The sequence below is a fragment of the Neodothiora populina genome (assembly GCF_041146345.1).
Source record: "Neodothiora populina strain CPC 39397 chromosome Unknown canker_contig_15, whole genome shotgun sequence".
Classification (NCBI taxonomy): domain Eukaryota; kingdom Fungi; phylum Ascomycota; class Dothideomycetes; order Dothideales; family Dothioraceae; genus Neodothiora; species Neodothiora populina.
The window spans coordinates 2,823,543-3,040,970 of record NW_027191413.1 but is presented as its reverse complement, the minus strand read 5'-3'; the positions used below and the strand labels follow the sequence as shown (position 1 = coordinate 3,040,970).

General features: G+C 50.3%; 61 protein-coding genes across 69 annotated transcripts, besides 2 other annotated features; 29 read left to right on the top strand and 32 right to left on the bottom strand.

Annotated features, from left to right (window-relative positions):
• Positions 1 to 7,294: 7,294 nt before the first annotated feature.
• Positions 7,295 to 7,857, bottom strand: AAFC00_003361 (uncharacterized protein; the record flags this gene model as incomplete). Its single annotated transcript, XM_069342822.1, has 3 exons — positions 7,295 to 7,459; positions 7,513 to 7,772; positions 7,827 to 7,857. The coding sequence occupies 3 exons, from the start codon at positions 7,855 to 7,857 to the stop codon at positions 7,295 to 7,297; spliced, it is 456 nt and encodes a 151-aa protein (XP_069199327.1).
• A 5,061-nt stretch (positions 7,858 to 12,918) lies between these two features.
• Positions 12,919 to 14,554, bottom strand: AAFC00_003360 (uncharacterized protein; the record flags this gene model as incomplete). Its single annotated transcript, XM_069342821.1, has 2 exons — positions 12,919 to 14,373; positions 14,429 to 14,554. The coding sequence occupies 2 exons, from the start codon at positions 14,552 to 14,554 to the stop codon at positions 12,919 to 12,921; spliced, it is 1,581 nt and encodes a 526-aa protein (XP_069199326.1).
• A 5,348-nt stretch (positions 14,555 to 19,902) lies between these two features.
• On the bottom strand, positions 19,903 to 21,000 carry AAFC00_003359 (uncharacterized protein; the record flags this gene model as incomplete). Its single annotated transcript, XM_069342820.1, has 1 exon — positions 19,903 to 21,000. The coding sequence occupies one exon, from the start codon at positions 20,998 to 21,000 to the stop codon at positions 19,903 to 19,905; it is 1,098 nt and encodes a 365-aa protein (XP_069199325.1).
• An 8,953-nt stretch (positions 21,001 to 29,953) lies between these two features.
• On the bottom strand, positions 29,954 to 31,354 carry AAFC00_003358 (uncharacterized protein; the record flags this gene model as incomplete). 2 transcript variants are annotated; one of them, XM_069342818.1, is made up of 6 exons in its annotated part: positions 29,954 to 30,040; positions 30,098 to 30,275; positions 30,354 to 30,490; positions 30,544 to 30,939; positions 30,997 to 31,104; positions 31,157 to 31,354. In XM_069342818.1, the coding sequence occupies 6 exons, from the start codon at positions 31,352 to 31,354 to the stop codon at positions 29,954 to 29,956; spliced, it is 1,104 nt and encodes a 367-aa protein (XP_069199323.1). The 2 variants fall into 2 exon arrangements, with proteins under 2 accessions (XP_069199323.1, XP_069199324.1); XM_069348495.1 differs by lacking the exon at positions 29,954 to 30,040 and having other exon boundaries at positions 30,053 to 30,275.
• A 605-nt stretch (positions 31,355 to 31,959) lies between these two features.
• On the top strand, positions 31,960 to 33,720 carry AAFC00_003357 (uncharacterized protein; the record flags this gene model as incomplete). The annotated part of the gene is made up of 4 exons (XM_069342817.1): positions 31,960 to 32,226; positions 32,283 to 33,108; positions 33,168 to 33,529; positions 33,592 to 33,720. The coding sequence occupies 4 exons, from the start codon at positions 31,960 to 31,962 to the stop codon at positions 33,718 to 33,720; spliced, it is 1,584 nt and encodes a 527-aa protein (XP_069199322.1).
• A 467-nt stretch (positions 33,721 to 34,187) lies between these two features.
• Positions 34,188 to 36,447, bottom strand: AAFC00_003356 (uncharacterized protein; the record flags this gene model as incomplete). The annotated part of the gene is made up of 4 exons (XM_069348494.1): positions 34,188 to 35,381; positions 35,431 to 35,910; positions 35,963 to 35,990; positions 36,050 to 36,447. The coding sequence occupies 4 exons, from the start codon at positions 36,445 to 36,447 to the stop codon at positions 34,188 to 34,190; spliced, it is 2,100 nt and encodes a 699-aa protein (XP_069199321.1).
• A 627-nt stretch (positions 36,448 to 37,074) lies between these two features.
• On the bottom strand, positions 37,075 to 37,420 carry AAFC00_003355 (uncharacterized protein; the record flags this gene model as incomplete). 2 transcript variants are annotated; one of them, XM_069347745.1, is made up of 2 exons in its annotated part: positions 37,075 to 37,197; positions 37,277 to 37,420. In XM_069347745.1, 2 exons carry the CDS (start codon positions 37,418 to 37,420, stop codon positions 37,075 to 37,077), a joined length of 267 nt encoding a protein of 88 aa, XP_069199319.1. The 2 variants fall into 2 exon arrangements, with proteins under 2 accessions (XP_069199319.1, XP_069199320.1); XM_069348493.1 differs by having other exon boundaries at positions 37,277 to 37,411.
• A 4,195-nt stretch (positions 37,421 to 41,615) lies between these two features.
• On the top strand, positions 41,616 to 43,474 carry AAFC00_003354 (uncharacterized protein; the record flags this gene model as incomplete). The annotated part of the gene is made up of 4 exons (XM_069342816.1): positions 41,616 to 41,748; positions 41,802 to 42,793; positions 42,850 to 43,236; positions 43,298 to 43,474. 4 exons carry the CDS (start codon positions 41,616 to 41,618, stop codon positions 43,472 to 43,474), a joined length of 1,689 nt encoding a protein of 562 aa, XP_069199318.1.
• Positions 43,475 to 44,228: 754 nt separating this feature from the next.
• AAFC00_003353 (uncharacterized protein) lies at positions 44,229 to 45,233 on the bottom strand (the record flags this gene model as incomplete). The annotated part of the gene is made up of 2 exons (XM_069342815.1): positions 44,229 to 45,152; positions 45,207 to 45,233. 2 exons carry the CDS (start codon positions 45,231 to 45,233, stop codon positions 44,229 to 44,231), a joined length of 951 nt encoding a protein of 316 aa, XP_069199317.1.
• Positions 45,234 to 45,704: 471 nt separating this feature from the next.
• On the bottom strand, positions 45,705 to 46,166 carry AAFC00_003352 (uncharacterized protein; the record flags this gene model as incomplete). 2 transcript variants are annotated; one of them, XM_069342814.1, is made up of 2 exons in its annotated part: positions 45,705 to 45,824; positions 45,882 to 46,166. In XM_069342814.1, the coding sequence occupies 2 exons, from the start codon at positions 46,164 to 46,166 to the stop codon at positions 45,705 to 45,707; spliced, it is 405 nt and encodes a 134-aa protein (XP_069199315.1). The 2 variants fall into 2 exon arrangements, with proteins under 2 accessions (XP_069199315.1, XP_069199316.1); XM_069342813.1 differs by having other exon boundaries at positions 45,882 to 46,127.
• Positions 46,167 to 46,706: 540 nt separating this feature from the next.
• On the top strand, positions 46,707 to 48,421 carry AAFC00_003351 (uncharacterized protein; the record flags this gene model as incomplete). The annotated part of the gene is made up of 2 exons (XM_069342812.1): positions 46,707 to 46,772; positions 47,159 to 48,421. 2 exons carry the CDS (start codon positions 46,707 to 46,709, stop codon positions 48,419 to 48,421), a joined length of 1,329 nt encoding a protein of 442 aa, XP_069199314.1.
• A 768-nt stretch (positions 48,422 to 49,189) lies between these two features.
• Positions 49,190 to 50,659, bottom strand: AAFC00_003350 (uncharacterized protein; the record flags this gene model as incomplete). Its single annotated transcript, XM_069342811.1, has 2 exons — positions 49,190 to 49,961; positions 50,019 to 50,659. The coding sequence occupies 2 exons, from the start codon at positions 50,657 to 50,659 to the stop codon at positions 49,190 to 49,192; spliced, it is 1,413 nt and encodes a 470-aa protein (XP_069199313.1).
• Positions 50,660 to 53,919: 3,260 nt separating this feature from the next.
• Positions 53,920 to 56,280, bottom strand: AAFC00_003349 (uncharacterized protein; the record flags this gene model as incomplete). The annotated part of the gene is made up of 1 exon (XM_069342810.1): positions 53,920 to 56,280. One exon carries the CDS (start codon positions 56,278 to 56,280, stop codon positions 53,920 to 53,922), a length of 2,361 nt encoding a protein of 786 aa, XP_069199312.1.
• A 1,586-nt stretch (positions 56,281 to 57,866) lies between these two features.
• On the top strand, positions 57,867 to 59,094 carry AAFC00_003348 (uncharacterized protein; the record flags this gene model as incomplete). The annotated part of the gene is made up of 7 exons (XM_069342809.1): positions 57,867 to 57,912; positions 58,006 to 58,405; positions 58,473 to 58,525; positions 58,582 to 58,640; positions 58,712 to 58,733; positions 58,818 to 58,911; positions 58,983 to 59,094. 7 exons carry the CDS (start codon positions 57,867 to 57,869, stop codon positions 59,092 to 59,094), a joined length of 786 nt encoding a protein of 261 aa, XP_069199311.1.
• A 148-nt stretch (positions 59,095 to 59,242) lies between these two features.
• Positions 59,243 to 60,966, bottom strand: AAFC00_003347 (uncharacterized protein; the record flags this gene model as incomplete). The annotated part of the gene is made up of 5 exons (XM_069342807.1): positions 59,243 to 59,481; positions 59,565 to 60,116; positions 60,181 to 60,602; positions 60,658 to 60,810; positions 60,863 to 60,966. 5 exons carry the CDS (start codon positions 60,964 to 60,966, stop codon positions 59,243 to 59,245), a joined length of 1,470 nt encoding a protein of 489 aa, XP_069199310.1.
• Positions 60,967 to 66,271: 5,305 nt separating this feature from the next.
• On the top strand, positions 66,272 to 66,685 carry AAFC00_003346 (uncharacterized protein; the record flags this gene model as incomplete). The annotated part of the gene is made up of 3 exons (XM_069342806.1): positions 66,272 to 66,455; positions 66,510 to 66,595; positions 66,650 to 66,685. 3 exons carry the CDS (start codon positions 66,272 to 66,274, stop codon positions 66,683 to 66,685), a joined length of 306 nt encoding a protein of 101 aa, XP_069199309.1.
• A 1,323-nt stretch (positions 66,686 to 68,008) lies between these two features.
• On the top strand, positions 68,009 to 70,690 carry AAFC00_003345 (uncharacterized protein; the record flags this gene model as incomplete). Of its 2 annotated transcripts, none has more annotated exons than XM_069342805.1 (3): positions 68,009 to 68,462; positions 68,528 to 69,420; positions 69,470 to 70,690. In XM_069342805.1, the coding sequence occupies 3 exons, from the start codon at positions 68,009 to 68,011 to the stop codon at positions 70,688 to 70,690; spliced, it is 2,568 nt and encodes an 855-aa protein (XP_069199308.1). The 2 variants fall into 2 exon arrangements, with proteins under 2 accessions (XP_069199308.1, XP_069199307.1); XM_069342804.1 differs by having other exon boundaries at positions 68,402 to 68,462.
• A 1,285-nt stretch (positions 70,691 to 71,975) lies between these two features.
• AAFC00_003344 (uncharacterized protein) lies at positions 71,976 to 73,982 on the top strand (the record flags this gene model as incomplete). The annotated part of the gene is made up of 4 exons (XM_069342803.1): positions 71,976 to 72,178; positions 72,232 to 73,105; positions 73,159 to 73,591; positions 73,654 to 73,982. 4 exons carry the CDS (start codon positions 71,976 to 71,978, stop codon positions 73,980 to 73,982), a joined length of 1,839 nt encoding a protein of 612 aa, XP_069199306.1.
• Positions 73,983 to 74,558: 576 nt separating this feature from the next.
• Positions 74,559 to 75,785, top strand: AAFC00_003343 (uncharacterized protein; the record flags this gene model as incomplete). Its single annotated transcript, XM_069342802.1, has 1 exon — positions 74,559 to 75,785. The coding sequence occupies one exon, from the start codon at positions 74,559 to 74,561 to the stop codon at positions 75,783 to 75,785; it is 1,227 nt and encodes a 408-aa protein (XP_069199305.1).
• A 579-nt stretch (positions 75,786 to 76,364) lies between these two features.
• Positions 76,365 to 76,899, bottom strand: AAFC00_003342 (uncharacterized protein; the record flags this gene model as incomplete). Its single annotated transcript, XM_069342801.1, has 2 exons — positions 76,365 to 76,656; positions 76,718 to 76,899. 2 exons carry the CDS (start codon positions 76,897 to 76,899, stop codon positions 76,365 to 76,367), a joined length of 474 nt encoding a protein of 157 aa, XP_069199304.1.
• A 184-nt stretch (positions 76,900 to 77,083) lies between these two features.
• On the bottom strand, positions 77,084 to 78,685 carry AAFC00_003341 (uncharacterized protein; the record flags this gene model as incomplete). The annotated part of the gene is made up of 2 exons (XM_069342800.1): positions 77,084 to 77,412; positions 77,467 to 78,685. 2 exons carry the CDS (start codon positions 78,683 to 78,685, stop codon positions 77,084 to 77,086), a joined length of 1,548 nt encoding a protein of 515 aa, XP_069199303.1.
• A 488-nt stretch (positions 78,686 to 79,173) lies between these two features.
• Positions 79,174 to 79,185: a sequence feature (Short protein (AAFC00_003340, KAL1303027.1) was converted to a misc_feature.).
• A 58-nt stretch (positions 79,186 to 79,243) lies between these two features.
• Positions 79,244 to 79,246: a sequence feature (Short protein (AAFC00_003340, KAL1303027.1) was converted to a misc_feature.).
• Positions 79,247 to 84,836: 5,590 nt separating this feature from the next.
• On the top strand, positions 84,837 to 85,942 carry AAFC00_003339 (uncharacterized protein; the record flags this gene model as incomplete). The annotated part of the gene is made up of 2 exons (XM_069342799.1): positions 84,837 to 85,029; positions 85,086 to 85,942. 2 exons carry the CDS (start codon positions 84,837 to 84,839, stop codon positions 85,940 to 85,942), a joined length of 1,050 nt encoding a protein of 349 aa, XP_069199302.1.
• Positions 85,943 to 86,056: 114 nt separating this feature from the next.
• Positions 86,057 to 89,565, bottom strand: AAFC00_003338 (uncharacterized protein; the record flags this gene model as incomplete). The annotated part of the gene is made up of 3 exons (XM_069342798.1): positions 86,057 to 86,685; positions 86,763 to 89,235; positions 89,293 to 89,565. 3 exons carry the CDS (start codon positions 89,563 to 89,565, stop codon positions 86,057 to 86,059), a joined length of 3,375 nt encoding a protein of 1,124 aa, XP_069199301.1.
• Positions 89,566 to 90,288: 723 nt separating this feature from the next.
• AAFC00_003337 (uncharacterized protein) lies at positions 90,289 to 91,488 on the bottom strand (the record flags this gene model as incomplete). The annotated part of the gene is made up of 3 exons (XM_069342797.1): positions 90,289 to 90,557; positions 90,619 to 91,057; positions 91,120 to 91,488. The coding sequence occupies 3 exons, from the start codon at positions 91,486 to 91,488 to the stop codon at positions 90,289 to 90,291; spliced, it is 1,077 nt and encodes a 358-aa protein (XP_069199300.1).
• Positions 91,489 to 92,186: 698 nt separating this feature from the next.
• AAFC00_003336 (uncharacterized protein) lies at positions 92,187 to 94,152 on the top strand (the record flags this gene model as incomplete). The annotated part of the gene is made up of 6 exons (XM_069342794.1): positions 92,187 to 92,279; positions 92,334 to 92,590; positions 92,645 to 92,729; positions 92,789 to 92,971; positions 93,024 to 93,804; positions 93,875 to 94,152. 6 exons carry the CDS (start codon positions 92,187 to 92,189, stop codon positions 94,150 to 94,152), a joined length of 1,677 nt encoding a protein of 558 aa, XP_069199299.1.
• A 955-nt stretch (positions 94,153 to 95,107) lies between these two features.
• On the top strand, positions 95,108 to 96,991 carry AAFC00_003335 (uncharacterized protein; the record flags this gene model as incomplete). The annotated part of the gene is made up of 4 exons (XM_069342793.1): positions 95,108 to 95,149; positions 95,206 to 95,537; positions 95,595 to 96,009; positions 96,065 to 96,991. 4 exons carry the CDS (start codon positions 95,108 to 95,110, stop codon positions 96,989 to 96,991), a joined length of 1,716 nt encoding a protein of 571 aa, XP_069199298.1.
• Positions 96,992 to 99,136: 2,145 nt separating this feature from the next.
• On the top strand, positions 99,137 to 100,578 carry AAFC00_003334 (uncharacterized protein; the record flags this gene model as incomplete). Its single annotated transcript, XM_069342792.1, has 2 exons — positions 99,137 to 99,236; positions 99,353 to 100,578. The coding sequence occupies 2 exons, from the start codon at positions 99,137 to 99,139 to the stop codon at positions 100,576 to 100,578; spliced, it is 1,326 nt and encodes a 441-aa protein (XP_069199297.1).
• A 2,841-nt stretch (positions 100,579 to 103,419) lies between these two features.
• On the top strand, positions 103,420 to 104,097 carry AAFC00_003333 (uncharacterized protein; the record flags this gene model as incomplete). The annotated part of the gene is made up of 1 exon (XM_069342791.1): positions 103,420 to 104,097. One exon carries the CDS (start codon positions 103,420 to 103,422, stop codon positions 104,095 to 104,097), a length of 678 nt encoding a protein of 225 aa, XP_069199296.1.
• A 6,589-nt stretch (positions 104,098 to 110,686) lies between these two features.
• On the top strand, positions 110,687 to 111,470 carry AAFC00_003332 (uncharacterized protein; the record flags this gene model as incomplete). Its single annotated transcript, XM_069342790.1, has 3 exons — positions 110,687 to 110,839; positions 110,897 to 110,921; positions 110,995 to 111,470. The coding sequence occupies 3 exons, from the start codon at positions 110,687 to 110,689 to the stop codon at positions 111,468 to 111,470; spliced, it is 654 nt and encodes a 217-aa protein (XP_069199295.1).
• Positions 111,471 to 111,841: 371 nt separating this feature from the next.
• AAFC00_003331 (uncharacterized protein) lies at positions 111,842 to 112,358 on the bottom strand (the record flags this gene model as incomplete). The annotated part of the gene is made up of 2 exons (XM_069342789.1): positions 111,842 to 112,096; positions 112,179 to 112,358. The coding sequence occupies 2 exons, from the start codon at positions 112,356 to 112,358 to the stop codon at positions 111,842 to 111,844; spliced, it is 435 nt and encodes a 144-aa protein (XP_069199294.1).
• Positions 112,359 to 114,712: 2,354 nt separating this feature from the next.
• AAFC00_003330 (uncharacterized protein) lies at positions 114,713 to 117,673 on the top strand (the record flags this gene model as incomplete). The annotated part of the gene is made up of 3 exons (XM_069348492.1): positions 114,713 to 116,583; positions 116,644 to 116,900; positions 116,958 to 117,673. The coding sequence occupies 3 exons, from the start codon at positions 114,713 to 114,715 to the stop codon at positions 117,671 to 117,673; spliced, it is 2,844 nt and encodes a 947-aa protein (XP_069199293.1).
• A 725-nt stretch (positions 117,674 to 118,398) lies between these two features.
• On the bottom strand, positions 118,399 to 122,449 carry AAFC00_003329 (uncharacterized protein; the record flags this gene model as incomplete). Of its 3 annotated transcripts, none has more annotated exons than XM_069342788.1 (8): positions 118,399 to 118,517; positions 118,581 to 119,034; positions 119,090 to 119,570; positions 119,626 to 119,735; positions 119,790 to 121,379; positions 121,434 to 121,542; positions 121,599 to 122,218; positions 122,441 to 122,449. In XM_069342788.1, 8 exons carry the CDS (start codon positions 122,447 to 122,449, stop codon positions 118,399 to 118,401), a joined length of 3,492 nt encoding a protein of 1,163 aa, XP_069199290.1. The 3 variants fall into 3 exon arrangements, with proteins under 3 accessions (XP_069199290.1, XP_069199291.1, XP_069199292.1); XM_069342787.1 differs by having other exon boundaries at positions 118,399 to 118,505; XM_069348080.1 differs by lacking the exon at positions 122,441 to 122,449 and having other exon boundaries at positions 118,399 to 118,505; positions 121,599 to 122,266.
• Positions 122,450 to 123,998: 1,549 nt separating this feature from the next.
• Positions 123,999 to 125,477, top strand: AAFC00_003328 (uncharacterized protein; the record flags this gene model as incomplete). The annotated part of the gene is made up of 1 exon (XM_069342786.1): positions 123,999 to 125,477. One exon carries the CDS (start codon positions 123,999 to 124,001, stop codon positions 125,475 to 125,477), a length of 1,479 nt encoding a protein of 492 aa, XP_069199289.1.
• A 622-nt stretch (positions 125,478 to 126,099) lies between these two features.
• AAFC00_003327 (uncharacterized protein) lies at positions 126,100 to 127,170 on the top strand (the record flags this gene model as incomplete). Its single annotated transcript, XM_069342785.1, has 1 exon — positions 126,100 to 127,170. The coding sequence occupies one exon, from the start codon at positions 126,100 to 126,102 to the stop codon at positions 127,168 to 127,170; it is 1,071 nt and encodes a 356-aa protein (XP_069199288.1).
• A 536-nt stretch (positions 127,171 to 127,706) lies between these two features.
• AAFC00_003326 (uncharacterized protein) lies at positions 127,707 to 129,209 on the top strand (the record flags this gene model as incomplete). Its single annotated transcript, XM_069342783.1, has 1 exon — positions 127,707 to 129,209. One exon carries the CDS (start codon positions 127,707 to 127,709, stop codon positions 129,207 to 129,209), a length of 1,503 nt encoding a protein of 500 aa, XP_069199287.1.
• A 1,719-nt stretch (positions 129,210 to 130,928) lies between these two features.
• On the top strand, positions 130,929 to 131,938 carry AAFC00_003325 (uncharacterized protein; the record flags this gene model as incomplete). Of its 2 annotated transcripts, none has more annotated exons than XM_069342782.1 (3): positions 130,929 to 130,989; positions 131,043 to 131,817; positions 131,905 to 131,938. In XM_069342782.1, the coding sequence occupies 3 exons, from the start codon at positions 130,929 to 130,931 to the stop codon at positions 131,936 to 131,938; spliced, it is 870 nt and encodes a 289-aa protein (XP_069199286.1). The 2 variants fall into 2 exon arrangements, with proteins under 2 accessions (XP_069199286.1, XP_069199285.1); XM_069342781.1 differs by having other exon boundaries at positions 130,950 to 130,989.
• A 565-nt stretch (positions 131,939 to 132,503) lies between these two features.
• AAFC00_003324 (uncharacterized protein) lies at positions 132,504 to 133,127 on the bottom strand (the record flags this gene model as incomplete). Its single annotated transcript, XM_069342780.1, has 3 exons — positions 132,504 to 132,619; positions 132,728 to 132,867; positions 132,964 to 133,127. The coding sequence occupies 3 exons, from the start codon at positions 133,125 to 133,127 to the stop codon at positions 132,504 to 132,506; spliced, it is 420 nt and encodes a 139-aa protein (XP_069199284.1).
• Positions 133,128 to 134,608: 1,481 nt separating this feature from the next.
• AAFC00_003323 (uncharacterized protein) lies at positions 134,609 to 136,567 on the top strand (the record flags this gene model as incomplete). The annotated part of the gene is made up of 1 exon (XM_069342779.1): positions 134,609 to 136,567. One exon carries the CDS (start codon positions 134,609 to 134,611, stop codon positions 136,565 to 136,567), a length of 1,959 nt encoding a protein of 652 aa, XP_069199283.1.
• Positions 136,568 to 141,289: 4,722 nt separating this feature from the next.
• Positions 141,290 to 143,113, top strand: AAFC00_003322 (uncharacterized protein; the record flags this gene model as incomplete). Its single annotated transcript, XM_069348491.1, has 2 exons — positions 141,290 to 142,878; positions 142,933 to 143,113. The coding sequence occupies 2 exons, from the start codon at positions 141,290 to 141,292 to the stop codon at positions 143,111 to 143,113; spliced, it is 1,770 nt and encodes a 589-aa protein (XP_069199282.1).
• A 412-nt stretch (positions 143,114 to 143,525) lies between these two features.
• AAFC00_003321 (uncharacterized protein) lies at positions 143,526 to 145,162 on the top strand (the record flags this gene model as incomplete). The annotated part of the gene is made up of 2 exons (XM_069342778.1): positions 143,526 to 143,600; positions 143,672 to 145,162. The coding sequence occupies 2 exons, from the start codon at positions 143,526 to 143,528 to the stop codon at positions 145,160 to 145,162; spliced, it is 1,566 nt and encodes a 521-aa protein (XP_069199281.1).
• A 3,937-nt stretch (positions 145,163 to 149,099) lies between these two features.
• AAFC00_003320 (uncharacterized protein) lies at positions 149,100 to 150,758 on the bottom strand (the record flags this gene model as incomplete). The annotated part of the gene is made up of 2 exons (XM_069342777.1): positions 149,100 to 150,273; positions 150,331 to 150,758. 2 exons carry the CDS (start codon positions 150,756 to 150,758, stop codon positions 149,100 to 149,102), a joined length of 1,602 nt encoding a protein of 533 aa, XP_069199280.1.
• A 2,363-nt stretch (positions 150,759 to 153,121) lies between these two features.
• AAFC00_003319 (uncharacterized protein) lies at positions 153,122 to 154,120 on the bottom strand (the record flags this gene model as incomplete). Its single annotated transcript, XM_069342776.1, has 3 exons — positions 153,122 to 153,417; positions 153,605 to 153,728; positions 153,830 to 154,120. 3 exons carry the CDS (start codon positions 154,118 to 154,120, stop codon positions 153,122 to 153,124), a joined length of 711 nt encoding a protein of 236 aa, XP_069199279.1.
• A 1,383-nt stretch (positions 154,121 to 155,503) lies between these two features.
• Positions 155,504 to 157,030, top strand: AAFC00_003318 (uncharacterized protein; the record flags this gene model as incomplete). Its single annotated transcript, XM_069342775.1, has 2 exons — positions 155,504 to 155,740; positions 155,801 to 157,030. 2 exons carry the CDS (start codon positions 155,504 to 155,506, stop codon positions 157,028 to 157,030), a joined length of 1,467 nt encoding a protein of 488 aa, XP_069199278.1.
• A 1,165-nt stretch (positions 157,031 to 158,195) lies between these two features.
• On the bottom strand, positions 158,196 to 159,446 carry AAFC00_003317 (uncharacterized protein; the record flags this gene model as incomplete). Its single annotated transcript, XM_069342774.1, has 1 exon — positions 158,196 to 159,446. One exon carries the CDS (start codon positions 159,444 to 159,446, stop codon positions 158,196 to 158,198), a length of 1,251 nt encoding a protein of 416 aa, XP_069199277.1.
• Positions 159,447 to 162,769: 3,323 nt separating this feature from the next.
• AAFC00_003316 (uncharacterized protein) lies at positions 162,770 to 163,778 on the bottom strand (the record flags this gene model as incomplete). The annotated part of the gene is made up of 3 exons (XM_069342773.1): positions 162,770 to 163,017; positions 163,085 to 163,468; positions 163,532 to 163,778. The coding sequence occupies 3 exons, from the start codon at positions 163,776 to 163,778 to the stop codon at positions 162,770 to 162,772; spliced, it is 879 nt and encodes a 292-aa protein (XP_069199276.1).
• Positions 163,779 to 171,902: 8,124 nt separating this feature from the next.
• On the bottom strand, positions 171,903 to 172,829 carry AAFC00_003315 (uncharacterized protein; the record flags this gene model as incomplete). Its single annotated transcript, XM_069342771.1, has 1 exon — positions 171,903 to 172,829. One exon carries the CDS (start codon positions 172,827 to 172,829, stop codon positions 171,903 to 171,905), a length of 927 nt encoding a protein of 308 aa, XP_069199275.1.
• Positions 172,830 to 173,548: 719 nt separating this feature from the next.
• Positions 173,549 to 176,352, bottom strand: AAFC00_003314 (uncharacterized protein; the record flags this gene model as incomplete). Its single annotated transcript, XM_069342770.1, has 2 exons — positions 173,549 to 175,468; positions 175,567 to 176,352. 2 exons carry the CDS (start codon positions 176,350 to 176,352, stop codon positions 173,549 to 173,551), a joined length of 2,706 nt encoding a protein of 901 aa, XP_069199274.1.
• A 1,714-nt stretch (positions 176,353 to 178,066) lies between these two features.
• Positions 178,067 to 179,234, bottom strand: AAFC00_003313 (uncharacterized protein; the record flags this gene model as incomplete). Its single annotated transcript, XM_069342769.1, has 4 exons — positions 178,067 to 178,485; positions 178,558 to 179,017; positions 179,080 to 179,123; positions 179,180 to 179,234. The coding sequence occupies 4 exons, from the start codon at positions 179,232 to 179,234 to the stop codon at positions 178,067 to 178,069; spliced, it is 978 nt and encodes a 325-aa protein (XP_069199273.1).
• Positions 179,235 to 179,833: 599 nt separating this feature from the next.
• Positions 179,834 to 182,722, bottom strand: AAFC00_003312 (uncharacterized protein; the record flags this gene model as incomplete). The annotated part of the gene is made up of 1 exon (XM_069348079.1): positions 179,834 to 182,722. One exon carries the CDS (start codon positions 182,720 to 182,722, stop codon positions 179,834 to 179,836), a length of 2,889 nt encoding a protein of 962 aa, XP_069199272.1.
• A 1,530-nt stretch (positions 182,723 to 184,252) lies between these two features.
• Positions 184,253 to 185,402, top strand: AAFC00_003311 (uncharacterized protein; the record flags this gene model as incomplete). Its single annotated transcript, XM_069342768.1, has 4 exons — positions 184,253 to 184,723; positions 184,776 to 184,817; positions 184,874 to 185,074; positions 185,136 to 185,402. The coding sequence occupies 4 exons, from the start codon at positions 184,253 to 184,255 to the stop codon at positions 185,400 to 185,402; spliced, it is 981 nt and encodes a 326-aa protein (XP_069199271.1).
• A 3,431-nt stretch (positions 185,403 to 188,833) lies between these two features.
• AAFC00_003310 (uncharacterized protein) lies at positions 188,834 to 190,017 on the top strand (the record flags this gene model as incomplete). Its single annotated transcript, XM_069342767.1, has 2 exons — positions 188,834 to 189,492; positions 189,546 to 190,017. The coding sequence occupies 2 exons, from the start codon at positions 188,834 to 188,836 to the stop codon at positions 190,015 to 190,017; spliced, it is 1,131 nt and encodes a 376-aa protein (XP_069199270.1).
• A 1,361-nt stretch (positions 190,018 to 191,378) lies between these two features.
• On the bottom strand, positions 191,379 to 192,790 carry AAFC00_003309 (uncharacterized protein; the record flags this gene model as incomplete). The annotated part of the gene is made up of 3 exons (XM_069342766.1): positions 191,379 to 191,574; positions 191,651 to 192,533; positions 192,634 to 192,790. 3 exons carry the CDS (start codon positions 192,788 to 192,790, stop codon positions 191,379 to 191,381), a joined length of 1,236 nt encoding a protein of 411 aa, XP_069199269.1.
• A 425-nt stretch (positions 192,791 to 193,215) lies between these two features.
• Positions 193,216 to 195,890, top strand: AAFC00_003308 (uncharacterized protein; the record flags this gene model as incomplete). Its single annotated transcript, XM_069342765.1, has 2 exons — positions 193,216 to 193,287; positions 193,344 to 195,890. The coding sequence occupies 2 exons, from the start codon at positions 193,216 to 193,218 to the stop codon at positions 195,888 to 195,890; spliced, it is 2,619 nt and encodes an 872-aa protein (XP_069199268.1).
• Positions 195,891 to 196,137: 247 nt separating this feature from the next.
• On the bottom strand, positions 196,138 to 196,860 carry AAFC00_003307 (uncharacterized protein; the record flags this gene model as incomplete). The annotated part of the gene is made up of 3 exons (XM_069342764.1): positions 196,138 to 196,182; positions 196,247 to 196,509; positions 196,572 to 196,860. The coding sequence occupies 3 exons, from the start codon at positions 196,858 to 196,860 to the stop codon at positions 196,138 to 196,140; spliced, it is 597 nt and encodes a 198-aa protein (XP_069199267.1).
• Positions 196,861 to 197,488: 628 nt separating this feature from the next.
• AAFC00_003306 (uncharacterized protein) lies at positions 197,489 to 198,165 on the top strand (the record flags this gene model as incomplete). The annotated part of the gene is made up of 3 exons (XM_069342763.1): positions 197,489 to 197,528; positions 197,656 to 197,731; positions 197,868 to 198,165. 3 exons carry the CDS (start codon positions 197,489 to 197,491, stop codon positions 198,163 to 198,165), a joined length of 414 nt encoding a protein of 137 aa, XP_069199266.1.
• A 372-nt stretch (positions 198,166 to 198,537) lies between these two features.
• AAFC00_003305 (uncharacterized protein) lies at positions 198,538 to 199,727 on the bottom strand (the record flags this gene model as incomplete). The annotated part of the gene is made up of 2 exons (XM_069342761.1): positions 198,538 to 199,657; positions 199,720 to 199,727. The coding sequence occupies 2 exons, from the start codon at positions 199,725 to 199,727 to the stop codon at positions 198,538 to 198,540; spliced, it is 1,128 nt and encodes a 375-aa protein (XP_069199265.1).
• An 847-nt stretch (positions 199,728 to 200,574) lies between these two features.
• AAFC00_003304 (uncharacterized protein) lies at positions 200,575 to 201,590 on the top strand (the record flags this gene model as incomplete). The annotated part of the gene is made up of 4 exons (XM_069342760.1): positions 200,575 to 200,615; positions 200,690 to 200,941; positions 201,003 to 201,250; positions 201,313 to 201,590. 4 exons carry the CDS (start codon positions 200,575 to 200,577, stop codon positions 201,588 to 201,590), a joined length of 819 nt encoding a protein of 272 aa, XP_069199264.1.
• A 1,703-nt stretch (positions 201,591 to 203,293) lies between these two features.
• On the top strand, positions 203,294 to 204,685 carry AAFC00_003303 (uncharacterized protein; the record flags this gene model as incomplete). The annotated part of the gene is made up of 2 exons (XM_069342759.1): positions 203,294 to 204,125; positions 204,180 to 204,685. The coding sequence occupies 2 exons, from the start codon at positions 203,294 to 203,296 to the stop codon at positions 204,683 to 204,685; spliced, it is 1,338 nt and encodes a 445-aa protein (XP_069199263.1).
• A 1,365-nt stretch (positions 204,686 to 206,050) lies between these two features.
• AAFC00_003302 (uncharacterized protein) lies at positions 206,051 to 206,871 on the bottom strand (the record flags this gene model as incomplete). Its single annotated transcript, XM_069342758.1, has 4 exons — positions 206,051 to 206,236; positions 206,352 to 206,525; positions 206,594 to 206,689; positions 206,761 to 206,871. 4 exons carry the CDS (start codon positions 206,869 to 206,871, stop codon positions 206,051 to 206,053), a joined length of 567 nt encoding a protein of 188 aa, XP_069199262.1.
• A 907-nt stretch (positions 206,872 to 207,778) lies between these two features.
• Positions 207,779 to 209,709, bottom strand: AAFC00_003301 (uncharacterized protein; the record flags this gene model as incomplete). Of its 2 annotated transcripts, none has more annotated exons than XM_069342756.1 (2): positions 207,779 to 208,043; positions 208,154 to 209,709. In XM_069342756.1, 2 exons carry the CDS (start codon positions 209,707 to 209,709, stop codon positions 207,779 to 207,781), a joined length of 1,821 nt encoding a protein of 606 aa, XP_069199260.1. The 2 variants fall into 2 exon arrangements, with proteins under 2 accessions (XP_069199260.1, XP_069199261.1); XM_069342757.1 differs by having other exon boundaries at positions 208,154 to 209,598.
• A 1,727-nt stretch (positions 209,710 to 211,436) lies between these two features.
• On the bottom strand, positions 211,437 to 213,806 carry AAFC00_003300 (uncharacterized protein; the record flags this gene model as incomplete). The annotated part of the gene is made up of 4 exons (XM_069342755.1): positions 211,437 to 213,317; positions 213,378 to 213,545; positions 213,614 to 213,681; positions 213,743 to 213,806. 4 exons carry the CDS (start codon positions 213,804 to 213,806, stop codon positions 211,437 to 211,439), a joined length of 2,181 nt encoding a protein of 726 aa, XP_069199259.1.
• Between the last annotated feature and the right edge of the window lie 3,622 nt (positions 213,807 to 217,428).

Here is a 217,428-nt window from a genome sequence, read left to right as displayed (position 1 = left end):
CCCTAACCCTAACCCTAACCCTAACCCTAACCCTAACCCTAACCCTAACCCTAACCCTAACCCTAACCCTAACCCTAACCCTTTCGATATTGTCTTCAAAGAAGGCATGCCTGGTCGCCAAGTCATCAGTATCGCAACCTTTCGGAGACTTCCCAGCTTGCAGATCAAAAAAAGCAAAGATGCCTATCCGCCTGTAAGTCTGTTGCTTATCGACTTCGACAAGTATGAGTCCTCCGCGCTTTCTCAACAAGAGAAACTTCACCTCAAATTTGATCCCAGTGAGGCAGTGCACGCCACCATGGAATATATTGTCCTCTTTGAACCAGCCCGGAGTGAACCCATCCACAACAAGATTACATAACCCCAAATCAATGCTGGTATGCACATACTCGGCACCGTGGGTACTCTCCACAAAATGAAGAATACAGCGTGATGGCGCGTCACGCTGCATCTGCACATAGGTAAGCGCTGATCTCGTTGGACCTTGCAGTGTCACGCTTCGTTTTTCACTTCCCCGTACTCATTGTTGGTGACTTTAAGTATGTCACAAACAATCACATCTGCTGGATCGTCCTCTTCCGGTTCGGGAGGCATAGCATCGCTCATTTGCCAAATACCCCATGTGATGCTTGTTTCGATTGATGCCCATGACCAACTTGGCGCAGAATCGTCCACAGGAAGGTGCACACCAAGTTTCGTACGCCCATGTTCACTCCACAGCAGTTGCGAAAGCATATAGCTCTTGCCACCTAGCCCTGGGCCATGCCAGAGACCCGCAACGTATTCACAATGCTGGTAGATCGACTGAAAAGGCGCAGCCAACCCTGAAATGGCTCTTAGACGATCTTTGGGACTTGTCAGAGCCCGGGACGTATAGTCAGAAACAAGCTTGGGCCAAAGAAGTCGTCTAGTCTTCATCTCCTCGTCTGACAAACCGGCGTTGGCTCCATGAACTGTGGTCCGGGTGATCAGACCAACCTCAACGGGATGCCCTTCTCTTCCATCATCCTGTCTGGCATGATATATTGCTTATGGTCGCATTCCCAACATAATGCAGATTTACCAAAGATCGAGCTCCTAGGTGACAACAGCCGTTCTTCTAATGTCCATGCTCGTGACCAGATTGGCTCTCTCGACAAATTTGCATGGAATTGGGGTTGAACAAGCAATCGACTTATCGTATCGCCTGGACACAGTGAATCGACCTTCAGTGCTGCGGCCTAAGAAACCGTCCCTGTAACACTCGGCGCGGGCGGCGCAAATGGCAACATATGCACCTGCAAATATGTCTTTGATGCACGCAATCTGCTCGCTCTTGTCTGTCGCATCGTCTTGAATGATACAAAGTACATCCACCCAGAGGTACCGGATGCCCAATTTTCGAGTCACCAATATCGCATCAGTGATGGTTTTGGGAAGCTTTTTCACCGGATACGCCTTTTGGAGTTCGTCTATAGTGTTTGATTTCAGCATGATCGATTGTTCTTTTGCTCCCCAGCAGTAGCTCAAAGTTATATATCTCCCGGTCTGCCCTTCAGTATTGATAACTTTTATGAGATGAGGGTTGTCGACATCGACCACGCGAAAGGGCAATTTGGTTTGGATGCATGTTGTGGGCTCGCCATGATTTTCGAGGCAGTCTTTGATCTGATCGTTCATGAGATAAAAAGCTCGCTCGGACGAAGAGTCGGTAACTACCGGCCTTGACGAGATATGTGAAGCAGCTACGTCGCCTAGAACAGAAGAATCATTCCACTGGTCATATAATTGAGAATGTGCAACAGACGTACCAGATCTTGCAGACACACAAGCGTCTCTCTGCTCAGGTGCCCAATATGGATTATCGACTGTTTGCAAATCAGGAGCATGACTGACTATGAATATGTCAAAATCCAGACTGTCTCCTCTCAGTCTCAGATACCTTTGCTTAGTTGCCAGTACTCGTACGTAGTAACCTTCATTCTTGTCGTTTCCATAACAACCAAGACTTTCAGGTCGATTGACTAGAAATAACTGGCATAGACGACAACCTTGCTTGGCGCTCTCAGTAACGATCCGCAATATGACCCATTTGGTTAGATGGCCCTCCATGGTGTTTATCTCGGTAAGTCGAGAAGTGTTAGCCGGATTGGTCAGGAAGTCGAAACACGATTCACAGACATCGTATCCCTCCTTCACCCCGGTTGTCCGAACAAGAAATTCCGCTTGCTGAATTGTCGATGGTACCCCCTCAGGATCCTTCAACCCGCTTCCTCGTCTCGGTTTTGTATCCTCGACATATGAGCCTGTAAAGTCATCCTTGCCAGCCTTGATCGTGTCCAAATGATCCGATACAGCTCTATTACCGTTACGCCATATGTTCGGAAATAATTTGCTGAACGTCCTACACCATCGATCGATGATTTTTTCGGTAAGATATTCACCACCAGCATCAAGTAGCTTCTCTCCGGTTACATTTGCTTCGCGGAAATCTTCATAATCTCGCATGGCTCTGTTCCACACCAGATCATTGATAGAACCAGATTCCTTAGACCATCGTTCGATTCGATATCGATCTTGTCAGCATCAGCTAGCGAGTGTGTATGGAGACTTTGGTCCCCGGTACGTTTTATAACTATTCGACCGGTCCGCAGATCTTCGTTCACTTCCATATGGTAGTCACACAATTCTCCCTCGAGTTTTCGCATCGCTAGAGGCAGCCTGCAGTCATACCAGGTTGTCTCTTTATCCGGGGTGTCCTCCCCTCGTGTAAATGTCCACCCTGTCCTTACATACCACCAGATATTGCTGAGGTAGGGGAAGTACCTGTCAAATTCATCTTTGTGCAACACCACCTCATTCTCCACGAGCATACCAATCCGCGCCCTCCAGTAGGCTAAGTCAGGAGGACTCTGGACAACTTTATAAGGCCTATCTCGGAGGAACGAGGGCGCTACACGTTCTAGATTGCTGCTCATGCTGGTGATTCCAGGAACGTGCGCAACGCCTCGTTGATATCAGTCCAGAGCGGACGAAAAGCGGTGTCGTCCGAATATGATCTCATCATGCAGAGTCTTCATAAACTTGATGAGTCTCACGTAGATGTTGCAGAGTCGTATGCAAAGTGCCTCGGATAAGCAGGATCAATGAAACTGCGGCGATGCCAACAAGTCAATGGTATCAGTAGCTTTGCGACATCCAACATACGATGAGATGTAAAGGAATATGGAAGCCGTACAAACCTGTTGGCAGAAAGTCGTACTTTGTAAATGGCAGCCTTGTTTCCCTCTCCTGTCATACCATGGACACTGTAATGAAGGTGGAACAATGTCACAGCAGCGAGTCAAGGTAGTGCGGGGTAGGTATGGCAACTGCGGTGACGATAGTAAATCTCATCAGTGATAAGCTGTCCATGCCAGAGAAAGGTACACCAGTACTGATGCTTCATCAATATATTAGTTTCCTGTTGCCTTACTGTACATAGGCGCTGCTGCGCTATTTATCCGGTTGTCCTCATCTCTGACCCCTCCACATCTAGAGCCAGATTGTTCATTGTGCTTTGCGGCGTCCCAACTGCGGCTGTCAATCACAATGCCAGAGCCGCATAAGCCTATACCTAATCCCCGCCAAGGACTCGTTGCCTGCATCTGACCGCGATCCCGCGAGGACTCATTCCAAATGTGTAGCTATGAATTGAGAGCCCATAGTGCCGTTTCTTGCGAGGTAGTCAAGCACAATGCCGAATCGAAAATAAGGTAGATGACTCTCGCGTAGATAACGTTACCGTGATAACATTGAAGCGAAGCAAATCCTAGCAGGGGTGCGTAGTTGGGGGGTTGCTAATTATCTCAGTCAAATTAGATGAGGTTATAGTACAACTGATAGCACGGAAGAGTTCGGAGACAATTGACGCTATTGGTCAAAGCAGTCCAGATGCATACAATCCCTTGGACCTCGCAGTTTTCACTGTCTGAGGTTCCCTCTCTCAAAGACTTGCCTACCAGCACTCGAAACAAGAACAATGAGGAGTGATGCAAGTAACAGGCCAGAGTTGAGCTTGGTGGCTCTTGCCGACCTTCAAGTTCCTCGTGATATTTCAATTTCTCCTGATGGGAACCTGATTGCCTATGCATTGCAAGCTTACAGTAAGGAGGGCGAAAACGCCACTTCCTCAATCTGGATTGCCAAAGTCGGCGAAGAGAAAAGCAGTCGCCAGTTCACTTTGGGTCTATACAATGACGAACAGCCCGAGTGGTCTCCGTCGGGAACAACAGTCGCGTTCAAATCGGACCGACAACGGCCAGGGCAAAGTTCTGCCGTGTATCTGTTGTCAGTCAGTGGTGGAGAAGCATACCCTATAACACCGGTAGAATTTGAAAAGCAAATTGTGCAATTTCGATGGGACTGTACCGGCACAAGTATCGCATACACAAGCGCGGATGAGAAGACAATTGAGCAGGTTGCAAAGGAGAAAGCGAAAGACGATCCGAACATCTGGGGCCACGACCAAGAATACCACCGCCTGAGGGTTGTCGATATTGTCACAAGGCAAGTCGACACCATCGTTAGTGACCACAGACACGTGCATGATTTCACTTGGAGCTCTGATTCGCAAGAACTTTGCTATGTTGCAACTCTCCATGCATCTACGGTGCAGAGATCTGGCTGACATCCAAGTCTGGACTGGAGCCGAAAAAAATCATCGAATTCCCTGGTCGAATCAGCCAGATTGCATGGGGAGACTGTGGTGTTTACTTCATTGCTGGTCATGTCCCAAATCATATCTTGACTTCTCTTTCGTTATACGAACTTGATGTCAAGAGCAGTTGCTATGTAGAGCATAAGGATGGCAACGAGGAGCACTGTTGTATAACAATGCGGAAGAATCAATCTTGCATATCTTACCGTGTCCAAAGGTACCTAACTGACGAGTCCTACTCAATCAGTAATAGCACTCGTACAATGGTCTTTGGCGATGAGTGTGAGATGGTATCATTTGACGTCCTCAAGACTCGAAATAAAGCTGTCGTTGCGATCAGCAAAGGTGATGGGTCGAATCCAGAGGAGGTCTTTTCTGTCTCAAAGCCTGCTGGTATAGTTAAGTTGTCCGCCCACAATTCCAGGATCGCTGCCCTGGAAATATCCAAGTCCTGGTCAATCTCAACTAGCGCAGTAGATGGATATCATCTAGACGGAATGATGTATGTTCCGTCCACATACAATCCTGAAGATGGGCCACTCGCAACAATTCTTATACCGCACGGAGGGCCATACTGGCGAATAACCACAGGCTTCTCTGTCTGTCATTGTCTCGAGGTTCCGGTTCTAGTCTCAATGGGTTATGCCGTTCTCTGTCCCAACTACCGTGGCGGCAGTAGCAGAGGTGAAAAACATGCGGCTTACGCTCTTGGAGGAGGTGGAACTGTCGATTACACGGACTGTATTGACGTCTTGCGTTACAGTATTAGCAGGGCTTGTGCCATATATATATCGCTCCCCATTGCCATAGAGGTCCATTCTGATATACCTGCTCCACATATGGCTCCTCTGAATCGAAAATCCTCGCGGGTGACTCCAAAGTAAGATAGAAACCCCCCTTGCGACCAACCACAGATGACCACACGCGAAGGGTCTACCCAGCCCGAAATGGTGGGCGGTGCTCCATGGGACGTGAAGACCGGAGAAGACTCGACAAGCCCCGAGAAGGATCGGATTGGGAATTTAGATGGTCGCAATGCCAGTGCGTTGTGGCACATGCGTCATGTTAAGACCCCCATCCTGATTCTTCATGGCGAGAATGATGTGCGTGTGCCTCTAGAGCAGGCCATAGCATTTTATCGGGCGTGTGTTCACAACAATGTGCCTGTCGACATGGTTACTTATCCTCGAGAGGGTCACCTCATCAGTGAAAGAAGACATCTGATCGATATGTGGGAGCGCATGAGGAAGTTCTGTGATCTAAACATGCAGCGACCCTAAAAGACAACGAATCCGGGCCTTCTATGGAGTTTTGGGGAGATATATATGCAGAGAGATGATAGATCCGAGATGCTTGGAAGCTTTTCTAGCAAAGTGGGTAGCTACACGTTAGACAAACCAGCTTCGCCGAGTTAATACGTCAAACCCTGTTATGCAGCTGAGAAGTGGCCCGGGTTCAAACAAAATTCGCGTCGACTATTCAACGGCAATTCTCAGCAACCCTACAGAGATCTACCCATTCCATTACCTCTCCCCTACCATTAGTCTTGTGCTCCTATCGAGACCGATGCCGCAGACCGCCCTACACCGTGCTCTCTGTATATTTCAGCATACATGCGATGCATATAAACTTGACAACCCAATCAAGCCTCTTTACAAGATTGGCATGAAGACTCATACATGCAGACGCACAGATATAGATAGACCAGAAGCGCAAAATGCAGGCAACTTGCAATCGTTCCGCTCTATCGAAGCTTGCCTAGTTTGAATGTTGGTTTAAATCGTAATATCGTAAAATCAGCACAAGACCTGAGCAGATATATAAACGTGCTCATCTCATACTCGCATGAGAATCAACCGCGATCACTAGATAATACTACTAAATCAGCCAAAGCAAAGTCGCATCTTTAGAGGATGAGCCCTTGACGTGTGTTGCTTGTCTACGACCTGGCCCCACCACACATTTTCAAAACCATTCCTCTCTTGCTCAGCCCATACTTCTTTGAGTAGAGGTATTGTTTCACGGAACATATGATATCTGGTCCTCTCGTCCCAGATAGAGCATAGTTTTATGACCTCCCTTTGCATCGATCGATCTTGCGTCTCGCAGCTTGCAAAAACAAGGGGTAACAAAGCCTGCCTAGAAATCATGTGTATGTCGCGACACGAGCGCACGTGGTCTATAATTACCCTTGCCCGGTACAAGATATGTGATGGGACTGCACTTCCAAGTTTCCAGCGGAAAACCCTATACATGTAAAGGATGAGCCCATTCCTCCATGCCTCGGAGCAATGCATAACATCTTGATCCTGGTGCATAGCCTCCTCGTCTTGCGCAGCTTTTGGAGCAGGAATGTGACACCAGGACGCAAGTGATTGCTCCAACTCCGAAATAGTAGTGTTTTCGAATGACGTCGAGGACGAATTTTGGCTCTCTGCGCTGAGGCGTGCTACCTGCATTACAACTTTTACAAGACTTGTTGGACACCCGCAGAGTCCAAAAAAATCCCATTCTCGTCTGTGCTGATTAGATAGCACGGCATCAAAGTAGGCGTAAGGGAACACGCAGTCTTCTCTTGAGAGGAGACTTGTGATAGCATCCCACCTAGTATGTTAGCTACAGAGAATATCTAGAAGTGAATTTCGCATACCAAGTAAGTATTCCGATCTGAGCCTCAAACCTAGAGGACATGGGCAATATCGTGATACCACCGCAAGCCTCAAGGAGGCTATATGCTCCCTCAAGATGTGTACTCCAGTTGCCGAGAATAGACTGAGTCTCCTTAGATTCACCGTCAGTTTAAACCCAGTTTGAGGCACACGGGTCTGACCAACATCTAATGAAAATATAATGACGATCGTATCCAGCATAGAGTACACATCTTCCGCATCGACTAACGCGTTGAGCCTCTGGCGAAGCAGATGAAGTGCCGTATGGCGATGAGTCAAGGTTGAGGTACTAGTCACGTGATGACCCGCGAGAGCCATCACAGCGTGGACGAGAAAGCTCGGCTCTGGATCGAGGTCTGTACGGTATCGGAACGGATTTATTCGTAGATGGAACGTTAGTGGAATCATGCAAAATTCCTCGTTGTCTAACAACTAGAAGTCAGGAGTGGGAGGTATGAATACATATACATAATGCATACATCTTTTAAGTATCGGCTTGAACCGTTGCATAAGGTCAATGTAGGATATAGTCGTTGGTATAGCCTCGATAGAAGAGGATGTGTCAGTTAAAGTCGAGACCGTGGGGGCATCTGGTTCTGGATCAGCATCATTGCGCCCGCCAGTCGTGAGCTCGGGTGAGCACGAAGATGAATATTGGTCTTCGCTATTGCACGAGACCAGGTAAGGCTCGGTCGCTCCGCCGAATGTTTCTATATCTAAGATTTCTTCGCTCTCGAGCCATTCTTCGCCGTTCGAGTCGTCAGGCAGAAGTTCAACAAAAGTTGTGTTTCCTCCAACAGCCTCACTTTGAGGATAAGCTCTATGCGCGTCTACTGTGACAGACTGCTCCCTCGAAGAGTCAGAGGGAGAGTCTATTTGTGTAGAGCTGGTGACGGCTGGGGAATTTCTTGCGCAACGGGCTCTCCGGGGATGCTCTACAACGAACTCGTAACGCTGTCCTTTATCCCTGCATGGTGTTGGCCTTCTCGCGGGCTTCCTCGACAGAGAAAATCCCGGCTGCCAGGACAGACGCATCTCAGGCATTACCCAATAAACCGTTTAGGTGTGTGTAAGTTGTCCAATGTATCAAATGTCCTATGTATCCAAATTTGCCGCGGATTGAGATTGTGCCCCTTGAAGGATGGAAAGAACAATTTGGCCGAGTGTTTTAGTGAACCCCGCGTCTATCAGCGCGGTATACTGGAGGCGGCTACGGGGTTTTATCGTTGTTGGTGTTGAGCGTCATTGTCTTCTTGTTTCAACCGTCGTTCCCCACTTTTGGTCACCGTGCCTACGCTAGAGCCGCACTAACATCAGCTTCGAGTCATACTGTACCATGAATCAACACGATCAAATTCGTTGCGCAACATACAGTACTCATCGACTATCTGCAGAGCTGCAAATAGCTAGCTGTCTCGAGCACCATGAGATCGGTCTTCTCCGTGGAGACTCAAGAGTTGACACCCGTTTGTCCATGTCATTTAGACACCCGAGAGTTCCTGTGAAACCATAGTGTGCAACACCGCAGACTATACTGACTGTAAATTCGAGTAACCAGCTCTTCGAACACAACTTCATCAAGATTGAGATGAAGTTCTCCAGGCCGGGGACGTCTCGACATTGAACCTCGGCTACCTCGTGTGTTCGGATGTGGAGTCGCCCCGCAGTGGTGGACTATAAAAATGTATCCACTTGCTCAACACTTCATTTACTCACGCAGGGTAAGTCGTACTTGCAGCGATATTTACATCAAAGATATTGCCTGATAACAAAAGTATCGCCGAATAGCAGATGTATCGCCTGACAACATATCTATCGCCTGATAACAGCAGAATCGCGTAGAGCTCAGCTCTCCAGTCCCAGGTTGCAGAGAACTACATACGTAGAAGTACTGCGTCAAAACGCGCATTGAGCTTCCAATTGCATGTCAGACATGAGACGCAAGCAAGCGGCACAAGCACGTACATCTATGCAGCTTTCGTGTTGTGACGTAGCTTCCCAGAAGTCTCGCCAGATTGTGGCATAAGAAACAAACCTGGTCATGGAGCATCTCTCAGGATATACGACCTGTAACGAGTAAGGCACAGTTAGGGGTACATCATATGATTGGCACTTGCAGAGGTGGCGCTAATTAAAGCAGAATGTTGCCATAACATTGATTGTCTCTGGATTATGAACTAACCGTCCTCCCAACAACGTAGAGAGCCACGAGAAAGTATGTGTATCGCTTACTCAAACTCCGAACGCCTCATCGTAACCAATCAGGCAGGACCTGTAGCGAATGCTGCTATCCTCTATCTGCTCTATCACCTCCTGGATGCCTTTCCTCGATATGGGTATCTCTTGCACCCATGACTTGATACCCTTGGTGGCAGCCAAGTCGAGCATTTCGAGCACCTCGCGTCGGCTAGCAAGATTCGTTGCCCCCATGAAGCAGCCATTCTCGATGAAATCGAAAGTCGACACTTTGATGCCGTCAGCAGGCAAGCCAACCAAATTGAAGCGCCCGTGGATGTCCAGGAGGCTGAGGTATTGTGATAGTTGGAACTCATCAAATGAGCTGGCTGTACTGACGATAAGGTTGAATGTCATTTTGTGCGGCTCGTTCCAGCCTTCCTCACTCGTAGCGAGAAAACCATCGGCACCCATCAATCTCGCATCAGCCTCTTTCGCATTCGACCGCGAAATAGCCCAAACTTCCGCGCCGAGAGCTTTTGCGAACTGAATAGCGTAATGGCCGAGCCCGCCGATGCCTACGACGCCGATCTTGGTACCAGGTCTCGCACCGAAGCGTTTCAATGGACTGAACACGGTGGCACCAGCGCACATCATCGGTGCGGCGTCGCTGCTGGCCAGACTGTCTGGTATTGGAAACACCCTAGTAACAACCACAAAGTCAGCGATCAGAAACCAAATCACCCGCCCGTTCCCATCGACCTTACCAGTGTTCATCGACGCGGGCGTGGGATGAGAACCCCCCTGAGTCGTATAATTGGTCCCAGGGTATGGTGCACCATACGTGCAAACCTGCTCCTTGCAGTATGTCTCATTGTTATTCTTGCAGTGCCGGCAGTCTCCACAGGAGTAGACCTGGGCGCCAATACCAACACGCTGACCGATTGTCGCAAGTGACACCTTGGAACCCACGCGGAGCACCTTCCCGATGATCTCGTGGCCGACAGCCAAGGGATAGGGTGTTTTGCCCCAATCTTGACGGGCAACATGCACGTCCGTAGCACACACGCCGCAGCATTCAATCTTGATGTCAACATCGTTGTCACCGAATGGACGAGGCTCCCAGGAACCTTTTTGGAAATCTAGCCAGTTTTCGGCGCTAGGCGCCTGGAAACCGCTAAATCTTTCGGGGACAGACATGACAGATTAGTTAAGGCTTAGTGAAAGTCAACGAAGAAAAGTAGAGAATTGATGTGGCAAACGATATTGCAATGAAAATTCGCTGAAGGTAAGGCGCACGAATGCACATATATACTGAGATAGGCACCTATCGAGGGCATCACTAGGTAGTCCCGCTGACGGCGTGGGTCACTCGTTGCGTAGCTGATCATGGAGAAGCGAACCAGTTTTGCTCACCACATGCTAGCTGGACCATCGTAAGAGACCTTCCTTATCTCTGCAAGCGTGTTCGGACCTTTCGATGGTGGAATCATTCTTTTGTCGATATTAAATGCAGGATGTTGACAACAACACTATGTTTGAAAAGGCAAGGTACTTCAAATGGTGACATACCTAAAACGGCCGTGTCCTTAAAGCGGCAGTCTGCCTCAATCGGCAGGTGCTATGGTTTCCCAAGAGGCCTAGGATTCGCGATGCATGTCATACGATATGTGTACTCATGATATACAAGTGTACGGTCTTCCGCTGCTGTGCTATGTACACCAACCAACCTATAGCAAGAAGTTTCGAATACTTCAAGGTTAGCAAGATCTACTGTGTAAAATGGCAGGAACTATTTCAGCGCGAGACCACCAAACCCTTATTGGCCAGTTCAACGCCACGGATAACCCCGCAACGCTTGGATTTTCGTTGCCACGGCTTTTTGAGAGCGCCGCAGAGCGGTACCCTAGACATGTTGCGGTAATCTCTGGTCACATAGAACTTGACTATCAAACGCTCAACACACTCGCAAATCGTCTCGCCCATGTGCTGGTCGAAGAGCAAGGAATTGGCCATGGAGATGTGGTTGCCGTAGCTCTGGAACGCTCCGTCGACACGGTTGTAGCCGCATTGGCGGTAATGAAATCGGGTGCAGCCTATGCCCCCATCGACCCGGCCTTCCCTGCCGAACGCATTGAGCACACAATTGATGATGCTTTGCCGAAGCTTGTTCTCGTCAGCGATAGAGGATTTATGGATGATGAACGTCTGTTTCGCTTTTGATTGCGGACCCCCATACCTGACCCATGAAGATCAGCGAATTTGGACGTGGCTTTTTCCGCCTAATGTATGGATGATTTGCACTCAAATTACGGGGTCAACGATCTTAAGCGCTTATCGTTGCTTATCCTTACCGTGGAGCTATACAGCGGGGGTTAACGCGTCAACGGCGACAACAATCAAGAAAGGAACGGCAATAGTGGACCAGCCAGGGAAAAACATTCTGATGCCTCATGCACAGGTATGTTATCATTACTGTATGTTGTCGTTGCATCTGTTGCTATTCCATGCCTAGGCACGGCTATCTTCCGATGGCTCTTAGTGGCTATGTACCGCATCACGGTAATGTGATATCGAAGCGAGCCCCGCTTTCTTTATTGCAACACAGCACGGTTCTGTCATCACCACCTAAACGTACAGTACTTGTACATCTCAAAATGTAAATGATGTTCATCCGATGTACAGCAATTTGGCTGGTGGCGACCGCTGTATCGAGTCTTATATGTGCAACGGTAGCTGGCGATCATCGATTTGAACCGCTGACAGGCTTTAGAGAGGATATGCTGTAAGCGTTCAACCCCAGTTCTGTTTGACCTCATTCTTAAGGCTCGAAGGGCCATGTTTGAAGATGAACTTCACCATATACAATAAACCCATTCCCGTAAAACCTCGTCTCTATTGGTGGTGCTGATCAAATAGTGACAAGAAGATTATGCTGGGAACCTTTTCTGTCTTCTGTCTCACAATGACTCCTTAGCTGTCGACATCACCGTGGCGTTAGATATAAATGTCTAATCCACTTCTACGAGACTTGACTATTCGTAAGATCGAGGTGAACCCTCCGTCTTTGTCGGAAGTTGTCCATCCTGTCCAGCAAGGATCAGAGAGGAGTTTCCGGCACGTGTCTGTCTCTGTAGACGGATGTCCGGATATGCGCAAGGCCCCATATTACCTTGCTGCAGCTGGATTGGCGGGTCATCACCGTATTGGCGATGTTGGTGGCATAGAGGACGTTGATCCGGTACCCGACCGCTCTAAGCTTTATGATTTCTTGCGAATCGCAGAATTGATAATCATGAGTCCAAGTAAGGGCATCATGGTTGGCGTTTCAGCTGGACCTCTGCATTACCAAACATTTATTAATAAAGTGCAACCGAAAACCGTCTCTGCCTACGATCAATAGATATAGATGAATTCGTCGTTCTGTCTGTCCGTCAGGTCATTGAAAGCGTTGTCACCAATGCGTGGTCCCTGCTCAGCATCGGCAACCTCAGCCATAGCGATATATCTGCGCTCCATGCTGAGATCTGCGAGCTTGGCTGGCTTCCCATCCTTGACGCGCTTCCTCTCCTGGAGTTTGTTCAAGAAGACGAGGTACACCATTTGGAGGATTACAAGGGCCGCCAGTGTAGCGAACATTGCGAGGACACTTTTCAGACCCGGCTTGTAGGCTGGAGCGTCCTGCGTAGCGAACAAGAGAGGGCCGATGATATTTCCTGCTCCGGCTGCAGCATTGTATATCGCCATAATCACAGAGCCTTTGGTGAAACCACCAGTGTTTCCCACCATCCATGCGACAAGGATGGGGTTGCCGCCGAAGATGAACCCCAATAGATAGTAGCTGACAAGAAGCGGGGCAGTGTGGGAGGGATCTCGAGGAAGCATATACAAGGCCGCCAGACCAGCAATGATTGGAAGAGCCAGTGCTAAGAGGACTCCTCCCTTTTTCTTGCCTCGCTGAGCAGCAAACGAAGAGATGGCAATGGTGAGGATCTGCGTCGCACCGAACGGCTTATTCAACAGAGAGGTTGTATACTTGTCGAATCCTAGGCCGCTGAGGATCAGTGGACCGAAGGTGTTAGTTACGCTAGCGCCGCAATTTAGGCAAAGGGCAATGCCAATCCCCGGATATGTCTTTAGGTCCAGTATAACTTCAACGAGATGTGCCATCTTGTACTTCGTTTTGGCAGCGCCGGACTGATTGGCACGAAGACGTTCATATGTCTGTCGCTTCTCATGCTCGGTGAGAAATCGAGCGCTGTCGATGTCATTAGGCAGGAACCACCACAATAAGGGAGCCGATAGGACGGTGAGAAGGCCGATGGTGAGGAACAGGATCCTCCATGTTGCGATCGCAGAATGGGAAATCTTTGCTAAGCCATAAGCAATGACTGAAATAGCGATTGTGGCAACTCCGTTTGTGCCATACCAGCAAGCGACTCGGAGAGGCTGTTCGGATCTGCGGTACCATCTACCGGTCAGGATTGCGAAGAGTGGAAGGCAGCTGCCTTCGAAAAGCCCCAACATGAACCTGCCAGCGAACAAGGAACCGAAATCCCATGACGCTGCCATGCAAACCATCGTGATACCCCAGAAAAGCACGAGTAGAGGCAGCAGGATCCGATGTGGAGCTCTGACGATAAGGTAGGACGAAATGGGTTGCCACGCTAGTTGAGCGATAGGCGTGGCACTGGACGCGAGCGAATAGTGCTTGCCGACAAGCTTGAGGTCAGTTCGAAGTCCGAAGAGAGCTCCGTATCCTAGAGCAGTCTTATCTATGATCTGCAAGAAGTATCCCCAGACGAGAAGGGACAGGATGACTTTGTCAGTCTTACGACGAAGGCGGCAATTCTACGCTGCATATAAGAGTGGCTCTCTATTGGACATTGGAAAGATGCCAACTCGCCTCCTGCTCTGTCAAATCTACGCGTTCTGCTCCAATTGGTAGCGCAGGTGTCCTGTGCATATTGTCTTGTGAGTTCTCAGAGAACTCGACCCTTGCCTCGGTCATAGACGTCTTGATACCAGACATGGTCCAGTATTGTATAATGATGTTGCTACTTTCGCGTGCCACTGTGATGGACTAAGTCGACATGATAGATAGAAGACGGAGAGCACTGCTGTCATATCACCGATGAGATTGGTCTCTAAACAGCCTGGTGATGGGAGTGACCATGATACCAAGGCTCCATACCTAGCTCGGGGAATTTCAACAGAGCACGAGACCAATGAATCTCTAGAACTGCACACGTATAGCGTAGGCTATTTCATATACGCAATGTCATTTACACGTGCCTTCAGAAGAGATCCGCCTCAATGAAGGGTTCCTGGGAACCACTCGAGACTCGACTAGCGCCACTGTGTTCGTCCCGTTGTACCTTAATAGATGACCCCAGTTTCCCCGCACCGCCAAGGTCTGGGGCCCCAATACTCTCACTCCAGACACCAAAACCATGACCCACGTTTCTCGGGCCTTTGAGGAAGCGAGAGTGTTGATGGTACTGCTTCCATGTGACCAAAACATGTGGCAGGAGTTATGGCTTTTCTTTCACCCGCTTCATGCGGCTGTAGATCTTCATGCCGTATTGCTCGGACGGCCTCGGCCTTTACCTTCGGAAACAAAGCATGCTATTGCGATTAGAACATCCTATCGGCTTACAGGATACATGTGTCCATGTATTGCCCAATTGATTGTCGACGCTAATGACCCCTCATGCTTGCATCAGGGAGACGTGGAGTTCGGACACGTCCGTGACTCGATGGAGCAAGAAGTCATATCCACAAAGTGCTGATGCATTGTCCGAGACTTCGGCTATAAGCTAAATGACTCCGTAGTCATTGAATCCTTCTCAAAGCCGGGCAAGATTTATAATAGATGCTAGGGCACTATCCGGTTCCCATACCATAGTATCTGTATCGCCTAACTCAATACCCACACAAGCTCTAAATCATGTCTTTTGTACACCCTGTTCAGCTGGATGACGACGTGCTTCAGAATGTGGGTGGCAGGACTGTCATTGTCACTGGAGCAGCCGGAGGAATCGGAACCAAGATCGTTCAAATATTCGCTAAGAATGGTGCAAATGTCGTGTTAGCCGACTTGGAGTATTCTCGAGCTTCTGCTGAGGCAACCATCGCGTCACTATCTGATCCAGCAAAAGCTATCTTTGTCGCGACCAGTACTCTGGACTGGTCACAGATGAAAAATCTATTCAGACAAGCCAAAGAAAAGTTCGGGAGCATCGAATATGTGATTGCTAATGCTGGCGTCATGGAATCCGCCTCGGGGCTAGATGTCGAGGCTGTTGATGCCAATGGTGAGCTTATCGAGGCCACGGAAATATCGAGAGTAATCGATATCAATATCAAGGGCACACTCAGTAGTAAGTGCAGGCCTCAAAGATGCATTTCCAGAGTCGCGTAGCTCATTTTGGATTGTTCAGCGATTCGGCTTGGCATGCATCATATGAAAGATAACCAGTCTAGCTTCCCGGACGGTTCTCGTGGCTCTATCCTCCTAGTCATCTCGACTTCTGGCTACTTTGGAGCTACTGGCGTTGCTGGCTATATATCGTCGAAACATGGAGTTACCGGGTTGTTGCGCGCCTCACAAGTGCACGCCGAAAGATACAGTCTCCGAGTAAACGGGGTTGCCCCATTCTTTACCCCCACTGACATGTCCAAGAACTTTGCTCAGGAGTGGGCAAAGCGAAAACTTCCCCAGAACACTACGGAAGGCGTGGCAGAGGTGATCATGAAGCTGTCGGCCGACCATACCAAGAAAGGGTTCGGTGTGCTGGTATGTGTCTTCTGCTCGCTAAAGCCACTCACGATCAACCTCACTGACACAATTCACAGGCTTGTGGTAACATTCTCCGTGAAATGGAGATTTCTAGGAAAGGACTCATTCCCCAGTGGCTTGGTCAAGATGCTGCCGATTTGATGGCGAATGCAGGAAAGCTGTTTGTCGAGATTGGTGGCTATCCTTACCCGAAGCTTGCCTCGATGGAAGCAATGCAAATTGCAAGCGAATGAGAACATAAACCAAGATGTAGGTCATCATAGGACTGATATAAGCGCATACGAGCTCGGTCAAGCCTTGCCTCCTTGCCTCCTTGCCGTGCTCCTTCCGAGACAACATGATCAGCAAACTGAAAAGTGAACTATTGCAGGTACGGAAGGCTGCTTAGTAGGTAGCCAATAGGCGAAGCTTTGTTCTCATCAGCTATGTATATGTACTTGCCTGTATGAACGCCGGTAGACGATGATATGGTCGTTCGTAGATGATGGGTACTTGGAGGTTGCGTCTCGACAATCGCTTTGACGATACAGCCCCTGGACCCAAGAGATCTGTAATGTCAACAGCGGTAAGCCTCTTCGAGTGCTTTAAGTCGTGGGAACACTGATCTTACAGTATACGAGATCGTAGCATAAATCAATCACGGAAAATCACAGATCAAAAAGACAAGGTACAGGCCCCTCTGCACACACTGTCGTTGACAACCTCAAAGCTCGGACATCAGCGCCGCTGCTTGACTCGTGCAAGAGAATTAAGGGTCGTACCGATAAGGTAGCGCTGAAACGTTTCTATCACAATTAAGGTGTGCACATACCGAACCCTGATAACCCACTTCCTAAATACTCTGTCAGTCCACTACAGTGTTCGCAATGTTGAAGGGCGACCTATTGTTAACCGTACCTCAAGGTTCTCGAAGATGTTTCATGAGATAGTGTTGCCTTCCGTCAAGAACGAGGGAGCTCAGGATAAGGGGTTTCTGACGAAATTGATCAAAGGGGTCTTGGCACCGGTCCTGCTTCAGTGAACTTGCAGGTACCTCACATGTCACACCTCCTGTAAGTACTTGTGTGTACATTATTCCCAGTCATTTGTGCGTCGCAATCTGACTATTGTGCTTGAATTTTTCACTTTGGATGAGAGCAAAAGCCTCAGGAGACAGTATACAATAACATGCAGAAAGTAGAGGATCTCTCGATTCGTCAGGTTGCCGTCAACCCCATGAAGAAGGATCTGTCCATGTCAGCTGAAGTATAGGGCGATCTCTATATAACCGTTGGATAGAGTAACGACTTCTTGTCACGTCCCATCCGCCTCCTCCTAGGTCGGAAGAGTCTAGTACGTTATCCTATTATCACTCAGTGAGAACAACTTCGACATGTTCCGACCTCATGCTGATCAGCATGCAAAAAATAGTAGTCTTCCAGTAGTCTTCAAAGCGGGATGAGACTTGAGACATGTCAGTTCTCAAGTAGAATCGGCAGCTGCAGTGGCTCGCAGGCTCATGTGAATACCAAGGATGCACAATCTGGCTGACCGTTTTGTTGGCGGTAGACGTCCCGCTAGCTTTCGAACACATTATGTCCCGCATAGGGGCATGTCAAGATATTAATGGTTGATCCTCTCTTACTTCCTTTCATTTCTCGAGTCTATTTTTTTGCATTGAGCTTGTGGCTCTACAGTATAATCATGCATTTATCTGTTTCATCAGACCAAGACCATGTGCCCGAGTCGGACCATTTACTCGAGAAATATGAGGATGAAGCCGAGGACATAGTAGAGGCGACACCTCCCCCTGCAGAGACCACAAGGACTAAGCTGCGGTTACCCTCGTGGTCTACGTGTTCCCGAACCTGCAAGGACCTAGGATTCTTTTTGTTACCTTCACCAATTCAGAACCGAATCCGACCAGATCTCGCCAAAGTGACGAAATTGTACCAAACATCTTATCTCGATGGCCTCCGTGGACTAGCAGCCTTTCTCGTGTTCATATTCCACTTTTCTTACGGCAGTCACGACACACACAGTGCATTTGGAAGAGGTGGCAAAAACCACGAGTTTCTCAAACTCCCCTTTATACGCTTCATCTACAACGGCACGGCCATGGTTTCAATATTCTTCGTGGTGTCTGGTTTTGCTCTTTCCTACAAACCTCTCAAACAAATGAGAGGTAAGAAGTGGGATGAACTACTACATACATTGTCTTCAGCAGTATTTCGCCGAGCAATCCGTCTCTACCTGCCCTGCGTTGTCTGGACATTTGTGATCATCGTCACAGTCTATCTTGGAGTATACGAGCCGACGAGGGCTGTAGCATATGACGGCCACTTTCTGCCCTACCATAGGGAGGAACACATGCGCCCAAAAGCCACCCTCTTCAAACAGCTTTACGACTGGGCGCGTAAGATGTATATCATGATCAATCCATGGAGTTTCAACAACTGGTCTAGTCAGATCGACATTGACGGCCATCTGTGGACAATCTCCGTCGAATTCCGAGCATCGCTCATCCTGTACCTCACTCAGCTCGGTGTCAGTCGGATGAGACCTCTGGTTCGCATACTGTTCCTCGTGGCACTGATCATCTGGTGCACGCGCAAGGATCGCTGGGAGATGATTCTTTTCTACGGTGGCTTCATTCTGGCAGAGCTTGACCTCCGCCGGTCTTTGGCCCCGGCATTGCCATCGAGCAGCAGCCTGGCCGCATCGCGACGTGATCGTCTCTGGTGGCTTTACATCGTCGTCTTCCTTGTCGGTGTCTACCTCTGCGGTCAGCCCGGCAACCAAGGAGGACCTGCAATCGGGTGGGATACACTTCATGCATGGATCCCCTCCAATTGGCAAGAGAAGCACCGCTTCTGGACTGGGTGGGGCGCCATACTGTTGGTGTGGGCAACCTCCAATAGTCCATTGCTTCAGAAGCTGTTCACTAACAGCGTGTCACAATATATGGGCAAGATCTCTTTCGCATTGTACATTGTGCATGCTCACATTATCCACACCATCGGACTCAAGTCTCTGGAGATACTCTGGAATGCGATTGGACGCGACACTGCGTGGAGGAAGGAGACGGCGTTTGGTATCTCAGCCATCATAACCATTACCTTTGTTGTATGGATGGCAGATATAGTCACGCGTGCTGTCGATACCCCATCAGTTCATTTTGCAAGATGGGTCGAAGATAAATGTATCGTCCCAAAGGAAGAAGATAATTAGGATGCAGATCCCTCCCAACGACATCACTGTGCTAAGCCTTACAAATTAGAACTTTGTTTCTTGATTTTCTACCATTGATCGGAATCTAAGCGAGCCGCTTCATCTGATGCGCCACGTGCTGATCACTACGAACCAAAGTCTCCAGTATATCTCTCAAGCAAGAGCATTCTGCTTAAGCTCGGTGTTTTGCAGTCTTCCGCACAAAATCCAAAGAGCTCGGTATGTACATGCAACTTTATGTCGCGTCTGACTTCGACACCATGTTAAAGATTCGGCCTATTTTGGACGTATGTCACCTTCATGTATGTACAACACCTGATCCTAGTAATACCTTGCAGCGTTGCGATATCTGTCTGTGGCCAGCCTGATCATACTGCGCCGAAGTCTTTCCTCACTGTTCTTCCCTTAGCAGCAAGTGTAATCTCAAATGCTCTGTTGTTGTTGAAGAGAATCATGCCTTGAGGCACCCAAGCAAAATTGTTCGATCCTCCCTTGACCGCGAATTTGCCAAGCAAAACACCCTCCTTGTTCCACACGTTGACGCCGTCGGTGCAGGAAGAGTAGATGTTGCCTTGCGTATCAGCATGGACACCGTCGGGTGCAGCGCCGCTGGCATACGCGAAAAGCTTCCTGTTCTCGAGACCTTTACCGTCTGCGGAGATGTCGTACTTGTAGATTGATGCTGGGTTTGTGGGGATGGCACTTTCGTTCGAAAACATTATTGTTCCCGTATCAGTAACATAGATGTGCTTGAGGTCTGGACTGAACTCGATGCCGTTGGGTGCAATGAAGTCGTCTGCAACGGCCTGCAAGACTCCGCTTGCAGGCTCGAAACGATAGACTTGGGGTCGTATCACAGGCTCGGGTCGGAAGAATTGCCAGTACCCGTAGCGGGCATCAGTGAACCAAAGGTCTCCAGTAACAGGGTGCTGGATGATGTCGTTGATAGAGGAGAAGTTCTTGCCCATGTAGCTGTTGAGGATCACACGGGTGGCATTGGTAGCCGGATTGACGACCGTGAGCTGAGAGGGATCCTCTAAGTTTCCTTCATCACAGAAGACTATCTCTTGTCCGGCAGAGCTATTCCGGGGCGTACCAGGGGGATAGTAGGAAAAGGCACCATTGGCATTGGCCACGTTCGGATATCGCAGTGACGTGAGGGAATAGTCGTCCAAGCTAAGAACAGTTACGTTGATCGGGTTGGAGAAGTCCTTTGCCCAGTTCGACGTGATGTATAGCGAATTTGTTGCGGCGTTGTATACACCTGCCTCGTGGAAGGCCTCCCAACTTGTCTCAGCAATCAACTTCTGGGAAACAGTCGGACCAAGAATGTCGGTCACGAATGTTTCATTATAGGATATGAAATGGACTGCATCTGGTGCTTCCGTCGGAATCGATGTAATTTCAGTGACATAAGGTATGCTGCTTGCGAAGCGAAGCAAGTCTACGGCAGTGATGTTGACCATGGCTGGCGAGAATGCGACAATCTGAACAAATACCTCATTTTTTTAAGCGACCAACACCAACTATATATCAACACATGTGCTGGCACAGATCAGCGAAGCGGTTCGCTCATGTGCGGCTCGTAACCTTGATGGCCTTTCTAACACGAGTTTGTAGCCTGATGGACGCAATCGCCTTCATTTGCCGATCTTGGCTCAGACTTGTGTCCGCCATGCGTCATGAGCGTGAATGCCGAGTGGCTTGGTAAACACCAGCCAAGGACGTCGCACCCACATGCTTCGAACAAATCGTACGAATCGAACGAATAGGCTTTGGTGACGTGCGTAGAGTAGATTGCGACTTTCTCTCGCTCGAATGCAAGATGAATGTGTTGCATATCTAGTGTATCGGGACTGCAGGAATGCGGCTACTAGTCCCGACCGCGGTCTGGATGATACTATATGTATAGTGTTATGAGTAACATCTAATCGAAGTGCACCTGATCAGGCAATTGTCTATGCGCGTATGGGCAACCATCGCAGGCGCCATTGGATCGTGAATCGCTGCATGAGGAGACGGCAAGGGTGACAGGGCAGGTGAAGGGCCGTCTTTGAGTGCTTTGATATTGTTTCATTTCACTAGTCGCGGATCACGAGTGCTTGAGGCTAATGCTCTGGATCAGAGTGGGTTTCGGTCAAGGTCATCGGAGTATTGGGGTATGGCCGATTTTTCTTGGACGTACGGCTCTTGTCTGGTGGGCCCACGCCTGCACATGGTCAACTTGGCGTAGAGTTCAAGCTCGCTCATTCACTACAAGCAGGTCTTCTTACCACTAGAGCCATGGCTCCATTACCTTACCCACTGTACAAGTAAGAAGGAGACAGGACCTAATGTACACAAGGTGAGATAATTATCAGGCATGTTTTCGACCGCAAGCGAGCCGGAGGTAAGCTTGACCCCGCAGGTTGGTTGTTCTCGATAAGGAAAAGATAAAGAGACGTGCGCGATCCGGAAGCTGCCTCAGCCATCGAATCCCTGTCGCCTTGAGCATGACCCATTATAACAGCAGTTTGCTTGACAGACTGGAACAATAGTCTGGCTGTTGATCTAAGTCATGCGTAATGAGGGGGCATGCCTCGAGTGCAAGAGGCGGAAACGGAAAGTAAGTAGTCTTTAGCTCCAGGCCGCCTACATTCCCAGACTTATCTCCGCTTGCCAGTGCGACCAGGCCAAACCACAATGTTCACAATGCCAAAAGTCAGGTTACGTCTGCCAGCTTTCAACTTTTAAGGAGTGGAGCATTGCCCATGGTCCATCAGCGTTATCACTAGAAAGGTCGAGTAAACGACGTCGCATAGGTACCTTAATGATCCGTTATCCCTGCGTTGCTGTTAACAGTCACCCTGGACGATACTGTGCTCGTCTATGTACTTCACTGCCGCTCGACTATCCAGAAAGTGTCATGCGTATCACAGATGAAGCACGAGACATCGGACACGTTGATAGCGTATAGCCAGCAACATCAGCGCATCCACTGATAAAGGACATAGCAACACCACCCAGAGCTCTTCAAGGACATCCGAGTTGTGCAGGCTATAAAAGCCCACTCGAAATAGTACACAATGACACTGCATCGACAGAACACCAGGTCAAGCGTGGCGCTCTTTACCAGGGTGAGATTTTCACTCAACAAACTGGGTTGAGTGAAAATAGTCTTCCAACACCGAGGACAGGCGCTCAGTCAGTCAGGCTTCCCGATCACTCGACCATACCGCAAAGTCTCCAGTCCTTACCCGATGATCTGGCTGTATCTCGCGAAAGAAGATTTCTGTGGTCACACTTTGTACATCGTACTACGAGTATGTTCTTATGCTGGGACGTTGATAGTTCCACCAGCGATTTCTGCTATCAAGACCCATACAGCGTTGCCCTCCCAGCCATGGCCATCACCAGCAGAGCCTTCAGATCGGCTGCCTTGGCATTGTCGGGTTTCCAGTACTCGGCCTTGGTAGGGGACGAGACCATACGACGAACAGCCTCAAATCTTGCTTTTGAGGCGTCGCAAGCTTTGACCAAGCTGAGAGGCCCAACATCGGCCGACTCGCAATGGTCCTTGACAGCAACGGTGACGGCCGTGTTCCTCTTCCTATTTGATTCGGAGACCTACGTCGACATGCTGCAGCTGGCGCGGAGTGCTGCTGCGTGTTTGATGGAAAGCGGACCCAGGTCTCATGCCGATAATGACCGCTTCTCGATTGCCATGCACTTACTCCGATGGGCAGAGATATGTACTCAGTGTTCTTTGAGGAACGACATCTCATTATCAGGGGAAACGATACATCTCGCGATAGAGTTTGACGATTCCGAATTGAGCTCCAGGACTGCTCTGGTCTGTAAAGACTGGACGGTCCATCCCTTATACGGCTTTTCGAAACGCCTCATCAATCCCCTGTTGAAGTTGTCTAGACTACTACGTCAAAGACAAACAGTGCATTTACAAGAATCACGCGATCTAGCTACAGATCCCAGTTTTAGCGAAGAAGTCAATCGACTGGAAGAAAGTCTACTCACATGCCGGGAGGCAGATCTGTGCTCCTTGGCGACTGGATCAAATGAAAATCTTGATCTCCGTCGTTTGAACGAGGCTAGCTATTCTGCTGTGGTGCTACTTTTCTATACCCGCCTCAGAGACTTACCATGGACAGCACCATTCGTTCGTCGCCAAGTCAAAAGAGTCTACGAGGAAATCGAACAGATAGGTCAAGACTCCCGGGCCTCTCTAGCCATCGTTTTTCCATTGTTCATAGCAGGCTGTGAAGCAGTGGATGCAAGCGCTCGAGAGTCGATTGTTCGTCGACTCAATTCCCTGCCAGGCTATTGGTACAAACGGGAGAACAGACTTACAGCTACCTTGGAGTCGGTCTGGGCATATAGGGATTTGAGACCAACCGCTGTTTGGAAGCAGTGGGTAACACAGGGTATTGTCTTTCAATCCTCCCCGTTGCTTTACTGTCGTTTCCACTAACACCATTGTAGCTCAAGAGGAATTGACGCATTCCATCCCCATTTGATCAAATCTCGGAGCTATATGATATGTGGTACATGTGCAAAGCCAAGGGCTGGTTCAATGTCACCTATGAGCTTGAAAAGCACTAGATTCTCCGATAGCTCTTATACGCTTTGGCGATACCGTGGTCTGCCAGCCAAGATGCCGAGTGGCGTTAGATCTTCCCCCTATACTCTCTCGATATACAAGTGCACGGCTATCAAGATGTTTCAATGCCTACCTTTGTGACAAACCTGAAGTAGGATCAAAAACCGCCCCGGCTCGGCATGTCGGTGAGTGGGTAAGCTTGCGCACACGCGCTAACGAGCAGCTCGGCTCGAGGTGTAGCGTAAACGTACGGTACACCATGCTTCCGGGAACAGGCCAACCTTACCTTATCGCAGTCGAGTATTAAGCTCAGGGCGTTTAGCTGGCTCAATCTGCCTGACATGCCTAATACAAGCAACAATAGTTGTGTACCGACGTTTCGTAAATCGATGGAGTAGGATAGAGGTTAGGTACCAAGGCTTGGCTTGGCAGATGCTCCAGCGGAGATAAGCTTGTTCTTTAAGCCTTCAGACCCATGGTTAAGATACCTTATAGTGCCACCCCGCCCCTGGAGCATCCACTCAACTATCGCTATCGACTTGAGAGCGCTTGCAAGTGGGAGAAAAACCAGTGCGATCATGCTTATCATTTGCTCCCGTAAACTAGTGTAGCACCGCCCCATTACTCATTCTCCCTTCCACCGGAGGTAGCTCAACCGTACCATCTGATGCTACTTTATTGTTCGCTTGCTGGCATCCGGACCTCGAAAACAACTTCCCATCGTCCGCGGTGCTTGTGAAGCTTGCCACTCCCGCAAGGTTCGTTGTGAGCTGTCCCCCGAAGGTGGACCATGTGTGTCGTGCGTTGCTGCCAATCGGCAATGCTTCTTCCTGCCTCGTATTCGGAGTGGCCGACCTAGAGCAGACAACGATACTGCAGACAACTCTCACAATAAGCGTACTCGACTGTCTAGACCATCACCCAGAACGACTCCGCCAAGCGTATGGTCCCCTCGCCTTTGCATGAATGACATCGATAATGATAATGCAAACCTGGGTCCTGCCACCAACCTCTTTGACCTCAACTGGGGTGATCCCGGGATAATAGACTTCAGCCAGCTACACGCACCTATGGGTGTAACAGACAGCGGTGCCGGAGACACGATCTTGGACTCGAATGTTCTGAGCAGAGGCTCTGTAGTAAACGATGGTGTATCTGGGCCCTACATTTGTGTACCATCGCGTCCAGCTTCGCCTCACGACAGTGATGAACCTCCCGGTACGATAGCAATCAGCCATGCTAGCAACCATGAATCATCCTCCGAGACTTGTATGGCAGATAAAGCAAGCTTGGGTGCGGTTCTCGAACTGACCACCAAGCTCAACGAGCAGGTCGAGCGCATGTCTAACTGTCTTGAGCAACATAAACAGGGCTTTGTTCAGCCCGATATCTCTATGGATAATCATGCACTTCAAGAACTGCTCAAACTGATAGACTGCACGTGCATCAAGATATCAACTATCTTCAGTCGCCTGGCCAAGCCTACGAGCCAAGGTTCAGTTGGGCATACACATGAGCCTGGCATGTACCCAAAGGCCCATTCCGGGACACCGCTGGCAACCCGTACATCCACCTCCGTAACCGTGGCAGGGCTTACAGAATCCGGGCTTGTCTCTCTGGCTGCTATATTCAAGATCTTCGAGGCGTTCGACTTGTTGTGCCAGTACAGCGTTGTTTTAGACATCGATCATACGACTGACTGTTTGTTGCTGTACAAGCGATGCGAATTCAACCTTGTTCAGTCTAGAGTCGCTCTCACGCAGATTGGAAACCTGCTACCGAGCTTACTGGATGTGGGGGGACAAGCGACCATAAGAGCGAATGGACTCGAGCAGTTCTTCACAAATGCTGTCAGAGAGCACCCGCACCTCTGCAGATGATACAGCAGTGGACCTCGGCCGGATAATCTCTATTAACGTGGCTTTGCCTACCCGTAATTGACACTGATAATTGACACGTCCGTAGGATGGACGATGTATCGATCATGCAGCTCAATAGCGTCGAGTAATATGCATAAATTCGTCACTCATCAGGGTTACGGCTACGATAAGGTATTTCCGACTCCGATCTGTCGTGCATGCCGTCTCGTCAGGTAGACAACAATAGGAAACATTGTCAAGCATGGCAGAGCCTTTTTCGGTCTCCAATCTCAACTTCAGATCATCAAGTATAGCATTAGATCAATCTTCGAGCTTTATATTAGTGCTCGGGTGTCAGGAGTGATTGTTGTACTTTCTGCAAAGTTGATTCACGCACAGTCGTAAAGTGCGCAACTTCACCATGACTTCGATTGTGTCGTGCAGAACGACTAGTCAACATCCTGCTCGGTACTTTCGTGGTTGTGCCATCGGTGAGGACTCGAGGTCTGATCGTCATTCTCAGATCTGATTGATGTGTTGAAGTGCGCTGTTCTGTCGCGGTGATCCCCACGCTCGGCCTATTTTCGACACTAGCGGCCTATTTCCCCTAAAGTACGCAATTCCACGCTCGGCCTATTATACATGATGGTATGGGTCGGAGAGAGAAATGGGATTGCGTTATCAATCGACACGACCTGACATAGCAGTAGCGAATTAAGGATGATCAATCCAGATTTTGGAGGTAGTACTCCATATAAATATTGCGATGCGCATATCCTACTCAACTACCACTACCTCTTGTAACATACCGATCTCGTACTAAGATATAATTTTGCTCCCTGCAAACCGCTTTCATTCTACCTCTCCATTTGATATGACTAGCATTGAAGAGGAAAAAGTCACTCCAAGTACTGCTAGTCCTCAACCTGACGAGCTAGCCACAGAACCCCCAGCACGTTCAGTACATGGTTACAAATGGGCGCTGGTCTGTGTCTCGCTATACTTGAGCTCTTGCCTCTACGGTCTTGATACCACGATAGCCGCAGATATTCAGGGCGCGGTGGTCGAGACTTTTGGCGATGTCTCGCAGCTCACTTGGATCGGAACGGGATTTCCACTAGGTCCCGTTTCCATGACACTGATCTTGTAAGTAAATGTTTCGAGACATATGTTGTGGTTATATGAGTTGATGACATCCAGGGGTACTGCCTACAACAACTCTGATATGAAGTGGCTCTACATCGGGTCGATCGTGGTATTTGAAGCGGCGTCCGCGCTGTGCGGCGCGGCGCCCACCATGAACGCCCTGATTGTGGGCCGTGTGATTGCTGGTATGGGTGGCTCTGGTATCTATGTAAGTCAAGCGATGATCAATTCGTATGATGTCGACAGGCACTGATTGAAGCGCAGCTAGGGTTTGTGTTTCCAGATGAGCTCGTCAAGCCATCCTCATCAGCTGACCACAATACGATACAGGAACCTCAATTATTTCTGTCTGTACGACAAATAAAGAGCGGGGTCTCTACATTGCAGGAATTGATTTCATCTGGGGCCTTGGGAGCATCCTCGGTCCCGTCATAGGTAAGCTATGGAACACCTTACAATGATTCGAACTTACGATGATAACAAAAGTAGGTGGCTCCTTTTCGACAAGCTCGGCAACATGGAGATGGTCCTTCTATATCAATCTGTAAGTCTGTCCTTGCCAACGGTGGGCCGTTCCGCGATCAAGTCCTTAACTTACGAGTCTATGTGGTACAGTGTTGTTGCAGCAGTCTGCGCGCCTGTCTACCTACTTTTTCTACCCTCCGTAACACAACAACCAGAAATACCGGCCATTCAAAAATTCCGAAGCATCGACGCATTGGGTGGACTCTTATGGGTAGGCTTTATTGTTGCTTTTACCCTTGTCTTGACGTTCGCAGGCGTTATGTGGCCCTGGGACGACGGGGGAACAATCGCCACGTGGATAGTGTTCGGAGTCACTCTTGTTGCCTTCGCTCTCCAGCAGTACTACTCGTTCCTTACCACCAAGACAAGCAAAATCTTTCCAGGGCATCTTATCAAGTCCCGTTCGCAACTTGTGCTGTATATTGGCACGGCTGCGGCGACGACCAATCTTTTCGTTCCTGCATATTACATCCCGATATACTTCCAATTCACGCATGGTGATACTGCCATCATGGCCGCCGTCAGACTGCTGCCCTTCATTCTGGTCCTGATAGCAGTAAACATGTTCTCAGGTATCATTCTGCCCCGTGTAGGCTACTACTGGATCATGTATCTCGTTACGGGGATATTCATGATTCCGGGAGGCGCTCTGATGATCACTGTCGACTCGACAACCCCGCCTGCCAACATTTATGGTTACACGGTCTTAATTGCTGTCGGCGCAGGCCTGACAATCCAAACTGGCTATGCAGTCGCCACGGTGAAGCGCGGCTTGGAGGGTCACCCTGAGGATGTGCCGAACGTCGTCTCGTTCCAGAACACCGCTCAACTCGGAGCTACGCTGATTTCTCTGGTCATCTCTGGACAGGTCTTCCAGACATACGCCTTCCGTGGCCTAAGCACAGTTCTGGCTGGCAAAGGATTCACCTCTGCACAGCTGCGCGACGCTATCTCCGGAACACAGAGCGCCGTTTTTGATTCTTTGTCCCCCGAGTTGAGGCATGAGGCGATTTCCGCGGTCACGTCTGCAATCGGGAGAGTCTGGGCGCTAAGCCTAGCTGCCGGCCTGGTCTCGTTGGTCATTGCCCCCTTCATGAAGAAGGAGAAGTTGATGGGAATGAAGGCTTCACTCGGTGCTGGGTAGAGCGTGTTCTGCACGGTCGAAAGAGCGGGGCGAGGGTCTCAACGACTTAAGGCAAGCGATGTACTTTTGCGGGCTTCCATAGTATATTTGTTCTGCTTTCGGTACGGGTGAGTGAATGTTGTGGTGAAGGTTGCGTTGCACCACGCCGTCGAATGTGAGGGAAGGGCTACAGATGTATGGAAAGCAGTCAAACTCATGTGCAAGGCGGCCCAGGAACTTGCAGTCATGGAAGCATCGTAACCATGGGTCAGATCTCCGAGGCCGACGTCCTCTGCACTATGCCATGCGTCTTTCAGCGGATGTGCTTTCAGAGCATCAATCGTAACAATCAGGCCAATTACACGATGTCGAGGCTGCTGTACCTACAATACATAATCACAATGGAAGGGTTTATTTATGGTGGGGGACCCTGTCCGCTTTGTGACGGTTCGACTGGCGTCAAATCATCCTCCTCGTAGCGTCCTTGCTTCAACCTAGAGCCGTAGTGATTTTCTTGCCTAGGATTGTAAGACGTGACTAGCTCGATCCTACGTGATGACAACGTGCGGAGCCGCTCTGTAGAAGTGTGCTATACGGTAGGTATGGAGTCTAATCAAGAAAGCGTCCATCGTACCCCGCGCAATTTACACCCACAAAACGGCTCCGAGAAGGTGTCTCGGGTGTTCGGTTACAGGACGGAAGCCTGAGGTGTGCAGCCCACTTTTGTCCCAGAACGGTAATTCTGCCGCGTCGGACTCGCCCCAGGATCTGCCTTTCGGATGAGACACTCGCTGCACGATAAAGCTGGTAAGGTGCCATGTCGCTGCACTCAGACTGGACATAGTACCTCATTCACCACACTGACTGTCGTCGCTGACAAAGGCTTCTTCACTCGTCTAGAAATCGATATGGTCTGACTCCAGAGGATTCACTAGGTCGATAATGCTTCCCCTCTTGTACACTCATATCACGGCCTGATCACGTAGATTCAGCTGCTTGATAATCATCTTTATACACACTGAAAACGTGGTATTGTTCAAGTACCAATATCTTTTGCAATATTGTCATATCTACCAGAAGCTATGATGACTCACGTCCTTCGCTACTTGCTCTGGTTACGTCTCTCTGACTGTCATTCTCCAACTCTCGTTTAGCCCGTTCACTGACCTCTACACTGGGATCTGCATGATTGCACCGGTGGACTGAGGAACTTCGAGAGGTTTCTCGTAGATAGCCTCGAGTTGACGACGAATGTACTGTATGTCCCGTTAGGTATCACCATAAATCGAGACAGTGTTGTATGCCAATCTTACATCACCCGCCATAATCGACTGTGGTTTAACACCTGCGTCGGACTTTTGCGTCGCGCCATGATCTAGCACGGATATCATGGCATCGAAATTCACTCCGAAGAAAAATGGGACAGAGTATCTATCGCGTCCGGTCAGATTGGTGGCCTTGTGCATTGTCGAGCGGAATAGACCGTTGGTCCTGGAGACGAAATGTCAGCTTGTCGAGTCGTGCACGATCGAAATGACAATCGTCGTTCACGTTCTTCGAGGAACCTACCAGAACCTCATGAAGTCGCCAATGTTGACCACGAAATGGTCTGGAATCGGTTCTGCGGTGACCCATCTGTTGCTCTGATTCAACACTTGCAAAGCACGGACGTCGTCCTGGCACAAGATGGTAAAGCACTCAAAGTCCTAGAAGATCTTTAGTGATCCGAGCAGGTTCAATGGTCTCAACGAGTACTGACAGTGTGTGGAGCAATCCCGGGGTGATTGCCATCTGGAATGGGCTGGGGCGGATAGTGAATAATCCTAGACATGCAGCCGGGTCGTGTCGTAACACTGTCGAAGAAGCTCTCTGGTAAGTCAAGAGCCAATGCGAAGATCTGCAGCAAGTCACGACTTAAAGTGAGCATTGCTCTGAAGTACCGAAGGTATGACGATTTGAAGGTCGGAATGACCTCTGAGTCTGGCCACACATTCTCTCCATACATATCTGATTGGGCCATGGAAAGAGTGTCTCCAGGCTTGGCTAATGGATCGCCAGCCAACTCGTAGCCAATATCGAAGCTCTCGCAGAGACTTCCAACAGAATGATCAAGCTGTGAGAACTCTTCGAATACAGGTGTGTATCCTCGAAACACCTATTTACTATCAGCAGAGGCAGTGACTACAGGAGATCCAGAGCGATGCCTCCGTACCGATGAATTCGCCCTCGCATTTGCTTTTTTCTTCTCCAAGGGCAGTGCGAAATACTCTTTCGCTGTGGCGTGAATTTCCTTGATCAGCTCAGAATCGACACCGTGATTCTATTCTCATCAGCAACATTCACATGTTTCGGTAAGCATGAGGTATATATACCTTTATGTAAAAGAAACCGACGTTGATACAGACATCACGAATTTCCAGAGCAAGAGCTTTGCGGTCCTCAATATCGGCGCTTCTCATTCGCGTCAAATCGATGATCGGAATAGTATCAAAGTCGCCAGCTCCCTCATCCTGAGATATCTGGATGGTACCGAACTTGGTTTTGAGAGTGTTGTCTTGCGTGGTAGACATTGTCACGATTCACGATGTAATGAGTATCAGAAAGGATGGTTGAGTGGGCTCAAGAATATGTGTGGACAGAGAAGAACAGGAATGGTTGCGTCTTGTCTTCCAGCTCTATATATCCGACATCCCGAGCAGCTGCTGCATGATTGATCACTTCTTCCAAATCATCACATGTCCTTTTGCATTTAGTAATTGATGCGCCCGGGAGATAGTGAGCGCTGGCGAGGTGGTGGACGCGCTAACCGAATCAGGCAATTGTCCCGCAGATAAACTCGCTTGCCAACGGTCTCCTCGACCATACATTGAGGTCCAGCCATCATATTCGTGAGCGATATTGTATTTGTAACAATTCGTCGGCGATGTGCGCTATCGCTATCTCTTCCTGCAAGGCTGTGTCTCTGGTCTCTTATCATCAGGGCTGTCTGGGACTAATTGGATTCACAGATTGGAGGGTACGTATGTCCCTCTCTAGAAGTATGATAAGACAGACAGTAGACATATATGTCATATAGGACATGCATGTAGCTGGATCAAGACTGCCAACATCCAACAAATTATACATATGATCTCTCGTTGCTCCACTCGACTTGCCATATTCGTATATCGACAGGATGTCTGCTCAACTGAAGGCATTGAATCTGGGTGTGGATAACCAGAAACAGCCTGTGGTCATCGAACATGAACCTCCCTTTGCTTCAAGCTCAGAATACACTTCCTTGGAGATCGGTACCGTGGATGAACATAACAGGAATGTCTTCAGCCGGACACTGAGTAAGGGACGAGCCCTTGAGGCATGGATGGATAGGAAAATGGGGGTCGAGCGAGATGCTATCCAACGAGTGCCTGAAGATCAACGCAAACCACCCAGACTCTGGAATGTAAGTTGGATCCGAGATCAACCGAAACATCAATTCAATTGACATTGCCCCGCTAGATAATGTTTCTATGGTTCTCCATGCTCTTCAGCCCAACTCTACTCAGTATCGGGACACTAGGCCCCATCTTTGGTCTCTCCGTCAAGGACGCTTCCATTATCATGGTTTTCGCCGCTGCCCTCGGCTCGATAATCCCCTCATTCACAGCTATCCTGAGTCCTCACACGGGCCTTCGCCAGATCGCAGTCAGTCGTTTCGCATTCGGCATCTGGGGTGCCAAAGTCTGCGGACTTTTGAACATCATCACCAACATCGGATTTGCTATAGTCAATTGCATCATCGCCGGTCAATTGATTTCTGCTGTCAGCGAAGATACGGTTCCGATCGCTGCAGGAATCATCATCGTCGCAGTCCTGGGCTTCATCATATCTCTCTTCGGATTCGCTGTCATCCACCATTGGGAATCAGTGGCATGGATATGGATCCTTGTCCTGCTCTGCGTTGAATGGGGCCAGTCGGCTCGATACTTCACGCCAACTCCCAATCTCTCTATGGTCACCGGCATTGATAACAGCGGTGCGGCTCTGTCGTTCTTTGCCACGATGTTTGGCACATGCGCCGCATGGTGTTCGATGGCAGGGGACTACTATGTTCACTATCCGACAAAAATCGACAAACGGCTAGTATTCGGATTGACGTGGATCGGTCTGATGGTTCCAAGTATCGTCGTTGGCCTTCTTGGTGTATTCTACGGCGGCATTATTATGTCCAATGAAGCGATGTCGAATGTGTACAACGAGGGTGGTATAGGCGCACTAATGATTGCAACTATGCGACCTTCTGGTTGGGCTAAGTTTGCTGGAGTATGCTATGCTTTGTCTTTTCGTGAGTATCTCATGGTAATCATGTGTCTGCGTTCCGCTCAGCTAACGCAACATTGCTAGTGGCCAACTTGGTGGGCATTTTCTATTCCAGCTCCCTATCCATCCAAATCTGGGGCAAATACTGGATGGCTGTCCCAAGATTCTTCTGGAACTTGCTCCTTGCCGCCATCACACTAGGTGCCGCATGGGGTGGTCGTTACGTCTTGGAAGAGATATTGAACAACTTCCTGGCTCTTCTGGGATACTGGACCATCTCTTTCGGCTCCATACTGGCCATCGAGCATTTTTATATTCGACCCAAGATTGGCGGCTATGATCTCGATGGCTGGCAGGACCCAAAGAAATTGCCGTTGGGTTTTGCAGGCCTGGGGACACTTGTCGTCAGCTTCGGTTGTTCCTTCATTGGCATGAATCAGACATGGGTAAGTCACATGTTGGGTGTGTGTATCGCCACGTTTAAATTTTGCTGATGATTTCGCTCCAGTATGCAGGACCTTGTGCAAAGCTGATCGGCGCCTATGGTGGTGACGTCGGCGACTATTTTGTCTTGGTAATCACCCTCGTGCTGTATCCTGTCCTCCGCACTCTGGAGGTCAAATACTCAGGGAGGTAAAGTTATAACGGTTCAAGCGATTACTCTCAACATGTAGTATCATTTGTACAATCGACAACCTGACCAATTAAGAAGTGAGATGCTTATTATTGGTCGAGGGAGTTTTCACTTATACCTCTGAAGCTCGTCTATACAATTCATCACTTTCGTCTTGTGCTGAGATTCATAATCACGGCCCAGTTGTCGGTCCAGATATCTCTGGGGGAGTTTTTCTTATTTCGAACGAGCTGGCGTCCGCCTCTTTCGTGGATGGAAAGCTGCTGTGCTTTACTTCCATCTGCACGCAGCATCTTCTTATTGATGTGACAGAACGCCTTCTCCGGCGACTCGAGAGTTGTATCGTTGGAGGACACTATGAATCTTGTAGACAGCAGATAAATTTATAGCTTGATGTCATCGGAGTATCGCAATCAGACTGTCCAGCCTCATCGAAGGATACTGATGCTCATATACAGGCAAAGAAAGCATCAATAATCAGAGGTGTAAATCGAAGACCAGTCCATTATGTTCCAGCTCATGTAGTCAAGACCGTTTATTCCTGATCCTTCGAAAAGTCTTCCTTGCATGTCGTGAAGATGGCCATTACTACCAATAGCGCCTGGCATGGATGATAACATGTCTCCAACGCTCTGACTGATCCCGACCTTGGGTTCTCTGAGGCCGACTCCTTGTTGAATATGCGAGGACAACGCCAATTTCTCTTTGATGGCCACTACGATCCGCGGGATCTGCACTGGTGTCGTTTTCTGACTGTCAAGTGCTTCACATGCTGCCCAGGCTTGAAGGATAAGTTTGACGAAGATTTCAAAAAATGGGCCATCATCCTGTCCATAAGTCGAGCAACGCGTCTCGTAATTGTCGCTTATGGTGTCCCAACATCTTTGGGCATTGACACCCGCAGGCCGTGCCTTGAGTTCCTGAATGATGTGGAGGTAGCCAGGAAATGGAAAATGGTATCGGGTGAACCATCGATATCCCATCGTCAATCGGCAGCTCATGAGGTTCGTATCGCATTCGACCGTCTTGAGTGCGTAAGACATTCCCATATCACGTTGCAATTCCGGCTGCAGAGCCCATGACGTTGAAGACTTTGTATAAGTCTCGAGGAGACGGGCTTTCGCAAGTTGACCTCGCGACATCCAGATGGAAACGGCTTGGAGTGGACTTTCGGTGCTACAGGACTGGAAGTATCTGGACTCGATGACCTCTTCTATTGAGTCATGTACCTCTGATTCGCTGCTGCTTTGGGTGTCCTTCACGTACACCTTCAAAATGGGATTGACAAAATCAAGATGGAAAGCGCTGTATCGGATCCAGTCGCAAATCTTACTTCGCGTGACAACAAATAAAGCCTCTGTCGAGTGGTCTTGCGCCATGGGCAAGTCCCTCATGCCGGGTTGAAGATCGAAATCGTTGACGTTGAGAGGTATCTTGCAGTTCCAAGTCGGTACAAGCATCATTGACTTGACGTTAGCCATTTCGCAATTGCGAGCGTCGAACACCACAATTGACCACCAAAGTCTTCGTCGCATTTCAGCTTCAAAGGGTGAGCACTTGGAATTTGCTGATTCGCTGTGGAGTCCCATACGTTGCGCAATCCGAAGGGCAGGGCTGAGCATGGCGGAAAGGGAAGCTGGATCTACACAACTTTGTAGCGAGATCTGGTTCGGTCAGCGAAAGATGCTGTCGGTCGGCGAACGAGAAACTCACGAGATACAGGTAAAACGCGACCAGACATTCACGGTCGTTAGATCTGAGGAAATTACTTTTCATCAATGCCTGCTGGCATCCTAGGCGATACTTTTTCGCGATCTGTGCTTTCGATGCGCTAAACATGTCGAGACAGTCTTCTTCGTTGAGGCTCATGACGGCCACGCAATATATACTGAACAGCAACGCCACCAGTGGAGATCTTGTACTTTTCAGATCGCTGGCGGCATCTATGATACGACTTTGTAAAGTAGGAGTATGCGTGACCTTCAACAAAGGATTAACATTGTCAATGTAGATCTGCCAGAGCTTGAGGATTTGGATTTGTTCTGGATGCATAGTCGAGACGTCAATGGTCTCATCATGTTGACCAAATAAAAGCCAGTCCTTGTCTTGGTATGAACGATCCCAAGTCTTCCTTACCGCGTCATGGACAACTTCTGGTGAAGTATCATCAATATTTCCGTCGAAGTCCGGGAACTTTAGCAAATTCGTCAGCGCGATATCGACATGCGGAAAGGACCAAGCCCACCTTTCCCTTCATGACGTGCCAGTACTCTCTATACGGAGTCAATCAATCAAATGGAACTGCAAAATCAATGTACTGGCAATAGCGTACTTGACCTTGTCTTCATCTTCACGCTCAGGATGCAAACGTTCTGAGTCTACAGCCAGCCCACGAACGTCACTACCTGGAGTATGAATCTTGCTGTAACCATCGTGGGAAGGTATTTGTGGCGATGTATTGTGTTCGAGGCTAGGCTCAAACTTGATGTGATTTTGTTGCAGCAGACTTTCGTAGTAGCGAAGGCGATCCAGTAGTTCCCTTTCTGGTAGTCTGCGACGCCTCTGGCGGGGCCCTAACGAGGCGGCGGGGGTGCATTGCACTCGATATTTGATACAATTGCTGCATGGAAAATTGCGATCGCACTTTATCTTCCGTTGTTGACATTGTACACACGCAAGCACCCGTCGTGGTTTCTCTGCTGGTGGATTACTTCCGTGCGAAGTAGACATGTCGGCCGCGATGATGTCTCAAGGCACAATCATCATGCTTACATGAGATGACACTCGCCTTTACGAACTCCCACGAAAATACTTCTTGACAGACATATTTAAGTGTCGAAGGGGGATATGTCAAAGAGATAATTGTTGTGGGTCGGGGCCGCTCGGACTTTTGAACTTCCCGAGAGTCCTCGGGCTTTTCTAATGTCCGACTCAGAGTAGTAGCTGATTTTGAACACTACGAATGCTGCTTTTACCGTGATGCTTAGAACTGGAGCACATCCTAGTTTCAATTCTGTAGTCAATGTCACTTCCTGCGAAGATTATTGTCGAATAGTATTGTGTTTTATGATACTAAGTCAAAGCATCGCGGCAATCGGATGGACGGGTATACGCAATCAATAATCTTTACGAAGACATCGATGTCACATGGCCAAAACAATGTAACAATAAAGTCTGGCAGGAAGATGACCTTGCAGACATGTGCAAAGGCTAGAAATAGGTAGTTGATACCTCGACGTACAGAGTTCATGTAACGAATGTGATACGACCGGTCGATGATGCGTCCTCTGTCTCTAGACGATCCCCTAGATTCTCAACAATACTTCATCATTCATCTCAGAACTTCTGGCAAGTCATTCAGGCCGTACAGGAGTCCTTGGGATATGCAGCGTTGCAAGCTCCGTTCTCGCACTTCATGCTGATACAGGACTCAGCAAGCTCCCAGTAGTAATTGCCGTTGCCCGAGGTGCTACACTTGATCTAAAGCCTATCAGCAGTGCTCAAACATAGCCGCGCTTCCAAAAGACTCTTCCGGAGCCTGGGGAGTGGCGAGACATACCACGGTGCATTCATCGTCAGAGCATCCATAAGTGCCAATATCCTTGCCACTACAGCTGCTGCCCAGCTTGTGGGTTGCTTCTCCGGAAGCAACGAGCAGACCAATGATGGCGGGAAGTAGGGTAATGAACTTCATTTTGAACATAGACTGGCAAAGGGAGATTATTGATCAAGTCAATAGAGATGGAGAGGTGCTTGATTTGTGGTTTGTGATGTGGATGATGAAACGAAACAACTCGAGGACATGTCCTATTTATACCCTTTGGCGCTCGATCAGTCATCTAATCATTCGTATGATGATCATCGTGTCGAAAGCATTGAGTGACGCTGTTATCGTAGGATACACCGTCCTTTCCAATCCTTCGAGCTGCTGGGGATGCCGAATCTGATAGCATGTTACTTTTCTTGTTCATGAAGTTGGCGGCAATTATTAGGTGTTGTGGAGCCTGTCCAATCCTCCGATGTTGATCGCAAACGCTCACGAGCATAGAGATGGCAGCAAGTCGATAGGGCCTAATGGTCCAAGCATGCGGGCGACATTCTTTCATAATTGCTTAATGCAACAAGACTCCCGATTGGCGATCCAAAGTCGCATCGACAGGCGCCATCCAACGACAACGACCGTGGCACAGCAATACCTAGTCCAAATTGAATCGCTAGTGATGGACCATCATATCATCACGCGGCAAGTAGATGATGCACGGTCAATCCCATCCTAGTCTGAGGAGCTGAGCCTCCAAGCCCATCGAATAGACGCTGGCGTCGTTCCGCACAGCGACTGCCTGCGTAGCAGTAGCTAGGTAGCTATATCTCAAGAGCTATTGCAGCGCGCACGACGAACGTGCAGTAACGTCCGGGACAGCACACGCTGACTGACCATCCATTATACTTTTCCAGGATGCTGTTGTCTCAGATCCTCATATTCCTGGACCTTTCGTGGCAATGCTCAGCTGCAGCTTAATGTTATTCGGAATCATGTCATTGACGTATCCATCATGACCGGTGCAGTAGAGGCCCCATAGCGTGGGGTGAGCTATAGGTTCGTGTAGTGTGAAACGTGAGTCGGGAGAAGCTCCGTCCTGGTGGCCGCCTTGATGTTGGAAAGATCATGTTGGTGGCAGGAGGCACCATGACTCGTTCCTTCAGGTGGCTAGAACTCCTTCAGGCCCATCCATGGAGCTCTGTTCATTGGACGTAATCGCAAGGTTCGTGCTTCCAGATGGATTCCGACATCTTGGGATCACAAGTCCGAGTTGTTGCTGTTTGGAAGTCATGTATTTATAGTATAGATCGAAAATACTTCCGACGTCGATCTTTGCACGAACGGTGTGCTACCACAGAGTATCTGGAGATCAACCTCAGCTGGGGTAAATTCAGGGACGGGCCTTAGATCCTGCGCAGATCCTCCGTGAACTGGACACACATCGTGGATTATGCTACAAATGTAGAAGCAAGGGACTCCGCAGCTCTGCTCCCACTCTCTATATACAAGCTATAGATTTGAAAGATTACCTAGCTTGCGACTATCAGGGTCTGGCATGTATGCATGCCACAACCACGGATGTTTATGATTGCGCTGTATAAGCGCTGGCGGACCCTGATCGAACCCCGCATCACAACCGACAATTTAATCAGTAAAGTACTCACCTTACATGGCGATTAACAGACACTTGGAGCTCTCGCTAAGGTATGCAGCGTGGAGCGAGCTTAAGGCGGGGACCCACGGACGTAGAGAGTCGAGTGCCGACTCATGCATGCATGCATCTCGCCGTTGACAGCAGGTCGGTTCGTAGAATAAGCTGCAACTGCATGGCAGTGGGACGGCGGGTCTTCTCCATCACTCGCCAGCACCTGCGACCTCGGTGTCTAGCTGTAGTCCTATCATTCCTCGACGGGTTTGACATGTCTCTATCAATTGCTTAGCCACGCTTAGACAGCGCTCGCAGCGCGGAACTTCTGTATACCACATCATGAAATTTCTGGTTTGCGAATACCGTCAACGAGTAGGTACCTTGTTTCTGTTGATAATGACTCCTGACGCTACTGTTCGCTCATGACGACGTAAAATGTTGAGAGACTTATCGCTTCGTGTCTCCGCTGTGCTATGGGGGCCTGTCACTCTGGCGACTTTGACACTTCTATCACACAAACTAACAACACATCAAAAGTAATTAACTCAATCATCCCTAATAAACTTTCCTTTTTTGACGAATCGGAGTAACTCATCGCCAAGTCACTCCGGACAAGAAAGCCATAACTCACGAGTACCTAAGGTACGTTAGGCTCCGAGTCGACAGTCTTGTACAAGCTCTCGATCTGACCATGGTGATGGGGTTCCAAGCGACATGCGACCCCGCGTGCCGCTCACATGGTATAGCTACCGAGTGACTACCAAGCCGGATCAGGATCGGAAACAGCGTGACAACCTCGCCAATAAAAGATTCAGACATCATAAACTTCAGGGGAAGAATCGGGGGAACACAAATTCTTGAGAGATTTTTTGGCGTAATCTTACGGTAATGACGCTTCGATATTGCTTGGTGGAATCCTTGTTTACGAATGTCTGGAGACATTTATCGAGAACACGGTCTATACCAAGGCATGGCAACAGTCCGTTTCCAATGGACAGCCAGCTGCGGTCATGTCATGCGAGCTTGCACAGATCATAAAGCGAGTTAAGCTCGACCCTTTTAATTCGCGAAACAGCTTATTCGAGCATAATTACTGCACCGAGAAAATCACAGTATCGAAACCACGAGAGATCGGCAGATGCCTCGGAGAATGTTGTTCGTCTGGTTATGGTATGGCCGGGCCGAGTAGACGCTTTGCAGTTTGTGGTGGGGTGCAGAAAGGCGACCCGCCAAGAAAATCCAAGACCTATCCAAGAAATCGAGGTGAACACTCTTCCTTCCGAGTACGCATCTGACGGATTTGAATGCTTCCGCTTGACTTATCTGTTCTCGACAACAAGAAGTCGTTTCAGATGTTTATTTGGATGCAAAAATAATAGCAATGGGAAAGTAGGCATACGTCGTTTCCAAAGTGTGGTGACGGAGGATCCTATAAGCCTATACCTGCTATAGTGGGCTGTATCCCTATTGCGAAGGTACGTCAAGAACGCTCGATTCAGCTTGGCTTAAGCCAGGATGCACTAGGGTTCGAGTCCAATCCCGTCTTAGCATCCCTCGTCGTTCCAGCTGTACCACACGCACAACGGTATGCTTTCTCCAGACAACCCCATGTGACCAAGTCGGTCTTCTCCGGGGATGTGAACCTGACCGTTAGGTTGCGGTATTTGGAAACGGGAGATCGACGAAACAGCCTCTTGAAATTCATTGATTAAGTACACGCATTCACTACATCGGGTAGATATAATGTCTGGAAATGGCCCTCGAACATGTCAAAGGGGCAAAATCAAGGGCAGGCAGCAGTAGTAGTGCAATCGGTCGTATACTCGGAGTAGCAATCATCTCCGCATTTCCCCTCACAAAGAGGATTGATGCATGTAGCGTAGTAGTATACAAAGTAGTACTGTACATGATGTGATGCAAGTCAGGTGGCACGAGCCGCCAATCCTTCTGGAATGATGAGGCTGGCTAAGGTATTTGTGGTCTCGATAAGGTTGTGATTGTTGCCCTAGCAGTTTGATCGGTTCGAGCCTGGGGAGCATACCAAGGAAAATCGGAGATTGTTTTCTTGGGCAAGCTGAAAAAGTCCCAGCATGACTTAGGCAGGGTGTGGATCCAGCTTGACTTGTGTATGTTGTACGAGCGCAAAAGAAGGCGATTTTGTCGCATCGGAAGTCGCACAGGCGAACAGTGCCGCTGCAGATGTCAAGAGTACAGTCAGTAAAGCGCATCGATTGGTGGAAAGATCCCTGTCTCCTGTGTCTTTGAACAGACGCATTCGGCTTGGTCAAGCTACAAGTTGTGCGGATGGGCCAAGCCACCGGTTTGTCTCCCCATGGCGCCCCAGAAAGTTCATTTGCCAAATAGCGAGGTGCAGCGGAATGTTAGCGTCTCCCCGCAACCGGCCCTGAAAAGCCAAAGTCGCTGCTTCTCCACGTGGGATTGGACAAATGCTTCCCGAAATGGGAGGATTATTGAGCCCAGAGATCCACCAGTAAACACGGAAAACGCAGGCGGAGGGTAAATGCCAATTCATTGTGCCGCCGTTTGCAAATGTGTGCATGTGATACATTTGCGCAGCTTCACTCTCACTTGCGAGCAAAAACACATAAAATCCCGGCTTTTCCTCTTTGTCGAACCCATCATCTTTCGTTTCTTGCCAAGAGTGCAACTCAAGCCTGCCGTCAACGATCCTTCTACTAATCCGTCCACATGGCAGGAGAAACTGATGTCAAGGATGTCCAGGATGGCGGCGTCATCCTCCACACCACCAGCGATGTCGAACGCATCGAAGCTCCCGTCACCTGGAAAGCCTACCTGATGTGCGCATTCGCATCATTCGGAGGTATGTTAATAGAAGCATAATCCTTAGAGACTTGCTGACGAGCAAACACAAAGGTATCTTCTTCGGTTATGATTCTGGTTACATCAACGGGGTCACTGGATCTGCAGTCTTCATCCATCTCATCGACCCCAGCCGTGACACACTTACCGGCTCTCACAACTCGCTTATCGTCTCAATTCTGTCTGCTGGTACTTTCTTCGGAGCCCTGATCGCTGGTGACGTTTCTGATATGATCGGCCGCCGTATCACCATTGTCATTGGCTGCGGAATTTACATCATCGGTGTCATCCTCCAGACTGCGTCCCACGGCCTTGGACTTCTTGTTGCAGGACGTCTGATCGCAGGTATCGGTGTCGGTTTTGAATCTGCGATTGTTATCCTCTACATGTCGGAGATTTGTCCCCGTAAGGTCAGAGGTGCGCTTGTTGCTGGCTACCAATTCTGTATCACCATTGGATTGCTGCTTGCTGCATGCATCAACTACGCAGTGCGCAACCGCACTGACACCGGTTCATACCGTATCCCAATCGCCATCCAATTCGCATGGGGTCTGATCCTTGGCATCGGTCTCATGTTCCTGCCAGAGTCGCCTCGTTACTTTGTTAAGCGTGGTCGTGTGGAGAAGGCACGTGCTGCACTCTCTAGTCTTCGTGGACAAGATCCCTCGTCGGAGTATATCGAGAGCGAACTGGCCGAGATTGTTGCCAACGAGGAGTACGAGCGCCAGTTGATCCCAAGCTCCGGTTGGTTCTCTAGCTGGGCAAACTGCTTCAAGGGGGGTCTCTGGAACCAAAAGTCCAACTTGAGAAGAACCATTCTCGGTACTTCGCTCCAGATGATGCAGCAATGGACCGGAGTCAACTTCATCTTCTACTATTCGACGCCATTCTTAGCATCGACTGGTGCCATTAGCAACACCTTTTTGATCTCGCTGATTTTCACGCTTGTGAATGTGTGCTCGACGCCCATCTCTTTCTGGAGTGTAGAGAAGGTCGGACGTCGCCCACTCCTTGTGTGGGGAGCACTCGGCATGCTTATCTGTCAGGTCAGTTTTCGCTTTCCATCAAACATGTATTGACATCTGCTGACTGATGTAAAAAGTTTCTCGTGGCCATCATCGGCGTCACCGTCGGTTTCAACAAGACCCATGATGTTATCGTCAACGGCGAGACTGAAAGTCGTGCCAACAACGTGGCTGCTGTCAACGCACAGATTGCGTTTATTGCGATCTTCATCTTCTTCTTTGCCTCGACTTGGGGACCTGGCGCATGGATTGTGATTGGCGAGATTTTCCCGCTTCCCATCCGTTCGCGTGGTGTCGCCCTTTCGACTGCATCCAATTGGCTCTGGAACACCATCATCTCGGTCATTACCCCATACATGGTGTCCGAGGATGAGGGCAACCTGAGATCCTCGGTGTTTTTCATCTGGGGAGGACTTTGCACGGCAGCGTTTGTCTATGCCTACTTCCTTGTGCCCGAGACCAAGGTGAGTTTTCGTTGTTTTGATTTGTGATTTGCAGGAGCGCATTGACTGATATACAACACAGGGTCTCACACTAGAGCAAGTCGACAAGATGATGGAGGAGACGACCCCCCGTACTTCAGCGGGATGGAAACCCCACCGGACGTTTGCTCAAGAGCTCGGCATGACCAGCGGCACCGGCGGGGCCAAGTTGAACGCTGAGCTGATCAACGATGTCGAGCGCAAGGGCAGTGTCTACTAGACAGACGCGGGCGCGCTGCGATGCTTGGTCCATGTCGTGTGTGTGTCGAAGGGGTTTCGGATGGGGTTACGGGAGCATGACTGTGTCATGCTGCCGTCACTACTGCTGGTCTGCTTCGACACGGATACGCTACGGAGGGACTTTTCTTTTCTCCTTCTATACCCGATCTGATCCCAAGGCGTTTGTTTGGGAAGGAGGAAAGGAGCGTGGAAAGGAGGTTGATGTTTTCTCTTCGTGTCACCTTTTAATTCTCATCTCTTCTTCCACCCCGGTTTCTATACTTTCTATAAGAAACTTGCTCTCTCGATGCTGATCATTGGGAGAGCTATATTACTTTTCGCAGTGTGTTTTCTGTTGTTGTGATTGCCCGTGTGTGATGAATAGTGATGAATAGATGTTTGAAAGACGTCGAGTCTGTCGTGCTGGAGAAGGCGGCCTCCCCCCGCTTTGTTAGGGTCGGCACTCAGCTCCGGCCGGTTAAACTGCATTTATTACATTAAGGAACGCTCTAGGCCCTGTTTCTTCGGGTTGTCGATTGTTGATTTGACAAGGTTCGAGGTAAATGGTTGTATGCATGTATGAGTAATGTGTGAATGTATGCCTGCACATGCATTTAGTTTCTTGCTAGAGTCACTGGGAATGTCATATTTCTTCCCACATAGATGACGAAAACGGCAAAAACAAGTCCAAGTATCTCTCCGTGGATGAATGGTATCTTCATCTTCATCATCATCATTATGTTTATTTATTCCTCTCAGTCATAACTGATGTCAGACCTTCGCTTCTTCCACGGCCGATCTGTATCGGTCCTCGTAGAAGATCTCGTCTGAGGACAGTCCTTGATCAAATGCCCCTTCTGTCCACATCTATGACAGGCCATGTCCGCGAGACCGCCGCTTTTCCGTGCGCCTCCGCCGCCAGAGTTCTGACCACCCGAGGAGATTCCACCGCCGCTTAATCTGTTCAGTTTGACTTCCTTCTTGCGTCTCTCTTTCGCCAGTCGGTCGAGTTCGGCCTGGTCGGCCTTTTTCTTCGCTTTTCTCTCCTGTCTGATTTTGTCGGCGGCTTCCTTGCGCTGTTGTTTGACGAGTGCAGAGACGGGGTCGTCGTCGTCGTCGTCTTCCGAGTCTTGCTCTGAGTTATCGTCCGAGTCTGCCTCTTCTGATGACGACGAAGACATTTCGGGGTTCTGTTGTCGCTCGAGAGCCTTGTTGAATTTTCCAAAGCTTCGTCTTCCCTGCAGTGCTGGTCGTGCCTGATGTGTCTGTTCGACGTCGCTCGTGTCGTCTTCTTCTTCGTCGTCGTCGTCGTCGTCGTCGTCGTCGTCGTCGTCGTTGGTGTGTCGTACAGTGTTGGCCAAGTGTGCAGAGGGCGCAGAGTCAATGGCGCCGTAGCCTGCCGTGACGATCCTCATGGGAGTAGCTGAACAAGAGTCGTGTTGTAGTTGATCGTGCTGCACGCTGAGGACCCATTTGGTCTCGCCGGCCTCGGCGGCGACTCTGTCGATGGCCTGTTGGCGCCTGATCTCGTCCGGGTCGGTGATTGGAGTGGCGGGACTGCTGGCGACGGCGCTGCCCGTGGACAGTCTCTGGCGCTTCGAGGGTCGGTCTGACGAGGGAGTGGCGGGCGATGTGGGAGTCGTCGACGATGCAGTCGAGGCCGCCGCCCGCTGCATGAACTGAGAAAAGGGTTAGTCGCCGTGACAGAGGCGGAAGATGGAGAAGAATTTCACCTTCATGTTGAGGAGTCGCGAAGACATGATGCCGGATGCGAGAAGCGCCTCTCGGACTTGTCGTCGTTGTTGGGTTTTGGCAGAGTGGATGAAGAACAATTAACTGTTAAACAAAGAAGGAACAAAAGTTGATTTAGACGGAGTTGGTCAGTCGGACTTAGCGGCTGATCCTCGGCCTTTTATTATGTAGAGACAGACAGCACGAAGAGAGATGCAACAGATATGCTATAGGCAGATTATCCTGTAGTCAAGTATGATGGACTCTAGCACTCAGTAGGCATGTCTATCCCCTGCTACTCTAGATGAGATTGGTATTCAGGATCGATATCACAAGTCGTGTCAGAAGTGCAGGTACTAGAAAAGGACAATACCTTGTCCAGGCATCATCCAGAGAGGCCAAGAGGTCACGGGGGATGCGTCAGAGAACAAGACACAGATTGATTTGAATGTTTTTTGTTTTGGGTATCAGACAGACGGCAGCAAAAGGACACAGAGCGGCTACTCGAGACTCGTGAAGGCATCAAGCTCTTGACCGTTTCGCCGCCTTCGCTCGACGGGATCCGCCCTCATCTCGACACCTGGCCCGACACGCCTCGTGGCACGGTGATTGGGGAACACCTGTATCGTAGAAGATGAGCAACAAAAAAAGATGACAAGTGATAGAGTTATGCATACCTTTGTGCCGGACCATCCAAACCTGAAAGCCAGTTCATTGGCGAATAGTTCTCCGAACCCCAACATCAAGCCGTTGACAAAGGGCAGCAGCAAGTTGATGGCGGCTCCGCGCATGAGTCCCCATACGGTCGGCGGAGAGTACAGAATCATGGGCGAGGGCGAGGATTCCGAAGAGTCCTCGTGCTCGTCCGACATGGACAGGTCGTTTTGCGCATCGTAATTCTCGCTGTCCGACGGGATCGTCATCGAGTCTGACAGACCATTGTTGTTGCTGTAAGCAGACATGGCGTTTGGTTGACTTATAGATATAGAGGTCGCCTCTGATGAGAGGTAAAGGCGACGGAGGGGGAGTGGGAGGGGAAGGCTCCGGACAGAGGATGGATTGCTTCGGAGAGGAGGAGTAGATGGAAAAGAAACAAATGGCTATCTCTGTTATGTCCAGGTCAGGTCAGGTCAGTCCAGTCCAGTCCAGTCCAGTCCAGTCCACCAGGCTTGTTGTCTTCTGCGAGTAATCAATTACCTCTACGAATGGATGCAGCGAATGGATGAATGTCGTAAACACTCGAGCCGAGGATGGCCCGGCAGCCAGAAGCTCCAGGTGAAATGGAAAGAACGTGAAGCTTGGGCCATGTGACGTTGTCTCTTCTGCTTCTGTTTCGGGTCACCTACCTTACCTTACTGTACCTTACTTCTGAGGTATCTACAGTATATCCCCAACACCATTATTGCCTTACTGTGATATTGCCATAAAACACAGTATTCATTCATCTGCAACTGCATTTCCTCTGGTGGTAGATGAAAATAGAGAATAGAGACAACAAAACAATGGACGGCAGTCACGAAGAGCTGATTGCTCACTTCTGCGGCATCACTGGAGCCACATCTTCCACAGTAAGCCTTCTCCATCACTCTTGTCTACTTCTCCTTGTCTCATCTCAAATATGATTGTGCGAATCCTTTTCCATGTAGAGACGTACGCAGAACATGACAAGATGTATCTTGAGGACATTAACAAAAGTGACCGAGGGACAGAAAAGGTTTGGCTGCTGTCCGGGTTTCGGAGTTAAGCCGCTTGTTCCTGTAACAAAAAGGCAACTGCCTCAGCTGGACTGGGAAGGCGCATCTTTGACTTTCCACATGCTTCATCCCTCCATCCCTCTGTCTCTCTTTACTTCCTTTTCTTCTCTCCCCATCAACACAACCTTTTTGTCACCGACATCATCTCAATATCACCACCTTTACTCGGCAGCCACCATCTGACTAATCTCTCGCCAAAGGCCCAAAGCGCACTCGAGAACACAGAGTGGAGTCTCGAAGACGCCGTCACTCTCTACTTTGCCTCGCAAGACGAACAACACACATCGCCGCAACAAGACGACCTCACCGACCTGACGACCTCGTCGACTTCTCCACCTCCTTCGGCAGCTCCACCCCTGCCTTCTTCGGCCGCTCCAGCTGCCTCAAGACCGCCACAGAACCGCCCGACCTCCACACCTTCAGCCAGGATGAGGACTATCCACGATCTACAAAACTCGCACGACGGGGACGGCAGCGACAGCGAAGACGAGGCCCCCCAGGACTTCTTTGCCGGCGGTGAGAAGTCTGGTCTGGCAGTGCAAGACCCCAACCGAGGACAACGGGGAGGTGCTGCCGCTGGCGCTCCCGCTTCTGGCACTCCCGACTACTTCAACAACCTCCTCAACCAAGCCAGACGCAATGCTGCCCGTCCCGAGGCCGAGGACTCGGCACCAGAAGCTCCCCAGCGCTCTTCGGCCTTTACCGGTCGCGCTCACACGCTCGGTGGCGACGACGCTCCCTCGCAAGTCATCGACGACCCCGACGCCACCTCGGCGCAATCTTCCTCCAACCCCACCGCCCCGCCTCGAGTCGAGCGCACTCTTCACCTGTGGGTCGACGGTTTCTCCATTGACGACGGTCCGCTGCACCGCTTCGACGACCCCGCCAACGCTCCCGTCCTGGCTCTGATCAACCAGGGAAGAGCCCCGCTCGCTCTGCTCGATGTTCAACCCGGTCAAGAGGTGGATCTGCAGCTAGACACTCACAAGGATCAAAACTACGTCGCCCCCAAGAGAAAGTACAAGCCCTTTGGAGGTTCCGGCCAGCGTCTGGGCAGCCCGACCCCAGCCGCTTCTTCGTCTTCATCACAACCAGCAGCAGCAGCAGCAACAACAACGACAACAACAACACCACCAGCCGCCGCCGCCGCCGCCGCCGCCGCCGCTCCCTCGTCTTCTTCGCCAGCTTCGGCTCAGCCGACAGTCACCGTCGACGAGTCCGCACCCATCGTGACGCTTCAGATCCGATTAGGCGACGGCACCAGACTGCAGTCCCGCTTCAACACAACCCACACAATCGGCGACGTTTATGACTTTGTCAATCGCGCCAACACGGCCAGCACCTCTCGCTCTTATGCTTTGATGACCACCTTCCCCAGCAAGGAGCTGAGCGACAAGAGTCTGGTTCTGGGAGACATGTCCGAGTTCAAGAGAGGTGGCGTCGTCGTCCAGAAGTGGACTTAGACCACTTGCTCCTTGTCATCATGAAGCCACTCTTCTGACACGTGCAAAGAGAATGAAAAGCGCCATTCGACAGCTAGCTCATGGTAGGCTCTTTCCCATTCAGCAAAGGCAGCGTCGTAGATGAAAGAGAAAAGGGAGAGAGTATAGCTGGCGTGTGTAATCAGAAACCATAGAAGTTCCATCCAGCGCGCCCCTCCCTTTGTTTGTCAAGGAAGAGAGAGAACCATACATCCCATATTGCGAGAATCTCGCTTGTACCCTTTCCTGCCTTACCCATGCCAAACTTCTATCGCCTTATACTCGTGACTCGTTTAGACCCAAGAAAAACATGCTCCCGAACAGTGTCATATTCGCTTTACACCCCAAACCCAAGAACCACTGCAACACGACAGGAGAAAGGAACACGACAAAAGACAAACGAAAGCACCTGATGATTGAAGAGATGGATTCCGTTCTTTGGTTCAAAACTTGACAGACAAGAGAGTTGTCGGATCACTCGAAAATGTAGAAAAACTCCAGAAAAGAGAAATAGGGGAGAAAGAAGCGCCATTCCCTGTGCTTGTCCCTTGCTGTCCTGCTATGCTATACCATTTGCGCCTGTTTTCCCAGTAGTAGTGATTCCTTTGGTGTTTACGCTAATGTTTTCCGTCAATTTGGATATCAATGTCGCTTTTGTTTTGGTTTCTGTCCTGTCCCTGTACGATGTTGCTCTCGCTTTTGATTCATTCACCACTATAGAGGGCAGAACAGAAGATGCAGAGAAGCAGATCAGACCGCGTCGGTGTGCACCTCGGTCTGCGTCCGCGTCTGCTGCGTCACGGGTCTCGTCTGCGACTGCGTCTGCGTCTGGCTCAGCGACAACTTCGCCCCTTCGCCGTTCGGTCGCGCCCTCTCGCTCTGCACCGCCTTGGCTCCCGACGTCGCTTTTGCTCTCAGCGCGTCTCGGATGTCCGCCACGCTCCTCTTCTCCCAGCCCGCGTAGCCCGTCATGCTCAGCGGGTACAGTGGCCAGTTGCGCTCGCTGTTGACGAACTCGTCGATGTCCGGGGCCGGAGTCGCCGTCAGCACGTCCATGTCCGCTGCGATCTCGTGGCAGTAGTGGTCGAGCGGCAGGTCGTTGACGTCGTTGCCGAACGGGTTCTCGATTTCTTTTCCGATCGTTGCCAGACCTAAAATGATGTACGCTGCCACTATGGTGCCCGGGATCGTGACCCATTCCAGGTAGTTGTATAGCTGGAACGGCAGAATCATGACGTAGGTCCATGTGATTTGAGAGATGGAAATGGTGTAGGCGATTGGCAAGGGCGTGTTGAGCACGCGCTCTGTGCCCGTCAAGACATCCGTCAGCGAGCCGATGTTGTTCATCGCCCACGTCTGGTGGATTGGCAAACTAAGCTGTCTCCCTTTCATCGCGTGGTCAATGTATGCTGTCAGGTGCGTCAAGATCTCCAAGGGCACGTTGCCCAGGTTGTCTTCGGCTCGCTTGATCAGCTTGCGCGGGTTTGACTCTGCGAACGGGATTCCTAGATACTCCCCGGCGCTGAAGGTGACATCTGTCAGTCATCTGCTGTCTGACTGCGTCAGGTAAAGTGCTTACGCTTTCCAAGGTGTCCGTTCGCTCCTCCTCAGTCTCGCCTGATCCGCGCTTCCCGCCATCGTGTCGAGATGAGCAACCAATGGCTCCAGATCCGGGTATTCAGTCGCAGGCTCAAACCGCAGCCGATGCTTGAGTGCAACAGCAAAGGCACTGATGAGGTTGATTGCCGTCAACTTGGCCAACAGATCGGCTTTGCCCTGCTCCTCCGATACATCGTAGCGCTCGTCTATGTGCAGCCAGATCAACCGGGCGAGGTTGCGAGAGGTCATGATAAGCTGAGACCAGTACTTGCGGCCATCATTGTAGCGTTCATACGCCGTAGTCGAGCGGAACGACAGCGACAGACCGACGACGAAACCCAAGACGGTGAGCAGGATGGAATTGACTCCCAGCTTGAACACCAATCTCGAGATGCAAGTGATCAGCGTGGCCCATGCTCCGACGATTGCCAGCGGTATGATCATCTTGGGCAAGATGCTGCCGTGCAGACGCATGAAATACGGCAGTTTCGAGTGTCGTTGCATGTCCCGTGGTCCGGCAAAGTAATCATCCAATTCCAACGAGTGCGCCGTCGGTATACGGCCGGGAGCGGCCATGTCGTGTGCTCGCCATGTCGCCTCACGCTCGAGTGGTGGCTCCATCATTGTGGGCACGGTATGACTGCTACCGATACTTCTTGCCTTTTCGGAAGCATTCGGTGCCATCCTTTTTCTTGCTTGCCTGCCGTGGTCCAGGCTAGGACTATACCGAAATACGCATATGACTTGTGTGATGTGTTTTGTATTATGTAACGTGCATGGCCCGATTGACGCTCTTTTGGGCGACTCACGTTGGAAGATCAGGAGGTGGATGATGAAGAAGAGAAATAGTAATTAAGAAGAGGATATAGGATGGGTAAAGGGAGATCCTCCAGAGTCAAAATAGAAGAATTATAGTGACTTGGTACGGTGACTTGTTTGTCTTGTCCAGTCTTGGATGTTTCATCCATAAAGGAAGGTGCATTGAACGTGCATCGAGTCGGCCAGCGCCACGTCATGGCGCCTGCACCGCCAGTGGCTATGATAACAGAAAGGAAGCATGCTTTGTTCTTCACGACCTTTGTTTGGGCATTTAAAAATAGAAGAAGGACTGTCTAGGCTCGGCCCTTGCTCGATTGAGTTGAATGAGAACTTACAGTGGTATACATGCACCCTCGCCGCTGCTCAATAGCATCAGGCGATCGGAGCTCAACTTTATGAGGAATCCGAATCAACTACTGTATACCTGCTGTAGTACAGTGCTGATTACCTTACCCTATGCAAAGTTGCCCAGCACGAATAAGAGAAAAAATGGTTCAGGGGGAGCATGAGCGGTACCGAGCGGTACATGTCCAAAGGCCCGTGCCGCCTCCGCGCTTCGTATTCTCAAACTCGGATTCCTCCCCGGACCCTGCATTATGGTGGTGGTGGTGGCGCTGCAAGAACTACTGCGTCTCCCCAGCTATAGCTATTACAATAAGCTTCTCATAGTCTTCGTGTTTCTTCTTGGTATTCACTCATCTCTTTCATTTGTTCGAGACCCCAGTTGTGCGATCGCCATCGACAAACTGATCTCCTGACCTTGACTTGATCGTAACATACAGTATGCTGCATCAAAGTCCTACATAGGGTAGGTATACACAGAAGTCGTCCGGGGCTATACGGAAAAGTATTCGACCCGCCACATGTATCACAGACTTCATTGAAAGGCCATCAAGCCTTGGTCATGTCACTAGCAAAATGAAGCCATCTGATTCTGCTGCATCGCCGAGCTCGAGAGCGAATTTCGGCAGTCTCCGGGTGCTTCCGAGACCTTCGCGGCCACAAGTAGATATCAGGGGTCAGAAGCATTCTATATCCACCACTTCTTGACCTTTCTCCCATGCAACTTGCCGTCGTTATCAACATGGCCGTCACAGACAAATAGGCCGCGCCGAGGAACTGGAGGTCTTGTCACTTCGCTGAGACGTCCACTTTTTCCCTCCTCCGCTCGACGCTGCTTAGCCGTCCTGAGATATCGTGGGGATCCCGTAACGGTGAAGCTCTTGTTTAAAGCGGCGTGTGACCTTCCGATAGAAGATACACTCGCCGTCTTGACAGTGACCTTTCTCGCTATCCGTGGCATCGGGGTCGATCGGCGTTTTGTTCGCATTGTCGTACGACCAAGAACACGCAGGACAGCTCATGATTTGGACTATGTCGAAGAAATTGGTACCGCGTCTCTGAACGATGATCTGGGCGAAAATACGATGAAAGTGCCTCACAACACTAATGGTGTAGCCCTCATACTTCCTCTGAAGCCTGTCCCAGGTTCCGGCATGCGAGAGTGGATACGATTGCGGGCATACAGAGACGTGGAGCTTGGTGAAGTGGTGGACGCCCTCCACTGTGCGCGCGAGGCTTCTGACATGGTTTGTAGCGGGACTCTCTATCACCAATCTGCGAATACTGTTGCGACCATCTCGTCCGATGTGTGCGCCCAGAATCGCATTTGCAGTGACCATGTCGGGAAACACAAAATCACTGTGGCTGTAGAGCTTTCGCATCGTTTCGTTGCGAATTTGTTTGCAAGTGTACAGAAAGCACGCACGCCTCCATCCATGAGGGGCTGCCAATCTAGAATTTTCGTCCCTGACCCTCGGTATGTGATGCCAGCCCACGGGGGATCTTGTTTTAACAGTCACGCATACTGGTAGGACTAAGTCATAGATCATCACTCGTATGGCCCAGGGAAGTTGGAGCAATGGAAACTGTTCTTCTGGTAACAGTTCAGGGTCCAGAAAGAAGGCCTGTCGACCCATCAAGTCACCATGGGAGCATGGTGCCGTCTACCTGTCTATTAGCGGATAGATACCCGGATGGAGTCAATGCTATACCTGAGATATGGAGAACTTTCGATCAGATGAGAACCGCGTAGTGATTGTGTATCGTGAGGTATGCTTGTCGTACTGGTATAGGATATCAGCAGGTGCAATGCAAGACGTGAGGAAACACTTGACACAGACGGTGGCCATCGTCGACTTGTTCGTAAGGTCGGTGCTGATTGCCAATGTACCAAAAGCACTGGTTGTGATGACATCGTGGCTGGCTCGTCTGCAGGACTTGGTTCGCTGTCAAGTCAGTGCTGTCCTTCCGATCATGTGAGTTTTGAATGATGCCCACCTCTGCGCTCTGCTGAGAGTCCTCACGGAGCATGGTGTTATTTGCTGGATGTTGCATCGTATGGACAGATGATTGTCCGCAGGTTATTTAGAAGCATGGAAGACTCGTACGAGCAAAGAGGTAGAGACGACGTCGAGTAGTGATTCGGACAACACTCATGGGAAGAGCGTTGTGAACACGACACAGTGAAGGAAGTGCGAGTGCCTCGAGTGTTATCGACGTTCTTTCACTTCCAGACACTGTCGAAACACACTCGAGTGAGGCGGGTTGGAAGCAGAGTTGGTACAAGGATAACAGTACTGCGTGCATGATAAACGCCTGGGAATCCATTTAGCAAGTAAAAAAGACATACCGTACTTACGGTACCTTCTTGAACATGATATGCTGTGCACTGATCAGGAAGGCTCACTGATCAGGAAGGCACAAATGGCCCAAACACTCGTCACTCAATCTACAAACAATGCACAAAAGAGACATCGCTTCACTATTGACATATTGTGAGAGAGAAAGAAGAAGAAAAACGTGGTATAATCTATACATGACCAAATATGAAAAATGCGTTCTTTATCCATCACCTTTAGGATTTGACACGCGCAGCATGCAATCCAAAAACTCCCCCCTGCGCTCGGAGGAAAACCTCAGACTCCGCACAAGTCGCAAGAGACAAAAAGACCCAGAAAGCCACAGCGAGGAATCGAAAACATCCATCGCCTCGCTCATGCCTATTTTTCGACGACGTTCTTGACGGGATGCAAAAGCATCGCGGGCAGACACATTTTGCCCTGACCTCCGACGACAGTGCCGTCCTGCGCCGTCTGGCCTTCTTCCTCGAACTTTGAACCTCCGACCTTGCCCAGGGCAGCGTCTTCGCCTTCCCAACCCAGGAAGCGTCGGTACAAGACCTTGGGGAAGCCAGTGGAGTAGTACCAACTCCAGCCTCTGAACTGGGCCTCCCTGTCGTGGTTGTACGGGGAATCGATCTCCTGTCCCCATCGTGCGGGCTTGCCGTTGTCGGCGTTGAATATGGCATCCTGGTACCAGGCGGGCCATTTGCGATCGGACCAGATGGGATGAGGGGCATAGACAGCCTTGAGGCCGTGGTGCAGAGCGACGGTGGCGGGCCACATCTCGGCCTGAGTGGAGCGGCCGGCGAGGTTCTCGATGTGCATGGCGTGCAGCATACGTTTGCTGAAACGAGCGACGGTGTTGATGAAGACGCGGCGAGGGATGTCCGTGTAGCCGGTGTGGTAGAAGGCGTCAGCCATGGGGTCCTCGGCGGTGAAGATGGGACGAATGCCAGGGGTGAAGTTCCAGATCTTGTGACGGTACGACCACTCCGTCCTCGAAGGGTCCCAGATAGGCTGCAGGGTGATGAGATCGGCCTCTTCGCCCACGCCCCAGGAGAAGTCGTCGTCGTTCTGAGACGTGGGCGGCCGGGGTCCAATAGGAGTCTGCTCGGGAATGGCAGTGCGGGGGCCCCAGACCGGAGTCATCTTGACATCCTGAGCGGCAGCTTCGGCGATGGCGAGGTCGGTGTCGGCGAGGTAAGAGTCAAAGTCGCCGTGCGACTCGGGGAAGTAGAAGCGGGCATTTCGCTCCCAGAGGTTCTTGCGAGGGAACTTTTTGGCAAAAGCAGAGATCTGCTCGAAGAAATGGTAGTGGTTGCCCGTGTAGCGCGCGTCCGTCTCCCAGTTCCAGATGTAGTCAAACTCCGGGTGAGTCTTGGAGAACCACTGCAGCGGCATAAACTGCTGCCAGTAGACCTGCCAGTCGCCGACCTCGGGATACCACTCCTCGCACACTCGCTCTGTCCAGAGGACACTGATGTCGCGCAGCTCGCGGGGGACGACGCGTCGGAGCACGTCCTGGTAGACCTTGGGGTTGTCGTAGATGTCGGCCTCGCGCTCCTTGACGTTGACCAGAAGATACAGCTGGTACTCGCCGCCGCTCAGCAGAGACAACTCGGTGACGAGAGCGCGGATCGTCTCGAGGTCGTTCTGTGTGTACGTGTAGCCCTCCCAGGTGCGGATGAGCACGGCGGTGCGCGAGTGATGTCTGGGCGCCTCTTCCTCCGACACCTGATCCTCGGGAACCCACTTGTCGTGGTCCTTGGGAAGAGCGCGGCTCGGCTTCAGCTGCATGGGCGCTCGCTGCGTCTCCGTGTATCGCTCCTTGTTGCGCTCGAGACACTCGTCCTGCAGTCGGCCCCACCACACGCCGGCCCAGTCGAAGTTGTCGGTGAAGTTGGCGCCGTAGGGCATGTATCGCGAGTCGCGGTCGATGCACGAGTGCGAGTCGATGCCGAGCACTTGGGCGGAACCAATCGAGACGTTGGGGAAGTTCTGGGGCAGAGAAGGGAATGCCTTGATCATGTCCTCTTCGTCGTCGCTCGTCAGGTCTTTGCCCCGCGGACCCCGACACGGCACGTAGTCGCCCACCCACTCTTTCTTCCAGTCTTGTCCGTTGTACGCGGGATAAGGCAGGTATGGCTTGGCGCTGAGGCCCTCTTTCTCGAGGCGCTTGATTCCGTTGTCGGCGTAGAAGCCCTTGTCGGCCTCGAAGCCTTCCCAGCGGTTGGGGTCGTAGTCTTTGTCCTTGTACTCGCCCCAGCCGGGCCAGTGGCCGGGCGTGTCTGGCGGAGTCCAGTCGATGATCTGCTGGATCTTCTTCTGCGTCTCTTGGTAGGAGAGGTGGTGGATGGGGGTGATCTTGGCCGTGGGCGAAGCCGTGTTGACGATGCGCGAAGGGTCGACGCTGGCCTGGTCCGTCTCGTAGACCCATTCCTCCGTCATGGTCGGTTTCTTGTCGCCAAAAGGCTGCCACATCGACTCCTTGCTCTGCTCCTGTGGTGTTTGCTTTTGTTGTTCGCCAGCAGGAGCAGCCGCGGTCTTGTCCTGGCCCTGGCCCTCGCCCTGGCCCTCGCCCTGGCCCTCGCCCTTGCTGCCACTCGTGAATTTAGGGAGGTCGTACTCGGGTAGATATGTCGAGTATCGAGTGTTTCGCACAATTAAGATGGTGGCGAAGAACAGAAATACCGCCAGCAGTATCAGCCGTCGCGGCGAAGCGAATGGTGAGAGAAGCATGTTTTAAAGCTGCCTTGTGAAGGGTGTTAGTCGTAATTAAAGAGAAGAGGATGCGGATTGAAGGAATTGATGGGATCATTTTTGCTAGTTGTCTGGTTGATGAGAAGAGAAGAGCGGTGAAGGAAAAGACAGGGAAAGGAAAGCATACCTGTGCTGTTCTAATATCAAATAAAAAAGGAAGGAAGGAAGTTGGTGATATTATGTGTCGCGCCTCGATCAGGCAAGAGCGAGCCCTCTGCACTCAACTTCAACACCTTTTGTATTTTCTCTGTCTATCTCCACCTCCTGACCGCCTTTGTGCGCCTCTGTGCTGCAACCTCTAGTCGAGGGAGAGAGCAGAACGGCCAGAGTAAAAGGCCAAGAGGGCGATAGATCAACAGAAATTAATGTACACAGAATCAGAGATTGGCGATGACCCGGACCAGATATCGTGGAGAAAAATGGAGGGAAAAGGGCGATGAACAGCAGAAGGAAGGGAAAGGAAAGGGAGCAATCACGGCACTCCAAACTACGAAGAAACAGAGACGGACCTACCTACTAGTTCACGTCGCAAATCGCTTTCTTCTTCGTCTGTTCCATCGCTTTTCTTGTGTCTGTTCCCCCCTTCCTCATGTCCTCTTCTCTCCCACTTTCTCCCCCTGAAACATCCCCTCTGACCCTCTTCCCACTCCGCCGGACTTTGGGGGGTCAGTGCTTCACCTTTAAGCTCAACGGGTACGTTGAAACAGTTGCTTGTTTGTCCTTGGCACTCGCTTGGCGTCAGTACGACCCGGCGGCACACACCTTACCCAAGGTACCTAGGTAAGCTGCCTCGCCTTGCTTGACAACTATAACAGAAAGTCTGTGACAATGGCCTCGTGTTTCATCTTTACTGCACCGCACCCTACTGTGGTTTCCATGCATCTGGGATTGGCACAGATGGGATTACTGCAGACGCTGTCGCACCTGTGGTAGTATGTCGTGAACACAGCACATCCTCGCATATCTTCGCCACACTTTTGCCTCTGTGATTCGTAGCTTCATCTCGCGGCTCGAGGATCTTCCCTGTGAAACAACAAGACGCGCGATCGCGACCTCTGGACCCGCTTTCCTTCGCCTTCGCTTCGTCGCTCGTAATCTCTCTCCTCCTTGTGTTTATCCGTCACTGTTAAATGACAAGGACGGTCGAGCAATTTAGACTATACTATGAAGTAATGACGGCAGAACACCCTCTGTGTCTCTCTTGCCTCTACCTGCTGTATTGTACCCTGGTCCTTGTAACGCCTCAGTGTTGGGACACAACAGTGCACACGTACGACGACATCCGTAGCAATAAAATCCACAAACGTCACTGCGTCCCCACCAAAAGCTCGCCGCTTGGCGTCCTTCCTCACCTACCTTACCTTATCGCTGTGCGGCCGACCGGCCAAGGTCTTAGGCACGCTCGGAACAGTACAGCTATCATAAAGGTGACTGATTCATGCCGTAGCTAATTATCTCATAATGTATCGTCTATAAGGTGTCTATCAGGGTGCGACAAGCCTAAGCATAAGCATTTCTGTATTTGTTTTCCGTCTGCTGTTCGGCCAATTGTTATATAGACAAACATGACTCTCTTTCCCGGTGTCGCGCTCGTGACCGGTGCCGCTTCTGGTTAGTTGTCCATAGCCTTTTTCGAGGTTAATACCTTCAATTAGTAAACCCCGTCAAATCTCCATGCCCTGCCTCTTACCACTATCACCTCAGGTATCGGCCGAGCTACTGCATATGGCTTCGCTCGTGAGGGATGCACACACATCGTCATCGCAGATGTCTCGCTCGCAGGTCTAGAGGAAACCTTCACCAACATCAAGTCTGCCTTTCCCTCGGCCAATGTCCTCTTCAAACAAACGGATATCTCCCAACCAGACCAAGTATCTGCGCTGCTCGACTTGACCATCGAGTCCTTTGGCCGCGTCGACTATGCCTGTAATTGTGCTGGCATCCTCGATGCGCCCAAGCGATCTCATGACATGGATCTCCAAGACTTTGACAGGATGGTCTCGATCAACTACAGGGGATCTTGGCTGTGCTCTCGAGAAGAACTGAAGCATATGATCAAGCAGGAACATTTGCCCAGCCACGACGGTAGACCTGGATTCCGAGGGTATATTCCGCACCTGATCATGGCAATTCTCTTCGACCGTGTGGTTGACTTGATGCTTGCGAAACAGATCGATCGTGAACGTCGCCAGTCAGCTTGGTATAGTGGCAAGACCCAATGCTCGTGCGTTTCCCCCTTGATATCCTTCGTCGTCCAACTTTCCATTGACCTCGCGACAGCGGCCTACTGTAGCGCCAAAGCAGCCATAATCAACTTGACAAAGTCGGATGCAATTGATGTAAGTCAAAGAGACTCGATAGAGAACACCCAAAGACTTCGTGCACGAATGCTCATGGACTCAATGCGTAGTACTCGAAAGACAGTATCAGGGGTAAGCACTTCACGTGCACAAATAAACATGGCGCAACAGCCTTACACTTGAGATGGCTAACAATCGTCTCCGTCATCAATCAAGTCAACTGCGTGTGTCCCGGTGTCATAGAAACACCTATGATCCAGCCCAACATGGGCTATCTCTCCTCGGCTATCGCGATCGCTCCCATGAACAGGTCTGCATTTCTCCGTCTCTGCTTTTCCCAGGATCCCTCTCGAGAGTCTCTGCTGATAGCTCAACCCATAGGTGCGGCACGGCCGACGAAGTCGCAGACTGCATCCTGTTCCTCAGCAGCAGCAAAGCGTCTTTTGTCCAGGGTGCCGCAATGGTCGTCGACGGCGGATACACCATCAATTGAAGACATGATATGAACATGACGCGTCACGCATTCACATGTACATAAGGTAAAACAGAGACGCAACCTACATTTGCCATGGTACAGAAACCCCACTATATATAGCCTGCCCCATGTTATCTGCACTCTTGTTTCTCCTTTCGCCTCATCTTCACGCATCCTTCCATGCCTTGGTCAAAGAAACAGGGGCAATGTAGTTCCTCTTTCCTCGCACAAAGTAATCCAGCAGAGAAAGAACAACAACCCCGACAAATATGACCGAGGACCAGTTGAAATCCGGCGCATCCGTTGGCGTCGACTCGGGCCAGAAGCTCCAGAACATGACAAACACTGCGTACAACACTGCGATGATGTTGATGTAGATGCCGTAGCGGCCGAGACTCCAGCGTGCTATGTTTCGAGACGATGATCAGTAAAGCAATTCAAGAAATAAAGAAAGCCCAGAACTATGCGAGAAGAAAGAGAAGCTTTACCTCGAGGGAGAAGATCAGGCTTCGTGACACGAGTCCAGATCAGCGAACCCATGGACAGAACATAACTAATCATGAGTGTAGCGACATTGAGCGACACGAGCGCGTTGAAAGCCGTCGATGACCCGATATTGATCATGATCAACACAATCGTCACGCCGCAAGTGAAAAACAGTGCATTCTGGGGCACCTGGCGCATGGGTTCGACTCTGGCCAACCACGAGCTGAACGGTAACCCGTGATCGCGTGCGAACGCGAATGTCTGCCTGGACGTCGAGAGGTTGAAGGCAACCGTGCTTCCGAAGAACAAGATGATCAGGATCGAGCTCAGCACGTCGGTGCCTGCGAGCGACATTTTCTGGTTGAAGACCCAGATGAAAGAGTAGCCGCTCGAGTCCTCGAGTGCTGCGTCGACGTCGGTAAGACACACCAGGAAAGCGACGAGCATGATGATGCCCAGGACAGAATTTACCAGGAAGCTGTAGAACATTGCGCGCGGTACCACGAGGCCTGCGTCTTTGGTCTCTTCCGACAAGTGAGCTGCTGAATCCGCGCCTGTTTTGTTCAGGTTGTTAGCTTGTCCGACTGCTTGCACCAGCTTCAAGAAAATCAAACGTACAGAGGAAGGCGAAGACCGGGGTGAGCTGTCCAACCATCATACTCAGACCCATCGAACTCCACCCACCAGAGTTCTCGAACTCGGTGAAGATGTGGCCGAAGCCGATCCGGGGCGACAGTACCAGCATAGTCACCAATATGACCACAAAGCCCAGCACATACAGAATAAGCATGAGGTTCTGCATCAAAGGCATCGCGCGGGCACAGTAGATGTTGAGAAACAAGACGAAGAAAGTGATGGGAACACCAATCGCCGTCGTTTTCGCGTCCGTGTACTCGTAGCTCGCATCATTTACACTGACGAGCGATTGGATCATGCCTGAGATGAGCAGCGGAGACGAAGCAGTGCCGGCCTGCCAGGAGAGAACGGACATCCAGCCTGTGAAGAAGCTGAGGCATTTCTGCCATCCAGGAGGCGCGAATCTGTAAGCTGAGTCAGTGTGCTTCTCGATGCACCCGTGTTGGAAGGAATATTCACTCAGAAACCCAGTGATACTGTCCCCCAGAAGTTGGAGCCCAGGATGCCATCTCGGACAAGCTAGCGATCACTGGCAAGAAGCCGGCGAAGGTCCACACAGTACCCCATAGTGTACCGGCACGGCCCCCATCTAACAGGCCTTCATAATTTGATCTGTGGATTGTATATCAGTCCGGCTCGAGCCCTGAATGCAAGTCTCACTCACGTCAAAAGGCAGACCCAAGTCAACTGCACCAGAATGACGAATGCAAAGGACGGAAACAATTTGAAGTCACGTCGAAAAAGCTGTTGTTTGCCCATACGTTCCATGTCTCTCTTGTCTCTTTCTTCACTCGCATTCTCGCCATCGTGGACGTGTGCGTCACTCGAGCCCTTTCCGAGCTCGATACTGACAGCTTGACCGTTACCCTCGGCAATTCCTTTGCTGTCGAATTGCACGCGGGACGTTTCTATGCCTTGCGTCGAAGATCGTGAGGACATCTTTGCTTCGAACCGAGACAGAATAGAATGCGACAATCGATCCCCAACGATCAAAAAACAACAAGATCCCCAGAAGACCAGGATTAAAGATGTAGAAAAGATGAAAGAAACAAGGAGAATAGACTGCTGCTCAAGTAGATTAAAGCAAGGTGTTGCATCTACTGGTGATCCCCGTGACTCCACTACAGAGAAGCGCGGGTCCGTCCGCTGCATACACCTCGAGGTGCAGAAGTACTTGTACCTACATATGTCGTTATCTGGGCTAGCTAACGCGAGGGACTTCATGGAAGGGTTGTTGCATATTGCTCCTGACCAGGTTCCATCGTTTCAACAGTCGAGTAGAAACACGTTCTCATCACGGATAGATACGATGGATAAGTAGCGCAAAACCCAGAAGCGAATCATACCCTTTTGCCGAACACTGTGCAATGCACATCATACGTGAGAGGCCGAGTGGCGCAATCATTTTTCCGAGGCCGAGGAAAACTAAATACATTACATGGGATGATTCTTCGAGGGCGTTTCTACTGCGTCGGAGTGATTGCATTTCGCAGCGAGTGAGGAAAGGAAAGTCACCTTAGGCACGGGGCAAGAAATTAATATGGGACTTATACAGGGCGGCATCCATGCAGGTCTGGAAACCCACGATGCGCGCGGCTTTCCCGTGCCTGAAGTTCCGCTATACACTAAAACGCCCGCCTTATATTGTGGTTAGGTGTAATATGTGTCTTATCGCTTTGCAGCTTCCCGATACAAGCGTGATCTTCGTTAAGCTCAAACAACACAGAGCTGCGACACCGAGGTACAAGTAAGGTCAAGCAGAGGCAAGCAGCTGAGTCTTGTCAAAGAGCGTATGTGTTGCGTCTGTGCATGGCAAAAGCATGAGTGTTTGGGGCAGCCCATATATTAGTGCCCATAGTAGAAATGCATTTCATGAATTATACTTGGATGATTTCTGCCACAAATGATTCTGATAGTTGATTAGATATATATGAATCGACTTGCTACACTTTATGAACTATATTCCTCTCGAACTCAAAACCCGAATTTGCAACGAGATCAGGTCTACGATAGCAGGGGGGGTTCTTGTTATCGCCCATACGAGATATGCCCATCAAGCGGCAGGACACTGTTGGCAACAAGACAATTCGTCGCATTTGGAGCTCGTAACAAGGAGTTTACCACAATACGAGTAGGCACATTTGCAACATCAGTACTACGGGGGAACTCCTCAGTTAGGAGACATGAATGAAGATACAATTACCGGATCTCCGAGTGATAAATGGACAATCTGAGCATGGTGAAGAAGTCGTCTAAATAGCCCAGATAGCTATCTACTGGTCGCCCATGCAGGTTGGGAACCCCAAACGCGGCCCTGCGATCCCCTATGCACCAAGGCATCTGTAGATCATCAACGTGATATTGCGGTCGAGCCGTACCATCGCATCTCATTCTTTTGCAGCTTCCCAATATACTCTTGAGTTTTCTAATCCAGAGCTCCGACACTGAGAAGAGAGTTGGCGGCTGAACCTTCTCACACGGCACGCCGATGTGGTGTGACTTGATCGCGAAATCTGTATACAGTAACATGTTCAGGCCTCGAACTAGATAACGACACACTAGTTGATCAGTGATAGAATCCTTGCCATTCGATTACGCACGCAAGGCTCTCGTGCCAGCTCTCATGACCTTCTTGTCAAGGTTCACGCGGATCCAATTCTCTTCTGTTTCCTTTCATGCCCAATGAACCAGCCCCTTCATCTGACCAAAGACTCGCGACGCACGATGGTCTAGATTCCTTCCCTGCACAACTATGAGCCAAAACATCATACATGTAACCATGATGATCGCGCTACTACAGAAGTCGCAGGTCATGGTCGTCAAGTCATTTATCTGCCCACACCCTGGGTCAGGAATCTTGAGATTACCTTGATAGCGACCCGATCAAATTGCTGAACCATGGCCCCAGGTATGTCCCTCGTCCAGACGAGAGGTTCTCGCGACTTGCACATCAGCCGACTATAAGCCACAGATATTGTGTCGCAGGATCGAAGTTGTTGCGATAGCATCGTTGATAAAAGGACTCATCAATGACAACGTCTGCTATCCACTTGCCTTTATACTGCGCTCGCTCCACCTGCAGATGAAATGCCAAACCTCACCGTTCACCCACCATTTGGCAGTAACACATCCACCAACAAGGACGGACAGGTTCTGGTCTCAGCGTTACTGACCGTCCTGGTCCCGCTGTTTGCACTTCCCTTTACCATCGTGCGTAGGGGTAAGGTTCTTGGCTTGAGCGATGCTGCTACCACCCTCGCATTCGTGAGACTTACCAACTCGATCTGAAGCATACATACACGAAGTACTGACCTATGATTCATTATAGATCCTTGGTGCTGCAGAAGCAGTCGTTCTGTTCGTCGGACGTAACGATGGCCTAGGAGTGAGCTCAACACTGCCTGTTGGTGATCAACACCGAAAAGCAACTGTAAGACAGTATTTTGATTTCCAGAGCAGAAGATGGAGGCTGACATACATTTGGAGTATGTGCTGTCCAGTGAGGAGCTTTACCTTGCGGCCATAGGCATCCACAAATGCTGGGTCGTTCTCATAGCATGGCGCTTGGCAGAAACTTCGCACATGCCCAGCTTCAGGAAAGGCTGTCTTGTGGGCTTCATTGTAGCCAGCGCATGGACACTTGCGTCTATCGTGAGTGTTGCAGCACACTGTGCTCCCGTAGACTTGTCTGGGACCCAGAGTGATGGTACAAGGTGTCCTGCTTTGGTAAGGCCTGAAACAAAATGCCTGGCGCTGCTCGTTCAGACTCAACTGATATCGTATGTCTAGTACACCAAATGGCTCGCAATCTGTATTGTCGATATTCTAACCGACGTGTTCAATCTTGGCCTTGTCATCTGGCTGATATGGCCATTGCAGATGATAAGAAGTGACAAGATCGCTGTCATATCTTCTTTCTTTGTCAAATTTGGGTAAGCTTCGAGTCAATCTCTCAGCTTCGGACTGCTGATCAGCCTTCAAGATGCATCCCATTTAGTATTGCCCGTGCGATCACCTTCCATCAGTATGTCTCTGCGCACGATAAAGGTATCGCTATCGTAGATGTTCTTGTTTGGCAGAATGCTCAAATCACCTGGGCCGGTATGTCTGCTGCGGCGCCGTCTCTGCTCTGGATGAGAAAGTCGTTCGACGTCACCATAAGCGATGAGGACGGAAGAGCTCTGCCCAGCATGTTTGGCCAAGGCGGATCGTCTAGCAACCACGATTCCGGCAACACGAACAAGAGGAAAGGGCAAAGGTCCAAGAGCTCAAGCAGACCAAGCATGCACTCGCGCTATACAAGCAGTCACAAATCTAGCGATGGAGAAAGCTTCCCAATGAGGCGAATCATCGGCAAGCCCAAGCACTCTCGGCATTCAGAGGTGGACGATATCATGCCCGTGCGACTAGAGAACGCCGATTACACGGCGGATGTGCAGACTGTTGCGAGGAGCCGTCAGAGGTCGATGGACAGCAGTGACTCAGATGCCAAACTCATTCACGTCGATGTCGTGCGATCAGTGCGAGTGGATTAGTAGTGCGTCATTAGACGTCGATAGATACTGTCTATTCAAAGTCATCAAAGTCGTGCTCCTCGACTGCCGAGCTTCCGAGCAGCATTAGAATGACACGAACGCTCGATGTAATTACTGATAAGAGGAGAACAAAAGATGCGTTCATGTAAAAAACCCTCAAGGTTTGACTCGTCTCGTAGTAGATAGACCATGAGTTAAGGGGGCGAAATTTATCTCTCACCATCTCGATATACCGTGCACGCCCATTTGATTGGCGCAGATCTGAGCACGCCGCCGGGTACCAAGTCAGAAAATCCTGGTCATCACTGCCGAACGTGGGGAATAAAGCTCCGGGCTTCGCGCCCTTACAGTACAACCCAGAACTATCTTATACTTGAAATGAGAATTGACTTCTGTATGTTTCCTTTTGCCCGATGCTTTGCTCAGTACGGTGCTCCACATTCTCCACTGTACTCTCTGAACTCGTTGGATCCGAATAACCTTAAAATTATCCGACTGTAATGCTTCATATTGCTCGAAAACACCGCACTTCTAGATGATGATCGACTTGATGAAGCTTGGCAATAGACGTTTCGAGGCTCCGCAATGGACATACGGTAGGTATGCTTTAGTGACCATAGACTTACCGTATGCTCTACCGGCAGAGAAAATCCAGCGTCGCACTGTCAGAACAGATAGGGGAAGAACTCCATCGTGTGGGAAGATAGTCTGACTTCGATTGGACACACGACCATGCCCCTTAAAATTGATGGAATCAGATGTGCACATCGGGCTTGGGGATCATCACGATGTTTCTCATCCCCAGACCCACTTTCCTACCTCCATCCCGGTCCTACGCGCTGGAACATTCAATCGTCACATCGCCTTGCTTATTGCACAAAGTAATCGAGGTACCGAGTTATGCATGGAAAATCCAGAGCCTACGCAGTAGCCTTTAGCACTCGCGTCTAAACTTGCTTGTCTTACCACCACCAGTATCTGTCAACGTGTGGAACTCATGGGCATAGAACTACGTCACTCCAGGTCCCGAATTTATGGTCGGCCCCCGTCTATTCTGTACCTGAGAATATCAGAGCCTGAGCATGTGATCTACATGGGTCCAAGCGGACCGGAAGACCTCCATCTCTATATTCATGGTCTTTCAGACGATGCTACGAAAGTCTGATAACAACAGCTACACCTTGACAAGCCACTTGACAAGACCAAGTGTTGGTCGAGATAGGACATGTCTGTACATCGTGTCGATCCTTGATACCGGTCGCTGGAGATAGTCCTCGAAACACTTACTCAGAGGTATGTGTCTATTTCCCTCGCTCCGTAAGACCAACCTGGCAATGAGGTGTGAAGATAGCAGAGTGTTGCTATTGATTCTGTACAGTAGGTTATGCTCTGAGGAACCCCTCAAGGTAGGGTATATATATCGCTCTGGTCACCTCGAGAATATCGATCATTTTCCAACCCAGAACACAATCACAACCATCTCATAAAGAACTTTAAGCACCATTTATCATTCCTCTTCTTATCACAAACTATTCAAGATGCAAATCCAAGCAGTTCTCCTCGCCATGGCATCAATTGCCGCAGCTGCCAGCTCAGGCCCAGCCAGAGTCGAACGTCGCACTGCAACTCTAGACAGACGTGCCGACCTGTGTGGACCTCTGGACACACCAATGTGCTGCCAGACCGACGTTGAGGGCATTGCCGACCTCAACTGCGCCAGTAGTAAGTGGTCTCAATTCCTCATAGGAGAAAATACTGACGCATGTGTGAAATCAGTCAACAGTGACATTACCAGCACTGATCAATTTGTGGCAACTTGCAGTGCCGAAGGAAAATCAGCCGAGTGCTGTACTCTCTCCCTTGTAAGGCAACTCCTTTTGTGATCGTTTGTGAATCGTTCTGACGTACTATCGCAGCTTGGTTCCGCTGGACTTTTGTGTTCAAGCGCTTGAGCGTAGATATGTGGACTACCTTAATTACCTTACATATCTATACTGAGTGAGAGAAACAAATGAACTTCAAATACGCAGTGCGCTCAAGGATGGCCAAATATTTCATGATGTGAAGACATACGCGATGCCATGCTCAGTCAAAGGTCAATGCATAGTAGCACTATTATTGTCCCCCTTGTAGGGTCACTTCGTGGAACGTATCAAGGAGGTAGCCTGGGTTCAGGTTTGTAAGGGAGCTTCATATCGGGAACTTTCTGCAAGCCTCAATCATCGCCACCGCGGCCATTTTCCTGACCGGGACTGCGTGGGTGATCGTTGTTATTCTTAAGCGTCCATGTGCAGTAAATGTCAAGTTAAACTTCGCAGATGATCGACGTCCCATATTCTGTTCTTGGACTTCTTGGCGTACCGCTGCAAAGAAAGAACGCGTTGCCGCAGATGCGATACACAATTCTGATCTGTATCTGCATGTCAAGCAGGCTGGACCTTGAACGTGCCTTTGGTGAATCAGAGCGTTTTTCCGTAGCTATTTGGGTTGCAGTTGCGGTCGCAGTCGAAGACTGTAAGTATTAATAGAACTTGTTCATTGGCTGCAGCTATATATTGAATAAAGTGGGACCTCAACGCGACGGATCGACTGCCGATACTGTGCTGTATAGGAGATAGCTGTTACATCCACATTGAACCCCTCTAATGCGGAATCCATCAGCGCACCAGATAACACACTCGAGGATTAGTTCATGCGAGCTGTGCGATCGCTGCATATGCAACGTAGTTGGCTGCCCCAGTCTCGTGGTTCGAATAAGGCTGTTGAGATTGAGATGATCTTCAGAGGTGCGCCATTGTATTATATTGATCTTGACCCATGTTGCAGCCTTCCATAACGAGGCCCACCTCAAGACAAGGCCGCATAATCGGTCTGGTTCGTTAATGTGACTACCTGTCCAACGGAACGCCTTGTGGAGCAAGGCTGCAAGCTGAGCATCCCCATGCGGCTGCGATTAGCTACTGTAGACCACACCACGATTATCGCTTACCTTTTGGCAACATGAGCTCGAACTCGAACCCAATCAAACGTTTCAGTATACGCCAGCCACATCATCATGCGAACTGACCATTTCGACGTGATCGCCCCAGATCGGATGGTGCATGGGTCTGAATCACACGGTTCATGTCGTGTTGCGGTGTCTGTGGTCTTTTCTGGCTACTTAATCCACCCCTTCATGAAAATGTCCTTTTTCTCAAACTCCAAGAGTCACCAAATAGCTGTGCTACACGGTATACTCACCACTAGTCTGAGGGGATATCAAAAGATCAATCACCATGTCACAAGCGCACTACAATGGTAGTCTAGATAGCCCTGATCCGGTATACTCACCTTCATTTCAATTGGAAGAGTCGTCTCGGACCCCGGTTCGCCATAGGCCTACATATGCGCGACTCGACTCAGTATCTGAGGGAGTCGAGCATCTGTCTGAAAATGCGAGACAGAAAGATGCAGATATTACTGAAGCACAAGTCGTTGAAGAATCTAATCCTGACCATGCAAGACTTACACACTCGCGCAATTTATCTGGGTCCACGGTCGCAAATACGACCAACAGTCCTTATGGTACGAGCGACTTGGCTCGGTCAAATACAGCTTACGATCCCGCCAAATTATGGACAACACTGAGCAAGCCGTCGGCGTCCTCCCTACCGTCGACTATCGAAGGCATGTACAACTCAGCTTCGAACACGGATTTGTTGCGTGATGGAACAGGACCCCCTGACGATGGTGTGTATACGGAGACGGACCTATCTGACTCGAAAATCGGGAATTTTCTGACCTGTCCCGCATAGATCGCCCGACCGGGATGGCCCAGAAGCATCTATATCGCGGCTGCGCCTCCTTGCAGTCAATTGTCGTGCTTGCACTCTCTTTGTACTCGACGATAATGTCTGGGCTTTGGCTCGTCATCGCTATTAAGGGACCTAGATGGTCTTGGATCGGAAGCCATGGCTCGATTTCATCTGCGAATGCCAACTTGCTCGTAACTATTTTTGCCAAAACCATTGAGCTTTCTTTTGTGACAGTCTTCGTCTCATTCATTGGGCAATTCCTTTGGCGACGAGCACATACCCAACCGAGACATGGTATAACTCTTGCTGAGGTCGATCTGCGCTCATGGGTTATGCAGCCAATGAAGATATTTGCCCACCTCTTCGAAATGCGCTTATCTGTCATATCCGTCCCGAGCGTTGTCACTTTCGCAGCTGCTTTCGTCGCCCTGCTGTATACAACGGCCTCAGTGGCACTAGTTCAGCCCCGATTGAAGTTTGGTGACTGGGAAGCTAAGACTATGCACGGTCTCGTCAAGACGAGCTGGGCGAATATCCAATATCTCCAGGACCAATGCGAATCACCTAATATCCCATACGATGAGACAGATGGCCCGAGTACTTGCGTGCAGATAGAGATGGTTTCCCAGGCTCTTCACAATTATCAGCGATATCTCACAGATTGGGCCAGCTATGCTAAAAGTGGAAATGGCTCCAGTCTGCTATCAGAGCGACCACAAGCCTTTGCGTTATTGACCGAAAATACAACCGTTACAGGCCAATGGATCGAGATTACCGAGACTAATGCAACTGTTCTGGATGGGAGAGTGGTCAATAATGTGTCCATGGCAATGCCGCATTCGGGGGTCACTACTGCTGCTCGAGATGTCAAGAACGGCATACTACAACCTGAGGTACTTCATTCCAAGCCAGCCCCTTTGTTCGATCGCTTATGTGACGCAGGATCTCGATGGACTTGGGATTTACTCACTGAATGCCTCCATATGGTCGCCTGCGATCAACGTCTTATGCGCCAACATGCGAGAGCATGAATTGGAGCCTATCGTGTACGCAAATTTCTCTAATGGAGATGACAATTTTCAGAACGTATCTACGAATGTCAAATTTGCCGGTATTAGTCGTGAAGAATATATGAAGAATAAGACAGTGGTTGACGATTTATTTGGATGGGGTGAGAAGTACGACCAAACGCCTCCAATCTTCGGAAAGTTTCCTGAAAACTACAATACAATTCTCAATCATACTGGGAATTATGGAAGGAACGCCATCTATCTTCTTGGCAGGAAAGAAGACGAAGACGAATATCTCCTCTGCTCCATCAAAGCCTACATTACGCCGCTGTGCAAGACTACGTACAGAGTTACGTCAGCCCATGCGTATCTCCGGGTCGACTGTGAGACAGGAGATCAGATGCAATACAGTCGACAAAACCCCAATGCCAATAGTGGCAACGCGACGGTCAGTAAGGACTGGGTTGAAGGTGCGCATGACTGGGGAAATAGCATATCTCTTGACGATGGCTTGATCAACGGGAATGCAAGTAATGCTCGACTCTTGACTCAACTTATGCTACCCAACACATCTAGCAGTCTACAAACAAAACTTCCCAGCCCTGCCGAAGCATTGGCCGTCATGGCTGGCTGCACCATTGTGATGGGTACGCAAGATGCTCAGTTCAACGAGTATTTCAACTACACATCCGCATCGCATAATATGCTGCAACCTGGTCAATATGAGGACTTCAAGGTTTTGCTGCAAGCTCAACAATACGCGTCAGGAGGTACTCTAGGGAATGAGAAGGGAATTTTCTTCCTGGTCCTAGCACTTTTGTTCGTTCTCAACATCCTCTGCTTGTCATATCTGATATCCAAACGGGGACTTATCACCGACTTCAGTGAGCCACTTAATCTGTTCAGCCTTGCACTGAACAGCCCTGAAACCGAACTCATGAAAGTCGACTGTGAGGGTCCGAAGGGGAAATACTTCGTTCCATGGCGTCTCATGACTAGGGAGGGTCATGTTTACATCGAGCCCAAAACTGACGAAGAGGGCCACGAAATGGTCAATCGACGTTATCGCGACTCGTGGAACCCGGTTAGCCCGGTCAAATGGGCATATAAGAGGTTGAGCAACAGCACTAACGCGAGCCCGAACCTGGTATGATGTTTCTTTCATGACAAGTTCTACACTTTAGATCTTCCCGGACGTCACTTGTACCAGGCATCGTTATCGTATAGCATTTCATCTGGCCTTGATAAATAATCTAACTAATTCTTCTCATTGCCCCTTGAGATCCGATTTAGCTACTGTAGCCATTGAAACAGGCAGCCACGTGCATCTATACCAGCAACTGAGTTTCATGTTTACCTAATTATCTCAACACGCTTTGTGCTGTGCAGCTGTCACTTGACATAGCTTATCGATTCTCCGACTTTATCGTGTCGATCTCATCCTCTCGTGTATTGATAGGTTTGGACTGCTCGTGTTGTAGAGTCGCCATATATTCTAGCATGAGGTGGTTCTGTATGTGGTCATGCTAAAGTGGTCTAGCTAAAAAAGGCGCACCTCAGTGATCCGTGGATATGCACCCGACAAAAAGACGAGACTCGTTAACAACGCCGTGCTGGTGCTACCCTCATTCTCTGACCACAACCCCTCGTCCTGAGGTATGCGAGAACATTGCCGAGGTAAGAGGTCACACAATACTACCTTACCTTACCCAACCTTGAACCATTGAACTATTAAGCCACGTCATCGTGCCCCGTCAGTTCTCTCACAGTCCTCGAAAAGCACAATGAGGAGTGATGTCAAGCGCATCGTTCACGTTCGGGGTAAAAGCTTCCATGTCCCCACTTCATCCCGCGATAACCCCGCACGGTAATCGTTTAACACCCAACTACCTTACAGTACCTTAACCATACTTTGTTTCTGCTTAATCTGTCAATACCACATACAGTATGGTATACTCTATACGCGCATGGAGGTCGTCAGATCTCCCGCTTAGTCGGCAATCTTCCTTCTGAGGCTTGTGAATACGGACGCTAGACTGCTCCCTGATGAATCCACTTGGAGGATCCGCTCTACATGCCTGACGGGATATTCGTCTACACCAATAGAGGCATTCCAATGCTCTTCGAACGTCCACGGATCTTCTTGCACGTGTCATCCATTATGCATGACGTCTGCCGTTCTGCTGTCAAGTCGCACAAATTGAGATACTGCAACCGCGTCTCGAGTCCGAACTTTGTGACTTTTGTTGTTCATGTTCATCCCGTGTTCCTGATCGACCAGGTACTCGCAGACCACTTAGAACGGGACATCTGTAAAGGCAAATACTCCTCATGTTCCCCGCACGAATGGTGTGTCGAGAGTCGTATATATATCATGTATAGAGTAAGTTCCGAAAGATGGTAAACTCTGCTGGTCGTCGCCGTTTGAAATCGCTACGATGTTGAACCGCATTGCTACTCTGATACTGCCTCTTGCCATCGCCAGTGTAGTGGATGCTTCAGTTTTGCCTGTTTCTTCTCCATTTGACCATTTACTCCAAAAGCGACAGTACGAGAACAATTCAAGTCTTCAAGTGGATCTTGGCTACCAAGTGTACGAAGGTACTCACAACAGCACTTCAGATCTGAATGTGTGGAAAGGGTATGATAACAAGTGATGGAATGTGGGCATATTATGCTAACTAGATCGGCCAGAATACGCTTTGCAGAGCCTCCTATTGGCTCTTTGAGATGGCAGGCACCACAAGCACCCAAATTGAATCGAAGTGTTGTGGCTCAAGCTACTAACCTTGGGCCACAATGTCCGCAAAGTCAGGACTCCTCATTACCTGCGCCGCATTACGGTGGGTATGGAAGTGAGGACTGCTTATTCCTCAATGTGTATGCCCCACCAGATGCCGAAAACTTGCCAGTGCTTGTTTGGATCCACGGAGGCGGTTACGGAGCTGGTAACGGGCGACAGGACTTGTCAACCATCATCAACGCAAATAACAAGAGCTTCATTGGTGTAGCGATCCAGTACAGACTGGGCGCTTTCGGATTCCTTGCCGGAGATGAAGTGTACAGGAACGGTGTCGCCAACGCTGGTATTTTGGACCAAACTTTTGCACTGCAGTGGGTACAATCGTATATCGGGCTGTTTGGTGGCAATGCCTCCATGGTGACAATCTCGGGAGAAAGTGCAGGAGGCGGTTCCGTTATGTTGCAAACTATGGCATATGGCGGTTCGCTTGGCGACATGCTTTTCACTAACGCCATCGCTGCATCTCCATACCTTCCCATGCAATATGGGTATAAGGACTGGGTTCCTTCTCAGTCCTACTACGCATTTGCTGCTGAAGCCGGATGCCTTCAGACAACCGCTTACGGTGGTTCTCCATATACTATATTCGAGTGTCTGACAGTACAGGACACCATGGTTCTTCAGAACGCGAGTTTCAACGTTTCATCATCTGGCACTTATGGAACCTGGGGTTTCTTGCCCGTGACAGACAACGTCTTTATACAGAATGTACCCAGCCAGCAACTCCTCCAAAAGCAGTTGAATGGTCGGAATCTTCTGGTCGGGGTAAGTGGAGTGTAGACTGGTGGATAGAATTTGGTGCTGACATCGAATTATAGAATAACGCGAACGAGGGGCCCGGGTTCACTCCTCAGACTATCACAACAGAGGCCGATTTGCTAGCTTGGCTGGAATTGACGTTCCCTCTCATGACCAACGACGACATCGCCAAAGTTCTTCTCTATTATCCCGGTAGCAATGACTCGGTTGATCCTAATGCCGCCGACTATGCGACCCTCGGTTACACAGGTCCGAGTGCATTGAATGAGAGTTCCGTGGGGAGCGGTCAACAGCAACGAGCCGACAACATATATGCCGAACTCACGTTCGTCTGTCCAAGCTATTGGATGGCAGAATCATTCACGGACAAAGGTCGAAGCTCGTACAAGTACCAGTACTCCGTGCCAGTCGCACAGCACGGTGCGGACGTTGCAGGTTACTTTGGTCCACCCAGTGTGGTCCAGAGCAGTGACTTCGAGCTAGCATTCATGCGTACGTATCCTCCTTTTCTACCTTGCTGGTATAACTCACCGGAGGATGTTACTTACACAAAGGTGTAGAGATCTGGGGCAATTTCGTAACGGGATCTAATCCATCGATATCTCTTGCGGTCGCGAACGGCGCAAATGCAACCAATCCATCTACCTCGAATCCCATCACAGACTGGCCGCCCTTCAGCATCTACGCCCCGTACCAGATCAACCTCAATGAGACTGGTGGCGTCCCTTCTAGCATGGCGGTTTTGAAGACCGAGAATTCTTCGATATCGATCGGGCCTGGTTTAGTGAATGATTTCAGTCTAATTAATGCCTGGACTTGGGAGCAAGGCAGAGGGTACAGATGCGACTTCTGGAGGTCGGTTGCAGGCATCGTACCTATGTGAGGGGAGAGATGGCCAATGATTGCACGGAGACGTTCTGCAAAGCGAGAAGACAGAGGTGATGTTATAGTGTCCTATATACAGCACGAATCAAGCTGTACATCGAAGTATTGTTACACAGAGTGCTACTATGATCAGTGATAGTATGTGCCCCTACTCGCATCCGGTAGGGCTTGTGATACCGCCTTTGTCAGGTCGAGCGGAGATGTCACAAATGTACCTGTTTTAAACGGGCATCGGGAAAGGCGGGGTCCAGACGTCATTCTCTCAAATACCCTACCTTTGCACTTGCTTTCAGTCCACCTTCTGTGTTTGTAAACATGAAAGCCAGATCAGCCCGAGGAATATAGAGGTACAAGTATCTATCTTAGGTAGCTATATATAGACAATAAGGCAAATACAAGCACATGCCAAGAATGCTTCGGCCGGTGATCCTCAGTGCCAAGAATAGCATGATCCTCCGAAACACGTGCTGACACTCTATTTATACTGGAGCCTAGTTCTCATATATATATATGTGTATCTTGCGAACAGTTGACGACAGCACGATACGGTAGTAGGATATCCAGAGATTTAATCATGTCTGCAGACGACTATTACAACGACTCAGGCAGCGGCAATGCGCCGCCGCCGCAAGGATCATATCAGGGCCAGCCAGGCTACCAGCAGCGCTATCAACAGACGTATCAACAAACATATCAGCAAGACTATCACCACACTCCACCACCACCGAGTCAAGGTCCGCCAGCCAGTTATGCCGAGTCACAGCACTCTGGATCACAACCATCGGGTTATCAGTACTCGCAGTACTCGAGCAGTGGGCCTTCACAGGCATATGGGCAATACAACACTGCGCCTCAACATGAACAACAACAACAATCCTATCAGCATCAGGAATATCAATCGCCAGACTACCAGCGTCAGGGATATCAGCAGCAAGAGCACCAGTATGGCGGATATCCAGAACAGCAACAACAGCAACATGCATATCCTCCGCAGCAGCAGCAGCAGCAGCAGCAGCAGCAGACACCCTACCAGGAGTCCAGGATAGAAGCTGGCGGCGCACACTCGCCTCATCCTCATCCTCCTCCACAGCAACACAACAACAACAACACTTACACCCAGTCGACGTACCACGAGTCCTACTCGTCTGGTCTTCGACCAGGCTACCAGCACGGCGGCCCCCCTCCCGCATACGAAGAAGACAAAGGCGTGGCCGGCGCTCTCGCAGGAGGCGCACTGGGAGCCTACGGCGGGCACAAAGTCAACCACGGCGTCATCGGGGCTTTGGGCGGGGCATTCGCCGGATCCAAACTGGAAGACCACTTCAAAGAGGACAAAAAGAACAAGAAGCCGAAAAAGGAAGGTCGACACAGCCGAAGCAGCAGTAGCAGCAGTAGCAGCAGCAGCAGCAGTAGCTCGTCATCCTCCGACTCGGACCACAAAAACAAAAGGGACCGACAACGCCCGGCCGGAGCACCCTTCGCAGGCAATTTCTCCGCGAGCTGCGCTAGCATCACGTTAGACGGCGACTATGACCTGATAGCGCAGTGTCCTGCCATGGACGGCTCTCGGAAGCTCTCGTCCATCTCGCTGAACAGCGTCTTGGCCAACATGAACGGCGAGTTCGCCTGGGCCAGAGGCGGACACTTTGGCGCGTCCGCCAGGAATGTCAGGCTGGTGGATAACGGGAGAGTGCTGGAGGCTGAGCTGGGCAGAGGGGGGAGTGGGGGGTGGAATCGCACGACGATACATCTTGATGAGAAGATTACGAATGATAATGGCGAGTTGAAGTTCCTCGGTTGAGGTAGATGGCGGGTTGTTCTAATCAGCAGTTCGTTGATCATATGCTCCTTGCCATGCGAGACTGGTAGTGAGATTTTCTATTCCGTCATGCTTCTGATGATAAGATGCGTTACCACACTCTGTCTGTGTGCTGCCTTCGTTGCTTGTTCGCAGTGCTTACTCGTTTGGTGGGCGCTCTGTGCGGGGTAATATTCCTCCTTCGGCACAACGATGGGGAAAGAATTGAGATCCGAAGAACTCCAACGTTCGTGTGTGCGGAGGAAATTGGGGAACTGAAAGGCGTTTTGTTTTGATCTTGGGCGAATACCTAGACTAAGGCACGATTTGAAGGCACCCACCTGGGACGTTCGGGGGCTTAAGCTTTTCTTCCTTCGGCGATACGAGATCAAGACCCGTTTTCACGACAAATAGGACAGACCGCCTGCAAGCTTCTTCGTGCTAGGCTCTACGTCTATGAATGTGGTTCGATGGATGTGCACACGGCCCGACCGGGTGTAAATGAGCGTCCCGGGTTCCTCTCGATGAAGTACTTTGCTACTCACAAATAGCCTCGACAGAGCACCTAGTAGAACGTAAATCCTATTCGCGTTCCCCCTTCATCACACCCTCCTCTCCCACACGTCCCATGAAAGTGACCTTTCGCTTGGTGATCAGCCACTGCCCTGTTGCGCCTGGCACAACCTTGGACGATCCAGGTGAGCATTCCAACCTGTCATCGTACCTACCGTACGCAGTGACGATTTGGCCTTTCCATCGACCCTGGCCGAGGTGGATACCAGTAAAGTATGTTGTAGCCGATGCGGAAGAAGCACCCTCGTCAATAGTAATCGACTGCGTCGTCAGAGCATGCTGTGTGGTCACAGGCTCTAGCCTGTTGTTGGATATAATCAGCATTATTGGGCGAGACAACTTTGAAGCATGCCCCGGACTACCTTTTGCGAATGGCATTGGCAAGAGCATCTCTATCGTCGAATGCTCCGCCGAATGGGTAGCGAGCATCAAGAGTAGACGCGAACACGTCCTGGAACAGACTAAAGTCCTTCGTATCCAGAGCAATACAGTAAAGAGCGACGGTGTTTCGAATCGCTTCGTAGTCTAGTGCGTTTTGAGCCATGGTGAGTCGTGCTTGTACGCTGCTCACTATGGAGAATTTTTCGACGTCAAGAGCTGTCGTGTTCCTGTTCGAAAGGCAATATTGGGTATGCTGGGTGTCTGATATATCATCTCGGGTCCCCGCAGTGAAATTTGTAGATAGCCGGAAGTCTATCACTCGCGGCAAAGATACCGGATTATCAGCATCATGTTGCATCAGCAGATGCCCAAGATGCACGTAATTCGTCCCGAAAATCGTTTGCAGGGAAGCCAGTCTGCGCCTTGTATCGTCCCAGTATTTCCAGGATCGTTGCTCTTTTATCAGGACATGATGTGTACATGCCAGCGACGAATACACTGCCAGAAGAAATGACGCTTGCTGCGTCGTCGACGATCGTAACAGCAATTCCACATATCGCATCAACGGCTGCTTCCACCAGGACACTATGAGAAGGTCCGTCGAGATCGGCCACGGACTGGGGTTTCGTGGATAAGAGCATCAGTCGTGCATAGTTGTGCATTTGCAATGCATTCCCTTTACGCTGTTAGTCATTTGTACAATGAAGAGAGCAGATGCAGAAACACTTACCGAAGACCGGAGGGTGAATCCAAATCGGCCTGAAAGGGCCTATCCTCAAACCTGGTGTGGATGGATATTGCTGGTAATGAGGTGGTAGGTGATCCAGCCATGAATCCAGTTGCCCTGCGAGTTTCTCGCCTCTTTGTACGCGTGCTGCCTCGTTTTTGACGCCTGCCTCGACTTCTTCCGAGGAAACATAGTTTACGCATTGGCAGCACAGATAGACTGAACGCTCAGCCATACCCCATTCATCCAATTCGGAGTAGTCCTTGGTCGGTACGAAGGAGCTGTAGACTTTGCGATGTTCCCGGTACGCTGCCCAAAGGTCCTGTCTTAACCAAGACCACCAGATTGCTTGTTTTAGGCCTCCAGACTCGCCATTGATTTCCAGAGATCGCTGTACACCATAGGCCCCCCTCAGATGCCGCTCCCATGCCACGCCGTCTCCGTCCATGAGTTCGTATGTCGACAAGAGCATGATGGTGCATTGTAGTTCGTCGCTGCGCAGATATGCCTCGTCCTTCATAGCTCGTTGTAGATATTGCAAGGTTTCATGGTAGTATTCGGCACCCATGCTGCGGTCAGGCTGAAAATCGGTTGAGAACGGAGCCTGCGGTCGGCGGGGATTAGTTGTCATGTCTCGCGCCGACAGAGCAAGGACGGCTTTCCGCAAGCCCTCATCGTGCAGAGCAAGATGCGGCACGAAGAGCGAGAAGTGCCTCTTGGGATCAGTCAAATCTAGCCATGTGCTGAGATTGTGTACAAAGTGGTTCATAAGGATGAACTCGCCCTCACTCAATTGGCCAGCACTGCCAACTCTGGGCTGTCCAGCCGTCGTGCGAGCTGCAGCGGGGCCAGGACTACCCGCACGGAGGATGACTTGTCGCGTGTTCTTTCCAGCTGGTGATGCCAGCGTCACAGGGGAGTCGCCGGCATGTGCAGAACCGACACTGCGAGGGTAACGAGAAGCAACCAAGGGTGTCGCGAAGGTGTGATTGGCGTTGCTTACGTCAGCTGCAAGTAGACCAAACCATCTCGAAGTTATACTGGTGAGATCACGAGAAGAAGCGCTGGAGTCGGACTGAGGGCTCGGGCCGATACTCTCTCGAAGAGCAGTCGAAGACGAATGCCTTTGTGCGTTATGTTCAGAAGCAGAAGCTGATGCGGGCTCCAAGAACTCTCCAGCTCTCGTATCGGAATCGCGTCGAGGACGTTTTGAGGCAGACATGTCCCGCCGAGGTACCTGGGTCGTGGTTCCATCAACCGAGTCATATTGTAATGACGGGTCAAGAAGCCTGTCATCAGAGCTCTACCAGATTTTAGCCACATGTAAATTGCAAAGGTGTCTCAAGCAACAAAGCAGTTGTGCGTGAAGCTTCACACTCTTTTTGACTCGCGAAAGGACGCTCAAAGCCCTATCCACGGAGTAGTGCAAGCTGTTGAGGGGCTCAGTAAACCTTATCAGCGCTAGGCTTTGCTCTTGTGAGGCAAATGTAGAGCGTCATGATAGCTAGACAAGGTGTTATGGAGTTGACAGCCGCTCGATCGCCTGTATCAAAGTTGATGGCAAAGAGCAAGGGGAAGGCTTGAAACAAGCGCGATTCATTTGCGGTGAACCTGGAACTCACCTTTGAGTCGTTATACTGGCACTCTCGCCCACCCCTCTGGCACGCGCCGCAAGCCGGCCGCTTTTCGTCACATTTCATGTGCCGCAGTCTACATACGGTGCTAAAGAGTCCATCAGCACAGCTTTTCTGCAAACGGCGCGCGTATCGCGCATTCTCACCATCCTGTCGTGACCCGTAGTCCTCTACCACGGCTCTTTCGAGGCTTTTTCTTCCGCATGGGGATATCGCCATCATCACTATGGGTCTGCATCTGCAGGCGTTGGATGTTTGAGCAGTCTAGCAGTCTAGCAGTCTAGCCGATGATAATATTGCTGTTATTCATCCAAACAGATATAACGTTGAAGGGGACGGATTGATTGGTTATGCTGTGGAAGGGATATCCCCACATTAGCATGCCTTGGCGACTTGGCATCTTGCTACAACAATACTCCGGAAGTTAGATATCATCAACTCTGGCTCATGAACGCCGATTGAATATTGACAATTCGTTGAAATTGAATCCTAGATCGAAAGCAAGATCTTGCAAAGGTGGCTTTCGGAGCGTTTGTCGTATTCCAGGAGAGATTGTGCTCGTATCTCGGCGCGCACGCTTCCCGACGTACCTGGGGACTACCCGCGTAGGGTTCATCGTGAGTCTGGCACCACCATGCTTCGTTGTACAGTAACCACAATGTCGCAGCTTCGTAGTAGGCGACAGTCGGCTAGACCAAGGAGATCGATCCGGATTGGACTGAAGAGACGCCGTCTTCATGCCCATGCATGTATGTCGGTAGGATGAAAAAGGAGCACCAGTCAGGTCTCAGGATAACGCTGTCGATGGTGCCATAATTTCAGGATCGTGAAGTGGCCGAGTAACTTTCGACTGCCTTCGTAGTATGGAAGACCAAGAAGATGCGCGCAAAGCGTTGGAAAAGAATCAAAATGTCTCGGTCGTTCTTAAAACCTCGAACTCGGACCATGCTGTACCTACCTACTGGCTGAACCGATCTCGAGATCTCTGGCCAGACTAGCGACCATCCTTCAAAAGACCTACCTGTATTAAGCGCCGACAGCTTGGAAGTTTGGTGGTGAAGGTAGTGATCTGAATTAAGCCACACGCCAACCAGGCGCCCTCCCACAAGCCACGTAAATTGAGCTTCAAAAGCATGGATTGTCAGAGACAGGTGCAGGGATGCGGTTCCTTATCTTCTACTATCATTAAAGTTGGACCTGTATCGGAGCGCCGGGTTGGATGTCCATCATCATGGCTGTGTGTGCGCTCACGTCCCAGATGCGATGTATGATTGACAGACCGCTTGCTTTCATTGCTCATGTACCGATCGTCGTAATTGGAGCGGACGGACGTAAAGCTCGCCTTACAGAAGGTATCCAACAAGGGTCCAGGTTGTATTCTGAGTTCGAAGCTGTGTAGAAAGTGACTATGAGGCTGCCCTACACATGGAACACGAACAGGCGTCTGTCTTCCCTCTAACATGTCCGATTCGACAGCAAGAAAGATCAAAAGCAATACTGCGAAGCGGCATCTTCTCTGCTACACACTCGAGGAACTGAGGAGTGGGACAGCAACAGAGGACTGTCGCTGAAGTGGGCTCAGCATAACATGATAAATAAATACGATCACATCAGGATAAGTGGGGACTACATGGGGTGCAGATGGGGGAACGACAAGGGGGTTTACCGCATAGTTGCAACAGCCGGACCTAGCCAAGCCTTAGCGTAGCAATGCCGGACCCATTCTGGAAAATGCTGATGCCGAAGTATTGCCGTGGGCCGCTTCTCTTCCCACAAACGGTGTCGGGCTGCTTGCCGAAGTGAAGAACAGTGGGTGACAGTATTTATTGGCCTGACGGTACTAAGGTAAGGTAGATAAGCCCTCCGATCCTCGTTCCAAACAGCTTGGATAAGGCTGTTGTGAGGAAGAGCTAGAGCCAATCTCCGATGTCAGGGGACGCCAATTCTGTCACCCACTGTACAAGTGCGCAAGCTCCTCGTGATGATACAGTATACGAGATACGAGCCATACATACTTGTACAGACACTATGACCAACCATTGGAGAAGATGACCAGTTTCGCCAGTAAGGTAATCTTTCGTCGAGAGCTGGAACCAGGCAGATGACAAGGGTTCAAGCTGTTTGAGCGAATAGCGACCCTTTTTTCCGGACCTTCTTCCGGACGAACGGTAGCCACTTGTTTGACAACGATTATTCGCTGACTCGCTTAATCTGGAAACCATCGAGCGTGCGACGCAATCCTCTCGGCGTAAGTGACCAGGAACTGCAGCGAAGCACAAGGATGACACGCGTAGCAGGTGCAGAACCAGCAGTACAGAGTGACGACAGCCAACGGAGCCCAAGCATGCGAGAGGACCACATTGAAATGAGCAACACTTCGCTTCGCTTATTGCCTTGAACTTTTTTGAGGTATGGCTTTCGCTTTTGATTTGATTGTACATTTGTGATATGTTCGTTGTGTGTTTCTTCTTCACTGTGCTCGTCTAATTTGTCAAAACTGTTAACGAAAAACCCGACAATCTGGTACGCGATATAGGCCAAGTGGGAATCGTTCGATATTGGGTGGCCTAATGTGGTGGCATGACATTGTCGCCCACGAATCACTAGCGTATACTTCGTCTCGGTCGACTTCGATCCGACCACGATTGTGCGATACAGCACATTCTTTACCGTTCTTGCCGCTGAATACATATATAGCATATATAGCGAATTGGTCGCTCATGGCCCATCCATACATGAACTGTGCAGTCTCAACGCCAGCAACTATCTCCATGTACAAATATCCAGGAGTTGATACACAAATCATGCAAGCTGTGTTAGACTGCGAAGTACAGGCATAATTCATGCACAACATGTAGAGCTAGGTCGTGTTCTTGCGTTGTCACCGCAGACATAACAAAATTGCTTTCACATGGTCCTCGTTGGCGAGAACTTACGAGAAGAACATGTTTGTCTAATGCATCTCAGCAGCAACATCATAAATACACTTATGATCGAAGACCGATTTGACTCAATCGTCACTTCTCGCCATCTCGGGGTGAAGTCAACGTGAGTAAGCTATGTAGGTAGATGATGTTGTACAAGGGGTTCGAAAAGCTTGTCTGCACTAGTGTCCTTCAAAGTTCAGTCACTTTTGCCTTTGATCGTGGCGTTCAATAATCTTCCGAATGTTCTTTCCCATCTCACGGGAATAAGACTGGATATCATTCAGTGCATTGCGTGGCGCGGACTTGCCCAGGTATCTTCCAGAAGTTTTCCAGACAAATCGTTCCCAGAAGGTCTCCGGGTCATGCATATACATCTGAACAATCACTGTCTTGAAGTGAGACACGACGACTGCTGCAGGCTCGAGATCACCGATCTCTCTTATGTGACGAGGCTCAACATTCAGCTGGAGATGTCTGAGGTTCTTGCAATCTGACAGCATTGTTGCAGCTTCTTTGAGTCGTGCCGGCTGCACAGGCATGATCATGCGCCGCATTTGTGCCCGGTTGTCTTTGCGCAGAGCCTCGAGGAAGCTCACAGCAGCATCGTATGTACGGAAGGAAAAAGTGTTGTTCCCGTACAAAATGCCTGCAGCTTCATTCTGGATGGTTTTGCAAGCAGAGAGCAAGCCGAACCCTTTGAGAGGGATGTGATTTGTTGCGTCAGGGATTTGGTCAAGGTGGGGTTGCCAGAGCGACTCGAGTTGCACCCTCACGGAGGCGCATAATCCTAGATGCATACGCCTGCTGATGATCGACAGATAGTAGCAATCTTTAGTCAAGACCAGTCGATAGATTTCACTCCTTATTTCCACAGGGAGCTTGAGGAAGGTGACCACCCTTGGTGGGTTTGGCTCCACTACAAAAGTCGTGCACGGCTGATGTGGATTAGTTTCTACGTCGATCTGGCAACATTAGAGTGTGTTCCATCAAGAGCTTGGTTTGGCTTACTGTCTTTAGAAGGTATTCCTCAGGATCATAGCCGAGCAGCCTTAGTACGTGGTGCTGACGCTCATCGGGGGTCTATAACGATATCAACACACGTCGTCATCTCTGAAAGTGCGAGGCAATAGTACCATTTCTTGAAGAACTGCATCCGGAAGAATTGGGTCGTCCGGGTTCTTCACAACTCTACTAACGATCTTCTTAACCCGGCCGTTGGAGGACTCGTGTGTAATCAGCTGGCGTGACAACATAGCGAGCAGGCGTTGCTTCACACCAACAGTACAACAGAGCAAAAGAGTTGCGTAACAGTAAAGCGATGTTGACGCGCTTTCTTCTAGGAGTGATCGCTTCGAGAAGGGCTTTTTCTTCCGCTTGAATGATAGTAAAAAGTCGTTACCTGATAGAACTACAGGATGGACGAACGAAAAGTTTGATAAAAACACAAGCTGCGGCATTGTTGACTCACTTCACCTCCTTTGCTGCGCCCCATGCCGAGGACTGCTAAAAGTTAAGGGTTCGTCGACGGCGATGTCATTTGGGTCTCCGGTATGGTCACTATACTCGAAAATAGTCGTTGTGCTCGATAACCGTGCAAACAGGCTGCGGCGATGTCATAGACCCATGCCGAGAAGACACATTGGTAGTTGGAGTTTTGTATAAAGACTTCATCAGTGTAAAAGTATGCGACAAAGGCCATCAACAGAGACATGGATCGTTAGAGTACTGCAACGGAGGCCTTCGAAAGCAAGAGTGGAACGCGATATAGAGCTCAAGGTCTCGCGACACACGCCTACGATGAAGATCGAATTCTGCAGATTGTTTTGGGACGGCGCGACAAAGTCATTCGAGGGACTGTGAATGAGAATATCGACGTGTGTGGCAAAGATCGAAGTGAGATAGAATCATATAGGTCATCCGTGATTCATCAACAAAGTCCTATGATGGAAATCAACTAGACGGATTGGCTGAGGCCATGATGGAGATCTTCGATGGTACCTCTGCAGAGCCTCCCTTCGCCTAATGTGCTATTACTGAGCGAGTCTTTCAGATCTCGCATGTCATGTAATAAGAGAAAAGAGAGCTGGCTCTACTGGACAGTCTAATGTCGTTGTGAGATCTAGGTTTGTCTATAGACTTTCGGATAAAAGAGGAATAAGGTTACTAAGCGAATCGCCTATGGACTCTTTTTAGATTGTGTCGGAACAACTATTATCCTTGTTGTCATCTGCCTGCCCGCTACGATAGCCAAAAATGCTACGATACTCCACCACGGGGAAGCAGTGGATTTTTGTGTTTAGTATACGGACTTGAGCACATTAATGATCAAACTGTCTGGAGATGAACATTCCTTCATCGTGTTCTTTGATCATTCACAAACAGGCTCACATCAATTGATCCACGGCAAAGATGCGGACCTTCCATCAAAAGTCGCTGGACGGACCGCCCGATCGCAGGCCGACGGACAGACCGCCGAATCTCCGCATCGAGTGGTAGCAGTCCCATCACACGCTGCATAGTCGTCTACTGCTGTCCGACAGGGGACTCTATGCCTTGTCCGACGGAAGACGTATGAGCAACAACCATAGGCTGGGGTCCTGTCGCGTCTCACGAAACTGTAAATTAGGACTCGATGGTATGTATATGTGGTCTTTCCCAGTCGTTGCCAGAATGAAAACAAAAAAAAGTCTCTTCCTCCCCAACCCCCGATAATAATATCAGATAGTACCCCTTTATACTCGACTTTCTTTCATCATTTCTATTTTTCAAAAGTCATCACTATATTCTTCTCCAGTATTCTCCGCAAAATAAAATGTCTGCCAAGTCCAGTGTGCTACTCCTAGGCTGTGGAGGTGTGGGGACGATCGTGGCTCTCAATCTGGAGAGAGGTGGTCTCGCAACCGTGACTGCTGTGCTACGGTCGAATTACGCAGATGTCAAAAGAAGAGGTTTCCACATTCAATCATGTGATCACGGCGAACTGCACGAATGGCGTCCATCCCACCGTAAGTCTTTTTTCTTTTCCCAAAACCAAAACACCATACTCAACACCCATCCACAGTCGTCGACCACGTGCCATCATATCAAGACCATAAATTCGACTACATAGTATGCACGACGAAAAACACGCCCGACTGCAAACCGACGCTATCAGAAACCATCGCACCAGCCGTGACGCCCAACCACACGGTCATCGTGCTGCTCCAAAACGGCATCAACCTAGAACGAGCGCTATTCGACGCCTTCCCCTCGAACACGGTCTTGTCAGGGATAAGCTACATCCGCTCGCACGAGGTGTCGCCCGGCGAAATCGACCACATGGACCACGACGAGCTGATCTGCGGGCCCTTCTCGCGAGTCCCGCAACAGCCCGACGAAAAGGACGTCGCCGCGGCGCGCAAGTTCTGCGAAATCTACGGAGCCGCGGGCCGCACGATAAGCACTTACGACGAAGACGTGCTGTCCTCGCGATGGCGCAAGCTGATGTACAATGCGTGCTTGAACTCCGTGTGTGCGGTGACGGGGCTGGACACGGGGAGTGTGCAGCAGACGGGGACGCTGGTCGATGGGCTGGTGAGGCCTGCGATGAAGGAGATCGTGGCGGCGGCCCGAGCGGCGGGGGCCAAGAATATGTCCGATGAGACTGTCGAGGCGACGATAGCTGGTCTTGAGCCGGTTGAGATGAGGTTCAAGCCTAGCATGCTTGTGGATATGGAGAAGGGAAACTACACCGAATTCGAAAACATTGTGGGCGAGCCTCTGAGGGCGGGCACGGCGCTGGGTGTGCAGATGCCGACGCTGAGTGTCGTTTACAATATCCTTCAAGCGTTTCAGTGGCGGCTCAAGATGCAAAAGGGACATGAAATGCCAGAGCTGTGCAAGACGGACTCGCCAATGGCGGTCGACGATTCGAAATGAATGACAGAACAAAGGTAGACAGATAGTGACATCATCGGGTTCTTCATACATGACTTTATCCATAATGTCTAGCGTACGAGCGCGACGAGAATCTATCTCTCTAGTACCGTTGATCTACAACTTGGCACCGCCGAAGTCTTCGAATTCGTGAATCTCCCGCACAGGCTTGAGTCCCTCGCTGAGCGGTACACCAGCCTTGAAGTCTCTGGCATCGGTGATCTCGACGACTTCTGTCGACTTGCCCTGCAGAGCGCTGTTCTCGCTGCTCGTGATGCTGTCGTCCTGCTCGCCGCCGACAAGACCACGCTTCTTTGGGACGATACCAAGGGATGGCAGGATGGAGTCGACGAGTTGCGCACCCTGCACCTTCAGACCTTCCAACTGAGCGGCATCGGCACCTAGCGAAGGATTTGCAGAAACATAGCTTGACGCAGCCTCAAGGATAGCTTGTGTGTCTCCTCCACTGACATCCACACCGTCAAGCTTCTTGCCCAGTGCATCCTTGTCGACGCCAGCAAAACCCATCTGGCCAAGGACTTGTGCCAGAGCATTCGCTAGCTCGGCTGTCTGCTGCGAAGCATCTGCAGCTGACTGTGCGGCAATGTCGACGACCGAATGCTGGGCAAGTAGATGCACCGCGAGATTTGCTCGGGTGTCTTTCGATGCGGGAGAGATGTACTGGGTGAAGAATGACACGATGTCAGGCTTGGTCAGAGTCCGGAGGTGTTCGACGTCACGTTTCACTGTGAAGCCAACTGGTTAGCGCATTGGAAGCAGGGCGAAAATAGCATTCCGACTGGGGATAAAAATGGTGACTTACCAAGTTCGAAATCGAACGCCTCGGACGTGATATGGTGCCAGAACCTGCCGCTTTCCTGGTTCAGATTCTTGAGTTTTTCCTCGCGTTTGCCAACCACGGCTTCCTTGTTCTTCTCGAAATCCGTCTCGCTCATCTCCTCAAGCTGCTTGCCGAACTTGCGAAGGAAGACCTCAATGCGCTTCGTCAAATAGTCAGGATGACGTTCGCTCTGGATGATGATTCTGAAGCCTGAGACAGTTGCTAGCATGGTAGCTCCAGACTGCACGACGTAGCCTAGTTGTTCCTTGGAGCGCAAAGTGTCGAAGCAAGGCTCGTCAATCATGTGCGCAAAGAGAAGCAGCTTGGCACGCGTGACGCGATCACTGGACAAGCCGGTGTACAGCTGATAATCGATGCAGTGGTTGACGTTCTGAGGGTCCGCAAGTGTCTTCTTGTAGACATAATTACTGCCACCAGGAAGCACAAGCGAGCGTCGAATAGGCCATTGCGCAGCTGGTAGTGTCTTGGGCCTCATGATAGATTCCACCAGATCGGTCGTCTTCAACGCATCCTCACGCCACATGTTGCCGTGGGCGAGGATCTCGATGTGCATCTGTTTCAACACCTGTGGGAAGAAGGCGCGGACGTCATCCGCAGTCACCGCCGGAAGCTCTTCAAGAAGTTGTTGAATGACGAATCCTTTTTCGGACGTGAGCCAGCGGGAATAGGTGCCAATCTGCTGGTAAGGCTGGGTGAAGTCAAAGTTGCGCCAGCCGCGGAGGAGACGGTCTTTGACGATATTGAAGCGATCGTCCTTGATGTCCAAGTCGCGAACGGCAAGCAACACTTTTTCGAGAAGCACAGACATCTTGTCATTGTACCCAGAAACGGCAATGTCAAGGCCTTGCGCATGGTTAGAAAAGTCATAGTTGACACCAGCAAGCTCGGCATCGTAGCTGTACTCGGTCAAGCTATCTTCCACCAAGGCGGTGAAGAGTTGGGTCATGACAGCATTGAACGCCGAGACATTGACCAAAGCGGAACGAAGGCAGACTTTGACGTTGGCTTTAGGAGCCCAGAATTGGTCGTCCTTCTTCCACCATGTTCTGACAAGAGCATCATTGCGGATGAGCTTGGGGCTGAAGGCAGGGGTCTCGACTTCTTTCTTCTCAACGTCCAGATGAGTGGGGACAAACTCGTTCTTGTGGGGCAGATGCAGCTCGGCCGGCCTCTGAGCGGCAGACGCTTTGCTCGCAACTTCGAGCTCCTTGAGGAAGTCGGAAGGAATCGGCTCGTACTTGTACTCGGTGCCATACCACTGCTCCTTTTGATCCCAGTCGCCCGGAAACTCCTGGGAGACGACCTGTAAGCGGAAGTTGTCGGCACGCAGGCAATCAAGGCCTCTTTTGATGGCATCCGAATCGAACTTCCAGATCTTGCTTCCAGCACTCAAGAGCTTCTCACGCGGGTATGGCTTTTGCATGACACCGCTGTAAGAGCTGGTGGTCCTGCTGGCTGGGATCTTTTGCTTGAACTTGAAGTCGACTTCGGCGAGCTGAGCCATCTCTGTGACAATCCACTCTTGAGGCGGTTGCTCTTTGATCATAGCAATGTATTGGAAGACAGTCTTGACCACCTCCTGGTAATTTTTCAGACCATCCTCGGTCAAGCGAATAGATATGGAAAAGTGAGCAGTTCCAGGGCAAAGACTCATCGGCCCAGCACCGAGACCATTCGCCCAGCCCTTGGCCTTGATGTATGCAAGAATACTGCCAGGGCCCTCGTGGCCGATCAGATGGCTGATATACTTTGAGGGCTGCGACTCCCATAGCTCGTCCTCGTCGATGAAGTCAAAGTGGACGTCAAGCATGCGCATGTCCATGACGGGCTTCACGAAAATCTGCATTCCAAGTTCCTTCTCGGACAACGCAGGAACGTCGTCCCATCGCAACTTGGGCAGGTCAAAGTTGGGCACGTCGGAGAAGAGTTCGGTGACCCAAGCCTCGAGCTCGTCTAGCCCCTCCCTCCCGAGCACCACCAACTTCATGCGGTTCGCCGAGTAGTGCTTCTTGTAGAATTCAATGAACTTGTCCCTGATCTTGACTCCTCTCTCGAGCGGCTCATCGTGTAACACCTTGTAGTTTCCAGTAGAGAATTTGTGGAAAGGATGGGCCTTGTTTGACAAGCTCTTGTTCAGCTGGTGCAGCCTCCATGTGTCGGACTGCAGGTTCTTCTTGTTCTCTGAATCCACTGCGCGCAACTCACGATCCAGCGTGTCCTCGAGAAAGAGCGGCTTGATGAAGAATTGTGCGAAGAGATCCAGGGCGCCGTGGAGAGGCCCCTTTTTGGCGCTGTCGAGAGATTCTTGGCTGTTGCTCGGAGCAGAAGTGGCAGACAGTTCGAAATAGTAGTTGGTGTCACAAGCTGCCGTGTAAGCGTTGGAGTAGCCTCCGTACGACTGGAGGTATTGGTTGTAGTCGTTCTCGCCAGGAAACTACGAGGTCTGACGTCAGTTTCGCCCGAAATCATCCGCGTATCATTATCAACATACCTTTTCGGTTCCCATAAACAGCAAATGCTCTACAGCGTGGGCGATGCCCGGCATGTCCTCCTCGTCGCTGAAGCTGCCCACGTTGACGTCCATGGCTGCGCTAGCCTTGTCCGTGTCGGCATCGTGGATCAGAAGAGCCTCGAGCTTGTTCGGCAGCTGCACCACTCTGTATGTTCTCGTGTCTAGATCAGGCTTCTCCAGGTGGTCTGCCAGCCGGTTGACCGGAGCCATCGAGTTGTTGACGACGGGCATCTGCATTGCACTTCCAACCATGTCGTCAGAAAGTAGGCCGCTGCTTTGCCGTAGATATCTAGCACTTGAAGAGGAGAAGAAACGTGGGAGTCGAGAGGGAAGCAGAGATTGACCACCGGGGGCGAATGAGGCGGTATGCTTTTGGCAGCAGAGGAAAGATTCAAATGAACGGGCTTGTGAAAACTTCCTTACCCTTGCGGAGAGAAGAGCAGTGTCCACGTGCTGATGTTTTGGAACAAGCCCGATAGCATGAGAATGAGCTACTCGTAGTTGCCTAGCGAGATAGAGGGGCATCAAGCAAGGGATGCACGCTCTTGGTAAATATAAGACAATACCAACGATGTGATGTGCCTGTCGTCTTTTACCTTTTGCGAGACAGCAAGCCTATTTATGTCAGATGACACGGCGAGATAGACAGCACGTTGGCGTATAAGCAGTGAAGAGTCGGTATCCTTTTGATAATATTGCACTTTATGTGAACATGTTTGGGCAAGTAATTACCTCGAGGCAAAAGTAGACCTCGCCCACACCTTCCCGCGTTTAGAAAGCATTGCATGTGTCATCATCTGCGCCTTCCTCGAGTCCACCTTGATGTCCGCCTTGGCGCGCCAAGCCCGCGGGTCGCTTATTGTTCATCTTCGACATCAAACGAATGAGATCAGGTTTGATGTGTGATAATGAGATGCGGTGTTGATACTCAGGGCAGGCATGTGTGATGACCGCTGACCGGTGGTCGTGAGCGCGTCAAATTGTGATTGCACTAGGCGCCGCCTCGTCGCTCCTTCTGTACTGCAGCGCCGCCCTCATCCTACGATATTCTCCCCAATTGGTCGCTTCATACTTGACCGGTTCTGCCGCACTGGTACACGCTGGTAGGCACTCGACTACTGAGTTCTCATCGGGACTGACAAAATATGGAATCGAATATCTCGCCCGCGTCAGCCTCTGTTCGCCTTCGAAGCGATCCGATAGTGGTGGCAGCGTCACGCGGTGCATCGTCGACTTCAGCTGGTCTGCATGGCCTTGTCAGTATGACATGTCCTAACGCATCTACATTGACTGTGTAGTGCTCACCATTGCTCCATCTCATCAACAGATCCCCCACATTCATGATCAACGCGCCTTGCATCGGTGTCGCATCAATAAAGCGCCCTCTTTTGTGGGGGTCTTCGACCTGTAATCCGCCACACTTGTCCTGGAACAGCATGGTGATGCTACCCCAGTCCGTGTGCGCCGGCATCCTCGCCGATTTGTTGCTTTCTAGTTCTATCGCAGGAACCGGTGGGTAGTGCAGGAGGCGGAGTTGATTGTTATGACCGGAGTGGTATTTCAATATGAAGTTCGCGTCGTTTAGTCCGAGTCCTATTGCCATAGCCGCCAATAACTTCCGGGCCACCTCATTGCACTTCCAGTAGAAGGATGTCTCGAAGTCGCGGAAGCCAGGAAGCACATCTTCCGGCAGCCAGATGGGCGGCTGTTCCTTGTTTCCCTCGCTGCCAACTTCATAGCTCTCCTGATATTGATATTAGTGGTTGAATATGGAACACTACCTACTGTCCCCTATTGTAGTCTTACTTTGCAGTCTTTGACTTCCCTCAGCTGCTCGCCTACAGTCTGAGGGTCCGCATCCATGCCATAGACCTGAGACACCTTCTCCAGCCCTGGAGACGAATAGCCTCGATGCCATTCTGGATTGGGAGGATGTGGAGCGAGCATTTTCTGCTCGTGACTGAGGTCGAATAGTTTCTTAGACATGGCGAATGCTTCATCGAGCAGTGCTTTCCCCACGCCATGATTGATGATATACACGAAGCCTACTTCACGGCATGCCTTGATAAGATCAGAGGCGATCTTCCCTCGCACTTCGGCAGGTGCATCGTCTTGCCATTCGGAGAAATCAACTACGGGTATAGAGGACGATTCTTGTTCGTTTTTGGCAATCATGCTATAGCGAGAAGATATTGTAAGATGGGGTTACATTCGGATTCTAAACGATGACATTGATTTCTTATAGCCCGTCAGAAACCACTGTGAGTCGCACTTGGTGCGCACAGTACCTAGGTAAGATACAGTAAGGGAGATAGGCGTACCACCAGACGCGGGGCTAGCCTGCGGGGTGGGAAGCCCAATGAGGAACGAATATACTTTCGCTCCTACCCCAAGTCTACTTTGCCTTTTGTGCTCACCAGAGCTCGGCCGAGTTTATATCTACTGTGTACTTCGAGATCTGCATAACGACACGTCCAGAAGAGTGAGATTCGAAATCTACAAGCCATGCAGTGGGTTACTATGATCTACTTTTAAGCAGCGAATTCGTGATAGGTGTATAGCGATGTCTGATCGACTCTCACAAGTCCTGAACACACACTTCGTGTGTGCCTCGTAATGTGCCAGAGTCCAAGGACCATGTAGTCGTCCTGATAAGCTTACAAGGCAAGCCGCCTGCAGGATTGCAGGATGATTCGCACATCACGTTGCACGATAGGCATAGTCAGGCAAGATCGACACAGATATTCCCGCCAGAGATAGGCAGTCAATGTTATCTGGGAGATCCAAAGCCATCTTGGTTGAAGCATGCTATATACCTGACATGTTTGTCCACGTAGTACTCACGAGTAGCTTCACATCTGGCAGTCGTTGCAATGCTTACCGAGAAGACCAAGCCTAAGGTCGAGTATTGGGCGAAGCGTCTCGAGTGTCCAATTGACGAAGATGCTGGCTATCACAACACATTTGTGAGTATCAGAGACCGAAATGGTACATTGTGTGTAGCTAATTCGTCCCCGAAGTGGTGCAATCGTGATCTCATCCCGATACCAGAAAATCGACGGACCTGGACGTGGCAAGGATATGCAGGATACTGGGTCATCTCTGGCGTCAACACGACGGCATGGACCGCTGGCTCGACGCTGCTCTCTCTGGGACTCAGTGTCCCACAAGCCATTGGTTGTGTCGTCGGCGTTGCGTTGATCTCTGCGTTGATCGCTGTGCTTGCTGGATGGCCCGGCAGTCGCTTGTATCTGGGCTTCACAGTACTCTCGCGCTCGTAGGTCTGTCTGGATAGCGCTTCGCCCCTGTTCACTTGTACTCACAAAGACAGCTCCTGGGGTATGCGCGGTGGTTTCTGGCCAGTCCTTAACCGCATCATGACATCGATTATCTGGCTCGGCATCCAGATGTATTGGGTGGGTTAGATACAACAGATGGCTTACCGTACAAGATCACTGACTGATTGACCTTGTAGGGCGGACAATCGGTCAAGATCATCTTGAATGCCATCATCGGGCATTCCTTCCGAGATCTCAAGAATACTTTGCCCGAATCCACCAACGTTGACACAGCAAGTCTCATATGCTTTTTCATCTTTGCCGTAATATTCTTGCCTACCTTGATGATTCCTCCCGAGAACTTGCAGATGCCCTTCAGAGTATATGCTTTCGTGTAACGCTGCCGTGACGGTGTGTACTGATTGATATCAGATCACGTTCATCATGATAACTTGTTCCATGTTTGGCTTGCTTGGTTGGGCGATTGGTACAGCGGGAGGACCGGGTACCCTTTTCTACACCCCAAGTACAAAACAAGGCTCTCTCCTTGCCTGGAACGCTGTTTACGGCCTGCAATCCATCGTCGGCAGTCAAGCCTCGGGCTGCCTCGGGCAATCCGACTGGACGCGATATGCGAAAACTCCTAATGCTGCCCTATTCGGCCAGGCGATTGCAGCTCCAGTTCTTATAGTGACAACTTCCGTCTGCGGGATCCTCATCACCAGTGCCACGGAGACAATCTACGGCGCTTATGTATGGAATCCGTTCGAGCTTCTTCTCACGATTCAGCAGCATTCGCTATCGGCGGCAGCAAGAGCGGGCACATTCTTCGCAGCACTCGGATTCCTAGCCTCTCAGCTCGCTCTTTGTCAGATGCTGAATTGTATATCCTCAGGTATGGATCTGGCGGCGCTGTGTCCCAAGTGGATCAATATCCGTCGAGGCGGTTACCTCCTCAGCGTCGTCAGTATGGCTATCTGCCCTTGGAACTATGTGACCAAGCCGAGCACCTTCATAACTGTGCTCAGCGGGTGGAGTGTGTTTCTTAGTCCAATGACTGGTATAGTCGTAAGTGACTATTTCCTTGTCAGACAAGGGAAGTATTGCGTTGGCGATCTCTACACTGGCAATTCCGAGAGTGCATACTGGTATATCAGTGGCTTCAATTTAAGAGGATTCACGGCCTGGGCGATGGGACTCTGGCCATTGCTACGTAAGTTCCCGATAGGCACCTGCTGAGCGCTGCAAAGAGGCTGTACAACTGACACAAGCCCCAATCATAGCTGGCTTCATCAGGGCTATAAAGGGCACTGCATCTTCTGCCAATGGATGGGACCATTTATACCAGATCAGTTACTTCTACGGCTTTTGTGTCGCCATGCTTGTGCACTGGGGTCTCCACACGGCATTCCCGGCAAAGAAGCAGAAAGCGAGCGGTCCTTTCGTCTTGCAAGATCACGTGCGAATGCTGGAAGGTAGGGATCTCGGTGACGATTCAGACTTTGGTCCAGAACAAGATCGACATGTTGATTTTGTTGTGGACGTAGAGAGCAAGTGCTAGCTAGGCGCGTATAAATTTGATGTAAAGTCAAATCATGCGACATGCCATGCTATGCCATGCCGTGCCATGCCATCCATACTGTACCTTTCGCATCGTATCAGCATATCTCCGTGGACTCGATCTGCGGCACTGACGCCACTCGGCGGCCAAAGCAGCATTCTGACGCCGTCGCCGACGCCCCGAGATGTCTACCGAACTGCAAGAGACCTAAGGTAGGTAAAGCTGCACGCTGCCAGCCATACAGTACCTTATCCAATGCTACCTCTGGTACGGTACCGTATCTCGGCGACGTGCCGAGTTATTCACATGCGTCTTGGATTTCGAGGCACGCGACACTCAAGGTGCATCCAATTCGTGCATCTCGCCATCTTTGTTTCTTTTCCTCAGATAAGGGCATGCGAATAGTATTGCCATGTACTCACGCCAAGTCTGGGCGAGAAAGGATGCTTTTCCTCGTCCGCATTGAGATTGTGTAGGGCATCCTGGGCACGCCTATGCGCTAGTATGGATTTGGATAGCAGTTCCGACGGCCCGCCCACCCTCGCGAACTACGGGGAAAGGCGCGGGGCGTATTTGTGCCTTTTACTCGATCACATCGAGTCAACAGGGTCTTCATCCTCTAATCTAAAGTTTTGAGGTAACATCACTCGAAAAAAAATCATAGATATGGTCTTTTCGTAAGCTATCGTAGACCCATCGCCTTACACCATGAAATATAAGATGCTCATGATCCCCTTCAGTAGGTGTTGTTTTTTGCATCGATTAGTGTCTGACACTTTCTTGCTTCCACATATGATCATTTGAAGCATATATCCACCTCATATCCCTATATACATACCTTATATATTGCATCACTTCTAAGTTCACGGAGCATACTCCTACCCCACATCTGGAAGTCTTTCTTCTGGTCACTTCCTGTCAAGTGTCGTGCTCGCGCTAAGGATCGACTTGCATCATGTCGAGGTTTCGGGGCCTCAAGTCCGTCGCGGAGAAGCTGGTAAGGTTATCCCCGGTATCAGCATCCAAGTCTAGGTGGCTGACGCTCCATTTCAGGAAGTCGAGTCCGAACCTGGTCTCAGCAGCAAGGAGCTCTTTCTCACCAACCATGACTTGAAGCCGGTCGAGCCAGAGCGACGACAGTGGAAGGCGTTCAACTTCGTCGGCTTTTGGATCGCGGACAGTTTCAATATTAATACCTGGATGATAGCGGCGTCTTCTTTGGATCCTAGCGTTGGCCTGTCTTGGTGGCAGGCCTGGATCTGTGTCTGGGTGGGCTATACTATCTCGGCTTTCTTCGTCTGTCTCACTGGTCGCATCGGTGCGACGTATCACATCAGTTTCCCCGTTGTCAACAGAGCCTCCTTTGGTATCTGGGGTTCCTTATGGTATGTACCTAGTGTGACAGGTGGTTCTTGGTTGTTCATCGTCTAATCTGCTTTTAGGCCCGTTCTCAACCGAGTGGTAATGGCTTGTATCTGGTATGGTGTTCAAGGATGGATTGGAGGTGAATGTGTATTTCTCATGATTGCATCGATTTGGCCCTCTTTCGGAACCCGTCCATCATTGGTCAAGTCGATCGCCATGGGTGGAACCGTCAACTACTTCATCTCGTTCCTTCTCTTCTGGCTCGGCTCATTGCCTTTCATATGGTTTCCTGTCCACAAGATTCGTCATCTGTTCACGTTCAAGGCCATCGTTGCACCCACTGCTGGTATTGCTTTGTTCATCTGGGCCATCGTGAAGGCTGGTGGTGTTGGGCCGGTCATCCACCAAGGTTCGACAGCTTCTGGATCCAAATTGGCATGGGGAGTGATTGCGGGAATCATGAGTGCTGTTAGCAACTTTGCTACTCTTGTTGTAAGTTAATCCTCAGAATGGCACGTTTTGATCTGACACTCACTAACTTTTGTAGGTCAATGACCCTGACTTCTCGAGATTCGCCTCCAAGCCTAGCGATGCTTTCCTTCCCCAGTTCATCACTATCCCAATGGGCTTTGGTCTGACTTCGTTCATCGGTATCATTGTTGGATCATCCTCGGCTGTCATTTATCCTAAGCTCGGTGCTACCTGGAACCCTCTGGACCTTCTCAAGGAGTTTATCACTGATGGAGAATCTGGTGTTGGCAGTTCCGGCACCCGCGCGGGAGTATTCTTCATCGCCGCCGCATTCGTTGTTGCTCAACTTGGAACCAACATTGCTGCCAACTCGATTAGTGCTGGAACCGACATGACAGCCTTGCTCCCCCGCTACATTAACATCCGTCGTGGTGGATACATTTGTGCTCTCATTGGTCTGTGCATCTGCCCATGGCAGTTCCTTACCAATGCAAGTAACTTCACTACCTACCTCAGCGCATATTCGGTCTTCTTGTCGTCCATTGCTGGACCCATGATTGCGGATTACTACTTTGTACGCAAGGGTTACTACGAAATCAACAACCTCTACAGCGCCGACAAGCGCGGTCCGTACTATAGCACTGGTGGTGTGCAATGGCGTGGCTATGTGGCTTACATCAGCGGTGTTCTGATCAACATTGTCGGTTTCGCTGGCGCTTGCGGTGTTACCGTGCCCATTGGTGCAACCTACATCTATAACATCAACTTTTTTGCTGGTTTCATCGTGTCAGCAGGCATGTACTGGATCCTATGCACGCTTTGGCCTGTACCTGCACTCAGCCCCACTGGATCCTGGTTTGAGGTTCACGATGTCATCGAGCACGACACCAGTGTCGTCGAGGGCAGAGAGGGCGACGACTCGCTCAAGCACCCTGATTATGATGTTGAGGAGCAGCGCGGCTTCTTCAAGAAGACCATGGCCAGTATCAGCAAGGCAGTGTAGATTGCGTGTTTATCGGGGATGCGATTCGAAGGCTTTATGAATTATGTAGATGGTTGTGGTTTGGCGTAAGGTAGATTGGTCGGCGTCGGATAAAAGTCGGTGCTTCAGATGAATAATGATTTCTTTCTCTTTCGCTTCTCCTCGTTGTACGGTCCCTCTGTTGATACTCAATTACATGTTTCGTAATCATGCGTACATGATTCATAAGGTAGTGTGGTGATGCTTTGCGAAAACTGAGTCTTCATTTCTACACGGAAGCGCGACTTGACGTTCACACAATGCTCGTGCTGTGTACCGCTGCAGCGTTTCCAGCAGAAGTACCTAACTAGAAGCGAGTAACAGCGCACTACCTCCAAATTTCCAAGTCGTCGGACCTGTAGACGATACGATCATATGTTGAATCATACTTCTGTATATGGAGAAACATAGAAGTCATGTAAAAGAGCACATAGCCCGAGCTCTCTTGGAATTATTCATGATTCTGTTGGATCCTGCTGTGATGGCCAGGGTCGCCCTCGAATCACTAAGGTAGTGTTCGGCGCATACCTCAAAACGGGTGTACACTCACTTGCTCAACAAGCATACACGCCAATCTCAATGGTATATCAGGCTGTAACAGATAATGTAGCACACATACTATATATTACTGCATCATTCGCGAACCTCGATAGCGCAACAAGTATCCAGGTACGTGCATAAGGTAGGTATGTGTTGCATGTCATGTACAGAGATCAGTTTAGCATGCAAGTACAAAAAGCACGGAAGTTTCATCACCTTCAAGCACGTCACGAAAATTGATGCGCAGTGCATCGAGCTACTGCCAGCAATTGGAGATCAGTAGCACATGCTATGCGTGATCTGGTTTTCTTACGCACTGGCATTGACGATTTCACTGCATCACACGGTCCATGAGCAGCAAGTGGCATCAAGGTGAAGATGAGCACTCGATCGACCGTACCTCCAATACGCACAGAAATGGTGAGTTCAGATCACGGCTGATCCATGATCCAGACCTCCAAGAGAAATCAATACAGACCCACTTCTCCCCGGTATACTATACTGAGACACAATTATCAATAGAGCCCTGCGGGTGGTCCACTTTTCCTTGTCTTGTCTACCCTATCTACCTTCGAGATTACACTGCGTATTCGGCCCCGTGGGGTAGTCTATACGAATACGGCCTGAGGCATTGATAGCTACGCGTACTTTTCACAAGTAGATCGATCGGGTTGATCACTTGTTCAAGTACAGTACTTTAACAGAGGATCCATGGATCGATATGTAAGGGTACCCTGGACAAAGTACGTTTCATCCAACGACACGGGATGACTCTCGAGTATAAAAACCCACTGTTGGTGCAGGAGCAAACTGAGGCTTGGAGATGGTCATTCCTAAAGGGGTCAAAGTACCTAACTCTAAAATTACGCGCAGCGAGGGGTCGAAGCGGGTTGTCAGTCGGAGCCGCATACTACTTTTACACAGGGAATGCGAAATTAATCACGATCTAAGATGAAGCAGACCAATGCTGTGTTGAACGAGATTAGAACTCTAGTGCTGATGAATTGGCAGGAAAGAATTCTGTGACAGGCTGACACAGCTTTGTCTCTGCCAGGAGCAAATAAGAGAATCGAGGCGTGAATTGCATTCAAAGTCAAGTTTCGACGGGTGAGCTGCAGCTCCGTCGGCGCGTTCTCGAGAGCTGAGAGCCAGTAAATTGCTCAGACGTTGTTAGGAAGGGGACGTGCAGATACTCCAAAGAGTGCTTGGCGCCCGCAAGTCGCGCTCTCGGGCTTTCACGCTTCACCCATCACGCTTCACGCTTCACGTCCTCGAGCGCGAGGCGTACGTGATTGAGACTCGTGTGTTCGCCGCCTAATATCCCCCCTTTGACCCACCCTCTTCCCAAGCGCCGCTCATTCCCTCCCAACCATATCATTCATTGCCATATACTGCTATATTCGAATCATTACTTTAGTCATTGTGCAGTTCACCAATTGCAAGGTGCACAGCAGTGAGGTTACAGCTGGAAAGCAGTGTAAACAAATCGCGATCAATATACACTATCTTGGCGATAGGCGTGACCAGAGCCTCCTAGATACCTGAGGTGTCTCTTGATCCGCTGCGTGTCCTCGAAGCATACAGAATATGACTACAGTCGCCGCTATGGCAGTCCCAAGGCAGCCATTTTCTGCCCTTGCGAGCCCAAGACTGCAACATCTGCAAAGCAGCAAAAATCGTCAAAATGGTGAGTTGCTGTGCTATGCGTTGGTCATATGAATGGTGGACTAGGTTCCACCCTCGATAACGAAGCGTGACTTGATAAGTAAACAAGTAAACATACTAATTGGGAACCTGCTATAGGACTTCCGCGAAGCCCGCTCTGTTCAGACAACAAGCCTAGTGTTTCTGTGCCTGCCGAAATATCGTCTTTCAATCCACCCACTAAACGAAGGGTTTCGCCTTCTGATATGGAAGATGAATTTGACGCGGAAAACATTGACCCTTCGTCCCTTCTATCGTCCAGCAAGCGGAGCAAAACCAACGACGGCAATCCTCTGAAAGCAGCATCATCATCATTATCGCCAGCATTCAGTTTAATCTCGACACCTAATTTCTCATTTAAGTCGAACTCATCGACATCAATGCCACCTCCATCTTCAGCTCCGTCTCGCCGACAGACGCCAAGTCAACGTCTGCGCGCAAACATGTCGTCGCCACGAGTGCCCTTGACTGCACCTGCAGGCAGGTCTCCCAAGGCAAAGCGTGACTCTAGAGGTCGACGCGTGTCTGTGCCTTGCTCTCGCACTGAACCCAAGTCCATTGCTCGTGCCTCATCTTCGTCTTCTGCACTTCCCTTCAGTCTGGACGCTGCTCTCGCTGGCTCTTTGAGTAAGCCTAGTGCGCCCAAACCAGCAGTCAAGACGATCGAGGAGTCCATGCCCCAGGATTGGTTCTTCGACATCTACGAAGATTCTCCAGAGGAGGAGGCTGCGAACTTGATGGAACACAGCACTTTGACTTTGGATCTCTCCTCGGATGACGAGAGTGCGAAGCTCAAGCGCAACGACATAGGAAAAGAAAATGTCGCACCTCCTGACTACGAATCCCCTTCAATTTCCTCGGGAGGCAGTAGAGCATTGAGTGAAACTTCATCCGTAACTCGTTCTGGCAAGCACGCTGTCACCAGACGGAAGATCATTAAACCGGACGAAATGGATGACGGTGAGCGATCACCGCTGTCAGACCTGGAGACGGAGGACTTCTTCGGCAGTGGCGTCGGCAAAGACGACTTCTTCGTGGTGCCTGGAAGCCCAGCGAAGAATGACAAAATCTCAGTCGCAGAGGTGATTGCAGGCAATGACACCGTCAGCACCGCCTCCCCTGCTACAGGAGACGAAGACGATCTCGTAATTGGATCCAGAGATGAAAGCGAAGAAAATGTGCCTATCATGGAGAATGCTTCCACTCCTAAGACCGTCAAAGCGACTAGCTTAACTCTCACTTCAGTCGCCAATCAAGAAGGCGACAGCGAGGGAGAGATTCTCATCTGGGAAGATCATAGTGATACCGGTCTTGTGGGTGCATGACACCCTTTACGATATCACCTTAATTGAACGGACCATGATTTTATGAGCATACGAGGGAAGGCGTATTTTGAGGCAACAAAGGATGGGTGGGACTTGGGGGTTAATGGGGGAAACATGGTGTTTCCTGACTTGGGCTTGGTTCGGATTGTTTGTATCACGGATTGGTCGTCGCACACATTGTCCACACTGGATTCAAATACTATTGTTTGTTGAGCCAATCATCCAGTCTTCACTTGTGAAACCATCCGTGTTACATGTTTACATGTCACAGAAATGCTGATATTGTTTGTTGTCCATTCCTGTCCTCTTGCATCCTATGAAATCGCTGTCTGTACATGCTATATTATGGGATGCCCGCACGAAGCTGCTGTGCCATGACTTTGCCGAGGAATGAGGATGCTGAACTTTGACATTTTCGAGGTACTTCACCTACTTACCTTACCTTATCTTATCCCCAGTGCTTACCACAGTGATGTACGCTTGCCCAACGTTTGGTTTTGTACAAGAAGACTTTTTTATTCGCCGTTCAGCACAAGACCCGATTGTGCATGAAAATTGGAACGCTAGAGATTTCATGAGACGGCGTCCAAAGAATTGCCGAACGGTATGCGACAAGATTCATAGTGTCCGAAATTTCGGAGTTTCTCCAGTCCATTCAACACTTTACCGTCCGTCAAGAAAAGAGAAGAGTAACGGAATGCCGTGGCGTTTTTCCTTCATATGCCACTCCCGACAAGGATTGACTTGAGAAATACATGCGAAAAGACCAAGCCTTTTGGTTTCTTACTCGCTATCGTTCACACAGTCAGTCAAGGACGTTGAGAAACCACAAGGCGCGGCGGCTTCTGCTGGCTTTTCTCGGCTTCGCTTACGCGCCTCTTAGACATGGAGCTGGTTGAGGCTCAATTCCGTTGTTGCTGTACAATGTTCCCACGAACACATGCAGCTGTAGCGATGAAAAATGCTCGGACAACGGAAGCGATCGCCAATCGATTGCTACATGCGGGATGACATCCCATGTCGACATTTACCGGTAGGACTCCACTTGTATAGAATCCACCGCCATGCATGGTTACCGCGGATCTTCATAAGCCACCACGAGAAGCAGAGTGGGGTGGCTTATTCGCGACAAATGGTCAGGTATGATTGTGACCATGCATCGGTGCATCTCTCGACGTTAACATCAGTCACATCGAACCTGTGATCCTCATTGGAAGCGCCGTCCATGCTCTCGCACTTTACAGACAAATCATCAGCAGATCAATCTTCTGCTAGCGACGAGGCGCATGCAAGCGCTGCGAATCCGGCTGCTGACATCCAACCACAAAAGGAACAAGAACTCAATTCGAACATTTTGCGCTACATTGCTGCATGCTGACCTAGGTTGTTGTCTACGTTCACTGTAGTTTTAGTCATTAGAAACTACGAGCATGTGGTACGTGGATCCAGACAAGACCTCAGCCTGGTCGCAATATCGAAGACACCGAAGGGGATCCGTTGCCCACACGATCGGGACGCGTCAACGAGGCCGGACATTCGGCAGATCTACGGTTTTGCTTGACCGGTAGGGTATCGTCAGGTACACCCGTGTAAGCTCAGGAACGCTCAGGAACGCGCGGAAATTTTTGCGTTTAGCGCACGCTATCCCATCTCTGCCCTGAGTCACCCGAAGGCTTTTTCATAAAGAGATTATGCCGTGCCGTCTCGAGCTTCCGCACCCGCATAAGGTGTGGATGCCGAACCACAACAGCCAAAGGATGTTGGCAGTCCAGAAGGATACAGAATGTCTCAACCACTTGCGAGTAGTAAGCTGGGGAAGAAACCATGATCTTCAATACACGTTCGATGGAACGGTTTTCGCGAACATTCGACTACTCTGGTTGAAGTGATTGTGCGCGTCAATCGAGAGCAACGGGCATGTGAAGGCATAATCACAGCGAAGCAGCACCTGTTTCACGATCTCCAACCATTCAACAACACGTAAGTTATGCTGCCTGCTGCTTCGACTGAAACTATAGCTTGGCAGATCTTGATCAGAATCTCACCCGCATGTGTCGCCGCACTGCTGGCTCATGTGGATACAAGCGCCTAGCAATTAGTCGGGGAAGTGCGACAAGATTGTACATAAGGTGAGCGTCTGTGTGGTAAGGAAGCTTATGGACGTTCAGCCGTGTGCGGAGGAATCAGGCTCTGACATTGGTCGGGGCCCGTGGCCTAGGGTAGCCCTGGTCTGGAACCCAAAGCGTCTAAGGTTTGCGCCGCTCTGTCTGTCCAAATTTTGGCTGCAGATCCGCTCATGTTGTTACTTCTCTAGGGGGGAGTCAACAGTCGCATCGCTGGGTCTAGCGACAGACTTGGCTCGCTTTACCAGAGTATTCAACCGAAAAGCCTTGTAATATGGAGTTTTCTGAACAGCGCAAGCCCCCAGGGCTAAAGGATCCGGCCGATGCGGTAAAGCCATCAATGGCCTCAAACCACCGTAAATGGTTGATCTGCATACGCGTCGCCCAACTCAGGGACCGATGTTGTGGCGCCCGAAAGGCTGTTGGTAAATTCGCCGTTTCAACGATGTACGTATCTGCCAATTTCGTGCAGGACGTGTATAATAAGGTAGACTGTTTCCTCCGTTTTCCTGCCTCTTTCTTTTCCCCAAAGTCACGGTTATACACTCTTTTGGAACCACACACTCTTTCGTCACTCACTTTTGTCGTCGCGTTACTTGCCTCCATTCTTTTAGGCATTACCTGATCCTCGCAAATCGAAACTCACCAACTATACCCTTTCGACCAACCAAATTCACGACCGACAGCTTTTCAGCCAACAAACAACAATCTAACAAAGATGCTTTCATTCATCCCTCTCCTCTGCCTTGTGGCCAACTTGGCCTTCAGCAACGCTGCTGCCATCCAGAAGCGCGGCCTTATCGAAGATATCGAGGGCACTATCCTCAACATCCTCGGTGTTCTTACTGGCACCAACTCCTTCACCAGTGACTGCGAAGCCTGGATCGGCACTGACGGCGAGTACATCTCCGAGTTCGAAAACGTCTCCGGCGAGAACGTCACCCTTGTCGTCTGGGGTACCGAGGGCAGCTGGGTCAACGTCAAGAAGCCTCTCATCACCTACGAAATGTCCAACGGAACCAGCCTCAACGTCTCCTTCTCCAGCGGTGCTTCCGGTGCTTGGGCTGCCATTTACGAGAACACCACTATGGCAAACGGCCAGATCTCCGAGACCTGGGGCGAGTACACTTTCGACGGCCAATTCTCCACCTTCGATGTCTCCCGCGAAGTCAACATGGGCGGTCACTCCATGACCATCGAGACTGATGGCTGCACCTCCGACATGGACACCTGCGTCTTTAAGTGCCTGTCTGGCGACTCCTGCTGGCAGGAATATGACCTCTTCAACTGCGACAACGGCTCCCAGACCGGCGCCATGAAGGGCACATATGACGGGGCTGCCTCCGGTGGCTGCCGTGTCGGTGACGACAAGCGCGTCAAGACCACTCTCCTATAGATCGATTGATCTCCTCGACAAAAATTAACATGTTGAAAGCAACAGAACATAAGCTCATACACATCGGCCCAGCCAACTCACCCTTTGCCAGTGTATGGTTAGCATTGTTTTGAAGAGCTGCGCGCTGAGCGTTCTGCGCGACCAAAACATCTTTTCTCACACCTTTTTTCGATTCTTGTGGACATGTTTCCTTCTCCCAAGGGTACAGGACCCCCCGTTGTTTATACCGGGCAGTATTTGTTTTCCATTTGGCGGATTAGAAGAAGACATGTTCTCCTCTTTTCACAACAATTTTTTCAAATGTTTATAAAGCACATACCAGAGCTTTCAGGCAACGCAACGATATCACGAAGCATATCAAATTTTTATATCCAATCCTATCTGCTGCAGTTAGAGGTTCACATGAGAGATTCAATAACCACATCATGTTCAAGTTTACATCGCACCAAGGTCGACGAAAATCTTACATTCTACCTTTTTTTCCGCCCCCCATCAAACCTGTTCAATTTTGCAAATTTCCACGTATAATCGTAGTTGCCACTGTTGTTGCTACCATTTGAAATTATATGAAGTGAAATGAGTATTTTGCAGTTGTGAAATTTGACCGCTGCTAAGTCGTTGCGAGTTTATGATTTGACATCGGATTTTCCAAGGGAAATTAACCCTCGCAACTTCACAGTGCACTTTTGTTTTGTTGACGAGCCGTTGAGTCGGCAGTGCCGTTGTCGCGTGCAAGTCTGTCTGTGATCTTTGCTTTTCTGGCCCGCCATTGTCCGTTTACGATGTAGCGTTGACTTAACACGATGAGCTTGTGAGGTGGTATGTAAAATACACAGGTTGATGTTCCTACCACACCACGGTAGAAACTCCGTTCTCCGTAGTACTTTAGACTGTACGATAGTACTGATCCTTACAATCAGTACTATGTGAAACACAATACAAAGTCTGATTATTGTACTCGAATCCCCTTTTCCCTGCATAGAAGTATGATGAGACACTATCTCACCCCAAATCTTCTTTCGTTCTTTCGTACTCGCGAGCGTATCGAGGGCAGGGGATACGAGTACTCCTCACAGTAGCTACAATAGGAAGTCTCGTACTAAACTCCACATACAGTAACCATACTGACTTCCCTCGTCGGCCCGGAGACAATAAGCAATGATGATGATGACGACGATACCGTGATGGGTCGAATGCAAAGCTGTCTCTCTTCCTAGTGCTATTTAGCACAGATGTTTATTATAATCCAACTCGGGTTTTACACTCCTAACGACGCGCAAACAATCAACGATCGATTCGGATGCATGTACGTAATCTCCGACCGCACCGAGCGTTCCTGACTGCTCTTCCACCCCGTTCGTTCCCCGTTAAGTTGCGCGCTTCTGGCGGCTACTGCTGCTGAGCCACGATGTGTCTTCCATCAATTACATCACTTTTACTCCTCTCGACTTATGGTTGCCGTCAACAGCTCCCAAACACACCTACCTTGCACGTTGCCTCTCAGGGGAAGAGCTGTCGGATACGTACTGTACGATTGATCGAGCCGCGCCAAAGTAAAGCTGATCGCTCGCATTTTTGTTCCACGACAGATATGATTACCCTCTAGAACACTCTCTTGAGCAAGTAAGGTTACTTTACACTAAAAGGAGTGAAACTCGTCGAATCGCTGGAGATCGTATGCTGGATGGATAGGGGGATGTGTGAGTCCTTGTTATTTCTCGAGCTCTGAGCTTTGCCCCCTCCTCCCCCACACATGGAAAAGCTGATAAGGTAACATGTGATGCTACTGTAAGTAGATGATTGTGGAAATGGCGACTATTGATTTCGAGACGAAAGAAAGAGCATTGTCCAAGGAGTCCAATCAAATACGACCACTATTGCAAGGTGAAAGCTACGTTACAATTACTGTAACCACGACATTACACCGCACTGCATTTGTTTCCATATGGCTCACGATCGTCCAGCGCATGAACGGTGCGCTGAATTGTACCTGTCGATCAAAGGGTTCAAACCAGCTGATCAGCCAAAATGCATTGATTTGCAAGCTTGCCACTGGCGACTTCGCTTTGCGTACATTTTGTGCTTTGATATATCTACGTGCTGTGCTGAGCGCTGAGTGCGTCGTTCCATGGTTGAGTTGTGCGTCGTTTACATTACATTGCTCGGTGGGTAGGTCAATGGTTTCTATTTAGAGATATGCATGCGTATCAGCCGAGGCTCGAGAGTCGGACTCGATCTAATGATGGTGATGGCGATGTGAAATCATTCATCGCTGAGTGGCTGTGTTGTGCCGTATGCATTTCACACTGCTAACCTAGGTGTTGTCATTTCCAGCAGTCCGGTCTGCCAAAAATAACTCTTATGCAAGTACTGTTTGTGGCCCGATTCTGCTGAGTTGTGTCATATACGGTAGCTGTCTGTCAATGAGTGGTTGTAGCACCGCTCTGCCATGCATAAAAGTCGATGACATTATGCTCTAACACGGCGGGTCCTGCTTGAACCACCCATTTCGCCACCTTGGGTCTACCATTGCAATCATGTCCGTTCTTCGAGGCAGCAACCACGGCGGGCACCTTTTTCGAGCACCACAAGTTCGTCCTCGGAACACTACTGGACAAGAGCGCACAAATCAGTATAGAGATTAAAAAAGTTAACGATACTCCACACAAGTACCCATCTCTCCGTGTGCAAGAGGCATCCAAGCGAGCAAGCAAGCAGGTAGACTCCAACCAATGAACTCACTAAGATACCGTAGAAGCAACCTATCCATCTGCAGACATCCCTCGTGCACCACTCATAAGCTCCCGTAACTCACTCGCCCGCAACATGACGTCTCTGTGCCGTTCACGTGAGCAGTCACATTATCGCACCTGAATTCGGGCACGTACATGCAGTAGCTCACACATGCTGCCCTTATGCACATGTGAGTCCACGAGAAGCACAAACTTCGCGCGAGGAGGTACTACGGAGAGGACCGGAGATACCTGACCCATGGATAGAGGAGGTAAGGTATGAGTTGTTCTTTTGCCTACCTTGGTATATGCTGGAGTCGATGAGGGGATGAACGTTGTGTGGATGGCTGGTTGAGGACAATAGGATTTCACTGATGCAACTGGTATGTTGTGCGATTATATGCGTGCTTGCTGGTATAGTGTTATAGTCTCGAGGATGCAATCGTAAAGTTTGCATGGCCCCTCACATGCATAAGTAAGTACGGAGCGCAGACTGAAGATCAAAGTTCAAATTAGCAATGCAGATATGGGATTTAAATGGAAGCTACGATGTCAATCAAATCCACAACCTTGACGGGCAAGATAGAAGCACTATCATATGACTTCCACCCTTCGTCTAAGTCATCACTTGCATTCGCATACCCTTCCTCAATCTGATGGACCGGGCTACATGTCTGCTGTTGCTGACACGACTCTTGCTCGATAGTGTAATTGCTGACTTCTCCTGTCCTCCACTTTTTCTACACCCAAGCAACTCAACTTTACCTCTGCTTTTGACCTTCCTTCCCTTGAGCCGCAAGACCCTTCTGTCACTGCGGTTGCGTGATGGAATGTACGACTTGTTTGACAAGAGACTTGCCGGGTCGAGCGTGGTATCAAGTAAGAACTGCACCACGTGCGACTTTCCGAGTAAGTACGCAAGCGCTAGAGGCGACAAGCATGTAACACCAAGCTGATGGAGCAGTGCCGACATGGTCGCATTGCCAGCCCACTCAACAGCGTCCTTGTCTGCTCCATAGTGAAGCAGGATCTTGATCTTCAGAGCCTCGTCGCTTTCGGATCGGATCGCAACGTGTATACCATTCGCAAGATTAGGCGAAGCGCCGTAGTGCAGTAGGGCGGCAATTTGCTCGGTGGTGCCAAATTCCAGAGCATCTTGAAGCGGTAGACCTGTCGATGTACGTATCGGGTCTTCTCTATCTAGCTCGAGTGAGGCAAACGCAATGTTTGGATCGGCATGGTAGTGTAGCAAACAATCCAAAGGAACCAACGTGTCGTTGTCGAGGGCCTCACTGTGACGATCAGTCAGCAGGAGATCACGGAATGACGAGTCATGAGGTCGACTTGCTTGAGGATATGGCCCTCATCTGAAGCTTTGACAGAGTTGATATTCCACTGATGCAACAGCGCCAGCTCAATTATGCTGACCTTGGAGTAGTCTTCATAATTAGAGGATATGACACTAGCAACAAAGTCACTATCAAAGCGTTTGCCAAATCTAATCATAAGTCTGACCAAATACTCCCAGTGTCGTCCCCGAACCACGACATCTTCGATCTCGGTCCAGATATCGTCTGGATCGCAAGGAAGTGGGAGCGTCAATAGATCCTCGAGGTTGTTGTTCTCGCAAGCATACTCGTAAGCCTCGATGAGTTTCTCGTGTTCGGCAAAACAGGCGAGATCCACGTCGTACTCAGATGAAGTCATGACTCGTGCGGATGACACGCAGCTGGTCTGTAACTCACCAGACCAGCGTGAAGCACCTCCTTCACGGAGGACAGTGTCGATAGATGGAATTGACCCGGAGCTGCGAGCATGATGACTGCATAACAAGCCCTCTAGGGACGGACCTGTGCTCAGCGCTCTCGTCATGCTTGGAGGCGACAGCAAAGTAGGGATTTCTGCTAATGGCGTTGATGAACCATCGTCAGATCCAGAGTCTGATCCGTCGACCTGAGCCGAATCTTGAAGATCTTCTAACGCAGCCATACCATAAAGAGAGGTTTCGAGTGACGACGATAGTGACGGAAGGAGTTGAGAGTAACCGAAGACGGTGCCTGGAATCTGCTCTGGACGTGACTGCCTAGTGTTCTTATCTTGTACGTGGGAAGAGAAGTTGTATCCCATCAGTCACCAAGTGCTCGAATTGTACCAGCAAACCAGGCTGTACCCAAGGCGTCCGGCAGATACTACAATTCTTACAGGCTCAGCGAAACATTGCCAAAGTGGCGCTGCTCAGCAGGTATGGACTCATGCACTGGTAAGCCTATTATAGTCTTATAGGAGTGTTTGTCAATCGCATTGTTATGCATGGCCGATGTCATATAGACTCGCTGGACACAGTAGACACGTCGGAGCATTGGCCGCGGAGAGTGTGGGATCCCAGATCTGGGGTCATCCCGGGTAAGGATGGCGTGAGAGGCCGTTTAACAAGGGCGGTACAGCGCATAGCGCAACCCCACAAGCACCATCCCATATCAAGCTGACAGTGGGTAGAATATCTTCTGGAAGCAGTAGAAGTTTGCAGTAATTACAAAGTCAACTGGCAACAGGCGAATCATGCTAAAGAACGGTGGCCCCAGAAACTTGTTGATGATGGTCGTGCTAGGGTCCGCCTAGAAGGGAAAGTGCAGTAGCGCTCGTGACAGAACAGTGCCCAAGTTGCTCTACGTGCATGATTAGTTGAGTTCTTTGAGACCTGATTTTCGACACCTAAGACGACTTAGCGATTAGCCACCAGCTGCTTCATATTGATGGTACCATCATTGTTGTTAAGTGAAGCAATTGGATGATGGCAGAAAGACAAGCAACTGCAATGACAACCAGAACCGGTGTAGAGGCAACCACCTGGAGAGAATCACATGCGATCGCTGGACCAGTGCAGGCATCATCGAACCAGGGAACCGGTCCAGAACTCTGGGTGCGTTCGCGACTTCTGACGCTCATGTTGGCCGCTGGCCGGAATTCGGACCAACACCAAACTCGATCTGGTAGGGTATGATGCTGCTGAGGGGGAATCTCGATGTCATCAGTAGGGCACTGCTATCGTGAATAGATGCTAGGATCTAGTCTGAGGCACTGGGTCAGAGGCCTCGTGATGCATGCCCAAACTACCTGTAGACGTTCAACACTGGCAGAATGCGACGAGCGAGTAATGACCAAACGACCACGTCAAATCATTTCGATGCTTCGCAAGGAAGGAAGAACTGAGGTTCGTCATAAGTGCAAGATGCTTTGCCTTGATCTGATCATAGTCTGTTCGGTCTGGATCCCTATTGACCTGCTGTCTACCTGCACCGAGGCATAATACGATACTCCCGTGGTTCCGCGTTCCAATGAGATGGCAAGTGAGGGATTAGTTTGTACAATCTCAGCATGTATCCATGCTGCGAAGCCCCGCGTCCATACCGTGTTCACATTTGGGCAGGCTAGTAACGATGCATTACTAGAGTGTAAGAGCTGTAGTGTCAAGTGGGATCATCGGGTGGATTCATGCACTAGAACTGATTTTTTACACGCTTCATTCCAACGATGTGTTCAGCTTGAAGGAGAAGAGCAGCTGATCGCACACGTTTCTTTGAAAACAGCGGTAGATTGAGACACAGTAGGTAGGTATAACTATATCAGTAATCTTGCCGACCATACCCATTTATGGTTGTTCTCTTGAATATAGTCTGTGCTCAGCACAAGGTGGGTATGTTTGCCAAGACACGGGGTTATGGCTCCCCCGAAAGAGTAGGAGCCACGCGACAACAATAGTGCAGGAGCTCCAAAAAGAAAGAGCAGCAATAGCGACGACATATCCAACCCCTTCAGTGTCCTCGCCAATTGTCAGTCTTGCACTGTAATCGCACAATATGACGCCGCTTTTCACGCTGCTGAGTCTCCTGGGCTTCATCACGGCTTTCACGTCCGCCACAGCCTTGACGTATAAGCTGCCCCCGAACGGAAAGGAGTGCTTCTTCTCCTATGTAGATCAGAAGGGAGCGAAGATAGCTTTCTATTTCGCAGTATGTATCATCGAGTCTTTGCGAATGTGAAAATCATACTGATCAGATTATCTTTAGGTACAAAGTGGTGGTTCATTTGATGGTAAGCATACATGATATCAATCAGTCAACACCATAAATATCCCATCTCTAACCATGCGCTCCCTTCGCTTCAGTTGACTACGCAGTCTATGGCCCCAGCTCTGAGCCCAACAAGGAGAAGACGATTCTGGATGGATCCAAGGAACGACAGGGCGACTATGTCTTCACTGCGCAAGAGGTGGGCGAGTACCGCTTCTGCTTCGACAACAGCATTAGCACTTTCGCCGACAAGATGATCGATTTCGAAATCGCTATTGAGAACGAAGTTCGCAATGCCGCCATTCCCTCAAAGCAAGGCTCAGCCCCCGAACAAGTGTCGAAGCTCGAGGAGAGCATTCTCAAGTTGTCTGGCCAACTCAGCACCGTCACGCGCCAGCAAAAGTACTTCCGCACTCGCGAGAACAGGAACTTCAGCACTGTCAGGAGTACCGAGAGCCGTATCTTTAATTTCTCGCTCATGGAGAGTGCGATGATTGTTTCAATGGCCTGTCTGCAGGTCTTTGTTGTCAAAATGTTCTTCCAGGGTGGCCGAAAAGGTATGTTGGGTTGATGAGACTCACTCTTTCTTTCGGGTTGGCCGTGTCAGGCTGGGACTATACACAAAAAGGAAAAAGGAGCATGTTTTGATTAATACGGCCTTTGTTGCAGGTTACGTGTAAATGAATGCTTTTACGACGACGCCTTTGTGCTGCATGGACTGGGCGGCAGAGGGAGGAGGTTGCACTGGTACACATCAATTTTGGTACACGGCACTGCAATGAGCTGCGGATATACACCTTCTCAATATGAGTCCATGATTCCCCGTCCAGCCAATGCTCCTCCTCGGAACTTGTGACTTACTGCACTGCAAGAGTGCTCCACCACCTGGCAGATCGTCGCCTGTCCCTCGAAGCACTTTCAGTCGCTCATCACACTCTACTGTCATTGCTTTTTTTTGACCATCTCCCCGTCCTCGATTACCATGTACTCGTCGCCAACCATCATTCTCATCTCGTCCTCGACCATGAAATTGTCATGATCTCCCGTCAGCCCCTTGCTCTCTGGATCGTACATGAACCTTGCAAAATCTTTGTAGTCGTTGAACACAAACGTGCAGATGGCGTCGTATGGTAATAGCTGTGCACGCCCATGCAGCATATCTGACATTATCGTCCTGTCGCGTTGCAGATGGTATGTCTAATGTCGCAGTTAAGAACATGTTGAATCAGCTTATGGCCCTGCGACCCGACGTATAAACCTTGAGTGAGGCAAGACTCACGAGAGAATAAGTAAGGACGTTATGACGAAGTAGCACCGGCGCCGCCATCGCAGCATGAGCGTGGTTATAGTGTGTCACAAAGTCCTCATCACTCATGCCAGGCTTCTTCTTGACCAGGACTGTTACTTTGGTTACTTTTCGGAAGCCATTCGTGCCTGGGTAGCCGGCTTCGAGCACCATGATCGATTGTTCCTTATCTTTGTAGAAGAGAGCTTCATGTATAGTTGACATCTGTGGGAATGAGCACGCGGCTCTACATATCTACATATACTTAGACCCTAAATATGGTAGAACAGAGCCGCAATGCTTCGGACTTCGGGGATGTGATCTGCGGCCTGGACAGGGCATTGAAAGAGTCGATGGACAAAACAAATTTCAACAATTGCGCTATGTACAAAGGAGCTCGTATCTGGCCGATGACTTAACAATGAATATGCAGTAACTCCTCTATGAACGGTCTTCGATTTCTTAGTGACTCCTCGATAATTGGGTAATGACTTCTCAACGAGTAGTGAGTGACTCGCGCATGAAGTGTCAATGAACCCTCGATGAATGGTGAATGGCTACTCAGTGAATGGTCGATGACTGTCCAGTAAACTGTCAAGGACTGCCTAGAGAAGAGTCAATGACTAAAAACGAGCTCCTTTGTAGACCGACAGTATGGGCATCTATATGATTTTGAATTTTGTAGAGATGGGTCTGCTGTAGTAGTTCCGACAACACTCGTACTCGATACATGAGTGGTGAATATAGAGGCCAACAAGTAAAAATTCGTTGCACCATCCGTGAATCGAACACGGGGCTGGTCGAACTTGCTGCGGAAGCTGGCAACGACCAAGTTTACCACTAACCCAATGGTGCTAATTGATGACTAAGTACTAATCTAGGAAATTTATATACCTCAAAGCTAGGTATCACTGAGTGTCTCCTGCCGTGAGAGCCTGCATTGACGATATCTCATGTATCCAAAGTCGCACTTTCCCAGCAATGCAACCTTATTACACTCATTCACTCATCACTATCCACGTTTGCATTCGAACTCGTCACATCTCCTTCGCGCTGCGCACTCAGACCAGGAGCGCCCATTTCTACAGAAGTCGTCGGCTCCTCATACACCAATACGGGTTCCTATTCACATGATCAGATTATGCTCTAGAACAATTATGGAATGGGGGTGGGCCTTACTGTGGACGTATGATGATTCCCTCCCCGATGATTGGGCCGATTGCGTGCCGCTCCGAGGTCTGTCGGGATAGGCCACGAGTCATTGGTACGCGTACGATTGCGGGCCTCCTCTCCAACCGAGTTTGGCCTCATGGTAGGCGACAAAGATGTATCTGCACCCTCATGCAAAGAGCCGTTCTCGGGACCAAGCTCTAGCGTCGACTCTCGACGGACTCGAAGACACCTCTCTGAAAGGTGTATTACAGCTGGGATGAATAGGATAAGGGCTTGTAACGAGGCAATGCTCCCGAACACAATCGACAAGACATCCGAGTAGGACATTTCTGATCAATATGATGCGATGATACCGTGTTCAATCGGTCAAAATCTGATGGATTGTCTACGTACTCCGCTGGCTAGGGCAAAATATACCTCAATGCCATACAGGGAGGGTTATAAACATTCTCCTGAATAATCGCCATTATCGATTTCAGAAGTGACCACACCTCGAAGCAGATATAGCTATCTGCACAGAATTGAGAACACAATCTACAGTGGTAATTCGAGTCTGCACCAGTGTGAGTTCGTCCAGGCGCGTCAGTTTTTTTCAGCCTGGTCAGCATGCTGCGCATCCGACATTTCATCAATGGAATGCATTGTTACATCATGCCGCATATTTGCTAGAACATAGCAAAACGATGGCGCATTCATGAACGCACAGTGGTGCACTCCGCTCTCTGTGCAGAACAGAGCCATCGCTTTGTGTGATGATCGTTTGTGATCATTCTAGTCAGTAATATTTTTTGGATCACGCTCTCCCAGTATACTCGACGTCCTTCACATACTGCGCAGAGATTCTCCAAAGGGATATTTCATGCCATAAGTTATTCTACAAGATGCAGCGTGTGATACAAGATGATATCTTATACTTCAAGAACCCAAGCATCGAGAGTGATGAGGTGGATAATGTTGGTCGTTGGGCGACATCACACGCTACCGACGATGGCCTTAAAGCTCCTCCACAGGTAGTGCACATTCGGCGAAGCAATCCTCGATCTCAAGGAGCGCGTCAGACCTCATCGGCTATTCAGTGTTGTGTCGAGGGTTGCAATAATCGATTTTATAAACGACAGAGAGCTTTGAGAGGGCACCTCATTGTCAAACATCATTATTCGGTGGAATCTGGAACACACCGCGCGAAAGCTGCCTTCGAGAACAGGCCCTACCTGTCATCGCCTTCTGACACATCTACTAGATCGTTGCATATCCTACTTAACAATTCAGAACATCCGTGCACATGCTCATCCGGCTGCAAAGAGTCATACGAAACTCCCCAACAACTTATCGCGCATCTATCGGTCTACCACAGCATGACTGAAGCTGAAGCTATAGCTCACGCGTCGGAAGTATTAGAACAGAGGACTCAACAGACCGAGGTTGACTCTGCGTACGGTTCGGCGGCAACTTGCTATTCAGGTCAAATGGATTCGTCGTCTTGTAACATCAACATAATTGAGTACCCCGGTTTTGAAAGGGCAAACCCGGCATCTCAAAGTCCGTACCAAATACCAGAATACTTTCAAACCTTGTCTGCCGCTATATACGAAGAGCCTTTCACAGAGCTATCTCGCTCCTTCAGGCAAAGTGAAATGCTTGATCGTTACGGAAAAACAGAACAGCAGGGAAACCACGCAAAATCAGTAGAAGACCTCAGAACAGCCAAGAAATCTGCTGTCGACCCTAGCAATGGTCTGCCGGTTCCATTCTGCCCTCATTGTGGTGTCTCGATACCTCATGACCGTCTTGAATGTCGAAAATATCGGAAACCAAAAGCTACTGGAAGAGCATATGCAACTGCGTCAGAAGGGTGGAGACAAGGACTCAGCTCAGAGGCTACCACCAATGGCTCTCCAAATTCCGGTTTCGGGAAATACCATATGCAAGATCAATCGAATGATCCTGAGGAGTATGAACAACAACTCGAGGCGTCGATAGACATCTGGGGTAAAGAACACCCTAATACTATCAAAGCCATGTCGAATCTTGCAGCAACGTATCACCAGCGAGGTCGATGGAAAGAGGCTGGAGAGCTTCACATAAGAGTCCTGCAACTGCAACGGGAAGCACTCGGAAAACAACATTCCGAAACGATCGGCAGTCTAATCGCTATTATCGCGAGATATTACCATCAAGATCGATTGGAAGAAGTCGAGTCGATTTTGGAAAAGGTGATGCAATCACAGCCAGAGACACTAGGTGTGGAATGCTTCGACAAGATCAAAAGTATGACGATCGTAGCAGCAGAATCACATCAACTGGGTCTATCGAGACTTGCTGGAGAGCTTATGTTTGAAGTACTACGGCTACGGAGAAGATTACTTGGCGAAAAGCACCCTGATACTATTGACAGTGCGGCGCAATATGCAACAATATGCCACCAACAACAAGGTCTGAGCGAGCCATCGGCGACTAGAGATAGAACACCCATAGGGGACGCCGCCTGTGTAGATCATTCGGATTACGAACGGACCGATAAATTGAATGTGCAGGTCAACAAGCACACATCTCCTCGCATGTCGCCTGATTCTGCGAATTCTGTCACGACTGTATGGGATGACAGCTCTCAGGACGAGGAGGATAGTCTTCCAGTAGATTGTCTCAGTGCGTTGTTTCAGACTTTTTGTGAGCTTCAAAATGAGCTACCAGAGATGCAGTTTTGTAGAAGTGTTGTTCCCAATTTACGCAAAGCATATGTAGCTTTTTACACGACGACCGAGATCCCGGCTGATGTATCGTCAGAGTATGCATGGAGGCCTCATATGTCCTTCACCTTCCCAGAAGCAGTTCTACTTCAACCACATTCGACATGTGCAGATACACAGCTTATGTGGTATGCACGTTCACGAAATTCCCAGCAAGGTGTAAGCCCACCTGAGTGCGATGAAGGGACAGGTACTGGAAGACATGACGTTGGTGCTACATCCGCAGGAAGTGCAAATATAGTGGGCTCATCGAGCAGCTCTTTAGGAGACCGTAAGAGGAAAGTAAATCGCCCTGCCAGAGAAAGAGATGATGGAAACCAAGATGAGGACGAAGACGGCTCTCCTCGACGCCGCAAGACGCCTCGAAAGGTCGACCAAGAGGAGAATCACCCGAGACTCGCCTGTCCATTCTACAAGATCGACCCGAAGAAGTATGCGAACTGCCGTGTTCTGAAGATGACAGCGGTCAATTATGTGAAGTAAGTCTCCTTTCCAACGCACCTGAACTCGTTCGTAGAACTCTAACATGTATGGATCAGGCAGCACTTATGGCGCTGTCACCTCCAACCTCTCCACTGCCGGAGTTGTTACCAGAACTTCGAGAACGAAGAGGATCTAACTCAGCATGAAAAGCTAAGGATCTGTGATCGATTGCCATGGAGGCAAGTGGAGGGCATTAGCCCTGACAAACGGCACAGGCTCAAGATAAGGGGATCAGCGAAGAACAGTATCGAGGAAAATTGGTTTCTGGTCTTTGATATCCTCTTTCCCGAATCTGGGAGACCCTCGTCACCATGTAAGACTGCTCAAGTCTACGGGAACAAGGCCTGGCTCAAGTACTAACAAGCATCAGATGTTGATCCTTCGATATGTGTACACCTTGATTTGCTCAATAATTTCGTCAATGCTCAGGGAGGAAGACTTGCAGTAGACCTAGCTCGATCCTATATCATCGAGCACGGTGGTCCTAGTGAAGGTCAGATAGTAGATTGGAGCCAGAGCTTACTACGATATCTTGTAAATACCGTTCTAGATGAGATGACCGGGTTGCCTAGAGCATCGACGACGCAACAATGCCAGCCCCAGGCCGCCGCGAGGGTCGAGTCCACGGCATCGTCCTGCGTACAGCCACCTCGAAGAAGTCATGATCACTCTGCCAGTTCGAGCTTGCCAAAGTCCGATGACTCACCTCCTTTTCTTTTCACACCGCAGTCTGGGTCCTCTCAATCTGCGATCTCTAAAGACTTGCCAGCACCCTCTGTACTGGAATGCCCCGTCGACAACGACTCAACGTGGAGAGGAAGTATTTCAACTAATTCAGGCCTTATGCCACCACCATCATTCTCATACGCTAAGCGTACGCCGCTCAGCAACGACAAGCGCCCAATGGGCCACGATAGCGCCTTTGTATCTGGCATGAATGCATTGACCGAACAGAACAACGTCTCATGGCCAGATCAACCGAGCTTTGATGTCACTTCATGCTTTTATGACTCATCTTTCAGGTTTGACCTCGGGGATGTAGATCTTCTCAAGGGCTTCGATGGGGCAGATTTCAACATCCCATAGCGATGATAATAATGTTTTATCAGAAAACCTTTTCTCGCACTTCTACTGGTATTTATCTTGACTTTGCAGATCACACATAATCTTGAACACCTAGTTATCTGGGTATCATGTGCGTTTCGCGTGAGAGTGTATTTATATCTCTATCCTTTCCCGACCTCTCCTATACAATTTGCTTCTTCGCGTTCTGGCGTGGTATGTGCGTTCTGTGTGGATGTGTATCTTCATTCTTTTCCGACTGGTCCATCCTGACTTTGCAATCCAGTCTCCAGAGGTTCTTTGCCTTATCACCTTGGGTAGTCTGCTGTCTGATCACTGACTTGGTGCACAAATTACTACATGTGATGAGCAATCTCTTCTTTATTTATTCGTTTCTTCGTCTTCGACAGACTCTTCTGGTAATGCATAACGACACTACAAAAAGACTCCGATTGACTCCCATTTTCTCCTTTTGAACTTACAAGTCCTGCTGATTAGTGATAAAAAGGGAAAGTAAGAGAGACAAAGTCTGGAGATAGGATGTGGTCATGCTATCGCATCCCCTGTCCTCTTCCTTACTCTTCAGACCCTGACTTATGAAAGTCTCATCGTCCTACCACTGTACGAACACGCGCACGAATCCGGCAAATCATACCCAGTCCAAGCATCATAAAAATCAAGTACGCTCAATGTCGATCATGCCATCCCGCAAGGTCTATCCTGCCACCCGATCCCTCTATGCTTCAGACTCAGCGAATGTTCAAGCTCTCGTACTTGCCAACGTAGGCTCTAGTCTTATTGACGTGGTCAAGTCCCAGCAAGTCGTCTGGTCCAAGCTTGTCCGAAAGAATGTCGTCTTCACCGAGGACTGCGGCGTCGGTCAATAAATTTCCAGTCTCATGATATTCGAGTGCAGCGCATTCGGACTCACCTTCTTCGACGTAGACAGGTCTGCTGTAGCTTTGACCTCCTCTCACGATCGCAAACTTGATCTTCTCGAATTGCTTGCCCTTGATGCCTGTACGTTTGCTCAGACGCTCCTTGGTCTCCTTGAATATCTCACCTTCCTTCATTACAAAGAAGAAGGGAATATTGTGGGCTTTGCTGGGCTCCTTGTCAAAGTGGAAGCATGAGATAAGCTTGTCACCAGCCTCAGGATTCATGCTGAGTTCTTCCTCGGGTATTCGCTCGCCGTAGATGAACATGAACTCGTTGATCTCGGAAATGGGGTGCGTGCTGTCGATCTTTTTGAAGATGCGGCTAGAATGAGTCTCGTAGAATCGGATCTGCTCCATGACCTCATCTGGAAGGCGTGCACGCTGCTGGAAAGCGGCTAGAGCATCACCAAGACGACCAGCTTTGGGTGCAAGGATGTCGAAGATTTCCTGTATTACATGTTAGCAGCGGACTATGAGTGATGTCAAAGGACGGAAATTTTACCTCTTTCTGGATGCCTTCGGTCAACCAGGATATCCTGATGTTCTTGCGTTGCTCGAGCTCAGCCAAGCTCATCTCCATAACTTCGTAGTATAGTGCATCATTGGCCTGGCTACTGTAGCCATAGCTTCCATAACCTGCCATGCCAGCAAGGATGTTATTCAATGTTGCATTCGGTACACGCTTCACAACAGCCCGAGCCTTCCAGTTGTTGGCGTTCATCGTACTGAAGCGGATATGGGTAGGATCGACCGGGGTTCCACTAAGCTGTGAGAGATGTGCTGCAACACGGCTGGTAAACGCATCGTAGCTATCCTTCTTCGACAAGTAGAGCGGGAAGGTCCCCTTGTCCTCATCCAGCTTGAGTGCTTGTGACGAACCAGGTTTCGGTATGAATGTGACTTCTTGGCGATTGAGGAGGTAGTCATAGAACGCTGGAGGTTCCGTGTAAAAGGACGGATGCTTCTCTTTGAAAGCAGAGAGTCTGTGGGGCTGTTAGAGAGCTTTGATACTAATATGATCACAAGTCATCGACTTACTCGGCTTCCGGAAGAATGGTCTGGAAGCAGACGATGTCTCCATCCTGTAGCTCAGACTGGAGAAGGGACTGCACCGGCTTCATCACATCGATATAGTTGTGCTTGATTTCCTTGAAAGAGTCAGTGAAATCACATGTGAACGTTGCGGCCATCTTATGACATACCTCGTAGAGCTTCAAATGCACACCAGTTCCCCAGCCCATCTTCTTCAGGATAGGCTGAGCAAGATCGGAGACCTTGTTAGACTGGAACATATAGGTATGACCCACGCCCTTGAGCTCCTGCTTCTCCATGTCAAAGTATTTAAGGAAGATAATGATAGGCTTGTCTTTCTCTGACTCTGCAGGAGCGGCCGCGGGCTGCTTGGGTTCGAACACGGGAAGACCCGCTTCGTCGCGGCTTTCGGCTTGCTCCAAGAAGATCCTAAAATGGGCTTGTCGCGTACTGAACTTCTGATTCGCCTCTTCAAGAGTCATGCCTGGCATCAATAGAGGGTGATCTGGACGGACTGTGCCATTCTGACGATTAACCATAATCCAAGGACGAATCATATCAGGTTCAATTGAGAAGGCTTCGGCAGCCTGTTTGACGAAATCGGTCAAGGTCGCAGCTTTGCGGCATTTCAATGTCTTGGGCGCAGCCGGGTCGTTTTCTTCGTCAGGCTTCCACTCTACAATGTCGAAGCCCTGGTAATTCTTGAAATGTTCCTTTGTGGCGACCTGGACATTCATGTAGAGGTGTGCTTCCTCGCGCTCCTTCCGTCGCTTTTCCTGGATGGCGCGTTCTTCGTTGAGTCGCTTGGGTAGGTGCTCCGGAGGTTGGACCGAGTCGCTCGGTGGCAAGATTTGATCCAGACGGCTCTCTCTGATATAAACCAACATGTATGCGCTCATGGAACGCTTAGTTGACCATTGCCTAGTGAAGGGGTTCTGGACCTTCATGCCATTGACACCATTGACGCTGTACTCGCCACCAAAGTTCTCGTCCATGGCTTCTTTCTTGGTCGCTCGTGTGACTCGGTCGTCGTCGAATTTGTAGAAGGGACTATCCTTGGAAGGCTTGAGGAACGCATAGTAGTGACCAGCATTCATATCGCCAGAGTGGACTAGTACACCGTGGAGGTGGTATATGTATGGTTCTGACTTGTCAGCAGTATCAGAGAGATAGGGAGAGGCATCAAAGGTCTCCGGAAACTCGTAGCGATCATTGACCTTGACCATCATGTCCCGTACAAAGTCGTATTCGAAGCGTTTGAGCTGTAGATGCAGAACCTGAGGGAATGACTCGAAAATGACACCCTTCTTGGCGTCCTGAAGACCGAATCCTTCAGCCTGATATTTGTTGTCGCCTTCGAGGGTCTCAACCTCAATGTAGTTCTCCAGACTGTCTTTCAGACTCTTGCACCCGCTGACATTGAGTTGCAGGTCCCAGAAGTCTTCAACGCGCGAAGACTCGAAATCGACGTTGATGCATCGAATGTAAGTCTTCATTTTGCCCACAAACATGTCGGCGAGAGCATTCTCCGCTGCTGTGCCCTTCATCTTCTCCTCCATTTTATCCATTAAGATTCTCGACAACTCTTGCACATCCTGCTGCTCAAAGACTTGGCGAGATTCCCAGCCAAAAGATCGAGTAAGTTCCATAGTCGATACAGCCACGGGGTCGGTCTGGAGTTTGTAGAATAAGCGTTGCAGAGCCCATGCGCTACTGCTTGCAGCGTCTTGCTCGTTTTCCGTTGGTATTTGGTAGACAGCCTGCATTGTCAGTTCGACATGTTCCCAGGAACGGAGATCAGCGCAATCGCATACCTTTCTGAATGAGTTCGTGAAATACAAAGATTGCAGCAATGAGTTGAGATAGCAGGTCGCACCCTGGTTACGGAGACCGACCATCCCAGTTTCTTTCTTCGAATCGTAGCTGCGCAACCCATGTCAGCTCAGTCAACTCGGGGACGACAGCACGAGTCAGCTCACTTTACAAAGTTGTGCCATAGCACTCCGGTAGGGTCTTTGAGCACTCTCACGTATGCTGTCACCTTTGCACAGTCATTTTCAACCAGTGGTCTGGCCTTATCCTCATATGGCACAGCAAATACTTTGTTCTTTTCTGCAAAGCGAGTGAAGCCCCAGTCACCCTCATCCAAAGTGAACCGGTGGTTAGCCTCGTGATGTATGTAGATTGAGGGATCCTTTGGATTCCAGAGCACCAGCATAAACCTGACACAGGAGTACCAGTTCTCGGGTGCTTTGATGTCTTCGGTATATCCATGCTCAAGATAGAAGCTGACAGAGTCGGACGCGTTGTTGCCAGCAGGAAAAAACAGGATCCTCCAAGGGTCGTTGCCACACTCGAAGGTAGGTCCATGTGTTCTCTTAGGCAATGTTCGCCAGTCCTTGACATCCCATGTGTCAATTGCTTCGGCTTCTACCTCCAGGTCAGGGTCATAAGGCATCCATCGTTCGCGCATTGCCTCAAAATCGTCCGCCAGGGGATCCTGGCTTTGATCGTCCATTGATTCGTCATCTGGGGTTATAATCGTGACGTCTTGCGCCTTGTCGTCATAATCTGAGTCGACAAGCATGTCGCTGTTCATCTGTTGCTGGCTCAGCGAGAGATGATCAAGAGTGAGAGAGTCTGCCATTGCTGGATCTTGTGATGATGATGACAATCTTAGGGGGGGTTGGCTGGAATGCAGAAACAGAAATTGGGGAAGATGCAAGTCAAAGAAGCATTCCCGTGTTTGTCTCTACAGCATGCAGCACATGAAAGAAGCAAGTGAAATTGAACAGAGTGAAGTATGCAAGAGAATACGTACATCCATCATGGACAAGTGTGAGGTGTAGCAAGATTGCCTAGCTAGGGAAGGTGGTAGAGCCTGTGCAGGCAGCGGCGGAAGGCGCGGTTGTGTCGCTGTGTCTGCTGCTGGATGGAAAGGTGCGTTGGCGGCCTGGTGTTACAGAAGAGCAAACAGAAAACGCGCCTGCGCAATTCAAAGTCTCAAGGGAATAGGGAGCCGCGTTGATGATACAGAAATTATGTGTGAGTATGCAGCTTGAACGACACGATCACATTCAAGGTTCCTGAGCAGTGTAGCGTAGCGTAGCGCATTACGAAGTTCCTACCAGGTAGGCCACCTGCAAGGCAAAAGAATGCCAAGCTCTGACGTTGTTCTGTCTCGCTCCATTACAGTTATGGCATTTGCTGGGGTTAAGGTAGACTCGGACTTGATGGTGGGATGATTGCGGTATAGGTAGTTGCCGTCCGCCTTAATAAAGAGGTGTCGGACTCTCTGCCGTACAGTACAACCACGATACTTAGTAATTACCTGGTAATTATCACTGTACTTCAAGCGAGCTGCAATTATCGAGCTGTATTGTTGCCATGTCAAAATATTCATGCTGCACGTGAAAGGAAGCTGTCATCCGAGCATCTTCATGAACCACAATCGAGTGATGCGACTACAGAGTATGCGCATATAATCTGCAAACATCTAATCCCGTATGTATCTTAGTGTTGATGATCTGGTAGGTCCATGCTCCAAGAACAATTCGTGCTGTGAGCTCTTGTCACCAGCTACTGTGATGTGCAGTACTTGTTTGTTTGATAAGTGGGAAAACCTACGTGAAATCTTGTTTCGATTTATAATTCAGCACATTCCGAGGTCTATCTTGGTGCACAAAACTTTTGAACTCCTTCTATCTTGCTGCTAAATGTTGTGCTTTAGCTATCATGTTCTCATTGCTAAGGTGGGCTGATCATGTGCTGATTCTTAAGCACAGTAACTACCGCATCTTGCTTGGGATGACAATGTCTTCTTTACGAGCCTTGACACCATGTATAAGCATACTTTGAGTCGTCAACGTTCAAGGACAGCAGTGCTAGAGATAAAGTCATCCCACGTGTCTGAGTGACTCGGCACTGACTGCAGTAGCGACCTTCGAGACGAAGGACGGCCAAGCCTTTCCGCCTCTCCATTATACCTTCTTACGATGAGAATATTGAAGCACGTGGTGTCGCTCTCATGGCCGGACTCATCGTTCACACTGCCGATACATTCCAGCCCATCCTCACTGTTGCTAACATCAGTGATAATCAGCGAATATTAGCCCACACGTCTTTGATTCATGCACCTTATGGAGCTAGCACTTGTTCCAATGTAAATGAGAGCTTAAGCAGAGCAGCTTAATAACACTTTTACCAGATATAATTCCCTGCCTTCCTTTCACTGTGGCTATCTCATCATCATCATCATCATCATCATTGGGCAACTGGAATTGTCATTCCGAGTTGCATCAACGAGCTATCCACCGGCACCCATAGTCAAGATAACCAATTCGAGTGTGCTTTGAACTGAAATTAGGATATCCTGCATCATGGGTGGACGTGCTTTCATCCTACCAGGCCCAAATGGTGAACCGGCACTCATCACGCCGCGTATGTCTCGAGCGATTTACTCGACTCTTCGTGACAAATGCGAGAATGTAATATGCGACTACTATACTGTTGTTTCGACACTCAGGGACGCGCCAGAGAAAGAAGACTTTGGCGATATTGATTTCCTAGTTCAAGATCCTCGTACTGAGGAAGCTAACGATAAAATTGCGAGAGCTCTCAACGCCAATCGGACTCTAGCGAATGGTTTCGACTTCACCTTCGCGATACCTTGGCCAGATCTAGATCATATTGTAACAGAGGGTGAGAATGAGGAGCATACAGAGACAGGACGACCAGGCATCAGATCCGTTAGTGGGAATGTGACAAAGGCATCTGCCTCTGACCACGATGACCTTGAGGCTCCTGTGTTGTCACAAGAAGGGAGTACTACGAACTACGCTCAGATCGATATCCATGTTTGCCCGGCGAATCTCTCTCTAGCCTGGAATCAATACCTGCACTCTTACGGCGATTTAGGCCAGATCATCGGTTATCTCTCCTACGATATGGGTCTGACGTCAAATGACAGAGGGTTCTTCGTGCGCATAGAGGAGCAAGAAGCTCGTAACTGGCAAAAGTCCATGATCTTTCTTTCCAGGTCTCCCGAGCATGTGATGGGATTCCTTGGTCTTGATACCAGCAAGTACAACGAAGGGTTCGACACGGAGCTAGAATTTTTCGAATGGATCCGCGAAGCTAGATTTGCAAGACGGTACCAAAGAGAGGCGTCTCGCAGCGAAAGAGATGCGGAAAATGCGAAAGAATCCAGAAATGCAAAAGACGATAGCGGCGACCACAAGCGACGTCTCCAGACACGACGTCTCTTTACCCGCTTCATCGATGGAATTCTACCAACTTTTCCACTTGTCCTTATACCCGTCAGAGAGGCACGCAGAAGCTTCCTGGCAGATGCTCTAGAGGCCTTTGGGAAGGAGGAGGAGTATGCAACCCGCATTGTAGAAGTGCTCGCCGCCAACAAGGACGAGAAAGCGAGGGTCCTTCTCGCGGATTGGTTGAGTGAGATGACTAAGTTGAGCAAGTATAAAGTCAACGAGATTATCCGAGCCATTCGGAGGTGGGCGACAATCGTGCCAGTCTCTGAACCCGACCCCCTCTACACGACTCAGCTAGGAGACTTGGGGTTCACGGCAAACAAGAAACTCATCATCCGCGACTCGACTGTGACAGCGCAGTTCAGAAGCACGGTAACAATATCTCCCGGAGATCATCAACTCAACCTTGGCGGATTTCTAGGTCCGGACTCGGAAGGCGATGGACTTGATGAAAGAGCTAAAGAATGGATAGCTGTACACTGGCAAGAAGTCAGGGAACTCGAAAGAGCCAGAGTTAGAGCTGCGAAGAACAAAGGCACCGATATCAGCGCTCCAATTACTGTGGATGAAGGAAGCCCTCTGTAGCCTGAGTCTCAATGCCAACGCATGATCGGGGTCAATCTTCAGATATTCTTCTGATCTAGTCACGGGGGGTCTGCATCTATGACGGTCGAGTCTTCCTCTGTGCACTACAATCTCAATCACGGATGGAGAATACGTATGCAATACGTGGACTCTGGTCCTTGGTTCCTCCTGAAGTTACGGAAATAATACCACTGATAGCCATTGAGGTAGAACAGCAAAAGGAGCAAGATATATATATGACGTCACCAACCACAACATCAACCTTCCCACGGTCTCAATATTTCACATATCCACGTCATGAAGACAATTCCGATAATAGGCTCTAGATCCCAGGTAGAAGAATAATCGAGTCGTTGATATTTCCCATTTTATCCTGGGTACATGCACGTAATGTACCCTAATATCAACCTGCTTTCTAGTGCTGGGAACTCATGAGTCTATTCTCGCCACCACTAACGCTTCTCTTTCATCAAACACATACTGGTGATCTTATCACTCGAAATCCTATTCTCTTTTCCAATCCGTCAAATATCACGGTTCCACATGATCGCGTGTCTCAAGCAGTACAACCATCACAAGCAGTGAAACCCCCCCGCCCCCCCCCACGAAAAGAACTTCAACCATGAAGACAATCACAAAAGAAGATAAATCCCTGCCCACGTCTATCCTACAGTTCATCCTACGGCAAAGAAGTCTAGGGACGAAGATAATCACACCCCGAAAGCAATTACCTGCTGGATCACAGAAACTCACTCCGCACAATTATGCGCAGAAGAGATGTGATGTCTCCGAACGACATGTTAGTTTGTCCACCGAAGGAAGAATGGAGAACGGGATCTGGGTGTATGACATGAGACCCAAGCAGCCTGCTCGATCAAATACATTGAAAAGAAAAAGGAAACGAATCTATTACTTCGCCGGTGGAGCCTGGCAAATGCCTCCTTCTCCCGAGCACTGGAAACTATGCGCCGAGGTATGCAACTCGCTATCGACAGCAGAAGAAGAATGCATCGTCACAATGGTCAGCTACCCATTAGCGCCCAACTCTCCCGCAGCGGAGTCGTTTCCCGCTCTCGTCGAGCTCTACATCGCGCTAATGACCCCCGGATCGACCAGCAGCGACAGCATAGAAAAGGACACAACACCAACAAAAAAAGCAAGCCAAGAGATCATCACTTTCGCAGGCGACTCCGCCGGCGGCAACATAGTCCTGTCCCTAGTCCTGCACATGCTCTCACAACCGCAATACGCCCCCCTGCGCATCCCAGACTCGCTACTAGTAATCTCACCAACCGCAGATCTCACGCCTCAAAACCCCTCGCCTTCCGCGTCCGAGGAGCCAGCGCTACACACAGCGAGTAAATACGACCCGATCCTCTCGATACCGTTTACCAACTCCGCGGCGGCGACGTGGGCTGGGAAGTGGGATGCGAGTGATCCCCGTCTGACGCCTCTGAACGCCGATATGGCTGTTTTGGCAAAGAAGGGGGTCAGGCTGTACGGTGTGACGGGGTCGTACGATGTGTTGAGTCCGCCGACGATCAGGTTCAAGGATGAGTGTGAGAGGCTTGGTGTCGAGGGGGAATGGTTGGATTGGCGAGGTCAGATGCATTGTTTTCCGCTTGCATGGGTTTATGGAATGAGGGAGAGTAAGGAGGCCAAGGAGTGGATGCTAGATGTACTCAGACGATGATCTTGGGTATGTGGATTGCAGAAGGCCAAAGGGGCTGGCATGAGAGGTGGTAATACTTTGATAGCAGTCATTATTCTAACATGTTTTTAGTGAAGTATTCTCATTCAACAAGACATTACGGGGTGTATGGCCGGCCTTTGCCAAGGATTAGAGAGACATTATCATGAAAACAACTACGAGCAATTGAATGCATACTATACCCTACCCTCAGCAAAAGCTACAGTACAGTAATTATAAGGGACAAGGTAATGATGATACCACTGTATCCCGAGCAGCCGCAGCAGCAGCAGCATCCTACCCCGCAACAAGCAACAAAGACCAGATGACCAGCAGAAAGCTCCGACCAACAAACAAGCTTGCTGTTATCTCTATTAGCTGCATGACTAGTCCGTCAAACATATATTAAGGTAGCTACCTAGTCTTACTTACCTCATGGCGCGAGGTATCTAACAACATTGACAAAACAAACAAAGCAACCGATTAACCAACTGTTTGCGAATCGCGTCCCGACGAAACTAGGATTCCATCATTAAGAAATGGCACCTGGCGACAGAGGAGGCAATGACAATGACTCCAACACAGATGATCCAATCGCCAGACTCGAGACATTCGTAGATTCGTTAGTAGGAGGTATAACGGCGACTGTCAACGCGCTATCCGGGGAGCTGCAACAATCAGCGAAAGCGACACAAAATGTACCAACAACGCCTCGCGACATCGAGCTTGAGATCCGGAGACTTCAGCTCGAGCTTCAAAGGCAACTACAACTTCCAAGACCAGAAAACGACACATTGGCCGGATCTCTGGACAGTGGTATGTTTGGTCGAGGGCGGTATAGGTCAATCAACGCGGTCGAAGAAGAACGGCGAGAACAAACCTCGAGAAGCCCATATTCGGAGGCGAATAATGCCTTTGCGGACTTTTTAGGAAGTGCGTCGGACTCGTCGAGTCGTGAATCATGTAGGCCACACGACATATCCAGAGATCTCGAGCAGGGGCCACGGGTAATGAGGAACATGCTTGCTGAGCTTGCGAGCAGTATACACGCGCTGACGGATGACCATGCCAATGCGCGAGGTACATTTTCAGACTTCCGAGGCAGTGGATCAGCGCAGGTGCATGGTGCAGTCGGAGAGGACGCGCGACAGGCCGCTCGTGCTATCCTGCTGCAGGCAAGGAATGCCAACACAGACATAAGTACTACGAAGAGGATACTAGATCTCTATCGAGATGGTGACGACGATGATACATCACTAAGATTTGGATCGAGCGCAACCAGAGGCCTGGGTTCAAGCCGATGGCTCGGTATTGACTGGTTCAGAAAGAATGCCTACAGTCCTCTGCAGCTAGAGAACCAATTCGGCACGATGTGGCGGGCGGCATTCGAAGATCTCCTTGCTGCATCGCTGGACAAAGAGCAGACTGCAAAGGAGGTGTATGAGAAGAAATTCGACAACAAGGAGATGTCTAATGCCTGGAATGCACCGGGAGCTAGCTGGATGTTGGGACTACAGTGCAGAGGGCTTTTGCCACCGCAGCTGCCGTCATTATACAGTATACCCTGGTCAGACAGAAGACAGCTTGATAGTGTGTTCAGTATGATCATATCTGGGATGCACACACGGACGCCCTATGGAGAGGCCGTTAAGAGGGACTTTGAGCAATTGGCGAAGTTAATTGGAAACACAGAGTTGGGCGGAGTGATGAGCAAGACGACACGCTTTCCGGAGACAGAACTGGACATGTACGAACACTTGATGGGGTCGAGCCGACAGAAAGATGGAGAGAGCGGCTCGGAGCAACGCAATCAAGAAGAGTCAAAGCCATCGGTAGTATCCACGATGACCACGACGGAAACAAGCAATATGCCTGACGGAACGACGAAGACAAGAAAAGTATTGATGAAGCGTTTCGGTGATGGACGAGAAGAAACGTCGGAAGAGGTGATTTTCGGCGCGCAGGAAAACCAAGCAGGCTCCAAGATGCCTGTGACTGATGAGAAGGAGGAAGAGAAGGGCGGGTGGTTCTGGCGCTCGTGATCGAGCAAGCGGCTCCATATATAGATATGTGGCGTATCACACGCACGAGCAGGTGGTCAATTGATGTCTTTCGTCATGGAGGTTGGTGGTCAGATAGTCCAGTGGAAAAGAACATGAGGCTGGATGTATGTATTGGAAGCCTAACATCGACGACCGTCGTCTTGCTGCGTACCTAGATAGACCGATGAATGATTTGATATTGGTGCCTACCAGTAAAGCTACTGCACGAGTCGAAGCTTGAACTTGCGTGCAGCTCAAGGTACCTGTAGATACAAGTATCTTATACATGATGCCTTGAACAGACCCGCGGACGATAGAACTAAAGTTTAGGTAGACACATGCAGAGGCAGGAGCACTCTGGGCCCCTACAGCATGGCTCTATAGGTATGTCTGTGTTGTCGAATTACGCGTTGCTACGTCATGCTGGACGGGACAGTACAGACGTGTAGCTACTCGGCTACCCGCTCTGACGCTGGGCAGTGAGGGATAAGAGATCAATAAGATACCATAAACAAACAAGACCACTGCAGGCGAGCCGTCATCTGAAGCTTGTCCTATCACTGTACCTACTGATCATCTCTACGAATGCAACAGCTCACAGTAATGGCAAAAGATGATCGCAACGGTTGGAGTCGAGTGCGTCTTGGCAGGCTTCTCCTTTGCTTATTCCGGTAGAAGAGGATCAAAGCAGCCAACCGGTTGTTTTTGAAGATCCGGATGGCTGCGTTGGAGGAATGGGCAGATGTGGCAGATGATATGGCTGATATGACGTCAGAAGTCGTGGCATGTGCACCGAGGAGTCAGTCCGTCAGTCTGTCAGTCCTGCCCCTCCATCGTGATCGGGCCTTTGAGGATCGCCAATCATTCCATTTCCATCGCATCTGCTTGCGTTTCTGCTTGGTCGGGAAGAGCAGAAAGCTGGGAGGGTACAATTAGTCTTAGTTTAGTTCCAGCACAAGTCAGTCAGAGACAACGGAGCACTTGACAGCAAAGCAACGTGCAGCGTTTAGCCCCTCCCCGCCAGCGCCATCCGTCATCTCCTATCTGTCGATGTGATACTGCCATAATCGAATATCAATCTCCTGTGCCTCTTGGCTGTTGCTGCATTCGAGTGATTCTCCATTTTGTGTATCTTTGACAAAACAGACGGAGTTGCGCAACATCCAAGGTTATACACAAGGACATATATATACACGGACGGACAATATCTGATTCCGTCATTGTGGCTGCTATCTGTCAACTGTCACAAGCCACTCTTCTCCCATCTAGAGGTACAGTACAGTACAGTACAAGAAGAAGAAGAAGAAGCAAGCTGCTGTTCGGGCTACTGTTCCCTGTCGCTTATCGCTGTTTCTGTTCTGCCTTCCAATCGACTCGTATTCAACCCCCAAAATACCATCGCCGTCGACGTATAATAACAATCTCCCCGCACATTACCTGTATTGTCAACTTTACACCCACTTAAAAATCACGCACACACCGCATTTCGCAACTCTAGTCACACCCCTGCCTCAGGTATCGACTCATAGCTACATCTAGACACACACTTTCCTGATATCTCAGTGGTCGGAAGTCGACCTTGATTCAGTGGTCCTGTCAACGTACCTGCGTCTTCTTCTCCGAACCGGCCGGCAATCTGCAGAAAAGTGGAAAGCACTTCGTCTAGTAATACTGAACATCAAGTGCATCTAACTGCACATCATCATCATCATCGTCGTCATGTCTTCTACTCTGGAGCCAATGCACTCTCCGCCGAGTAACGCGAACAAGAGACCCAAAGGTATTTCATCCGCTTCGTCGTGTGCGCGCACACATGCTGACGCCGCCGATCAGGCATCCTCAAAAACAGCAACTCTTTCCAGGCAGCGCAACCCGACAATGCCGCCCCCTACTCGCCACCGCAAGAGCAGCAAGAAGACTTCTCCACGGCGCGACGACCCGGCATGCCCAACCGTGAGATGAGCGAAAAGGAAATCGTGCAGATGAACACGGAAATGAACGCCGGATCGCCCCTCCACCGCCGCGCTTCGTCGAATGCCCGAAACCCTCTCTCTCGTCGCTCGTCGGCCGCCGACCCTTCAAATCCCAACGCTCGCCCTGGCAGCCCGCGTCTGCAGTGGGACGAAGCCAACCTTTTCCTCAACGAAGGCCAGATGGGCGGCAAGATGAAGATCGACGAGCCCAAGACACCCTTCGTCCGAGGACTCACCGGCAGCGGCGTGCCCGAAGACTACGAGGAAGAGCAGGAAGAGCCGGCCTTGATCGATCCCTCTCAGGTCGTCGTCGACGAGCTGGACAAAGCCAAGGTCCTCGACGGCGAGGCCACCACCTCACAGCAACAGATGCGCGCCAGAGAAGGTAGTATCCCGGATCTAGATCTCGGCGAGCCGCAAAACGACGTCAACATGGAGCGGAGGTCGAGTGACGGCGAAAAGAGAGTCATGGTCGCCGCCGCGGACGGCCCTGACGCCATGGACGTCGACGACACGGGCAGACACGGAGAGGGCAACATCGAAGACATGCCCGCAGACGAGTTAGAGAAGCACAAGAAGTTCGAAGAGATGCGGAAGAAGCATTACGAGATGGGCAACGTCAAGGATCTGCTTCGGTATGTTTGTTTTTCTTTTCGTCCATATCATTCGCCATCTCCGATGAACATCCTAGACGAATGCTGATTACCTGTGATTTCCGCTAGCCATGACGACGAGCTAGAAGACGAAGAAGAGTAGATGTTCCTTCTTCATCTTCCTCGAATCAACGCATGAATGTCGGTGTGTCTGTTGCGTTTGTACATGCCAGACTGGACTTGATTGTCTGGCCTGTCATTCCGCAAAAAGCGCCGACAACGACGAATGAAACAACGGCCGGGTTTTGCATATGTTCTGGGAGAGGGGCGAATGGGAAAGGGGGAGTCAAAATGGGATGGCCGAATGGATGGCTGGTTAGGGGCAGTTCTGTGGAAGAGAAGAGTAGCGGGGCAAGATAGGTTGGGCATCTTCGAAAGAGGTAGGGAGGAGAGAATGAGAGGAACAAGATAGTTTCGCGATGGATGTGTGAGAGCACGGACAAGGATATTGAGAAGAAGAACGAGGTCGAATCCTCACAAGAGACCAGACGACAAGAACAAGACGAAAGTAAACCCATTTACACATTTGCATTCATCATTCATCATGAACGGCGTATCTAGCATTTTGTATTTAACAGAATTCATTTCCCTCCCTTGTATTACCTTCTCCTGATGATCACGCCCTCACAACCCCAAGAGCGACACGGAATATGATACTCAACGAAGAATCAGGCAGGATCCTTGCCCACCAACCCAATCTGCTCTCTCAGTCTCGCCCTCTTCTCGTCTTCCTTTCCAGACCTATCCGCTTCGAGCGCCAAGAGCGTCGAGTCGACCAACGTCACTGTAAAACAGACGGAGAAAAATCCAGTCAGTCAAATTCCTTCATTGCATCAAGTCCATCAAAGCTGAAGCGAAGAGGAAAAAGAAAAAAGAGAGGAAAAAGACAAACCACTCAACTTGCCCACGCCCCTCGGCGTCTCGGGAAACCTGTCTATCGCACGCCCGGTCTTGAGAGACAGCAGCGGGTGCAGCTTGTCGTCTGCGCTTGTGAGGCGGGCGTTCTGGGTGCGGGAGAGGGAGTTGGCGTTGCTATTGTTCAATTTCTTGTCTTAGTGTTTATCTGTCTATGGTGGGTATATGCATTTGGACATGAGGTATAGGGTGGGTATTCAAGGTGGAAAATACACTGCTTTTATCTTGGCCTCGAGTTTGTCGATTACTTTGTGCAGGTCTTGGTCGCTGGACGACTGCGCTGCTGCTGCTGCTGCAGACGATGAGGAAGTACCACTGACCGAGGAGGGTTTGGGAGGGGTTGTTGTTTGGGTTGTTTTCTTGATTGGTTGAGACATTTTGCTATATATCTCCTCTTGGACCTCTTCAAGATGGATAATGGGGAAAGATGAGACTATATGGGGAAGGATGAGATGGACATGCGGCTTTTTGTATAGTTTTATCGATGGGCGAGTCCAGTTGAGACAGAAATGATGAGTAAAGCGAAACAAACCAGTCAGACAGTTCCAAGGTCGACTCGCGACAGTAAATACAATCTCAACAGAAAATAAGCACCACAAGTCATGCATGCGATACATCAGCTACCTCACGAAACAAGGCACACACAGGCGGGAACAGGCGACAAGAAAAACCTGGAAAACATCAACCTCTTGATCGAATATCGTTCAGGATGTCCCATTTCCCGTCCGGACAAGGGGTCCTTGTATGGTTCGAAAAGCAGAACGGGTGTTTCTGAGAGGTCAGAACGACAAGAGCTGGAGAAGCTGTGACGAAATGCCACAGTCTGTGGCTTGTACGCTATACCCTATCTGTTGCTTCGCTTCATGGCTCTGACAAGCCACTTCGATCGAGCGATTGGAGAAGGTGAGGGATGTGAAACCGGCCTACAGTACCTTGGCCAGTCGACCACCGCCGACAGCTCCGAAGAAACGTAGAAGATTGATGTCGATGATGCTGGTATGATGACGATGACATGGATGGCCACGAAACACATCACACCTCACCTCCAAGGTCCCATCGATTGTCAGATGTGCGGGGAACAAGAGAGCTCAGGGCAGGTCGAGCGACTAGTTGGAAAAGGTGGGGAGACAGACGGCCAGCGAGTGAGAAAGAGAACAACAGAAAACAGAGTTCGATATCGGAGTCGCTCGGGGTTCCGGGGGGTTATTTCTGTATTGTACCTGGATTTGGTGAATGTTGGCGGCCTGAACGGGAGTCAGTCAGTGGACAGACAGAGAGAGAGAGAGAGAGAGGGAGAGAAAGAGAGAATGTGCGAGAAGAAGCAAAAGGACTGTGCTCAAGCCCTCTCCTCGTATTCTTTGTCCTATAGAGTATCGATAGAGTGAAGCAGTGGAGTAGTCTCTTCCTGCACGGGCAATGTTGTAGCTGTAGCGGTTGGCTTGCTGTGTTGTTTATGGTATACACTTTGTGTATTGTGTATTAGTCTGCTTGCCCACGCAGGTACCAGGCTGCCATCTTATCGATTATCGTGCTTGTGCCCTTTAGTGTTAGTGATCCCAAACAGATCGGCCCAGACTGGTATAGCATCAGGCTTCTATATTAATTGTTACTGCTTTCATCTACTCTACTCTCTCGAAACGTAACGTCTTACTCCGACCCTCTGATCCCGACCTGAGCCCAGATCCTGACTAGGCAACCCAACCAAGTCTTCTGTATATTATTCTCCATATCAAACCACTTTCTTGCTGACAGTGGATCTCGTTCTTTGCTGTCACTCGCGCCTCACCGTCCTTGATCGTCTGGCAATTGCTACCAATTCACCGCCCCTCGTGCTTTATAACGTCTCCCGCATCTCCCAATGGTGAAGAATCTCCAAGGTCTTCATCGCATGCGATCGAGTCCTGCCATTAACAACAACTACAACAGCAGCTACCACAATTACCATCCGGACAACATGGCAGGCAATGGCGTGAATGGAAACGGTGTCAATGGCAACAGCCTGCACTCCCACTCCCACTCCCATTCTCCTCGTCCCGACTCTCAACACAGCCATAACAACAACAACAACAATGGCCCCATCAACACCAACGAGACACTGAGAAACGTGCTCGCTGCCTCGACCCTCGCCGAACAGGCTGAGCTCCTGAGCTTGCTCAAGCAGAACGTGCAGCGTCTCAACAACGTCTCGCTGAGCCACGATGCGCCTCAGGTCCCTCCAATTGCCGAAATGTACAAGTCGGCCGCCGAGCAAGAAAGGCCCAACGACTTTCTCCTCAAGCAGATGGCGCAGCTCGAGAGCAGCCTGCGCAGCGAGCACGAGAGACTGGACAAGATCCTCGACGATGCCAAAGCGACGCTCGAGGCTCCCTCGACCTCGCAGAACAGATCGCCCGCCCGTCCCCCCTACCCCCAGGCCACCGCCGACAACGCAAAGGTCTACTGCAAGCCCTTCTGCGACTTCCTGACCGAGAACCCCACCGTCTTCCACGCCGTCGACGCCATCGGCTGCCAACTCCAGAGAGCCGGCTTCAAGAAGCTGTCGGAGCGGGACATCTGGGACATCAAGAAGGGCGGCAAGTACTACGTCGAGCGCAACGGATCCGCCGTCATCGCCTTTGTCGTCGGCGAGAAGTACGACCCGGGCAATGGCTCTGCTATCCTGGCCGGCCACATCGACGCCTTGACTGCGAAGCTCAAGCCCGTCTCCCAAGTGCCCAACAAGGCCGGATATGTCCAGCTGGGCGTCGCTCCCTACGCCGGCGGCATGGGCAACACCTGGTGGGACCGTGACTTGAGCATCGGCGGTCGCGTGCTCGTCAAGGAGGACGGCAGAATCACAACCAGACTCGTCAAGCTGGGATGGCCCATTGCCAAGATCCCGACTCTGGCCCCTCACTTTGGCGCCAATGCCGTCGGTCCCTTCAACCAGGAGACTCAGATGACTCCCATTGTCGGTCTCGAGTCTGCACCCGGTGAAGACGTCAAGCCTGCCGGTCCCCCAGGTTCGTTCACTTCGACTCAACCTCCTCGTCTCGTGCGAGCCATCGCCAACGAGCTCGGCATCAGGCAATCAGACTACGGCAACATCATCCAGTGGGAATTGGAGCTGTACGACACCCAGCCTGCCGACCTTCTGGGCCTGGACAAGGAGTTCATCACTGCTGGCCGCATCGACGATAAACTCTGCTCGTGGGCCGCCATCCAGGCTCTGATCAACTCGGCATCCTACCACACCCCTCACTCCGGCCTCATCAAGACCGTCTTCCTGTCCGACGACGAGGAGATCGGTTCCGGTCTCCGTCAAGGCGCCAAGTCCAACTTCTTGAACATTGTGCTCGAACGCGTCGTGTGCAACCTCGCAGGAGGCTGGTCTGTGTCTCCTGACCTCATGGGCCGCACATACGCCAACTCGTTCATCGTCTCCTCGGACGTCACCCACGCCGTGAACCCCAACTTCCTGTCCACCTACCTCGAGAACCACGCGCCCGCCCTCAACACCGGCGTCGTCGTCGCCGCAGACAGCAACGGCCACATGACCACCGATGGCGTCAGCACCGCCATTTTCTCTCTGTGCGCCGAGCGCGTCGGTTCCAAGCTCCAGGTCTTCCAGATCAGAAACGACAGCCGATCCGGCGGCACCGTGGGTCCCATGCTCAGCTGTGCGACCGGTATCAGGACCATCGATGCCGGTCTGCCTCAGCTCAGCATGCATTCTATCCGCGCCACCACGGGCAATCTGGATCCTGGTCTCGGTGTCATTTGCTTCGAGGGTTACTTGAACGGGTTCGAGGACATTGACAGGGAGTTCAGAGAGTAGACGCTTTTTTTTTTTGCCACGACAGGATATCCAAGAAAATTGGGGCTTTACATATAAGCCAGGGTGGGTGGTGACAGGAGAACAAGGTGGAAAGGACGGCGATGACGACGACGACGACGACGAATCGATTGTATCCATACTGTGTCTTTCATTTTTGTGTTTTTTTGCTCTTTTTTGTTTGGCTTTCAGCAGCAGCAGCAGCAGCAGCAGCAGCATATAAATCTGTCATGTTTCATATATGTCTTATGCATTTTTTCGCGGACGGCATTTCGTGTGACCTTTTCCTTCTTCTGCCTCTTTCGTGCTTTGCTTGTGATTTGTTCATCTCTGCTTTAGCCTCTCTGTCGGGGGAACACGACCAAGCTGGATTGGACGTTCATGGCGGTGCTTTTCTTCTTGGAGCTACCTTGTTCTACTACCTTGATCAATGCAAATCAATTCTAATCATTGTTATCATCGTTTCATCATTTCATCTTCGTCATTTCATCTTCATATACACTGTGCCATAACTATGCGTGGAACCGATATTCCTGAACAATAGGGGCAACGAGTGATTCAATGCCCTTCACACAGGATAATATCGCTTAGCCCACCAATAGACACAGAAAGCAAGCTACCCCAATGCATCGTAAGTCGAATCATTAGCACTTGATCCTAGGGATGGAAGAAAAGTACTGTACCGCGCGTGAAGTAATCAAAGAGTATAGAAAAGACAAGGACATCAAGTGCTTTACCTCAGGAGCATTCGGCATCTCGTGTTTGTAGTCTTCATAGACGCTTTATTATCGAGAATGCGCTATAGCGCTTTAAAAAAAAAAAAAAAAGGGTGGAAGATTATACGGCTTTTTTGAAGCATGGATTTGACATTTTTCTGCCCCTATTCAATAATGATTGAAAAGAGAAATTTGTTTACTTTCCATCGAAAATGCAAATTTTTGCAACTCTTGTTCACGTGGCTGTTTAGCTGTAGCCCTTCTAGCTGTTGTGCTATCGAACCACCGACAGGCACACAGATAGACTAATAGTATATCTGTGTGTTCTGAGCAATGCGGAATCACGTATCTATCGTGTTCATCATGCTGTTACGATGAGAGACGAATACACACGGACAGACCATTGGTCTTTGATAAGTGATTTGGAAAACCCATTTACGGATGTATACCGGTACCGTCCTATGGAGCATTAGTGTGCATCAAGCATAGTGAAGGATCGTCAACGTATCTACTGTGCCATATTTATCGTGCTATCGAACTATGAACAGATAGAGTAGTCATTCGTATCCATTGAGCATGAACGCGGAAAAGAAATGAAAAAACATCCTCTTCTCTTAGTCTTTCTTAGAAGCGAGAAATTGAAAAATGGTAAGTAAATTCCAGTACCACAGCTCTTCGAGATCAGGTTTAAGCTTGTCCCTCCGAGGAGACTCAGTATTCGTTCTCATCGTTCCTGTTCGATACTGCTTTACGTTCCTTTGTTGAACTTGTACAAGTAGTAAGCCTCGTAATGTGTGATGAAGAATATCATCGGGCCTCAACACGGACGCCTGGTTAGGGCCTTGGTGTAGTTCTATGATTGTATCTTCTCCTTTCCCCTGCTTTTCCTGGTTTATGATTATAGGCATGCGACGAGCGACAAAGAGAACCAATGTATTTGGAATTCTCACTTGAGAATCGTGCCTTGTATGGCGTCTGATGTCCGCTTCTTCTGGTGTTACGGTCGATTGTTCAGAGATTGAACATGGTGTAGAGACGTGGCTGACCACCAGTATCCAATTATGTGTATATGCACATATACAGGCAGCAAAGAACATCTCTTCCGTCGACTATTGAGGGCTGAAAAGAATTGAAATTATGCTCTGTCGGACCTTGCTCAGGGCTAGAAGCACTGGTCTATCCGGCGTCCGAAAGTGCGGGAGAGGATTATACAGAAGATCATGTGCGAGTCTGGAGTACTTGCTCAACATCTTCCACAGCTGATAGATTGAGGTTCTCGATGCAAGTCAAGAGACGTGTGGCACAGCCCTTGACAGCATTCGAGTCGCGGCAGATCTCAGAGGGTATGTCGAAGGCTTTAGGTCCCTCAAGCACAGCAGCAGGGTCTGTATTGATATCGTAGTAGCTGATTGTAGACAGGCAGAGTTCGGTCAATGACAATTCATACAGCATGCGTTTGCATAACCATCTCCAGAGTGTCAATGGTAGAAGCACATTGTCATGGACCAGATTCTGTAATGATGATTCGTTTTCCAGGAGTAAGCGCTGTATGCCAATAAATGTCCTCATGCTTCCGCTGTGAGGGTATGTCGGCTTCTAGTTGCAAAGTTGAAGCTTGCGCAAGTTTCAAAACGTGGATAGATTCAGCAAGAATTGCATCTGTTCCTCGTGCATGACCGCGCAATCGAGTTTGAGATACCTCAAGTTGTCCATCCACATGAGGATCGCTTCTATGGCAATGTTTTGATGACCTTGGGAGGATATCGTTAGCTCCTCTATATACGACAACTCTAGGTATTGTTCCAACTGGTCAAGCTGAATCACGAAACCTATTGGTCCCTCTAAAGCCAAACGTCGGATAGGAATTGATGACAACTGAGAGCCTGTGATGAGCAATCTGAGATTGCGTGAAGGTCGGAATAAGCCGAAGCGGACAGATGGTTTCTGCCAGTCCCCTTCATCAAGGTAGACACCGAATGTAACGGTGGGATTTATCCTGTTAACCGTTTCTATGATGTGTGCGATAAGCTCTGTTCCGTTACCACAAGCAAAAGCAGTGCGGCGATCTTCATCGAAGCCAAAGGCACCTTAAGATCGATGCCCGAGATTTCGGGGATTCGATAGATGGGTAACCCCACGGCGCTTATTGGACAGGTGCTGAGCAGGATTTTCTGGATGGAAAACCTGAAGGTAGGGTGTTCGATGATGCTGATCAGGTTCAAAAGACTGCGTATGGAGAAAGAATGTTTCCGCGTTGTGAAGTGGGCGACCGCGAAGAATGGACTGACCACATCACGGATTTGTCTGCAGACTGGACGGACTGCTAGGAGATCTGCCGGGGCGAGATTTTGCGCTACGATGGTGAGAACCTCTGGCGAAAGTGAAAGTAAGAAGCAAGGCATGTCCTCGGCGGTGTGATAAGTTAGATAGTCCACCTCTCCGGGCAACATGCTAGACAACGAATTTTCGGTTTCCATCGAGACCATCGACATGTCATTAGATGGGTGAGAGTCCATGGCTGCAGTAAATTGGCACGAAGTTGATCTATCGTAATTGATGTCAAGCAGTTGCTCTTGATAAGTAGATCAAGTCCGGTAGAATGAGTTTCAATTGCATCAGATTGCGTATAGGAGAGAGCGATGAAGAGAGTGTCCACGCGATGAAACGTGATACATAATGTGTATGATTGGAGCACGTAAAGAAAAAGAGGTCATGAAGAGTTGCCTGAGTTCGGCCACAGGACTAAAGGTACAGTACCTACCACTAGAAGCGTCTGTGCTCTTCTACACAAGAAGTCGTGTTTCTAGGTATTATGGCCGTTGACTGATGAAGGACGGGGTCCCGATATTGCAGTGGGTGTCCGCGCTATACTCATACAAGAGTTTATCCGACCACGGCCTTCCATTTGTATGCATGTCTTTCTACAATGTCACTACAGTCTCTGCGCTCATTGCTCTATGAAGGTGTATTTCACGAACACGGCTTCCTATCCACATCCCAAGTAGGACATAAAAAGGGATAGAGCAAGAAACAAGGTTAGAGGCACAGCTTGCTTCACAGACCACTTCGAGCTTTGCAAAAGTAGTCGTCTCGTACCAGACCCTCCAACAACATCGTCTCGAAAAGTAAAAATGAGCAGTGCACTGGATCAGTGAGTAACAACAAAAAGAAAACGTACAGCAGCTGGGATTCCCACGTGGTCACCCACCGTAGTACTAATCAGCCGGTCAACTGCTTATGTCTGGCAGAGCGGACGGGATGCCCAGTTCTCAGCTGCCTGTGGCCGTACGTGGGCAACCAATAATTATACATGTTTATATCCTATGCTGGACTGACGGAGGAAGGAAATGTACCAGGGCAACATAGACTGGCGACACAGCAGCTATGAGTATCAAAGTCCGGACCATCATAGGTGCCTAGCTTCTCTTAGGTAATTACAAGAAGGTGGTTGGAGAAGAGGAAAAGACCCCTCACGGAAACCGGGTCTTGGCAATACCTCCAACTCTCCCCTTCTACGCTCTGACGTCACTCGATACCGTTCCGGTCATCACATGAAACGCGGATTAGCTGACGCGACGTGATGGAGCTATGATAGCTGTTGTTCTCTTGCATCCTGTTTACAAGTGGCGCTGTCTGTCCTTGCTCTTTGTTCAAGCAAAGTTTGTTCAAGCAAAGACACTCGATAATAGAGAATGCAACAGCCGTGATACTGCGCGCTATATCCAAATAAACAATTTGACAAGATGCCGACCCCCGCCGGTATTGCTACCGGACTATCGTCGACGGTGCTACGAGTCGCTACTTATGTCTTCCTGAGATGGGTCAGTCAAGATATACATCCAATATCAATGAATGAGGCTAATTTGCTGTAATCTAGATCCCTGGTTCTGTCAGTCTCCAACAGAAGTGAGGGAGTATCGATAGAGCTAACACACAACATATATAGGCGGCACCTCCAGTTATTTTCACAGCCTTGCTGGTCTATGTGACTTCTTTCTTCTACAAGCTTATGCAAACTAGTCCATACACAGTGGTTTCTGATGAAATTGACGTCATCACAAGAGAAATCACCGATCGCGATATTTCCGACGATGAGGTTGCTGAGCTTGTCGAGCCGGGTGAGCCAGTTGAAGAGCTCGACGTGCAAGAAACCATTGTGGTAGAAGAAAAAGACGCAAATGTTCTATCGACGCTTCTATTGGGGTTACCCAGTCCCACCTCTATGTTTTGGTCTGCAATCACGTTTCTTATCAACATTGCATTGGTGGCAATGGCTGCAGATCTGCTGTATAGAGCGCCTTACCTGCATCAGAATCACAACCTGTCCATGGCACGTGTTGGATACGTGTCAGACCACGGAGCGAAGCTTCTGATACGAGAGCCGCGCCCGTCGCAGTATCCCTTATTTATGAGCTATCGCTTTGCGGACCGCCCACTCGATATTTACAGTGGATACAAGGCTCAAGACAGCTCTTGGAAGTCTGCGGGTTCGATCCCATGGCTGGATAACAGCACAGACTTTACCGGCACTTTCACCATCGATGGACTCAAGCCTGATACTCGCTATCAGTACGCGGCATCCAACAATCGCTCTGGGTATTTCCTGACGGCGCCGAAACCGGGACATGTATCATCGCGACATGACAATACGTTCACCTTTCTTCACTCGTCATGCATAAAACCCCGTGTTCCGTACAACCCGTTTCAACATCCGCTGGAATTTCCCGGCCTAAAGTACCTGGCCAAGTTATTGCCAAGCCTTGGAGCTCAGTTCATGATATTCTTGGGCGACTTTATCTACATTGATGTCCCTCGCCGATTTGGTGACGACAAAGAATCCTACAGAAGAGAATACCGACAGGTGTACGCATCCCCGGACTGGCCATCTGTCAGCTCAGAAGCGGGAGCCGAATTGCCATGGATTCATGTCTGGGATGACCACGAGATCAGCAACGACTGGGACAAGAACACGACCGGCGTTTACCAAGGAGCGATTGATGCTTTTCAGAGCTACCACGTTTCTGTCAACCCTCCTGCGGTGAGGTCTGGAGCTACATACTTTTCGTTTGTTCAAGGACCAGCTTCATTTTTCATGATTGACACAAGGTCATACCGTGATTCCTTTGACGGAACAGACGGGCATTACAACGAGAGCAGCTACAAGAAGAGCATGCTTGGCCCAGAGCAGCTGAAGGACCTACTCGCCTGGCTGTCTGCTCCGGAACCACAAGGAGTGCGATGGAAAGTGCTCTTGACGAGTATTCCATTCACCAAAAACTGGAGATTTGGCAGCGAGGATACATGGGCTGGCTACTTGGGTGAAAGACAGATCATTCTTGAAGCCATGTGGGATGTGGGACTTCGAGGTGGCATTGGTGTTGTTGTGCTCAGTGGCGACAGACACGAGTTTGCTGCCACATCTTTCCCTCCCCCGGCGGAAGGGAAGGTAGAGGGGCTGGACATGGTAAAAGGTGGTCTCAAGACGAAGAAGTGGCCGCTGAGTGCAACGGTGCATGAGTTTAGCACATCGCCTCTGAGCATGTTTTATCTACCGGTGCGCACATATAGGCAAGAAGATGAGGAGGACGTCTGCATTAAGTGAGTCTGACACAGATCATTGATTTTACAACTACGCGCTAACATGGAGTGCAGGTATGTTCCTGACGGCAACTCCAAATTCGGAGCCTTGACGATCAGCACACCAACAGCATCAGACCAATCTATGCTGCACTATCGTCTCTTTGTGGACGGTCAGGAGAGTTGGAGTTACACTGTACTCACGCCTCCTACTGTGCACGGCAGTGGCAGAGGCAAAGATGCGATATGGGGTTGATTTTGGTTTAACCAGGGTGTTGTTGGCAGACGGTAGTTCGGCTCCTATGGATTGCCTCACTTCGATGTGTCTTGCATTTTGTCAATTATTTTTCAATCACCAAGACTTCGCTTAGAATGCCTTGTAAGAGTAAACCAAAGACTTACACTACAGACTGCGGTACTGTATGGCAACTTTTATCCTCCAAGCACCTTAGGTATCTTGAGGGGATGAATAAATGGTAGTAGAGGAGATGATCAGCCCGGATAAAGCCCGAGAAATGCCAAGAATTGCGGAGACGGTGACTTTGAATCTTTGGTGCATTGAATCGAAAAGATGTCCGGAATGATGATTTAACTGAACGACGGAGACGACATTGTGAAGCAGAACTGTAGCAGCAACAGAAGCAGTAGCAGCAGTAGCAGCAGCAGCAATGATGATGCCGAGTAGAGGTCTCGTGTCGGCAGCTGGCGCCTCACGCCAGGCCGCCAGAATAAACCGGAGATTTGTGAGTCTCTCTGCATTCCCATTTCTGTCCCTTCCATATACAGACAGCAGCCACTGATGCGTCTGGTAAAGATTTCCACCGCTCCTTCCTCGAGGAACGTCACGACACCCATCCGCCAGCCTGTCGCCTTCTCTTCTTCTCTTCTACACAACTCGTCCAGCAGATCATCATCACTATCATCATGGCGATCAAGCCGCATCGCTGGGGCTTCTGCCATGACCTTTGTCGCCGCTCAGTCCCGTCTAGCCTCGACAGCATCGACTGCTGCGCCAGCCGCAGCGACTGCGACTCCCGCGACCGGTAGCGATGCCACGGCGACTTCAATACCAGGACCTCTCGATAACACGGCGGCGGAAGCCACGTCTTCATTCGACATCTCAGGCATTAGCGACACCTACCTTACCGGCATCCCCGAGCAGATTGGCTACCTGAAAGAGATTGGACTGGATTATGGCTGGGGCCCGACCGCGATGATCGAGTGGGCATTGGAACACATTCACGTCTACTCGGGCATGCCTTGGTGGGGTTCCATCATCGCGACTGCCGTCTGTTTCCGTCTATGTCTGCTGCCGCTGTTCAAGAAATCGTCCGACATTGGCGCACGACAGGCTGCAATGCTACCGGTCACCAAGCCTCTCTCCACCAAGATGATGGAGGCCATGAAGGCTGGCGACAACGACGGCATGGCACGCTACAGGGCTCAGCTACAGGCTATCAACAAGCAAGCCGGAATCAGCACTTCGGCCATGTTGACCCCAGCCCTCATTCAGGGTGTCTTTGGTTTCTGTGCTTTCAGACTGATGCGCGCCATGGCCAACCTTCCCGTCCCCGGTCTCGAGACCGGCGGTGCTTTGTGGTTTACCGATTTGACCCAATCTGATCCTTACATGCTGCTTCCTGCTGTCATGGCTCTTAGTATGCACACCGTCTTCAGATTTGGCGGCGAGTCAGGTGCTCCCATGACCAACCCTGCAATGAAGCCGCTGATGCTTTACGTCATGCCTTGTGTCATCTTCATTTCTACTCTATGGATGCCCGCCAACCTTGATTTATGGCTCGCCACCACCGGTATCTCTGGTATCGCTCAAGTCACCACCTTCAGAAACCCCGCCGTCCGCAAGGCTTTGGGTATGTCTCCTCTGGTCCCTTCCGACCCGAGAAGCCCTCACCCTCACCACAAGGACACGACGACATCAAACACCATTGACGTGAAGGGAACATCGCGTCCCTACGCCCAAAGCATTCAAGCAAGAGCAAGCCTGCGCTACCAGGCCCCCAACATCAAGACTGTAGGCGGCCGCGCCAACAACGCCAACCTCCCTACACAGGAAGAGAAAGACAGGATCGGAGGAATGGTCGATGCTTTCTACAAGAACATGAACACCGTCGGTGACGGCATCAAGACTTTCAGGGACAACACCGTCGCAAAGGCCGCCCAGCTCAACGGAAGCACCGCAAAGAAGGAGAGCAAGACTCGCAGCAAAGAGTTTTTGAGACAAGCCGACTTGTACGAGCAGAGGTGGAAGAAGCTGCACAACAACAAGGACGACCAGAACAAGTAGTTGGTGCGATTGCATACTTTTCGATTGTCGATGGCCCTTTTCCTTTCCATGTTTCCCGCGGCGTCTGCGACAACACAGTAGGCATACTGTCCAGGGTGAAGAGAGCAGGAACCAGATTTTGTTTTTCTCTTCACTCCACCTCTTCCGGAAAAGAATCATGTACAATATATACCGATGTGAATATTACAATTCAACACTTTCTGTTCATTCTACCAATATATCCCAAACCTACATTTCACTAACGATCCACCAATTCCAGCGCTGCAAAAAGCACTTCTCTCCTGTCCGAGAGGATAATTATAGTGAAGCCATCGACTTACATCATCACAACAGCACAAATCACAAAGCTCCGATGGTCTAGGGGTATGATTCACGCTTAGGGCTGCACCCTGAGTTCACTAATTGCGTGAGGTCCCGCGTTCGAATCGCGGTTGGAGCCTTGACATCTTGTGACTATTTCTTTTTTGTCTTTCTTTTCTTCTGTATCAATTACCCTTTTTCTGCATCCAGATGGTTGTGGTTGGCTCTTTTGCTGGTTGTTGTGGTGTGTTTCATGTTACTATGAGTTCACCATACTAATTTCCAATTGAGCTTACTCAATCAAGTGAAGAGCCTGTTGCCAATTCCCGCGCCTTCCTTCGTCAATTATTCCACGCGTGCGTTCGACAGAGTGTCCCTTACTGCTACTAGCTTGCAAACCTGGACAACAATCGTCAGCATACTACCGCCAATCATGGCCTGGCAAAGCGACGACATCGCTGGCACTGTGGAGCACACCGTGTCTCCAGTCCAAGAAACTGACTAGGTCGGCCTGCTCGAGGATCTCAAATTATAGCTATAGGGTATATATCCTCGTGGAGATATGCAGAAGGATATATGCTATTGAGTAAATAGCGGAGATAGAGGCAAGGCGAGGAAGTACGCTTGTGTATGTGCCTGAGATGCTTCTCTCCCCCTCTCTGTCGTCCCTGGATACTGTAGTCTGAGGTTCTCTCCAGGGTGCGACCACGAGGGCCATGCCGTGTTGGATATCACGCCCGCTCCACACCACTCGAGGGAGAGGTAAAGGGGTGAGTTTTGTGTGTGGGGCTGAAGCGAGGGATTCGGGAAGTGAGGAGTCGGTGGGTGAGGAGCATTTGCGCATTCCTTGGGTAAGATTTGCATTCCTCATTTCGTGTTGCTGCAACACCACATCCTTCACACTATAGCGTTGGGTATTCACTTCCTCGCCGAGGGAAACAAGTTGCGTATTGCGCGATTTGCGGATCAATAAGGAATGAAGCTTCTTGCGTCGGGCTCATATGGCTTGACACGAGTACTACAAAACACTACCAGTTACCTATAGCTCGTTTGGGCTCCTCTACCTTTCTGATGGCAATACGATATCTTGCACCCTTAATCACAAAGTCCTTGCAGGAGAGGGCAAGACATCCCATGGGCAAGATCAAGGATCGACACGCATCTCGTCCGATGGCGCTGGCAATGCTATATTCTCTGTTTCCGTGATACCGCACATGTTGCACTCACGTCTAGAGACCGGCAGATGTTGGAGCCTGTCTTGCATTATTGACGGTCGACTGTTCCCACTGGTATCTTCCTAAAATGGTTGACTGATGAGACTTTTCCCCTGTGTCGTATAGCTACCTTTGGCTACATGCATTCCTCGTTATATCCTGCAGACCATATCTTCTCATCCATCCGATATAGAAACGTTACGATATGCAAGGGATCATCAACAGTATGTCTCAAGTATTGGTTTCCATTCCAGCTTGGGCTTGCACGCGATCTTGAGTTGTGTCTCCTACGCCGGTTCACCGCTCGAGAATGGCCCCTGTGGTTTCTATCCTGGCAAAGGGTAGAGCTTCCGTCCATCAGGATTTACATGTCCAGTCTTGCATGTATCTTCTGCCATATTTTCCTCGTCTCCATTCATCTAGTCTTGCTATCTGGAAGCCAATCTCTCATTGATCAAATGATCCTCGATGGCAGGACCACGATATCAAGCTGTTCCGACGGAAGAAAACTCCGGCACTCTTTACGGGAGTGCAGATGAGGCTGCCGTGAACACAGCGAGCAAGGCTGAAACGGATAGAACAAACACTACCCACGAACTTGTCCAGCACGATAGAAATTACGACCACGAAAACGAACATCGTCCTGGCTATCGGGCGTATGTCCAGCGATATGCAGTCACATGGGCTGACTGGATGAGAGGATGGGCTGCTGGAATCAGAAGACCAAGAGGTGAGATCGTCACTTACTAGCGCAGTCTTTTTGCGTGAGCAATACTGACTATCTGCAGTAAGTCTGGTAGTCCCCCACGTCGCTCAGATGGACACTGAATCCAAATCCAGCGCACAAGTAGCATTTTTACAGCAGTCATAGTCCTTCTGATATGCATGACCATCTTCAAGCTCGCCTTTTCTGCATATTCATCCTCTTCCTCCACCACTTCCGCTCATTCGTCCTTGTCTCTCATCGCGCCCCCTAACCCAGCCTACAACCGGATAGCAAAAGTATCGATGCTGTTCGGCGAGCCCAATGAAGCATATGAGCGCGCTTTGGAGTCCCAACGTCGTCACGCACAGAGATGGGGTTACGAGTTCTATGCTTTGCGCAAAGACGAGGGTTGTGGCTTCTGGACGAAACTCGTCTATCTCATGTCTGTACTTGGGTTGGAACTACAAAAGGACGTCGACGAGAGAGCCGAGTGGCTGATGTGAGTCTTCTCCCATTTTCATTCCCCGTCTCCCAGAATCAACCCTCAGAACCACAGCCAGAACATGTAGACTAAAAACACCCCAGGTGGTCCGACGCCGACTCGATAATCCTCAACCCCAACATCCCACTCTCCATCTTCCTCCCACCACCCAGCATCCCCCACGTGCACTTCGTTGGCACACGCGACTGGAACGGCCTGAACAACGGCGTCTTCTTCCTCCGAGTCCACCCCTGGTCAGTCTCCATGCTGACCTCAGCAATGTCCTTTCCCCTCTGCCACTCCGAGATCGACCTCGGTGGCAACGTCGAGCAGGAAGGCATGCGCCTGACCTTCGCGCGACCCTCCGGCGGCCACCGCGACCTCGGCTGGAAAAGCGGCGTGGTCTACATGCCGCGGACCTGGTTCAACACGTACGAAATGGCCATGGGAGGCGAAGACTTCCGCGCGGCGCACTTCGACGAGCTCGTAGTTGACTACCCGGGGCTCGCGATGCGGCATTTCTACGAGGGTCGCAGAGGCGACATGTTGGTTCATTGTCCCGGCACCGCAAGGGACGTGCGCTCGGCCCTCATGAGCGACTGGATGGATCTGATCGAGAAAGAATGGGTGCTGCAGTACGGCTCGCTGAACGCCTCGTCTACCCTCTCTGCGGCGGAATTCCAGAACCGCACGCGCGCGTGGGGAGATACCGTCGAGGCCGCCAAGCACTACTCGCATATCTGGACGCTGCCGCTCGAGCAGACGAATTACATGAACCAGACGACCGAGTTTTGGGACAGGTACGCGGCCGCTATGGATGTGGTTGTTGAGGCTACGACGGCCAAGACGGCGAGCATTAATGTTGCTGAGGCGGCGTTGAGTCTTAGGGTCAGTCTTGCTGAGGAGGCGGATAGTGCGCAGGTTATTGAGGATAAGATTGGGGCGATTCGGAAGATGTTGGATGGTGGTGATGATTCTGGCTAGGGGCAGATTGGTATATCGATTGAGCGAGCGAGGCATTGTCTACTGCGTCATCTTCAATTGCTATTTCACACGAGCATTCCCATCGGATAGAGGAAAGAGTTTTTGTTTTATCAGCGTATGTTCATTCGCCGTGCATGTCATGTCATTACACTATACCAGTATGTCATATTTTATCATATTGTTCTCCAAATCCAACAAAAACCACTCCAAAAGGCACTTTCGTTCTGCTCGTGAACACCTTTTGCTCGTACCTTACTTTCCAATATACTTGAGCTCCAACCATCTCAGTGGCAGGTACAAGATAATAGTGAATCCAAGTGTGAGTTCGTTGGCGATATCACCGCCTCCGCTGCCGATCAGCGCGCCAATGGGTCCAGTGAACCACGTCTCGACCATTCCCATGCACCAGCCCACGACACCGACCAAGAAAGCGACCAGCGCAGCAAGACCGTGGGGTAGGCGCTTGGGATCGTTCCAGCCGTCGAGGTCGTAATTCTCCGTCTTTCCCTTGCGGAAGACGTAGTGCTCGATCCAGAGGATTGCGAAGAACGAGGTTCCCCAGTAGCCGAGCAGTGAGAGGAAGTTCTCGAGATATTCGCTTAGGTGATCGCGACCACCGGCACCGATTCCAACCACGACGCCGAACAGCACAATGGTCCAGATGAAGCGAGGAATGCGAGCAAGAGGACGCGCGAACTGCTGCACCGAAAGCGCGCAAGAGTACAGGTTGATGCAGTTCATGCCGATACCTGCAAGGACGAGAATGACAAGAATAAACTTGGCGAAACCGCGGGGGAACATCATCTTCTGGATGAGGAAACCGACACCCTCGTCTCTATAGACATCGGCAAGCTCGGGGTGAGTGCCAAGCGCGGATCCAATACAGCAACCAAGAACCATGCCAATGCACGTGGAAATGGTGATACCGAAAGTCGTGAGGGTAAACACCTTGACCTTGGAAGTGGTGACAGGGTACTGGACGTAGTAATCTGCGGCGATAGAACACCAGGAGACGCTGGACCCGTACACAACGGCGAGCAGAGAAAGGACTTGTCCGCTCAGATCGGCGCCCTTGAGCTCGGTTTTGGTCATGATGTCTGCCTTGGGCGCCATCTCCCCGTACATGACCATGAACACAATGAAAAAGACAGCCCAAGCATACTTCTCGTAGTAAAGGATTGCTCGGAGACCGAAAAGGTTGACGATGGAACTGCCCACGGCAATAATGACGATTCCGAGGATTGAGCTTACTCGGCCATCAGACACAGCAGAAAGAGCAGAACCACCAGTGATGCAGCCGACACTACTCCATCCGATTTGGGAGATGACGTTCAAGGCGGCTACAATCTTTGTAGGATACCATCCAAAACTGTAACGGGCGATAGACATTTGTCTGAGACCAGTGCTTGGGCCAAGGGTGGCACACCTGATAAGAAGATTAACAAAAGACTCGAAGATTGATCATACATGGACATGAAGATACCATCCAGAGACCATCGCACCAAGAAGAGTACCCATGACCGTGATGGCGATACTCTGGCTCAGGTCGAGACCAAACTTCCAACCCAAGAAGCCAGTAGACATGCAAGAAATGTTCATGGTACCACCTGCCCAGAGCAGGGCCATGGTAGCCTGCTGATGCCATGGCTGTGGGAACTTCTCTTCTGGCAGGACTCGGTTGACGGCATGTGACTCAATACCGAGTTTGCGATCGAGCGTCAACTCAAAAGATCGCAACTTTCCAAGGACGCCAGTAGACGCCTTTTCATCATAGACACCAGCGCTGTTGTCAGAACCAGCATCGAATGCCGATTGATCAGCTGCCTTGGTATCATTGTTCAAGCCAGCATCGTACGTTGGCGCAACCTCAGGCTGGCCATGGTTATAGCCTTTTTCCTCGTCGTAGGCCATTCTCAATTCGTCTGTGCGGGAGGGGCTGAAAAGTCCTGACTCTTCAAGAGTACTGGGCTAAGCAGGTCTATACACCTCTATTCAGATAGTCTCTAATGCCCAGACGAGGTCAACTGGCTACCCCAACGATTGGGGAGGAGAGAAGAAGGGGAGAAGAACAAAGAGAGTTTCCAACTACCATATCCACCGCTTGTCGAAGGCAAAAGCCCTGAATATATTATTCTTCATGTGGGCTGAGAGACCTCGGAGAGCACATCGCAAATTGCCTGATTCGGCAGGTAATCTCGTGTGCTCTTCCCGAACAGCGATACTATTTGCTTTATCTAGTGCGCTTATCTAGTCTTGGCTTTGCCATGGACCTTCGAGAACACTTTGCGACCGCCAATCATACACTGTTTCTGCTATCGTTAGAAATCTCATCGGTGAGCTCCGGTGACATTCACTATCTGGATTCTTTTCGCATATACACACATGTTATCCTTCCTCCGCCCTTTGCCTTGCTTCATTGTAATCTGGATAAACAATCTTGATAACATTTGGCTCTTGCTTACTGCGATTGTGAGTCCTGTTGCCATCAAGAGATATGATATCGCCGTCTCGGTGGAGATGCGCCAAGCAAAAACGTTGAAATCTTGATGTAACCAAGCGACGTCGGATATGCTTGACATCACTTGTGCTTTTTCTCTAGCAAGGTACACAGTACCAGTGTAAAAATGATTCCGTCCGACTAACACTTCAACCGCAAAAGAATGCGGGCAAACGTGACAATATGCTGTTTGTCGGAGACCCTTGACAGCGACGGAAACATCCGTCCTACAGAGGGGTAGAATAGGTGGAGACGCCGACCTTGGAGTCACCTGTTCTTGAAGGCAGTCACAACTCTTCGCATATCACTTTTGCAGTGACTCGGTTCATTGAGCCGCAAATGTTATCTCGACAGGTCTCTTTCGGATTCTGACAATCTTGCCCTCAAGGAATCGGTACCTGTCTCACAGTTGCATTCTTCCAATACAACACCGACGCGCAGCGTAACAAGAAAGACCAGGATTCATCCGGCCAAGCAGTGTCAGTTGAACCTTCGTCTCGACTATCCGCGGGCGTCAGGCTTGGAAACACAAGCCTCTGAGATAAGCAACCCATCCGCACCCTCTGGCGTCGAGTTGTTCCGCCAATGGCGATTGCTTGATATCGAGTATTGGACCTCGGTCGCCCGCTTCATAGTCTTGGAAGTTGATAGCGAACCATCACAATTATCTTGTTCTCCATCTGAGGAGGTGAGTCGTAGTCGGCAGACGCCGATGGTGGAACCGGACTCGTGCAATCATCTCGACATGGGATATGCAAAACGCCACTGAGCGGATGACAAAGGCCGGGTTTGTAGGTAGGTCAGACGCGGTTGCACCTCGCCACTTCACTTCGAGGACTTCATCTCCTACATGTCCATCGCCCACAGGACGTTGTCCTTGTTCCTCGAACGAACTCCACGAACCCTCGGCAGCCCTTCCGTCTGCGTCTGCTGCAGGCTCTTGTGACCTTGACATAAAGAACATTGTTGTGATCTTGTCTTGCTTTTGGTCATGCAGGTAGGCGACACAGCGAATCAGAACATGGAGCTCGACGCGGCAGACCACAGCGAGGACGTACATAGCAAAACCTGAGCGGCCGAAGGACCTTTTCCCTGGTCGACGAGGCTCCATTCTTCTGTCATCATGCGACCTCGACCGCGGGCATCGCAATTGCAGTCTTTGAGACTATACTTCTCCCTAGCAGTAAAGAAGATGGAAAGAGTAGCGATGGACAACAAGTAGCAAAATGCCTCGCGTAGGTGATGAAGTGCAGGTGCCATTGTCGATTACGACCAGAGACCCACACCTCTTTCCGGTCCAAATAGTCCTATGTATTCGGCCTACCAGGATATTTCGTTGTCTCGGAATACAAAGCCATGTAAACCCATTCACAGAGATTGTAGTTTGTGTTGGCAGTGTTACGACTCGCCTGAGCAATGCGTGGTTTGTCCCGTCTTCAACAGCCAAGGGACCAAGATGGTTAAATTCTGGAGGGCGACCCTGTCTACATACTCGTTTCTGTGAGAAGATTAGATCTGCATTTACAGTACTCAACCTCGACGACTCTATTATCCGAAATCGATGAAGCTTGGCTACGAGGCTCGTCACGCGTGAGTTTGAGCACTTTGGCTGCGGCAGAGTGAGACAGACTGTGATTGATGAAACATGTCATGAACAGTGGATATCGCTACGCTACGCTATGCTCCCGAAAAGCCTTCCTCGACAACACAAACAAACAAACAAACAAAAAACCACAAGTCAATGCCAGTCGCACGAAAGAATGAGAATCCCACAAGATCAAGCACCCCCGAAATCAGGCATCTCGACGCCCTCATCCTTCTTTCCCTGAGGATACCTAATCATAGCAACATGCACATGACAGCCCTGGCCCCCATACTGCGCAAGATCAATACTGCACTCTCCGACGGGCTTGAAGTCCAGCTTCTCGTACAGCTGGCGTCCGGGCCCGTCGATGGCCGTGTCTAGGTAGACCAGAGTGTTTGTCTCGTCGGCGATGGCGAAGGGCCAGCTGACTAGCGATGTGGCGGCGCCTTTGCGCTGGGCCCAGTGCGCGGTGCCGAGGTTCATGAGGACTAGATACGGCGAAGAGCGGCGTGAGTTTGGCTCTAGCGAGATGATAATGTTCCTGCTACTTGCTCCCCAGTGGTCTGTGATATGGGGCATTACAACGATATGGGAAGATTGGGGTTGGATGAACCATATAGATGGTAACAAGGATCACGCCATTTCTTTCAATCGAGTCAGACATGGGATACTTACGGTAGTGACTTCGCCCCTTCAGTACTCGCGCTCTCAAGCTCTCAATCTCATCCTTGAATCTCACGCATAGCTCAGCGTTCATGCCTGGCGTGAGTGCTTTCCTGTACGCATCGTGTTCGGCTTCCTACAGCTCGAAAGTGAGCGAGAGGCTTCTCCTTCTCCGCTCTCTGATTCCAGAGCCAAAAAGGGAAACGAAGCAAAAAGTCAAGTCAAAAGTTTTCTTACCACTTCGTCAGCATCCATTTCTGGCACAGCGTCCCCCGGCGGTCGCGGCAGCTGCCATTGCGCAAAGCTGGCGGTCTTCTTGCTGTCCCTGTCACGCGCGATCATGTACTTGGTATCGGGATCGTTGAGGGCTTCGCTGATGCGAGTCGACTGCCGCATGTTGACTGCATATCGATTCACGCTACCCAGACATAATTGCATGAAGGGGTTCGCGCTCTCGTCCTCCGATAGGAAGATTGATGTAATCGTGGGAATGTCGGCTGGGGTTGCCTCGCTGATACCCCAGGGCATAGTAATCGTCGGTTTTGTTGACTGGTCAATGAAATAAGAACACAACAAACTTGAAGTAGAAATCCCGGAATATCTTCCGGATGACTGCTATGTTGTAATGACAGATGGAAACGCGAACAACAGAGGACGTACGTGTGTATGTCGACATAAGCAAAAAAGCAAGACGCGGCAGGGGTTACAACGGGTGAGGAATGGAAGAGCTAGGAATCGAGCTCGAGGGTCAATAGTAGTACGATAAAAGCACCACTACAGCTATTATGCGTTGTAAAACACTTACCCCACAATTACAATAAAAGGTCCACGAGATCCGACTCGGCAGACAGACTATTAGATGTACAGATGGAGTCCCATAGTCGTACAAAGGTCTTATCGGGGCTTGATCTTTGGACGGCTTGTACTATTTGGCCTGTAGATAAGGCCTCGATGTATCAGCCTAAAAGGCTGCGGGCTGGAAATTCGGACAGGCTTCTGCCATCCCCCGCCAGTATAAGGGAGATCCTTGTCATCGGCTTCCTCCAACTGCGCTTAATGCTGGAGTCCAGTGATAGACGAGATCGGATGAAGTTGACAGCCTGCATCGAAATTGACTTCTCCGTCGTGCAGCATCAGATCACAGTGCCCACAACATTGGGAGAAATGAGCAAACCCAGGTACTTGTACATGCTGTAGGCAAAAGGGGGACCATTAGGGGTTTAAGTAGAGATTTATCAATGCAACGGACTTACTGTTAGAGCCGGGGTTAGTTGCGACCAAACGTTTTGTTTCTTGCAGTCTAGCCCCAGAATGCCAACGACGATTGCCTATCGCATTTACCCAAGTCCCACGATCGCACATGACGAACAAGACGACAGGAAGCAGATTTATATTCAATGCAAGAGACAGTCGTTGACATTCTTCGTACATTCAAGCAAAGACGATCGGCAAATCGATAACTTAATAAAAGGTTAGTAGACACTATAGAGAAACAGTCGCCCCTTGCCAAGGCGTGGTCACAGCCAAAAGGAGCTGAAAAGGGTCGACATGCACTCATCTTGGCAACGTACAACCACCATCCCATGGACTTTTCCAGGCAAGACGTTGCAAAGCGTACATGTGCCGTAGACAATAGCGCAGATAACAGGATCGCACAAGTCTCCACCCGTAGTCTACTCCTTTAGTTGAAGTGGAGGTAAAGTAAGTAGTCGCAGTCAGCCGTTTCGCTGCTCTTCATGTAACAACTATCATACCTTCGTATCACTTCTCGTATTGTTCCTTTACTGGGCGCCGTGTATATCATTCGTTTCGTCTGCGCTGGCGTATTTTGACCTGTATGTTCTGAAGAGATACAGCCGCAAGGAGTCCAGGTTTTCGTTATCCTCACGTACTAGTCAGAAAGCCAAAGGAATGGAGCTACGACGACGGCGACTATTCGTCATTGTCGCATTCTGCGCTCTTGTGTTTTTGATATACTCCAAAGGAGATGCGGTCGAACTACCCTCATTATCTGGGCTAGAACGTGGCGTCCTTCACAGACATGTGCCTGCAGATTCAATACAAGAGCAAGAGCCGATAGTCGAGGAGGCGCCTATCACACAGCCGGCACTACCGCCAGGTATCGAGCCGGCCAACTCGACTCTCGGGGTAAGCAGCTGCTGGTATATGTTCCTTTGATATGACAAGACTGACATGAAACCTTTATAGTTCGGCGCCATCGTTGCTGTCTCGCACGCCACTTCTCCTCGACGTCAAGGCCTGCTAGCTGCAGCATACATAACAGACCTCAACATTAGTATCCCAGACCAGCCAGCTTGGACAGACGAAGATGTCGACAGACTACGGAGGCCTCCAAAGGAGACGCGCATGACACGAGGATCCGCGCTGGCGTGGCTTGGTCACCTAAACGCCCTTCGCTGGTTCCTCTCGACCGATCTCGAGACTGTTCTCATCCTCGAGGATGATGTGGACTGGGATATCCGCCTTCGTACGCAGCAAGTGCCGCGCGTGGCAGCTGCAGCTCGTACCCTGACAGCTCGAGAGGCCGGAATCAACCAGACGTCCTCTCGTGGCGACAAGAACCGCAACATTGTTGTGCAAGAATCCTCGTTCATGTCGACTGCCTCAGCAGGCGGCTACTGGGGAGAAACCTCCGGCAATGCCTCGTGGGATTTGATGTATCTCGGCCACTGCGGCGATCGCTTCTACCCCGAAACTTGGAACGACGAGATCCGCTCCAAAGCCAGCTTCGAGGACCCTTCAGTGCCGCCCCTTCATAGCCTGCACACATTCACCCGCCGCTTCCTGACTCGTCTGGGCATCGGCACCGAGACGCGCATCTTGCACAAATCCATAAACCCCCTCTGCACGTTTGGCTTCGCCCTCACACGACACGCAGCTTACCGCCTACTCCATGAGATCGCGCCTCGCGAGCAAGAAGGCGGCTGTCAAGCCTACGATGTGCGCATCCTCGAAACCTGCCGAGACAAAGGCTTCCGATGCTGGACAGTGACGCCCGAGCTGTTCCATCATCAAGATGCAGCATCCATGATCGCAGGCGTGGACAAAGCTGCCAAAACAGCCCAGAAGTCGCGCGAGCAGCTCGAGGACGCAGACGACGAACGCGAGCGTCTAGAAAAGTCCCGGACTTATATGTCGGCTGAGGAGCGCAAGAAGTTTGACAAAGAGTCCGCGCGGCTGCAGAAAGAGAAAGAGGACAAGCTCAGGAAAGATAAGGAGAAGTTGAGACTGAAGTTGTCTGGTGTTGACGACAGAGGCAGACTGATGGGAGCGGCGCAGAACATCAGGTGTGGTATCCGGGGCGCGGGCATGTTCAGTGAGGACCCTTCAACTCTGGAGTATCTGAGGGAGGTTGTCGGCGTACAGGGGAGATGTCTGCGAGATGAAATGGCGGAAGATATGAGTAGGTGGCCTTGATTGTTTCTTTGTTCTTCTCCTTTCGATTCACCAGCCCTTTCCTGCTTTAGACACGGAGGCGCCCTTTTATACACGGAAGATCGTCGAGTCTGGTGCCCATGGTACCATCTGTCCAGTCTTCCTCATGCATCTTCGATGTCTTGTCCTTTTGGTTTCTTTATTAATGAATTTAATCAATACACGTTTCCCCCTTCCGTTGGGTTGAAACGAATTCACCAACTCCACTCCTCGAGATTATGATTGCGAAGTTAGTGAATTGTAATTGCACCAATTCATAAACATAGTAATAACACGGAAATGCAAGAAATGAAGAGGACAAGCGCCAACATGAGCATTCCACATGCTCAGCGGGTCATAGGTGTAGATTGATTTGATATTATGTCTACCCTCGAATTGCTTGGGAAGGCAGTGACGCTTGTGAAACAAATGGGGCAGGTAATCGTGAGTGACTGCTGAGCGCACTTAGCACTTAGTAGATAAGAGAGGGACACGAGAAAGGAAAGAGCGATGCAGCCGAGCAACAGTAGATGCAGGAAGCACTGTCCTCTTCTCCCTCCAGAGAAGCACGAATTGAAATGTGATGGAACAATGAGACAAGAGACGGTGGAGCTGAGAGAAAACCAGAGCGACATGTTGATGAGCAAGTTTCGATAAGATGCTAAAGAGAAATTTCTATATTGCGCCGGATTCTGTTGTGGTATACCCATGAAAGGAAACAAACGACTGACAAAACAAGTGTAGGTCAAATGATGTTTCCAAGAAAAGGGAATAATTAAAAGGAAATGTGTCAGTCATTCTTTCCCTCGCCATCTTCGACATCACCACAACCGGTGTTATGTCAAGATGCAGGAAAAGGAAAGCGACGAAAAAGGTGGCGAAGCAGAAGGGAATAAATGCAGGAACATGCCTGCTTGACTCTATGCTGTGCGCTTCGGCTGTTTACTCTTCTTCCTCTTCTTCTTCTTCTCACCGTCGGTGCTGTTCTCTCTTTCTCTTGCAGGAAATCCAACCAGGTCCTCATTCCACGTCCGATCAACATCATGCATCCGTCATCATTACCGCTCATTGGGGTGTATAAAAGTTCAAAAGGCTGGTCCAGCAGCCGCAATGCATGCACATATTAGCCGATCTCGTGCACTTTGTCCGTCTTTTCTTCTGTTGTCATTCAATCACTGTCCATGTCAGGATTGGCAACGAACAGTCGGACGCCGCTCATGGTCATTGTTCGATCGTCGACGCTGCCTCTTCTCCTGAGCTCGTCACTCGTCTTCTTTTGTTGTTGCTCGGCCTGTCCGCCGTACTGATGCAGGGCGCTGACATCGCCAAAGCGCTCTTCGGAGCTACTGCCGCTGTTGCTGCCGCTGCCGCCGTTGCTACCCCGTTGGGTGAAGTAGTCAGCGCGTGATGAGGCGTACATGTCGGGCATGGGCGTCTCTTCAGCGGTCGAGGTAGGGGTCGACGAGGGCATGTGCTGGGAAAGAGGCAGGCTGTTGCGACGGGCATCTACGGGGCTGGTGCCTGGCGGTGTCGAGGCATTGCTTCCTCGTGTGCGAATCGCCATGCCGGGAGTCGGGGCGACTACACCGTTGACAGAGAAGTGACCGCTCTGTGTGCGATGATTGGAGCCAAGACTGCTTCTGCCACTGCCATTGCGCTGGTGGTATCGACGTTCGTGCACGTCTTCGCCGTTCTCCGAGTTTTTCTCGTCATCGACCTCGGAAGCGGACAAGCGCATTGGCACACCAGCGCCGCTGAGATTGCCTTGTGTGCCCAAACCGCCAGAGTATGCCGATGCTTTTACGGCGCCATGATGGCGGATTTTGCTTCGAACACCTGTGATTCCTCCACTGCCCGAGTTGTGGTTTCTGCCGGTGGCGAGGTGTGACTTGGCTCCACCGACCATTTCGGCTTGAGCGCGCATCTTGGCGGCTCTCTGCTGTGCCAGCAGGCGGGGGTCTTCGTGCTGTGCGCGGTCGCACCAGACCGTGGCTTTCTGCTTCCGGAGCAGTGCTACATACGAGCCGGGCGGACCCTGACTGGCTCCAGATCGGGACGAGGTGGATCGGCGGATGGAAGAGGCATACGACGAGGGCGCTTGTGACAGCGGTCGGGCGTTTGACGGCGGCGTTCCGAGGGAGGCGTTCGACGAGGCGGTGGTAGAGGTGGTGGCATTGGAGAGGGTCCGTCGATTGGAGGATTGCGGAGGCACGTTCGGCACCATTGAGGCTGTGTATTGAGGATAAGGGCTCGGGGGAAGAACATTAGACGACAATGTGCGTGAGCGCGCGTGCGAGAACTGATCGGGTTGGACAACGACGGGCGGGAATTGAGGATGGGCTCCAGCGGGGAGTGGCCGCCGATGGGGTATGGAAGAGGTGAAGGAGGGGGTGTGGTGATAGTCGACGGAGGCTGCCATGATGAATTGCTTGGACAACGTTCCTTCCGCTTCTAGAGCGATTGGAGTGTTTGGCGTGTTTGCCGAATTGTGATGTGCAGAGCTAGGGGCTTTGCTTCAAGGAAGCGAGAAGTGAGAATTGAGAATTGGTGAATCGGTGAATCGTGCGCTGCCTGTGCTTCTCGATGTGTTGTCCGCTGTCAATATAGACAATGGATAAATTGCACTCTACCCCACTTGCTCGGCGGAGGGGTTTGGTGTACAATTGCAGTACTGTGGATACTGGATACAGCAAAGACGGACTGCAGCGACAAGCGGATGCAAGTACAGTCGACGGGCGGGACGAGTATAATGATACTTGTATATCCTCGCTCTCCACTGCCTTGATGCTTGTTGATGCTACCCGGCCTGGTCCTTGTGCTTTGCGAGTAGCCTGCCCGGCTCTGAGCGAGCTTGTTTCTATCTTCCTTTCTCTCCGTCGGTCTCTCTCTGCAATCTCAAATCTCAAGCCGCCGTGAGCCTAAAGCCTCAATCGCGAAGCAGGTCTGGAGAACAAGATCTGATGATTGATTGCAACTCTGCAAGGCAAAATTAAGGCTTGCGGGGATGTACAAGTAGTACAAACCAACGTTTTCGGGTACTTGGTTACTCAGTACGAGTACGAAAAGGCAAAAGAGTGGCGGGTACGTCAAGTACGATAGCAGGTACTTTACGGTAAGTAGGGATGTGCCTTATGCAGCGATATGCAGCAACTCAGCACAACAAAAGTCTGGGATATGTAGGATCCTGGAAAGATGCGAAGCTTATGAACCCTCCTCGTCGCTTGCACCCCGCTGATGCTGATGATGCTGCTGCTGCTGCTGATGCTTGCGCAATTGCGGACTTGGACTTGGGTACCTTATGCTTGTCGTGCGATTATCTGCCAATGATGAGCGGTCCACGGCTGATCCGGACAAGACTGGTCTGATCAGGAACAGGCCTGGCGAGACCGCGGCTGGGGTTATCTTGTCAGAAAGCCTGCCAGCGAGTTTGAGAATGGCTGCGCTTGATTGGTAGCTGTGGTAGATTGTACAACTACAACAAGTCGCTGCTGCTGCTATTGCTGCTGCTGCTGACGACGACAACGAAGACGGTGACAACAACCTAGTAGATTTGCAGTGGATGAGTGGAAGTCGAGGTAGGGATTGATGTTGCGCCAGGGTTCTGCTTCTTGATGCGCGCGATATTGCAGCCAGGTAACAAGAGTACTGTGATGATATGTACAGTGTAAAGAGGGAATCAAAAGATGTGCAATTCGCAGCTATCGAGGGACGAGCGGGAAAGGCTTGGTCTCCTGAAGTGCAATACAAACTGGAATTATATGGGAGACGAACAGGTATGGACCTTCTATCTCTTCCTCGAGTCTCTGCGAACCAACGAACACCCCGGCGGGCCCCCGAGTGCTTATACTACTTAGCAACAATTCACTCTCTGACGCTTGCTTGCCTTAGCTGTGTGGAGACCACAGATCGTGCCCTCTTCCCTCGTCTTTTCCTGTCCGCTGCCGCTTCCTAAAGAGCGGCAGACGTGGGTCCGTGTCCTTGACCTCTCACCACCACGTTTTGCGGTTTCGTCTTAGCGTGTTCACGCCAAAACCTTACGAACCACTCCAGAGTCCCTCGCACCCCCAAAGTCGCGCAAATCGTCACTGAAACTCTGATGATCCCATCCATCACCGCGTCTCGACTCGGTGTCTTACCCTTGGCCTGCTTGGTTTTAGTGTGCTTCTGCTGCTGCTTCACCCCATCTTAACCCGCCGCGTGCTGCTGCTGAGTATTCGTGTGTCGTGCGTATGTCGTGTATCACATCTTGTCGCTCACTTCTTATGGGGTTCGTTCGGCATAAGTCGTGATAGCACTATGCATGAACCCCGTCGCCCTATGCACATTGCCCACCATCTCTCCCCCCTCCGGCTTCGACGGATCTTTACTTTTCCCACTAAATCACACACTCGGCCGATAGCCAATCACCCTTTCTTTCCTGCAACACCCTCAACGACTGGCCGATGAGGGATCTCATTATCGTTGTACTGTGTGCTGCAAGTCATGCTGCGGCTAGAGATTCAATCAACGTTCACTTGACCTTGTCTATCTAGCACTGATGCAGACCGACTGTTTACTATGCCCCGCCCCGATTGTCTTTCTCGACTGGCCTGTCATTATCCCGGCCCTTATCATGAAATCCACGGCCGCTGCCTTGATTTGCGATTCCTTAGCTTTGTCCTAATCACTCTCGTTTTCCATGGGAACATGTGAAAATATGAAACCAGAGGCGTGCGCTGTAACAGTCCTACCAATGCGCCGCTTATTTCGTCATTCTCTCACTAAAGTTTCACCCGTGTTCATACCTTAGGTTGCTGCCCCAGACGGGTGTCCATCTTGACCCGGGAGCAGAAACTCAGCTGGGATCTTGATCGTTCGATTTGCTTCACGGCTGACGAGCAGCCATTTTAGCATACCTTGAACTCAATCTTGGCAATCGTTGAACGGCTTTTGCTCGACAGAACTATGCTTACCTTATTCAGACGAATGCAACACACACATTCATTTGCCAGGGTCTACCGAAGAGCAAGAAGAAGAAAGAAAGAAAGGAAGAAAGAAAGAAAGAAAGGTGTTGCACGTTCGCGCACGCTCGCAACCTTCGTCGCCACAGTTTCCACTACTATCATCTACCTTGAGCTACCGTGGCAGCTTGCTTGCTATTCACAATACTTTACGAGAATTTTCCGTATATAACTCCCGGCTTTAACTGATACTGTCCTCGTGCATGAGATGATCTGCAATCGTGGTCCATACGGTGCGACCCCTTACTCGGATACGGCGCCGTTGCAGTCTTGGCTGACTTGCTACCTCCCTTCTGATCTAAATATATTGAACCAATGCTGCGAGAGGGATATCAATTGCTCGGACTTGAGCGATGCAACTTTCTCATGAGTGCTTTTGAATATAGCAAAAACGTTCAGTCGAGCGGTGAAGCTCACCTTGGATCTACTGAAAACTTTTTTATCTTCTCCTGTCACTCAGAGCTGATGCGATGGCGTAGTTTCAGAGGAAATTGCATTTCTCTCGGCGCACAGCTAGCGACATGCTCTTTCTATATACATGACTGCGCGCGCGCTCTCTGTACGAGTCGGCCGCGAGCTATCTCTATCGCTCTAGTTATGTCCATTTACCTGTACCCAAAGGTCCGATTACTTTGCTGATATAGTGGATCCCGCCTCCCAGCGCAGGCTTGTTCGCATAGTACTTCAATTAAACCCCCACAGGCAATGCCGCCGCTCTCGAGCAGGCATTTTTTAGTATGACTCAAGGCAAGCAATAACCTCCGTCAACGAGTAGATCGCTACCGGTCGTGTATGAAGACGCGTCCGATGCGAAATATAAGAACGCGCCTTTGAGCTCGTTAGTCTCTCCCTCGCGCCCCATTGGGATCCTGCTCCGCCACATATCCTTCATCTCTTGAGGCGCAAAGTCCGTGATCTCGGTGTTGATGTAGCCTGGCGAAACTGTGTTGGCGCGTGCAAACTGCACCCACTCAACCGCGAGGCATTTTGCTGTGCACGTATCAGCATCATGCCGTTGATGTTTCGTGATTGCGAACAGAATGAACGGGCTGCTTACTGAGGTGCATCACGCCAGCTTTGGCGGCGTTGTAGGCGGATTGGAGCTGGGGTACATTGACAACATGGGCCGACATTGAAGCTGTGGCAATGAAGCTTCCCAGTGTGTAGTTTCCGAGTTTCTTTCCATTCAGATCAGTTCCCTCCCGCGCTTGTCTGCGCCAAATCTCGGCCACCGCTCGGCCGCAATAGAATACACTGTCCAGATCTGTAGTGACGACCTTGCGATAGTGGGATACTTCTCCATCAGTTGCGGCGCCTTGTGTCCAAGGGATGCCAGAGTTTGCGACGAAGATATCGAGACGACCGTTGAACTCCTTGACATTGTCGTTGACAGCTTGTCTGACCGCAGCTTCATCCGTTACATCGACCTGGTATGCCCTGCCTGCGGGGTATGGTCAACCAATCTGCGACTGTTTGCGTTTTCACTCTTCCCGCGTGATCATACACTTTACGCCATATGTCTTTTCGATCGTTGCGGCCCGGTCAATGGCGCTCTTGTTGCTGTTGTACCATATCGCTACATCCGCTCCAGCTTCGGCATACGCGTGAGCTATGGCAAGTCCGATGCCTGCACCAGCTCCAGACACTATTGCGGTCTTTCCTTTGAGTGAAAACAGAGGTAGCACACGATCACTTTTTGGTGCAACGGTGTTGTTCTTGGAGAAGACTCCATTGGTCAAGGCGGTATCCATTGCGAGTAATTTCTTGTTGATCACAAATAGCACGTTTGATTCAGCTGAGGGGAGTGACAATAGTACGATTCTTCCAGGAAGCTCTTGATGTTTACATGGACTTTAAGACAAATATACAGGTCCATCTCAGGTCGCATTCAGCCAGAGTGACCATATCAGTATATTTACCTAGCCTGCGCTTTTAGCCTTTCTCATGGTGGGATGGAGGGGCAGTATCCGGTTAAATATGGTAGAATGCCAGTAAATATGCAACTTGACACGAACACAGATGAAACCGAACCCCATACCGGAGTGGCAGTGGCTGGTGCTTATCTTAAGCTCGTCTACCCCATAACGGATCGTACCCATAGTGGATCGCTTTCGCGTCGCGTGTTCTACCATACTTTCTGTCTATTATCTACTTTCTATACCACAACTACGTAATTACAATGGATCAACGCGAGGCTATGCTTCAACTTGCTCTCAAAGAACTCAAAAAGCACCCTGAAAAATCAATGAAAGGTGTTGCGCGTGAATTCGGCGTACCATATACCACCCTTAGTCGTAGACGCGACGGCGGCACTACTCGACGAGCAAGTCGAGAACAATTACAGAGATTGGCTCCAGATCAAGAGGCCTTCCTTGTAGACTGGATCCTGGAGCAAGATCAGCAAGGATATCCACCCTCGCATCTACGTGCTCGCGATATGGCTATTCGCGTGCTTCGCCTCTGTGGTGACACCAAACCCTTAGGTACTCAATGGATTACAAAGTTCATCAAGCGGAATCCACGCGTCGCCTCTATTATAGGCCGTAGAATTGAGGCCTGTAGAATCAATGGCACCTCGCAGACAGCAATCCAGGACTTCTTCGACCGATTCAAGCAAATCGAACAAGAATACCAAGTACAACGCGAGAATATCTGGAATATGGATGAGCATGGAATCGCATTAGGTGTGTGCACCAATTCCCAAGTACTTGCTGCCTCTACAAAGCGACGTACTTATGTCAAGAGTCCACAGACGCGAGAATGGGTATCTATTCTCGAGGCAATATCAATGACTGGACAAGCAATTAAGCCCTTGATTATCTTCAAAGGCAAAGAGCCACAGAGCAGCTGGTTTGAAGAGGATTGTCTAGACTGGACGTATACAACCTCTGAGAATGGCTGGACGTCGAATAATATTGCAATTAACTGGCTGCGATACGTGTTTCTCCCTCAGACAACTCCAGCGACACCATCTACGCGAATCTTGCTTATGGATGGACACGGAAGTCATATTGATATCGACTTTCTCTGGACTTGTAGAACAAACCAAGTCTACTGCGTATTCCTTCCAGCTCATACCTCTCATGTCTTACAACCATTGGATCTTGGAGTATTCTCTCCGTTGAAGCACGCGTATCGAAAAGGCATTTCTGAGCTCTCTCACCTCGACGACGCAGCACCAGTTAAGAAACAACGGTTTATCCAATGCTATAGCCTCGCACGACGTCAGGCATTGACAGAAAGAGTTATTCGAAGTGGCTGGAAGGCAGCAGGGCTCTCTCCATGGAATCCAGACAAGGTATTGACGTCGTCACAAGTCAAGCAACAACCTATTCGTCCAATTACACCTCCAGACAAGATACAGACTCTTGAGCCTGCTATTTGTACTCCAAAGAGCTCACAACAATTGTATCGTAGCGTACAGAGCTTACGAAAGAGCTGGAAGGCAGATCGAGCGACTGAAAGAGACATGAGATTGATTCTACAAAAAGCTGGTAAAGCAATCTCTCAGTTGACGACGACGCAAGCTATTCTTCAACAGCGAATACAGACACAAGGCTCACAACTACAACAAGCTTCTTCAGGATTACGTAGACGAGTAATAGTTGATCCAAATACGCGTTTTGCGAATATTGAGGACATTCGGAAGGCAAAGCTTGAACAAGAAGCTCGTGAGGTACAGAAAGCCACAAAACAGCAGAAATCTGAGGTAAAAAAGGCTGTAGGAGCGATAATTAGCCATCTAATAGAGACATATCTTCATGAATGGCAAATTGATTGAATGGTTGTATTATAATTACATAGAGTGAGTCCGAAGTTGCGCAGCTCGAAGCGATCCACTATGGGTACGATCCGTTATGGGGTAGACGAGCTTATCGGTCTGCTTACTTGTAGCGAAAGGTATCGCAGAGACTATCGTCGCCCTAGGATGCCTCAGCCACAAACATCCAAGACTGCATGACGTTTGTTGTACTGTGGCACCAACCCCCGTGTTCGGTGGAAAAGGTAGAATCCTTAAGCAGCCGACGCTACAGTAGTGGTGGCTGGAGAACAGACTTTGTGAAAGCAAATCCGTCTTCAAGCTTCTCGGGTTCCTGCACCTTGTCGTCTTGGATTGCCCAGGGCACCGCTCACATCATCGATAAAGAATTCTTGCGCGGCTCGGCTCTCACTCCGTTTGGACGTCACATCAGAGATCAAAGATTATTGTGTAAGGTACCCAACGACTAGCCTAGGCCGAGGCCAGTCTATCTGAGAAGCTGGATGAGAAACTTACCTAGTTTGCGTGTCCAAGTCGGATCGAACAATTTTTCCCCACATGCTGATCGCACCCAAAAGACGATCCGGACGACACGTACCCCCGGAAAGAGCGACGCAATGGAAAATGGTTCATACAATTACCTGATTGTTTGGAAGGTCACCCGAGAACGTACGCAAGTCGTCGTTGTGATTGGTTTATCACTGTTCCTGAATACCTTAGGGTTAGAAGCTCAGACTCCAGGCACAGGCTTGAGCACAAACACGATCGGTTGAGAGCTGTCGTCGTCGCATGTCAAACCAGATCTTCCTGGGTTGATGCAGCATTAATCACGATCACGATTGACCTTCCGACTGCGACGACTCAATTGTGACTTTCTCTACCACTTATGCGTGGGGTGTAGTCTCATCCGTGGTCTGGAGCTTGCTTTGCGTGAGCTTTTTTTCCGTGGCCGGCCCATCATGTTAGAGCTATGTATCATCATTGCCGTCGTTGCCGCAACACGCACCTTCTGTTATGTACTTCTAGGGTCTTTCAGGGCTTCCGTCAGGTACCGAAGAGAATACCATAACCAAGCAGGCATCGACACAATAGCGAATCTAGTTCTGTGCTCTTCGTGGCTTAATGTTGCTACTTGTGGAGCAGACCAATGCAGGTAGGTCGTGTTTGGTGACCTTATTGAGCTTCTTGTAGGACCGCCATTCTTCTGCCTGCTGTGTATCAACATATCAGACGAATTACAATGACTTGAGAAATGATGCACAGACTTCTAGTCTTGTAGAACCACAGAGTCTTCAGGACAAGAAAGAGCCAAAGGGCCCAATACCACTGCATTCCTCGAACATGAATCGAGCCCGCGACCATGGTGGCCCCAAGCATTCCTCTACGTTTGTTGTGGCAACGCTACGTGTTGCGTACACATGCTACATCTCTCGATGGGAGTAAATCGAGTTTTGGCGAGCAGCGGAATTGCTATCTACAAATCTCGAGCAGACAATTCGACAAGAGGTTTGTACTCGGCTGCCAGCTCGTCGCCATTTTCGATGGGCTGCAAATCAGTGGAATATTGCCATCCACATCGCTACAGCTGACTCACAAGGCCGTGGCATACACTATCAGGTCTCCTGAATGAATCTATCAAGCTGAGTGGGACAACGGCAGGTCTCAGTCAAGCAGCAATCGTGGGCATCGCAACAGGTGGCGGTGCACTCTTCCTCGTAGCATTTGCAGTCGTCATAACGAAGCTATACATTAAGAATTGTACACGCTCGGTTGTTGAAATCGAGAATGGATCCGGCCAGGCCGACACCTCACAAGTTCGAAGCACCGAGATTGCAGCCCAAGGTAGACCGTTTCGACTGACAGGCATAATTGCTCCTCGAAATTCGGCCGGAAGCTATGATGCACTTTCCTCGACCGAGCAGATCTGCCACATTCCCAAGTTTTCCTCTCCCAAGAGGCTACGTCCCGCTTTGCTGTTCAACGATGACAAAGACGAAGACACCAAGAGAACAGGTGTGGTGAAAGCATTGAAGCGCTCCCGTCTTAATCGTTTATCATCGCGCTACAAAAAGATTCATCCCATGTCAGCCATTATCGAAAGTCCAAGGACGTGTCCTGAAATGTCCTCCAAGCCCACAATGACAACTATCATCCACATTCAGCCGCCATCTCGGGCTCAGTCCCGTGTGATAGAAGAAGGCGTTCAATTAGCTGGGAACGGACAGGATCTTTCACCAGACAGCAGCCGAAGCAGACGACCAATGAAGACTTCATCATTGAGTGCCCTCCACAGTACTTCTGTAAGATCACACGCGCAATCTCCGAACAACTTTGTCCCGCCAGCGCGGAAAGGCGTAGCTCCTCGCTCGAAAAGTATTGGTGCATTCGCCAGTCCCCTGGAATCAGAATATGCCTCAACCTCGTATAATAGTCCACCGGGATGTGGACCACGTAGCCCGTCAACACAGCCAAATCGATATAGGTACAGATCTCTGAGTTTCGGAGACCACGTAGTCGGGCCTGCGCCCACTGGTCCTTTGCCTCCTCTTCCTTCTCCCTTGGCTGTGCATATCCAACCCAAAAGACTTACGGATCCCGCTTATGCCAGTCAGCACCGGGTTTCTTCTACCTCGAAAGCTACGACAATAGTGAACGGCAGCAACGAGACTTCGGTGAACAGCAGCCCAGAGAGAAACTGGGAAATGATACTTTTGTCGTCCCACGCTCCCACCTTGTCTGCGTCGGAGCAGTACCACAAGAGGATTAAGATACTGGACGAGACAAGACGAAAACTAGAGGAGTCTGCGAAGCGATTTTCGGCGTCTATAAAGTCCTCGGAAGCACGAACTCAGACAGGGCCACAAGACAGTCTACGCAGTTCGTTGCGAGGAAGTATTGATTCTGCACCTAGCAACACCAACGACAAGATAACATCAAGCACGAGCATTCGTTTATCTCTAGACAGCTCTACCGGCATCACTTTCGCCTTCGATGACAAGCGGTCATCGAATCCTAGAACCGGGGTCGCAGAAAGGCTGAGCGTGAAGCGCGTTGCTTCCGACATGTCACTGAATAGTAATGGAAGTGTGAGTCTGGTGTCTACGCCGACAAACCCTCAGAGGAGATCGAGCGGTGGTGTGAAGCAGACAAGGGTGTCAATTCATGGATCACCTGCAGAAACGAACACCAAGAACTTCGTCCAGGGAAACAAATCGAAGGACGACCCACCAGAGATGACACCTTCCTTGTCTCCACCTCGTCGATCGACAGGCGGGGAAACGCAACCATTTCGGTTTGAAAGTCTGCCAATGACCTCTTCGAAAGTACCCACGAAACCTTCTGCTCTCGAAGGCAGCCCCACGTCCCGCCGAGTGACAAAAGGCCATAAACGACAAAACTGCGTCCGTATCTCTACGCTGGCGCCCACCGTACTCGGCCCTTCTCAGTGTCTCCGACCACCGACAAAACGCTCGGGTAGTCCGTTCTCTATGGACGAAATACTCGAAGAAGAATGTGATCATGATACGAAAGCAGGGGCAGAGAATGAAGAAGTACACTGTACGAATGGTTGGACGATGAAGAATGCACAACGAAGTGACCATGTCGCTCCTCTTGTGCTCGAACCTATACCAACCCTGACACCCACGCGTCTCAGAGCTTCGTTGACCCCAGGTTCGCCGACGCTGTCTCTCGCTGCTTTCAAACAAGAGTTTTATGCGACAAGCAGCATAGCATCATCACGAGCGACATCGAGTCACTCATCGCCGACGAAGACAGGGTCACCGTCACAGAAGTCTCTGATGCTCGGAGTCTCCAATCTTTCGACGGAGGAAGCTGCCGAAGCGTCGACTGTAAGTGATGAAAGTGTTGTTATGCCTGTTATAGCGTTTACGCGTCCATCGGGCGAATGGAATGACGACGATGATGACGCCTTTCGACGAGATGGAGTTAGTTCGTCGCCGCCGTTTGCTTTGCATGTCACCCCAAGTCCTTCCATGCCCTCACTTTGTGGCTCTAGGTATCGTAACGATGGGAAAGAAATGCATGATGTCGATTCCATGAAGTCGGCTGACGAGCATGATACGTCCTCGGGCGTCCCTGCATGGAACTCGGAACTATACTCTTCTTTCGCTCACGAGGGTTCAAATTCGGCCAGTTCACCCTTCTCGATGGACGGAGACGGACCGACAACGAGCTGCGCTGACAAGTCTATGAGCGTTGCACCTCTGTCTTTACAAAAGAGTATCCAAGTTACGCAAGAGTCGACTGCTGGACTGGGACTCTACAGGACCAAGACGGACACGTCGTCGATTGAGGCAGAGTTGATCCCCATGTGTTTACGATCCAGTCCTCCACCTCTTCTGTCAGCTGCTGAGCAAAGCGTTGCACAGAGCGCTGGCCCAGCCCCGCACTCACCTGCTCTATCTATCGCGACTGGAGAAGGAATAGATCAGAGGTTGAATTGTCCAACTCCACTTGCCCCACCACCACAAGAACAACAACTGGCAGCAGTCGGATGGCAAGCGCCGCCAATTCTCAATCTCGAAGTACCGCAAACGCCACTGAAAGACAATAACAAGGAGAATGACGTTCTCGTCCTGCACAACTTTCAATCACATGAGTGTGTTTCCGCGAACAAGTCTCCATCGCGAGGAAGCCAAAGACCAGTTCTTCTGCCCTCGGCCAAGAGTCTACGTAGTCCGTTGATCTCGACTCCGAGGCTCAAGCCAGATGTTGATACTGCGAGGATTGCGATTGACTGTGCGTTTAGTTCTCTTGCTGGGTTTCGAGCTGCTAGACAGGCTCCTCGGGCGCTTGTAGCAGGTGATGGTGTTCAGAAGGAATGTTCAACCGCGACGGCGACTGCGAGAGCGCGAGAGGAAGGTGACACATCGGAGCCGCAGCGAGAGACTTCCTGTCTATATGAGGAAGACCACGAAGATAAGGACTCTGACTCGCTCGTTTCCGAATCTTGCAGTGATAACGCCATCAACAACAACAATAACAGTAGTGACAACGACGCAAAGTCTAGACCTGTACAGAGTCGAATCTCGAACATGGCTTCGAACCCGAAGGCGTCAATGAACCAGAACAAGCACAGAAACAGAATAAGCAAACTCCCACGGAGCCCCTCACGTCCAACCATGACAAGTTCCACAGCAGCAGCAGCAGCAGCAGCAGCAGTAAGACCGATAAACAGCAAGCGTGGCAGCGGCAGCGGCAGCAACAGCACTCAACCTTCCAAAGCCAAAAACATCCAAGGCCCCAGACCAGCTCCGGCACGAGGTCTCAGGAGAACGATCATGTTGCGGCGAGGGAACTCAGAAGAAACGATGAGGATGATGGCGTCGTCGACGAAGCGGAAGAAGAGGGAGCAAGGCAAAAAGCACGAGGGAAAGGTTGAGATGGAAGCAGAGAACGGAGAGCTTGAGGAGGTCGAGAGCGGGAATGGCGAAAAGGAAAAGGGCACGGAGGTAGCAGAGTGAGGTCTGCTTGTCCAGCGGTCAACACTGCTACTGATTCTCCTGCTGCTGGTAATGGCGGTGCGACTGCTATTGCTAGTGCTCACAGCAGTGGTATGTCAGGAGAAAAAGGACGAGCAAGAGAAGAAGAAGAAGCAGACGGAACCCGACGCACGACAGACGCAGACGACGATCTGTTGATGCAGCGAGCAGGAAAGCTGATACGATCCAACGACGATGAGGACAACGATGACGATAGCAAAGAAGAAGAAGAGGATGAGGGATGGCGAGATATCTGAACCCTGGGCGGCAGGCTAGTCCTGTGTTTACTTTCTATTGATTCATCTTATTTACCTTTTCATTTTTCTCTGCTGCCTCTCCATTCTCCTTGTCTGTATGATATCACTGTCTCGCGAATGAGAAGAGTTGTGCAGTGTATGCAGCCCAACGCTGCAACTGTTCGGAGCCTGGAAACAAGTCCTTGGCTTTTGCCCCTGTTCAACTTTTCCAATGGGTATACATGGCGTTGTGCCTATCGAGTATCGTTTCTTTCCTCATTCGTTGATTCTGTAGGGTTATACCAGTTTCTCCCGCTCCTCTCGTCAGAGTTTTGTGCATCGAGTGATTTTTCCTTTAGAAGGGATGGAAGTCCCTCAACCCGTGCGTCTCCACTTGCCATGATCCCCTCCCTGCTCATCAAGCCCCTCCTCTGCATCCCCACCATCAACAGCATCATCAAACCGCGCCTCCTCAGCGGTCCTAACCGTGCCCGCACCCGCGCCCAACCCCCCCTCAGGCATGCTGAAATCCCCATCTTCATCGACGTACTCATGCATATTCTCGCTTGTTATCCAGCCGCCCGCGCCAGGCATATCAGCACTTCCAAGACCAGCGATCCCAGCACTGCCGAGAACAGCGCCGCCGTGCTCGTCTCCGTCTCCAGACCCCTGCTCCACGGGATCGGGATGCAAATCCGCGCACGCAGAGACGGCGGCGAAAAGCGCTTCCGCTGCGCTGTCATCCCGTCCTCTTCTGGCGTCGTCTGCGCTCTCGTCTGCCTCTTCTCCGCCATTCGTCGCTGCAACAGACGAAGAAGAAGCGGCGGCGCTCACCAAGAACTCCACCGTCTCGAGGTCTTCGTCGGCGGTCGTGTTCATGTCCGACAGACATAATTGGCAATACAGCGCGGATCCCTGGCGCGCGTGGAGGGAGATGAGCGGGTAGGGGATCGCGACGCCGGAGCCTGTTTGCGGGGAGAAGATGGTGAAAGATGAGGATGTGATCCAGACATCTAAGCTGGAGATCTGCGTGTCTTGTGCGCTGATGCCGTTTTGTTGTTGTTGTTGTTGTTGTTGTTGCGAAGAGGGAAGGAGGGAGGAGAAAGGCGCTAGGGAAGAGGATGAGGAGAGGGAGGTGGGCGCCAGGGAGAGAAGCGTCAGAGTTGCGCTCGAGGCGTGGTAGTACAGCACTGGTTTGCCGCCGAAGAATGTCCCCGGCGTCGAGGATTGGTGCTCTGAGAGGGAAGTGTAGTCTGTCAGAGAGGGAGGGGTCGTTATTGTTGTTAGGCTTGTTGGGTCCATCTTTTTCTTTATTCCTCTGTCGTTGTTTCTGTATGCTTTGGCCTGGTTGGCGGAAGGGTTAGAGGGAGCGGTTTGGGGAGTCGGTGGGATTTTGTCCGTTTGCAGTTCTTGCTTGATGTGCACGGCGTGAGCGTGGTGGTTGTATAAATTGACACACTTTCTTATAATTGTTGAGTAGATCAGAGATTCGAAGAGATTCGAAGAGCGTCAGAAGGAAGCTATGACCCTGTTTGTCGGTCTTGAACCCCTCGCCTCGGTGCATAACAACTTCACCCCCACATGTCGTTGTCGGAAAAAGTATATCTTATCTGGCCACTTCTCATCTAGAGTATCAGACAAAAGGAAACAAACGATCAAATAAATGTATACTCGAATCTAATTGCTCTCGCGCCTAAACCGAGCCCATGCCACTGTTCATCCATCACTTGACCCCAGCACGCTGCACGCAGAATGCAGCAAATCCAAGACAACCAAAACAAAAACAGTGGATGGGGAGGGGAATCCGCCGGAACGATAGGGGGTATCTACATACGAATCGAATAGGAACAAAACGAAAAGAAGCAAAGCGGACGAGGAGGGTAAGAAAAACAAGTAACGTGAGTAAAACCAGAAGAAAGGCAAGGACTGTGGCTGTTGGATTTCGCCCAGGCGTTTCGAGTGGTGCCAGGCTCCCAAGTCATCGCTCTCGACAACCAAATCCGCCGTCGACGAGACGACCGCTAGTAATCTCGATCGATGACAGGACCAGGTCTGGGATTCTCCTTTTCGAGCCTGTCAAGTAAACTGCCCTGCTTGAAATTACTGGCTTCTGAAACATCGAGCAGAGGCCCGTTTCCGCTTGAAGTTCCAGATCCGGCGCCGCTGATGTTTCTCACGCCACCACGGGGAGAGCTGGACGGACGATGAGAGAGGTCGAGTCCCGTTCCCGCAGGACTGCCGTATCGTCCTCCTCCTCCTGCTGCACCACCTCGACCTGATTGCAAGTGGTCGTGTCCGCCGTGATGAGCGCTCCTGGACCTGCTTCTAGCACGTCCCTGACTGGCATCTGCTGAATCTGTACCGCCGCCGCCGCCGCCGGGCTGTCGCGTTCTACCTCTCCAGTCCTTGGCCTCGGGGATCTCGTCGCGCCACGTCCTTTCGCCGCTCGTGGCAGCGTCGATCAGTGCGCCTTTACGCAGCTCTTCCGCGCTGGGCTTGTAGCCTCGGCCCTTTTTCACGTGTTGTGGCGGCGGCTGGTATTGTGGAGTGAGGTCGATCAAGGGCTTCGGACCGCCCTTGACGCGCGTCGAGCCGGAGCGACCGAGGTCGATGGATCCTGCGCGACGTGGGACGCCGCCGTCGCGTGTCGAGGGACGGTGTGACAAGGCAGAAGTATTCGGGGGACCGTTGTTGGCGACTCGCTTCGATCCGGCACGCTTGATGCTGACCTGCCTGGCCACGCCTACCTCTCCTGCAGCGTTGTTGCTGACGAGACCACCAGTGAAGGGATTTCGGTTGACTTCTTCACGCTCGTTCAGCTCGCGCTTCCGGGTAGAGTAGCTCCTGCCCAACAGACCCGAACCGACGATGGCCTCGTCGTTGTCATTGAGCTCGACAGACCCCCTGCGGTTGGCCGCCAGGTTCACCAATGGCTCGTCATCCGACAGTTGTGCCGGCGGCAACATGTGTTTCGCAACAGCAACCGGCGGATGGGCGCGATCTCTCGTGGACAACTTGCGACTGGGGATCTGACTCATGTTCGTCTGCCCCTTTTGCGAGTGCGACGACGACGGTCGCTCGAACTGCGACATGTCTACACTCAGCGGCTTGAAAGTGCCAAGCTGATAGGCGGACCCGACGGAACTGGTGTTTGTGTGATGGTGCTGATGGCCGTGGCCGTTGTTGTTGTTGTTGTTGTTGTTGTTGTTGTTGTTGTTGGCGACGCGCCTGCTCTGCGTGTGCTGTAGGCCGGTCTCCTTTTTCTTCTTCTGCCCCTCTCCCATGACATTGACGAGATACCAACTCCGCCACCCCTGCACGGCGTCGTAGAAACTCGTGCCCTGCGTCCTATCGCTGTGACAAAAGAAATGAACAAAGGTCGAGGTGGTCAGGAACATGCTGGCCTTTTGCTGGCTCTTGATGGCATAACAATACTGCCTCGGCGGCTTGATCTTCTTGGCGAGTTGTTTTTCCGTCGGCGTGTAAATGTCGTAGTCTGACAAATGGCAGATGTTGATGCTCTCGTGGTTCTTCTCGTTTGTCATGATGAGCTGGCCGTCTTGGCGGATGGTCAGCAGGCGCTTGTCCCAGTGACCGGGTTTCTGCGAGTGGTGCATGACAAAGGAAGACTCGAGAGGTTGAGTCGAGGGCACGTTGGTCGCGCTCAGCCCCGAAGGATTGACCTCGGCCGTCCTGGCCGGCACGACCAGCAGCGAGTTGGCTCGATCATCGTCCCACGAGTTCAGCACATCTCTGACGCGCTCGTATCGTCTCAGCGGTCGCTGCACGCCCACCGAGGTGAAGTGTTCGAGAATGACAGAGGCGCGCACGTCGATAGGGTCGGAGAAGACGTTGGCGGCCGAGTTGATCAGGTCCATGGCGGTGGTGTCGGGAGTGACGGGCAGGAACATCGAGGACGAGTTGCACTCGACGAGCACGCGCTGAAGATGGGTTAGTCTCGTGGTTGACAGTGATCTGAGGAGGAGGAGGAGGAGGAGGAGGAGGAGGAGGAAGAAGAAGAAGAAGAAGCAAAACTCACTCTGTCGCCAGCATTGACCGCAGACACAGGCGCATCCGTGCCAGGCACAACACCGCCTCCGCCAGGCTTGATAGTCGGCGGCTCCTTGTTCCTCGCAGTCACAGGTCTAGCAGCAGGCACCTTTTCCACCGGGTTCTTGATGGGGTCGATTCTCTTTCTCCTGAACAAGCCACTGAAACAGCCCGTGCGGCCCTCGTCGCCAGAGATGACCTCGTCTTCGGGACCTACCACTCCTTCTCTTCGTGCTTGGATGACCTGCGGCGCCTGGTCGAAGCGCGCGTCGGGTTTGTTGCTGCGCTCGGTGGTGCGACGGGGGGAATCGGTCCTGCGCTCTGCGGATCTGTTGCTCGAGGGTCCGTCGTGTTTCCTGTGTGCCTTCTCTCGCTCCTCTTCCATTTCTGCCGCTCTCGCGTTGTTGTCGTGATATGTAGCGCCGGAAACAGCCTGAGCGCCGACAGCAGCATAGGGTGATTGCGGTTCGGCAGCGGCGTCGACCGAGTCTGCGTCTCTTGACGAAGTGCTCCTGTCGGGGATACTTCTCATGTGTTCAACATTATCCTGTGACGCAGGCGATTGACCGTCCATGTGATTGTCCTGGACAGCAGCAGCAGCAGCAGCGGCGGGTTTGGAACGGTGATAGCGCGACCGGCTCCTCTGTATGCCATCCGTGGTTTGCGAATCGTGCGCATTTCTGTCGGGCGGAGGAGTGCTGTTGTGTTGTTGTCGCACAGATCGATACCGCGATGGTTTGGGCCCGTCCGAGAGGGACTGCGCATTCGAGTCCATGGTTTCTTTGCTAATGAGTCTCGTTGATTGGAGACTTGCTCAGGATGTGTACCAGGTTTGTTCCGAGATTGCTTGCATGGGATTGGGCGCCGGGCTGCATGAATGATGCAGGAACGGTGGAGAGGAGAAAAAGTTGTTATTATCGATAGGCAAGGGGAGAGCAAGAGACAAGGTTATCAATGCGACGACGATGCCTGACTTGGATAATGAGATGCCTTGGTTCAGAGCGACACCACTATATCTGCACTGACTCAAAGGGGGTAGGAAGCGCAGATGGTGGCTATAATAGGAGCCGTGACGGGAAAAGACCAAAAAATCTCGCACGAGTCACACGACCAACCAGGGGAAAAAAATGATTGTTTGTTTTGCGTATGTATGTACAGTATGTTGTGTGTGCGTGTACTGTGGACCTGCGTGTGCATGTACAAGTATTATTATTGTGTGTCGGAGCAACAACAAAAAGCAGCAGCAGCAGCAGCAGCAGCAGCAGCAGCAAAGCATGGGCTCATCCGAGAGTCAATTACAGTTCGTATACAGAAAACAAAGAGACCTCACAATCGTCTTCCACTCTCTCTCCCTGTTCCCCTCGCTTTTCTATTCCCCGCATCCGCCGCGCACGCGCAGTGTGGGCTCTGCTACAGTAGGGTGACTAAACCCCCAAACTAACACTGTTACAGTACTAGAGCGCACAGCAAGGTAAGGTACCGTAAAGTGGTCAGTCTCCACAGCTGATTCGCGTGCTCTTGTCGCAATGAATGTCGCCATTTTCGCTTCGCTTTTCCCGTGACCATGCCCCATTTCCCCCTCCCTTCGTGTCTCAAGAATGGAGACTGAAAAAGCTTGCTTTGCTGTTTCTATTTTTGCAGATGCACTTGCTGGAAGGACTGTGACCCGACACTGTGGAACTGCCTAGACAGAGGAGACTTGGGGCTGGCTTGGTCGCTACTGGCTACTGGCTGCTGCTGTGACTAAATATAAACATTGATAGCCGACCAAACTACGGCGTCTATCTAGTCTAACGTACCGCTCTGCTCTGTTGGATTCACAACGGACATTGTGTGGCAGAATGGCTGATAGCACAGCTGGGATTGTACAAATATAACCTGTCCCATCTATGTTTCGAGGAATTCGTTTACTATAGGTTTCGAATGGCTGGACGATGCTCTGGAAGCAGGCCGAGCCAGAGGAAAATACGACGACTGCTGCTGCGCCTTGCGGCTAGAAGTGTATAGTGTACTTTGCACAAGGCGTACTTACCGGATTGTTCCTTCATCTGATGCAAGTCGAATAAAACCCGAACACGAAAGACAATGTGATTAGAGTATTGATTTGGTTTTTTGAGAGGAGAGTTGTGTAATACTAAAAACCCAGGCAATGTGCTCGTGTTGATGTGTCGACCCCGCCTGATCTTCCGTATCTCCCATCTTTGGACTGGATCATGTCCTTTTAACCTTCTTCTACCACGACTTTGCCTCTGGTCAGGTCCACGGCCATGGTAAGCATGCGCCTACCAAGATGACATTACCATGCTCACAGATGCGCTGCGAACCAGGTTGACAGGGGGCCTGTGTAACATCATGGTCAAAGCGTCCCCTTCCACGATCAAGGTGGGTTGGGATGAGATATCCATCAGCATGTGTTTGTCGTTGGACCAGTGTCATGTCCTCTTTATAGAGCTTTGCTGTATTGAGTCTTCCCATCGCAGGATAAATGATTACTGATTACCCCAAACAACGACGGAACCATCACTGCCAGCACTCGCCCACTGATGCCTGAGTTGATTCCAAACAACAGCACTCACCACAGCCTTCTTGGCAGATGCGGGCTGAGCACCTGGTTCAGATGAGTATCTTCCATCAGTAAGGGCAGACTGGGTGTGCCTGAGCTTATGCAAGACACGGCCTTCCAGCAGGTCCCAAACATAGATCTGACCATCTTCGCTACCAGAAATGACGACGCTGTCTGCGGCAGCGAGGGTAGATCTTGTGCGATAGACCGTGTTAGTGTAGTCCGAATCTCGGAATGCTTGCAGTAGTTTGCCGTCTCGTTTATCCATCAGCCGCAGGGTTGAGTCGAGTGTGCTGACGAGATAAGAGTCGTTGGTCTTTGTACTGGTAATGCTGTTGATTGGAGCTGTAACATTGGTCGCTCTGTCAGCATTTCCATTTCTTGAAACATATGATAGAAATGAAATCATGCACTCACGTCCAATCACGTCTTGATCCATATAACCCATTCTCAGATCATAGCTCCGTACGCGTCCATCGACACTGCCAGTGATGATCTCTGCGCCCACCACGTCGATCGAAGAGACGCTGTCGGTAGCATCGGTCAAGTTCATGATGGGCTTCTCAGAGCGTTGCTTGGTATCCCATATTTTGACAGTAGCATCAAAACTCCCAGTGATGATGACAGAATCTCCCGGACCTCCAAACGCGCAAGCGTTGATGCCTCTCCCATGGCCGGTCCATCTCCTCAACGTCTGAGCAGTGGCGACATCCCACAGGAACACAGTCTTGTCACCTCCCACGCTGATGAAGCGGTCGTTGGCTTCAGCCACAGACAAATCGAGCACTTCGTAGCCGTGCGCTGCGTAGGTCTGGATCAGATTGCCGGTAAGAGGATTAAACAGGCGGACGGTCCGGTCAGACGATCCCGTCAGGATCTGTTTGGGTTGTTATTGTTTTATTCTGCCGGTATCTAATTGATAGTCTCAGATATTCGTACATATTGACCAGTGCCAGCACTGTATGTAAGGGCGAGGACTTGTCCTGTGAGGGTTTAGTACGCGCTATTGCTATGCTCTGGATGGTTATAAGACACACACCATTGTGCCCAGTGAGTCGTGCTACTTGACTTGTGGGAAATTGCGACGAGCTCATAACATCATGTGTTTCCTCGATCAAAGGTGTACCAGCATCAGCGTATTGTTCTGTAGTAATTTCATGCGAGATTGCTGCAAGTTTAAAATGAGGTATGCACTTGGTCGTCCGAGCTTTGTCCTACACCCAGCTGTGTCATATCATATCTCATCGTCATCCCTCAAAGCACAACAGCAAGGCCACTTAGTATAGCATTTTTTCCAACAAGCATCACAATTTCAAGGAAAATAATTGGCTACCACATCATCATCGCGCACTCGGTGTTGGACGCGTATGCAGTGGATGATTTCCTCAAGCTTGGCTAATAAAGTCTGAGTGTAATGTTAATTAACGCCATGCCATGATGTCTTGACTGCAATCGCCGTTGGAAATGTGAAGCCTCTTCGCTAGTGGCCGTATTGGCCAAGTGGTTGTTTACAATACCATGCCTCTCTCCGGAAACCCTCGCCCGCTTCATATAAATGGTCCATCGCTCTCAACTACAATCAATCCCGAGGTCTCGAGACCGGCGCCATAATCTATGAAGTTGAAGATCTAGGGTATGATCCATGTATCATCCCATTGCATATACGAGCTGCCACGAGACTGGAGAAAATACTTCACCTGCGCGATAAAGTCCTTACGTAGTAGGACACCGGTGATGCCGAAGTAGCTCGGACATTTCCCGAGGGGGTGCGTCTTCGCTGGACGTATGGCGTGTATTCAACCGCCAAGTCAGGAGTGACATCCACGGAATCGTAATGCAATAGCGGAGAGATAATGCTCGGTCCGTTGTCTGGACCTGGCTGACGTCTTCGCAGTTCATGTGTAGTCATCTCACGTCTGTACTTACGGCGAGTCGGCTGTGAGTCACCACTGGAGTGCACACCGTCGAATGTGGTAAACCCACATTCATCGATTGTGTCGCGTTGCTCTGAGAGCGGAGACGAATTCTCATCCTCGACCGTAGGCTGGACGTACGTGACACGTGTTGCATGGGATGTAGCTTGGCTTGCTGGACCTGTACGAGGAGACGTCTGATGGGCTTCAGTTGGTATATAAGTCTCGCGGGGTTCGATTTTGGGTTCAGCAATGTTGTTCTCAGAAATCAGATCTTCATCTACGGTCAGCGGCTCATGAGATACCATCGAGGTATAGTGAGATGTTTGACTGTCCAGATCAGAAGCAACGTGTCGATTCAGCCACGACGGTTCACACGCAGGAGCTTGGAGTACTGCAGCATTCGATGAAACATAGCTGAGAGGATGCGGCGTGATATTGCCAGGAACCCTGCAATCGACTTCATCTGATCGCATTGAAGAACTTCCAGAGTATGAAGATACGACAGTTGGCGGTGCTCGATGTGATGTATGGCTAGCACTAGAGCTCCTCGAGTCTCCTACAGCATGATCCGTATTGGGCCAGTTGTAGACAGTGGCATTATCATCATGCATTACAGTCATATCTGGCTGCGTTCTGTGCTTCTGGCCTTTTCCGTGGTTTGCTTTCACTACAAGACCTCTACTTGTAACTGCAGCTGCGCGTCGCTGATGACGGTGCTCTGCTTGGCTTTGCATGGACCGAGGACCTGATACGTGAGATCGAATCGAAGAGTTATCATCAAAGTCTGGACTGTGGTCGTAGTCATGTTCCGAAGCAGTGACTGACTCGACGATCGCATCAACATAAGGCGCATAGACCAACATCTGCTCTGGAGCTTGACCGTACATCACTCCAGGCCACACAGAGGGAGTCATCTGAGCTGTAGTCTCCAAGCATGTTTGTCGTTGGCTTTTACGCTCGAGTGACATGTTTGTTTGACCTTGCGACGGCGCCATGTCACCGAGGTCAATAAGATCAGCCGCTTCTGAAAAAGTTGTATCTTCTCCATCGAGGCAAGTCGATGTCGGCGAATCTTCTCGAATGCGAACAACACTACTAGCTGGGGCTGTTCGTATGCTAGTCAGGATACTCCTCGAGTGAACCGATGAAAGTAACGTGGGTGATGAGATAGCCTTATCATGGTTGATGGGCCGTCGTGAGCTCCTGGAAGCTGTAGTCTTCTCAAAGGCCACTGTGGATGAGTTTCTGACGGACCGCGTACGATCATTTCCTGCACACGAAGAAATTCGAGGCTCTACATGAACCTCGGATCTACCTTCTGAGCTTCTTAATACGGAGTTGGCGGTAGATGAGATACTTGAAGTAGTCTCGGATTGCGAACAGCTAGATTGTGAGGTGGATTGCGAGTTTATGGTCATAGATCCAACCTCATCCCATGCTACGGCTGATGGCAATGGACGTCCCTTGTTCGATCTTGTTGAGGTTGCATGGGCATCGCTATCTGTAGACTTGTGTGAACTCGTAGTTACAACATGTGAGGGAATATTAGCATGTACACCAGCAAAACCAATGGCACTATCATGAGCCGAAGGGGCCTTGCCAGAACAGTCAATGTATGCGAGTGCAGTGGAAAATCTTTCGACAATTGTACTAGTCGTTGTTCTCTTCTGCGGGACACTACAGACGGAGATTGAGTCATCCGGTGTGATTTCTGGCTCAACAAGTAATGTCTTGCGCTTCAATTTGTCTTCGGTTCGCTTGGCATAGGCATGCTTATGCGATGCTTTCTCGGATTCAACGGCAGCATTGCGCTCTTCATGGTCCTTCATAGCTGTATCCCGCAAGATGCCACCCTGATCCAAGTTGGCCGAAGTACTTGACTCACAATCTCTCTGCGTATGTCTTTTCTTGTATTCGCGCCATCGCTTTGCAGCTTCTCTGTGCTCAATGTTGGCCATCGCTCCGCCATGACTCTCGTCTTTAAGACGATGAATCATTGTCAAGGGTGAGATATCTTCAGAAGTCTTTGGCGGGTCCTGCAGATTTGATGTTCGTTCGGGCTCACTTTTGGTGAAGTGCAGGGGAAAGGGTACGTCACACCACTTCTCCTGACCGTCTCGTGCAGCAATGCGGATCATACGCTTTCGAAGGCCAGCTGAGGATGCCACTTCGACTTTCGCTTCCTCATCATGTACAGATTTCTCGAGAGGAGGGATTGAAGCGACATCAACTGCTTCTACAGAAGCGGATGCAATAGTCCAGGGATTACGCTTGAAGTCAGTCTTTCCATCCTGGCTTCGTATGACAATGCCTCTGTGATGCTTCGATTTTGTCTTTGTCTTGACCGGTTCTTTGCAAGCTTCTTTTGGTTTCATTTCGCTGCGCTTGCTAGACTTGGTAACGGCGATGGCTTTGGCAGAACGGGAGATTTTTATGTTCGGAAGTTGCGGATCGCTGGCCCTGTTGTGGCTTTCCCGTGGAGGGTAGGATCCATGGTCAGGAACGAAGTCATAGTCAGTTTTACATCGATCGTCAACGGCGCTCCTGAAATCGCCAGGCTCAGCACAATGATGGTAGTTGACATGGCGTGGAAGAGGTTGGGGAGAGCGCTCAGGGATGAAGTCGAATCCATCATCGATGGCAGAAGGTTGAATGGTCCAAGACATCTAGTGATCAAGGGTGACCGTAACACGATTTGCTCGTGAGAATTTTGAATGGTTGAAGAGGTAGATGGTAGGAGTGCAGGGGGTTCCGAGCGAACGAAAAGAGATTTTTCCGAAATAGATAAAAGCAAAGACAGTTACGAACGTGAAGACTTCCTCAGGTTCAAGTCAGCAAGTCATGTTGGACACGCAAGTCGCACAGTTGACCTTGTGTAGCATAGCACTGTATGCGATTCCTGCTCAACCAAAACCAGCGCAGCTGGGCGTCAACTTACAGATAGTCTAATGACACTGCAAGCTCAGGGTATGGATGAAAGACTGGAAATAAAAACGAACAGCGCACCCACTCAAAGTTTTGCCTTCTGCTTTAGTTTTTCTTGTTCCCAATTTCTCTTGACCCACCAGCCCCAAACATAATTCCATGCACCAGAACTGATGGCGAGTGGCGGACATAGCAACAAGAGCCAAGCCCACCATGAAGGGCTCCCAGTCTTGACTACCTTCATCACTCTGTCCACCTCATGTCGTAGGTCATCTTTATCTCCATCGTTCCACACCACGACGCCACTTTTTTGGCCACGTGCAAGCGCGCGCTCGGCTTTGTCTCGTACATCCCATTGGCTAGCGACCCGATTTTTCGCATCCTCAGCCGTCAAAAATGCATCTCTGTCTCTCAATCTCTGCATCTGTACCTCCGCATCATGAACAGCCACAACCATGATTGTTCCACACAACGGCTCCCACCCACTCTCGAACAGTAATGGAATGTCCAGTACGCAAGCCCAGTGACCCCGAAGATACGCAGTGAGCATTTGCTTATACATTTCCTTACGCACAGCGGGATGGACAATGCCATTCAGGACTTTCCTATCTTGTTCCTTTCCATCACCAAAGACCGCCCTTCCCAGCGCGGGGCGATTCAATGGGCGTCCCTTTCCTAATGGACCATTCTCACCACCGCTCGCTGGATCTGAAGCAGGGAGAAGCAGATTGGGTGTGAGAGGGCCAAAGTGGTTTACAATTGCTTTATATCCTGGAGTGCCGGGTTCTACAACTTGTCGCGCGATTTTGTCTGCATCCACTACCGGGAGGTTGTGTGGAGGGCTAGACACCAGCGAAGAGACTGTTGATTTCCCGGTAGCGATACTACCAGTTAGGCCCAGAAGTAGCATAATTCCGGCGTGCAGAAGTGATATAGATCACAAGTGGGCTGTCCTGTTCAAATGTATATTCACTGTCGTGAGATTAACAGAAGAGGAGGGGAACATACGAGCTTGAGGGGAAGATAGAAACGTCTTGGCGACCTGAGTCAACAAAATACGTCACAACCTGCTCCACGCTGTACACTTACCTCAGGTTATCACCACTACCAGCTGAGTGTATTACAATAACACCTTCAACACAAATCTTCTCTCCTGTATGATTTCTACAGAGTCTACACATTCATTAAGTGAGCCGCAACTCGTCAGAATCTGAGCCTGAGGTACTGTCGTGCAAATTTGACCTCGTGATCCAGCTGAACGTTCTTCCGAGATGGTCAAGGGTACAATTGCCGTTATTGGCTCCCTGAATGTGGACTGCATCACAAGAACACCACGTGTGCCTTCTGGCGGAGAGACTCTGAGAGTGTCTTCTTTTGACACAGGGTTTGGTGGCAAAGGTGCAAATCAAGCAGTAGCATGTGCTCGTTTAGCCCACAACAAGGATGGCTCGGTACCGGATACCATGGAAATCAAAGTTAGTATGGTTGGTGCAGTGGGAGAAGACATATTTGGATCAGACTTCATATCTGCATTGGAAAAGGATCATATCGATACCTCCCACGTTCAACGTATCCCGGACGGAAAGACTGGAACGGCCAACATCATTGTCGAGGAGGATAGTGGCGAGAACAGGATTCTCTTCTTCCCGGGAGCAAATTATGCAATTGGAGATGACGCAAAAGACCTTGTACCTGAAGACGCAGATGTTGTGGTGTTTCAAATGGAGATTCCTTTTCAACAGGTACGGCAGGGTTTAATTGGTGATTTGCGCCGTGCGATACTCATAATCATAGGTCATTCACAATATCAAGCTAGCACACAAGAAAGGCAAATACGTGAGCACATTTCTCGACCACAGGATGAGGTCGTCTGTTTTCTGATTTATGTACAGGTCATCCTGAACACTGCACCAGCAACACCTTTACCGGAGGACCTCTATGGATATATCGATTGTCTCATTACGAACGAAAGCGAAGCAGACATTCTTCGTGAATCATCTCAACCTCTCCGGGTAGATGACTGCCCTGCTGTCTGCAAGCAGTTCCTCGATCGTGGAGTTCGTGATGTATACATAGTCACGCTTGGAGCGCAAGTAAGTGGGCAGTGCGGCGTTGATCAATGTGGACGTTCATATTTCTAAGTCAAACTCTCAGGGTGCATATTACGCTAAGCGGTCGGAGATTGGAACAATTAATTGCAAGCACGTCCAAGGACAGAAGACGAAGGTCGTCGATACGACTGCTGCCGGCGACACATTCGTAGGCGCACTTGCGGTGAAGGTTGCAAAAAACGGCGGTAAATTCTCTGCTGATCCAACGAACGATTTGGTCTTCGCGAATGCCGCTGCCGCTCGCTCTGTCGAAAAGCACGGTGCTATGGCAGCTATACCCTATCTTGACGAAGTCACGCCTCACCTCTAACCCTCAATATCGACTGGGCACCACGCTAATGTAGGCTTTCTGGAATCTTCGCCCCGTTGATGAGACGTAGAAGATCTTTCTCAAGTCCCTTTGCACTCATCTTTCGAGCCTTGGAAGAATGGTGACACGAGAGATTTTCTCCGGGCAGTGATAGGATAGTCATTGCTAGCACGGCAAGTCTTGATGATGTACGCCACGCTAAGCGGTTCTAGCCCCCTCAGCATACTATATCGTACTAGACTACTCTGATGAGTACACACCAAGTCTTACACCACAGCATCTAGATGCTCTAAAATGCGTTCATTGTATGAGGTCGAGCTATGAGTATAAACGCACTGACAACCCGTTTGTGCTTTATCCAGACTTATGGACGCACCTTAGCACGCGTGCATTCCCAGTGTACGACTCACAAGCCTCCCTTCAACCCTGAGATATCCAATACCAGCGAAGCGCTATATGTTTAGATTCAATGTCTGGAGGGTTACTGCCCTTGTATCTTGCCGTTAAGGATATATCTCGGATAAATTCTTCGCACTCCAACAAAAGCACCATTGGGTTAGTGGTAAACTTGGTCGTTGCCAGCTTTCGCAGCAAGTTCGACCAGCCCCGTGTTCGATTCACGGATGGTGCAACTCGTTTTGCGACACCACTGTCCTTTTTGCGTGCGTATTAGCAAAACAGTGCTGTTAGTGCTGGTTAACCATCAATATTAAATTATGCCGATATGGTTCTGGGGAGGCGGTCATATGACCGATGCCACTTGTGCAGTCGTCACTGTTCGCTCATATCTTCTACTGAGTTGTATAACGTAGGTAGATTTTATTTCCCAAGCTTGTCAGCAGATTTTCGAACCAGACCATCTGTGCTACATTCACTTGCTTCGACGACTGCCATCACTGATATAGCGCAGATGTCCCGGATCTTGCAGTAGTGCAGACCAACAAGGTCTTCTCAAGTTACACACCTCGGAAGTCGCGGACCAGGTCCATTGGGATGTAGCGACTTCAGCCATCTCGACAGTGAGGATCATGGATTCGTGACTGTGACGCGCAATGGATTGACATTGCGTCCCCAACGGCTGCCCGATTGTGTATGTGTCATAGAAACGTACAAGGTAGATTCCTATGAATGATGCCGCCCCCTTTCGCACGAACAGTAGACGTACAGTAGATGTAGTGCCCAGATCTAGTATGTACGAGCGATAATACAGGTTCCCGTGATTTCGAGCTCGATGTTGGTTATGACGAGCAAGGCAACATGTGGATGGGTTCCACGGAGAAACGCATCCCTTGGGCACGGAAGGATGGAAGCCAAGGCTTTATTACCAAATCACGAAGTGCTGTTGACACACTTGAGCACAGCACGAAGAAGATTTTTGGCTGGCGTCAACGGAAGTGGAAACTCAAGACTGCGAGGGCCTTTGGGTGTACCATCAAGCGGGGTATGCTATGAATGCATGACACCTTCTTAGGTTCCAAGGAAGAGTCCTGTAAGAATCACTGTACAGTCGGACTTCAAGGTCGCTACCTTGATTCAGTAGTAAGATACTTGTATCTTCAATGCAAGGCAAGGCAAGGTATGAGAGCGGAAAGACTTAGTATGTCGTCATACTTAGTGCCGTCTGAACGACAACCTGATCGAGGTGGCAGCCGGGCTGGGAACGGGTCATTCACTTGTGCGGCTACAGATCCATCACTTGGGCACTTTGGTGCCGCGTTCTCCACAAAGCAACCTCCTTAGAGCGATCAACACAGCAGGACACGGGTTTTTCGCAGGGTACCCAAACGTACATCAGGAGAGCATGGCTGTTTGTTATTAACACGATACTTACGCGTGCCTTGTGGAGTATATTTGGCGATTGACCCATCTGTTTGTGGATACCTGAGTGAGTTTTCTGATTACATCTTGTAGTTGGAATGAACTCCGAAACCACAACTTACTCCCCGCATGAATGCGACGAATCGATAGACAAATCTGTGTGAAGTGAGGTAACTTAGAATACGCAGATCAGCCGAATGGTCCACGGCCCGGAGGAAGTGCTGTACTTGTCCTGTACACTCTGCCACACGGACGTCCTGTAGAGTCGCGCACCCTCGCCACGGTCTCGTGGTACAGTACGCTCGCTTGCACTGCGATATCTAGGGTTCGCATCACAAGACATTCTGCCACGTTGACGTCCGGTTGTACGCGGTCACTGCAATTTGCGCACAAGTAGGTACCTTGTAGAAGGCGAGCGTTGTCCCTCCATTAGGGTGATTCGGAGGGTCGTGCCGAAGTTAGATGAATTCTCCACTAGCATATCCAAGAGACGATTATGAAAGCTTCAAGGTATGTGACAATGCATTGAGTTTTCAGCTGTAATGGTATCTCTCGCAAGTAACCAAGATAGGCAGTCACAGTGTGGGCCGCATGCAGTTGGAGTGCCTTGATGTCTATTCAACCGTGGACGTCCTTTGCACACAACTAAATACTCCTAACATATGAAGTGTGCCCTTGCGCCACACGTCTTGCCTTGCATGCAGCCACTACGCGCCTGCCGCAGCAGTAAACCCTTCCCCGCAGTGAATCAGCAATTACATGCTAGACATTCGAGTACGACTGCACTTCGTATGCAGAAGAGCAACCAATCCCGTGTTGTGCGCAACAACGAAACCATGCTATTCGTCACCAGGAAAACATTCTCGATCTGATCGTGTCGCAAGACGGTATAGGTAGCACGTGTTCGAGGACTCTGGCTTGGCGACCCTGGACGATCGAGCCCGAGACCGGCTATTACCTAAGAGTGACTTCCCTCGAGGTAAAATTGCAACAGCTCACCGCATGTGGTCCTGTCCATTTATGGCGAATGGCGCCAGAATGTGTAGGAATGATTCATGAGATGATGGTCCAAGATTAGTCTTCTTATTGCTGGGAAGTCGCACGAGCGCTGGGCCTGCTGCAGTTCCATCCATCCCCTTGATTTCTTTCTCATCGCCCCGCTGGAGAGTCGACTTTTCTTCCCCGCACGAATAGACGAGTGGCATCATAGTCCTTTTTTTTCCTCTCAGAAGCTCTACGAAAGTTCGTACATTGGTGGTACAAATAATTGGGCTTGCCCGTTCCAGCAACTAGACTTCAGCACCCCTCCATCCTTCTTCTGTTTATCACCCTTCATCTTCCTCTTACTTTTAGCCATTCCGGCAGATCGGCAGACATCGCTAAAGTATCAAACGGACTGTACCTCACGTATCCTCTGGACTTTTCGCAGCCTTGGCGACATATCGAACAAACGAAAATATTAGAACGGCCTGCCTTTTCCTACTTACAAGACTGCAGACTGGCCGAAATTTTGCAGCATTCCACCGACTGAACCAGGGACAAACTCTGTAGAGTCTTCGTCGTCTCATTTCTAAGAAGTCTTGGCGGATACCTTCCGCCTTCATCAATCGCTGATGCCATTTCTAATGCCGACTAAGACTGTTGTAACAATCAATTCCACCGGTCGTCAGACCGCCTCATTTGTCCGGGTGGCATCTGCAGTAGGCTGGCATGTCAAAGCCCAAGTACGGACTTGTGAAGGATTGGTTGCTGAGGAGCTAGCCGCTCTTCCTAATGTCGAAATCGTGGAAGGCGACCTTTGCCAGCCCAAAGCCGATTTGGTCCCGTTCTTAAATCATCTCTTTCAAGGTGCAAAGCTTGCATTCATTAACACAACTCACTGGGGTGATGAGGTAGCAATTGGCCGTGCTTGTGCGGATGCTGCGAAGAAGGCTGGTGTTGTTCATTATATCTACTCGTCTATGCCGGATCATTCCATCTTTGACCCCGACTTGAGAGCATTGCCACTATGGACCCAGAAATTCACCGTGGAAAATTACGTGCGGCAGATCGGCATTCCGGCCACGTTCGTGTACACCGGAATCTACAACAACAATTTCACATCTCTACCTTACCCTCTTTTCCGAATGGAATTACAGACAGACGGAAGTTTCGTGTGGAAGGCGCCGTTCCACCCAGACGACCCCCTGCCATGGGTCGATGCCGAGCATGACGTCGGTCCTGCTTTGCTACAGATATTCAAGATGGGTCCTAACGCTTGGAAGGGACAGATGTGAGTGATTTGATCTATGTGATTCATAGTAATATATGCTAAAACTGAGTCAGAGTCACATTGGCATTCGAGCGATTATCGCCCCGTCAAGCGGTGAAGCGGTTCTCGGACGGCATTGGTAGGCCTGTGAGGTACGAGCATGGCCCGATAGACATCTCAGTATCGATCCCAAGTGGCTACCGAGAACACCTTGAGATCCTCCAAGAAACGTTAGGGGAGAAGCGAGCACCTTACTTCGGACCAGGCTTGGAGTACCCCAAAGAAGCAAGAAGCTTGTGGGAAGGCTGGCGCGGTCTTGAAGAATACGCCCGCGAAGTATTTGAGGACGAGGAAGCCGCCAATGGCTTAACGTGGATGGATGAGCCTGGCCCTGAGTTTACGAACGACGGCGACGATGATACCGAGGACACAGAGAGTAATTCTGGGAGCACAAGACCTCAAACTCCAGCGTGGGCACCGACTGTCCGGACGCCGTATAATCATCCGGAAGGCGACGCCCATGACTTTTTCGTTGGGAGCTGTTGATCACTCTCGACGAATAAATTTTCCTACAATATTTATTTCCACCTCTTTATGCGTTTAGCGAGAGGCATTGGGTGCAGGGTATTTGCATTTTCCAAGGAGTCCCGGTGGACAAAAGTAGAAGGTACCAGTGAGCAAGGATCTAGGGAAAAGGGGAAAAACCACATTCCAGAGAATACGGCATCATTCGGGCATTTCATCTCAACAATATCATGAATACAATAAACATCATCAGAAGCAGATAATGAGCATCAAGGTCAGCGCCGAATCATCTACTACCCGGACATCATACAGCTATGGGCTGTGGAGTTGCTTGCTTGTTCTTGCAGACCATCATGTCGCGGCACAGCGGTCACCTCATCTCAACGACTACGAGAACCAACATGGCGAAATCGTCTTCTCTTGCTCTTGTCAACATGCGATTTGCATTTATCATTCTATCACTTCTTTCTCTCAGTACGAGAGCTACGCTCGACAAGGAACATAGTAAAATCGGAAAACAACGTTCATGTCGGAGGGCGGGACGAGAGAAATCTAACGAATACATATATCTTTAATCTCGACGCAGATATACAGTCGCCAATAATAACACAGGCAACATGTTCACGTCCTCCCAAGTCCCTCTCTAACCTGCCTATTTGTCATTTGTGAATACAAAGCTATGATGTGACTCAACCATGGTTCTACTAAATCAAATCAAGCTGCATAGAAAACACATAGCGAAAGCCCAACACAGCTGCACGCATACAACGCGCATGGCGAAAGATCTCGAGTCGTGACTTACAAAACGAGCTAGAGCACCCCAATCACGTAATTGCGTCTCATCCCCAGGAGAGAGGCAACACCTTACGTACAGCAAAAAGCCACGACGAGCGAGTCTTCTCTCACTTTCCCGCCCCTCATTTCAGGGGCCGAAAAATTTCCTTTGCGTGTGTAGTTATTAGACGAACAAGCGGGAAAGGGAGAGGGAGAGACAAGGACGCGAAACTGTAAGGTTTTATTTTGGGGTGGCGATCGCGTGGCACACGGGTTGTGTTGGGGTCGAACGATTTGTAAAGTAGGTAAGGTAAGGTTGGAAGGGTATTCGTCATGTGAAACATGAAACATGGATGTAAGGGACATGACTTGTGACCGGCGTCTATGTTTTCTCAACGCTGGCTCTCGAAGGGTATTGCTGGATGCTCGAAAGAAAATGAAATGTTTGCATGAGAAGGACTTGGCAGGGATGCGAGTCTAGTATCAGATGCTCAAATATGTTTAATTTTTGTTTCTTTTTTGCTGACCACACATCCCTCCCTATCTCTTTCTCCTTTATTATTTGTATGTCGTCCTAAGAACACTCAAGAAAATTGCATTTTTTCACGTCACTCGTCCTTGGTTGCCGAGGACGGTTGCGTCCATTCTGGCCCCATGCCGACATACTTGAACCAGTTCGGCCTGCAATCTTCTCGATGTAGCCACTTCTCGCCGTCTGTGAACCGGCCTGTGACGCAGCCCTTGCATTTTGCGGAGTTGGGACAGTTGAAGAAGGGGATGTGTTGGTATCCGATGTCCTTGAACCTGTTTGCAGCAGGGAGATTAGTCAATCATGCGCGACCACATAGATAATAATCGCAAAGGGCGAATGATAGCTTACCAGTGCAGTCGTCTCTTATCTTCAAATAAGCCAAGAGCGATGCTGTGCACGGGCGCATCGCCCCACCTCTCGTAGAAGAAACCACCTGCTCTGTCCAAGTGGTCGAAGTATTCCTCGTAAGCCTGGCCTCGCCAGAAGTTCAGGTCGCCGATTTCAAAGTTGGACCAGAAATGACAGGTGCTGTACCCATTGGCCTTGAGGTTGTGGTCGGGTCGCCTCTTGGAGTCTGTGAGCCAATCCATGGCGTTGTTGTGGTTCAAGTGGTGATTGTGGGACGCAAGGAACTTGATGGTCTCGGGCCATAGACTCGAGATGGACTGTGGAGAGTCGTAGAGATTGATCGTGAAGCCATATGTCTTGTTGTGGTCTTGCATGAATCGGAAAACGTCGTAGTCGACATCGCAGAAGAAGTGAACGTTAGGTTCGACACGCCAGTAATACTGCATATCTGCAAGAGCAGGATGCTTATAGAATAAACCACTGTTCCACCGACACATTTGATGGTATGAAAGCATGTGGGCATATTGCACTTCTTGCTCTTGCAGGATGTTGGCGCTCTCGACGAAGAGATCGCGATTGATCCAGCTTGGTACCTCCCAGTGCTCCTTTGGCACCAGTTCATATCGAATCTCGGCTTTGGTCATTGTTCGAGTCTTTCGCTTGAACTCATCCGTGAACGGAACGTCGTTGAAGAAAGTCCAGGGATAGTTGAACTTGTGGTTGAACGTCTTTTCCAGATCGTGCATTGATTGCAGCAGCTGCGTGAGCTCCTCATTTCGCACGAGCGAGATGATGGTCGCATTGATGCGATCCGAGTTTGGGTTATCAGGCGCGTAGTTGGCGCCCTTTATCCTCCATAGCGGTTCAGGAGGCTCTCCGGTTTCTACAAGCCGCCCTATGATTTAGCCAAACGCTCCTCCGGAGGGTTCTTTTTCTTGTCACATCTCTATCGCAAGAGGATCGAAGGAAAGAGCTCAGCTTACCATCCAATTGCGGATCCCGTACCATGTCATCGAATCTACCCATTTCATCGCCCGGTAGTCTAAGATTTGCCGGAGCTCTGAATATCTGCACAATCAAGAAAGCGAAGACGCATATCGTGGCCACAGCCAGTACGCGGATTGCTGGTGGTAGCGCCATAGTGACAGTGTGTCTACCTTTTGTCTCTTATGCTCTATCTTACAATCATGAGTTGTGTACTTGATTAATGTGTAGTTGCCATTCCAGACATCTCGCCTCAAGACGCTCCTTCTGTTTGTAGAATCTTGAGGTGTACAAGACCTCCGGCAACATATTGAAACGCGGCTGCAGCTGCCGATGACGACGCTGATTGCCCGTCTTGGCGTTGCGGAGTGGAAACGGGGAAGCACTTCCGCTTGCATCTGGCAAACACAGCGCGTGGTGGTGACTAGGACCCTGACCAACGCGTTGTTACAGCGTCGTCTGTGTTATATCAGAAAACAATATTGTGTTGCCTGAGCTTGATGGTACATAGGTATAGAGGCGTGCACAAGACGACTACCTGGTCTTTTACATCTGATATATCATGATCTGTCATTGTTAGCATGTCTCATGCTGCAACCATAAGCTCTCTCACCAATGGGCTGATCAATGCTATTTCCGGACTGAATCCTGAGGTCAGTTTTCAGCATATGCCGTGGTATCTTCTCCAATTATTCTGACTGTTCTCAAGAAAGACGCTCGACGCTTCAAGTTGTGCAAAGATGCTGCAACAAGGGCGTTCCGATCCCAGCAGTACGCTCGTGTGAACCAATTCGACGTCCAGGCACGTTTAGATGGTTTGGAAGAGAAATTCGCCGTTTTGAACAGAGAATCTGTTGCCGATGCCCTTCATAATCGTCGTGAGGAGCTGACCAAGCAGTCTACCCGATGGACTCCCGAGATTCTATCCTTGCTTTTGAGTCTCTCTGACCGTCCCGTGGAGAAGACGAATCTGTCCATCCTCGACGAGCAGGATGTAGATGATGAAGAATCACCCCAACTGACGTGGGCAGATATCCTCGCCGAAGACCCGTTGAACGAAGAAGGTATTTGGGACGATGTTGTGATTGACTCAGACAACTCCGACGATGAATTCCAAGCTCTCCGCGATGATACAATTGACGACCGTACTGTGTCAACAGAAGCGTCCTCCTTGGCAGAGGAAGATGTTGCAGCTTTCGCCAGGTCATTCATCGTCGTCAAGGACTCGTCTGAACTCGAAGCATTCGAGTCTGCAACACCTAATCCAGGATTTCCAATATCCAGCGCAGACCTTGAATCAAGGCCACGCAAGATCTCAGATCTACAAGCTACAAGAGAAGCGCTACTCATGCTTCGAGGTCTACCAACGACATTATTCACGATCGACTCTGTACACAAGTACCGCCTTCGGTCAGACTTCCATGGCGCGACGTGTAACACTTCGACTTTTCGAACTGTGATGCAATCTTTCGCAGATCATGGGAGTCAAGTCTTGTATCTTCGTCGCTGGTCGAAAGAAGTACCCAAGGGGGATCTCCTACAACGACTAAATGCCACCATTGTTTTAAAGCTGGAAGAGTTCGACAAAGATCTAGCACAGCTTGAGCATCGCTTTTTGTCATCTCAGACAGATGTGACAGTAAGTTTGCAAGAGGTGCTTCTCCAAGTCCAGGATCGCACGAAGTCTATACAATATCTCGCAACTACAGTAGAAACAGCAGAGTCCTGTGTTGAAGTGTGGTCTGTTCTTGACACCCTCTACGACATGACCTGCGAATTGCAGTTTGGCGAGGACAGCAGTGTTTTCTATTATGTTGCCAGTGTCTTCTTCGATTGTCTGGACATTTATCTCAGACCGGTCTATCTGTGGATGACGCAAGGAAAACTACACCCTCAAAACAAGGGTTTTTTTGTCCGCGCTTGCCATGAAGTCGTTGATCCTGGGTCTCTGTGGCATTCTCACTTTGAAATATTGACTGATACAGACGGGAATGCAAAGGCGCCTACTGTCATGCATGATGCAGCGAGACAAATCTTCATCTCTGGCAAAAGTACCATGTTCCTCGATGCAATTCGCTATGGGAAACAAAACAATTCGTTCGATCACATACAAATGAGGGGGCTTGATTCACAGCGCATCATTTCATCACTTGAGGAAGGCTTACTTCCCTTTACATGTGTGTTTGCGGAAGCACTTCAAGCTTGGATCGGCGATTTACAGAGCCACAGCATGGACAATTTACGCGAGCTCATGTTTACACGATGTGGTCTAAGCGGCACCATTGCTGTCATCGGCAACGCATATCTGGCTCTGGACGGTGCTCGAGTCCAGCATTTCGCCGATCGACTCTTCTCACGCATCGACCGCAAGAGACCATGGGCTGACCGTTATATACTTACTGATCTGGCACGCAACACGCTTGGTACAGCGAATCATCTCGATCCACAGAGACTGTCAGTCAAGATGATATCAAGAGGTTCGCCTACAAGACCCCATGCTGCAGTCGCTGCGATTGCTGCAGACTTGGATTGCCTCTTGGTCGATTATGTGGTTCCATGGCCATTGAAAAACATTATTCGCGATATGACCGTGTGTCAACGTGCTCTGCTTACGTCTATCCGTGTCTACCGCTCCGAATACCTTCTGCAGAAGCAACAGTGGACGATGCTTACGATCAAAGACCATCGCAACAGGCGACTCCAAGAAGCTCTTGTGTTACGCCAAAGGCTGATCTGGTTCACCTACACGGTTCGTAGTCATATGGCTGATATTGCTGCTGCTGCGGCCCATGAGTTACGAGTAGACATGGAAAAGGCTGTCGACCTTGACGGCATGGTTTTGGCATACGATGGTTTCCAGGATCGTGTTGAGGCGAGGCTGCTGTTGCGCGCGAACATGAAGCCGATATATCGTGCACTCGTCGATATCTTGGAGATCTGCGAGGATTTCGCGGTCATCTGGTCTCATCTGGTAGAAGAGGCCAATCACAACATATTCGATGGCGCCAGGACGCAGCGCACAAGCGTCGCTCCGGAGCCTGAACATTCTGATGACTCTGCAGAAGAAATGGAAGAAGACTTGCAAGTCAATTTCGGGCATATCCGCGATTTGTCTACTCTTACGAGAGAGTACAACCGTCAACTCCACTTCGCCATTGCCGGTCTTCGAGGTGTCAGTCGTGCTGGAGGCGAGTCATCCTGGATCTCATTGGCTGAAAAACTTAACCTTGGCGCCGAATACATGAACAAGGGCTGAGCACGCACGCGCAAATGAATACAGCATAACATCGCCTTATCTAAGGAGCATAGCCCATTGGGAAGCTGCAGCTCGCCTCGCACCTGAGCACATGATGTCGTCTGACTGTTTGCGTTATTCTTCAGCAGTGGCATGTAAAGGATGTACCACAATACAAGAAAGACCACGAAATGGCTATGGATGAAGTCCTATATAGTCTGTTGCTTCCTCCATAGCCTTTCTATTGGCCTCTCCTAGAGTTAGACTATCACTCTCTAGCATCTGCGGATAAGCTCTTGGGTGGCTGGGTGATCTGGCATATGATCAGTACTCATACATATCACTGCGTCCTGCAAAACGCCCGACCTGATACATACCTTGGTCAAATGATCACCATTGAGCGTCTTCATGATTTTGCCCAGACCATCATGGGAATAGTCCTTTTCATTCCACATGTCCTTGTGGTATTTGACAAGACCTTGGTCGTCGAGTGTTAACGTCACAAGCGAGTTGACCTCCTTTGTGAAATGGACAAGCTTAGGCGTGTAAGCCTGCTGCAACTTGAAGATGATGCGGTCGGGTTTCGATTCGACAACTTCTGTCTTGCGCGTCTCTGACTTGGCAAAGACTTGAGCGATGCCTATCGCAGGCTGAGTCAGACGATCATGCATCTGTGCGAACTACTTGGAGATAAATACGTACCATACCACTGCCCAGCGATTTTGTACCGCGTGTCGCAATAACTCCACGGGTCATCATAAATGGACTTTTCTGCGTAGACTTGCATGTCTTGCTCGCTTGCACTGCCACTGTAGAGGTTGCATATCGCCTTTACGATTTTCTCGCTCTGGGGTTCAAGCTTGATGCTTTTCTCTGGATGGGGCTCGTAGTCTACCCCGGTCGAGGAGTTTTTGCTAAGATCGGCATTCTGGGTTAATGCCTGGGGATCAGGTCTGATTTCATAGGACTGGGGAACTTCTGGGTCAGGCATTTTGCTTTCTTTTGTATTTGTCTTGCAGTTTCGTTTTGATGTATTCGCAACTTCTAGTCTGTTGCACTGAATCGAACCTGGTATAGGCAAGACAAAGTACACCAGATCGATTTTACTTTACACTGACTTTTGGACATGACTGGCTGCATTGGGGATGCAAGTGAGATATCTAGACGTCATCAAGCAGTCAGCGAGACATACGACTGTTTTTGTGGCGCAGATGTGTGGCTGTGTGGGGAAAGAGATGGCGCTAGTTGCCATGCTTTCTTGCTGGGTACCTGTTTCGCCTGCGTCAAGTAACCGCTATCGAATAGCAAGCGCCACATTGTGTTACTGTGGAGGTTGAGGTAGGTAAGGTGTATATATATCGCGGTTGCTTCTTCGTGCGACGCGACGCAATTCCGTTACTCAGTCTTCAGACGGACAAATACACAAATTTGACCATTGTGCATCAAACTCATCTTCCTCTCGTACACAAACATCCCAGATATATATCAAGTTCGTGACCCCCTTCAACAATCGACTACTGTCGATTAATTCTCGAGCTATCCTATCAGAGACATATAAGTCTTTCAAAATCGCCACAATCAGAAGCCAGAGAAACATAAGCAGCAAAGGGAACAGAGCAATGATTTCCGCACTCCTGCTCATCATCATCACCATCTTCCGTGAGTGAGACCCCAAGGCTTCCTTTATCCATTCCTGCATAGCCTTGTTGCCTCCTCTAAGAGAAACAAGTATCTTAATAAGGAAATAGCGGGAAGTGTGAAAAGTAGAGAACTGACGAGAAAACAGTCCCACCAGTAGGCGTCTTCCTAATCTCAGGTTGCGGTGCGGATCTTTTGATCAATATCTGTCTGACGATTCTCGGGTATGTTTTGCCTGTCTACTCTTTCACTTCCATTGCATCTCTCCTTATCTTTTTGTCCCCCTCACTCAAGCACCCCATTGTTTCTCTACCATGGAACAAACCATGTTGTACTCAGCTAATGGTGGACGGAAATAAGGTATTTCCCAGGCCACATCCACGCCTTCTACCTAGAATACGTGTACTACCACAGAAAAGAACAAGCCGAAGCCGCTTCTGCTACTGCTGCTTATCCTCCTCCTCCTTCTGGTGCGCCTCCTGCTCCCGGGGTTTACTCTGATAATGTCCGAACCGGCGGCGCTACTGCTGCTGGGAGGACGGAGTATGGGACTATGAATGCTCCTGCTGCTCCTGCTGGTTATGGTGATGGGTATGCTGGTCATCAGCAGCCTACTTATGGTAAGACTGATGTCAAGGGAGCGCCACCTGCTTATTAGAGCTTCTTCTTTTTCTCTGCTTAAGGATTGTGGTGAACCGGAATGGGTTGTATTGGAAGGGCTTGGCGTGGATGAATTAGTAGGAATGGAATGAAGCGGGTTCTCTTTTCATGGTTGGGATATCCGGGGACTGTTCATTGATTCATGGACTATTCTTATGTGACATGATGGGCAAGTTGGCAATGTTTAATTTATGGGTCGGTCTAGTGTTTCTTTTTAACAGAGGGTTCTCGGGGCGAGGAGCTCATGCTACATCTTCTATGCATTTCTTGTGTGATGGAACACGGACTGATCATAAAGGTCTAATGCTCCGTCACCGAGCTCTCTCTATCTCCTTCCCTGTGTTTTGCTGCTTCGAGCTTCTACTCCCATTCAAGCCTCTTCCTCATCATCGACGTTCCACGTTTCGTCATAAGGGATATCTTCAACCACCGGGGCACCATCCACGTCAACCATCAAGCACTGATTCTTACCAACCAGGATCCAATCGTGTTCCTTGTAAGTGCTAGGCTCACTAGCGACGATGACATGACGACCATGCTCCTCCTCTGCGAAGAGACTTCGCTTGTTCTGCGCATCGACTTCGCCGTCGTTGTCTTCGGCGTTTCCGTCGGCGTTGTCGGGGTATTTCCTGTTCAGCGTGACGCCGGCCTTGGTCGAATAGTAAAGACTTGGCGGTTGTTCCTTTGCATGATTACGGAAACGATACGCCACGAGTTTCTTGCCGTCGGTGACTGCGAGGTTGAGACTGTTCGGCTTCGCGGCAGCACCGAGGACTTGAGCTTGGAGGAAGATAATCGTTGTCACGGTCTTGTGCATCGCTGCTGTCATCTGAGAAAGAGAGTAGTCTTCGCGGTCCCAGAGCGCTTTGGTATTTTCACTGTCGTCGTCGTCTCTGGGAGGATTGGTTGTGGTTAGGAAATGCATGTACAGTGCGGCCATGTGTTCGCTGTCTGTGCCTCCCTGTATATTGGCATACGTGTCGCGGTCGAGCAGATCGCACAGGGCGCGTCGGATAGTGGTAAAGTCGGAGACGGAACCATTGTGCATGAAGCTGGTCCTGCCGAAGACGAACGGGTGATTGTTGACCTGCGCGACTGCTGCAGCCGAGGTGGCACGTATGTGGGCGAACAAGCACCGAGTCTCAGTGTTTGAACATATGGAGTGAAAGTTTGCGTCGTTACGGGGTGGTTGGACGGACTTGTATGTCGCCGGATGTAGTCCACCGTGGGGCTTCCCGTCTTCACTCTCGCCTGTAGCACCTCGCTCGAAGTCCGAGAAAGAGGTAGTGTACCATGCTATTCCTAGGCCGTCGGCATTGAGGATACGATTCCGGGCATTGGCTTCGTGCTGGGCAGATGTTTGGTCCGGGAGATGGGCAATCAGGTGGGGTAGATAATGATCATTAACCTGGTTCGTGAGGGCGTGTTTGGGTGTGATGAGCACGTCGGACAGTAGACATGGCTCAGTGGGAGATATGTACGCGAACCAACTGAGATCAAAAGGCGTTACGAGGTTGGCGATGCATTGCTTGTTTGTCTCATGTCCACTCACCGACACATGATTTGAGGTGGATGTTTTGCGGTAGAGATGCACGCAGACTAGACGCGGGAAAATCGCAGCGATGATATAGTAGAGTCAACCTACAGAGTATAATTCAGGATGCAGGATAGAAAGTCTCACTTTTCAAGGAGAAAGTAGAGCAATGTGAAGCAGGTGTAAGTACGGTAAGACAATATACAAAAAGTTGCTGGCAGGATTTAGTGGAGTTAGTTCATATGGTCTTATCATGCGTCGATCCAGCAAACTCCACTATCCGGTCGATTTGTATACCTACGCAAAGATGACGTTCCGATACTGATGCCATGAGAAGCAAGAAACGCAGGGGGAGAAAGATGAGACACAGGACAAGGAAGAAGCCAAGGCAAGATGGGCAGCATCTGCAACATTTCAGTGTCATATGGACAAGGTCGCGGTCAGGATGCAGCAGGTTGCAGCCCACTGCTCGGACCCTGGAAGTTCATCTTACCGTTTGTTTACCAATACCAAGGTACTCGAAACACGCACCTTCCCATATCGATAAGCAGCTCACAACATGCGGCAACTCTCCCGCAATTCTTGGCACCTCCGAGACTTGTTCAAGTGGAAGGTGCAGCAACAAGCGGAAGGTGCAGCAGCAAGCCAGGGTATACCTATGTCATAAGCAACACACTGCGAGCATCTTTGATACGAGATTGGATTCTTAAATCATCCCCAATACAGCCCAGCATAACGCATACTGGACTGTCGCCCTTGCCTATCATAATCACGCCTGGTCGCACCACTGTTACGACAGAGCCTTGAACTCGAGACTTGGGGAGACCAACCGGAGCGACATTACTCTCGCCGGATCACGAGCGCAAGGAAAACATGACAACCGTCACCAAGACAGCTCAACAGAGCAGTTATCCGTACGTCGTCACGCTCGCGCGCATATCACCGGTCATATGCACACACTGTTGCTCGTTGGCTAAGAACACACTAGACCCATCCAACCTCTAGACTTCAATGCGAACCAACCGAAGACGGTGCGCCTCTATCCTTTAAGCAACTATACCTTCGGCACCAAGGAGACTCAACCGGAAGAGGATCCCTCCGTGTTAGCAAGACTCAAGCGTCTAGAAGAGCACTATGAGCAATATGGAATGCGACGCACATGTGAAGGCGTTCTGGTCTGTCATGAGCACAATCACCCCCATGTCTTAATGTTACAGATTGCCAATGCTTTCTTCAAATTGTATGTTTCTTTTTCAAGCTAACACTATCCGGCACCATCATCGCTGACAACGCGTCTCAAGACCGGGCGACTACCTACCCCACGATGCCGAAGAAGTCTCGGGTTTCAAAGATCGCCTCAATGAGCGTCTCGCGCCTTCGGGCTCACAATTCACCAACCAAGGCAACGAGGGCGAGTGGGAAATTGCCGATACTCTCGCTCAATGGTGGAGACCCAACTTCGAGACCTTCATGTATCCATTCATTCCGCCGCACGTCTCTCGACCAAAGGAATGCAAGAAGCTTTACTTCATCCAGCTCCCTAAGAGCAGTGAGTACCTGACCTACCTGTTCTATTCTTCTTTCTCGCCCACTGACCATGTGCTTCTTCAGAGGTGTTGAGCGTTCCCAAGAACATGAAATTGTTGGCTGTACCCCTCTTCGAGCTCTACGACAACTCCCAGCGATACGGGCCTCAATTGTCCGCCATTCCCCATCTTTTGTCCAAGTACAACTTTGAGTTCGTTGACGAAGCCGGAAATGTTGTCGCTGCTACCCCTGGTGGTGGCGCACATGAGAGCAGCGTCCCCATCACAAAAGTCCTGGCCGGAGGGGAAGACACGACCATGCAAAACAGCAACGGTGATGATGCAGTGAACACTGCAAGCTAAGCGTGTGGGCCTTGTTGGCAATCTAAAGCTTATGCTCTTCTTCTCGTATAGTTTTATCATGCTGCGTTTCAGCGGGCGTTCTGTACCCATGCAAGGGTTAGCATAGAGAAGTGACAACTTCGCTCAAAAAGGAGAGGGACCACGCTACCACATATTGCTGCCAGCTGTGTTGCTATATTGCTGCTAGCTGAGTTGCTAGTACTCGCATGATTGAGTATCGTATGGACGTCTAGATTCTAGTGGATTCGCCTTATTACTTCTGGTACCTTCTAGACCTTGGACCACGACGGCCCGGGACGTGTCGTGCTTGTAAATCAGCAGAGCATGTCTCGCAGCGGCAACAGCGGTATTGCTGCCTACTATAATTGATACCGTCTGCCAAACCTGCATTGGAGAGTAGATTGAGTTACAATTAGTCGACTATTGCCTGAGATTGTCCATTCGAGGCTATATGACTCGACACTATAAGGGATGCGCCATGTGGTGCTACTGTATATAGACTGATGCGGGATTTCTTTTTGTCCGTCCTCGCTCCGAGTATAGTATCTACTGTAGCGCTTCTTCTGTGTGGCTACTAGCACCCTGCCGACCCTCCATCAGGAATGGAATAAGAAGGGGACACAAACTTATTCCTTCAAGACATCATAACATATGTTCTCGTGAACAATATCTGACAAGTGAATCCTCGGTCGATGGCAGCCCGTACATGTCTGTGTGACTTATCCGGTTGTGGTTATCAATGAATGGCGTCTTGACCACACATGTCTGTGTTCTGTGTTCCGCGTTCCGCGGTATCGGCGTGCGGCACCAGATTTTCCCCGTCTCAGCATCAACATGAAACACCTAAACCCTTTTCTCAGGTATGATCAGCTCGGCCTGTTTGCGCCAGGGTATGATACCCCGTACGTGATCCGAGGATCATTGTCGTTTATGAGTCTTCCAACTCTGTCCCGATCGTGCCGAATCCCATGACTGCCCAAAGCGTGCATTGTGGCCCGTCCCTTTTGTCTCCACAGGCTCAACTCTAGCCAGACTTGTCTTGCTGAACCTACAGTAATAAGAGACATCCTAAGTTTCACCTGTCACTTGACGTTCGACTCTGCATAGCCTAAGCGAGCCGCCGAATGGGAAACGTGCAAAGGTCCACGCTATAGGGGTCACGTTGTTGCTTTACGTGCACTAACAGCTGCAGCAGCAGTAGCAGTAGGCATCTCACCTTCCCAAACAAGTACGTCTATTGGAAACTGATATTGACGTTACCTTGGGGTTATACTGCCAGGACACTGTTAAGCTTTCTCGACTATTGTCTCTACGGACTTCAGTCTACATTTTCCATCGATTATACCACCGAAGCCAGCCTCGATTAGTGGGCGTTGTGAATATATTGAGCTAGGAGAAAAGCCTTACATGGATTTGTGAGAGGGGGCTGCCTATCTGTGCTTCGAGTTTCAGAACCGCACTCGCGTGCACTTCGTTCGCCCGCTCCCGTCTTGCGGCTTGAAATGGGCACATAGTACCTCTGATGAATTGAGGAGTAGAAAGGACCTTGAAAAGAAAGATGAATATATAATCAACAGTCTCTCCGTTCCATTGTGTAGGGTTTTTCTTTCTTTGCTATTCTCATTCAAGACCATTGCCCTGTGTTTGTGAAACCAGGCAACTCTCCCTTCTTTTTCGACCATATTCACTCATTCCTATTTAAAATGCGTTTCACTTCTTCTATTGTTGCGCTTGCAGCGCTTGTGCCTACGCTGGTCGTAGGTCAACTTTCTGGACGTGTCGGTCCAACCACCAACATTGCCGCCAAGCTCAAGGTCAAGGAGTGTAACGTCAAGGACTACGGTGCCGTAGCAGACAAGAAGACCGACGTCGGTGCCGCCATTGTCAAGGCCTTCAATGCCTGCAAGACGGGAGGTGTTGTCGTTGTCCCTGCCGGCGACTACGCTATGAGCACCTGGGCCACGCTCAGCGGAGGTTCCAACTGGGCTCTGCAACTCGACGGTACCATCTACCGCACCGGTACTGCTGGAGGCAACATGTTGTTCATCGAGCACACAACCAACTTTGAGCTGTTCTCATCGACCTCCAAGGGTGCCATGCAAGGAAACGGATACGAGTTCCACAAGGATGGCTCCATCTCTGGACCCCGCCTGCTGCGCTTCTATGAAGTCACCGACTTCTCTGTCCACGATATCATTCTTGTCGATTCTCCTGCTTTCCACTTTTCCATGGACACCTGCACCAACGGTGAGGTCTACAACATGGCCATTCGCGGTGGCAATGAGGGTGGTCTTGACGGTATTGACGTGTGGAGCAACAACATCTGGATTCACGATGTTACTGTCACCAACAAGGACGAGTGTGTTACTGTCAAGTCTCCCGCTCACAACATTCTGATTGAGAACGTCTACTGCAACTGGAGTGGTGGTTGTGCTCTTGGATCCCTCGGTGCCGACACTGATATCTCTGACGTCACGTACAAGAACGTGTACACATGGTCTTCCAACCAGATGATGATGATCAAGAGCAACGGAGGTTCGTTTTTTTCTTCGTCTTACTCTCAAACAACACACTAACAAAGATTTCCAGGCTCTGGCTCTGTCAAGAACGTCCTCTTCGACAACTTCATTGGCCACGGCAACGCCTACTCGCTCGACATTGACCAATACTGGGCATCCATGAAGGCAGTCTCCGGCTCCGGCGTCGCCCTCAGCAACATCACCTTCAAGAACTGGCACGGAACCGAGGCCTCGGGCTCCGCACGCGGACCCATCAAGATCATCTGCAGCGACTCGACCCCTTGCGAGGACATCACGCTTAACAACTTCGCCATGTGGACCGAGTCCGGAACTTCGCAGTGGTACTCATGCCGCAGCGCCTACGGCACCGGCGCCTGCCTGCACAACAGCGGAAGCGGCAAGTACGCCGTCACGACCACTACCCTCAAGAGCGCTCCTACTGGTTACAGCGCCGCTAGCATGGCTGGTGATCTCAAGACTGCGTTCGGCACTGCTGCCAGTATCCCTATTCCTACCATCCCTACTTCTTTCTACCCTGGCGCTACGCCTTACAGCAGACTCGCTGGTAGCTCTTAAGTTTCTTCCTTTTTCTTCTCTCAACAAGTCTTCTGTTCGAAGAAGACATTCAACGGGGAAAGCAATGAAAAGGGAAGAAGTTGTCGAGGTGTGGATATGAAACAGGAAAATATAAGAAAAGGGATGGATGGCCAGATTAGCAGAAGAATAATTTACCTCTTTCTCTCTCCTGTCAATCGCTCTCTCCTCTGACTGGTTCTCTCGTTCTGTGATACTCTTCAAACGCAAATAATCTGAGAAGTGAGGCAGAAGATGAAAAAGCGAGTCCGGAAAAGTATCGTCACGTGCTCCACATCAACAGAAAGTCAGCTCACACGACGTCTGTCTATCGTGTCTCTCACGCTCAGTCCTTTTCTGGAAACCTTGATCCGCGACTCTCATGTGGGACTTTTATGTATACGTGCCTAGTCCCGTCACAGTCATGTACGCATGCTTGATGATCAAAGCACGAGTCGCTCATTCGTCAGAAACCTATCATGGAGTAGCACAGTAAAGCACAGCATAGCATAGTATAGCACAGCGTAGCATACTCGGTACACGGGGGTACAGAAGCACCACTAAGAACACAGGAGGAGCATGAGAGACCAGACACCCGGCGCTTCTCTTCTGAAAGCAGAATCAAGAGTTCCATCTTGGATATGCTTGTATCATAGATCCAAGACCTGGCTTCTAGAGAAGAAAAAAAGAAGAGAGTACCAGAGAAGAGAACAGAAGAGAGGACTATGCGTCGACACCTGGAGATACCACAGTAAGAGGAGAATGTGCTGTTGATCGAATGGTCCTTGTGTTGGTGCCTGGATGGGTTTCTGCTGTTGCTTTTCTGTCTGTCTGTCTGTTTATCTGTTTTATCTGTCTGTCTGTCTGTCTATCTGTTTTATCTGTCTGTCTGTCTATCTATCTGTCCGTCTGTCTATTTGTCGATTACTCTTTTCTCTTCATTTAATGACCGAGACACGAGAAAAGCTCTATATCAATGCCTCGAGATGACGTCTCTATGTGAGCGACTGCGCATGAGTGTCTTATATTCCATACTTAAAGATAGCGAAATGTTAATACAACAGAGATGAGATGCAGGAAGTAAGCATTGAAGAAAAGTGAAACGATACGCCCATATCTCCCACCACCACCCAATCCCTGCTTTTGCCCATGCTATGCTATGCCATGCTATGCGGTGCAGGGTCGAGCATTATGATGAAAGAGAAGAAATTGAAATAGAAATAGGTATAAATACATGGCCTGCCCTCAGCCCTGACCCTCGTTCCTCACTGCGTTTGTCCTCATCTCTGCAGATATGTCCATTCCATAACTGAACGGCAAGAACGAACGTGAACAAGGATGATAAAAAGCGAAACGAAAAGAACGAGATCAAGCAATGGGATCCGCACCAGGGTCATCACTATCCATCCTCATGTACCAGTCGATAGCGGCACTGAACGCGGCGAAACCCGCACAGCCAAACGCGGCGGCCTGTGGACCTGCTTTCGCTGCCAGAGCGCCGCCGGTCAGACAGCCTGCTGCGACGCCGTTGTAGAGGTCGTTTTTGGCGCGGAGCTGGTTTTCTTAGTATCCTGTTCTCTCTGCTCAAGCAACGAGGAGGAAAGCGGGGGAGGGTACAATGGGATGTGGGGGGGGGGGAAAGGTATATGGATAAAGAAAAAGAACTCACGCCCTCGATACAGCACTCCGTCCCCGCAAAAATGGCGCCCACGAGTCCGAAGTTCTTGGCGCTGCTCCAACTGGCTTTTCCCATGTCCTTGAAGCCCCGGCGCAGCTGCTCGCGGATCGGGTAGTTTGTGATTTCCGTTGTGCCTTGAGCCATCATCGGTGTGTCGTAGCGCATCTTTTTGGGACATCAGTCTCAGCAAAGAAGGGAGGATTGGAGAGTGGAGGGAAGATGCGAAAACTTACACTGCTCATGAACAGACCGAATGCTCCTCCTAGACCGAATCCCATGACTCCCGATATGGCGGTTTTGGCCGGACATGACTCCATGGCCGATTGCATCTGTTCTTGTTGTCAGGACTCGCGACTTCTTCTGTGCAATGTCTGCTCGGGTCGTGGGAAGAGGCACATACGTATTTGATCATCTGCTGCTCCTTGAGTTGTTCATCGGACATGTTCGCCTGCTGTGACGCTCCTCCACCCATGCCCATGCCCATGCCCATGCCCATGCCCGGAAACGACATTTTTTCGTTCTTTTGTCTTCTGTCACTACCCTTCAAGTTCTGACTCTGCAGCTCTTTCTACAGCCCTGTTATCTCCGCACTTTCGTCTTTCAGCAGCAGAGATTTGCAGAAAACCAGATGATTAATCGCAATCGAGGCGTTCTTTGACTCCGTGGTTTTGAGATTGTTCCAAGATGGAAGGAGAGAGAAAGCGCTGTCGCAGATGCCGGAAACAAGCCGTCCGTAGAATGCGACGGGTGATGAGAGAGTCGACTTGAACAAACAAAGCGAATTCTGTAGTCGTTGGCCTTGATGCGGTTGCGCTGCGAAAGACAAAGGTCCCTAGTCCGTCCGTTCAGAGTCGTATGATATCTAAGCGTCCAAATTCAAAAGTCCAGAGGACCAAAATGCCGTATTTCTCGATTCCGTGATTCCTTTCCGGGCGTATAAGTGGCAATACAGTACGGTACAGCAAAAATAGAGTAGATCAAACTAGACAGGCAGGTACGGACAGCAGTATTATGATCGATATAATTATTGCGGAGTAGTCGCAGCACTAAGTGGCAGAAAAGTCCGACAGTCAATCGGGAGTCTTTTCGCCCGCCGCCGCTGCCCGCTACCTGCGCCCCGTCTGCGACCGACGCTGACTTGAGTAGACGTTATTTGCCTGTCAGGTATTGTCAAACAAGATACGGTGGTATGTACAGTACGCAATGATGTGTGCAAGAGAGAACCAGCGAACAAGACAGGAAGAGGTAATAATAAGCCGCAGCATCAAGCCATCTAGCTTTCGATTTCTTGATCAAAATAAAAACGCTCCTTCAGGTATAGTACTATATACAGTGTTCATACAAGTGAAGATATGAGAACGAAAAAGAGCAAGAAAGGTTGCACCATCACCACCACTCTCTGCTCATCTAGATCAAACTCAACCGGCTTTGTGGTCCTTGGATACGAATGACCCAGTCGGCGAAGCAGCCTCCCCAGCCATGTAATCAATCTGCTGAGCACCCTCGTCCACAGGCGAATTGGCGACACTCGCCTCCCAATCAGCCATCAGATTGGAAGCGGTGCGTCTGAGACTGCTGGGCGCCAGCTTCGTCAGTGTCGGCCAGGGGATGGACTCGCGTTTCGTACTGCTGCCGCGGTCGCTCTGCTGAGGGTTGACGCCGTTGCTGCCGTCATAGGCTGAGCTAGTCACCCGATGACACGTCAGTGGTTTTGTTCATCGAAAGCAGGGAAGCAGTCTTTTCTTCTTTACTTTGTCAAGACAAGGGGTGGGGTGGTACACGCTCCCACTTACCTGACGCTGGTATTGCGGCTGGTGACGCGAGAGCCCGCACCGACATGGTTGTCGGACGTCGAGAACGATGTGTCGCTGCTGTTGGACTTCTCTGCGCTCTGGCCGCTACCATCTTCAGGGGTATCCCAATTGTCCCAGTTTTCGAATCCGTCGTCCTGGGCTAACAATGGCTTGGGAAGAACCTGGGACTTTTTCTTGCCCAGTTTCTTGTTCACCGGACGCTCTTCTACTCTTGCTTCGTCCACGCCGTTCTCTCTCCAGAAAGAAGTCCCGAGATCGATCAGAGCAGATACATCCCTGCTGTCACTGTTCGATCGTGCGGGCGGGGAAGGGGTGACGGTGCGTTTACTGCTTGTGGTGGAATGTCTCTTGAGAGCGGGCGGTGGTCTTGTGGGTGGTCTGAGGCTTCCCCGACTGGGCTGCGGTCTCAGACTCTTCTGGCCCAGAACAGGACTTTGCTGGGATTGAGTTCTGGTCGAAGTGCCATTGACGCCCTCGTCACCCACCGTGGCTTGTCTGAGGTCTTCGATGAATGTCCACAGTCCGTCGCGGAAGTCGGTGGCCATCTGTTTGCCAGTCTTCATTAGGACGTCCCTCGGCAGACCGAGATCAATGTTCACATCGGCATTGTCGGCGACTTCGTTGGTGAGCAGCTCATCTGTTCCCAAACGCACCGGTCGACTCGGTCGCTCCGGCGCAGTGGGTGATCGAGACCTGGTGCGAACGTCCATGTCACGTTGCAGGGCAGCCTTTGCAGGCTGCACTGTGGGAGACAGCAGGGACAGCGTTCTTGCATGGCGAGAGCCAGAAAAGACGGTGCGATTGGATGTCTTTGTGCCGTTCAGCAGCGCCTTTCGCCTTTCCATCTCTTGCTGCATCCAGGCAGACGACCCATCGACGTCATCCTCCAGGTTGACATTATGCGACGAGGCCGAAGTCGACGGAGGAGAGTTCATATTCTCAAGTCTCTGCACCCGCCTGACGTCGTGTCTCTTGCGCGCTGCTTCATGCAGTGCCCATTCCTGTTTCAGTCTCTTGAGCTCCCCCTCGGCCTTGTGTAGTTCTTCCTTCAGCTCGAGCACTCGTCTCTCCTGAGCAGCAACTGCAGTCAGGAAAGTCGAGTCTGTGGGTCCGGCGGTGGGTGAAGCGAAACTTTCCGCAAGACCGAAGGGCGCCGTTGTCGTCGTCGTGGTCGTCGAGGGACGAGTCGGTGAGGGTGTGGCTGACCCATCCAATGCGGTGGTATTGATCGGAAAGGTCAAGCTGAATCGTTTCGTTTTGCGAGCAGCGTCTGCTCCGGACATTGAGCGTGCATGACCGAGATCCGCAGAGACGCGGGTGAATGCTGATGTTCGGGGAGTCTGAGTGCTGTCGTGTCTGCCGTGGCCTCCCCCTCCTCCTCCTCCGCCGCCTATCGCACTTTGGATCGGAGGAGTCGTCGACATGTCATGACTCTTTTGTCGTTTGGTCAGGAATTGTGTTGTCTCTGGTGGCGTTATTGTCGAAGAGGTGGTGCGTTGGTGATGGTCGAGGTAATGTTGTTGTACCTGATCCATCAAGGGTCTTCCAGTGACGGTGACGATTCACTGGGGAGGGCGCGTGACTAAGGTACGGTATGTTTGGAGAAACAAGTCCTCAACTGCCGGGTGGGAGAGTGCTAGAGTGACAATAGAGATAAGATAAGAGCTGGAGGAGTAGCTGTCCAGTCGGAGACGAAAAACAACGTTTACAACTATTGCATCAACAAAGACATAATCATCCCCAGAAACTCTGTGTTCGTCAAGGTTTATAGGATTCCTGCAGGGCGTTTTTGTGGAGTTTCAGGGACAGGAACAGGAAGAGAGACAAGAGACAAGAGACTCGAGAGAGAAAGACAAGGAAGACCTCCGTATCGCTTGAGCTAAGCCTTGATGCTTGGGACAAATCATATGCAACATATGAATAATGCGTACAATGGCCTCTTCACTTTGCCTTAGTTGTCCTGAAAGTGAAATCGTAGCGAATAGGAATAGTCGGACGCGCGGACTGTATGGAACACAGAGTATCATCTACATCAAACTCGAGCAAGAGGATAATTGATTTCAGCGCCAGCCCTGAACGGCCTTGGCCTCTCTATCCTCTCTGTGCCCTCTCCGTCTCTCTCTCTTCTTGACTACTGTATCACTCTATGACCGGCCGCCGAATGCACTGGCAATACAATCAAACCACGGGGGGAACAATCCACGTCCCGAACGGAACCCTTTTGTCTTGCTCTACAGTCTTCGTTCAATCGCTCGCTCCTCGCGCTTGGACCTGGACCTGGCTCTGTCGTGTGCAAACCCTCTAGACTTGTCTGACCATATCATGACTTCCTCTGCCTTCTGCCGTGCAGTATGACCACCGGTACAGTCATCACCATAAGCTGACCAGGACGACGAACTGTGGCCATGTCAAGCCCACCTCAAGTCAAAAACACCAAATGTGTAAAACGTCTGCATCATGTGTTTTGAACCTTCTTTACAGTGACTACCCCACCCCGTTGATGAGCTACGAAACGGTTATGCATCATCTCCTGGTCACAGCTGAACAATTCTTCTGGTTTGACAACACGCTAGGGTTCTTGATCGTAGATGTCATCCCTGGGTATGCTTCTGCTAGAGGCACAACAGTACCTAAGGTACCTACTTCCACCGGGGATCGGATGCAAAAGGAACATGTACGAAGGAGAGGTGTTTGCATGCTTATACTCACGTCTGTGCGCTGACTTGTGCGAAGCTGCCAGATTCTTATAGCTTACCTCAGAAAGCTCTAACACATGACTACGTATGAAGAATACAGAAATGACCTCGAAGATAGACATACAGCTCAATGTGATCAATTTGTTGTTTCCTATCTGCAATGCTCCGTAAAGATCCACAAGACTCGAAAACAGAGAACAAAAACTCCCTTTCGCTGCGTCGTCGTCCCTCGTTGCCCCTGATGTACCAGAAGCGCCCAATGCTAGATGCAAATGCTACGCTCACGCTCGCTCAATCGAATCTCAACAGATAACAGCAAACAAAATGCCCAGCCCAGCAGCCCAGCTGCAACGATGAAATACAGCCGACCCGAAAACTCACTCCCCAAATTGTTAGTACTGACAAGAATAGAAAGATTTGTCGTCACAACCAATCACGAGATTGCTTGAACCCTGTCCCTCACCACCTTCAAATGTAGTGTAGGGACCTTCTTCTCCGTCTCCAAACCCCCTCGTCTCCACTCTTCTTCCCCACCTCCTGATCCACTCCACATCTGTGGGCTACGATCAGGCCAGCGGCCATCTCATTTTCAGGCCCTCGCTCCACCTCCCGTACAGAGCATCGGCCAACATGCCTACATGCTCGAGCCCAGGTACCACATTTCCAGGTAACTTCTCCTCAGCAATTACAGATCGGCTGCTGCTTGGTCTCTTCTTCTCCGCTACGTCGTACTCTTTCTCCAGCGCCATGTTCGGTGCGATCGATTGTCGACGACTGTGGTGTTCCTTGAGATGAGGATTGTGCGGAGAGATGACAAGTTTGGGCGTCAGTCTGCCTGTCACTTGCTGCTTCAAAGGTGAAAGTGGAGGTGTTGCCAATGTATCCATGTCACCTAGAGCCGACGTTGCATGCATCGACAGTCGGTGACTCTGTAGCTGCTGTCCTGACTTGACTGAAAATCCGTTCATACGCTGCGAAGTGAGTTGTGCAGTGAGTTGCGAGGTTGCAGCCTTCGTGGGCATCACCTGTGAAGCGAGCTTGGGATCTGCCTGTATCCGCTCAAACAGTGACTTGAGGAAGAGAAGCTCTCCCTCGGGGTCCACTGCGTCGAGCGCATCCCAGGCTTCCGCGAATCGTGCCAAGACAGTCTGCTTTGATCCAGGTGCAGTCGATGCATACGCCTCTTGCAGCGCGGGGTCGATACATTTTGCATATGCCCTGCGTCCTAGGACCGTCTCCTTGGTCGCTTGAACGGGCACAGCGACGACTCCAGGCTTTTCATTCTCAAGGTCTGATGAGTTGTCCTCGTACGCATCTTCTGCTATCAAAAGTGCCGCATCCGCTGTGTGTGGTCTTTGAGCTTGGTGGTAATTTCCGCCTGAAGAGACTCGGCGGAAAGGGCGCACGACACTCGTGCCATTACCAAATGACATGTCGAGACCCAAGGGCTGCTTGGCCTGTCCTGAAATTCGGCGAGCTGTCCCGGATGATTCTCTATTTGTTCTCCTTGCTGTCGCATTCGATCCCGATATCCTTCGCGCCGTGTTTGCGGACGATTTCCTGTTCTCTGATGGAGATGCTGGCCGTGGCTGTGGCTTCGGGGTGCGAATCGTGCTGGAGTAGTCGGAAGAGTAGGTTGGGGTGGAGGACGATAGAGGCGCCGCGTTGATGTCGAGACTCTCCAGCATGGCCGCGGCGTCTGCAGCCTCTTCGTCTGATATGATTCGGGATAGCTTTCGTCTCTTGACAGTGTGTTTCGGTATCGGGAGCTGCTGCGGGCGGTACGTGGCCTGCTTGACCGTGTCGAAGATCCAGTCGTCGTCTTCGGCGGAATGGCTCATGGCGTGCAAAGTCTCCTCGTAGTATCTCAGACGATCAGCTTTGTCGCTTGACCGTCCGCTGCGTGATCGTTCCACAAGTGATCTCAAAGTATCTACTTTGCCCGCGCGCTGGATGAAACGATGCTTGAGAAGTGATTTGGCTGTTGGTCGGGCCTCGGCATCCTTGTTCAGACAAGCAGCCACAAAATCCTTGAAGTCTCTGCTCCATTTTGCTCCCTCCAATCGTGGGGGTTTTTCTTTCGGGATCAAGAACAAGACCTTCATTGGGTGCACTTGACTGTGAGGGGGTTCGCCATTGGCTAGTTCCATTGCTGTGATACCAAGACTCCAGATGTCAGCCTTGAAGTCGTAACCTGCCTCTTGGATGACCTCGGGAGCCATCCAGAATGGAGTGCCGACAAATGTCAGACGTTGCGATTTGATGTTGGTAAGCTGTGCGGCAACGCCAAAGTCGGCAATCTTGACGAGGCCGTCTGATGACAATAGAACATTGGCCGCTTTGATGTCTCGGTGGATCTTGCCAGTACTGTGTAGGTAGTCGAGGCCTTGGAGAAGCTCGCGCATGATGACGGCAATCTGTGCTTCGGAAAAGGAGCCTGATTTGAGCTGGTGCAGTGTGTTAGTTGGACATAAATGGAAGGAGCCGGTTCCGAGCACATCACTTACCAAGTCCAGACAAGAGCCTCCGCCCAGATATTCCATGACAATCCATAGCTTGACACCTCGCACGAAACTAGCCTTGTATCTGGTGACGTGGTTGCTCGAGCATGTACTGAGCAACGAGATCTCTTGCTGAATTTCTCGAATATCATCGTCACTACCCTCGAGATCAATCTTCAGGGAAGACGTCAGTAACACAAGATGACATGGATTAGTCGGCCGCAGATTGGGTCTCCACGTACATGTTTGATGGCGACAAGATCGCCTGTGGTTTTGTCAATAGCTTTGTAGACAACACCGAAGCTTCCGCCTACAATGTCTAGGTCAGCCATCGCCATCCCTCGAGTACACACAGCAGACCGAAAACTCACTTCCAAGCTCCTCTAGCATCTCATAGTCGTCGGCCATAGCGGCCTCTCCAGAAGCTGAATACATCTTCTGTGCAGACTCTCGAAATATAAAGGTGCCTGGGCTCCGCGGTCAACGCAAGAAGGTAAGGACAGGCAAAAGAATGAGAGCGCGCCTGAAGGTTAAGGCGGCTTGCAGCAGTCTTTTAAGAATAGCAGTTACATGCTCGTAGAATGGTTATCGAACGCTGCACGGCCTCTAGTAGACTATGCGCTGAATTATAGACTAGCCAGAAATTCAATTACCATGTCTGGGGGACGTTCGTTCGCTCGCTCGGGTGTTTACCACATTTCCCTGGTTGCTATGGCGGCTTTTTCCCGTGCACCTGACGCTCTGCCTGCCCTTGGCGCAACACAACGACTTTCTCGTGTCGAGCTTGTACAAACTTGTAGTGCGTTGCAATATATTCCTGCGCTGATCACACTCTATATCATCACAGTGCACTGCTGCTGCTTGGGCATCTTGTCTTTGATTCGCAAGTAGAGGCACTTTCGATTGCTTCCACCGCACAACCACTCGTCAGCACGGTCGTCGACAGCAATGTGTGCTTCATAGCAACGAGAAGCCTTATAAGGCGAAGCTGCCGGCTTCAGCAAGCCGCATTTAGCACAAATTACTACGCTCAGACGCCGCAATCAAACGTTGCTCCTCTTATCACGACTCGCCGTCGACGAATGACGAAATCTGTTGTTTGCATTAGAAGGTTGGACCACCGCTCCGTCGCTGCATTTCATTTCTTTACCATAGCGTGCTGCTCGTGCCGGTGAGGATCTCGTCGCATCGTTTCGGATCTGATGTTACCGATATCTTGACCGCTACCAGCGGTCCGCAACTATGGCAACAGGCGGCCTCTTGACACCCTCCCTCTTCAATTCCATTGCACTTGCTACATCATAGCAAGTATCCCCTCACTTTGACGGAGTCAGGTGGTGATTACGGAAAAATACATTGGATCACCAGGGCGCAGGTAACTCTGCTCAGCCCAGCAACTTGACACCCTCGGTCTGCGAGATGATCAGTACTGTCGGGCGTCGATAAGTTGCGAAAATGGTCCATCTCTAATCACAAAATTCACTCAGCCTGAGCCATGTATCAACTCGAGCTTGTTAATCTCTCCATGCCTAGATCTGCCAAAATAGCTACGACATGCGTAGGGCAGCGAAAACTTACGTAGGCGGCTCTGATGGAGAAATATACGGTAAAATCACCAACCCCAAATCTCAGATGAGATCGATGAGAATCACAACGGTCTGGCTGCACAGCTGCTTTCTTGGGCTCGGTCTTTTTACTTTGCCCTCGAAAACTTGAATCCGCCATCCGATATGAGCGTGTATACAAAATACGATCAAATGGTTTTCTTCTTCATGTATATACGATGGATGCATCGACATAAGATCTCTGTCGCCTATGCGGACTGAAAATTGCCATCCAACAACGATTTTACACCCGGACGTTACTCTTTTTCGCGTTGTGGCGCCTTGACCGTGCTACGGCAATTGCGGTGTATAATTCTTAACAGGACGCATTTCCATGACCATGTCGAAAACCGATAGCCTATGTTCATCCGATCTATGCGACAGGATCGCAATGCTGATGTACCATATGGGGACCGCTTTGATCTCAGTGTGGCTCGTTGTGATTTGCCTGAACTTCAACTACCGAAGCGATCATCTGTGTCACACTGAGCTCTAGAAGTCGCGATTCTTTTTCTTCTCGGTCCTAAAGGTCAGACTAACTCTCCTCCAACCCGGTGGTTTTCCAGATTTGCGACCTCGAGTTATCTCGTGCTGCCACTTACTCCGAGCATCTCGCTCGAGTATGATAAGACTTCTTCGACGGAGGAGCACATCAGTACGAACTCCCGTTCTTGGTGCTACAGATGCTTTGCCAGACCTCACACTGCCATCGTTGGCGCTCTCGAGTTCATGGAACCGCATAGTATCGTCTCCCGCCAAGGTAAGTGAACATACTGGCTCTCCAAAACGAAAGTTCTCGACATGAGCGGAGATGCCTTGTCCAGGTAAATACTCGTTGACGATCATATACTCTGGTTTTGTCGTTTCAGTGAACAATCCATGCGCGACCATTCTTTCTACTATTGGACCAAGTTCAACAGGAAAAGGAGGCGCCATGATTATGTTTTGCTCAATTGCCTTCCGCTCGGAAGGGGTGGCAGAGCGAGGAGGCATGAGGCAGTATTGACCGCCATAATGCATAGTACGGCGTGAGAGATCGGTCCGCCAGTGCTGATTGTCCAGATACGCCAACAAAGCCGATTCCTCCGACCGTGTAATGAACGACTGCACCACAGAAAGACCAGGGATCCGAGGCACAGCTAATGCCACTGGTTGGTCTCTGGTATCTTCCGGACTAGATGTCGTTTTCTGTCTCTTCGTCGCTGGCTCGAAATAGTCGTGGATGCGTTTGCCTGCCATCTCCGCTGAGTGATGGACGCGCCACAGGTGATATGCAGCTACACCCAGCCAATGCTTGTGACATGAATTCACAGCACGGAGGCAGCACAGCTTGTCCGTATCCGTATCTCACGGGAGGATCTGGGGCAAGACTCCTAGATATCGCGTTGACGAGCCAGTGGATGCGCAGCCAACGTTCGTAGTCAGTAGCGGAGAGGTACTGTATGCTCTATGATTTGACGCCAATCGCCGATCAAGGAAGGCGCTCCGTCAGATACGGCTTGTGTGGGGGTCATAGCAGACCCTCGCCAATGATGTCATGGCATATGAATGGTCACCTCAACCAGGATGGACCATAACATCTTGAAATCCAGGAAGTCTGCCCTGCCGCTCATGGCCTGAATGGTCCTTGTGTCGGGTGATGCTGATAGAGTTTCTATACAAAGATACTCGATACACGGGAACACCAATATTCAAGATTGCCTCTAAGGGGTCGATTGTGTAACCTTTGGTCATGCACCGCTCCAGTGTCCTTTACTATTGCCTCCACTTGCTTTCTTCTTTAACAATAAGGTAACCTTGGGGATATGTACAGTGTCAACATGGGCGACCTGGAAATTCCTGTGACAAAACTCAATGGCCAACTCACATGATGTCGGACTTGTGCGAGGACAGAAGTCTGTCAACACCAGGACGACCCCACCTCGAAATGTCGACTCGCGTCGCAGCTACTCACGATGGTCCGAAGAGACCACAAGTGTCACCGAAGCATCCAGCAAACGAGACTCGGCCATGAGTGCTGGCGGCGCCCCTCAGCGCCGATTGACCACAAAGGAGTACGTCCACAATAAGACGCAGAAGGTGAAAAGCATAGGCAGACAGACCAAAGTCAAAACAAAGCATCTTCTATGGAAGCACAATGCGAGTCCCGAGGAAGCTCAGGCGCAGGATGACGAGTTTGATGATCCATATGAGGAACTTCATAATCCTGCGTTCGAGCCGTCGATGCTGATCGCCGAGAAACACAAGGGTGCTGAAGCGACCGCCCATAGATTCAAGGACAATCTTTCTTCGGGTATCCACGCCTTAGCCCATCCCATTCAAGCGGCGAAGAAGATAGCGACCTCCAAAGTTATGCTTGAGGACGAGCCTTACCTGTCAGATGGGGCGGATGAGGCTTACCTCAATGCACATGACTCGCTGGATAGAGCGAAATGTGCATCTCCTCGTCGTCG